Source organism: Lontra canadensis, unplaced genomic scaffold (assembly GCF_010015895.1).
Source record: "Lontra canadensis isolate GAN:19392208 unplaced genomic scaffold, GSC_riverotter_1.0 scaffold9, whole genome shotgun sequence".
NCBI lineage: Eukaryota > Metazoa > Chordata > Mammalia > Carnivora > Mustelidae > Lontra > Lontra canadensis.
In genome coordinates, this window is record NW_022631003.1 from 10062954 (window position 1) to 10351311 (window position 288358).

At 39.1% G+C, this 288358-nt stretch overlaps 4 protein-coding genes across 7 annotated transcripts; 1 reads left to right on the forward strand and 3 right to left on the reverse strand.

The window, feature by feature from the left end:
- Nucleotides 1-2004: 2004 nt before the first annotated feature.
- TMEM19 (transmembrane protein 19) lies at nt 2005-19044 on the reverse strand. 2 transcript variants are annotated; one of them, XM_032854789.1, is made up of 7 exons: nt 19007-19044; nt 18338-18460; nt 16151-16264; nt 5654-5791; nt 5014-5268; nt 3982-4191; nt 2005-2562 (listed from the first exon to the last, which is right to left on the reverse strand). In XM_032854789.1, exons 1-7 carry the CDS (start codon nt 19041-19043, stop codon nt 2399-2401), a joined length of 1041 nt encoding a protein of 346 aa, XP_032710680.1. In that variant the 5' UTR covers nt 19044; the 3' UTR covers nt 2005-2398. The 2 variants fall into 2 exon arrangements, with proteins under 2 accessions (XP_032710680.1, XP_032710681.1); XM_032854790.1 differs by lacking the exon at nt 19007-19044 and having other exon boundaries at nt 18338-18710.
- A 6029-nt stretch (nt 19045-25073) lies between these two features.
- On the reverse strand, nt 25074-35778 carry THAP2 (THAP domain containing 2). Its single transcript, XM_032854793.1, has 3 exons — nt 35157-35778; nt 27775-27970; nt 25074-25893 (listed from the first exon to the last, which is right to left on the reverse strand). The coding sequence occupies exons 1-3, from the start codon at nt 35225-35227 to the stop codon at nt 25504-25506; spliced, it is 657 nt and encodes a 218-aa protein (XP_032710684.1). The 5' UTR covers nt 35228-35778; the 3' UTR covers nt 25074-25503.
- Nucleotides 35779-35880: 102 nt separating this feature from the next.
- Nucleotides 35881-83773, forward strand: ZFC3H1 (zinc finger C3H1-type containing). 2 transcript variants are annotated; one of them, XM_032854791.1, is made up of 35 exons: nt 35881-36705; nt 41942-42358; nt 45691-45755; nt 48126-48324; nt 48572-48795; nt 50367-50490; nt 52427-52524; nt 54150-54359; nt 54543-54707; nt 55819-55956; nt 56557-56678; nt 57263-57412; nt 60508-60682; nt 60963-61094; nt 61469-62011; nt 62097-62206; nt 63887-64018; nt 64115-64236; nt 65273-65374; nt 65710-65829; nt 66648-66831; nt 68354-68540; nt 69904-70092; nt 70717-70954; nt 73220-73325; nt 73409-73607; nt 74155-74249; nt 77944-78054; nt 78330-78434; nt 78564-78729; nt 79789-79889; nt 81685-81786; nt 82424-82463; nt 82701-82763; nt 82893-83773. In XM_032854791.1, exons 1-35 carry the CDS (start codon nt 36111-36113, stop codon nt 83028-83030), a joined length of 5967 nt encoding a protein of 1988 aa, XP_032710682.1. In that variant the 5' UTR covers nt 35881-36110; the 3' UTR covers nt 83031-83773. The 2 variants fall into 2 exon arrangements, with proteins under 2 accessions (XP_032710682.1, XP_032710683.1); XM_032854792.1 differs by lacking the exon at nt 55819-55956.
- A 22650-nt stretch (nt 83774-106423) lies between these two features.
- Nucleotides 106424-229652, reverse strand: LGR5 (leucine rich repeat containing G protein-coupled receptor 5). Of its 2 annotated transcripts, XM_032854794.1 has the most exons (18): nt 229202-229651; nt 173691-173762; nt 157884-157955; nt 148129-148200; nt 132536-132751; nt 130460-130531; nt 127553-127621; nt 126146-126217; nt 122234-122305; nt 121808-121876; nt 121594-121665; nt 118148-118213; nt 117157-117228; nt 113283-113354; nt 112381-112506; nt 111133-111278; nt 109480-109563; nt 106424-107845 (listed from the first exon to the last, which is right to left on the reverse strand). In XM_032854794.1, exons 1-18 carry the CDS (start codon nt 229411-229413, stop codon nt 106758-106760), a joined length of 2724 nt encoding a protein of 907 aa, XP_032710685.1. In that variant the 5' UTR covers nt 229414-229651; the 3' UTR covers nt 106424-106757. The 2 variants fall into 2 exon arrangements, with proteins under 2 accessions (XP_032710685.1, XP_032710686.1); XM_032854795.1 differs by lacking the exon at nt 126146-126217 and having other exon boundaries at nt 229202-229652.
- Between the last annotated feature and the right edge of the window lie 58706 nt (nt 229653-288358).

Genomic DNA, 288358 nt, shown 5'->3' on the forward strand with positions numbered 1-288358 from the left:
TCGTGACCTGAGCCCAAGGCAGAGGCTTAACCCCCTGAGCCACCCAGGCACCCCTATGAAATGTTTTTAAAATAAACTGTTCACTCAGTAAAGAGGAATAATAGAATGAACTAGTTAAATATCCACTTACAAAGAATGTTACAATAAAATACAGCAAAGATTAAAAGCAAAAAGAGCAACAATTCCTTATCTATAATTCTCATATCCAAAAAAAGCTCTGCAAACAGAAAGTTTCTTCCTAAATTTGGTGACAAAACTGACCTGACCTGAGGCTCTTTATAGTCTTCAGTTATCACACTTAGTGGTGCTATTCATACATTCACCATAGAAATATTAGTGTATTTGAGAATGGCTGCTATCTTAGACTCTTCTGAGAATTTGAGGAAAATATATGTACTCTATTAGTGTTCTAAAATCTGAAAATTTTGATTTCAAAACACAATTAGCCCTAGGTTTTCAAATAAAGGCTTGTCAAGCAGTATTTCCCTAACCTGTTAATGATATGGTGATTTTATCAAACCCAAAGATGGTTGCAAAAATTATTTTTATTCCATGGTATGTCATGAGGATGAGTCACCAGGAAAAGAGAAAAGGCATATTGGAACAGCTATAGGAATAAACAGGCTGCATCAAAAACTAACACAGGAATGAGCTGGTAAGTAAAGTAGCTATAAGACACGGTATAATTATTAGAAGATATTACTGTATAAAGACAGCATACAGCACTGCTACTAATACTGCCTGCATAAAAATGCAAAGTCCCACTCTTTTGAAGCTTCTTTTATGCATAGTGCTTTTAGGCCATTCTGATTTAGTAGTTCTCAACCTGTTTAAAATTTGAATCTCCTGGAGAGCTTTTTAGAAATAAACTATGCGTGAGCCTCACCTTCAGATATTCTGATTTACTTGATCTAGGGAGGGGCCTTGGCAAGTGTTTTTAAAAATGCCCTACCCCGGCTGGCTTAGTCAGTAGAGCATGCAACTCTTGATCTTGACGTTTTAAGTTCAAGCCTCACGCTGAATGTATAGATTACTTAAAAAAAAAAAAAAAAATCTTAAAAAAACAAAAAACACCCTAGATGATTCTCATGTGCAACAGCAAGAACTCTTAAAAAGTGCTAATACCCAGGCTCTAACCCAGAACAGGTAAATTGGAATCCTTCGAAGTGAAGCCCAGGACAAGATACTCAGGTGATTCCAAAGTATACCCAAAGGTGAAAACCAACGATTGAGACCCTCTCTGTTGCCTGGATTAAGGATTAAGTGTGTCAACTGTTTTTTTCTTTCTTTCTTCCGGAATCAACTCAGTTCTCAATTATCACTGTAGTAGAGTCACCAGTAAAGAATTCTAAGCTTTATCCACTCAATAATGGTGGCTTATTCATGGAATCTCTCTTCAGTTTCAATTTCAATGCAAAAAAGTATGGGGGGGGTGTATGGAAATCACATGAGAAATATTTTTAAATACTTTCAGCAAAATAATCCACACCATTTCAAACTCCTTTAGCATACAGTAAATCATAGTGAAGGATAAAACAGAAAAGTAGAATTCATTTTAGTTGAGTCTATTATCATACAGGAGAGCATAACTTCAGCACAGAATAGGAAATCATAGCATCTTCCAATCAATTCTAGGTAGCAAATAAAAACATAATTACGATAGTTTTCCAGTGACTCTAACTGTTCAGGGTGCCAAAGTAAAACAGATTTCTATATAAATTTCAAAGACAACTAGAAAATCCATTAAAAAGTATTAAATTCAAGATAATGTCTGCTCAAAAATCAACTAAAATATAAGTAAGGTGCACATTTTATGGACAGAAGATAAATCTCTTTTGCTTTTACTTAAAAATAATTTTTTTCATGCATTCTAATGGTCATATGAAAAAGACATTTACTTTTTTTTCATTACTAGCCCTGAGGAAGGAAGAACACATGTGGAGAGCTCCCTAAGTAGCTTCCTAACCATACTCCACACTTTTCACAATTGGAAATGGCAAATAATGGAGGAAATGAGGAGTATATTTATTCAGGCTTCCACACACATCAATTTAAACCACCCAAAACTAAAATTTGGGCAACTGGCACAAGTGGCATTACACTTTTAGGCCAACATACAGCAATATTTAGGGACATCAGAGCTTCATTGCTCAAGAAGCTCTATTTAGCAGAAGAAAAATAAAAGTAAGTTCTATGTACACTTATCTTTCACTACAAAGAGGTTGGCTGTTTCAAGGGAATTAATGAGAGGAAAAATGTGGAATCTCATCACAACGAATATGGGAAGAGCCAGTATTTTCTCTTTGCCAATTACAATTATTCTTCTTAGGGATGACACTTGGAATTGCAAGTTTAGCTGAATTTACCACAGTTTCAACCTCTGTAAATGAAAAGAAGCTTACTCCCTGGGCCAAAACCCCCAAGCAGCAGTTGGGAGTAAGAGGGCAATGAGGACAGAAGAAAACAGATTCACTGCGTTGTTATCAAGAATTGGTTTCCCTGCTATGTACTTCACGTCATTCGCTGGGCTACTGACCACCATGCCAGTGCTTTCATCTAAACCTGGAGTGGAAAAGAAGCAAGTGAGGTGGAAAATCCAAATGACTTGATTTAAAACAAATTAGCTTTTCTCCTCCAAAGAATATAATCTTTGAAAAAGTCTCAACCACTTATAAATTGACTTCAGTGGATAATTATAAGGTGAGAGATATGGAACCCTTGATTAGCAAGGACTTTTTTTGAAATGTGAGTTTTAGTATACCTCAATACCGTTTTCTCAACACTGCTGGAATTCCTTCACTGGAAGAAGGAAGAACATTAAAAGCAGAGATAGCATGAAACTAGAAGACTAGGTCTCCAAGACCAACCTGCGAGATCTTTGAGAATAGGAATCATGTATTTAGCCTCTGCAATGGAAACCCAGGACCCAGTGTGGTGCCAGCACAAAGGAGGCATACAAAGAATTTACTGAAGGAATTAACCTTTCCTACAGCCCACATTAATTTTTTCAATCCACTCAACATGATCAGAAACTTCCCCAGTTAGGGCCCAGTGTAGAATAAAACCTAGGCTCCTAAATAAACAAACAAACAGAAAGACCCAAAAACATAGAGGGAAGGAGAGAGAGAAAGTGAGTGTGTGTGTGTGTGTGTGTAGAGTTAGTGACCTTGATCTTGAACTAAAATCAGACTGCTTCCTCCTTGGTATTTAGATAAGAGAAATGAATCTGAAAGAAAAAACATTCTGATAGGTGGGGAGCAAAGCAGAAGGGTAGGAACAGTATCTTGGTACATGAAGAGAACTGGAAGGACTGTACACAAGGAAACTCCCCAAACTCCCAGCCTCTTACCTGTATGAATCAAAGGAGAAAACATGGTTAGTCAGAATGTGGAGGAAATACACACCTAACAGAATATGTCAGTACAGTGAAATGACAATGCCTCAGAAGCAAAAGCATAAAGCAAAAAGCATAAAGTAAAAGCTCAGAAACAAAGCATAGAAAATTCTGGGGAAAACCAACTCTCCCATATACCTTGAATTGGGGCTAAAAATTCAGTGGGGACAGAAAGCATTATGTCACAGTAGAAAAACAGGTCATATGTGTACAGAGTAGTACAACAATTCTCTCTCAAAGGGATTTGGAAAACAAATGGAAGGTGGAGCATTAAAATGATCTGATCCCAAATGTTCTGCTTTCCTTGGGATTAGGTGAAGTCCCCAAAGCAAAAGTATCTGTTTCCTGCACTATTATCCACCCCAAACAGCTTCTACTCATTGCTCTGTGGAATTAGTTCTCTTTCAATTAATTTAACAAAAAAAATTTTTTTAAAAATCAGAATTGTAGAAAAGACTCTGTCTTGTCATTCCTGGCCTCTTGATTCCTGTATCTTTGGGACTGTTTCCATTGCCATGTTTTTCTCCCCCATATTTCTTTCCCATTTACTACACCAACAAGTTGCAATAATCAAGTGATATACTTACCAGTAAACTGCATTGTAGCTCCTAAATATGAGTCTACAATTGATCCTAGTAATCCAGCCAAACCTCCAAATGCAATAATTGGCCACTGGGGAGCAGAAATGTCTAAATCATTAACAAAAACCAACTGTGTGAGGAAGTACGTGATGCCCACAAAGGTGCCACCAAGTAGACTGGAAGCAAGGCCCACCATTGTGACCCCTCCATTGGTCCCTGAAGAAAAAAAAAACAAACCATAAAATAATCTGGTTAATAATCAACAAACACATAAAATCAAGGAAACAAACAAAATTGGTACCTATCTTATCAAGACCAATTGAAGAAAAGGTTCTCTTTCATACAATCCAAAGACCACAGTCTACTTAAAAAGAAGTCTTTTCTCCTCATTAACTCCTGACATTCTAAGCAATGCAAGGGAATGGTTCCATGAAGCCAAACTGCCTGATTTCAATCATAGTTTTGCCATTTCTAAGTTATGTGACTGTAGTGAAGTTACTTAACTTCTCTTAATATCCTTGTTAGTAAGATGGAAATAATAAAAGAACCAATTCACATGAATATTAAGGGTATTAAAGAGGATGATGATAATGATTAAGAGAAAAAAATGAAAAGGACATGAGGAAGAAAAAGAAGAGAAAGTAGGGGAGAAAAAAGACAAGGAGGAGAAAAAAGACAAGGGAGGGGAGGTGATGACGAAGATAACAATATAGTAGTAGTAGTAGTAGTTAACAGTAACAGGGAACTGAGATCTATGTTAAAGCACTAACCACATACCAGGTCCTCATGAAACACTCTAACATTCTCTTCTTTTTCCTCTCCTCCTGATACGTCTCTGTGTTTCTGTATTGTTTATCTAGGACTTGCTATCATTTCCTGCAAATATTATTTATCATCAATTTAATAGCCGACAGCAATTTTCCAGTTAAGGAGACTAAAATTCTTAACAGTCTCTTAAGTCAGAAACACAGTAAGTCAGATTTTTTTTGTTCATTTCATTTTTTAATGAAATGAACTTAAAGAAACTTAAATACTCACCAACTGGAACTTTTTCCCAGGTTGTTATTAGCCTTGGTGGGCTTTTACTCAGAACCGGACCAACTTCTGAAGCCCATGTGTCTCCAGCAGAGCAGGCCAGTGCAGCCAGGAGAGACAAACACATCCAGGAAGCAGTATACTGCTTCGAAAAATCTATTGGGATTTCCCCGGGGCCATTTTCTATCATGTAGAGCAGGGCCAGCTCAGTGGGCACAGCTCCATTACAGAACACCTGAACCCAATTCCTCTGCCCACCTACAAACAAACAAGTGGATAAAAAGGACAAGAAATGTTTTCTCTTCAGAAGGAAAATCATGCAGTTACAGGAACTTAAAGTTTAAAGAAAGAAAAATTACTACAATTTTAATAATGACTACAAATCAAATGGTACCTTTGCTTACATTCTATATTGTTTTAGAATGATAGATTTTAATGCTTCTAAAATTCTGCTGTTACTATTGTGCTGAAGTAAGGATAAACTAAATTAGGCCGCTACTTAAAATTAATTTCATGCAAAATTTATCTATTTCAACAGTCTAAACATGTTCTGAATATAAGCTTATAGTATCTTGGGATGAAATAAAGTGATAAATTATAAGTAAAATAAATTATAAGTGATGTCAAACATAATTCATTTTACCTTCTTTGTATTCTGAATCTAGACGCTTCTTTATTTCTCCCTTCCATTTAGTGAGTTTTGAAGAAGAAAGGAAAAACATCAGCAAAGAGGTAAAAAAGCTGAAATTTGCAATGGTTAGGATAAATCCAACCACAAGCCCTGAAAGAAACACATACATACACAGAATTATACTCATTCCATACATCTTTGCAGTGAAAAAAAGAATGGAACTTTTTTCAGTTATTTTTTACATTATGACCTGAAATATACATTTCCAAAACATTTTCATTTTTACCAATTCAGGTATTACCAAATAGTAAACTAAAAACTGGTTTGATTAGGGTGCCTGGGTGGCTCAGTGGGTTAAAGCCTCTGCTTTCAGCTCAGGTCATGGTCTCAGGGTCCTGGGATCGAGCCCCACATCGGGCTCTCTGCTCAGCAGGGAGCCTGCTTCCCTCTCTCTCTCTCTCTGCCTGCCTCTCTGCCTGCTTATGATCTGTCAAATAAATAAATAAATAAATCTTAAAAAAAAAATAAAAAAAATAAAAACTGGTTTGATTAAATTGAAAAATTGATAAATTTTTTTTACCATATTTTTACCTCCTTTCAAACACACTGTAAATATATGAATGCATGTTATCATTATAGACATACTTTTTATAATCAAATTGTAGAACACAATAAATAGTAGTGATTTATATATAATATTTGGATAGATAGCTAACTTTCCAAATTAACTGTGGATCTCCCAGGGAGGTTTAGATTGTACAGTCTTTCTAGCTTCTAATTTTTATATTTTCCCTTCATAGCCTGGATCTTTTTACAGGCTAGCTTTTCATGCTTTTCAAAAAAACTTTCACATGCCCTTTTGTTGAGCCCCATAAACTATGTGAGAAGATGGAGATAGTGTTTCTTAGTTATGTTTTAATATGTAAATCTACCAAAATAATCCTGGATTTTATGTGGAATAAAAAATGGAATACTTTCTGTAAATGTGATTTCAGATTTTTAGACTTTTTTTTTTTTATTTCTTTTATTTGGACAAAGAAGAAAGGGGACATCCCTCATTTTTTCATGAGTGAACAATTTCAAGGAAGGCTTATAATAGCTACAGTCTAATCAGAAGAACAAACAAGATTGTGCACATGCACGATTGCATGTGCAAGTGGGTGGGGTGGGGGTAGAGGCAGAGGGTAAAGGAGAGGAGCAGACTCCTAGCTGAGTGTGGAGCGTGACACAGGGCTTGATCTCACGACCCTGAGATCATGACCTGAACCAAAACTGAGTTGGATGCTCAACTACCTGAGCCAGCCGTGTGCTCCCCTATAGGTTATTATATAGAAAAGATGCATATCTGAATTAGCTTTTTTTTTTTCTTAAGATTTTATTTATTTATTTGACAGAATGAGACAAAGTGAGAGGGAACATGAGCAGGGGGAGTGGGAGAGGGAGAAGTAGGCTTCCTGCCAAGCAGGGAACCCAATGTGGGGCTCGATCCCAGGGTCCTGGGATCATGACCTGAGCTGAAGGCAGACGCTTCATGACTGAGCCACCTAGGCACCCTGGAATTAGCTTCCTAAATTACTCAGATGGGGCACCTAGGTGGCTTAATTGGTTAAGTGTCAGAGTCTTGATTTGGGTTCAGGTCATGATTTCAGGTGGTTAGATCGAGCCCTGGATGTCAGGCTCTGGGCATGGAGCCTGCTTGGGATTCTTCCCCTCTCCCTCTGCGCCTCCCAACCCCCCACTGGAATGACTCAGATAATCTTTAAAGGCCTTTGTTACAAATTTTGAAAATGTTCTTAGAGTAAAATTGGTGGTTAAGCATCAGAGTACTCTTGTTTCTATTACCACAATGGTTAGTTAATACTACAAAAATGAATGGAACAGAGGATTTGGGGAAGACAGAAGAGTAGGAAGCACCAGGAAATCTGTCTTCCCACCCAGACAACAATTGCACTGGAAGAATCTAACAAAACTGTTTTGGAACTCTGGAGTCTACTGAAGGCTTATAACTTTCAAAGGAAGGCTTGGAGGGGAAACTGCACTTAACTTTGGTCAATTTCACTTCTTAACAGTGTAGCCCCCTACCCATCTCTCACACCCAGTCCCATGGCAGGCAGGGCAGTAACTGCAGGTACAGTCTGCACACAGCTTGTGGGAGCCAGGTTGGGCAGGAAAGACTTATCGTCCACATACCAGGATTTGATATTTTTTAAAGATTTCATTTATTTATATGACAGAGAAACACAGCAAAAGAGGGAACACAAGCAGGGGGAGTGGGAGAGGGAGAAGCAGACTTCCCACCAAGCAGGGAGCCCAGCGCAGGGCTTGATCCCAGGACCCTGGGATCATTACCTGAGCCAAAGACAGATGCTTAACAACTAAGCCACCCAGGCACGTCTCAGGATTTGTATTCTGATCAATGATTGCTGCTTCTGATTATGGAGGTATAGACATAGAGGCTGGCAGCCGTTATTACACTTCACCCCCCAGCTGTTACAAGCCCTTTCTTGTCTGGCTGAAGAGACTTCCAAAGGATTTGAAGGACTGATGTTAACCCCCCTTCATTTTTCTGTTTTTCCTCCTTTGGAAAGCCAGACATTAAAGACTAGGACATTCAAAAGAAACTCCACTTATGGGGAAAATTAGAAGGTGATAGTGCATACCCAGGGAAAGGTATAGGCTCAGAAAAGACTGGGAAGATCTTAGGTTTACACATCAAGGTGATCCCTGGCACAAAGACAGCTGCAACAATCAAAAGCAAGACAAAACAAAATGAAAAAGAGCAAACCCTGGGGACAGAGGAAATTCTGATTTCCAGAGCTGCCACACTGTTAGATTTAAATGTCCAGTTTTCAACAAAAATATCATGAAGCATGTGAAGAAACAGACAAGTATGGCCCACTCAAAGGGAAAAAAAAAAATGAATGGAGACTGGAAGGCCAGATGGTGGACCTACTAAGCAAAGACTTCAACCGTTTTAAAGATGCTCAGAGAACTAAAAGCAGACATGAAGAAAGTCAAGAGAACAATATGGGACAATATAGAAATACTAATAAAAAGATAGAAATCTAAAGAGAAACTGAAAGGGAATAGTGGAGTTGAAAACAACTCAGTAGAGATCCAAAGGCACATTAGAGCAGGGAGAAGAAAGAATCAACAAACTTGAAGACAGGCAATGGAAATGATCCCATATGAAAAACAGAAAGAAAAAAGAATGAAGAAAGGAGAACAGAGCCTGTGGGACATATAGGACACCATCAAGGAGAACAACACACATGTGGGAAAGCCCAGAAGGAGAAAAGAGAAGGAAAAGGGGGCAGAGAAATTATTTGAAGAAATAATGGCTGAAACCTTACCAAGTTGTTTTTTTAATTCCAAAAAGTTTGATGAAATACATACATATAAACATACAAGAAAGAAGCCTAGCAAACTCCAAGTAGAATGAATTCAAAGAGAGCCACACTGAGACACGTTATAACCAAACTGTTCAAAGACAAAGAATCTTGAAAACAGAGAGATAAGCAACTTATCACATATGAGGGATCCTCAATAAGATTATCAACAGGTTTCTTATCAGAAACTCTGGAGGCCAGAAGGCCAGAGGCTAGAAGGTACTGGGCGGATATACTCAAAGTGTGAAAAGAAAAGGAAAACAATCTGTCAAACAAGAAGCTTATATCCAGCCAAATCATTTCTCAAAAATAAAGGAGAGGGGTGTCTGGGTGGTGCAGTCAGTTAAGCATCCAACTCTTGGTTTCAGCTCATGTCATGATCTCAGGGTCCTGGGATCAAGCCCCGCATCGGGCTCTACACTCTGCAAGGAGTTTGCCTGAGATTCACTCTCTCCAGGATACCTGGGTGTCTCAGTCAGTTAAATGCCTGCTTTCAGTTCAGGTCATTATCCCAGAGTCCTGGGTTCAAGCCTGCATCAAGCTCTCCTGCTCACCAGGGGAGTCTGCTTCTTCCTCTCCCTCTGTCTCCTCCCCAACCGACATACACTTGTAATCTCTCTCTCAAATAAATCTTTTAAAAAAAGAGAGATTCTCTCTCTCCATCTCCTGTTTGTGCTGTCTCTCTCTCTCAAAAAATAAATAAAATCTAAAAATAAATAAATAATAAATAAATAAAATCTTTTTAAAAAAAAAGTAACATATAATGTGTTATTAGTCCCAGGGGTACAGGTCTGTGAATCTCCAGGTTTACATACTTCACAGCACTCACCATAGCACATGCCCTCCCCAATGTCCATAACCCAACCACCCTCTCCCTCCCCCTCTCCCCCCGGCAACCCTCAGTTTGTTTTGTGAGATTAAGAGTCTCTTATGGTTTGTCTCCTTCCCATCTTGTTTCATTTATTCTTTTCCTATCCCCCAAACCCCCCATGTTGCTTCTTGACTTCCTCATATCAGGGAGATCATATGGTAGTTGTCTTTCTCTGATTGACTTATTTCGCTAAGCATAATACCCTCTAGTTCCATCCACGTTGTCGCAAATGGCAAGATTTCATTTCTTTTGATGGCTACATAGTATTCCATTGTATATACACACCACATCTTCTTTATCCATTCATTTGTTGATGGACATCTAGGTTCTTTCCATAGTTTGGCTATTGTGGACATTGCTGCTATAAACATTCAGGGGCACGTACCCCTTCGGATCACTACATTTGTTATCTTTAGGGTAAATACCCAGTAGTGCAATTGCTGGGTCATAGGGTAGCTCTATTTTCAAAAAATATATATATATTTTTTTAAGATTCTGTATTTATTTATTTGAGAGAAAGCACAAGCAGGGGGAGTGGCAGAGGAAAAGGGAGAACCAGGCTTCCCGCTAACTTTAGGATGTTATATGTAATTGTCATGGGAACCACAAAGAAAACAGTTGTAGGGGTGCCTGGGTGGCTCAGTGGGTTAAAGCCTCTGCCTTCGGCTCGGGTCATGATCCCAGGGTCCTAGGATCGAGCCCCATGTTGGGCCCTCTGCTCAGCGGGGAGCCTGCTTCCTCCTCTCTCTCTCTCTCTCTCTGCCTGCCTCTCTGCCTACTTGTGATCTCTGTCTGTCAAATAAATAAATAAAACCTTTAAAAAAAAAAAAAAGAAAACAGTTGTAAAATATACACAAAAGGAAATGAAAAAAGGAATTCAAACATTTAACTACAAAAAATTAAACACTAAACAAAACAGTAATATAAGAAATGAACAACAACAACAAAAAACTATGAGAGAAACAGATAAAGAGAAACAAATAGCAAAATGACAGAAATAAGTTTCTCCTTAGTAATTATTTTAATTCTAAGGAATAAGATGCCTGGCTGGCTCAGTTGGTAGAGCATGTAACTCTTGATCTTGGGGCTGTAAATTCAAGCCCCACGTTGGATGCAGCGATTACTTTAAAAAAAAGTCTTAAAAAAAAAAGTAAATGTAAGGGGATGAAATCCTTCAATCAAAAGACACAGAATGACAAAATGAAATAAAAACACATAGCCCAATGCTGTCTATAAAGAACTCACTTTAACTCTATAGAGACTTAAATGGGTTTAAAGTAAAAGGACTGAAAAAGATATTCCATGCAAACAGTAACCAAAAGAGAGAAGTGGCTACACTAATACCAGACAAAATAGGTAAGCTCACTTCTGAACCATATGACCTAAACCCGTATTTTTTCTTCTTTCTCACATTTTCTTTCTTTCTGGTGTAACAAGATGCTCTAACCTCTTCCCAAACCCAGTTTTCCCCAGTCCTGGAACCGGTCATCTCTCTAAGGAGTTTTGGTACATTTTAGTGGGGAACGATATTGAGGGTCAAGATCTAGGCTCACAGTGTGTTCTTTGCTACTGGGGTATATTTGCTTTTTGTGGACAGGGCAAGTGAATACACACACACACACACACACACACACATGAACACAAGGTATACACACATGCATATACATACGCATATATACATGTATATATACACACACACACGTATTTTAGAAATCATGAGATCACACCAATAACTCCAACTACAATCCATCTCTGCAGGTTTTCTCTTGCTTTTCCCCATTCCACATTTGAATGCCTCTTTCCATGGTAAGAACCTGGTTTCAAACAACAATGCTAATTTCACTCATTTTTCTCAATCCCCTATCACGTTAAAACTTTCAGAACCACACTAAAATAATTTAGGATTTGTTTGGCGTTCTCCCCTTCCCTTAATCTAAGACTGAAGGAATATAGTTAAATGCTATGTTCCTAAGTTTTCTTTTTTTCCCTCCAGTATGCTTATAGTATTGATTCAAAATACAATTGGGTTCATTTGTTTTAGTTTGCTTTCAATTTTAGATTCCCTCTTTTCCCATCCTTACTATTTTCTTTCTTAAATATGTAGAACACTAGCATGCTTTCAAAGGTCAAACTTACACAAAAACGTATACTAAGAAAAGGGTCACTTCCTCCCAGGTCCCTTTGCCCCTCTCTCCCTCCACATTTTGCTCTCCCTCCATTCTTTGTAGATAACAAACTTTATTGTTTCTTAGCATATCATTACTGTGTTTCTTTTTATAAAGCATATATAATGCATGTTTTCTTATCTTTCTTTCTTCTTTACATAACAGGTAGCATTCTCTAAGTGTTCTTTCCAACTGATAAGCACATTTTTTTTTTTAAAGTTCTTCGCCCAAAGTGGGGCTTGAACTCAACCCCAAGAGCGAAAGTCACATACTCTACCTACTAGGCCAGCCAGGCACCCCATAAGCACTTTTTTAAAAGCTTTTATTTATTTATTTGACACACAGAGAGAAAGAGAAAGAGAGCACAAGCAGGGGGAAGGGCAGAGGGAGAGGGAGAAGCAGGCTCCCCGGAGCAGGGAGCCCAACATGGGGCCCGATCCTAAGACCGGGGGATCATGCCCTGAGCTGAAAGCAGACACTTAACTAACTGAGCCACTCAGGTGCCCTTTTATAAGCACTTTTTAAATAATAATTTTATAGACCTCCTTTTGGGGAGAGAATGTGCTAACTCTGCTGTTGAGCACACGGATCAGTGGCACTCAAGAAATTTACATTCTTTGTTAATTAGTCTCTTATAAGTTTGGGTGCTTTAAACTTCCAGTTTGGGGTAGAGGGTCTGAAGAGAATCCACCTCTGGCCCTGCAGGGCTGGGGACTGGCTTCCTAAAATGTGACAACCACACTAAGGCACTGTTATCTTGTGCAGCCCTGTCCAGGCTGTCTGCTTGTATTTCTAAGTACAAATTCTTCCATCCCTGACTAACTTTATCATTAACAATTTCCATTCTCAGGCCTGGCTAGCTCAGTCGGTAGAGCACGCAACTCTTAATCTTCTGGTTGTGAGTTCAAGCCCTGTGTTGAACGTGAAGCCTGGTTAAAATGGAAACAAACAAACAAAACAAAAAAAAATAACTTCCATTCTCTGTAACTCTTAAGATAAATATATTGTTTTGTTATATAAAGATTTTTGTTAACATGTTAAACAAAACTATTAATGGAACAGACATTCAACAGGTGTTTAGTATTAAATAGTATTTTCTTAAATAATAGAACAGGGGACCAGCTTTCTATTTCTGTAGAAAGTCTTTCTGTTGGCGTCTCAGTCAGTTAAGCATCTGCTACAAATCATCTACATCCTTTTTACTTCAATCACCTTGAAATACCACATGAAATGATCAGTGTTCATGGTGATGACAGGTTCAGAATGAAGAAATAAACTTAAGGCAATGTACTTTTAAAGAATGATTTCTTTCATGTAGTCTAAAAATACCTTGGTATTTTCTGCAACTCCTAACTATGTCTGAACTCTGACTCATATACCAGTCCCATGAGACAATGAGCAACAGATACTGGTTTTATTAGTTCTGATCAGCTCTGGCTATCTGACAAAATGACGCTTTTATTTCAGAAAGACTGAACACCAGACACAATTTGGTGACTTAAAAAAAGCAAGGCCACTCTTGTGAAATCACATGAAGCACAAGCACTGGCCTTTTTAGACAATTCTCCATTTGCGTGCATTTCCACTACACTTACAGCATATAGCTCTGGGGATTAAATGCCTCAAACCCATCTCTTTTATCATCTGTGTCCCCTGACTAAAACAGTAAGCTCTCTGACAATGGGATTTTTATCCATTTTGTTTATTACTAAATCCTAGGTGCCGAGAAAAGTATGTGGCATATAGGAGACCCTAACAATACACTTGTTGAATGAATGACTGGGAAAAAAACCAGTAAGCCACCAAGCTGAATAGTCCTGGTAAGTGAAATTAAATTTAAACTTGTCAAGTCAAGAGATGCCTGTGTGGCTCAGTTGGTTAAGCATCTGCCTTCGGCTCAGGTCATGATCCCAGGGTTCTGGGATCGAGGCCCACATTGGGCTCCTTGCTCAGCAGGGAGCCTGCTGCTCCCTCAGCGTGCTGCTCCCTCTGCTTTTGCTCGATGACAAATAAGTAAATATATTCTTTAAAAAATAATAAAACTTGTCAAGCCAAAAATCCAATGACAGACTGTCCATACTGAGTTCAAAGGAACACAATGAACAAGTGGACTATATGATACCACCTCCTTCGAACAAATCATCTACTCAGTGCTTTACAGTTTATAGTCACATTCCCATATGTCCCCTCATGTGATCCTCCTTATTCTCGAAATAATCTCTCAATGAGATCAGAGGCAGCAGAGTGTGTTTACAGTGCTAAATTAGGACTAATGACCAGTAGCAGTATTTTGAAGGTTGGGTAGATGGCTTCAACATGAAGGCACGCTTCTAGGAGAGGCGCCTGGATGGCTCAGTTAGTTAAGTGACCGACTCTTGATTTCCACTCAGGTCAAGATCTCAGGAACCTGAGATGGATCCCTGTGTTGGGCTCCGTGCACTCAGCACAGAGTCTGCTTAAGATTCTCTTTCCCCCCTCCCTCTGTCCCTCTGTCCCCAAGTGCATGCTCTCTCTAAATAAATAAATAAAATCTAAAAAATAATTTAAAAAAAAAAAGACCTCCCAGTTCTAAATAATCATCATTCTGGGGGTACCTGGGTGGCTCAGTCATTTAGTGTCTGCCTTTGGCTCAGGTCATGATCCTGGGATCCTGGGATCAAGCCTCGAGTCAGGTTCCCTGCTTGGCGGGAGGCCTGCTTCTCCCACTCCAACTCCCCTTTCACTGTGTCTCTCTCTGTCAAATGGGTAAAATCTTTAAAAATAAATAAACAAATAAATAAATATCATTCTGTAGTGATCTCATCTTGCATGTAGTATTTGAGGGGGAATCCTCATGGCTTGGGGCTTATAACACTAGCATTATATGAAAGTCCTGATGTCACATCAGATCATGTCACCCCCTTGATTTGAGGCAGGGGAGATTCCACCTAGTTTGGAATAAAATCTTTACTATGGAGCACCTGAGTAGCTCAGTTGGTTGAGCATCAGTTTCAGCTCAGGTCATCACCTCAGAGTCCTGGGGTCAGCCCTGCATCAAGCTCTATACTCAGTGGGGAGTCTGCTTGGGACTCTCTCTCTCTCTCTGCCCCTCCCTCGTATGAGCTCTTACTCATACACACATGCTCTCTTTGCTAAAATGAATAAATCTTAAAAAAAAAAAATCTTTACTGTGTCCAAGACTCCTTATTACCTGGTCCTTGCCTATTTCTTTAATTTTCTATGTTCCCTTTTTTTTTTTTTAAGTATTTTCCAGTCAAATGAGTCTATTCTCATACCTAAATAAGCCAGAGTATATGTCAGGGTATTTACACATGTTATTCTGTCAGCTTGGAACATGCTTGTCTCAGACCTTCTCACTGCTAGCTTCTTCAAGTTTTGGTTCAAAACTACCTCCTTAGAGTAAAGGGTTATGCTTGACCCTATATACAAAAGAATGCCCACATTCCCTAACATACACATCTTATTATCTTAATTTTTCTCATAAAATTTATCATTATATAAAAAGTTTTATGTATTTTGTTACCTAACTGTTATAAAGAATAAAAGTTCCACCAGAACTTGAAATCTCAGCCTTTTTCACAGCCATATCCCCAGTTTCCAAAAGAGGGGCATATAGTAAGTACTCAATAAATATGTCCTAAAAGAACAAAAATCTGGCCTATCCCTAACTCAGTTATGAAAAATAAATCTAAGATACTTAGTTTGGACTGCTTTGTTTGAGGCTACTAATAGCAATTTCCTAGAATGATTCTTTCCAACAGCTCCTCTACTGTACACCTACCAGGAGTGCTCCAATGTTTCTGACAGCAGGTAATTTAATACAACTGAAAGAGCAAAATAATCAAGGAACTAAAAAATCTATCCTATTAATCCACTTGATATCAATTGAAAGTTAAATTTGTACATTGCACTGAGTATGTCAGTATCTGAAATTTTGACAGAATAGGAATGCTGAGTGACAACTTTATCATGGTCTAAAATGCATAATGGGATTTATAGTCTCATAAGTTCAGAATTTAGAAAACATGAGTTTAAATTATATAAGCAAGCACTTATTACATAAACAGTTAAAAGAAAAACATACCTCCTAAAGCCCCACTGTGGTCTAGACTTTTTTTTTTAAAGCCATTAGAGACGATCAAAACAGGAACAACAACAGAAAACAGCCAACGCCAAGGAGAAACAGGCTGTAAATTACCTAAAAAATTAAATTTACAGGTAAGTCTTGGCTATAAGCTTTGATAACTGCATTCTGGATTAAAATACTATCATAAGCAGAGAAACCGAGATGAAGTCACCAAAGTAAAATATGTTAAGATTTGTGTATTTCCAGAGAGACAGTCCTTTTGGGAAATGACCAAGTAAGTACTAAGTTTTGGTACTTCATACATATTTGGAGATTTGAAATATATATCTTGTTCCCCACTGTTTTGAAAAGGAGGCATGTATTAAATCTCAAGGATTGTACAGAGCATGGGGTGCCTGGGTGGCTCAGCTGTTAAGTGTCTACCTTTGGGGTTGTGATCCCAGGGTCCTGGGATTGAGCCCCACATCAGTCTCCCTGCTTCCACTTCCCCTGCTTGTGTTCCCCCTCTCACTAGGTCTTTGTCAAATAAATAAAATCTTTAAAAAAAAAAAAAAAGAACTGTACAGAACAAACTACTTTCTTAGCAGGATTCAATTATTCCTCTTTCTGCTTTTTAGAGAGATTTATTTTTTAAAGTAACATTCTTACAGGCTACACACCTCTATTCAGCTTTAGCAACTGATTTTTCCAAAGGTCGCATTCACTTCACAGATGTTTTTGTTTGTTTGTTTGGCTAGCATAATGTTTTCAAAGAGTTGGGAGTCAATATTTAAAGATTAGGAGATTTCATATAAAAACCCAGAACCTTGGCTTCTGTTTTAAAAACTGGATGCTCAGGCCCACACGGCAGAACTGACCACAGTGGAGAGAGACCACCCTCTTTAGACAGGTCAGAGTTTTCTCGTTTAAAATCCCCACAGTTCCTGACAGACTCCTACACACCAAGACTAAGTTAAGTACAGTGACGAAAAATGTGAACTATTACTATGGCCCACATTTCTATCAAAAATGGGAAAACGGAAGGCAAAGCAGGCCAAATGTTCAAAAACAAAAATTCTACTTCTGGGGGCGCCTGGGTGGCTCAGTGGATTAAGCCTCTGCCTTCGGCTCAGGTCATGATCTTGGGGTCCTGGAATCGAGCCCCGCATTGGGCTCTCTGCTCGGCGGAGAGCCTGCTTCCTCCTCTCTCTCTCTGCTTGCCTCTCTGCCTGCTTATGATCTCTCTCTGTCAAATAAATAAAATCTTAAAAAAAAAATTCTACTTCTGAAAATGAACACAATTCTTGTGTGTTTAAGATGCAAAAATCAGGTGCCTGGTTCCAGAGGGACACTTTGGTTTATAAATCCAGGTTTATTCCATTGAGTTCAAGTCAGACTTAATAATAGCACAAACAAAAAATAATAGCACAAACAAGAATTTCCTCTCATACCTCTTCTCTTCAAACCCTCATGCTCTACTGTGAATCATTATGAATGAATAAGTCTGAAAGCTTCTGAACCTGAACACCACTCATTCGATTATTCACATGTCTCTGAAAAAGGCTAAGGTCTGAAATGGCAATCCCTTTCTCACTCTCACTTTTTCCTTTCAGCTGAACAGAATTCCATTTTTATAGGAGTACCAAGGAAATTTCTGTAAAGGCATACTTAAACTCGAAGGAGTATTCAAAACTGTCTAGGCTTGAGTCCAGAATATCTTATAAAGTGGGGCTTCAGATTTTAAAAAGATGTCTGTTCTTTTGAAGTGACCAAAGACCAGACAAATCCTCCAAAACTCCAAATGTAAACATTGTACAACCTTTTATTTTTATTACTATTTTTACAGGATATTTAAAACTGATAAACTACTTACAGACATTCTTATTAAAAGCATCACTGCAACTGGTTTACAAAACTGTATTTCATTTCACTTATTTCTCATGTAGATGTAATAACTACACACAACGTAGAAATGTATTTTGAAATGTTTAACCAGTATTATCAGAGGCAGCGTTTATTAAAGTTTTTAAATCTTCAAAGCAGTGTTTATATTTTAATGTTGGTAAATTAAATTCAGGCTGTGGAAGTTAGGAAAACATAATTTATAACCACTCATAAGATACAAGTTTTGGATTTCATTAATGATGCAATGTTCAATTCCACCAATTAGATTAGAGGAAAACAACTCAGAACATTCATACTTACCATAATAGGTGCTTGCAGTCATAGACATAATCCAGAAAGCTAAAGAAATGCAAATGATCAGGCTCAATATAACTATATTGGTTATCATCTTTATATACTTTTTGCAAATATTGTCGTCAGGACCTGTCATGGAAAATAACAACATGAGCCCCTGAGGGACAGAATAGTGTTTCTAGGGAAAAATAAGTCGTTTAAGTTGCCAATAAAACACTCCCGGAGGCAAACATAAATGCCAACATCTTCCACCGACCGCAAAAATAACATAAATCCTAACTATTTCTGGAAACTGCGGCTGACGGATAGCTCAAACTCCTGTGGGCGATGTTAAGGCCTCACTGGAAAAGTAAAGCTCATTCCTTCCGAGCGCTGGGTCCTACACCCGCGGCCACTTCACACCTGAGCTCCGCAGCCAGGAAGGCGAAAGGAAAGCGGAATCAGCCAATCGCCGGAGCTGGGACAGCAGGCTCCGCCTCCACCGCACGCCCACGCGCTGACGCGGGGTCGAGGGTGTGGGGGCCGTCGGTCGCACAGAGAAAAGGCGCGCAGCCAGAACCAGGGTGGTTTCCGAGGATGAGCCCTGGGCGGTGGGGTGCGGTCCCGTCGCAACAGCCGCGGGAACCGCCCCAAAGTTCAGGTCCAGACCCCCAGGCCAAGGACCCTGAAGCTCACCCACACGCCGAATCGCGTCTCCGCTTCCTGCGCGCATGCGTTGCCGCCATCTTAGGGCGTGGCTTCACTCACGTGAGCGTTTAAAAGGCGGCTCCAAGGACTGCGGCTTAGCAGAAGCACCCAAGGGCTCCAGGGTTTGAAATTCTCCTTTAAATAGTGATATGGAGTCTTAGAATCTTGCATTTGAGAACATACTCAGACAGGGAAGATTGAAACTACCACTAGGGTAGGTTTAGAAAACAGGAGTGCAAGTGAATTTAAACCCAATAAGTCCATTTCAACTGTCATTGAATGCTTTTTCATCTATAAAAAGTTCATGCCATATAATAATATAGTTTTAAAAGATTTATTGATTTGTTTTAGAGAGCACAGTGGAGGGAGGGACAGAGAGAACCTCAAGCAGACTCCCTGATGAGCCTGGAGCTTGCTCTAAGGATCCTGAGATCATGACCTGAGCTGAAACCAAGAGTCAGAGGCTTAACCCACTGAGCCACCCAGGGGCACCTAATATTATGGATTTTTTTTTTTTTTTTTTAAGGGGAAAGAGGATATATTGTTTTGGAGGAGCGATTTCATGACTGAGAACATTATTTAAAATGACACTGCTTAGCATCTATAATGTGAGGGACACTGCTGGTTGCTGGAGATGTAAAGATAAAGTGGGGCATAGTTCTTGCTATAGAGCTCAAATTTATTGTCGTGACACCACTTACATTGTGGAACTCTGTTCCTACACCTCTCATTTTAAGTGTGTGCCTTCAGTCAATTCATTTAGAAAACAGAATGTCTTGTTAACATCAAGTTTGAACCTTGTGGCTTATGTCGCATTTGAAATTAACTTGTGTGCCTGGGTTAAAATTAAGTGATAATTATGACATATCTGAACTTTTTCAGTCGATTGCTGACAATGTAAGAGGAGGAGGCAAATGAGTTTCAGGTGTAGTACCCAAATGTTTTTTAATCCAGAGTACTTTTTCTTTGGAAAGTAGTTTTTGTTTGTTTGTTTTTTAACTACTGAGTACTTTTTAAAAACACACAATTCTAAATTTAAGTAACATGCCAAGACAACTTAACATCCTTTTCTTTGGTAAGAAATCTAATTAACTGTGAAGTGGGATTAAATAGTAGTGTCCATCTTATCTGACTAAAATTTATATATGGTCCTGCAGAAATTATGTGCTCACTTTATTTTTGTCTCATTCTGTTTGGTACAGATAAATAATTGAATTACCTCAGCAAGTTGACTGGCCAATGTCAGTCACACCAGATAATTGGGTAGGGTTAATGTCACTTCAGTATGCTAAGGGAAGTGTCATAGAAAGAGGGATTGTCAGGGCTAAGACATGAAAGATGACAAGTTAAGTGATCAAGCTGAGGGAAGGGCACTTGTAGTTGGTTAAGGAGAGCATGAAAATAGGAAGTGCAAGAGAATGGAGAAAAGTTAGAGATAAGGTTTGAAATATTGTATCTAAACAAGCTGAAAGTTCACCTAAGAGATAGGCACATACCTGCTTTCTTTTCTTTTCTTTTTTTTTTTTTAAGGATTTAAAAAAAAAAGGATTCATTTATGAGAATGAGCAAGCATGAGTTGGGAGTAGGGGCAGCAGAGAGAAGCAGACTCTCTACTGAGCAGGAAATCTAACTCAGGGCTCAATCTCAGGACCTTAAGATCATGACCAGACCTGAAGGCAGTTGCTTAACTAACAGAGCCATCCAGGCATCCTACATACCTTTCTTGATATTAAACTCAAAAGTTTTTCTTTTTCAACCTTTGGAGCACAAGTTTTAAAAGCCTAGGCAGCAATCTGAAGACTGATTTCTTATATTAGATTTGACTCATTGTAAAGGACATTAGGAGAGTGTAGGGAGCAGGAGTAAACAAATGGAATATTTCCTTCCAGTAGTCTTGAGGACAGAGACCTTGTTTGGTTCATCCTAGTTTGCTCAGTGTCTTTTAGTGAATATTAATATAGTATTTTTTGGATTAAAGTATCAAATTAAAAAATGAATTAAAAAAAAATCACATCTTATGGGGCACCTGGGTAGCTCAGTTGTTAAGGGTCTGCCTTTGGCTCGGGTCATGATCTGAGTCCTAGGATTGAGCCCTGCGTCGAGCTCCCTGCTCAGCCAGGAGCCTGCTTCTCCCTCTCCCTCTCCTGCTCCCCCTGCTTGTGCTCTGTCAAATAAAGTCTTAAAGAAAAATAAAACTAAAAAAATCACATCTTATTTCCTATTTTGTTATTAAAATCATGCTTTGGTAATTGTATTTACAAATAAATCTTTGTGTGAGCCTCTGAATTATTGTTGGGAGAGACAGAATTTTTATAGCCCTTTGTATATCTGGTTTAGATTGCATAACCAGTATGAAACAGTGCAGTGGCACAGGGGGGCTCAGTCAGTTAGTTGTCCAACTCTTGATTTCGGTTCAGGTCATGATCTCCAGGTCCTCTGCGCTCATCGTGTTGGGCTCTGTGCTTGGCCTTCTCTGCTCTCACACTCCCACCCTGGCTTGTGCTCTTGTGCTCTCTCTCCCAAATAAATAAATAAAATCTTAAAAAAGAACAGCAAAAGCAACAACAACAAAAAAAAAAACCCCGAAAAAACCACTGCAAATAAACTATAATGCATGCTTAGATATAACTTGAGCCATGAAAATAAAAATGATAATTCCTCTTCTAGTTTTTACATAATCCCTATTCTGTTTACAGTTTGCTTCAATTTAGGGTAAAGAATTTTTACAGAAATATTTTAGTGGTTCCATGTAAGGGAAAGACTTCCACAGAGCTGTTCATTTGTATTTTGTTAAAAAAAAAATAAGTCATGACAGTAATTTCATTGTAAAAATTTTTTTAATAACATTCTCAGAAAACAATAGTAATTGTTTAATACACATTATAAAATCATTAATTTTAGGAAGTTTTCAACTGTCTAAATACCTACAAAATCCCATATTCTGGCATAAAGATGAACTATTTTCTCAATTATACCAACATTAAAATTTACCCGTATTCTAACATTGAGAACTGAGATAATATACCAACATTATAAAATCTACCTAGAAAAGATCTACAGTGATTTCATAGATGATCTTAACTACATATATAATTTTTTAAATTTTAGTTTTTTGAGACACACGACTTGTCCTACTTTAGTAACATGATTCATATGTTGGATGGGAGTTATAATGTGGAGGGCAAAGCAGAGGATTTGAAGGCTCAAGACCATTGCTCAATCTAGGATTGCACTTCCTAGATTGCTGGCACTTCTATCCTTTGTGCCACTTGATACATTTTAAACATCTAAATAAATAAATAACATTAACAAGGATTTCTTCATTTGTAAATTGGAGATAATGCTACTTACCGCACAGAATATTTGTAAAGAATAAGACATCAAATGGATGCCGTAGTGATTTGTTGACCTTGAGACTCTGAACTAAATTATTTGTAAAGATCTTTTAGCAAAGTTTGTTATTTTATAAAAATATCAAATGTCAAATAAACTTGAGTACTTGGCTGATACAGTAGTTTATTTAGTTGTATTTTCCTGTTAAAATGATACCATTAACAACTAATTTGTTCAGTGTTCACTTTCAAGGAGAAAAATGTCTTACAACTCACTAAAAGAACACTGTATATAATTCAGGTCAATTCAGATATCCTTCTGTCTCCTTTGGTAAGTCATAAGAAGAAATCAGTTTTGTTTCAAGGGAAAAGTTTTTTGGAAAAAGGTCTGAAGTTTATATGCTTTTAAAATTCCAATTCAACAGCATTTACCAAAGCACTTCACGTAGATTTCTTTAATAGCATTTATCATATTGTATTACAAATATATATTTTTTTCTCTCAGAAGACTTTTGAGGAACTTAAGGGCAGATAATCATGTCATCTTTGAGTCAAGTCATTAGCCCTTGGCTGGTTCTTCATAGAGGTTAGCGCCTAGCAGGCATAGAATGAATAACATATAAAATAAACAGAGGATATGTGCTGGGTCCAGCAGAAGAAAAAGAGCTGCTTTATTTTTATGGTAGGTGGTCAAACTGATAAGTTTACCAACAACAGAAAACAGGATTTAAAAAGACTTAGGTTTTTCTCTATGAATGAGACTAGTTTTAAGGTAGACAGATGTATGTTTGTTAATGAAATAATTTGATTCAGGGAGAATTTGGAGCATGTTATCAGGGCAGTAACATGAAAATGACATGGAGAAAACACCAAAAAAATGTACTTTAACATTACTGAGTGGTAGTTTATTCAGTAGTCTCAAATAACAATGAAGTCTAGTTAACTTTGCTAAAAGCTTGTATTTTATGTCTTATTTTTGTGATTTTTAAAATGTTATATTAAGATATCAAGATACTATTGTAGATGTGAACAAGCTTGCATTAGTTAGTATTTTGTTTTATATAGGGTAGGGGTGATGAACCACATGAGAATTTATACTTGGAAAACACAGTTTAGGTTTAGATGATTATTTGCTCAGCTTATTTTGAGGTATAAAAGCTATGGTCAGTAAGTGAAGAGATATTTGAAACCATATTAGAAAAAAAAGACGGAATGACAATTTCAAGGAGCTATGTCCAATATTTGAGAAAAAATGACTAAGAAGGTTTATAATACTCACAAGAGGATTTTCATAAATATTTGTTTAAAGTGCCCCAGGATAACCACACAGACTTTTCTTACCTTTGCCTTTGTGAAATCTAGTTGCTTGGGAGGCATTTGTTATTAAAAGAAAGGGTGCTGGGGCACCTGGGTGGCTCAGTGGGTTGAGCCTCTGCCTTTGGCTTGGTCATGATCTCAGGGTCCTGGGATTGAGCCCCACATGGGGCTCTCTGCTCAGTGGGGAGCCTTCTTCCCACCCTCTCTCTGCCTACTTGTGATCTCTCTCTCTGTCAAATAAATAGGTGAAATCTTAAAAAAAAAAAAAAAAAAGAAAGAAAGAAAGAAAGAAAGGAAGGAAGGAAGGTTGGTTGGTTGCTAATATTGTAAAAAGACTACTGCTAGGATCCAAGCAAATGTCACCAAAAACAAAACAAAACAAACACAACCCAATCCCCCCCCCCCACCAAATTCTTTATAAAATAAAACAACCATTACCTTAAAGGAAAAAATTTCTATTTTGGTTCGGCATATACATGCTGCTTTCATATGGTAGTGTCAGAAGCTTGAACTAAGACTGAATAACTTGGTTACACATTAATAAGTTTAATGTGATTTGCCCAAAGCTATTTAAAGGAAAGGATTCTTACTAAAATTAAAAATTTATCTGGTGAAATAAGGTGAACTCTTTAATTAGTTCAAGTGGCAACTATCATAGTTCTCATATTCTATTTTGTAAAATAATTAGCATTTTCATAGTGTTATCAGACACATGTATTTTTATAGAAAATACATTTCCCTTCCCTTATGAGACACAGTTGCTCTATTTGACTTGTTAAAAAGGGAGATAAAAACAAGCTGATAGGTACAATAAATTGATTCCATTTTAAGTTATAAATTGTGAAGATAAAATATGGTAAGTGCTTTTCTGTGATAAAATCCTAATGTGGACTTTTGGGGTTAAAAAAAAGCTTATGAGTTTTGGTATGTATATTGATACATACAATATTAGTGGGGGTAGAGGAGGTATTCTTAACATGGAACTTTGCATCACATTGCCTAATTAGTGGACCAACTTTAGAATTGAAAATGTAGAATTTTTATTATGAGAAAAAAGTAATATAAATATATCTTTTTGTTTAACTAAGGTAAAAGCTAGATCACAATGTCTACATTATTTCACACAATACAACTGGCTATCAGTTTTTCTAGTCTCAGTTACTTGAGGCCTTACTTTGCTTGGATGACTCAAGAGCACTTCACATTCAAAATATTATTTTCAAAATACTTTATAATCTATTTTAAAAGCTAATATTTTCATGAAGGAGGCCATGACTTTTGTCACTTTTGTTAGTGAGCAGACACAGAAAGTTTAAATAACAGAATTTTTCTTGTACCTCAGACTTTTTCCTTATAAAATTTCCAAATCACAGTGCCAGTAATAGTTCAATTAATACAAAACCCAGCAGTTTTAAAGTCATATTTAATGTTGGCTAATTCTTACTTACCATCCTATTTAGAATGTAATATCCCAACATTGATACAGGAAAAAAAATTTTCTTTCTAATAGAAATTAAACATATTGTCATAGACAGTTCTTTAAAAGTAGTTTTAAAAGACAAAAACACAAAACACCTTGTAAACATACAATTTCCTAGCAAAATTTTTAAGTACATAATTCTCATGTAAGGCACTTCCATTCTTTTTCAAATATAAGTTTCATAGAAAGTTTCCTTTTTATAATCAAGTCTTCATAAATTATACAGTAATAATGGTACTTCAAGTAAAACTTTATTAAATACCCAATTTTGGCATAATTTCCTTAAATATTTTTACCTTTGAATAGAATGAAGGATGGGCATCAAGTTCTTTGTGAGCTACTCTTAAAGGAATGTTTTATAGAATTGGTAATGTTTTATCTTGCTGATCAGGTTCAAGAATCTTGAAATCTTCCAAAGGAAGACTGCTTAAGGCAGTTGGTAAAATGTGTTCTGATGTGCCCTTAGGTAATATGTTATTTGCTTCCAGATTCTTCACCAAGCACGTGGCTTTGATCCATCTTCGTGTTGCTCTGCGTTCTTTTTGTAAGCAAGTTTTCATTTTCTTTCTTAAACTTGCTATTTCTTTTTCCAGTTTAATTATCCTCTTTTTTGCCTCCATAGGATTCCTAAAAGCATAGCTGTGTTCAAGTAGTACTTGCTGACTACTAATGTTTGATTTTAAATTAGATGGTCCTGTTGGGGTACAACTGTTGTTTTTCTTCAAAAGATTCCTTGACTTGAGTTTCTAAGCCAAATAAAATTAGAGAGTCGAACATGAATTATGGAATATCACAAATAAGTAAATTTTGTCCAGTTTTTTATAAAAGTAATTAAACTGCTCTTTTAAAAACTGATTTTAAAAGTTCGATAGGAAACATCAGCTGCCCATCTCATGTAGTCATGGATTCAAGTTCCTCAACTTGTTGCATTAGCTCCTGCCACCTTATTTCATTTTGTCATTTCTCTTCAGAGGGATACAAACATTGTTTAAAAATAGACAACGGACTTCCAAGGTCTCTTTCAAGTTAAGTGTGATTTTAGGGAGATTTTAAAAATCATTTGCAATTTTCTCACTAAGGCCAATGTAATGTATTTACACATTTGGTTTATCTCTGATACTGATTTAATCTCTTTTTTAGGTAAACACTATTCTTTCAATTTGATATTTCAAACCTGGGGTTCTATTTAATAAAAAATTATCCCCAAGTTATCAAGCTCCTGAATAGATTTACTTATTAAATGTTCACAATTACATCTTCCATTCTAAGATTTAAAATCTGGCCAGGAACTTTATACCCAAATCTGAGGACCCTGAGGACTTTTTCCCCCCCTTTATCTCTTTTACTCAATTGTCCTCAAGTCCAATTAATTCTACCTCCTAAATATCTCTATCATGAATCCTTTCTTCTCCATCACTCTTTTTTTTTTTTTTTCTTTTTGGTTAAGGTGTGTTTCTTTTTCTTTTTTTTTAAACTAACATATAATATATTATTTGTTTCTGTGATTCATCAGTCTTATACAATTCACAGTGCTCACCATCACGTCCATTATGCTTAATGCTACTGCCCACATCAGGCCTGTATCATACCTGGCTTGAATATATTAAAAAATTCTTTAATGATGTCCACCTCATTCTGATCCTAATTCATATTCTGCCACCAAAATAATTTTTCTAACAGATCTGATGTTTCTGTAACTGGCTAACTTTCTCTTTGCTTTATTATCTAAAGACAAAAAAATCTTTACATAGCAAACTTACAATACAGGATCTCACCCCATTCTGCCATTCACTATCTTGATTCATACTCCCATAATATTAAATCACTTTCCATTCCCAGATTATGTCTTAACTTCCTAAATTTGTTTCTTTTATTGATTCAACAAATACTATTAAAAACATAGGAATTCATTTTTGGACAAATAAATTTTCCTCTCTGATCAGATTTTTATCTAGACTCCCAACTAGATAAAATATTGTTTTAATACATTCGTTATCTACCTTAATTCTCTCCTTCCTTTTACGTATTACTTGCTAACATTTGATTATTTTCCACCTCCTCTCAACCCATTGGCTTCTGTTCTCCTCATGTTGTTGTAATTGTCCTGTACAAGGTTAAGAACCCTCTCCTAGGTTCTAAACTCCAAGCTCAAACTCCAGCACAAACTCTAAGCTAAATGCCTTAGCTTGATGAAGTTTTCTGTGATGCCTTCCTCTGAACTTATATTCTTTGTTGTAACTCTGATATTCTCTGGATGTGCTGTTCTTAAAGCTCATCACACATATTTTGAATATTATCTTAAAATCAAGAGCAGAATGATGCTAGAGGTATCATTGCTCATGATTTCTCAGTTTTACCACTGGTTCAGTTACTGGTAATAACTGGAAGTAATGTAAAATTCCAATATAGTAAAATCAGTTTGGATTGCGTAAAGAATACCGGAGTCAGGAGACCTGAGCTCTAATTGTAGTCTGTACCTTTACTGCACAAGAGAAGTTTTGTGACTTTTTTGAGGCACAGTATTATATATGAATTTTGATATATTCTGAATTGTTCTAATTTGTAAACAAAAAAGAATGGGTACCAAAAATGGTAAAAATGGATAAAAGAAAAGTAATGTTACCTACCATAGACTTTAAATGGGTACAAAAATCAAAAATGGTTGGAACAGCATCCATTTTAAGTCGTCGAGTTTGTCCTGTTAAGTCAAAACAGGAGGCTTCAAAGTGCTTTGAACAAAGAAAAGTGTGTTTTCCTGGCACAAAATTTTTGCGCCTAAGCAGGCGAATCCATTCTTTTCTTCTTTTAGGATCCAAAGGAAACCTTTAAAAAAAAAAAAAAAAGAAAAGAAAAGTCAACTCATATTCCAAACAATTACACTTCTGGTTGCACCTTAATGGTTAAAAGAAATTTTAAAAGATGATGATTTAAAGTGTCTTCCATCTACATAAAAAATTATAATATCCAGACACTGGAACAAAAAGCAATTCATGCTATTTTTTTATAAGTTGCAAAAAAATTAATGAAAAACTGACTTGAGTGTTTTTATTTTTCAGGGTTTTAAAGAGATCTTGCTTCTCAACCTGGTTTTTTTTTTTTATTTTTAAAGATTTTTATTTGTTTATTTCACAGACAGATCACAAGTAGGCAAGTAGGCAGAGAGGCAGAGAGAGGAGGAGGCAGGCTCCCTGCTGAGCAGAGAGCCTGATGTGGGACTCCATCCCAGGACCCTGGGATCATGACCCGAGCCGAAGGCAGAGGTTTTAACCACTGAGCCACCCAGGCGCCCCCTCAACCTGGTTCTTAACATGGGCAGTAAAAATAAGACTACACTGATCTAGATCAAGGTTACGTAGAACCATTACAAGCAAAAGTAATTCCCAGTGCTATGATCTGCTGATGTATGTACATGGTCAAGAAAACTCAAATATCTGCAGATTAAATTTTATCAAGGAAAGCCTAGACACAGTCTTGTATTCCTTCCTCTGTGTTCCTTCACTGTGACACTTAACACATTCTTTTATAATTTTTCCATTTTAATAAATTTCCAGTGAAATAAAAGTACAGTAGAAGTTTCTTGAGGACAGGGATCATTATATCATCTGTTTATCTTTAACACTTCGCACAGTGCCTTTCAAACAGTAGGGGCTCAACAAATATTTGCTTAATTGATATAAAAGTATATAAATTAACAACTCACTGTATTAATTCCATGTAAACTGCATATATTTTTAAAAAATGAACTCAAGGGGTGCCTTGGTGGCTCAGTGGGTTAAGGCCTCTGCCTTCAGCTCAGGTCATGATCCCAGGGTCCTGGAATCGAGCCCCAGATCCGGCTCTCTGCTCAGCAGGGAGCCTGCTTCCTCCTCTCTCTGCCTGCCTCTCTGCCTACTTGTGATCTCTGTCAAATAAATAAGTAAAATCTTAAAAAAAAATGAACTCGTTATGGAGTACACTAGAAAGCATAATTATTTCAAAAAGTAAAATGCTGCTGACAAGGCAAGCAGGAATGTTATTTCTTTCATATTTATATTAAATACAAAATATACTGGTATGTACAAGTATATACCTGTTAAGGAAGAGAAAAATATAAGGGACTGCCCCAAAATTCTAGTGGTAAGTCTGCTGACTTGAAAACATAAGAAATCAACATTCATAGGTATTAGAGTTGAGCTCTTCTTAAGTTTGATTACTTCATCCTTCACATATTATGAACTAACTCGGATTTAAAAAGAACTATTCAAATCATGTTAAAAGATCATGTGGCTCTGAAACCCAAGTGAAGCTTTACTAGAAAAAAAAAAAAAACAGCTTTTGCTAGACTATGTATAGTAGGTTTGCTCAAATTACCAGTAGTGAGGGGCACAAATGAAAAACCAGATTAACTGGTAAGTAACCCCATTTCCTGTCCCTATTACCCTACCTAAACAAACCCTAATCTGAAAATAGTAATATCTGTATGTCACTCTACAGTTCATGTTTTCATGTAAGTTTTTTCTATTTCACTAGAAACTTCTGATGGAGGATTTATCTACTCTGCCTAGCCCTTACTTGTTAATAATAATGTATTCTCATTTCAAAGATCTCTGTTCCAATATTTAATGGTTTGGAAATGTTTCCTGTGGCCTCAGCTAAAAGTCAAGCTTTTTATAAGCACATTTCTTGTTTGGGCCTCAATAAAGATGCAGAACAAATAAGTATCATTGTCATTATCATTGTTATAAGAACCTTCGAATATATGAAAACTGTCAGATACTGTTTTTCAACTTTGTAATTTTTTTTTTTAAAGATTTTATTTATTTATTTGACAGACAGAGATCACAAGTAAGCATAGAGGTAGGCAGAGAGAGGGGGAAGCAGGCTCCCAATCGAGCAGGGAGCCCGATGTGGGGCTTGATCCCAGGACTCCAAGATCATGACCTGAGCCGAAGGCAGAGGCTTAACCCACTGAGCCACCCAGGCACCCCAACTTTTTAATTTTTTTAGCTCTTTGTAGAAAACTTGTTTTTTTTTCCCTTTGCAGAAACTTTTTTATTTTTTGGATTTGTTATTAATTTTTTATTTAATTAACAAAAATGTACTATTTGTTTCAGGGGTATAGGCCTCTGATTCTTCAGTCTTACACAATACCCAGCACTCACCACAACACACACCCTCCCCAATGTCTATTGAAAATTAATTTTTTTAAAGTAGGTTCCATGCCCAGTGTGGGGCTTGAACTCGACCCCAAAATCAAGAGTGGCATGTTCTTCCAATTGAGCCAGCCAGGTGTCCCTAGCTCTTTTTAAAACTAATTATGAAACCATTGCCTAATTGAACCTTAACTTGAGCCAATTTTCCTTGCTTATTTTAAGATTCAATTTAGGAATCCCATATTCCTAAGGAAATTCCATGGACTGGACTAGATGTTCCTATATCATATAGAATACCATTGTATTCTAATTGTTTACTTTTCTATTTCCACCCCTAGATCCTAAGTTTCTCCTGTGTAGGAGCTATGGTTTTCACTACTTTATCCTGTGAAGTAAGCACTCAATGAACTTTCTCAGTGAATCAACGAATGAACAAACTAATGAGACTAGTTTGGCATTACTAATGTTTACCTGTGTTGAAATAGAATAAAAATAATCATTTTAGATTTGATTTGAAGCAATGCTTTTATACAGCATTTACCTTAATTTTGTTTTTCATGAGTTTGGATTTTTCTCAGCATATTCAACAGGTAAGAGATGTAGCCCATAAGCTGAATTTAAGTAATAATAAATCCTCCTATAAATATTAAAAAATTAACATGGTGGTTAATTGATGGATTTGTCTACCAATAATAGAACCAAGCTTTCAGAAACATTAGATGTTTTGGAAAATCAGTGTTTTAAATAATGCTATTTTACCTGAGTCTTTATTAATAGCTGAATGCCTTTTATATTCCAAGACTGTCCTAGGTGCAGAAGACATAGTGGTGAACAAAACTTACCTACCTTTATGCTTTAGGGTATCTACTTTTTACATGAGGATATATTGTAATGGGAAGGATAGAGAATCAAATGGCTTGATGCAGTTAGAAAGGATGGCTGAGAACATTGTCTTTGGAGTCAAATCAAGGTGCCAGTCCTGGTTCCCTCAGTGTAATACCTGAGTGACATTAGGCAAACTGTTTAGCTTTTTTAGGGTTCAGTTTTATCAGTTATACAGTGGAGTAATAATTGTACCTAGTACGATTCCAGGGATTAAATGAGATAATGTAAGTAAATAATTCACTCAGTGCACAGTACACAGTAAATACTAAATAAAGGCTATTTATTAATATAAAAGTAATTACAGATGCTATGAGTGTTATCAAAGGGTTAAGTATAGGGTGGCAGGGAATCATAAAATAAGAAGAGCTAATCTAGTCAGGAGGTTTTAAGAGAGTAGACATTAGACAGAGAAGGTAGGATGGGGGTGGCGAAGAGTGTTAAGTATCACGGGGACAGTGAAGAGTGTTATGACATGAAATGATGCTGGAGGGGCTTCTAAGTTAAAGAGTAATTTTGAACTCATCCAAAATGGCATCAGAAGGCCATTAAAAGGCCTAATTTAGAGAGCTGATTAACATAAAATTTTTTAACAAGCTGTTAAGCACAGCCATTATTAAAAATAATATACATTTGAAATAAAATGAAGACCAAAGATAATAAATACTGAAACCCATCATTTCTTAATTACTTTACTATTATCTATAGTCTGAAAATTATTTGTCTGTTTTGTGTGTGGTACTGCACATTTCTTCCTGATTGTATGATTAGTGATGTCATACTGATAGCTTGAAACTAGCCATGGTAGAGTATTTATATTGTGGAAATTGGGCAAATGCTACAGATCAGTGCTTTCCCCTTTCCCTGGAGATCCTGCTGTTAAACCTGTAAGAACATACCATTGATTATAGAAGAGAGGCTAGGAGTGCATCAATAAAAGCAGTGAATCCGTTCAGAAGCTGTTGTAATAATCCAATCAAGAGGAAATATGGGAGAGGCACCTGGGTGGCTCAGTGGGTTAAGCCTCTGCCTTCTGCTCAGGTCAAGATCTCAGGGTCCTGGAATCCAGCCCACATCTGGGCTGTCTGCTCAGCAGGAGCCTACTTTCCCCTCTCCTTCTGTCTACCTCTCTGCCTACCTGTGATCTCTCTGTCAAATAAATAAATAAAATCTTTAAAAAAAAAAAGAAGAGGGAATAGGGGAGAAGTCAAGGGAGGATGACCTCCCACTTTTGGGGTGGATGATGTTTTCATTTACTGAAAAAGGGAATACAGGGGGCAGGGTGGTGGTAAGAGCAAATTCATTAATACAAAATTTTGATACGTTGAGCCTGAGCAACTGAAGAGAGACAAGGGAAATACTGAGACACTAACGAGTTAAACTGAGACCACAGGAACAGTTGAAATCATTTTGGCAAGAATAGTAGGACCTAAGTCAGAGGACTGAGAAGGGAAGAGGCTGGCAGAGAAAACTAAAGACAGGTCAAAGAAGATGAAAACCACAAAATTAGTGTCAAATAATTCAAAAGTAGAGAGTATTTCAAGGAGGAAATGAGGACATGCCATGAAAAGAAATACAAGAGTGATAACTCATAGCAACAAGAGTGATAACTCATAGCAACAGCAGTTTCAGAAGATTATTGGGGGATTTAGACTGGAGTAGGCTAAGAGATAAGAAAAATGGATAGTGAGTTTAGAGAACATAACTTGTACAAAGGGATAAAGAAGTCTATCAACATCCTAGGAAAGAAATTAGTCAAACATTGTATTTATGAAATAGGAATGTAATTTATTATAATGTTAAGATCTAAGTTTCCATGAAAAGGTTAATTTCATAGGAGGCAAATGGTCAAGTATGCATGTTACTGTATCACTGTGTATCTCTTAAACATTCAAGATTATTGGTGCCTTCGACTCCTCCCTCTCCCTCATCTTCCATATAAAATGACCATACAGTAGTTTCTACTCAAACATTTCTTAAATCTGTTCACGTCTTTCTATCTCTGTCAGTATCACTCTAGTCCAGGTTACTGGTAGATGCTCCCTTGTTTTACTCTAAGTTCCAGTTTTTTCCCTACTAACTCTCACCTCTTCCAATCTAGTGCTGGTTGTGCCAGCAATGAAGTACATAGTTTAGCTTAGTTGACACTGTAGGAGAATTTCTGTGTGAAAGAATTAGTAGGTAAATTGTGTAATAAGCTCATTTTGAACACTTTAAGTAACACCATAATTCTCAACACTGCTGCCAGAGGGCTTCTTAATATGAAAATCTAATCATGCCGTTCTTTTAAAAACCTTTGTGTCTTCTCAAATACTCACTGGATAAAAGAGAAAATCAGTAAAGTAGCATACAGGACTAAATCTATGTCATCCTTTAGTATCATCTGAAATTTCACATCCTTTTGAGAAATGTTCTTTTTTTTTTTTTTAAAGGTTTTTTTTTTTATTTTTTATTTATTTATTTGTCAGAGAGAGAGAGGAGCGAGAGTGAGCACAGGCAGACAGAGTGGCAGGCAGAGGCAGAGGGAGAAGCAGGCTCCCCGCTGAGTAAGGAGCCCAATGTGGGACTCAATCCCAGGACGCCGGGATCATGACCTGAGCTGAAGGCAGCCGCTCAACCAACTGAGCCACCCAGGCGTCCCGAGAAATGTTCTTTGACTTTACAAGGCTATAGGTTCGGTATCCGAGGTGTCTCTTCTGTGGCACTTAACCATAATTATCCTTCTTTCTCACTACCTACTAAATTCAAGAAGTGTAAGAATTTTCCGGGGGCTAGAGGATGGGAGGGTTCCTGTATGGCTCAGTCGGTTAGGCCCCCAACTCTTGATTTTGACTCAGGTCATGATCTCAGGGAAGTGAGTGGCCAGTGGCCACTAACAGCCAGTGGCCCTCCCCACTTGTTGGATAGGCTCAGTCGTCTTCTCCCTCTGCCCCTCCCCCGCTCCTGCGTGCTCGAGCTCTCTCAAATAAATCTTAAAAAAAAAAAAAAAGAAAAAAAAATTTTCTGGATCGCTGGCACAACTTCAGGCAAATAAGAACCCTGTACACATTTGATGGATGAATGAATGAAGCACTACATTTCCATGAAATACCTGAAAAACAAACATCACAAGGATTTTTTTTTTAAGTAGCGGTTTTTAATAAGGGATCATTTAGTCATAATTGGGCAAGGAAATAGTTAAGGATATAATTTTTTTTCCCACATTCTAAGATCGTACTAAGTTGCGAGATATATAAAATCAGAACTATTTGCACATAGCTTTTTTTTTTTTTCCAATGCTTCTTTTCTTCAGGCACAGGGCAGGCACTTGCACAGAAGGTAAACATTTACCGAGTACTTACTATATTTCATGCAGTGTTCACAATGTTTTCAAAAGTTCTGATTTGACAGAACTAAAGACTTTTGACTGCTCTTCCAACAAACGGAGGAAAAACAAAACCCAAGTTCTTTTCATTACTCTATTCTGGTAAGAACAGAAGGCTCATCTTTTGCACTTTGATTACCATCTCTTCATTCCATGGATATCAATGATGACTCAACTCCTCCGCAGTAACTGTATGTGACTATTAGAAATCTGAATGCTTCCCATGTCAATTTAGCTAGTGAGAATTTCCTAATATTGATGGGAGCACAGCAGGCTTTTAAGGTGACTGCTGACTTAGAACAGGAAGGTTTCGCTTCCTTTTAAGGCATCATACATGTCAAGACCCAGCCTAACACAAAAGAATAGAAAATTAAGATATTCTTTTACTTTTTCTCTAAGGAGTAACCACCATACAGAACTTGGATTTCTTTGACAAAGTGAATTAACTCTCCCCGAAGAAGAAAAAAATCGGACAGATTTGAGAAATACACACAAAGGGCAGAACTGATGCTTCCTTGCTATTAGCTAGTGAAGTCATTAGAATTAGTAGGATCCTCTTACTCCTTCCACACAAGCGACACCCAATCTAGGAACTCCCGTTTCCGTCACCCCCACTCCCTGCCCAGGTTACCTGTGGAAGCTGATGTTAATGTGCTTGTTGTAGGTAGTAGCACAGCCCGCCGCGGCGCAATTGGTCGGCATTTCCCTTTCCCCCTCATTCGGCGCTCCCTTAAGCCTGTTCTGAGGCGCTGGCTGCTACGCTTCCTTCGGGCAAACGCTAGGCAAGCGAGGCTGGGGACGGGCCCACCGAGAGGAGTCTTGAAAGTTGAGTGGGAAAAACGGGTTTGTGAATGGGGGCGATGGGGGGAGGGTGTCAGTCCTCCCTGTCTCTTTATTAATATGGCGGACTTCAGCCAGCAAAGCAGACAGTCCTGGAGCTCCTGTCGCCTACGTTTACCTTCACCAACATGGCGGACACAAGCCGCCCTCTCCCGGCTTCCAAAAAGGGAGTGGGACTACTGCGTCTCTTTGGCAGCGGTCCTCGGAGCAGTGAAAAAAGTGTCTCTTCCCCACCCCTCCGTCACTATGAAACTCTTGCAGCCAAGATTAAAAATGGGACCGCCCACCCCGCCACGCACCCAGATATCCCAATCTGGAGTCGGGGGTGGGTGTGAGATAGAAGTTGGAACGACAAACCCGAAGACAGAGGAAAAAAAGACTACAAGTCCCACTAAGCATCGCGTTGTCCTAATTATTATCGCGTGAACTGGACGCTTGTTTCCTGCGTGCCGCAGGAAGTGACGTCACGGGCAGAGGCACGTCCAGAGGCCCTTTCTCGCGAGGCGGAAGAGCCCCGATCGCGGAGGAGCAAGGGGGCGCTAGGGAAGGGAACTGGGTTGCGACGGTCCGGCGAGAAAGAGCTGGGGTGCGGGGAAGTTGGGGAGCAAAGCCCGCTAGGTGTCCGAGTAGGGTAAGGCCGCACCGACCGGGTCCGTTAGAAAAGAAGGGAACCGGGGAGGAAAGCAATTGTCGGGCGGATCCCCGGACGGAGGGCTAAGGTTGTGGGGAAGGCGCTGCTCCCGGGATGGCGACCGCAGATATTTCGGCCCCGGCCTCCAGTGGCCTCTCGCCCAAGGAAGAAGGGGAGCTAGAAGATGGGGAAATCAGCGACGACGATAACAACAGCCAGATACGGAGCCGGAGCAGCAGCAGCAGCAGTGGCGGCGGGCTGTTGCCATATCCGCGGCGAAGGCCTCCTCACCCGGCCCGGGGCGGTGGATCTGGCGGAGGCGGTGGCTCCTCCTCGTCGTCGTCCTCTTCTCAGCAGCAGTTGAGGAATTTCTCACGCTCGCGGCACGCGTCGGAGCGGGGCCACCTCAGGGGACACAGCAGCTACCGACCCAAAGAGCCGTTCCGTTCTCATCCGCCCTCCGTACGGATGCCTTCGAGCTCACTGTCCGAAAGCAGCCCCCGGCCGTCCTTTTGGGAACGGAGCCACATCGCCTTGGACCGTTTCCGCTTTCGAGGCAGGCCTTACCGGGGTGGAAGTCGCTGGAGTCGGGGGCGAGGAGGGGGTGAGCGAGGAGGCAAGCCGGGGGGCAGACCTCCTCTGGGAGGAGCAGGATCCGGATTCAGCAGCAGTCAGAGCTGGCGAGAGCCCTCTCCACCTCGGAAGAGTTGTATCCTTAACGTGGCGGTCCTCCCTGGGTGTGTCACTTACTAAAGTTCCCTTTAGCGTCATTATTAGGTCTATGAGATGAGTAACTTTTCTGAACCATCAGAACCGCTTATTTGTCACTATGTCAGTATACTTTAAGTTGTTCTTTGGTAGTCTCCGTGTGTCACACTATATAGACCTGTTTCTTAAGGTTGTTTTTTTGGATATATTGCTTTTTAACATTAAGGTATTATGGATTGGGGACAGGTTAGTGAGATCAGATTTGCAATTGTACATCGGAAACCCAGGTTTCAATAGTATTTACTTTCACCGGTACAAGAACTTTGTTTTTATAAAAGGTTGACTTAGATTGTTAGAAGGAGAAAAAGGAATCAAACGATTTGGGGAATACTGTTGCGTGTATTGAACTTTGACATTGAAAATTATGAAGTTCCATTCTACATAATGCTATAGTTTTTATTTGTGATTCTGCTTTTACCTTTCCTGATTAATTTTTACACATGCTGCCTTTTAAAGTGGGGGAGGGAGAAAGACCCGTATCTTTACCAACACTATTGAATTCATACAACCTTCTGCAAAACTTTACCTTCTTTATTTCTTATGTTCACTTTTGAACATTTTATAACTCAAATGTAGGTTAGAGAAAGATAAACACTATTTTACTTTTAATATATTGAAAGCCATGGAGTGTCTGGAAGGGAGGAGATTATGGGGACGTTGAAAGGAAAATAGCAAAAATATCTGATTTTTGTTGTCTCTAATCCCATTATCTGTAATTCTTAAGTTTACTTAAGATTTATACTGGGGAATCAGTCATCTGAAGGTTTGCTAGGTTGTGATGGGTTTTGTAGACCTAGGTTTTATTTCATGATAACTGCATAAAAATCATTATAAGTACAGTTATTATTGGTTGTAATTTCTATGGTATATTGATTTAAAATATTATATATGAAACTTACATGTAATGACATTTGTTTGGAAGACATTCAACAATGTTTTTATAGAATACTTAGGATCAAATGATCTTTTCCAGATGACGGAATAATAAATGGGCAAGAAATGTAAGTTTAGGTACAAAGTGGCAGTTTCTGGTGCTAGTGGCCCGAAAAAACTTAATTCTGCAACCAAAAGTTGGATTAGGAGCACCTAGTATTGTTTCAAAGAAAATCAAGTAGGGATTTAACTTTTAAAAAGATAAATGATGTTCTTTCAAAAAAAGAAGAACTCTGCCCAAGATATTTTTTTAATGAAGGATTTGTTAGTTGTTGATTCTGATTCTAAAAAGAGGCTGCTTCACATATATATTTTTTAAGAATATAAAAGAGGAAGCTTAGAATTTGTGTTGGAGAGACAGATGTGAATAAATACAGTTTAATGTAATAAATATATAGTTTAATGTAAAAACTTCAAAATGAGATATGTAAAAAAGTACTCTGGGAGCGCAGTTTTTTCTTCATTTAATCTGTATTAGAGAAGGTGGTGATGAGGGAATTTGCTTAGCTCCTGCCTTTGCCTTCTTTCTGTCCATTCATTCAATACCAGTTTGGTCTTTGCCATATGTATATTTATTAATTGTTAAGCTTATATGTTCCTTTTAATAAACAGGCATATGATGTGAAAAAAGTACAGGGATATATCCAGTCCAATTTCCGTAGTAACTTAGCAGAAATGAGCTCTCTTGCTCTTTCTTTTCCATAGATGCTGCACTTAAGAAGAGGATGCTTGTTTTGATCCTCTGCTCATTGTTTTCCTTATGAAGTATCATTAATCCATCCTAGAGGTGGTATTCTTTGTAAGAATTTGTGAAGGAAAACATAGTTTTCAGCTACTTTTATATAATGTGAGCAAACAAAATTTGTAATACAAAATTTTATTAATTTAAATTCCTTAATTCCAAGACTGTATTCATTCAGGCTTATTCGTATATCCACTGTGCACTTATAATAATGACAGTTTTATTTTATAAATAATTACTTTAAGAAAGAATAAGAGTTGTGGGGCACCTGGCTAGATGAGTCAGTAGAGGATGTGACTCTTGATCTTGGGGTGTGAGTTCAAGCCTCATACTGGGGGTGGAGTTTCCAAAAAAAAAAAAAAAAAAAAAAAAGGTAAGAATAAGGGATATACTGTGGCTCATTTCCATAATCTAGAAGTGAAGTAACATGGGTAGTAGTTTTTGTTTGTTTTTTTGTTTTTCACTTACTTTTCTGTAATGATTAAGGTAAGCTAGGTGCAGCTTTAAAGAAATGAAATGAACCCACTCAGGACACCTGGGTGGCTCAGTCAGTTAAGCTGCTGCCTTTGGCTCCGGTCATGATCCCAGGATCCTGGGATTCAGGCCCACATGGAGCCTTCTTGCTCAGTGGGGAGCCGGCTTCTCTCTCTGCCTCTGCCTGCCACTCTGCCTGCTTGTGCTCGCTCGCTCTCTGACAAATAAATAAAATCTTAAAAAAAAAAACCAAAAAAAAAAAAAAAAACCAGATTCTGATGTGGCACTTATTTTCATTATCATTCATTTAAAATTTTTCTTAGTGATAGACACTTTGTAAGTCCCTCTTAGCATATGTTTCCTTTGGTTGACTACTGTTTTAAACTTTCTAATATGAGAGGTAACATAATTAGGCCAGTGTCTCTCATCAGTAGAAAGTCATTTTCACTTGCAGTTGGAAAGCGTTTTTTTTTTTAAACCAGATTTCACTTAGAAATTGCATCTTAACTAGTTTAAAATTAAATCTTCTCTAAGTGTTGGTTTCATCCCAGTTGTGCTGTATTAGACAGAAGTAGGAGATCTTATTTAGCCTTGACAGAGATTAGTTACAGTTGTAACTCCGTTGCTTTTCCTCATTTTTCTGTCTTTTCTGTTAGTGTATTGAATCTTTTCTCTCTACAAATCTTCCCAAAGTCTTCAGTTTTATTTTTTTTAATCACTGTGGTTATGCCTTTGGATGGCTCCATTGAAAAGTGATATGTAGATGAGGATAATTACAGAATTTATGTACAAAGTATATCATGGTGGGGGGAGCAAGTAATGCTCTGGCTTCAGATAGGAGGTTCATTTGAGTTTTAGATTGGGGTCAATTTGAAGAACAGAAAAACCTAAATACAAAGCTGTGCATAAATTGTGATGAACAGGGGAAATGTGAGATTGGAAAGGAAGTACAGGTCAAATGAAGGCATTGTATGCCATTGTAAGTATTTCGGATTTTGTTCTTAATGAGATTTAAACAAGGGGACAGATCTGATCAGATTTGTCTTCTAGATACATTAGTTCAGCAGCAGAGTAGGAGATGGCTTGTGGAAGATAAGACCCAGAATGTCTATCATGAGGCCAAACTTCTCCTTGTATTACATAAAATACAGGAGTGCACTAGAATGCTCAAAAGGAAAAGTGAAAGAGGCTAAATAGTGAGAACACCATTATTATAGGAGTTGGAAAGGAGTCATGAAGACTTAAAGGAAGATAGAATGTAGGGAAAAAAGGAGAGTGGAGTTAGAAAAGCCAAGAGAGAAGTTGTTTGCAGTGTCCAAAGCTGTGGAGAAGTCAGGTAAAATAGTTTGAAAACATGGTGGATAAACAAACTCAGCTAGCAGAAGTCAGATTCTGTTTGGTTGAAGAGTTAAGACAGGTTATGAGAGATTAATATTGTTTAAAGAAACTTGGCTCTGAAGAGCTTAGGTCACAGAACCAGAGGTTAACTAAAACAGTTTTGTTGCAGAACTGTTAAGATTTTCAGTTGTAATGCTAGTTTAGTTTCTGAAATTAATGGTGGTGAAAAAAAATTTGGTGGTGATTCCCATTCTTGTATTAGTCATCAGGGAAATTTTAAAATATCTGAAGGTTGATTGGTACTGTAGGTTGTTAAACAGAGGAACCATCTTTAGGGAACTGTAATGTTATATCCTAGCCAGTTTTTTTTTTTTTTTTTTAAAGATTTTATTTATTTATTTGCCAGAGACAGAGGGAGAGAGAGTGAGCAAGCACAGGCAGACAGAGAGGCAGGCAGAGGCAGAGGGAGAAGCAGGCTCCCCGCCAAGCAAGGAGCCCGATGTGGGACTCGATCCCAGGACGCTGGGATCATGACCTGAGCCGAAGGCAGCCGCTTAACCAACTGAGCCACCCAGGCGTCCCATCCTAGCCAGTTTTAAATGATTGTCACATAAAGTACTTGTCTTTAAATCTTGTTAATTTCTAGGCTGGAGAAGTGAGGTGTAACAATTTTTGCCAGTGTGAATTATTTTGAGTAAAAATTATAGTTTGGAATTTTGTAGCCATTTATTTCTAAGGAAAAAGTTATGTTCTATGTATCACTGTGTTAGAGGAGGAAAACATTTTTTGGTAGCATTATTCCCTATCTTCAGAGACAAATTAATTTATAAGATATACATTGTGAATACTATGGAAGTTATTTTTTTTTTAAATAATGTAATTCCCGGGGTGCCTGGGTGGCTCAGTGGGTTAAGCCTCTGCCTTCGGCTCAGGTCGTGATTCCAGGGTCCTGGGATCGAGCCCCGCATCTGGCTTTCTGCTCAGCAGGGAGCCTGCTTCCTCCTCTCTCTCTCCCTGCCTCTCTGCCTACTTGTGATCTCTCTCTCTCTCTCTCTCTGTCAAATAAATAAATTAAATCTTTAAAAAAAAAAAAAAGTAATTCCCTCGTTGTTTGTTGTGCGTATGTTGCATATTAGTATACTTGAGCTTCAAGATTCTTATGTATTTGGTTTTTAAGAAAATGCTTCCTATTTATAAACTAGTTTTAACTATTAGTTGTCAGTGTTTTTTATCTTCTTTTTTTAAATTTGAGACAAGAGAAGAAACGAATTAAGAGGAAATGTTTCCTCATTATCTGGAATGTAAATTCCCCATATCTGACAAACCATTCTATTTCTCCTCTTCCTTTAGAAAGGAATCTTTAAGATATAGCTTATATAGGCTTTTCTGATAACTATAGAAGGAATGCTGCCCTAATCTAAGTAGGTGGAATACCTGTAGGTACTGTCCATAATAACTGATACCAGTGATTTTCTAAGTGGATTGTTCTGTATGGTTACTTGTTAAATTTGAAATACAGGCACATTAAGAAATTGGGCATACAGTAAATGTAATTTAGTAGTTAAAAATACTAACTCGTCTTTTTCGAAAAACACGCTAAAAAGGGAGATAAGTTATCTATAACTTAATGTGTTTTTATTAAATTTACTGGAAAAACTTCGGAAGCTTGTTTCCTTAATATGCTCTTCAGCCAAAAGTTTTGGAAGATCTCCATCAAGAAAACAAAATTATTCATCAAAAAGTGAAAACTGTGGAGAAGAAACTTTTGAAGACTTACTTTTGAAGTATAAGCAAATACAGTTGGAATTAGAATGCATCAATAAAGATGAAAAACTAGCTTTGAGTAGCAAAGAAGAGAATGTGCAGGAAGATGCTAAAACATTGAACTTTGAGGACCAAGCAAGCACTGATAATGTCAGTATTACAAAAGACCCAAGTAAAGAAGTAGCTCCTGAGGAGAAAACACAGGTCAAAACTTTTCAGGCATTTGAATTAAAACCACTCAGGCAAAAATTGACTTTACCAGGGGATAAGAACCGGTTGAAAAAAGTTAAAGATGGAACAAAACAGCTTTCCCTGAAATCTGACACTACTGAACCTAGTCAAGGTAATGGAATTAAAATTTTCAATTAGTGCTAAGATTCTTCTTTCTCTATGGGGTAACTAGTTATTTTGGTAGTGTGCTTCATTGAAATGATTTCAATACTTTATCTGTGAATTCTTTTTGCACTTTCTACATTGACAGTCATATTATTCAGTAATGATAGATTTAGTTTCAATCTGATCTTTTTGTCCTTCTAATACAATTTTTAACGTAAGTGTATCAGTGGACCTTTCGTTTCCTAACTTACAAAATGCTTTGGATTATTTGCATTTAACATGATGTTAGATTTTTTGGAGGTATCCTTTGTTGGGTAGAAAGTTTTTATCCCCCCTTTTCCTTGTTTGAGATTTTCAGGATGAATGGATGTTGAAGTTTTTCACATCTTTTTTCTTAATTGAGAAAAACATCTGATTTTTCCTCTTTTAATGTATAAGTGTAATAGATTATATTAGTTAATTTTGTAGTGTTAAGCTACTCTTGTATATTTAGGATAAATCCAGGTAGTTGTTATGTCATTTTTGTACATCATGGATTTGATTTGTTAAATTTTTTCTTTTTTTTATGAGGGTATAATTTATATGCAGTAAAATTTACCTTTTTTAGCGTGTAGTGCTTTAAGTCTTGACAAATGTAGGCAGTTGGGTAACCATTGCCAGGCACCTCAATTAAGATAATAGAACAGTTTTGTTAACTCTCACAGATTGTCCCATGCCCCTTTGTAATCAGTTCCTTCCTCCCTTACCCCACCATATAATTACTGATTGTTTTCTTTCTCTATAGTTTTGCCTTTTCCAAAATGTCGTATAAATGGAGTCATGCAGTATATTGCCTTTTGATTCTAGCTTCCTTCATTTAGTTAGCATAATGTATTTGAGATTCATCATGTAGTTGTATATATCACTAGTTCATTATTACTGAATGTGCCATTGTATAGTTATGGTACAGTTTGTGTACCCATTTCCATTTGAGGATATTTGAGTTCTTCCAGTTTGGGGCAATAAAAAGTCTTCACAAATAAAGGTTTGCTAATGTTTTATTTAGAATTTTCAGTAGACCTAGGATAGGGCCTGGGCATTTGCATTTTTTCTTTTCATTTTTTTTTTAAATTTTAAACAATTTTTATTTATTTGAGAGAGATCGCACATGCACTAGAAAGAGAGAGAGAGAGAGAGAGAGCACGCATGAGGGCAAGCTAGCACAAGTGGGGTCAGGGGCAGAGGGAGAAACAGACTTGCGGCTGAGTAGAGGGAAGGATGAGAGGCTAATCCCCGGACTCTGGGATCAGGACATGAGCCCAAGGCAGCCTTAACAGGCTGCTTAACCAACTGAACCATCCAGGCACCCCAGCATTTGCATTTTTATCAAGTTTCCTGGTAATGCTGGTCCAAGGGCCAAAGTTAGAAAATCAATACTCTAGGGGTACCTGGGTAACTCAGTTGTTAGGCATCTGCCTTGGCTCAGGTCATGATCCCAGAGTCCTTGGACTAAGGGCTGCATCGGGCTCCCTGCTTAGCAGGAAGCCTGCTTCTCCCTCTCCCCCTGCTTGTGTTCCCTCTCTCACTCTCTCTCTCTGTCAAATAAATAAATAAAATCTTAAAAAAAAAAAAAATCATCGCTCTAGCTATTTATTATCTGCCTAGAAAGCTCTTCCCTCGCATATCCATTTGGCTATTCCCTCATGGTCTTCAAAGACTTGAATTTGAAGGCTTCAAATTCAGGCCTCTCCTGATCACTCATTAATACTGCAATCTGTATCTGCCACCCCCCTACTTACCCTGCTATACTTTTTCCATAACTGTTTTTTACTAATCATATTTATTCTCCCCCCTTTCTGAAACGCAAGCCCATGAAGGCACAAATTACTAATCTGTTCATGGATAGATTTCCCAAAGCTTGAAATAAAGTGCTCAATTTCTAAATCAATGGAAGAATGAAATAAAAAAATGAAGGAAAATTAAAATTAATTTTGTAATTACATCAAAGTAACTCTGCCCTGACTAGTTTCAGTGAAGAGCAGAAAAGCAGATGGCATTGGATTGAGAGGTAAAGTAGAGAGTCAGCATGGACCAGCCTTTCAAGGAGTCTGGTTGAAAATACAGAGGTTAAGGGAGACTACAGACTGGGAGAAATCCAAGAAAGTGATTACATTTTGGGAAGGAAAATGCAAATATGTTCATACGAAGAACCTCTTAAGAGAAAGTGGTCCAAGAATCTGTATTTAACGAGCCTTCTTGTTGATTCTAATACCTGGTAAAGTTTGAGAATCAACAAACTAGAATAACTACTGTTAAGGCAGAAGGGTACCTGCCATATTTGAGGAATAACAGGCCTTGCCCCTAAAGAAAAGAGAGTGGGGGTGCTGAGTAGTGGAAGACAAGAAGTCAGAGATGATGGGTTGGGATAGATCATGTAGAGCCTCATAAGAACTTTGTTTTTTATTCCAAATGAAATGTGAACTACTGAAGGATCTTGAACAAAAGGACTGGTATAATTAATTTATATTCTCAAAGGACCATTCAGGCCACAATGTTGAGAATATTCTATAGGGAGTAGACATATCTACTATATTTAGTGATGTTCTTCTTGATAAATATGAAATTTGGGGGTTTTGATAATACCATACACATCTAGAATTTCTTATAACCTTCTGATTTTCTTTCTTTTTTTTTTTTTTTTGAAGTTTTCCTTTGTTTCCTCAACTGTCGAATGCCCTCTATTCCATTCTCCAAGGGTGTTCTTAATTATATGGTTTTAACTACCACCTATGTCCTGATGATTGTCTTTAGCTCAGTTTAGAATTCTGGATAATAATTTAAAAAATACAGCATGACTGCAAAAGACCAATTTTCATCTTGGAAATATCAGAATTGAAATAACTGTATTGTAGAGACCCATAACCGTGGTAGGACAGTGTCTAACTACATGTTTGGTGAATTAAACAATTACCTGCTTTTATAGACTTTGTGTAAAGTTAGATTTATAGTTTGAAATTTATGGTTTGTACTTGTTTTTAAGGTAGCTTTGTGCTCATAAGGTGCTGCCAACTTAATGTAAATTTTGTTATTGAAATAATTACTTTTAATTCATAGTCCTTTTATCAAAGTACGGTTTTAACTTATTTAATATTTTGAATCATTTTGCCTGATAACTTCAGAAATGAGGCTGATATGAAAAGTTTGGTCAGATTTTCATTCTAATAGAATTCTTCTTAGTCAGTGATTGTGAAAACGAGAGACTTCTTAAAATAATTACTACTAAATATCATACAGCATTTTATTTTAAATTGATGGTAGCTGTTTTTTGGAGTATTCAAAGTATGCTGTTTTATTTTAAAGGATTAGAAGATAAAGAACAAAATTTAACAAGAAGAATTAGTGCCTCAGACATTCTATCTGAAAAGGTAAGATTCTGCTTTCTGGAATTGGGTGTCTCTGTAAGACTGATTCTTATACTGCTTTACTCTTTTCTTTTGAAAGAAGGTTCTGTCTTGCTTTCTACTCATTTCCTTTATGTCATTTCTTTCATCATTACCTCCATTTGGACATAAATCTTAAAGATAAAATCTGGAGAGATGTCCTTCAGTATCTTTGTGCTGGGTTCAGTTAAATTGAATTTAATTGAAGTGTTTTTTATGTATATCCATAGATGATCTTTTTGTTGGTTAGTTTTTTGAAACTTTTATTTTTCACCCAGAGAGTTTGTTTTCCTGCTGTTGGGGGATTATCCTGTGTGGGAAATCTTTGGAGTTAGACCTTGACCTGCTATTCGGTTCTAGCTCCTCTTACTAGCTGAGTGTTCTTGTGTAAGCTCTTTGCCTTTGCTTGCCTTGATTTCTTTTTCTACAGAATGAGTGTGATATCATCTGTTCTCTGGATTGTGGCCAGGTTGAGCAGGATAAAGTACAGAGGCACCTGGCACTGTGTTTGACATGTAGTAGCTCTCAATAGCCCAAGCCTTTTCTTTGTTGAATTAGAGATCTGAAATACCTTCAGTTCCTTCTTTTAAGATTTCAATTAGTTTTTATGAGTAAATTAAAATGAAGCAAAGAGCCTAGAAGCTTTAGAAAAGAGATGATCCTGAATTTAAGATTGATAATACAACATATACCCATGTACACACAAACACACACACACACACACACACGCATATGTGTGTGCATGTATATATATTTTTTAATGTCCTTAAAATAACTTCATAAATTAGGGAGACATTATTTGGTTTATAAATGAGGTAAGATTTATATGGATAGATTAAGTGAGTTACCTGAAGTTATGTAGGACTTAAATGTTAAAGCCAGAAGTTAAATGGGGTTCAGTAATCTTGCTGATCAGGTAGCTGCTTTACATAGCATATAGTTGTATGACTGAATGAGTAACTTCTTTCTTTTATTCCAAAAGGAGTGGTTGCAAAAAGTGATGAAAGACTTTTAAGTCTCCATGGAACAGTGACAATAGCTTTATTTTAAATGCTTTCGATCAGCACTATCCAATAGAATTTTCTACAATAATGGGAAATGTTCTTTATTTGTACTTTCCAATATGGTAGCTATTAACCACATGTGGCTTTTAAGCACTTGAAATGTGATTAGCGTGGCTGAGGAACTAAATTTCTTACTCAGTTTTAGTTAATTTAAATTTAAATAGCCACATGGGGCTCATTGCCACCATACTGGATAGCACAGTTCTAGAACTACAGGACCAAGTAGTAGAATTTGGTATGTTTAAGTGACTTAGAGTTAAAAAAAGATAATTTTTTCAACTCCTTTGTTACATATATTTCCCAACAGTGGAAAGGGTACCTATAGCCTGGTTTGGATAAACTGAAGTACTGAAATATGTGGTGGCAATTCAGTTAGGCATTTATAATAGTTCATAGTAGAGTGAAACCAGTAGGAAGTACCCACTGTTTTCTTTGTGGTTAAAGTATCTTAAGAAGTTAAATAATTTAATTGGATATTAGACAAATGTGATTATAATTGATGTGTAAGCAAAGATTATTAGGTAAGTGAGCCTTGACCTTTTGAGTCTTAGTTTCTTAGTCTCTTTTGATTCCCTCCTTTTTTATACATATGCATAAAAGAAAAACAGTTTTGCATTTAATTTCAAAGGATGGGGAAGCCAGAGGACTCCCAAATACGTCTATCCCCATTATATCCATGTACTTCAATTAAGAATCTGTGCTTAGGGGCGCCTGGGTGGCTCAGTGTGTTAAGCGTGTGGTCGAGGTCTCAGGGTCCTAGGATCGAGTCCCACATCCCCCGCCTCAGGCTCTCTGCTCAGCAGGGAGCCTGCTTCCCCCTCTCCTTCTGCTTACCTCTCTGCCTACTTGTGAGGTGTCTCTCTCTCTCTCTGTCAAATAAATAAAATCTTAAAAAAAAAAAAGGATCTGTGCTTAGTTTACCTGACATTTTCAATTATATTTTGCATTTGCTGTCATCAGATTTTTACTTTTTTGCTTGGGAGGCTCAATTAAATGTTGATCTCTGACACTTAACTTCCCTTTTGCATCATACTATTCCATCGGTTGTATTCATCCCCTCTAACTCTTCAACTTACATATACACACACACCCTCCACAGGTTGATCTGTCTGTATCATAGGGATTGGAGGTGTAGGGCTGTGGTAAATAGTTCAGTTTCCTTATTTTACTTATATTGCCTTTAAGTATTTGCTTTACAACTAAATTCTGATCCTTGGAGAGGTTTGACTTGGTGAAATGTTTAAAGTCAAATAATAAAACTAAAAAGTTACGACTATTTCTTTTTTCAAAGAAACTTGGTGAAGATGAAGAGGAACTGTCAGAACTACAACTTCGTCTTTTGGCTCTTCAGTCAGCCAGTAAAAAATGGCAACAAAAAGAACAGCAGGTGATGAAGGAAAGCAAAGAAAAGTTGACTAAGACGAAAACTGTACAGCAAAAAGTTAAAACCAGTACGAAAACACATTCAGCCAAAAAAGTTAGCACAACAGGTGATCATTTCTGTTAAATTCTTTTGATTTCACATATCAATACAGTTTTAAGATTTTAATTCAGAAAGTTTGGAGTTTGGGAACCTGTAGGGCCCCGAATGGGAGACAGTCCTATATAAACAGGACTTGGAGGAGCATTTGTATATTTGATTTAATGACAATGAAAATAAATTATAAAGCTCTTATTTTCTTTTATCTAGAAAATTATAACTAATAGGTACCAATGTTTCTGTATTTTTATTTAAAGCTAAACAAGCATTAAGGAAGCAGCAAACAAAAGCATGGAAGAAACTACAACAACAAAAAGAACAGGAAAGACAGAAAGAAGAGGATCAGCGGAAACAAGCTGAAGAAGAAGAGAGAAGGAAAAGAGAAGAAGAAATCAGAAAAATTCGAGATCTCTCAAATCAGGAAGAGCAGTACAATCGATTCATGAAATTGGTTGGTGGGAAGAGGAGATCAAGAAGTAAGGTAAAGAGTGTAAAAATATAAAATCAAAACATTATTCAAATTTAAGTGTCCTTATCTTCATAAATACAATCAACTAAGAAAAAGTATAGAGTTTTTGTGTTTAATAGAACTTGTTATAACTTTTAGGGGGAGGAGGGAGGTTTGGTTATAATTAAGAATGAGTTTTCTATTGTTGTAGATATTAGAAATAGAAGAAATGAAAAATAAAAAGTATGGTTAGCAATGTCTCCTTATGGCTCTTTCATCTTTCTCTATTTAGATGAAAGTAGGATTACTGGGGCACCTGGGTGGCTCAGTCATTAAGCAGCTGCCTTTGGCACTGGTTGTGATCTCAGGGTTCTGGGATCGAGCCCTGCATCAGGATCCCTGCTTGGCATGGGAGCCTGCTTCTCCCTCTCCCACTCCCCCTCCTTGTGTTTCCTCTCTTGCTGTGTCTCTCTCTGTCAAATAAATAAATAAAATCTTAAAAAAAAAAAAAAAGTAGGATTACTAAATTGTAGTGAGGACTTATCTGGAAAATAGTCATACCCTAAGTATAGGGGCAGAATTTCATTAATTTTTTTTTTAGCATTTGTTTAGTATTGTAGAATTAAAAGTGTGTCACAACTAATTGGTATGGACTGTTTTAAAGAAAGTTAAATCATCATAGCATGAGTGCTTGTGCTTACTTTAGTTACTTATTTAGCATTTGCAAACTTTTACCAAGTAATGTCATTGATAATTGTCATTGTTTATTATGGATGGTGTCAGGCAGTAAACTGGAGATTTAATAATTAATCTTGTGATGTATTATCAGTGACAAATTTCAGGATTTTGAGATTTGAAATTATGCTTCTGAATGAACTGTTGAAGAAGAGAGGAATATTAAAGAATAAGAGTTCTTTAATTTTAAGGAGTCAAATTAGGTTTGCTTAAGCAAGGAATTTATAATACTTGGAACTTCTAAAGAGTACTTTGTTAGAATCTTTTTAAAGAGAAAAGTATGTATTTGTACATTACTCTTAGCAATCTGGATAGGCTTTGTTAGCTATAAACTGTCTCTGAGTGAAATGTAAGAAATACAAAAAGAAAACTACACACAGACATATCACCTAAGAGTTTCTAGTTTTCAGCTGTCATCAGTGTATTCATAACTAAGATGTTACTGTATTTTTTCAAAATACTTTATAGGGTTTTTAAAAAAGATTTCTATTCATTAGAGAGAGAAAGTAAGGGAAAGGGACAGAGAATCTGAAGCAGACTCTGCACTGAGTACAGAGCCCAATGCAGGGCTTGATCCCACAATCATGAGATCATGACCTGAAACCAAGAGTCACATGCTCAACCAATGGAGCCACCAAGGAGCCTCTAAAATATAGTCTTGATGGCATAAAACTTGAATTTATTCATCCAGTTTCTCATACAGAGAGGCTATAAGTGTTCAGGAACTTAGTGTCATCTTATTTTACAGAGGAATATGATTTTTGATGCTGTTCCCTAGAGGATAACTGTCAATTGTTTTATAGTTTCTAGCCTAAGAATAGACTAAGACAGAAAATGCTTTGAAACTGAAAACTATCTTGTGTTATTAGTCTTCAGATCCTGACCTAAGACGATCCTTAGATAAGCAACCTACTGATAGTGGAGGCGGCATTTATCAGTACGATAACTATGAAGAAGTTGCTATGGATACAGACAGTGAAACCAATTCTCCAGGTATGAGCCCAAACTGGAAACATTCACATATTCACAAATTTTCATAAATGGACAATGATCAAAAAGCTGCCCAAAATCTTGAAAGAAATGTGTAATGAAAGTGATGTTAGCTGGTGAATTGGGAAACCGTAGACATTTAGTGGAGATACTTTGAGAGCAAACCTCAAATATATGATATTAACCTTTCTTTCAGGTGTTTCTTTCTAGATAGCATTTAAAATAAAAAGGCAGTGTTTAAAGTCTGCTAGTAACTGTTTGATCTTAAAAATGAAGATTGTGGGAAAGATGAGAACACTGCTTTTAAATTAAAAAAAATATATTTTTCATCTCAAGTTATCTTCGTATCATAGACAATTTCTGCTTTAGTGGGAAAAAAAAAAATCTTTCGTGTTCTTGGGTTCCTTTCTCCTTTCAGTGATGTTACTTTGTAGGAATTTGGAGATGGTAAGTGGTACTACTAGTGGCATCTCAGTAGAGGCTGGCTAGAACTGCTCAGGGCAATGTTCAATTAGATTGCATATTCTAGGATGTGATTCTTCTTGAGGGCTGGAGACTTGCTTTAGTTGCTATTCAGGGGTGATTCTGTGGGAGACCTATTTTCTCACTAATTAAAAGATGTAAAACTGAAGCAGATAACTGAATGCAGTTGGCATTCTAGGAACTGGAACACTTACTTGAAAGATCATATCATCAGTGTTTTTCTCCCTGTGGTCATATTGTCAGAACAAAACAAAATGAGAATCTTACTTTAGTGTGTCTAGACAGAAACAGAAAAATCTATATGATTTGGGTTATGTTTACCAAAAGTGCTTATTTTTTGGTTACACTTTAGGCTTATGTTTGTTTCATATTATGTTTTGTTTCAGAGTATTATGTTTTGATTTCAGAATTTAACTCTCTTTGGTCAGTATTAAGTTTTCTTGCTTCCAGGTTCTTCAAGATACTTCATTGTATTCCCAAGTATTAACAATATTATTAATACTTTCTGTTTCTATAAAATAATTTTATATACTATGCTTTCAAAAACTTTTGTAAAAAATTAGTTGAGAATGTACTCTTTCTTTACTCACCTTTGTCAAATTATAGCTTTTTACTATATTCACTACCGGTATTTATTTTTAAGAAGTAAAATGTTCTAAAGGCCAATTGAATTTTCAAATAGTATCATATAGGCACAAGTTAACCATATAAATCATGTGGGTAATGGCCATATTGACTTGTGAGACAGCTGGGATAAAGAAGCATTAGTTTTTTTACCTGAGGTTTATAGTTACTGGGTAGCAAGAGTAGTCTTCAAATCTGCCATATTTCACTGGCTTAAGAAACCACTGAAGGTAAAATGCATAATTATTTTTATCTGCTACCAGGGAAGAGAAAAATGCTAACAGTTTCATTGAGATGCATTGATTCTAACTATTTCAGAATTATTAAATGTGACAGAGTGTGCATTTAATTGATAAATACAGCAGGAAGTAGTTTTTTTCATTCCTGCTACTTGCTTTCTATACAACTTAAGTAGTTCATTTTTTCATTCCACATAAAGGGAGGAATGGAATTACCACATTATTGGTTTGTTTTTTGTTTGTCCTTTGGTTAGGACACTTCAGCAAATTCAGGAATTTTTTGTTTTATTATTCCTTTAAAAATAGTTTGCAAAAAAGAAAAAGTGTTTTTCTTGCGTTTCTTGTTCTCTTTCCTGTAGATGAGTGAAAGTGGAACAAAATGTTTTAAGGCACTAATTGTCAACTTAAGTTGGAAGGCTGGCTTTCTGATGACAAAGGACACTATTGAATGGGTAGGGAGGTCTCATGGAGGTTAAAGATACTAATTTGCACTCTGCTTAGATAGATGTATTTGTATTTCTTCAGGCATATCATAATCTTAATTTATTCCTTTCAAAGTATATTTGTTTGTAAACTCTTAAAATTTTTTACAGCCCCTTCACCGGTGCAGCCACCATTCTTCTCTGAATGTTCACTGGGGTATTTTTCTCCAGCACCGTCTATTTCTTTGCCTCCACCACCTCAGGTTTCTGTAAGTATGAATTGATGTGATTTTTAAGAAAATAATTCTGTTGTTTTGTGTCTTTCCTAATTTGTTTTGAAAAACTGGTATGTAACTAAAAGTAGTTAATGTTTAAAGAGAGCTTAAACTAGAATTGTTTACCAAAATTAATAGCTCTGAAACCTATAGAATAAATAGTTAATTATATATTGGCAGGCTGTCCGTTTGGAGATTTTTTTCATAGCTAATTTTTAATCTTATGTGTATTTTCTTTCAGTACTTAGCATGTTTCCATTTTACTTCTCAGCTGGTAGCTACTCCAAAAATTTATTCTAAAGCAGAGTAAGATTATCTGCTGTTTTGCATTATCTTCTTTGGCAGTTGGGCTTAAGTGCATTAGGATACTTTCAGAAATGAATTCTTTTCCTTTTTCCTCTTTTGATGAGTACAGTTATTTTTAATTTGAAATTGCAGCTAAAGAATGTTACGTTGTATGTAGAAGTTAGTTTCTTTTTTCCCAGCTTCTTTTTAAAAGAACTGCCAGGACCTCATTTTAAAAAAAAAAGAAAGAAAGAAAGAAAGAAAGAAAAAAGTAAGTGGGAGAATCATAAAATAAAAGTTCTGAGGTCGGGGCACCTGTGTGGCTCAGTGGGTTAAGCCTCTGCCTTCAGCTCAGGTCATGATCTCTGGATCCTGGGATCGAGCCCCACATCGGGCTCTTTGCTCGGCGGAGAGCCTGCTTCCCTCTCTTTCTCTGCCTGCCTCTCTGCCTACTTGTGATCTTTCTCTGTCAAATAAATAAATAAAATCTTAAAAAAAAAAAAAAGTTCTGAGGTTATTTCTAGTTAGAAAGAACCTACAAACCAAGTCGGATCTCTCAGTAGGTTAATGGGTTCTTTGTCATTTCACAGTTCCTAGGTGGACATCTGGTGTCCTCCTTGGAAGCTTAAGGTGAGGGGAATATGAGAGCACAGAGTAAAAAAAAAAAACTTTTTTTTCCCCTTCTTCCTTGAAATGTTTCCTTTTGGGAAATGGAGAATGGATGAACTAAATGCCGAGAGAAATTCTGGCAGTTCTTTGAAACAAAAATCTATCTAAACTCCGATATTTGTATAAATTTAGTTTTCTGCATAAGTACTTTCTAAGAAGCCATCGCTCAGACATCTAAGAGATTCTTCTGGATAGTTCTTGAGATACTCTGGACTATTTCCAGAATTCCTTTGGTGCCTAATTTTTTTTTTTTTTTTTTTTACTTAAATATCTATCATATGTTTTGGTTTTCAGTATCCTCACTTGTTTTCAGGTAATCATCTAGAGAAGAGACCCTGTAAACTTTGATTTCTGTCTTTTGGAAAGCTGAGTGAATATAAGAAGGGGAATGGAGAAGTTTGTATAATTACCCTGAAGTTCATAAATTAGATGTTTCAAAAAATGTTGTTTTCTTACTTGCAAAAATTACACTTTTTATGGTTGAATATTGAATTTGGTTTAGTTTTAAGATCTACTAAGTGACACTTAGTTCACTTATGCTTACAATTAAAGTAATAACCTAAAGTTTATCTTTTTTAAATTTAATGTTGCTCCAGAGATAAATATTTGAAATTTGTAAAATTTGTGCTGTAATTACTATTTTTTTCTCTTTTAAAAATAACTAGTCTATGCCACCTTTGAGCCAGCCTTATGTGGAAGGCTTGTGTGTTTCTCTTGAACCTCTACCTCCTCTACCACCTTTACCACCTCTCCCACCGGAAGATCCAGAACAGCCTCCAAAACCACCTTTTGCAGATGAGGAAGAGGAGGAAGAAATGCTGCTTAGAGAAGAGCTCCTTAAATCTCTTGCAAATAAAAGAGCTTTTAAGCCAGAGGTAATTTAGGTGCCTGAACCTCTAGGTGGTGCTCTTGACCCTAATTTTAGCTTTGCTTTTCTCTGGGATTCGTTGGGCCTTTCAGAGTAATGACAAGTCTGAAGCTAATTTACTCAGGACTTTTCAAGATGACAGAAATTTCTTTATTTAGAAATGTTTCATATATCTTTTTTCCTTATTTAGGAAACATCCAGTAACAGTGACCCACCTTCACCTCCAGTTCTGAACAATTCACAGCCTGTGCCAAGAAGCAATTTATCGATAGTCAGTATTAATACAGTATCTCAGCCTAGGATACAGAATCCAAAGTTTCACAGAGGACCTCGTCTTCCACGAACTGTGATCTCGGTAAAAACAAGCAACATAATTAATTCTGTTAAACAGTTTGTGAGAAATTTTTATGAAATTTTATAGAAATTTTACCTTCCCTAACTCCTAGTTCATTTAAATATGTTACATATATTCATATATAAGTAAAAACAATTTTTATTTATTAATAGTGAAATGGGAACAGTTTCTTTGCTTGAAAACTAGTAGAGTTAGTTGATAATGTTTTTGGAGAAGCATTATTTTTTTTTGCCATTTTATTTCTATATAAATTAATCCATTCAGATTTTCTTTGTTCTAGAGTTACTTTTAGCAAGTTGTATGTATGTTTTTTATTTCTCCCACCTTTGTTTATGTTTGCTAGTATTTTTTTCAATTATTGATTATACCGTAATGGCAGGATTTATTTATAGTGTTTACTGATATCCATTAAAGAAATTGAAATGACAGTTTCTTTTTACCTTGTTTTTCCAATGGCTTTGAAATAAAATAACTGGAGCCAAAGCCAAGTTGAAATCTTGCCTCAGTTAGGTAAACCAATTTTGGCCACTTACCCTCTCTATATAACCACAAAAGCCAAAAAGTTTTGTCAGTAACTATATAGAATTGCTAAGTTTTTGTTTGGTTGATAAGATAGCTAATTTAGGTGGCATTCTAGTTCTTTATAGAAAGTTGGAGAAAATAGGGCGCCTGGATGGCTAGTCGGTTAGGCATCCGACTCTTAGTTTCAGCTCAGGTTGTAATCTCAAGGTTGTGGGATAGAGCTCCTGCTTAAGATTCTTTCTCTGTCTCCCTCTGCCCTTCCCCCCACCCAAAGTAATTAAAGAAAAAAAAGAAAGTTGGAGAAAATAAAACTTAATGGAAAGATGATCATAGTAGTTTCTAGAACTACAGAAAATGTAGAGTATTTTATGTGGTGGGCAAATAACCAGTATTGGTTAAGTGGGACAAAGTTAGATATTCAGCATAATCATAAGAAACCATAGACTGTCTACTTGGAGTCCATTATTTTTAGGAATTGAAATTCAAGAGATTAAATGACTTGTCCAAGGCAACACATCTAATTGGGGGTAGAACCAAGAAAAAATAGTTACTTTTGTCATCAGAAGAAACAAATACATTGTTTTTGCAGCTTCCAAAGCATAAGTCAGTAGTTGTAACACTGAATGATTCAGATGACAGTGAGTCTGATGGAGAAGCTTCCAAGTCAACAAATAGTGTTTTTGGTGGATTGGAGTCCATGATTAAAGAAGCGAGACGAACTGCTGAGGTCAGTGCAATAATGAAAGATAAAAAGATGATTTATTGATAGTCATTAAAGGTTTTTTTTCCTCCCCCAAAAATTAGACCTTAGAGGTCTAGATTTTTAATATATTGAATTGTGGAAATATTTTAAGTATTTGTGTTATTTAGGACTTTACGGAATGAAGAATGTATAAATTTAATTAGATTTAACTATCAAAAATCCATTTTTTTCCCAACTGACTAGTCCCTTTTTCAAACTAGTAAAAATTGAGTGGATAATTGTCCTCTGTACTAAGGAAATGTATTGCTTTGAAAATTGTATCACATTACCAGAAAACAGTTTTTATTAAACATAAAATCCAAATATAACTTTTACCCCTATTTTTACTATACGTATGTAGGTTACATATGATTTAGTTCTATTATTTTAAAACTGTAGACTTAGTGGATCATATAGTTAAGTTTGGCTAACAGGCTGCATTGTTTTAAGAAAACAAATAGAAAATAATTATGAAGTTATTCAGTTATTTCTATCTACATAAATGTGCACCGGGTTGTGATGTGAAATATAAATTTCAGTGGTTTTATTGGAAGCTGTTGATCTGGTTGACTAACTATTTTCTAGCAAGCTTCAAAACCGAAAGTACCTCCAAAATCTGAAAAAGAAAATGATCCCATGCGAACACCTGAAGCTTTGCCTGAAGAAAAGAAGATTGAATATAGATTGTTAAAGGAAGAGATTGCCAAGTGAGTAGCATTTTTTGTAATTAGCTTTAAAGGTATGTGCTATTTCAGTACTTAACTTAGTCTTTATACAGTTTATTGACATTGGGAGATGAGTGGTGCTGATTTTATCCAAGATCCAGACTTAATGTTTTTATAACTCACAGAAGGGGGAGCCAGACAATCATTTACAGACTTGAATACAGTGGTGCACTGAGATATAAACAGCTTAGAGAAAGATGACAACTGTTATAAAAGAGAACTACACTAAGTCATCTTTACACTTTAAATATATCATTTTATCAGTTATACCTCAGTAGAGCTGAAAAAATACTTAGTAGAATCAGCAATATTCTTTTTTTAAATTAAAGTGTAGTTGACACATAATGTTGCACTAGTTTTAGGTGTACAACATAGTGATTTGACAACTCTATACTTAGGCTACGCAGACTATCAACTTTGAATGCCAGCTTGGTCATGCATATTGGTCATCATTATTAGTCAATATGATTAATATTTTTATTTTATGAAATAGAATTAAGCTTTAAAGATAAATAATTTTAGTTTATTTCTTGGTATAATTCATCTACCTTTATTGGTTATTTTAGTAGAGAGAAACAGCGTTTGATTAAATCAGATCAGCTGAAGACAAGTTCATCATCCCCAGGAAACTCTGACGTGGAAATTGATGGGATTGGCAGAATAGCAATGGTTACTAAGCAGGTTACAGATGCAGAAGCAAAACTTAAAAAACATAGGTGAGCCTCTTTATCTGATTAAATATTGGTATATATTTAAATGTTCCTGTATTATATTGATGCATTTTTGTGGCTGTATGTCATAAAAAGTATACTATATGATTATAGATTCTTTCATACTTGGTAAAACTATAGAAGACTATCACTTTATTGAATTGTACGTTTACATAAAGTAATAGTATTAATGTTTAAATGAAAATTTCAAGACTTCAAAGGAGATTTGTTTCCCTTCAGATATACACATGGCTTACTCATTGCTAAAAACATGGATGAAACTCTTTGTTTTGGAATTTTCTTTAAAACTTTGACATCTTTGAAATACCTTCATTGGAACCGTATTGTTGTTGTTAAAGGTGGGCTGCTTTGTTGGAAAGAGTTGTTACCCAGTCTGTTCAATAATACACATAGTCAAATATGGTGTTGTTATGAATGTGTGAATATTAAGTTACAGTCCTAAACTTAACATGTTTTGTGAAATCACTGTGTTTTGAGTGGTGATTCACAATTTTGAAGACATACAACCTTGGGAGACCTGGGTGGCTCAGTGGGTTAAAAGCCTCTGCCTTCAGCTCAGGTTATGATCCCAGCGATCTGGGATCGAGCCCCACGTCTCGCTCTCTGCTTGACCTCCTTCCCCTCCTCTTTCTCTGCCTTCCTCTTTGCCTACTTGTGATCTCTGTCAAATAAATAAAATCTTTAAAAAAAATAGAACGTCACAAGATGAACATAATGAATCCTAGAATTCATTCACATATTTGGGGAATTTATTTATTCTGTTGAGGTATAATTGACATATATTATTATATTAGTTTCAGGTGTACAACATAATGATATGGTATTTATGTACTGTATGAAATGATCACACAGTATAGTAACATCTGTCCCCATATATAGTTAAAGATTTTTTTCTTGTGATGAGGACCATTAGCATATATTTGATAGAAATGATTATATTTGATTGTGGCTATACATCTTTTTCACTCCACACACCTTGAAATCATTAGTTGGTGAAGAACAAAGTGTTAACATGAATACTTGTGAGTTTTGTTCCGCTAGTCCCCCTGTAGGTTTACATATGTAAGGCAGGGAGTTTCTGTTCAAGTAAGACGTTCCTTATTCTCTTGTTATTAACTAACTGACTTATTCTTAAACTTCAAAGTTAGATTGTAAAAGTTGATCGCCGTGATGAATTAGCAATGTATAAATAATTTAATGATTTTTAAAATAAGCTTCAAAAGTTCATCTACCCACAGTTAATGGAAAAAGGTAGAAATTTATAACCATCTTGGTACTCTTTATTTTTTTAAATCATGAAAAACAATGTAATTTGAAATGTTTTGATAAGGCACCGTAGATAGCTCAAGGACTTAGTGACTGTAAATTTTTTATAAGTAAACAGAAATATGATGTTTTTCATTTCATTACAAGACATTGGAGATTAAGTATTCTGAACAAAATAAAATACATTTAAAAATAGTCTTTATAAATGTCTTCAGCATTTTATTATATCTAAAGTATGCCATTATTTTATGCACTAAGAAAACCTGCTGCTAGCCAAACTATGATACACAGTGATGCTTAGACATTACTGATACTGAAGATCTGAAAAATGTGCTTCATAAATGAAATGCTGTGGTGACTGTAAATCTCCAGCGTTATCAATATGAAATGATATTATGTGTGTTTTAAAGGAGATTAAAATAAATTCACTTAAGTTCCATTTATTTAGTAGCTTCAATGAAAACTGAAATAAGGTAGGGGCGCCTGGGTGGCTCAGTGGGTTGAGCCTCTGCCTTTGGCTCAGGTCATGATCCCCAGGATCCTGGGATCAAGCCTCACATCAGGCTCTCTGCTTGGCAGGGAGCCTGCTTCCCTCTCTCTCTCTCTCTCTCTCTGTCTGCCACTCTGCCTACTTGTGATCTCTCTCTCTCTCGCTTTGTCAAATAAATAAAATCTTTAAAAAAAAAAAAGTGAAAGGTTTTTAAAAATTCTTTGTCTTTCTGTTCCCCATTCTATCACATATTCTCTGTCTTTATGATTCCTTCTAGATATCAGCTGTTGTGATTGTTGAAATATATCTTCAGGGAAAGATCCTTCATTTTTTTTTTTTTAAGATTTATTTATTTATTTATTTGACCGAGAGAGGTCACAAGTAGACAGAGAGGAAGGCCGAGAGAGAGAGAGAGAGAGAAAAGCAGGCTCCCCGCTGAGCAGAGAGCCCGATGCGGGACTCAATCCCAGGACCCTGAGATCATGACCTGAGCCGAAGGCAGCAGCTTAACCCACTGAGCCACCCAGGCGCCCCTCCTTCATTTTTTTAACTATAATATTTAGTAGTTGAGAAAATGAAAATCTGTATCTATAAATTTATTTTTTGTCCTGTTTTTATTCTCATTTCTAAACTTTACATCTGTATATTGTTTAAAAATTCAGACTTCCTTTTCCCCTTGCTTGCCTTGCTTTAGATAAAATGAGTTAGAGATTTGAAGTGTGCTTGATTATGTTAATCAGATGTTTATTTGTGTGTATATTAGGAGCATTATAAATGATGTTAAACATCGCAGTTTTCTGTCCTAAGTCCTCATCTTTTAGGAGTCCTGTATGGTCAGATTCAGTCAAATCTAGTTAGTGGTTTTTCAGCTGTAATTCACATTAGTCAGACTTAAAAGATTTTTTTTTTTAAGAAAAAGATCAGACTCATAGTTGCTTTCATGAAATGGAATAATGTTTATTTAAATATCTGTGTGATTAGTGCATATGAAAATAGCCATCCTTTTAATATCAGTATATGTGTTTTTAAGATTATCTGAGAGAATGTATGTACACATGCAGTGGGTAGGGGTAGAGGGAGAGGAAGAGAGTCTAAGCAGACTTCTTGCTGAGCACAGAGTCCATTGTGGGGCTCCTATCTCACCACCCAGAGATCATGACCTGAGGAGAAACCAAGAGTTGGATGCCTAACCTACTGTTCCACCCAGGCGCCCTGTCAGTATATTTTGTAAAACAAGCTACTGCTTTGTAAATTTTTTATTCTGATGGTGTTAGCCTACTAGTTTAGAAAGACATTAATAAGAATTTTGTTATTTCTCAATTAGGATTCTCTTGATGAAAGATGAATCTGTTTTAAAGAATCTCGTACAGCAAGAAGCTAAGAAGAAAGAATCTGTTCGAAATGCTGAAACAAAGATTACAAAACTTACAGAACAGCTTCAGGCAACAGAGAAAATTCTCAGTGTCAACAGAATGTTTTTAAAGAAGCTTCAGGAACAAGTAATGTTCTTTTTTTACATTAAGATATTGTTTTGTTTTATTTTACATTAAGATATTGTAGTCTCATGTTTACATTTTTATGGTACAGATTTTTTTTTAAAACAAAACCATAAACCAAAGACCTCAAAATGTATAACCTTTGTACTGTTTTCCATTGTGACATAATATTGGCATATTTTTATTTTCAGGTGCATACCCTAAAGCTGCTCTGTGTTTAAGAAGGTATTTCCTCTCTCCTAAGGTTTACACTTACATTTCCAGAAATATCCTGTATTTTCAGATTCACAAAGTTCAGCAACGTGTTACCATTAAGAAAGCTTTGACTCTAAAGTATGGGGAAGAGCTTGCGCGGGCAAAGGCAGTGGCTAGTAAAGAAATAGGAAAGCGTAAACTGGAACAGGATCGCCTTGGAGTAAGTTTTTTGTAGAAATATTTTATTTTTGCTAAGGAAAAAGTTTTCATGATACTTCCGAGGGTAAGAGATGTATAAAATAACTCGGGTTTTTTCCTGCATTTTCAGACAGACTAAAGCTTTGTTTTTAAATGATGTCCACATTTTTGGAAGCTTTATTTTATAGTTCTTGTTTTGGCTTTGTCTTTTGTTTTTCATAGATTATAGATTAACTGGCATAACTATTGGGGAGTTTTGTCAAACTATTATATTCTTGTCAGTGATTTAGTTTTTTAATATTGGCACTGTATTGTAGGGATAACACATATATCTTAACCAAAAAATTTTTATGAAATCATAGTGATATAAAATATATATATCATTTTTTCCTCCAGCCAAACAAAATGATGAGACTGGACAATTCTCCAATATCAAGTCCCAGAAAACATTCAGCAGAACTGATTGCTATGGAAAAAAGACGATTACAAAAGCTAGAATATGAATATGCCCTGAAAATTCAGAAACTAAAAGAAGCCCGGGCCCTTAAAGCAAGGGAACAACTAAATATTGCTCCAGTTGTGGAAGAGGAACCTGAATTTTCTTTACCTCAACCGTCACTTCACGATTTGACTCAAGATAAATTAAGTCTGGACACTGAGGAAAATGATGTTGATGATGAGATTTTGTCGGGTTCAAACAGGGAACGAAGAAGATCATTTTTAGAATCGAATTCTTTTACTAAACCTAACCTTAAGCACACTGATACACCTAACAAAGAATGTATCAACAAACCTACTAAGAATACAGTAGAAAAACCAGAACTTTTTCTAGGGTTAAAAATCGGTGAATTACAGAAATTATATTCAAAAGCTGATAGCTTAAAACAGTTGATTTTAAAGACCACCACAGGCATTACGGAAAAGACTTTGCATGGTCAGGTAACTGAACATTTCATATGCTTTATAAAGTCTAGGATTCACCCTAGATGTCTTTGCTTTGTGCAGTTACTGTTTTCTTTTGCAGGAGATTTCTGTGGATGTGGATTTTGTGACCGCACAGAGTAAAACAGCAGAAGTGAAGCCGTGTCCTTTTAGACCCTACCATAGTCCTCTTCTAGTTTTTAAGTCCTACAGGTATGAAAGATTCGACAAGCTTGAATTTCAGGACTGCTCCTTGATCTTAATGACAGTATAACCTTGGCTAGTTCATGATAATGAAAGAAATAATAGGCATCATGGTGACTAAAAAATGAATTGTCCTTTTAGGGAAAATGAAATTGTCTTATTGTCAGATTTGAACCTTATCAGGAAGTAAGGTTTAGCTCCTACTAGGTTTATTCTTACCAAGTTCTAATTTCTGGTTATTGGGGGGAATTATGAAGAGCTCTGAATTATCTCTGGTAGGGATTTTAGGAAAAATAATTAGAGTCAAATAAGAATTTTTTTTTTTAATTTTTATTTATTTATTTGACAGAGAGAGATCACAAGTAGGCAGAGAGGCAGGCAGAGAGAGAGGTAGGGCGGGGGGGAAGCAGGCTCCCTTCTGAGCAGAGAGCCTGATGTGGGACTCGATCCCAGGACCCTGAGATCATGACCTGAGCCGAAGGCAGGGGCTTAACCCACTGAGCCACCCAGGCGCCCCTCAAATAAGAATTTTTAAGTTTTAGGGGCGCCTGGGTGGCTCAGTGGGTTAAGCCGCTGCCTTCGGCTCGGGTCATGATTCCAGGGTCCTGGGATCGAGCCCTGCGTCGGGCTCCCTGCTTAGCGGGGAGCCTGCTTCTCTCTCTCCCTCTGCCTGCTGCTCTGCTTACTTGTGCTTTCTATCTCTCTGTCAAATAAATAAAATCTTAAAAAAAACAAAAAGAATTTTTAAGTTTTAAAAATAATTTTACCATTATTCTAAGTAATGCTTTGGCCAGCTTCCATAAAATTGATTTTATGGTTGATATGGTTGAATTGATTGATAAAGATGGTAACTTTATTGAGGTTGTCTTTTTAAAAAGACTTCTGGAAGTTGTGAGACTGTAAGTGGTAGGATTTAATCATAAAATTGTAAAACACATAACAGGTACGATAGGCTTTTCCCCTAGTTTTTTTGTGGCTGGTAACGTGCAAGAAGTACCAGTGTTGGGGCACCTGGGTGGCTCAGTTTTTTGAGCGTATGCTTTTAGCTCAGGTTGTGATTCTCGGGGTCCTGGGATCCAGCCCCACATTGGGCTCCCTGCTCAGCGGGGAGCCGCTTCTCCCTCTCCCTCTGCCTACAGCCGCTCCCCTGCTTGTATGCTCACTCTTTTTCTCTCTCTCTCTGTCAAATAAATAAAATCTTAAAAAAAAAAAAAAAAAAAACCATCCCCCAAAAAACCAGTGTTCTATATCATTTTATTATGTGATACAAAACACTATTTTTAAGAATTTTATTAGGGAGTGAGAGAGAGAGAGTATGAGAGAGGACAAGCACGGGGAGGGGCAAAGAGAGAGTGTGAGAATCTCAAGCAGAGGGAGCCTGCAGCAGGGCTCAGTCCCACAACCCTGAGATCATCACCTGAGCTGAAACCAAGAGTCACTTAACCAACTGAGCTTTTGAAATACAGGGTTTTTTGTTGTTGTTTTCTGTTTTGGATCTTTTGTGTTCTAGATATAAAAAAGTTGTCCCTGTCATTGATATTCTGGTTTTTTAAGAGTTCATTTTGATATTGTTAGATTAATAGTAAACCAAAAGCATAGAAATTTTAATTAAGAAAAATGAAAAATTTCCCAATTTTCTAGGGAATGTTTGTCGAGCATAATGTCCCTGTCTACCTTTCTTCTCCTTAGATTTAGTCCATACTATCGAACCAAGGAAAAACTTCCCTTAAGCTCAGTATCACACAGTAATATGATTGAACCGGATCAGTGTTTCTGCCGTTTTGATTTAACAGGAACATGTAATGATGATGATTGTCAGTGGTGAGTAGGTTTTATTTGTGAATATTTTATAATTTAAAAGACAGTTTTGGTTTCGTATTACATGATTATCTTTTGTGTGTTGTCGTTTTGTTTTAGGCAGCATACACAAGACTATACACTTAGCCGAAAACAGCTATTCCAGGACATCTTGTCATATAATCTGTCTCTGATTGGTTGTTCAGAGACGAGCACTGATGACGAAATTGCTGCTGCAGCAGGTATTGAAAGACTCTTACTGTTCTCCAAGAGAAAATTTGAATGTAGGCAATTAAATTTGTTTAGTTGTTGACATCTTTAAGGAGTTGTAATAATAATTCAATACATTCACCTATGGCATTTTATCCAGATTTGCTCTAATACAGTAGTCACTAGTTCAAATACAAATTAATTAAAATTTCTTCCTTAGTTGCTGTAGCCACATTTTAGGTGCTTGATAGCTGCTTTTGAGCTCAATAGCTCATTAGTGGTTAAGTGCTTACAATAGGATAGTGCAGATAGAAGGTATTCCATTGTTGTGTGAAGTTCTTTGGACAGAACTCATCTAAATAGTTCAGTTTATTTAGAGGAATATAGTAACATACTTGTTAACGATTATTATTATTATTTAATATTTTAATTATTCATTTTATTTTTATTATTAAGTAACAATTTTATTAATGATTTTTAAGTAGAGCCCTATTTTTATTCATTATTGTTTTAATAAATAGAGAAGGATTGGAAATTGTGGTTTCAAATTCTACAAAGAAATAAAAAAGACTTTATACACCTTGATATTATAAAAAGCATAGATTTCTGTGGCATTGTAAGTAAATACTGATAAGGTTTTCTTTGGATTTGTTACCAAATATTCAACCTTAAACTGCAAGTATTTTAGAAGTAAAGGAATTGGTGTTTATTAAATTTAGTGTTAACCACAACCCAGAGTGATCATAAAGTCACTGAATCTATGTAGTCCTTCTCAATTTGGGACTTTAATTTTCACTTGTTTGGTTTGTTTCAGTAAATACTTTTTTTTTTTTTTTTTTTTTTTTTTTTTGAGCCCAACTTGGGTGCATGATGTGGTAAGATTTGCCATAGTACTTAAGGTAATGGAAGCCTTGCCTTTTAGGAGGCATATATGTTTTTGACTGGTAACATATACTTTCTTTTAATTTTTAAATTACTCTTCTCTTTAGATTTTTAAATTGGCTTTGTCTCTGTAATCCATGTTTTTTATGCTTTTTATAAATGAAGATAATATTCTTCTAATTTCAGAAAAATATGTTGAGAAACTTTTTGGAGTAAATAAAGATCGAATGTCAATGGACCAGATGGCTGTTCTCCTTGTTAGCAATATCAACGAGAGTAAAGGCCATAGTGAGTCTCTCTCTTTCTCTCTCTCTCTCTCTCTCTCTCTCTCTCACGCGCGCACACACACACACACACACGCAGACACATAAGGACCTTGTAATTTCTTTATGATAGCAAATTTTCTGATGTTATGTTTCCAAAATAAATATATATGTGTATATATGTATGTAACATGCTCACAGAGTAGAATAACCATCTCTTTCTGTAGGGCAGAAAATACATATGTATGTCATTTCTGACTAACAGAATAATTTTAGCTCGTTTTGAGTATTGTTTGGGTACCCTTTTAAGCTATAAAAAACTAGTTACATCAGGTAATAATCTTCTCCTATCTACTTTAGCACCTCCATTTACAACCTACAAAGATAAAAGAAAGTGGAAGCCAAAGTTTTGGAGGAAACCTGTTTCAGAGAATAGCTTCAGTAGTGATGAGGAACAGTCTACAGGACCAATTAAGTATGGTAAGAAGTAATTTAAGACCTTGAATCATTACACTGTGGTGTTCTCTCTTTGTCTAACACAGTACTAATTTTTTGGTGTATCTGCTAGCTTGGGCTTTTTGTTTTGTTTTTTGTTGTGTTGTTTTTTTTTTTTTTTTTTTTTTCTTAGAACAGTGATGCCATTTGGCATTTAATGCTGTTCCTCATTGTGCAGGATTGCCCATTGCCTGGCCTGTGTCCTTGAGGGCAGGTGTAGTATTTTATTTTGTTTTTGAGTCTGTGCTTTCTAACATGGAGTAGGCTCACAGAATGAATAAATAATGAACAAAGTGAATATGAATGAGTTCTGTATTGTCAAGCACATATTATTGTAAATTTGTGTTACTTACTAAAGTTTGCAAAATTTGTTCACTATTTGTGGATTTGATATCTAATAGATACACGATCCCATGAGCTTATTTACAGTAATATAGTACTTTTCTCTAAGTATAGTGGAATAAATTATCTTCATAAATGATAATTTTGTTTGTTTTACTGTTTAGTGAATGGGAATTATTAGGTGAAGCCGCTTACCTTGAAGTAGGGAGACCATATTTCTGGTTTGCCCAGCAGAATCCTGGTTTATATTTTTTATCCTGGTGTAGTTTTTAATAACACCCCTTTCACTTTTAGAAGTGTCCAGTTTGTAAATTATATTACAGTCTACTGTAAAACTATGAGCTGATGTGTTTATTTTGAATCTTTAGATTTTTAGATTATCTTAAAGACAAAGCCAATTGTTTTTTTTCTTGGTCTGTGGGTAAAAGAAAGTATAAAGCTTATGATACTTTTCCTTCCAGCCTTCCAGCCAGAGAACCGAATAAATGTTCCAGCTTTAGATACGGTTGTCACTCCAGACGATGTTAGATACTTTACAAATGAGACTGATGACATTGCTAATTTAGAAGCAAGCGTGCTTGAAAATCCTTCTCATGTACAACTTTGGCTCAAGCTTGCGTACAAGTACTTGAATCAAAATGAGGGGTAAGTCCACTTCTAAACTTTGTGTCATCTGTTGCACATTTATATTTTTATGTTTGAAGTTTGTTTCATCACGTTTCCATCATGGTATCAATGAAGTCTTTGTTTTTGACAAAGCCAGTAGCACTTTATTGTTTAAAAGCTAGTAGAAAACTCTAAATCTTGACTTGTTTGCATGGCTCAGTGTGAGAATAATACATTATCCCCAGTTTTTAACTCTAGTAGGCTCTTATTTCAAAGTAGGATTAGTTAAAACAGTAAATTCTGGTAGTATAAAGATTGATTATTGGTTTTTCTTTTTAAAAGGCAGGTTTTGATAGTAGCATTTTTTTTTTTAAGATTGATTTATTTATTCTTGGAGAGAGAGAGGACACATGTGTGCAAGCACACCTGGGGAAGGAGCAAAGGGAGAGGGAGAGAGAGTCCTAAGCAGACTCCGAGCTGAGCACAGAGCCCCACACAAGGCTTGATCTCATGACACCAAGATCATGACCTGAGCTGAAACCAAGAGTCATCTACTCAACCAGCTGTGCCACCCAAGTGCCCCAGTAGTGATAGTCTCTTAAAATTATGATAAAATCACAATAGAACAACTTAAATAATATGTTAGTTTTTTTATTTAGAGATTTAAAGCTTGTATGGGAACATTAAATTCTGATTGACTTTTCTTCTGTGGGTGGTATTATATTATGTGCCTTCAAATAAGGTAAATAGTAATTTTTCTCACTAACCTATTGCATTTCCTGACTCCTACTTTTTGATAGTATTAGCAGGAATAATCTTTTATTACTAGGAATAACCTTTTATTACTATGACTTAAAATTATAATTTAATCTTTGAAAAAAGGCCTCCTGAATGTCTGTCTTAAAACTTGGTATAAAAGCTTCTTCAGTAAGGCAGCATACAGAATGCTAATATATCACACATACCTGAGTATGGTGCTCGTTTAACTTGCCTTGTGTGTCATTTATTTCCATGTGGGATAAGTTACACTGTTTTCTTTTCTGACTCACTTACTGAGTGAAGGCCAAAAGAACTGTATTATTTTATGAATAGGATCATGAGAGACAATTATCTTCTTCAAGAGATAGCAAGCTTTTGACCGTTGAAAAAACTGTTACATTGAAAGCTTTGATATTTTGTGCTGGCAGTAGCTGGCCTTGGGGGGGAATTGTTTAACTTTTCCCATTCCCAGACAAGTGTAACTCATAAAAGGTATTGCTGAATATGGACATAAAGTGCATTTGAAGTTGATAATCTAGCGTTTTATAACATTGTGTTTTTATCTGGTAAATGCTCACTGAATATCAACTTAAAAAGGAATTGTTAGGTCTGTGGGAAATTAGGACCCTTTATGGACTGATGTGATTTAAAATCCTAATCTATTTTTGTCATAGGCGATTCTAGCTCCTCATTAGGTTCCAGTAGAAATAGAACTTTAAAATGGACTCATTAGATCAGCCTGATTTAAGAGTATTTTAAAACATTAAAAAAAATGTTCTTGTTTCTTCTTTTAAACATATAGGCTTTGTTCAGAGTCCTTGGATTCTGCTTTAAATGTTCTGGCTCGAGCTTTGGAAAACAACAAAGACAATCCAGAGATTTGGTGCCATTACCTCAGATTATTTTCAAAAAGAGGAACCAAGGAAGAGGTGCAGGAAATGTGTGAAACAGCTGTTGAATATGCTCCCGATTATCAAAGTTTTTGGACTGTGAGTAGAAAAGAGAACATAGTTGTGTGTGTGTCTATGTGTGCGTTTATAATTCTTTGGATCATCTTAAATATTGATATGTAGCTTAAGTCATATGCTTAATCTGTACATAGATACAATAATTTTTCATTGTCCCATAACCTCAAAACCACTCCTGGGTCAGGATTAAAATCAGAATAAACAAGACAAAAATATTTAGTGAAGAAGTAATTTTTCTTGTTAACTTTTATAAACATTTTAAAACATTCTATACTTACCTACTCAGAGGCAGTTTTAAAGTTTGGGCGAAAGTTAAGTGAATTGTTTCTTGTAAAGCACATGAAAAGAATTTTTTTTTAAAGTTTCTTATGTTTATATAACATTTTCATGAATGTTGAGAAACATTTTGTTTTTATTACCTGTTCTCATTACTTATGAAAATAATCTATAATTCATACTAATACTGAACTTGCCAAGATACAAAGATTTGGTGAAAAAAATAGTTTCTTCTTTATTTTCTGAGATAATGGGGTGTTTCCGACCCATGCTTAAACATAAAATTATAATTAATCCACTTGTAAAACAAGTATTCATTAATATCTGAATTTTTGCCAGCCAAACTCAGCAACCATAAGATTTAGCTAATCTGTTACTGTCAGATCCATCATTTACTTGCTAACTGAAATTCAGAACAGATAGATTTGGATAACATGGTATTCCTTACTGAATGAACTTGCCACTCTCTTACTCTCCTTAACTCAGGTATGGAAGTGAAAGGTGCTTGATTTTTGACCTGGAGCCTTGTGCCATAGTTAATGCCAATGATCCTCATAAGATTTTATAGGGTATAATGTTTTTCCTCAAAGCTGTTTGGTCTATAAAGGCCCTTTTGTTTTGCCACATATATCTAATTTGTATAAGTTCGTACACCTAAGCAGTATAAATTGTATGTGATCATAAACCTGAACTTTAGAAAATCTATCGTGGTCTTACTGCCATTTATTTGATGATTCAAAGAAAGGAGAGATGAAATTGCTTCAGGGTTATTCTAAGAATACATCTGTATTATTTTAGTTTCATTGGAGTCTATTTTCCAACTTGTAGAAAGGGAAATACGGGTTATAGTATGGAAGGTGTGTGTTGTTGTTTTAACTGAGCTCTGTGCCCAACGTGGGGTTTGAACTCATGACCCCAGGATAAGAGTCTCATGCTCTACGGACTGAGGCACCAGACAGATGCCCCAGGAAGATGGGTTTATACATATTTATAATTATCCTTTTTGCAGAAATTGAAGATTTAATAAAACATTTAATGAAATGTGGAAAATCTGTAGCTTTACAGTTTATTTTTATGAAATGTAATTATATGAAACCTCTTTGGGCAGTTTCTCCACCTAGAAAGCACCTTTGAAGAAAAGGATTACGTGTGTGAAAGAATGGTGGAGTTTCTGATGGGAGCAGCCAAGCGGGAAGCATCAGATATTCTGTCCTTTCAGCTCTTAGAGGCCCTCTTGTTTAGAGTTCAGCTCCACATATTTACTGGAAGATGCCAGAGTGCACTTGCAGTTTTACAGGTAAACATTTGTTACAGCATTTAGTTACACTTTGAGAGTTTTTTAGAGGTCTAAAACACTATAGGTTAGCATTGTTTAATAAGAACCCAGACTTTAGATTTGAATCCTTGTTTTGCTACTTACTAGTAAGTTGGGTCAGTTTATGACTGTTTTTCATTTGCTTCGTGGAGATAATGTGTTTTTAAGAGTGTTCATGAGGTTTAAATTAAAATAACGTATGTTAAGTACCCACCAGAATAAACTTCAATATTCAGACATATGGGAAAATAATTAATCCATACTGAGAATCTCCTCTGAGGGTATCGGGGCCTTTTTTTGTTTGTTTCACTCTTTTCTTTTTATCTTACTGGATTTTGAATGTCAGGACACTTAAAACATACAAATAAGTTGAATTTTTTTCACAAATTTTATTATAAATCTTAGCACAGTAAAAATCTGGTATTGACATGTCGAGTTTTTTTTTTATTAAAAAAATTGCTGACTGTCACTATTTTGACTTAGGTATTTAAGAACCACTCCGAAGAAATAGGAAGTTTGTATTCTTCTTTGCCTTCACATTTAAATCTTATGAGAAAAAGTAGTCATTATTTTTAAAAAGACAGATTATTTTTTCATTTTGCCTAGAATGCTTTGAAATCAGCTAATAGTGGGATAGTAGCTGAATACCTTAAAACAAGTGATCGATGTTTGGCATGGCTGGCCTACGTACATCTTATTGAATTCAACGTTCTCCCTTCAAAATTTTATGATCCATCTAATGCCAATCCTTCAAGAATTGTTAACACAGAATCATTTGTAATGCCATGGCAAGCAGTTCAAGATGTAAAGACTAATCCTGACATGTTGTTAGCAGTTTTTGAAGGTAAGTGTAAATGTTTATAAGTTATTTAGAACATCAGCTTATCCCTTGCTATGAGTCTTCATAATTAAACAGATCTGTATGTATATATTGCAAGTTGTAGTTTGACACATTATTATGTAAGTGCTTGGAAGATTAAGGATCAAAAAAAAAAGATGATTAGGAATTGAGTCATATAAGTTATTAGACATTTGGTATATATGAAAGCCAGGAACTGTGCTGCATTACATAATTTTTCTGATTATGGTAAAAGATACTAGCAAAATATGTAGGTAATAGAGATTATATATACGTTTAATGAGTTGATTGAATTAGAGAACCAGGTAGTTTTTTTAAAGCAGTCTATCAAGCTGAACATTAAAAGATTATATCTTATGTTTTCTAGTAAGTAGAAAACAGTAAGGTGTAAAGCCTGTTTTCTCCTAGTAGGAAGTATATAGCCTAGTCAGAAGATAAAATCTATACATTTGATATAATTATTAAATTATGAGACCATGTAACTGTATTGGTATATAGTCTAAATTCTGTGCTTACAGAAGAAACAAAGATCTGTGATTTATAGAATTATATTGTACAGGTCATAAACTCAAAGGAAAGAGGTTATTGTAGGTTGGCATGATGAAGGAATTCTTCATAGAAGAATTAGGACTTGGAGCTGGACTTTGAAGCTTGACTCTGATGTGACATATTTGGCTTCCTTAAAGATGGAATCCTTGTCTTACTTACGTCTGTATGTCCCAAGGACCTATAATGTCTGGCAGCATACTAAGTGCTTAGAAAATATGTATTTGAATAAACCAGTGAAGAAAGGAAGGAAAAGAAGGATATTCCTGATAGAGGAGCTAAGTAAACAAAAAGCAACATAGAAATTGGTGCAGTGGACTTGAAGGGAGATTAGGAGAAGGGAGAGTCCTTAACAAAGTTAGAGTTTATGCTGGAGAATAGTAGGAATTAAGCTTGTTAAGTAGAATGATACCAGATTTTCAAGAACTTCGTAAGTGTGGTAGACTTGTTGATGGTGGTTCTTGAAGAAAGGGAGAATGTGCTGAAGAGGAATATCGCAAAGGTATGAAAACAGCCAGAAGCTGATGGCCAAAAGTGAAGCACAAAAAAAGTAACCAGGAAAGAGGGACTATTTATTGGAGCTATTTGGAGTTTATCATATAGAGATGTGGGGACTGATTAAATGTCAGGGAAGAAGAGAAGAAATACTCAAAGATCATTTCAGGGTTTTGAGACTTGGAAAAAGAAAGTGTATGGATAGAACACAAGTAAATTTGGGAAGATTGATTTTGGTAGTGGGAGTAGTATTTGTGGTTATTGGTCATCCAAGTGGAAATGCTTGTTTGCAGAGGAGATAAGTGGACCTTGGACCTTAAGTGGATGATTATGGATAGAGAAATGATTAGAAAATTACTAACATAGGAGTTATTGTATTAAAAAATGCTTTACAGTTTTTAATATGCTTTTGCAAGAAATTATTCCATAGTTGAAGCAGTGAGATATTTTCTCTGAGGAAACAGACATTTAAGAATATAGCAGTAAGAAGTTGAAAGAGAGGAGTCAATGAATGAGACCAAGAGGACATGTAAATGAAGAAGAACATTATCAAATGCTAATCAAATAAATGGAGAGCTGGGCCTTTAGGTTTATTTAGATGATTTTTATCAGTGAATGTCAGAAGTGCAGTTTCAGAATGACATTCACTTTTAAACTCTGTAAATCTGGGCAATCTTGATACCACTGAGCAAGGAGAACATGGTGACAGTTGTTTGGTGAAACAGTGGCCCACTTTCTGAGATGCAGAGTAGGGATTTTACAAGGGGAAAAGAGTGTTTTGAAGGAGTAATGAAAGATCTAGTTTAGGGGGAGACATTTAAATGGCTGTAGAATAGAAAGGGCCTCTTGAATTGGGTCAAAAAAAGATGAAGAGAATTCATTTTCTTTTTTGAGATCATTTTTAAGGCATTTAGGTAAATGCAGAGATACTTTTTAAGTGAAAATGTTGATCCATGCGAGAGCTTAAATAGCATGGTTTTATTACTGGGAATGTGAAGGTAAGAGATTGAGTGAGTTTTAGATAGTTTGGAGATACCTGAAAATACCTCCTTCGGGTAATAAGCCAGGAGTTCAGTGAAGACAGTAAGATGATGGTCAGGCAAAAGAAAAGGGTAGGCCACCATATTTCATTGGTCTCTTAGACTGAAATAACATAGTCACATAATTCGTTTTATGTTTGATTTCTGTTATTGTGATGTTTTTCGATAGATGCCGTGAAAGCTTGCACAGATGAGAGCCTTACTGTTGAGGAGAGAGTAGAGGTCTGCGTTCCACTTTACACAAACATGATTGCTCTGCACCAGCTTCTAGAGAGGTAAAACTTAATCGGCAAGCAGTTAACCTTGTGTTAAAAATGATTTTTTCTCATGTGTTTAGACATGTTTTTTTCTTACTAAGGTACGAGGCTGCAGTGGAGCTTTGTAAATGTTTATTGGAAACCTGTCCCATGAACTGCCAATTGTTGGAAGCCCTTGTTGCTTTATATTTGCAAACAAATCAGCATGACAAAGCCAGGGCAGTGTGGCTTACTGCATTTGAAAGAAATCCTCAGAATGCAGAGGTTTTTTATCATATGTGCAAATTCTTCATCTTACAGGTAAAAAAGCCTCATAATTCTTAAATATTTTTTCGTGTTTCACATTTTCTTATTCATTCTTCACGATGTTTCAGGCATCAGCCTCTCTAGGAAGCTTTTCCTAGTCTTTTTCCCTTTGGAGACTGTGTTAGGTATTCCTTCTCTCTTTGCTAGAAATACTCTGTGCATAGTTCTACCATTGTACTTATTCTGTGGCTTCATAGTTTTATTTGTAGCTGCTTTATATACTGTAATAAGGACTTTGTGAGGGCTAGAACCATGTCTTAATCAGATTTAGAGCCCCCAACACACCTAGCACCAGTGCTAAACATGTAATAGAAGCTTATTAGACAGTTGTTAAATGTGGCTTATTGGGTGTTAAGCTGTTTAATGGTTGATTGGATTTAATTGGAGATCAGAATATAGAAGTTATCTCTACCCCCCTCTATTTGAGAAACTTAATTTAATCAGTAGGGGGCAGGTAAGGGCTTTTTCCTCCCTTGAAAGATTTAATTAAAACATTGTAAGTCACATTAATGTGTATCCTTCCTTTCTCTTTTTGAAATAGAATCAAGGAGATAATCTTCTTCCATTTTTGCGGAAATTTATTGCATCCTTCTTTAAACCTGGGTTTGAGAAGTATAGTAACTTGGATCTGTTTCGGTAAGTTTGTTGAACTCTTGATTTTTTTTTTTTAAAGATTTTATTTATTTATTTGACAGAGAGAGACACAGCGAGAAAGGGAACACAAGCAGGGGGAGTGGGGTGGGAGAGGGAGAAGCAGGCTTCCTGCCAAGCAGGGAGCCTGATGTGGGGCTCCATCCTAAGACCCTGGGATCATGACCTGAGCTGAAGGCAGACGCCCAACGATTGAGCCACCCAGGCGCCCCTGAGCTCTTGATTTTATAGAAGAAAGGGACAATATAGTTTAGTGGAAAGATTATAGATTTTTTGTGTGTGGGATGATTACATTTTAGACTAATGTAAAAAAAAAATACTTGAACACTCTTACAGAACTGTTATGAGGGCAGTAGAACTGAATAAAAACAGAGAAAAATGTAATATGCTTTGCGTTCTTTGGATTAAAGGCACTGACAAAGGAAGGCTTATATTAACATCATGGTGACTCATTCTGCTTTTAATTCATTGTTATTGTTAATTTTAGCACTTAATACTATAGCAATGAATTATCTGAGCAATCTCAAGTGAGTTTTGAAAAAAATGAATTTTAATTTGATTATTGACCTCAAATGGATGTAAATAATACACCTTTTACCTTTTTTAAGTCTAAAGAGAACCACTCTAGCCTCTGAAATACAGAGTGAGAAGTTTTCAAGCAGTCTTTTCTCAGGCATCATTTTCTCAGTAACTTATGTAAAGCTCTGTGTTTACTGCCTTTGTTTGCTTGTGATTTCTTACTCTAACAAGAGAACAACAATAAGAGGCCACAGGAAGTCACAAAGAATTATTTGGGGAAGGGGGGAGGGTTCTCTTTCCTTCTTCCCGTCTCTCTGTAGGCATCAGCAAAGTTTTTCACTTAAGGGCCAGATAGTAAATCTTTCAGGCTTGCAAGCCATATGGTCTATCACTAACCAACCATCACCTATGCTGTTTTAGGAAGAAAGTAGCCAGAGACAACATATAAATGAATGAGCATGGCTATATTCTAATAAAACCTTATTTATTCAAAACAAAACAAAACAAAAAACCCCACAAACCTTATTTATAAAAATAGACATAGTCTGCTGACTCCAAGTAAAACAGCATCAAAAGGAAAATACTTTATCATTACATACTTTACTTTTTTATGTTAGGAAGAACTAGTAGAAAGAAGGCCCTGGGGCACCTGGGTGACTCAGTCTATGTTAAGTGTCTGCCTTTGGCTCAAGTCATGACCCTGGAGGGGATCGAGCCCGTCTCAGGTTCCCTGTGGTTCCCTGGTTCCCTGCTCAGTGGGCATTCTGCCTCTCCCTCTGCTCCTCCCCCTGCTGATGCTCTCTCTTGGTCGTTGATTCTCTCTCAAATAAGTAAATAAAATCTTTTTTTAAAAATTGAAGAAAAAAAAAAAAGAATGGCCTAGGCTGAATATCTCCCAAAAATTTTTACTGTAGAAAATAGTACAGATAACATTTTGGTTTTATATATGCAAGTCTAATATTTAGAAATATTTTTCTTAATTTAGGTGCTCCATCTGCCTACCCACAGTGTAGCAGTGTTACATAAAAGCAGAAGTAATTCACATTTTGTTAATTTGGTAATCCATCTACCCTAGAATATTTTATGAACATTCCAGTTTTAGTTTAGATTCGGCAAAAGTTGGGGTCACTGTTCTTTCCTAGACTTGAGTCTTTATGTCTGTCCATAATGATAACCAGTTTATTGACATAGTGATTTTAGTACTGTTTCCAAAATTCTTTCTGCTCTCTATCATCTTGGTTAATATCTTAAAGTTAATTACAAAAGAACAATTTAAAATACAAATTAATGGAGAAGAATTAAACTATTCTATAAGAAACTTAGAGATTGTTCAGCTTCCCCATGCTGACTTTGTCTCTGTTTAAATTAGAGTGCTTTAATGTCCCAAACCTAGGCACAGGACAGATCCAAAGCTGATCTTTTTACAGACTTGCTGGTTCTGATTGTCCCTTGGGCATGGAGGTAATTGGTTTAGCTTAAAAGATGCTGCCAGTTTCTACTGTGGTAACTAATCAAAGATCTTCAGATCTTCTTGATGTCAGCTTAATGAAGCAGACTAAATAATTGTCAGTCAAAATTTGGAAATGGGGTGCTCCCATATAATCTTCTCATTGTTTACTAAGTCACTGCTTTATTCAAGTTTTCATGGGAATAGTCATAATTCACAGTGTACTAAGAGTTGACAAAAAGAGAGTATCTTGTGCTTAGTTTATTTAGACAATACTGAAGGCCTTATTCATACAGAGTGTGCTTTTTCTGTTAATTTAGGAAATATATTTTGAGTCAATTATTAGAAGAATGGCGATAGGTGAGAGAGTTTTTAGCATTGTCATATTTCTTGATACATAATTTTTAAAAATTTATAAATATAGCCAAAGTTTATTAATGGTGCTGGTCAGTGCTCTTACTAGGGTCAAAAAAAATTTTTTTTTCAACTTCATAAGTAGAAACTGTAAAGCAAAATGCTTAGAACCTTGTATGTATTGTAGTATTTACCTAGAGTTGGATTCTGTCATTTCCCGTGTAACATTTACTGCAAAGACAGAGAGGAGGCGTATGGGTGTGTCAGTGGTTAGAGCGTCAGACTCTGGGTTGTGAGATGGAGTCCTGCGTCAAGCTCTACCTGTAGGGTAGAGTCTGCTTCTCTCCTCCCTCTACTGTTCCTGCTTGCCCCCTTGCATTCTCTCTCTGTCAAATAAATAAATATATCTTAAAAAAAAAAAAAAAACTAGATAAGGTAATTTTCATGCATTTCAAGTCAATTCGAATTTTAGTAGATAGCTACAAAAGTTAACTTTGGGATTTTATTCATTTTACTGAAGTTAGCCTAGGGATGGAGTCCTTTATAGATTAGATTTGAAGTCATCTCTTACATCATTTCGCAGGTGACAAATCTAGTATCTTTAGAAGTTAAGTGATTTACTCATGGTTCCAGATGTTAGTAAATGTTGTACACACAAAATCAGATATATTAGGGAGAAATCTTAATTAGTGAGAGTCAAATAGATTTCTTTACTGATTGACTTCATAGAGCCTTTAATATACTATTAAATATCCTACTGTGGCTTTTTAAAAGAGGGCTGTAATTTTCAGTATTTCTCAATCTTATTTGATCATGGACCTCTTCTGACAAGTGCCTGTGGACCAGTATGTTACAGAATATACTTTGATATCATATCTAAAATGAAAACTATAATGGTATGTATGTGTATGTATGTATATGAGAAAGAGATTGTTTTCAGATGTCAAGTTTTGTCAAGCTCTTAAAGAACAATTTTTTTTTTTTTGCAAGAAAGTATAGATGTTGTGGGAAAGTTTTAGAGACATGGTAATCCCATTTGGTGTTCTCTGTTTTTAATTAGATTTAATTAGATGATTACAGGGTTTGTTTAATTTGGGGGATAGAATAAATTCATTTTTGAAAAGGAGTTACTCATGTAGGTATAAAAGAATAGTGATGCTAGAGATGTGACCAAAGCAGTATGGTATACATGTGAACACAAAGTCTCAAGACTCAAAATATTTAAAAAACATTTAAGTTGAAGCAGAGACGTTTTTGTTTTGTTTTGTTTTGTTTTTGTTTTTCTTAAGTATTAGTAATCCATGTGTGCATAGACATAATTCCAAACAGAGGGGGTTTCTTGTTTTGTTTTGTTTTCAGGTATCTTTTAAATATACCAGGACCACTTGACATTCCAGCCCGTTTATGTAAAGGGAATTTTGATGATGAGATGTTCAACTACCAAGTTCCTTATTTGTGGCTGATTTACTGGTGAGACATTATCTACTGTGGAGAGAAATACTGCATATTAGACTTGTATTTATTATTTATTACTGAGTTACACTATATTAAAACTAATTTGATGTTAAAAGTCATTGAAGCAAAATTGAAGGGATGCTAAGGTTTATACATTATTAAAGAAGAAACCTCAAAAGAAGGATTCCATTGTAATGATATCTGTAATGTTTAAAATAATACTTTGTCATTCCTTTACCTAACTGAATTGAGCTGTAGACGTACAATGTTTTCCTTCATTTTTTAAACAGCCTTTGTCATCCTCTTCAATCAAGTATTAAAGAGACAGTGGAGGCATATGAGGCAGCATTAGGGGTGGCCATGAGATCTGATATAGTGCAGAAGATTTGGATGGAGTAAGTTTAGTTCCTCTTAATAAGAATGGGATTTGGGAATAAAGGGATATGGTGGGGAAAGGGGTGATCAACTTTCGGAGAAAAACACTGCCTTAATTATTCTAAATTACAATATTTTTCTTTTGGCAGTTATCTTGTCTTTGCCAATAATAGAGCTGCTGGATCCAGAAACAAAGTCCAAGAATTCAAATTTTTTACTGATTTAGTGAATAGATGTTTGGTTACAGTCCCTGCCCGATACCCCATTCCTTTTAGCAGTGCTGATTACTGGTCCAACTATGAATTTCATAATAGGGTAAGAACTTAAACTTTTTTTCTTTTGATATTTGCAAAAGAAAGGGACTTAAAAAATGACAGCAAAACTTTGTTTTATATCAAGAGAGCTTTTCTTAGGACCACTTTTGTAGCATCTAATGGTATTCTTGACTATGTTTCCTACTTACCACTTAAATCTAGGAACAGAGCCCTTTAAGTTAAGATAAAATGTGCATATTGATTATTATATTTAAGAACATTTAACGTTAAAGTAAAATTGAAGAGATGTTAAGGTTTAAGACATATTAAAGAAGAAAGATCGAAAGAAGTAATTACAGTATCAGTAATGTTTTTCTTGATTAGTTGGAAATTTTACTCAATGAAAAATTCCATAATGTACAGTGTAGCTACTTCTTTTGGTTACTGTTTTGTCAAGTGAATATTAGCTATACACTGAAATTACACAGTTTAGGTTTTTAATAGTAGAATATGACTAATGTATTTATAAGGTTATTTTCTTACAGGAAGGGAAGCACAGGTTTGGTTTTGTTTATTTTCAGAGACACTTTTCATTCAGTGCGGTGTAGGCTAAGAGCTCCTATTAAAGCTCCATGTAGACTAAAACATAAATGTATTTTATTTTCTTTTTTGGTGGGATGGTTTTGTTGCTATTTGGGATAACCAATTATGCTTTGTACTTCTATGCCATTCTTTATCCCAGGATCTCAAACCACATTATGGACATTAAGTCATTTACACACGGGCATTCCATGAGCAAGATGTGGCAGGTATTATTAGTCCTATGACTTGCCCAGCTATACAGCAAGTAAAGGTAGACTCAGGAATGTAAACCCGGACTCCTGGCTTCTTGCCAGTGTTCTCAGTCCATGGCTGTCGTCACTAGATCATATTACCTAATTCATATTTGGAAAGTCACTAATATAAATTAATGGTAGGAACTGTAACTCACAGCATCATACATTGTTATAATTTATACATTCATGTCTTAAAGACCATTTTGGTTTTCTCATTAAAACACATAGGTAATTGGATTTCACATCTTGTTGCATTCATTTCCCCCCACCCCCAACCTTTACAGGTTATTTTCTTTTACTTGAGCTGTGTTCCAAAGACTCAGCATTCCAAAACCTTGGAACGGTTTTGCTCAATTATGCCAACTAATTCTGGACTTGCACTGAGGTAAGAAAAAATAAAATTATTTTTGGTCTCAGCCTAATAGTATATAGCTCCTCATATAAAATTATTCTTTAAACTTGGTAAGAGTTGTCTGTTCTTTAGCCTTTTCTCATTGATACATACTACTTCAGTTTCAGAGTTGTTGAGCAATATACAGCTGTTCACGTAAGAGTATAAATATCTGGTCACTTTAGAAAACTGCAGGTTATAAGGGGCATGTAATTTAAGTAAAGTTCATCTGCATTCACTAAGCACACACCATCTGTCCTTAGCACATGCATTATAAGCAGTGATCATGTTTTATATAGCAAAGGAGTGTTACTTAAAAGGTTTATGAACTGTTCATGGAGATAGCAGCTAACTATATATATTTTGGTTACTGTGACTTGTTTTCATGTAGATCAGTCACGCTCAAGTATTATTATGCATCTCAGTCTCCTGGGATGCCCATTTAAAATATAGATACCTGGGGGCACCTGGCTGGCTCAGTTGGTAGAGTGTGTGACTCTTGATCCTCAGAGATCAAGAGTTCAAGCCCTATGTTGGGCATTGAGCCTACTTTAAAAGTCAGTTAATTAATTAAATAAAATACAGATTCCTGAGCTTGAACCCTCAAATATATTTGAGAAACACTTATCTAGGGATTTCATACATTGAATTAGAGGGAGATTTCTGAGCATTTCTTTGCTCTGACAGAGCACCCTCAAGAATTGAGCATTTTAATTCAAAACAGTACCCTCCATGCTAATGCTTTGGCTTCTAATTGTGTAGTCATCCCACTGCATCAGTTGTGTCTTATGTTTCTAAGTTTGTTTTGTGGATCATAAGGTACCTAAAATACCTATCAAGTATTTCCTTGTGTTTTATTTACATTCTGCTTAGCATGTATGTGGGAAAATGGTATGAGATTGAAAAAATTGAAAGGCTTAAGGCTATGGCAAAAATAGTGTTTCATAATAAAAATTCTTAGTAAGCATTCCAGTCTGCAGAAACTAATGTGGAAATTTCTATTACAGAGCATCACCTTTGGGGCCCCTGGGTGGCTTAGTCAGTTAAACATCTACCTTTGGCTCAGGTCATGATCTCAGGGTTCTGGGATTGAGCCCTGTGAGCAGGGAGTCTACTTCTTCCTCTCTCTCTGCCCCTCCCCCGGCTCATGCTCTAGCATGCTCTCTCCCTGTCAAGTAAATAAATAAAATCTTTAAAAATAAATAAATAAAGCATCACTTTTGGTAAAACATGAAAAACTGAAAATGTCGTATTTTGACTATTATGACTAGGATAGGCATTTAGGAATACAAGTTGTTTAATTGTTGGTTTTGATGGTATAGCTCTCTTTCTGTGTTCTGGTAGTTATTTCCTTGTGGTCACTCTTCTCTTCCCCCGCCCCTCCCCAGAATAGAGAATTTAATAACTAGTCAGTATACTTACATTTTAACCCAAGAAACATTTCATATTTACTCTGTTGAGTAAAGAAAAATACAAGGAAATTGTATTAACATATCATTATTTTCAAAAATTTGTGGGGCGGGAAGCACATGGAGTGAGTGCTTTAATGGGAATATATGGACCTATTTTAGTTTGTTAAATGTGGCGTGGGCCTGGGCGTCTTGATAGTTTGCCTATTCCTGTCCCAGGGCAGTTTCTGTAAGAGGCACTCTACAGTCCCTTTCTGAATGACCTTGAGGGAATTAAACTGTTCAAAACTTAAACCTCAGCAGACATTCTGCTCATAGAGCACATTTGTGGTTCCCTACACTTGCAATGCTTTGTTCATTTTCCTGAATGTACTTTGCAGGCTACTTCAACATGAATGGGAAGAGAGCAATGTTCAGATTCTGAAACTTCAAGCCAAGATGTTTACATATAATATTCCAACATGCCTGGCCACCTGGAAAATGTAATGCAGCAATCATGTACATGTTTTTATAGCTTTTGCTTTTATTTGTAAGGTTTGCTCCAGACAGGTAAATCTGAAATGACATCTATTTTTTTTTTTTTTCCTGGACGGATCTCTACTCTAATTTAGATTTATTTTTGGCACTTGCTGAGCTTTTCTCCTGAGAGTAAGGGCATGCTCATTAGCAGTTGCTTCTAAAAGCAGAGTGGATAGAGTTTTAATTTTTTTGAAGCACAACATTTAGATAACAGTATCGTTATCAAACAAATCATTATGCACATTTTAAGACCATCTTTTTTCTTAAATGTGGGGGTTTTCCCCCTCTTATAGTCTGAGGTCTTCTTTCTTTTAAAGGTATTATTAGTGTCAGGTGTTTTTACTAGTAATTATGAGTATTTTTCATGAACGTTATCTATGTTCAAAACACTGGTCTGCTTAATTCTTGTAAAGTTGATAAAAATTGTTGAATTTTTCTTTTCACTATAGGTTACCCTCCTTGGAAGTTTAGCCTGTTACTTTCAGGAAGTTTTGTACTCAGATTCCCACAGTCCGTATTCTGCCAGTGGTAGTATCTCATTTCATTCAAAGATATATAAATTTTTCTTTTCCCTTTTCTATATTCCTTTTTTCTTCTTAGAGCCATTGCTGCTGAGATTGTTCTAAAGGGACAAAGAGAGGTAAGCTATGATTGATTTATCAGATGGGTCATTTTATTTTTATGCTGTTCGGCCCCTTTTGTTGACTTCTCAGTTTGAAAGGATTAAAACAAAAGCATTTACATGCTAAGAACTCTGAATGTTTGGAAACTTGAAAACCTGTTTTGTATATTATGAGGTCCCAGTTAAATAATTAGGATTATAAAGGTGTTTTTCATCATGTTTCCTGATGGAATTGTGTGTATATCTATCTTATAGGTCCACCGTTTATATCAGAGAGCCTTACAGAAGTTACCTCTTTGTGCATCACTGTGGAAAGATGTAATGCTTTTTATCTTTTATTTCATCTTGAAGTTTTCCTATAAATTTTCTGCATGTGCCATATCCATTGATGTGGTGATGCTCAAAATCTAGCTAAGTCTTACTTCTGTGCTTCCCTGTCTTTTACAGCAACTCTTGTTTGAAGCATCAGAAGGAGGTAAAACTGATAACCTGAGAAAACTAGTTTCCAAGTGCCAAGAGATTGGAGTCAGCCTAAATGAGCTCTTAAATTTAAACAGTTACAAAACAGAAAGCAAGAATCACTGAACACTGGGTGCAGTCAGTTCTAAGTCCTTATAATAATTGCCAAAATTATTTGAATGATCCTTCAAGATTAGGCTGATCCCTGGCTAAGGTCTGCGTAAGGCAGACAAGCATTACTGATCATATCAAGTCCCCTACAATATACTATCCTCAAAACCGGAAGCAATGAACATGACCCTCTTCGGTTGGATAAATGAACTTCCTGTTTGGCCTACTTCTGGGCCCTGCCAGATTCTCATAACATCATGTACGTAAGTATAGTTCCTCAAAGTGACTGACATTTATTTTAATTTTGCTTTGTTTTTGTTTTTATTTTTTACTTTTCCCCTTTCTTTACGTTGTGCTATTCCTGATTCACTTGACACTCTCTGATGCCTGAGAGATTCTTGTTTGGGATTTAATTTCCAGGGCTGTGTTTACAGTAAAATGCAGGCAGTCCCTTTTAGTTCTTCTTTAAACCTTTTGAGATTCTTCATTTCAGGATTTAAAACTTAAGCAGTCCATCTTAAGGAAAGTGTAACTGCCATGGCCACAAGTCTGCTAGTTGCACTTGAATGCTCTAACAGGGTTGTTAATTGCCCTTTCTACGTTCTGGACTCCTTGCCGAGACTGTTTAACTTGAAGATTAAAGAAACTATTGCAAATGCCAGTGCATCAGAACCTAAGAGTGGTCAAATATTATGTGCAATTTTTTTGTAAAGAAATTTTAATTTATAATAAAGTTTAACAGTTTAAAGAACAGTTAATATTTGAACTGCTTTGTATTGAAATACTACTTTGTAGTATTAAAATTGTTTATAAACAAAATATTTTTAATATAAGTTAACTTTCTAAAAAATGTTGCTGTCTTTATTCACTTTTCACACTGTGGTGGGAAAGGGTTGAAGTAGGAGATCCGGATTTTCACTGTAACTATATCCTAACCTGCTTTCCTATAAAAACAGTCTTGTGACTTTTTCATTCATGACAGGATAGGTTCTGTTCTGTTTTGAGGACAGTGAACACATAGATTGGCGTTACTGTTTCCTCATTCTCAAGACCCAATGTTGAGAAAGTATTTCCCAATTGTAGTTTGAATGATTTGCTTAGTGACGGGCTTTCTTATACTCACTATCAGTGTGACCAAATACAAAGGAGACCTTGCACTTTTTTTTTTTCCCTCGTCTCCTGTCCATGGTTTACACTTGGTAGAAAATTGGTTAATCACACACACACACACACACACACACACACACACATAAACTTTCACAAATCTGTTGTTACAGCCACAATTCAGTCTGTTTGAGGCAGAGCAGCAACCCCCTTGAAATAGCAGGCAAATTTGTACATCTTGTACATTTGTATAATGCTTAGTCAAAATAAAACCATGTTTTGAGGCCCCACTGTGTGCCTACCAGATGGTGCATATTTGGCGAGTTAGTGCTGTTGGGTGTGGTCAAGAACAAAACCCACTTGTCTAGTGTTTTTCATTAAATCAAAAAGAGGCTGATTGATTTTTCTCTAAAACCAAAGAGAGTTGGGTAGAAGATTATATTCTTCCATTTTATGCATTTAACTATTTAACCTTGAAAGCTTTTCCTGCTCTATTATTTGAAAACCATTGTTAGGTGATTAGAAAAATTTTTCCAGTCTGTTCCCTCATAGTGTAACAGTTTCGATGTTAGTAGCTGAAGTATCTCAGTAGGTTTTTGGTTTTGGGGGTTTTTTTATTGAGACAGTGCTGAGTTTTGAACTTTTGTATATTCTTAAACTACCATTTGTTGCATTAACAACTCATCAGCAGTAACTTTTACATCTTTTTTAAAAGAATACTTTGCGGGTACCTGGGTGACTCAGTTGGTTAAGCATCTTCCTTCAGCTCAGGTCATGATCTCTGGGTTCTGGGATTGAGCCCCGTGTTGTGCTCCCTGCTCAGTGGGGAGTCTGCTTCTCCCTCTCCCTCTCTTCTTCCCCCCTGCTCATGCTCATTCTCTCTCTCTCTCTCTGTCTAAAAAAGAAAAAGAAAAGTCTACTTCGGGGGCACCTGGGTAGCTCAGTCAGTTGAGTGACCAACTCTTGATTTTGGCTCAGGTCATGATCTCAGGATCATTGTATCAAGCCCTGTGTCAGACTCTGCCGTGGGCCAATAGCCTGCTTATTATTCTCTTTATCCCTCTCCTTTTGCCCCCCTCTCTCTAACTCTCTCTCCCTGGGGGGCGGGAGTGGTGGTGAAGAATGCTTTGGTGCATCACATCTAAGGTCCCCGCCATGCAGGCTATACACTATAACAACTCCAGGGGTCACCATCACATACTGTGCTTAGTCATGCAGGCAGACGACCTAGCATATGTAGTTGTTATACTGGTATTATACTGATGTTATACTGATATTTAAAATCAAGAAGCTTGGGGTGCCTGGCTGGCTCAGTCAGTACAGCATGCTTGCTCTCAGGGTTGTGAGTTCAATCCCCACATTGGGGGTGGAGTTTACTAAAAAAAAAAAAAAGTATTTTACATAAATAAATCAAGAAGCTATTTTATAGAAATTCTATTCCTTTTAAGATACCCTCTTATGTCACCCTACCTGTTATCTTACAAATCCACTTTCACCTCAAAAAAAAAAAAAAAAAGTAAGCACTGCTTATAGGTGAGGTATATGTATATGTTTTGGTCATCCTTCCATATTCATTTTTATCTATTTTTTAATTAAGTGCTTTCAACATTAATTAGAATATTAAAACTTGGGGTTAAAGTTGATGAAGGTACTGTGGTAGGATAAATATGATATTTAACATGCTGTATGACTTAAAGTCTTTGGGCAGAGAAGTGGCATACAGTGAGGAAAAATTAGTCATTGAGAACTGCAGTTCTTTGCATTTCCTTACTCCCACCGGGGGGGTGGGAGCAAAATACAAAAGAGGCATTTTAGACTTTGGGGTTTTATCTCTGGTAAAGAAAGTGGTGTGGCATATTGCGGTGTATTTTTATGTGTTTTCCTTCATTTTAGAGAACAGCCTAATATTTCTATTTGCCTTTTAACGGAAAGTGGACCTTGTAACATTGTTGTCACTGGATTATCTAAGGCGGTTTGCTTTCAATTAAAGGGCATATAAACCTACATCATAAAGAAAGCAAGAATCTCCAGGTGCAACATCTAAGAGCTAAAGGCACTAGCAGACAAGCAAAAGGTGATTAAGACTGACAACAAATGTAGAGACTTTATTGAAGATTGTAGTTCAAATATTTATTTTTCAAGGTTGTTGAAAAAGTAGGAACATGTGGTTGTACTACAAAGCAGGGCCACTCTTGCTTAAAGCTGTCATGTGTTCACAGATAAATCATGATTTCCTTAGTCCGCTTCCATTTCTGTGTGTTCACATCAGCGTGAGGGAAGAATGGGGAAATGCAATTTTAGTAACCTTTTAGATTTGGGTATTATGCCTGCAAATGTATCCTGGCCCCTCAGTACAAATTAACAGTCATTATACAGAGCATTTTGGAATAAAAACTGTTAAGAAGGCAGACTTCCAAGGAGCACTTTTGACATCGTTTCTTTTTTGTCCAACGTCACAGTTTCACAGTTGGGTCTTTCACCTTTGTATTCCCAAGTGGTGGTGCCTAATGTAGGTGGTAGACCTGAGCTGGAAAACAGTTTTTCTTTTATTTATTTTTTTAGGGCTGTATTCCATTTACCACCAAGAAGTCTTCCTCACTTTCTGCAGGTATTCTTCAGTTGTGCATTTATTATTTTGGGGGCCAGTGGACAGCCATGTAAGGACATTGCTGCCCTGCCTTCATTCCCATGGCCTGCCACCACTCACTCAGCCTCCTCAGCAACAGTTATGCTGTACTTTTTGAGTCCGACTTGACTGAGGTGTCTGCAGTCAGTGTGAAAAGAGTTTCTTTTTTATTTCTCTGGCATCTTTGAGGTAGATGATAGCCGTGTCTGTCTTTCGTGATAGTAAAATGGTTGTAGAATTTGTCTCCACTCTTCATTTCATTCAATCCTCACATGAGGGACCATACAAGTTTTCAGAGACCTCACAGAACAGAATCACATTTTTTTCATTTCAGAATCAATTTGAAGGGCACCTGGGTGGCTCGGTTGCCTGCCTTCTGCTTAAGTCATGGTCCCTGGGTCCTGGGATTGAGCCCTGTGTTGGGCTCTGTGTTCAGCAAGGAGCCTGCTTCTCCCTCCCTCTCTGTCCCTCCCTGCCTCTGCCTCGTGCCCTCTCTCAAATAAATAAAATCTTAAAAAAAAAAAAAAAAAAAAAAGGTGCCTGGATGGCGCAGTCCGTTTAAACGTCTGCCTTCAGCTCAGGTCATGATCTCAGTGTCCTGGGATTGAGCATCGCATCAGGCTCCCTGCTCAGTGGGGAGTTTGCTTCTCCCTCACTCTTCCTCTGTGCTCTCCCTGCCCCCCAAAAAAATCTTAAAAAAAAAAAATCAATTTGAACTTTGTGTTAGATATACAAAGATGAAAAAAGAGGCCACTAAATCTAACAAGAGTATGTGCTAAGAAAGCATCTTTTTAAAAAAAGATTTGACTTATTTGTGTAAGAGCATGGTGGAGGGGGTGGGGCAGAGGGGGAGGGAGAAGCAGGTTCCCCACTGAACAGGGAGCCAGATGTAGACCTTAATCCCAGGAACCTGAGATCATGACCTGAGCCAAAGGCAGATGCTTAATCAACTGAGCCACCCAGGTGACCCCCTAGGGAAGCATTTCAAAGGGGCGCCAAGTTTGGGCTGGGAAAGGTTGGGAAAGTCTTCCTGGAAGTAAATTACCGGTGAAGTCATAAAATAGGAAAAGTTAAGGCCAATATTTTTTGAAAATTACATGATACTTACACCTGAATATTATAGAAGGATTTGCACATGTTTAGAAACCTGTGCATTATTTTTTAAGATTTTATTTATTTATTTATTTGACACGAGTATAAGCAGGGGGAGCAGCAGAGGGAGAGGGAGAAGCAGACTCCCCTCTGAGCAAGGAGCCCAATGCTGGGCTCTAGTCCAGGACGAGCTGAAGGCAGATGCTTAACCGCTGAACCACCCAGGTGCCCCAAAACCTGTACCATTTTTTTTAAACTTCCTAAAAAGCTGCTTCAACTTTGTACTAATTTATTCACAACAGACTATTTGTTAGACATGACAACAGGTAGGACATGTAAAACTCCATACTAACCACATCTGTCCATCTTGGGGCATGTTGTGCTTCCAAATCCACGTGAACATGCTGAGTAGAAGTCAGGCTTATCAGGGCCCAATTTAAACAGCCTTGATGTGGGGAGTCTGATTGGAATTACAACTGCTGCTACTGGCTTTCTTTACTCTTTTTTTCGTTAACTCCTTCAGTAATGCATGAATGAAATGTTACTCTGAACAAAGACTAGTATCTGCGAATACTGCAGAGCCCTGTCCAATCCCAGTCAAGGCTACAAAGCTCTGTTCCATGACTGTCTTTAAGACTCACCGCTGTTTTTCTATCTATAAAAGAACTACCTGGAGATAACCCAGCTTTTAATGCTTTAAACTGATTTTTCCAAATGACACATTTTAGCCCAACACAAGAACTGTTTCAGTCAGTGTGGAACTCAGTAATGCCAGGAATGAAATAGTTCAGCTGGGGAGCAAAAAATTCTACATGAGCTTAGAAGAAATACGTGCTCCCTGATTTCTTCAAGAAAGCAGAAGATCTGTACTACTGGAAGCAAATTTAATTGGTCTTAAGTGTTGTGACTTCGGTACGAGTGCTGGTGGGCCGGAATTTTTTTTCCTCCAGTTTAAAGGTACAACTTACTGCATAGAAGACAGTGGAGAGAGGGGCGCCTGGGTGGCTCTGGGTTAAAGCCTCTGCCTTCGGCTCAGGTCATGATCCCAGGGTCCTGGGATAGAGCCCTGCATTGGGCTCTCTGCTCTGCAGGGAGCCTGCTTCCTCCTCTCTCTCTGCCTGCCTCTCAGCCTACTTGTGATCTCTGACTGTCAAATAAATAAATAGAATCCTAAAAAAAAAAAAAAAAAAAAAGTGGAGAGAATATTAAGAATATGTGTCAGTTGTTTCACAAACACCATAGAATAACAAATACTTTACTTTTATGGAAGAGGTTAATAAATTTGAGGGGCCACCCAAAATATAGATGAATGCGACTCTTCAAAGGGCCATCTTCTATGAATTAAGTAAAGGCCTAACTCCCAATAAGAAAACTGTTTGCACAGCTCTTCTAAAAGAAAATGCTGCATTTGCCCTTGGTAATTTAAAAACTTCAGGATTATCAACTGCAGCCAAAATCAGAAGTGGGTTCACAATATTGTTTGGTCAGTCAAGCAAATTAAATCTTGCAAATGTTCTTACCTAGTGATGTAAGCATTATGAAAGAGAATGGTAGCCAGTAGCCTAAGGGAGCTGAACCAATTAGGAAGAGTGAGAGAGGACTGGGAGCTGTTTGCATTAATGGAGGTAATCAGGACATCTGTTGCCAAGGTCAAAACAAACACTAAACTTAGCACATCATACACTCAAAATTATGACTGCCTGTGGATAGATTTGGCATTTCATACTGGTCAAAATGGAGCTACAAAGAAATAGTTTCAGGAGTATGAACCAATGTGAGTAATGAAAAAAAAAGCACATATCTAAAAGATCTGGATGTGATTTCTCTCTACTATTAACTAGCTGTGTAATCATGACAGGTCATTTCATTTCTTCTTGTCTGTCTCCACATATACAAAATATGGAAGTATGTGCATTTACTTCAGGGGTGTTGAGAGATTACATAGTAGAAATTATCTTTTAAAAGCAAGTAATATTTTGAGTTTGGGATCATTATCCAAAATTTTGAGGGCACAGATGCTGCAAAATAAGTTTTGCTTTTTTTTGGACATAATTTCATTACTGTCCATTGGAGCATGTGACCATACAAATACTCAAGCATGAGTTGTCTCCAAGCAACACAATAGAAAGCACTACCATTTAAATTCAGTGGTGTTACTGCCCAAAATAACAGGTAAAAAAATTATCCATTAGCAAATGGTCTTTACTTCAGGTTAAGTCAGAAGAGATCAATATGAAGATCCTGTCCTTTTCGGTTTTGAGGTTTCTCAGCATGCTAGTGGGCTTTTTTGGTGGTGTAATGGGGGATAAAGACTACTTAATTCAAGACCCTGTTTTCACTTCTTGATCGGTGTAGAAAGAGCATTCACTGCTAATTAAGTATAGTTAGCTAATAATCCTAGCCACCTTCCACTTTTTATTGGAGTTGCCTATGAAGGGCATGGAACTAGTGACCAGTTTCAGCTTACTTATTCTTGCAGGCCAGGAGTAATAAAATGACCTAATCAGGCGAGAGTCTGCATGATCCCCAAGCTGGAAGACAACCCTCCAGGAACATACTTTAAAGAGAAGGGAATTGTCTTTTTTCTTTGACCATAATTTTACCCTCTACTGTAATGAACCCAATCCTGGTGGAAGCTCTGGTCCCAGTAGTGGAAAGAGGAAAAAAAAATCAGAGAATGTGTAACAGAGGGTAATTGGTAGCATTCACTTTAGGCCATTGATTAATGTGCTACCAAATAAAAGCAATGTGATGTAGTGGGGGAATAAAAAGTATGAATCAAAGTAGCCAAGAACAAAATCTAGGACTTTCAATATGTTGCAAATGAGCCTTCTGCGTCAGGACTGACAAAAATGAAAATAACGGAGACTTAAGTAGAAATTTCTTCGGTAAAAATCCAAGGAGATAGGCTGACTGGCGTGGCACTCCATGGTGATAGAATCTTAGACACCTTCCTTCTTGCTGCTCTGTCCTGTGTGACCTGCATTCTCAAGAGGGCTGCCACATGTAATTCTGCTGGTCATTTCCTGCACACGGCCAAAAGGCTGAAATAATAGGGGTTGGAATTAAGCCCATGGTCAGCTTACCAAGCATCCTAGGGCACTGGCAGAGTCAGCCTGGAGAAAGGAGGACCTTTTTCTAATTCACACAAAGGGATCAGCTGGACCCGATGTTCTGTGGGAAGTTGGGCCTTTCTCTAAACTGGGTAGCAGCACTCCAGGTGGTGGTCTTAATTCAAGATGGCTTTTCCAGTCCCAGCCCTTTTGTTCACATTACATTTAGCAGGAAAGAAGAACGAGGAGAACAAACTTCCTCTCTTCAGGCTACTTCCCAGAAGTTGAACATAACCACATCTGCTTCTGTCTCATTGTTTAGAACATAGACGCTTGGCCACTTCAAGGGAGGCTGAGATATTCAAGCATAAATAACAGAATACATATTTGGGGACAGCTAAACATCTCTGCCACACCACCATGAAAGAGTAAACAGACTATAGGATGAGGTTAGTGACTTTCTAATGGCAAAAACTATCTAGTGGCAAACCACTAAAATCCCTTCCAGTTCTACAGTCCTATAAATCTTCAGTTTGGTATAGAAAAGCAGAAAGTATGTTTCCCAGACTTAGCTGGTCAATGTAGGTTCAGGGCTGGGCATTCAATAAGAGCTAATGCTTAACTGAGGCCTTACTTTGTTAAAAGTTTGAGGTTTACGAACTTTTAAAAATTCTCACAACCCTATGAAATACTGTTATAATCCCCATTTTACAGATGATAAATAAAGACAAGAGAGGTTAAATAAGTCACCAACACAGTAAATAAATGACGAACCCAGGAAGTTAGCTCCTGAGTGCGTGCCCTTAACTTGCAACTGAAAGCGATAATGTGAATTTAGTTGGTCCCCTGAGAAGCAGTCTTGGTTGGAGCCTTTGAGGGAATTATTGAGAAGAGATATTTCTTCTTGCTGCTAAGCTAGTAGAAAGTAAGCCTGGAGCTGTGATAGCTACCTCAGCACAGCACTGTGAGGGCCCACGGGGAGTGAGGCCCCAGAGGAAGTCCGAGCTGAGTGTGGAAAGAGCTATTCGACGTGGCAACAGGATTCACTGTGCCTGAAACCGGATACCCCTGGATTTTTCAGGTATTTAAAAGTTTTCATTCTCATTCCCTCCCCCACTCCCCACACCTTTTAAAAATGAACTTCTGAAATTCAGTAGAGGTTCCAGTCCTCTGACAACACAGCAGGTTAACCGAATTCAGCTAAGCGCCTGTGAACCTGTTCCTGGAAAACATAAGTAGCATCACTGATTAAAAACACTGAGGACAGGGCGCCTGGGTGGCTCAGTGGGTTAAAGCCTCTGCCTTCGGCTCAGGTCATGATCCCAGGGTCCTGGGATCGAGCCCCACATCGGGCTCTCTGCTCGGCGGGGAGCCTGCTCCCTCTCTCTCTGCCTGCCTCTCTGCCTACTTGTGATCTCTGTCTATCAAATAAATAAATAAAATCTTTAAAAAAAACAAACACTGAGGACAGAAAATAGAGTAGGTTCACAGCCACATGAATGAAGCAACTTAAGCAGTAACTTTTTGTTGAAGTTGAGGGCTCTGGAAGAATGGAGAGCCGGAGAGTTGCATATTTGGAGATGAAGGGACTGAGGGTGAGAAGACAGACTCTTCAGAGAGAAAATTATGTCTTAGTGCTTAAGATCTCAGTGCTCCGAATTCAACACCCAGCTACATGACCTTGGGAAAGTTCACTTAACTCCTCTAGGCCAGCATTTCTTCATTTGTGAGATGAGATTGATGTTAGTAGTGATCTTACTTGGCTCATAAAGATAATAAGATCATACAGGTTAAGAGCTTAGAACAGTGCCTAGAACACAAAATAATAGCATTAACTAGCCAGAGCAGATGTGATTTTAGAGGCAGTTTGAAGAGGAAGCCTCAGCAATGTGGGGTAGGGCAGCAGTTCAGCATAACAAGAAGAAGGCTTATGTGTATGTGTGTGTTGGGGGGGTTGTGTCTAATTACTTGATAAAACTTCCTAAGAGGAAGATGCGAAGAACAAATTGGGACAAAGAAAGTGGAATAATGAAGTAAATTACTATTATCTATATTATTGTTGTTAGGTTAGTTTGGACCTATATTTATTTGGCAAAATAAAGTTCTAATGAAGGATTGGAAACAAATTGGTGCTGACAGATGGGGGTGGCACTTGCAAAGAGATGAAAAGGAAGAACGGCTTTTTCAGTTGGAGATTCCCCAGCATGGAGAAGGCACTAAAGAGATTGCAGTGATCCTCAGTGTGGTTCTAGATCTAGACCATCAGGAACATCTGGGAACTTGTTAGAAATGCAGGATCTCTGGCCCCACCCCAGACCTACTGAATTAGAATCCGTATTTTAATAAGAAACCCGGGTGATTTTATGTATATGAAAATTTGCGAAGCCCTGCTCTAGGGTAGAGAGAAATACATGGATTTTTATCTTTTAAAATACAAAAGAATAAGAAATGTAGTCTGAAATCATTGGAGTATCTATTTAAATATCTGGAATATGGTGGCTGCAAGTTGCATAGTTTTCTTCAGGCTCTGTCATTATGAGGTGTGTACCTACCAGGTTTCAGAAAACAGTACTGACCATGGATGTACATCGTCATCAGTGCTCTTTTCTAGAACTTGCTAAGGAATAATTCTGGCTCCGCTCTCTGGAGTACTTAAATCTTTAAGTACTCTAGAAATTTAAGTGAAAGAGAATTCTTTGTTTATTCACAGGAACATTGTATTAGTGATGTATTGCTATGCAACAAGTTACCCCCAAAGCAAGCAGTTTATAACAACGGACTTTTGTATCATGGTGTCTCTGGGTCAGGAATCCATCAGGACCTAGCTGGGTGGTTAGGTGGTTTGGCTCAGGGTCTCGTAAGAAGTTGAACTGAGCTGTTGGCTGGGGCTGCAGTCAGTCATCTGAGGCCTAACTAGGGCTAAAGGATCTACTTCCAAGCTTGCTCACGTAGTTGTTTGCAGGCCTAGGTTTCTTACCACTTGAATGTCTCCATACACTGCCTGAGTGGCTTCATGCATGGCAGCTGGCTTCCCCAGAATGAATGAGCCAGGGAAGAGAGTGACCCACAGAGACAGAGACAGACAGGATCAAAACATGGAAGTTGAAGTCTTTTATAACCTAACACTGGAGATGACGTGCCATCACTTCCGCCATATGCTATTGGTACTAAAGAGATTGCAATCTCTTTAGTACCACAGACCAACCTTGGTGCAGTACGGGAGGAGATTATCAAAGGGTGTAAATATCAGCAGGTGAAGATCATTGAGGGGCCATCTTGGAGCCTGGCAACTACAGTGGTGAAGGAAGTTCTTCCATATGAGTAGTGAAACCCATCAGTAGCTCTGGGTACAGCTTACACAGCTAGGACCCTCTGCAGTCTCCGTGGATAGGAGGGAGCACAAACAATAAATTACCTGCAGATCTCACACCTGTGTTTGAACTACTTCAAGGGCTACTGATTCAAGCACAAATGGATTTTAGTTCTAATTGGACGGGGAAAAGAGGGGTCTCTAGAAGCAGAGAACACCTATTCAGTTGAGACATCCTTTACATTCCAAAAAATTTGGATCCAGAGTGGTCCCAGCAGTTCTTTAACTCATAATTGTATCAAAAAGTGGGGAGGAATGTTTTACCTGAAAATAGCCAAACTGATTCCTCCAAATAGGCCATAGTCATCATGCATAATGACCTTCCCACATCAAAGGTTGGCCTTTTTGAACTAGAGCCAAAGAAGCAGTGAATGATGAGTATAACCAAATGGAGAAACTTCTGCAACTCCTCTTACCAGCAGGCCAGCAGATGAGAAAAAAAAATTGTCACTTTGGTATCATTTCCCTTTAAAATGAGACTACATCCTTTTGCTTCAGGCAATGCCACCTCCTTCTTAAGCAGCTCTGTGTCTCTTTCTGCAATCTCCTACATTGGACCAAGCATATGATCAACCCAACTTACTTTATATCCCATTGTCCATAAACTATAAAAATTAAAAAAAGCTTTATAGAGGAGCTATTGTCCATCTCCACTAAATTTTGATCAGGATACATGCCTCTAGACACACATGACAAATATTTAAATATTTAAACTTTATTTTTCATTACAAAGGTGTTCAGAAGAAAAACTGGATATTCCAGAGATTGTAGCAGGCAAAATCCGCTGCACAATCTTTTTCTAATTATTATAACAAAGCAACACATCAGGAATTTTCATTTTTCCATTGGACACCTGGGTGGCTTGGTTGTTAAGCGGCTGCCTTCAGCTCGGGTCATGATCCTAGGATCCTGGGATCAGGCCCCACCTCGGACTCCTTGCTTGGCGGGGAGCCTGCTTCTCCGTCTCTCTCTGCCTGCTGCTCTGCCTGCTTATGTGCTTTCTCTCTGTCAAATTAAAAAAAAAAAAAAAGAATTCTCATTATTCTAATTTTTCCATTGGAAAATAAAGTTACGTTAATCAGAAACAATGACAGTTTGGTCTACTTTAGATCAAAGGCCCCTCCATAACCCAGAGGGCCAGTTCTACTCTTGTTAAGACAAAAGCCTTGGGTAAAAAATATGAGAGTATTTTTTTCTTCTTTTTTGTGGATCATTTCCTTATTGTGGCTTCCAATAAACCTTTCAGTGGTTAGCAAGTTTTGACCAAAATGTCAAGCAAGGTCTTTTTCTACTGTGGAATGGAGATTTAAACTTTGAGGACTTAATCAGATAGGTATCAGATCAACATGAGCTGCAAATCCCTCCAGTGAAAACAACTTTTCCAATAACGAATATAGCTTTGTGCCCCATTTTACTCTCGATTTTTACAGTTAATTAGAAAATGCACTTTGTTGACAGATGCACTATACTGTATTTTATTAACCCCATTTTTTAGTGAGTAGTCTTGAAAGGAAAGTGAAGAAACTTGCCCACTCTTAAGCATTAGGGCTGGGACTTGCACCCAGGCCCCCTTGGCTTCAGGATTTGCATGCTCACTTTGTTACACTCCTCCATGTGGCCACTCAATGCATGTTCACTAAATAATTGACTTAAGTTAATGTGCGCTACACAAATTCTTTGTAGACAAATGCTAAACAAAGGATGAAGATGTTTATAGAGTTTTATAAATATTTCTCTTAGTCAATGCGTTAGCCAACATTTTCAGTCACTTTTCTTTAATTTGAAATAAATTTTCTCCTGTCTGCCTCTATTACCCCCCCCTTTCTCTACACTCAGGATAGCTACTTTCCTTTTCCTTTTGTTTCCCATTCTCCCTTGCCCTAGCAGTGATAGTTCGAGTCCCCCTAAAGACTTAGCTCCCGTGGGCAGGAGCGGGTGGTGGTTCTCAAACGTGAGCTTGTGAGCCTGCATCAGAATCACCTGGAAGGCCAGTTAAAACACAGATGGATGGACTCCAGGCCCAGAGTTTCTCATTCACTTGGTCTGGGGTGAGGCCTGAGAATATTAATTTCAAAGTTCCTAGAGACCAAACTTTGAAAATCACTAGTGTAGCTATTCAAAGAAATACCTCTGAGACTCATCTTTACTATATATTAGGCAAGTGATCAAACCTTTGTTTGATCAGAACTTTGTGGGGCTCCTGACTGGCTCAGCTGGTAGAAGCATGGGAGTGTTTCTCAGGGCTGTAGGTTCAAGCCCTACGTTGAGTGTAGATTACTTATAAAATAAAATTTAAAAAACCCAACGACGTTGTACTACAACTTCCTCATCTATAAAATGGGGATGACAACAAGACCCATCTCATAGGCTTATCTCCTAATTAAATGAGGTATTGTACTTAAAAGTACCAGATGCTGCCTGGCATAGTCGGGTCTCCAAAAATAGTTAACTATTGTTACAAGCTGGCTTTTCCAGATGTACTCACCCTTAAAACACATTTAATACTAAAAAAATAGTTGTTATCAATTTAAAAAAAGGTATTTCTTGATATTCTCAGTAGGGAAGTTTTTCCTTCTGTCATGATCCTGGCCTCTCAGCCTACTTCTCTCAGGAGAGTAGGAGAGATAAATCTTACTGGAAAGTCCAGGAGAGGCATTTGGCCAGCTTGTGTAATCTCTTTCCTCTCTTTTTAAAAAATTTGGAACTAGTCTGTCCAGAGGAACCATCAGTTCTGCTGCTCCCTGAAGTAATAGAAAACCTGTTCTCCATGTGGCGAGGCTGTGGTCATCCAGTGCTGCCCGTATCTGGTAAAAGAATTCGCTAATTCTAGAAAGCTCGCTTGCTGAGATTCTTAAGACACATTCTGCAATATTAAGTTTATTTTTAAAAAATGTGACAGATTGATCCATATCTCCTTTATTTTTTCTTATTTCTCACTTCCTTAGAACTCAAGCTGAGAGAAAGGGTGCCACTCCTTGGAACTCTTCAAATGCAGTATGAGGGCTGGGCCTTTAGCTACGTAGTGTTTTGGCCATGGCCCATTACCAAGGTTCATCGAGTCTGTGTCTACAGACGAGTAAATGTTTTTATGCAGGCTGCACTGATGTTAAGCAAGATGGGGCGTTCGAAGGCTGAGGAAAGCCTGGACTTTTGGAATCATGGCATCACAGAGCCTTCTGGTTTTTGGTTCTCTTCCTGTTGGTCCTGGGACTATTTCCAGAAGCTGTGCTTGCCGTAGGGGAACAGCTTTGCAAAGGTGGAATAAAACTGCCCAGATACACATAGTGATACCCTCTCCTGAGGGGACAGCCACACACGGTGTTGTTGGTCACAGACCTTCTGGTGAAGCCAAAAGGACTGAGTTAAAAGAAATGGTGAAGGCTGGGGTTGGGGCTGGTGGAGGATCATATCCTAAGCCCCTTCCTGCCCTTTCCTTCCACATGCAGATAGTGAGTGGCACGAACAGAACATACTCCTGGCAGCCTTCCATCCTCTCACTGCCTTGTCCTGGAGGAAGGGTAAATGAATTAGCTATTAGAACTTATGAGAACTCAGTCTTTTCTTCCCTCAGCTAGTGCCCTCAAGAAGGTTCTGCTCTTCCGTGCTTTTATTTCACACCCTCACGTGGGGAGATCGGTGTCGGGCCAATGTGGCCTGTGACTCCGTGGACATGTCTGAACTAGGCAGGTATTAGGAAGTATTAGGGAGCCTTAGGTATTAGGAAGCCTCCTTGTCTGCAGATGAAAGCCCTGCTGTCTTTCCTCAGCTTTATCAGCAATAAAGGTGATGTTTGACCTTCAGCTGCCTTACTCCTTGTCCTGGTTTTCAACAGGTTCCAAACAAAGGCCAGGAAAAAGTTTTCTATTTATTGAAACTTCCCAAACACCAAACAATAGTTAAGCATTTATTGAGCCCTTATGAAGTACCAAACACTTTGTGCAATAGCAATTCCTCAGAGTAAGCTGTGAGGTAGATGCTATTATTATCCCCATTTCAGAGATGAAGAAATGGCTGCTTAGAAGAATTAAGGAATATGCTCGTGATTAATTAAAGAATATGCCCATCCAGGATGAAGTAATATGCCACTTTGGCTGGTAAAATGGCAACACTGGCACTCAGGGGTGGGACTGTCTGGCCAGGGGCCCTTTGTCCAGATTTCCTATTTGAGAACAGAAAGGCAGTTTAAAAAATACTGTTTAGAGTGTTAGGCAAAAAACAAACCAAAAATCCCCCTCTATGTATTATATATGTGTTTTCTGTAAATGCAGGCTTCATTTTGGAAGTTATATAAACATAACCAATAAACCAGTGAGTAACCAAATGAAGCAGAAAATATGGATCTGTGGAAGGGTTGGTGGTTCACTGCTGTATTTCCCCCTGTGTCAGTGGAACCTGGGGGAGGTGGGGGAAGATCTTAGCTAGGAACTTAGGAAAGACAATTCAGCTGTATTTAAAAGCATTTTGGATAGCGAAGGTAGGCATTTTAGTTGGGGAGGGCTTGTTTGTGAGAGATGGGAAACTAGCTCAAGTGAAAAAGGAGGTTAATTGAGAGGATACTACAATTTCGTGGACATCTAAGAGCAGGACAACAGGCACAATCAGGCCACACAGGGAATGGAACTCTCCAGAAAGTCAATCTTTTTTTTTTTTTTAATTAATTCTTGGTCTCAAGGTATAAAATCTGAGGTTTTTTTTAAAATCATTTTTTAAAAGATTATTTATTTATTTGACAATAAGACAGGGAGAGAGGCAACACAAGCAGGGGGAGCGGGAGAGGGTGAAGCAGGCTTCCTGAGGAGCAGGGAGCCCCATATGGAGCTTGATCCCAGGACACTGGGATCATGACCTGAGCCAAAGGCAGAGGCTTTAACCCACTGAGCCACCCAGGTGCCCCCGAAGGCAGATGCTTAATGACTGAGCCACTTCTTTTCCTTTCTGCTTACTATACCAGTCTTTTGTTTTTCTCTGCAAAGTGCCTTTTTCTGCTTTCCAAAACTTAACCTTACACATGGTTTTGACTTCTTGGGGTGTCCAATGCTAGCCAAAATTCTGTTTGAGCTTTCAGTTCAAGCACCCATCCCATCATCATCTGACTTAGACTGTCTTAATGTCCTAATTCTAAATTCTTTGAAAAGAGCATCTGATTGATCTGTTTTGAGTCAAGGAGAATGTGATAGATGTGGTGGCTGGGAAGCAACTGCAAACATGGTGCATGGGCTGGACAAGTATCTCCAATTTCTCTCCCTTTGTAAGGAAAATAAAAATTTGTCACATCTATAGAACAGGCCAAACAAGAGCCCCCAGACTCTCCTAAAAGACCCATTTGCCCATGGCTGCCCGAGAGGGAGGTGACTCTGGCTTGTTCCTTAAGTGCTGATGGTCAGGGTTTTGAACATGTGACCCTGACTTTTCCTTATCACTACCATGATTAATTGGATCAGAAAGGGTTACATGACCCAGAGGCAGCATTTCCTTCATCTGGGTAGTGATCTCTGAGATTGCCTAGCCCTCAAAACTCTGCTCCACAGGGATGACAGTGATCAATCTTTACCTTGTCGAGTAGGAATGGAAGATACAGAATGAGCCAAGGCAAGGAGAGCAAGTGAGAGTCCTGAAGTGAGATCTAGGGGATGGTGGGGTCCTCTTGGGAGATTCTAGGCTGAAGTCACAAATGATCCCAAGTTATAAATAACCAAATTAAAGAGAATTTACAGACTAGAGATGGTCAGTTGGTAGCAATAGAAGTAGTTGAAGCACAAAGACTGGGTCACTTTGAAGGTGAGAGATCCATAAATTTAAAGAGCAACAAGAATTTCCATTCCTAGAACTGAGTTGAAGGTTTCTAGTTCTCCAACACCACACTAAGGTTCTAAAGCCCATTTTTATTGTCCCTGTGCTCCTATGAGATTCTGTTTTTTAAAAAAATATAATTATTTATTTGAGAGAGAGAGAAAGAGGGAAATAGTGTGGGTGCATGGAAGGATCAGGGACTGAGGGGGAGGGGAAGAAAAAATCTCAAGCAGACTCTCTGCTGAGTGTGGAGCCCAATTCGAGCCTCACAATCCTGAGATCATGACCCAAGCTGAAATCAAGAGTTGAACACTCAGCTGACTGAGTCACCCAGGTGCCCCAAGACTCCTGCTTTCCTTATGGTCACAGGTGTCCTCCCAACTACTCTCTATTCTCCCTCATTACTTATGATCGAAAGAGCCTAATTTACCACTATCGCTGACTCTGTCACCCCAGTATTTTCATATGTACAGCTTAGGGTGAAAATACAGGGAAGGAAGAAGACAGACAAAAAGGGAAATATAAGGACTTGAACTAACTACAGAGAGAATTTGATATGTGATGCTTCAACTTGGTGACCCATGATCTTCGGGCTGGTACATTCTGCGACTTTGTGCTGTGGCTCTCTGGCTTATTTGGCCTTTACCGGCCCCTCTCACAGGTTTCAAACCTACTTTAACCTTAGGGAGTTGATACTGTTTCATCAGTAGTTTGAGGAAGAATGAGAGACAGTGAAGGGCTGGAGAAATTAAGAGACTTGCCCAGGATTCCATAGCAGGTTTCTAAGAAGGGGCTTTAAATCCCAAGTCTTTACTCTTCATCGCCACTAAATGAATGATCTAAATGTCCGTCACTCATGATGTAGAGCTATGTACTCTAGGTTTCAGGATGTTGATTTAGGATCTCACTGCCTTCCCCCAACAAATTCCTGTCTCCAAAATTTCCTCTACAGTCCTGAAACCAATTCCCATATGTGGGTTTCCTTCCAACAACCACAATTCAACCCTCCCCCACCCGCTGCCCCCTTGGTTCTGATGCCAGTTGCAAATCCCAGGTTGTTACCTTCTGACAAACGTCCTACAAATGGGATGTTTCAAAGACACCCTCCTAGAGTTCAATTAATTTGCTAGAGCAGTTCATGGGACATAGAGGAACATTTTACCTAGGTTACCAGTTTATTATAAAAGGATATAACTCGGTAGCAGCCAGATGGAAGAGATGCATACAGCAAAATACGGGGAAAGGCACTTCTTCCATGCCTTCTCCATGGGAGCCACTCTCCCCAAATCTCCATGTGTTCACCAACCTGGAAGCTCTCTGAAGCCCATCCTTTTGGATTTTCATGGAGGCTTCATTACATTGACATGATTGATTAAATCATTGGCCATTGGTGGTTGAACTCAATCTCTAGTCCCCTCCCCTCCCAGGAGATCAAGGGCAGGGTCAGGGCTTGGGGTGGGGGATAGAAGGGGGCGGAAGGGTGGGGGGAGTACACAGAAAGTTCCAACCCTCTAATCATAGGGTTGGCTCCCCTGGCAATCAGCTTCCATCCTTAGGTGACCTAGGGATCTCCCCAAAGTCATTCATTAACATAAAAACTCACACCTACATGGTTTTCATCACTTAGGAAATTCCAAGGGTTTCAAGAACTCTGTCGGGAATGGGGAACAAGACCAAATACATATTTCTTATTATAAATCATAATACCACACTTTCCAAGAATTCATCTAAAACACTGAGAGTTGATTAGTTAACCATTATTTAATCTAGCTTCTCATTTAATGTAATAGACTTTCTTTGGTACCCAAGACATCTGATGAAGTGAATCTTCCTTAGGTTAAGCTCAATTCTGTCTCCCTGAATAATCTGCCAATTGGTTTTTCTTCTCTAAAAAAGTAATTTGGCTCATCCTGTGACTGCCTTTCAATTGCTATTAAATAAAACCCAAGTTTTAATCATAGCTCCTCATTTTTGATCTTAGGGATTTACTTCTCACTCTGCCTCTCAGTTTATCTACAAAATAGCAAGTCCTGCTTTGCTTATGTCATAGGGCTGTTAGGAAAGGGGGAAAAGACAGCAATCATTTATTAAACATCTGCTCCATTCCAGGTGCTGCGATGAGAGATTTAATACACTGAGCTATTAATACTTCCAGTCATATGAGGCTGATGGTATTTACTCATTTGAGTGGGGACAAAGTAGAGGCTAAGAAAGATTAAATATTTTGCCCAATTATAATACAGGTAGTAATAGAAGTAGGATTTGAATGCAGGTTTGACTAGTGGCAAATCCCTGGGCTTAACCATTCTATTTGGACTGCTATGAACTGGTACTTAAGAAAGCACTTAATAAATTTCAATTATTCAAATTTTTCAAGTGTTCTTCTTGAGTTTTCTTTTCTCTGGGGGAAACATTCTCAGGCTTTTCTTTTTAAAGATTTTATTTTTAAGTTCTCTCTACACAGTACAATGTGGGGCTCAAACTTACAAGCCCAACCAAGGTCAAAAGTTGCATGCTCTACCTACTGAACTGGCTGGGCACCCCTATTCTTAATTTGATGAGCTATCATTTCCCTATCCCATATCATTAGATTTCCTGTCCTCATGGATTAAGATGGTTTTTTGTTTTGTTTTCTTTCTTTCTTTTTTGTGAAAACGAGAGTTAGTACTGACTGCAGGTTTTTAACATTCTATTTAAAATGTAGTAACCAGAAAGGGAAGTCCTGTCTAAATGTGGCTAGAGTTGGAAAACCCAGGTTGCACAGTGCTTCTCCAGCGTATCCCATTCATTTTCTTCTAGTTTCTTCATCCAGACAAGCTAAAGCTTTGTTATCAGCCTCCCCAACAAGCTTCGAGGATCAGACATGCTGGAACTTGGGTTTGAGATGAATGAGTCAGTGTCGAATCCGAGTCCAGCATCTTTAGAAATGTTCCTAAGAGGGTCACTAAAGTGGGGTATGGTTACAGAGCCTGTGACGACTTCACTTGCAAGGAAATGCCACCCAAAGCTAACTATATTTTCGGGCCTCTGAGGCCTAAGAAAGAAAATTGTCAGTGTTTAGTGGCTTGGAGGGGAATGGTCTCTTTCATCTACATAGTTCAGCTGTAAAATACAATTTCCAAATGCTGAAGAGCGTGATTGAGCTAGTGGGATCACAGGGAGCCCCGTCTATTTCTCGGGGACTTATTCTTTTGTTGGCGAATGGGCCCCTGAGCTACATGTAGTGACAAGATAAAGAAAAAAAGCAAAACACTGTTATTTTTTCAGATATTGAAGCTTTTCAGGTTCTAAATAAGCAGGCTGTTGCTAATTTTATTACTTTTTACTACCTTGTTTTTCCACTTTTGGCCAAAACAAAATGATGTTTTCTGTTTTGTATGAGAATGATTCTTGCTAGTAACCATTCTAAGAAAAAATTATGTGCAATAACAGCCACCTAATATATTTTTATATTAAAATGCCATCTAACAGGATTTGTTGTGGGCGACATGGGAAGAGGAAAACTAAAAATGATGAGTTTTTCTGATGGAACTAGTTGAATGCTAAAGCAAGGGTAGCTCCTTTTTGAATAGTATTTTAGTTTAAAAGGCGCCTTTCCAGAGAGAACCTTTCTCAAGCTCTGCATCGCAAATAACATGCCAGTCACTCCTGCCACGCTCTTCAAGCTTCCTTTCCTCCATTCATGTTTCTGTCATGTATTTCCTTGTTTAGATTTGCTTATTGTCTCTCTCTCCTTCATTAGAGTGCAAATTCCAGACCATGTTTTTCATAGAAACCCCCAAACATAGAACACTGCCTGTATACGAGGCACATAGTATTTGTTGAATGAAAGAATCCATTTTGAAAACGTTTACAGTTTACAGTCTTTTTTGGTTTTTGTTTTCGTTGTTGTTCTGTCTGTCGAGCTTATTATAGCCTTTCTTCTTCTCGCTGTAGGTTTGTTTATTTGTGGATGTACTTCCAGCCATTCTAACTTACTGTAATACAGTGCAGAGCATTGATCAGACACTTAACAAAGCAGTGTTTGCTGTGAGGTGTATTATAATTAGGTTTTGCTAATAAAGCAATAGAAGTTTGTGGATTTTTAAAGAAATGCACTAGAGTGGATTTTTTCCCCCTTTAAAAAAGTTACATGACTGACTTGTGCTTTCCTGAGTGGGACAGAAAGAGATGGGCTGTCAGGACTTGTTCCTAACTTCAGGTACCCAAAAACAAGTATGTTGAGAAGGAGGACTGAGATCCATTGTTCTAGAAGCAACTTTTGTATCCACTCTCTGGGGTCAGAGGAACGAGATCGTGTTAGAGCCCCTGTTTCAGCTGAAGACAAACCAAGTGCGGGCGGCACAGTAGACATCCTGGGATGCCTGTTAACTTGGTTAGGTTGAAGCATGTGGTTCTAGCTGATGAGTGGGGGATGATCTCAGTGCCAGCTACCCTGGGGTGCTCAGTAAGTATGGGTCCTCTTAGCAATAATGCTGGGCCTCCAACCAGACTTGACAGTTTCATTTTGTGACCTGTATGGGGACAGCAGGAATCACTGCTGAAGCTGCAAGGGTTTGGCACAAGATGTTAGGAAAGTCATTTCTTTTCTTATGTTTTGGGGGATGGGAACTGAAGGGGAACAGTGCATTTCTTTGTGCCCTGAGAATTGCATGTCCTTAGAAAACATTTTGGCCTTGACAGGGTCATGTAATAGGGTTTTTTTAAAGGAAGAATTTATAGAAAACTCATGTTCATGTTGAATAATTTTAAGATTGATTTGTTATTTATATATTTCTTTCTAGTTGTGGAGTTTTTTTTCTTTTTATGTTGCAAAAGAAATAGGTTCTGGCTATGAAATCCAAACCCTCACTGGGGACAATAAACTTTACCAAGTCATTTGCCTTGACAAAATAGCTTATTAGTCCTACTTAACATAATCCAGGAGTTGGTAAAGATATTTTGGTTTGTTCTTGTGAAGTGTTTACTTCTTATGGTAAGTCCAAAGTACCTAAAATATTGAGGTGAAAATACTTCAATAGCAAATGTACTTATACATTAGAAATAAAAAACACTTAGGAGACCATATATTTGCCTGTGGGCTCAAAAAGAGCTGAAGATACTTTGTTTTATAGTCACACATTTTATTACAAATTTCTTTTATTTTGTACCCAATAGAAAAGCAAGTTTGGAATCTATTTACAAGTACTATACATTTACACATATTATATACAGTTAATGAATTTAAAGAAAATGGGCAGAGAAACACAATATATATGGAAGAATATGCCACTGTACATGGTTTATTATCATGGTCCTTAGTGTTACTGAATCTTTATCGTAGTAATAAATACAGTTCTATATTTACACATCTTATAAAACATCTCATAAATGTATTTTTTTTAATTCCAAGTTAAAACATCTGATCAAAATAAACATGCTTATATAAAAATAAATCTACCTAACAGTCTTTTGATTTGGATGTACTGCAGCTAATGTAGTATAATAGAAGTTACAAATTAATCCTTTGACCTTTAGTATTTAATAATTTTGCTTCTTAAAATACTTAACACATGTATTACATATGGAATAAGCACAGAAGTCATGTTCCTGACATCATGTGGGCTGGTCCAGAGACAACACAGCTAAAACCAAGCTAAATAAACAGGATATGTTACCAAATCCCTGTTGAGTCCAAAGTGGTTTCAGACACCGTTGCTAGAACTACTATACACATGTGTGAAGTGATGATGCCTGTGCATTTAATTTATGTCGGTCTGCATTTGGTCATTTCCTAAAAATGCACATTAGTTTGAATCAACTGAAAAGACCTCCTGCAAGAAGTGTGCACTCACCTGAAAACAACAACAACAACAATAAAACAAACAAACAAAAAAACCCCAAAACCTCTCAGGTTGCTCACCATCTTTTCCAGGTATATCCATTGCCAGCAACGGACTTTTCTTCTGAGTGCTGGACAGCAAGGAGTTAACAATGAGTTAGACAAAGCAAACTTCACTTCTACATGATCGCCTTCATGTCAATTTAAGAATTTAAGTTTATTTTCCTTTCAAAATACTTGTAGGCAGTTTTACTTCACTGAGGTGGAACTATCTCATGCTGATACATAAAAATCTGGCACGTCTAGAAAGGATGTGAATCTAACTAGGAATGCCCTACATTATCCATTCAGGAGGGGACTGGTGACTGGAAGGATCCTTTGTGAGGAAAAGTGAAGGACGGCTAAAACATCCACATGGTCATTAAAATGAAATCCTACTGGTCACAGCCTCGCCTTCATCATGTAGGCCATTTAAAACCCTATTTTCCAAACATCTCTCACCATCTTTTGAGGGGTTTTTCAGGTTTAAAACCTCTTTCGTAAGCGAGTGGTTCTGCCTCTCTCCCCAAATAATTAGATTGGTGAGTTGAAAAAGAATCTGGTAGAAATCATGGGGAATCTCTTTTGAACATTTCAGATCTGTTTTTTAAAAATCTGGGCATACCTAAATAGTGTGACTGATCTATCTCTTATATCTGAATGAGTTATACAAGCAGCAGTTAGACTTACTTTTCACTCTCCAGTATCAACAGGTTTTCAGCTTTTTCCACACTGAGAGATACCAAAAACAAAGTTTCCACCAGCTATTCTTAGTTACTGCTCTGATGTACCCACTCTCATGTTTTTGGGTTTTCAATGTTTAAAAACTTTTTCTCCCACAGGTGAATTAGAGACATGGGACAAATGCCACAGATGAAAGGTGACAGCTTTCGGTCACTGGGTAAGCTGGTGGTGACACGGAATTGGAAGGCAGGTCGTAGGCAATGCTGGCGCTGGTGAAGGTTACCAAGGCTTGGGTTGAGTCACAGGACTGCTTCTCGACATCATCAGAGTTAATAGACATCAGGCTTGGGTTTCTCGATCTGGTCCAGAAGTGGGGTTGTTTTCCCAGGCTCCCCAGATCCTCCTTAAAATGGGGATTGAAGAGGATGTAGAGAAGGGGATTGAGGCAGGCAGGAAGCGGGACAATCACCAGGAGGATAAACTTAATCACTTCAGGACTGATAAAGGTGAGGTTTAGTAAGGAGGAGAAGGACAGGAAGGCCACGGGACAGTAAAGGATACAGTTGGTGAAGAGCAAGAGAGCAATGTGCTTCACCATAGAACAGTCCCACATGTTCTCTAGGTCTCCCTTTTCCAGATTGCAGTAGAGCTTGGTGTAGGCAATGGTCATCACCAGGAAGCAAAGAGAGTTGAGCAAGACAAGCGCAACCATGTAGCCCGTGGTGCTGGGATCGCCAAAGGGCAGGGGGAGGCAGAGTGGGGAGGCGCTGAACTCACTGGCCCCTAGCAGCGGAACTGTGGCGATGGTCAGGGCCAGCACCGCGCAGAGCAGAATGACTGCTTTCAGACAGGAGAAAGGAGTTTTCCTTTCAAATTTTGCAGAGCACCTAACAGAGAAGCCACGCTCCAGGGCCGCCAGAGTGAGCAGGAAAACAGATGATTCCGAAGCAAAAATGGACAAAAACCCGACGACTTGACAACCGACCCCCTGTTCCCACCAGGCCCCATGCTGGGCAAAGCTGCCAAAAGTGAACGCATCCACACCCGCCAGCACAGCGCTGGAGACCCCCATGAGCATGTTCACAGCTGCTATTAACCCAATTAAAAGTTTTATGGAGGAAATGTACAGAGGGGCTCTGAACACGGTCGAGGTCACCAAGGCATTGCAAGTAAGCGCCAAAATGGCAATGGTCCACACTCCAATTCTGATCAGCCAACTACCAAACAGGTACTCGCAGAGTTTGAAGGGGCCTAGAAGTCCAAGGAAGAAAAAAACTGGGTATCAAACTAGGGTTCACAACTTCTGCCACATTACCTTTTTGTTTCTCTTCTTAGGATGCCGAGAGAGAGGCCAGTAACAGCCAGAGTAGCACACAGTTCCCCTGTGGCGTGTTCTACTTTAACTACTGTGAAAACATGAACAGCAGGTGCTCATGTTTTGAACCTAAACACACAGAAATGGAGATGGGGAGTTTCAATCACTTGATTATGTTCCCCCAAATACAGTGGAGTTGAGGCCAGGTGAAAAGCCAGATCTCCTGGGCTTTTCATTACGTAGTTTTTCAGAATGCTTCAAAAATGTTCTGGAAGCAGAAAAAGAAAATCCCAGGAAAATACTCCATAATATTAGAAGGGGAAGTATGGGTATGATGAGAGTGCATTTCATGGAAATTTCATCTTAGGTTTGATGTTTGAGAGTAACAGAATCCTATTGTTGAAAATAAAGTATCAACCCTTCCCAGCTGCCTTCCACCCCGCACCCACCCCCCATGCCCCGAGCTGGCCCATCCTGTTCCTGGGAATGGGACAATTACATGAAGTCAATCTACACCTTTTTACTTGTCTGTATAAACTATTATTTGCTTTAATCAAATAGCTATTTAGGAAAGAGGAAATTTTATTTTATTTTAAGATTTTATTTATTTATTTGACAGACAGAGATCACAAGTAGGCAGAGAGGCTGGCAGAGAGGGAGAGAAGAGGAAGCCGGCTCGCTGCTGAGCAGAGAGCCCGATGTGGGGCTCGATCCCAAGACCCTGAGATCATGACCTGAGCTGAAGGCAGAGGCCTTAACCTGCTGAGCCACCCAGGTGCCCCGGAAATTTTAAAAAATAAATGATTACATGAAGCAAGACTGCTATGTACTAATTAAGGCTAGACTGCTGCTATCATTTAAAAATTGCCTATATAGGGGCTCCTGAGTGGCTCAGTGGGTAAAAGCCTCTGCCTTCGGCTCAGGTCATGATCCCGGGGTCCTGGGATCGAGCCCCGCATCGGGCTTTCTGCTCAGCAGGGAGCCTGCTTCCCTCTCTCTCTCTGCCTGCCTCTCTGCCTACTTGTGATCTCTGTCTAATAAATAAATAAAATCTTAAAAAAAAATTGCCTATATAGGGCATCTGGGTGGCCCCTTTGGTTAATTGGACTCTTGGTTTTGGCTCAAGTCATGATCTCAATCAAGGTCATGGGATAGAGCCCTGACTCATCAACATCGCTCAGCAGGGAGTCTGCTTGAGAATCTTTCCCTCCCCATCTGTTCCTCGAGAACTCCCCATCCCCCCACCCACAGCCTGTGCACGCTCCCCCACTCAGGTAAATAAAAAATTAAAATTAAATACATAAACACATAAATAAATATTTTAAAAAACTGCATGTGCTTGATTGGTTCTTCAGTTTTCATTAATCTTAATCAAGTCTTTCACAGAAACCCTGTCTATGAGGGGGGACCAAGTCTAGGGAATGGACATTTCTATTTTAAAGGTCCCCACAGGGAGGGATATAAGAGCCTCAAAGGCAGCACAGATTTTGCTTTGAAGGGTGGCCAGTATGTCACTGATGGCCTCAGAGTCAGCGTGTGCATGGACAGCCCAGTTGTGGACCCTTCTCACCTGGGGAAGGTGAGCACTGCGCCGAATGAAGGACTTTCAGGTCTTCCTCAAAGTCCAGCAGGAAATCTTCAAGATCCCGCTCATCTGCAGGAATGAGAGGCCCTGGAATGAGGTTCTGTCTCTCCTTCCTGGGGACTACATCCCAGGACCACATCCTCAAGACATGAAAGGTCACAAAGGGAACGGAAGCCCAGACGTGCCACTTTTTCCTGAGCTCCGGCTTTCTGGCAATCTATTATAAAGTTGCTTTTGGATGTTCTACTTGAGCCACTATATGACATAGTATTCCAGATGAAGTGGGGGTGAGGGAGGGTAACCCCAGGCTCTGGGCCATAACACTTTAGCTCTCTCATTTTGTCCTTGTTCCCTGCAGCTCAGGATGGTCCCAAATTGCACTGACCTAAGTTGGAGAGAGGCTGTGGGCCTCTCTTTATCCAATTTTCCAGTGCTTAGATAGCTAGAGTGCCAAGGTTCTGGGCTGTGTTCTCTGAGCACGAGAAGAAGAATCAGAGTAAGTTTCTATCTTTCCTGAAGATTCTGCTTAACAAAGCACAAATCAAGTTACTGCTTAGTGCTCAGTTTAGCACCTATTTATGAAACAGGAGTTTAGTGACCTAACATACAGAATCACTGCTCGTAAACATGAACTCCCCGAAGAGCTTTGTCTTTCTTGTCCATTATGTTCCTCCTGGTCCACAGTAGGCACTAATTTTTTTTTTCCTGAGTGAATGAATATAGTAGAAATTAACACAGATGAAGCAGTGAGAGCAAAAACTAAGGGAAAAACAGGAGCCAGATACATGCTGTGGCCTCAAACAAAAAAGCCAAAGCTAAAATATCAGCTCTTTAAACTGATGTGTGTACATACAGAGATGGTAAGTTAACAGTCAGACAGACGGAATCACACTTGCCTGGGAATCAACAAATCATTAGGGCCCAAAGGAAAAGAAGCCAGTCTGCTTAGACTTTGTGCAAACTTGCAGGGTTGGCAGGGAAAGGCAAGTGGGGGCTGCCATGGCGTCTCCTTTTTACCACAGGTGTGGTTTCAGGGGCATTGCTGTCGGTTTAAGTAAGGTCTTACTTCAAGGAAAGCCAAGTGCTTTACAGACATGATCTCATTTCACCTTCCTGACAGATACCTCTATGGGGGGGTGGTGGGAGGAGAGAATGTTTTAGAATTAGTTGGATGAGAATTGGGATTCTTCAGCCCTTCTGCTGACATATGGAGGCATCTAAATACCCGTACTGGCTACTCCTCTCAGGTCCTAAGAATAAAAGAGGATTTTGTCTTCTGGAGAAAACCACTCAGAAACATGTTTTTTAAAAAAAAGGTATCCATAAGGATGAGGCCCTTTTAAAAGCTTACGGAAATATTAACATCAATATTAAGAATTACCCCCGAGGACAGTCTATGCCATGGGGGATTGAATCGTAAATAAAAGTATGAAGAAATCACTTACGGAAAAGATGAACTTTTAGAACGAATCCCAAGGGATATTTCTCTTTCTTTGGGAGTCTTTAAGTAGTGAGATTGATGGCCAACTTGCTGGGGCTGGTTACATAGGGACTTGTCTGGAGTTCAGATGACTTGTTTGATGACTTTTCAAGACCCTTCTAGATACAATTTCATCACTGTGACATAGCAAGTCTTACCTTGAACTTGAAACATTCCAGCATCTTTCTTATGAAGGTCATCTGTACTGCTGTTGTCCTCTTTATTCCATTGATTAGATATTTTATAGACATTCTCACACACTCCAAATGCACAACACTGGTAAGCATAAGGCATTTCTATAACCCTTTAAATGAATGAAATCAAACAAAAAACACATACTTAAAGACACAGGTTGTTGAAGGTAGTGTTCATGTTCTTCACTCAATAATTCTGTCTTTGGATCTTAGCCTTAATTAAGAAACTAAAGTATTAACTGTGTACAAAGATGTTCATTACTGTACTATTTATAATAACAATGGAGTTGCCATGAAATGCTGATAATTGCTGAGGTTGAGTGATGCATATATTATATTATTTTCTCTACTTTGGTGCTTGAAAATTTCCATAATAGAGAAGTTAAAAAAATGACTGCTAGGAAAATTGTAGCACCATTAAAAAGTGCTTATGGTATGACATAATGTAAAGTAATGAAAACATGATGTAAGTTCATATATGTACTGTAGTTCTAATGATTAAAAATACATTGGAAACAAAGTCTGAAAGGAAATAAAATAAAAAGTTGTTTAGGGGGTATTTTTAGATTTTTACTCTCTTTTACTTTCCAAACTCTCTTTTGGGGTTATGGTTTTAAAAGTATATGGAATGTCCTGTGGTTTAAAAAATACGTATACGTATGTATATACCCATACACGTACGTACATGTATACATATACACACACATATATATATGTATATATATATACGCACACACACACACATATATATATATATATATAGTCTTTCAAGGGATTTTTTAACAGTAATAAGCATAACAGATTTTAAAGAGCATTACATCCTCAAAGAAATATGAATTTAGTACATTTTATTAGAACATATAACAAGCTAATAAAATTAAAAACGTAAGCAGTTTTTCACTACAATAATGTTGTCATGTTATTTAATTATGTGTCCTAGTTTATATCTCATGGATCGATGGTTTTCAAACTCTTCCTGTGAACACTAGGATTCTGGGAGGCATCTTTGAGGAAGAAAGGAAATGTGATCAGGAAGACGAAGTCTCCCCCTTCAGGGTTTGTCCTAACAATGCCCTAGGGGTGGGGGACTTGAGGGCATGAAATACAATTCAAAAGAGTCCCATGACCTCATAAATTTTGAAAACTACTATAACACGTCTATTATTTCGCATGACCACAAATGTATCTTATTAGTTTTAATGACAAACTCACTTGAGTTCTGGAAAGTTTTCAGATGATATCAAGCTCTGTAAGGCATGATTTCCTGTTAATTTTAAGTGAGTTAAACCATGTAACCCCGTTACAGGAAAAGACGACAGGCGGTTGGAGGATAGGTCCCTGTAAAACATCAAACAACAATTGGCTTTTGGTCTGTGTTTGCAGAAAGCATCGATGTTTAAAAAAAAAAGGCAACCTTTTAGGTTTAGCTTCTGATCACTTTATGACTTAAAATCAGAATTGCAGGGGGGACTTGTTTCAATCACATCCAAATTGTAATTTCCACATTCAGCTTCATTTTGTCGGGTGGGGACATCAAAAATCAGTGGAAGGAGGTGCTAAAGCTAATTTGAAAAGTGATATTGAATGGATTAAGTTGGGCAGGAGGGGCAAGACGCTGTCGGGTTTATTCTCTTTCCTCCCCTTAACTCTGTCTGACCAGCAACTTCTCCTTTCGACAAGGGAGAAGGGAGAGGAAGGTGTAAGAAGCAGAGGGGAGGTAGCATGGGGGTGGGGGACAGGACAGCAAAGTTTTCTCTCAGGATGGCAAATATGAAATGAAAACACTTTGGAACTGAAATGACATCTTATTCTATCCCACCTGATTGCTCAGCTAAAATGGAAAATTTCACCTCAATAACCAGAACCAGCTGTCACCCAGATCTTCAATTACACATGTCAGGCCACCCCCAACCCGCCCCCCCAACCCCCCGTGGCCATGGAAGGGTGGGGTGGGGGGTGCTCCTCTCTGGTCTGACTCAGCTCCAATGTCCAGAGCACTAATGGCCAGGCAATCCGTGCACGTGGCCTCTTCGGCAAAACCAACATTTTTTATGAATTTAGGTGGCCCCCCAATTATTTAAAACATGCCATAAACAAGTCACGAAAATACTCACAGCTTTCTTAGAGATGGCAAAGTGGAAAACGCATTGGGATGAATGATGGCGATTTTGTTCCAGGCTAAATTCCTATTTAAAAAAAATAATGAGGCAAGTGAGAAGATTATATATTAAAAAAAAAAAAAGATTGTGTGAAGTTTTACCACATATATTCGTTCTTCTGCCAAAACTTAACTTCCCTTCAGGACATAGCAATAAGCTTATCAAATCAGCGTTCAGAGAAAGGTATTAGTAGTATCAAGTGACTGAAGAGGGAACTTTAAATCAAACTTGTTTTAAAACAATCAAGGAAAAATCACGCAAGTGGATATTTTAGATTTTACTCTCTGCTAAAATGTTGACTAAAACATGGCCGCGAAATTTTATGGGGGCACTTCTGAGATGAGCAGAGGTGGAGGAGGAGTTAAGACACAGGACTTCTGAGGGTCCTCCTCTGATGAATTGGAAGTGGATAAAATGTCCTGCACATGTAATGAAACTCAAAAACGCTTTCTGTACATTGTAGGGTAGGTCAGGCCGCAAGAGAAACACTGAGAAGTATTAAAAAAAAAATCCCCAGTAAAGGAGATGCACATTTAAATTCTTAACTGCAAAATAAATAAAAAAGGGGCTAATGTGTCGAAAATAAAATCCTTTAATAACAAAGAAAACCTACAATCTATGGAGAAATAAAATTCACTCAACACACACACACACACACACACACATACACACACGCTGAAATGTAGATGATTCAGCAGGAATAAGGACTTCCACATTTCACAAAAGGAACAATGAACTTAAAATTTGTCCTTTCAGAATGCCTGACTAATAAATGTAATGGAAGTGTAGACAACTGAGGAAACTGAAAGGGATTCGGGTCATCTTTTCTCTAGCTCAGAGGAGTGATTTATTTAGGATACAGGGCCTCCTGAGTTATCTTGGATAAATGGTCTTTACAGAATATTTATATTCTCATTTGAAAGGCTCCCTATGCTGGATGAAACTGGAAGGCTTTTTATTTTGATCCCTCACGGATCCCAGAACAGAAAACAGTTTTGGCTAACAAGGGGAGGAAATGGCAGGGAAGGAGTGGGGAAGCTCCAGATGGGGATTCGGTAAATTGAGTGAGGAGGCTGTCTCCTCCTGAGCTGCTCCTAATGTCTCTGTCCTTCGAGGGGAGCAGGTCCTACCACCTGTCCAAGTCCCTGGTGGCTTCAGCTGGAACAAGAGTGCCCCCCAGTGTGCCTCACGGAACAGAATATCAGGAATGCAGGCTGAGTCCGGTCATGGGTCCCTATAGCACTTTGGCGGGTTTTCGAGTAAATATGGGAGAATTCGTATGTTCAAAGGACTGTAATTCCTCTCCTGTTTGTACACCTGTGTGCTGGAGTCCTCCCAGCAGCCCCCGAGGAGCCATTTCTGCTCTCCAGCCCTGTTCCGTGCCTGGGGCTGACCCTGCAGGTGGCTCCCTACTGGTCGCAGCTAGATTCCCAGTGGAAGCCCAGGAGAGAGAACTTGGGCACTGGTCCTCCTTCTCTGCTTGGGAATCTTGTGTCTGGTGGCAGCTGCACACTTTCTCAACCGCAGCCTCCATTCTCTGTGTCTCTGTAGCCTCAGCCTTGGCCACATGGTTGGTTTTCTGCCTACCCATGCCTCGCTTGCTCTCATAACCGTCAGCACAACTCTAAGAGGTGGGTGTTGTCATTAGCCCCATTTTACTGGTGAGGAGTGACGCACAGAGCAGTAAGGGACTTGCTCCAAGTCACAGAATCATCTCAGGAGCTGGGATTCCAACTCGAGCTGACTGACATCAGAGTCCCTATCCTAGCTTTTGTTCAGAACATGTTCGAAATTCTTAAGTAAATAACAAGAGAGCCACTGCACTAGACCCTCAGGGGGTGGGGTGGATGATAAAAAAGTTCTTGTCATCTTTGGGTAGGGCACAGTCTATGCATGACAGTGCCGAGGTTTGAGTCCCGTGGCAGGGAGTGTGCAAAATGCATCAGAGTGGCATGGGCTCATGGCAGATCTTGTTCTTATAAGGGCTCAGGCAGGGGGAAGTTGAGAGTGGGGAGGAACCCAATGGGCAGCAAGAACACGGGAGCTAGCTACCGCATGTCAGAGGCCTAGGAATGCGTGGCTGAGAGTCAGGAGGTTATACTATGAGGTTGGAGTTAGATTTTGAAGCTCGGTGCTGGGAAGTCTAGTCTCAATCTTGAAGACAATAGGAGACTAACAAGATTCTTGACGCAGGGAAGCACCATGATTAGATTTCTGTTTGAGAAAGATTCTCTTCAGAGAATGGGATGAGTGAGTGGAAACGGATGGTGGAAAGGCTGGTTAGGACGATGATGGTGGCGATCCACAGGAGTCATTCCATGGGCCTGTGGCAGAAGAGTGGATGAACTGGAGGTGGCAGAGTTTGGTGGATGACAGATGTGAAGTCTAAGGGGCAGGAGGAATTCAGGGAGACTCAGACATGGAGCCTTCTGGGTCTGTGTCTCATTCTTCTGGTGTCGTTAGAGGTCAGTCTTTCATTTTGTGTGTATATGAAAAAAATATACAGATATTTTTGGTGAGAACATTTAAGTTCTACTCTGTTAGCAAATTTCAATGACATAATAGAGTGTTATCAACTATATCAGCCTTTTACAGGGAAACTGACTTTTGGAAATAGCCAGAACTCCAACTGGGTGAAAAAGTCAGGTAATGAAGTTAGGTAATGCATTTTTGTTTTACATTTACTAAAAAAAAGTAGAAGAACTTCACAAGCTGATACCAAAAATAAGGAAAGGGCAATATATTTAAATTCAGAACAAGATAGTTTTCAATTTTTAGGAGGAGATGATTCTTAAGTGTCAATTTAAAATGTTTTGAAGAGTGGTATTATTTTACTATGATATAGTCTCTTAAGTATTAAGAAAAACTTTAGGGAGTGCCTGCATGGCTCAGTGAGTTAAGCACCAATGCTTGATTCTGGCTCAGGTCATGATCTCAGGGTCGTGACACTGAGCCCTGCCTTGGGCTCTACACTCAGTGCAGAGTCTGCTTGAGATTCTTTCTCCCTCCCCTTCTGCCCCTCCCACCCCTCTGTCTCTCAAATAAATAAATAAATCTTTAAAAAAGAAAAGAAAAGAAAAGAAAAACTTTAGGAAAAAAGGAGTATTTAACAACATATACCAGAGTTTAAGCATTACATACTGTCATTATTCATCAAAATTACATTGAAATTTGGTTTCAAGATGAAAAAGATCTGTCACAGAAAACAATCTGTTACCAAGTTTTTTTTTTTTTTAAATTTATGGCTGGTACATGGTGTTTTCACTCATAAAATGGAACTAGATACCATATTTACAATTCTTAGTCATCTGATCGACAGAAGCCTTTTTCAGGGCATCTGTGCTCAAACTTTAGTGTACATGTTAAAATGGCAATCATTAGGATCCAACTCAGAGATTCTAACTCATGAAGCCCGTGAGGACCCGAAGCCAGCATTCTTTACAGTGGCCCCCAGAGGATTCGTAAGCACTCTGAGACACAGACTGAGAACTGTTGACCCAGAAAAAATGAACAGGCAGGAAGAATTGTGCAGTCGTCCCATTTCTGTGTGGAAAATGATCCCTACCCATTCCAGGCTGCTGACAGAAACATGTTTCATAGGCAAGTCAACAGCTTGGCCTCCTTCTTCTTTATCCAAGTTCCGTGTCAGAGAGCAGATGGCAAATTTACTACTTTTGAATATATTCCTGAAAATCACCATGATCGAGAGATTTGCCTTTTCACAGCAAAAACAGGCACACAGGTCCAACAGTACCCGTATACAGCGGAAAGAAAATACCAGGGAAGAGAGTGCTCTGTGCGGGGGAAGGTGCTGGGAGGCAGTACTCACAGAGTTCGGAGGCTAAGCAACTGCTGGAAAGTGTCAACTTTAATTTCATAGATTTCATTATGTCGCAGGTCTCTGAAACGACAGAGTTCCAAAGATTGGTTTCAAAGATTAGTCTTCAGAGATCTTGTACAGAGGGATTACCTGCCCTCAATCAAAGGAACACAGGAAGTGTGACTACCAAGTGACTGATGAAAAATTTTTTTTTTGCTTAAAGAAGAACATTCCAATTTATATACTGGAGTGTTGCCTCTCTTTTGAAGCAACAAGTTCCTCTGGGTGGGTGTAAGACTGTATTCCTAATGCTGGCCTTGTTCAGTCACCTGGCTCTGCCTTCCAGGCCCTTCTAGAATTCTTTGAGGGTGTTCAAGAGTGTCAAATCCTTACCTTTTAAAAACAGATTTGCCTTTCTTTTTCTCTCTTAATTGCCCAAAGGCATTCAAAGAAAAACAAAGTGGGAAAAGATAGATGGTTAATATCATTTTGATCAAAACCAAAGTATGACTTTAAAGCAATAAGACTCATGTTTTGTGGAGGCAATTTTAAGAAAGGAATGTTCAAATGTTTCCTGCCTAAGTGTCATCAATGGCATCTTGAATATGAAGAACCTGGCACCTCCTCTAAGGATGGCTGCTGTGAAACAAACACCCGACAAAGCCCCTCCCATATTTACAAGTAACACCCCTCATTGGATATGTAAGTTTAGAAAAATCCCAAAGTTCCAATAACACTGAAGTTCTATTACAACACCAAGTTTGGGGTGGAAAAAGCACAATAAATGCTTTAGTGACAGTACAGTGCATGGTAAAATAATATTATCTATGTTTCCCAGCTCAATAGCCATCCTACACAGTCACACTTTGTGTGTATGAGAAGGGAAAGCACCAAATGTCTCCCCAGTGAACCACGGGGGCGAGCAAACCAGTGACCCCTGGAAATGTGAGTTTTGGCTCTTGTTTTTTGTTAAGTGACTTAGAGACTCTGATAGACATACATTTTCTGAAGCTTTTGGCAGACTGAAAAACTGGGTAAATCTTCTAGTAGGTTGTAAGATAGATCTCTGGAAAACAGAAGGTACAAAAGGGAAAAATCTGTTACATATTAATCCTAAGGAAACATGCTTTGCTCTCCTTTCCCCTCCAAGATGATATATTTCCCAAAGGCAGACTCTGAATGTTTCCCCAGCCCTGACATGGAGCAGGTAGTCACAGGCATTATTGGATTAAGCATAGATCCAAACATTTACTGAAATGTAGCTGTTGTACTTCTTTAATTGATTTAAATAATTTACTTAGTGAATTTATTTATATTTTGTTAGTGATGATCTACAATGTCCTAGCTATTATCTTACTGAAATGAGTACAAATTAAATTAAATAATTGTGCCTCTCTAAGAGCTGCTATATCTCTATAGCTAAGAGAATCATTGTTGGTTCTTTTCTAATCAACTAAAAAAAAAAAAACCCAACAACAATTCAAAACATAGCACTAATTTTGAAATCAATCACGGCAAGAGGGAAAAAAAAAATCTAAGAAAGTCTTCAGCCAAAACTCAACAAATTACAGAATAACAAAAACATCTGGACATATTTATAGTATAATATAACTAATCTAAAACAAGCCATGGTAATTTGCAGAAAGCTTAAAAAAAGAAAGCTAGTAGATAAAGTAACATAGATACTTAAAAAAAAATCTTGTCTCATGTTTAAAAAGTTATCAGCTAATCAACTAACAACACACTTTCATGCCTGATTCTAATTCTTAAAACCAGATCACTACTATGCAACTGGAAAATCCATACTGCTTTCTAAGAGGCTTTTAAATTATTTTGTTCTTGTCATTGAGCACTCCACTCTACATTTTTTGAATGAATGGAATTTATATAGAAAGACAGTTCATTTACTACACAAACATAATGCAGATGAAGCTGTTTGCAAACACAAATTTGTAGTTTATACCAGAGGTTTGAAAGACTCAAACCAAACCAAACCAAACAAAAAACGAAAAAAACCCAAACCTGGGCACAAATATACCTGGTCAACAAAATGGCGTAAATTTTTTAAAAGAGTGTATGTGAGAAAATGGACATACATATCGTCACAGCTGATAATAATTTGGTTCACTTGTTCTCACAGACTGCAAGGGGACAAATCCTTCTGTGTACCTCTTAGTAGAAGATACAGAACACCTTCGACACAAAGACACAGGGGCACTTGTGCCTACTTTCTACCTAGTGATTTTCACTGCTAACATTCATCAAGCACTTCTTAAATATAGACACCATGTTTATAGCTTTCCCTAAATTATTTCACTGAGTGCTTGTGGTCACCTTATGAGGAAGACACTGATTATCATCATACGATGTGAAATAATTCCCTTTAGATCACCAGCTACTTAGTGGGGAGAGTCACACACAGTCCAGTAATTCCCATGAAAGTGAAGAACCTGGGGCACAATTTCAACAGTGTAGTTTCCCCATGTAACAGGCACTCCGTGGATGATTCAGTCAAAGGGGGGGCGGGGAGCTCACAGATCTGTGCATCCAGAACATAAAGTAGATTGTAGTAGAGCTTGGCACTCCGAGTTCTACTCTCAACTTCAACTGATTCTTCATCTTGGTTGATACACTGGCCAAACATTATGCCTTTTTTCAGTTCTCTCCTTAAAGGAGAAGATCCTTGTTCTGCTGAACTGGCATGGTGTCATGAAGAACAAATCAAAGTTAGAGGTTGAAGGGCTTTGAAACTGACAAGCTCCTGTGGTTAATGTATCTGTGTTCTTTCAGACCTTTCAAGTTTCAAATGGAGAAAAGAAGAGCTTGAAGAAAGAGTAATGGTCCAAGGGAAGTGAGAAAGAAGTTGATAAGAGCTAACACTCCCTGAGAGTTTACAATGTTCCAGGTGTGTGTATAAGCATTTGACATGTAGTAACTCACTTAATCCTCATGATGATCCTCTGAAGGAAGTGGCTGTATCTCTATTTTATAGATTGGGAGATGGAGCCCCAGAGGGGATAAATAACTTGCTCAAGGTATCTTGCTGGTATATAGGGAGACTGGGTTTGAACCAGAAACACAGACCCCCAGAGCCTTTGCTCTTAACCAATTTGCCAGTCAGCCTCCATTTATGCAGTTCTAACTCTGGCTGGTTTACCATTTTCCATGTCACATATTGGAGACAGATGCAGTTTAAATACTGGCTTCTTATGTACTGGTCACAGCATGTGAAATCCTAGTCATGTCATCAAGCCAGTTCCTCGAAGAATGAAGATAATTACACCTGGGCGTGGTAGGTGGAATTCTAAGATGGCGCCCAAGATTTCCACCACCTGGTATACATGCACTTTCTCCCGGTTATCCAATCAAACTGCCTGTATTTGAATTTGGACTCTGCTAATTTCCTTGCAGTGTGACTTCGACAAATGTACTTCACTTCCCTAATTCTCAGTTTTCTCATCTGTATCCACACCTCAGAGGGCAATGTGGAGTGAAGAAGAGACTTACTCCATATTCCCCACCCCTCTGTGCACGAATGACTGACTCCAAGGCTGTCATGGGGTGTTCATACAACCCCATATACTGAACAACTGAAGTCTGAAGTGGCCAGGGTGCTGGAGATGGGAGGAAGCAGAATTATTGTGGCAGACATTCCCATCCTTCCACTTAACATTCGTAGTGCTGCTTGTAGTTCTGCTATGAGGTGAAGCCTGTGGCGAAATTACAGGCATTCAACTGACACAGATATCTCCCATGAGAGAATAGAGCCATGGCCAGAGACTAAGGGTTCATTCATTAAGTTTCCACAATGCATGAGAGGATGATAATAGGGTTGGGAGTTGAGCGAGAAGGCTGCAAATGGAAGGTCAAAACAAGGCTCTGCTCTTCAAATCCCTATAAACTACTTTTCAGAAAGGGAAAGGCAGAGGAAAAATTAAAAAGCTCCAAGTCACTAGAATTCACATATGCAAGTGTTTTAACCACTAGTTGGAAACATTACAACATGGCACCCACCAACTATACCCGAAGAAGGGTCACCTTTGTCAAGATTTGTATGTGTCTGATAACTTAATTTTTTATTTTGGCATCCATATTGGGTTTTTGATTCATTACATAATTTTTTTCTGCTCTGCAAAGCTTTAAGGGGGGAAACGAAGTTATCTAGGCTTGTTCATATCCCTTTTCTGACAGGAAACGTGTGCCAGTTGAAACTCTAACGGGAGACTGATTAAACCTTGGGAACAAAGGGTGCGCCGCCACCATTACCAGGGTCACATCAGAGAGCCACTTCCCCGGCCCACGGGGGCGAGGGAGCACCGACCTTTTGTAGCCCTACAAGGAAAAAACTTTCTCCCCTTTTCAAGGATTATTGAAAGAACGCCTGCCATTTCGCTCCTAAATGGAAGTTGCCTGTTTACACAACGTCACTGCCTTCCTGATACGCACAGCACTTGCAGATTAGGTAACTGATCACAGGCTGTTTGAGGAAGAGATGAGATCTGGGCTCCAGTTAAAGTCCTGTTGAAATACAAACCAGACATAATTCCTTTATTCAGGCATCATACAGTGACATATTTTTATTCACTAGCTTTAAAGATTGGTCAGGCTTCAAGGGCAGTGCGTGTTCTGGGCAAAGTCAAGAGCCTATTCAAGTACTTACAGACTCTCCAGGCTCGCAGTTCCAGTTAAATCAGGAAATACAGTTATTTGTGAGGCACCATTCAGAGTCCTAGAAGGAGGGGTACATGAGTACTATTGGAAGAAGGTTCCAGAAAGGGGTCATTTTAGTGCCATTTTCAAAGCACTTTAAATTTTTTTTTTTTATTTATTTGTTAGACAGAGAGAGAGGTCACAAGTAGGCAGAGAGGCAGAGAGAGAGAGAGAGAGAGGGGAAGCAGGCTCCCCGCTGAGCAGAGAGCTTGATGTGGGGCTCGATCCCAGGATCCTGAGATCATGACCCGAGCCGAAGGCAGAGGCGTAACCCACTGAGCCACCCAGGTGCCCCAAAGCACTTTAACTTAAAATATTCATTTGGTTTTTACAGTACCCCTCCAAGGGGAAAGGGATCTGTAAGAGAAAAACCTACAGCGTCCTTAGTTCAGGTAAATGTTGAAAAGCAGATCTTCCAACAAGCTGGATGGGGTTGTCATAGAAATGTCTGAAAAAAATCCAAACACCAATGTCTTAGTATAAAAGCTCAAGGACAAATGAATACCTGTTCAAAATTCCAACAAATATATTAAATGTATGTAATCCTGATTGTACTGTATTGTGTAACATTCCTGGTCACTTGGTAAAACACAAAAGAAATGTTTTGACTCCTGAGGAGACTTTTTTAAAAAAAGATTTTATTTATTTTTTTGTCAGAGAGAGAGAGGGGGGCGGGGTGGAGAGACGGCAGGCAAAGGGAGAAGCAGGCTCCTCGCTGAGCAAGAAGTCCAACATGGAACTTCATCCCAGGACCGTGGGATCCTGACCTGAGCCAAAGGCAGACGCCTAACCAACTGAGCCACCCAGGTGCCCCAGGAGGAGACTTCCAGTAAGAAATCCATACTATAGGGACGCCAGGGTGGCTCAGTTGGTTAAGCAGCTGCCTTCGGCTCAGGTCATGATCCCAGCACCCTGGGATCGAGTCCCACATCCGGCTCCTTGCTCGGCAGGGAACCTGCTTCTCCCTCTGCCTCTGCCTGCCTCTCAGCCTACTTGTGGTCTCTCTCTCTCTCTGACAAATAAAAATTAAAAAAAAAAAAAAATCCATACTATATAAAAATGAAAATTTTTTTGACAGCAAGGCAGATATAAGTGACAGATACTAAGGATAAAAGCAAGTGAACAGATTGTAGGTATACCTAAAAAGCTTCCTCTGCCTCCAACATCTGTGGCATATCCATCAAGTGGCAAAAAGGTAATTCAAGGTCCTGGCAATTGCATCATTAAATAAATAAAGAAAGATGAAGTTCTACAGACACACATGAAGGTTAGATCCTTGTGTCAAATCTTATCATAACATTCATGAAGGACTCTTCCAATTATTTGAGAGGAAATTTGCTATTCTGCTCTTTTGGTAACATAGATTTCTAAAAGACTTAAATACTGCTTTAAATGATGAGACATTATAAGAACTTAAATACTTTGTTTTACAGATGTTTTCAATGGAATGGTATTTGAACTGTCTGGTCAATGAAGCCCTACAAATAGTTCTTAGTGGAGAAGACATCCCAGTTCCCTAAAATTCAACAAATATTTATTGGTGTCATTGCACTCAAAGTATGAGACTAGGTACTGTGGGAATTCATAGACAGTCATTAAGGAAGCCATCATTAAGATCTCTTACATGCCTGACATTATGCTAGATTCTGGGAGTTTGAAGAAGATGGATACAATGTCCCCGCCCTAAAGAAGCTTGGAATCAGTTGGGATAGAACAAGTAAGTAACAGCCTAACACTTTCTAGTTGATAAAGCTCTTTCACGTATGCAGCTCAATGGATCCACTTAACAAGTTGAAAAGCTCCACAGCTTTTAAATTTTAAATTATCCACAGCACAGATACTTAGATACATTTATCTCATTTTTGGGGGAGGAAAGTAAGGCTCTGATATTTTGGTAAATTCAGTACCTCCCAGAGCTTTTCTTTTCTAATTTGTTTAACTGGGATAATAAATCTGAGTTGTAGGTTTCATGTACAAATTAAAAGAGCTCATGCTTGTGTAACATCTGGCTGGGACCTGGATTAGATCCGTCACCCATAAAAACCTAGGTCCCCTTCTATCCTCCTGACCTCTTCCCTTGGATTAGAACACTGATAAGAGAAAGAGCTAGAGCTAGAACATAGGTCTTATGATTAAAAAATTGAGTTTTCCCATAATATCACACTGTCCCTTATCTATGTCATATGCCTGTATATATATATAATTGTGTTCACATACATACACTGGGCAGATAGGAATACCCATGCTTGTGTATGTAAGTTTCACAAATAAGAGAGTTATAGGGCTCTCAGGAAGTTTTCTTGTGAGATAAGAAAAACTTCATGTAATGTCATTGGAAACGGGTCCTGGGAGACAGAATTTCAATAAGCATCGTGAGAGATGGACTTGTAGGAGCAAAGGCAAAACAAAGTTTTGTTCTATGAATACAGCTTAGTCAATCTGGGTTATGGCATCGGGTGACCAAGGAGAGCTGTGGAGAACTGGCCAGGAGATGAGGCGAGAGGCAACCCTGCATCTCCGTATGTTTCACAGCAAGATGTTGACGAGTTGGATGTTCTGCCTCCATCCTCCCGTGACGGAGGTGGGGGATGAGCCTTCCATCTGCAGGAATGCTGAGGCAGTGGCTAGCAGAGGCGGGTGGCAGTGGGCTTGAGAAGAAGCAGTTATGAGGAGGACAGGGACCACAGAGGGAGAAATGGAGGCTGGGTGGCCAGTGGGACAGGGGAAGCATTCACAGAAGCTGGGAACTGGGGATCTGCCAGGGGGTGGCAGTGACTGACGAGAGAGAAACAGGCAGAAGCAAGAAGAGGAGAGTTTCAGGGAGAAAATAGCAAATAGCAGTAAAATACTGGATAGAAACCCTAATAAATTTTGGGGGCTGTTAGTCCTTTCTCAAGTGGTATTAGCATATCAAAAGCATGATTAAAAAAAAAAAAAGAAAACAAAACCAACCCCAGTCTTGTGGCTCTAAGGAAAAAGAAGCAAAGGCAAAGCAATTTGCCAACTTTTAGTATGTAAATACTCTCTAATGAGGCCTAATGTTTATTGGCAATAAACTTTAAAACCCTTAGTCTGCCAACATACTGTCAATCTATTTCAGAAACAATGAATGGTATTTTTTTTTTTTTTTTTTCAGTTGTCAGGGCTGTTTGGGATTCTAGCTCATTTGTGATACTACTACGCGGTTCCAGAAGGCCTCTTAATCAAGTTGGCACAGGATAAATATCTGCCAAGAAATGCCCCCAGGGTCAAGTTCAACAGTTGTCCTTACTCTCCTGCAGATTCGAACTCCGTCCTGCAAGACCTCAGGCCAGTACTGTTCTCCCAGTCTGCCAGGTCTTTTATCGAAGAACCATACTAACACCTGTTTTCATCTTCCGGTGCATCTACATGGGATTGATTTTCTGTTTATGCTAAATGTGAAACATATAACTAATTAATTATATGCCTTAGTTGTAACTCTATTGTGCACTTTTAGGGTATATAAACCCTCACATACATCTTTTTAGAATATAAGCATGTTTCTAGAATTACAACTGAGCTTGTAATTATGTAAATGTGACTCAATGCTTGGCCTTGATAACAAACAGATACAGAAACCTCACATAAAGCGGTAAAGACCCCAAACTCCCACCATCAATGGAGTCGATTGCTGTAAAGGACTCCTATTTGGTTATAATAATTTATAGGGGCACCTGGGTGACACAGTCAGTTCAGCGTCTGACTCTTAGAATCAGCTCAGGTCCTGATCGCAGGGTCTTGAGATGAAGCTCTGCATCAGGCTCTGCACTCAGCGCGGAGTCTGCCTGAGTTCCCCTTTCTCTCTCTCTTCCTTTGCCCATCCACCCCTGTGTGTGCACTCTCTCTCTCCCACTGACATAAATAAATCTTAAAAAAAAAAAATTTATACTTCTAGTATACCTGGGTTCAAGTTCTGAGTGACTATGACTTTGACAATGATTCTCTAAAAAATCAGTTTTACTCCTTAGAAAATAGAGATAGGCAAAAGTATGTCACAAGAGTACTGTGAAGTGAGACAAGGTCTCTGAAGATATGAAGCATGAGGCAATGCACACTTGTAGGTTCTAGAAAAAAAGAATCTTTTATGTCATTTCAGCATTCAGCTGAAAGCTGGCAAAACATCTCCGTATATGGTTCTCTGTAAAGAATCTTAAATTGACAAAGACAAAACTTGGGAATCTATAGGACATTCATTTTATTATATTTAAAAGTGCAATACATATTATATCTCAGGATGGAAAAATCAAAAAGAACTATGGCCACTTACATTGTAATAAGGGAAGGATTGCCTACAAATGCTTTCTCAGGTATTGACTTGATATTGTTGCTGTGAAATCCTCTAGAAAGAGAGGGAAACATTTTTAAAGGAAAATAACCTGTAGGGCAAATTATATAATAGTACTCCCCTCCTGTGGCAGTGATCAACATCTTTGATAGCTAGAGGGTAAGATTAAATTCCTCTATGCGTTTTGAAGCTTACGTGCTCTTTAGGAGAAAAATCACAAGCTGGCCTCTTGAAAGAGGAGTAAAAAAATTAAAAAGTAACAGTCGTGCTTTATGGAAGCTTACAATCTGATGTTATAAAAAGAAAATCCATCTGTTAATATCCAATAGAACACCACTGTATAACAACTTGACACAGAGGAAACCATCTTTGGAGAGAGGATTATGGTCACTCCTCCTGACCCCATTTGAAGTGAGGAGAAGAGAAAATTGACTTAAGCTGCTGTAAAGGAGAGATTTACGTAATCTCCTTAGGAGGACAAGATTGCCTGAGCTGAAGGAAGGTACTCAGTGAGTCTATAATAAAAAACTGATTCCCCTCTGCCGGTGCTAACGTTGTCTGAGTGGCGGAATGGGTCCCATGGGGGTCGGCGGCTGGATGAGGTTACTTAGGTCTGCCTGACCATAGACCGTGAGGATTTCCCAGCTAAGCCACAAGTGGGGGCTCCTGAGGGAGACCCCTCCTCAGGTCTTTTGCTTCCAAACAAGCCCTGTTGTCTACCTCCTTTAGCTGTGTGTCTCATTTCTCCTGGCTCTATGTTTATTTCCCTTTCCAATTCTTGGAACATTTCTTACATACGTTATTCATATTTTTAGGTACAAAGAAAAGCTAATTGAATTATAGTATGTAAAAGAGAATGGATGCAACCTACGAGCTGAAAGTCAGCTTTACTTTAAATTGTGGGTTTTAAAAAATTAAATATGATGCACAAGGTATTTAAAGAATATGAAATGATGTGCATGAAAACATCTAGCACGGTACTAGGCACATGCATTTTATTTCTCTAGTCCTAGACTTACACGATGTAGGAAAGTTTGTTCTTCAAAATGCTCAGCAAATAAAGGAATTCTGTGATAATTCTCTATAAATGTATGAAGTGTGTCGATGTTGGGGGGAATATAGCTTAGGAAAGGAGTATGATTTAGAGAACTATGTAAATCTTTTTCAAATATACATATTTTAGAGAAATCCATTCTAAATTAAAAAAAGATTATCTAATGTCTGTTGGTGACGGAATAAATGAAAATATATTTCAAGTGTACTTAGCCATTATTTATACAAACTTTTAAATTTTTCCAGTCGGTCATACTATGTACAATAGTCAAACATATTTTAAAGTGACTTCACGAAGAAGAAAGTTCTTCTATTAAATTTGTCCTGAATACTTACAGTTCTTTAAGGTTGGAGAGGGTCCTGATGGCAGTGGGGAATTCATCAAGATTATTATAATTTAAATCTCTGAAAAGAAGTAAATAGTATTTTCAGTTTTTCATTTAAAAATTCCTATATATTACATTTACAGAGAAAGTTAACATCCTATTCCAATGGGTCAGGATCACTGATCAAAATTCTTCTTCCTTCTTTTCATGGAGAGAGATTTCTAGGTTTGCTGACCACCATTATTCCACCAGTATCTGCGTTAACGTGGTCATTAGACTGCTCATGGGAAATATAAGAGTCAAGTCTCAATGGCACTGAGGTATTTAAAAACAGGGAGGGGGACACAGAGCCGTGTTAATGTCCAAGTAGGAGAGACACTTGGCTAGGTTGTTGGTGGCTTGACCATGTAACTCTTCACCTGAACCTGGCTCACCATGGGGTCAGCTGGCGTGTGGGCGTTCCTCCTGGCTCCTGAATCACATCCCCTCTCTTGTCCTCACTTTCACACTCTGATGCCTCCCCCTGCTCTTCAGAGTCTCGCCTGAGAGGGCGTCTTGGAGAGTTGCTTTATCCCTGACTCCTGTAGTGTGCCTGCAATTCTCCCAGCCTGAGCTCCAGGATGATGGCCTGCTTCTGGAGAGGTGTGTGTGGTACAGGGTTCCCTCAAGAAGGGCCTCGGGTCTAGAGTTTCTACAGGGTCACAAATAATGATTCAGACCAAGAATATGCTTTCCTCGGTCTGTGAGGCAAAGCTCTACATTATCCTTCATGCCCAGAGATGGCATGGCCGAACAATTTCAACTCATTAATTTCTCTATCTGTTATGACACAAATGGCTTTTCAATTCCATTACTCAGACTAACTCCACCTTAGAGCTACAACTTTGCATGAAAAAGTAATTGCCTCCTAGTCTCAGGGAATGGCAGATTTCACAGATGACGCAGAAAAACCTTTTGGTCAGGCAATCCGATGTGGTTAGATCTTGCTCTATGGAGAAGAATTGCTTTTTAATTTTAAGAGAGATAATTTGACCGAGTTAAACATGAATCAAGATTTCTACTTGTCTGGCACAGACCATCCTTAAGCTATACTGCAGGCAGGAAACTCATGTCTTTTGTGGACATAAATTTTCTTCCTGTTTGTAAATCTCTCCAGATGCTCTGTTTTGATTAAACGGAGGATTGGGTCCTTATAAATTACTTGGGTTTCTAGTGAGGGAAAGGAAGAGGTTGGGAGTAACCAATTTACTGATCCTCTGTAGCCCTGGGCAAAGTGAGGGAAGGGTGGCGGACAACGAGACTCACATGAATTTGCCCTGAAACGTTTGACTCTACAGTATTTACATGAAATCCTGGGTTCTCGGGGGAAAAAAAGAAAGAAAGAAAGACTGTTTGGGGAAATACCCTTCAAAGCCAATACTGTTTTTTGTTCCTCTTGTGTTGGAAAGGACTGGAAGGTGCTTTCCATTACTGAGATCTCAAGCCCAGCCCTGTGTAGATAAGGGAGAAGTTCTAATTCTTCCAAGCACCTCACAAGAATGTTTTGCCTATGCCATTAAGTTGACTTCAAAGTTCCGCCTGGAGAAATTCATCTTTGGCATCTCCTCGTAAGTATGATGCCTCCCTTCTATGAGGAAACACAGAGTGACTTAAGTAAGCCGGGAAGGAGAGCTGGGAGCGCTCACTGACCTGAGCCACCAGCCACAGACAGCAGGTCAGGAAATCCTCACACGCAGACCTGATTAGAAGCTAAACAGCACAAATGCTAAGCTCCAGATGCGCAGGTGTAATGGAGCTCCAAAGCCATAGGAGAGGTGGTCTTTGGTCTCTCCTTCTGCAGAGCCACCCCTGCAGATTCAGAGGCCCTGTGTGGCTTATTGTACTTGAGTATTAAAAATATGGGGGCGAGGGGGGCCCAGCAGGAACCAGCACCTCTCCTCCAGAACACTCAGGACCCCCACTGCCTGTCACCTCACCCTCAGTCTACCCCTCTCACTCATCGAGGGCAGTGAAGAGCGGCTCCTCCCCTGAAAGGGCTGGCGCCTGGTCAGGGGGCGGGTGGGGAGGGGGGATGGTGGTGGTGGTGGTGCCGAGAACGTGAGAGCTCTTCTCTTCTTGGCTCTGGGAAAGGCTCTAGGCAGTCAGCTGGCTGGACTCGATTTTTATTATAGGTACCAGTTCAGACCTGAGCTTTTGACCTATTTTTTTTTGGAAGTCGCATGCGCTGGTAAACACGGATTTCAGAGTCAAACTAGAGAAGAAGCAAATCCCAGGTATGCTACTCATGTTGGTAAAATAACTTCAACCTGACTAGGGCTTACAGCGGGATGGTGATGGTTGCTCTCATAGGATGGGTGTAGGAGTAACTGAAACCATGTACGCCGAATGGACCAGTATTTAGATAAACATGTACCCAGTAAATGGTTAACTATTACTACTTTTTAGTTTTTCGAATCACTTTGTTGTTTGCTAATGGAATGCCTGTTCATCTCAGATTGGAGAGTGTAGCATTTGCCTGGTCCGTATCCTCTCAATGGGCAGGGGGAGGGGGGCGGGGGGGCAGCAGACTAGACTCATGAATAGTGAGCCTGAGTGACAGATTAGAATTGATCCCTGACACAGGGTACACATTCCTAAGCAAACAGTCGCTGCTCAGTAGAGAACATCTCATTTAGCTTATAATGATTCTAATTTACCACTCTTGTTAGATTAAAATAAAATCTCAGTTTTATTAGCTGTGTGTGTGTGTGTGTGTGTGTGTGTGTGTGTGTTTAAGATAAAGCCACTGTAAATATCTGTTTAAAGCTCAGGCAATTAACCAAACCAAATAGCAAGTTTGACTTTAAGGGTATTTTGATTCCTTCAGAATACTCATGAAAACACTGAAAAAAGGGAAACAAATAAAAGGTCAACTCACAAAGTCTCTAGGCTGTGGAGCCCATCAAAGCATTTCTTTCCCAGGGAGTGAATTCTATTGTTATGGAGATGCCTGCAGGAGAACATTACAGACACAGTCATGAAGGCACGCTGCTCCTGGAAACTTAGGCACAGCATTCTAATTGCTTACATCCAAAGAAACTTAGAGAAAAGAATGCACTAATTGTATATAAGAAATGTTTAACTTTTTTTTTCCCCCCCAAGGCTAACTGATCCATCTACTCTTACCATAGATGGTCCTAGACTATAGAATTGAATAGGCAGAGACGGTTTTACTTTTAGGGTTTGAGATATCCGGGAGTGTATCATAATATAGGCAATGTGACTGATAAAAGTAAATTCAGGTTCTTAACCTGGCTTTTGGATGTAGGGGGCTAAGCAGAGATTCTGGCCATCAGTGACCAATGAAGGATGGAGGGAAGGTCCTAGTGAACTACACATATTTTCTATTAAAGCTGCTGGCTTACAATGGCTCCGTTCCCAGGGCGGGACCACGGGTTAACAGGCAACCACAATTTAGCCACAGAGAACAGTGATCCGATTTTTCTGGCTGCCCCAGGAGATTCGTTATCTTGACGTAGTATTAACGTGTATAATTATCATCTGTGGCTGAATGGCAGGTCAGTTAAGTCCAGACCCATGGGAACAGCTGTACACATAACTGAAAACTGGACCAAGTCCCAAGGGATTTTTGGAAAATGGGCGTAAGGAGAAGAGGGTGAAGAAGAACAGGTGGCTCTCCGTCAATCCATTCCCTCAGGTGGAAGAAAAATTAATGCACACACCAGCTTCCGGTGGGTCAGTGGCATCCTCTTTGTATCTGTGAGTCAGTATAGGAATTTGTCAATATCACCCAAAACTTCTTATTCTTTAGACTAAGTTTTGTGTGTTTTTTCAAAGATTTTAATTAATTAATTAATTAATTAATTTTATTTGAGAGAGCGTGAGAGTGAGGGGAGGAGGAGGAGAGGGGCAAGGAGAAGGGTGGGGGGAGAATCTCAAGCAGACTCTGTACAGAGCACTGAGTGCGGACCCGGGCCTGGGGCTTGATCCCACAACCCTGAGATCACGACCTGAGCCGAAACCAAGAGTTGGCCACCCAACTGATGGAGCCACCCCGGCACTGCAACAAACGTGTTTATTCTAATAAATCTATGTCGGTTTCATGGGAGATCTTGGTGACATTTATTGATGATCTTGTACATGCAGCCCATGGGGGGAAGGAGATTGAGGAGAACCTAAAAAGATGGATAAGATGTTGGCCAGCCCTCAAGGAAGATAAACTGTAACACGAGAGAGAGAGAGAGACAGGAAATCAAGAAAACTGTAATAGCTGAAGGCAGTGGTGGGCCTGTGGGCGGGCCTGGAGCAAAGAGAGCAATCGAGCAGAAGAAGCCTTCCTCAGAGCTCCTCTGCAAACCGACCTTCCAGCCTTTCAAGCAGGGGCTCTCTTCCTTTATCTGCCTTGGTTGGCCGTTATATTATACACGTGGAGCACATAGCTACAGCCTTAAAGGAGACTGATTACGTTTCAAACTATTACTTGAGAATCATTTTGGTTTACTTCAAATAATGAAATCTTGACCCATTGGGAAAAAAGCCACACGAATGCACAGGTCCCGATCAATGGTTTGTCCTTACTTCTCCTCCCTCGGTAGGGGATCAAAAAAATTTATTAAATAGTAAGAAGGTCATATTTCAATTTGACCTGAATTATAAATTATTACCAGAAATAAGGAATTTTTATTCGCTGGACTAACTTTGTTCAAATTTATTTATTTGAGTCACTGGACTAACTTTGTCCAGTCTGGCGATTGCCTAAAAAATACATGTGGGCTTCCCTGAAACAGAGGTCATAGTTTATCTTGGAGTGCCTCTCAGTGCTTGGCACTTAGCAGGTGCTTGCTGAACTTGGCTGAATTCTACATTCGTGAGTCATTTGGGGGAGAAGTCCAGGGGGTTTTCCTCTCTGAAAATGTCCCCATTCAAGGCTTGAAGAGCCAGCACTTGTAGCAAGTGTAAAAAGAGAGACAGAAAGAAAATCAATAAAACTTACAGAACTACCAAGCTGGAGAGGTTTCCAAAGGCATAGTCTGGTATGTGGTGTATTTTGTTCAGGGCCAAGGTCATGGCCTGCAGCGCCGATAAACTTCTGAAGGCCTGGACAGGGATTTCTGTCAAGGCATTGTCATCCAGCCACAAGTGCCTCAGGGAGTGCAGGCCACTGAAACAGCTGGGGGGAACGTAGCTGATGTGGTTGGCATCCAGACGCCTGGGGAAGCAAACAAGCAAGGATGGTAAAGGGGGCAAAGCCCCAGCAGAAGATCAGCCTTGCAGGAAAACTCTCAGTGTACTGATGAGCAGGAGGGAAATAGGGCACAGGGCTCTCAGGATGCCCAGGCATCTGGAACATTCTGCTCTCCTGGGAGGTTTTCCTCCCTTGTCAGTTGAACCATGGCTTCTTAGGTCCAGTTGGCCATTAAAATTCCACGGAGCCATGATTCCCTTCCAGGCTTGTGGGTAACATGCCTCCATGCACAGAAGTGGCCTCCCCGGAGGTCTGAAGCCTCAGCGTGATGATGTTCAGTTTTCCTCTCTGACACCCTTTCTCTTCCCCCTCACCCCAAGCCAAATACATGCTTTTGCTTTCTTTTCCTTTTTTTTTTTTTAAGATTTTATTTATTTATTTATTTATTTGAGAGAGGGATGGAGAGAGAGAGCACAAGCAGGGGGAGGGGCAGAGGGAAAGACAAGCAATCATCCCCCGCAAAGCCCCCATCGCCCACCGAGGTCTGAATCAGTCACGGGGCTCGATCCCAGGACCCTGAGATCATGACCTGAGCCGAAGGCAGATGCTTAACCGACTGAGCCACCCAGGTGCCCCCCACCGCCCCATGCTTTCTCTGGACTGTTCTGAACCTACAAAACGTACTATTCTAATAACTGGCTCCCTGAGCTCTGGGAAAAGATCTTCTTGGTGTTTGAAAGGAACTGAGTCATTTTTAAAGGCTGTTAGAGATCCGCCTCAGGGAGAGGAGAGGCAGCCCCTCCCCTTTTCTCAGTCCAGTGCGGTTAGAAAGCCTAAAAACTGCCAGCTTTCTGGCTCATCCAACCATTTGCATCAGGCAGATAATTCGTTTTTCCTGACATTTTAAACGAATAATAGAATCAGCACGGTTCCCAGCGTTTGCTCCATATATATATATATATGTACGTGTGTGTGTGTGTGTGTGTGTGTGTGTATGTCATATATATATATTTTTTTCTTTTTAAAGTGCGGAAATACATCTAAATGTAGGTGTGGGTAATGAGCTGTTGCGATTTCAGAGCCAGCAGAGGGAGTGCAGTGCATTACGTCGCCCCTGTCCAACAGAAGCAGCAGCTGCAGTGAGGATGCTTGAACTTTTCTTAGTGGAAACTGCAATTTTCTGTAAGGTGCGTAAATGACAGAACCACCGGCACCCAGCTCTACTTCCAAGGGCCCTCGCTCACTTTTCCAATCAGTTCTCAAGGCTCGGGCATTTGTTTGCGTTTTCAAAGCTAGGGTTAAAAAAAGAAAGAAGAGTTGCATTTTAAGCGTCCACGTATTAGGAAGGATTAGAAAATCACGAGTGGATTTTGAAAAATGTTTTAGGAAGCACTGAAGACGAAACAGATCCAGGAAGTACACCCGGGTCATGCAATAATCCCTTTCCAAGCAAATTTAAAAAATTGAGAAATAGACTTCTCTGTGGCAGGGAGCTGATCTCCTTGGAAAGCAGCTTCCTCACTTTTGGTCACAATACATCACTTCCCTTGTTCCTTGGCTCCTGTTTCTATTGACTGAATGGGGACAAGACCAGGTTTTGATAATAACTGAGATAAGGTCACCTGGAATGAATTTTAAGAGTTTGGTATCAGAGCCCACTCACAACTAAATTTCTAGGTCAGGGGCACCTGGGTGGCTCAGTTGGTTAAGTGTCTGCCTTCTGCTCAGGTCATGATCTCCGGGTCCTGGGATCTAGTCCACACCGGCTCCTTGCTCAGCGGGGAGCTTGCCTCGCCCTCTCTTTCTGCCCCTCCCCCTGCTTGTGTGCTCTCTCTCTCTCTCTCTGACAAATAAATAAAATATTAAAAAAACAAAAACAGTTTTCTGGTTAAGATAAATAAAATAAAAAAAAAATTCCAGTAGGGCGATGATGATGTAGGCAGCAGAAACACAGATTCCAAATGTCTAAAGGTTTCATCAATAAACAGAACCGGAAATGTTTAGGAAAACTCAGGACTGACTCTTCCCCCTTGTTCTGGTGACAACGTGCTTGGCCCAGGTTCCAATAAGGTATAACTTCATCAGGAGTGAGGAGGTGATGGTTTTCCTCTGACTGGAAGTGAGTATGTATGTAAACTCTCCTTAATGACCGCACTGATTAAAGAATGAAGACTTTATTTAAATAATATGAACTTCCCCGTTTTTGGTGACATATTGTCTGATTATTGCCAGTTGCTTATGTAATAACAAGTGGCTTCTAAGAGTCCTGAAGGTGATTCATCTTAAGCTGGGTACACGTGTTGGGGTAGATTTACCGTAAAGGCTCTCTCAGCCCTGAGTGGGAGGCTTGTCTTCTTCTATACTTAAGTTCCTGCTGATGTCACAGCTGGGTCTTGAAGTTACCTTGGTCTCAGTTTTCAACGTTAATAAACCCATTTCTCAGGATAAATGAATTTATGAAAAAAGTAATTTATGATTTATGATTTTGGAATAACTTTTTTTCCCCCAGGAAAGAATGTAATCCACACTGTCTGAAATGAAATGAGTAAGGGCAATTCAGCTCAGTTCTATCACTTCCTGTCCTGATACACCCAGACCCCACACTCGGGTATCCTGAGTACAGCACTAAAATGTGTCTTTGCCTCAATAGTTCCTTCATCTAAGAAGCTCCCAATAAACTGTACTTCTTCTTAAATGCAGTAATCTTCAGTCCATGTCCACCTGCCTCAGTGGTCCAAACCTAATTCAGAGAGCAGTATATTGTTCACATGTAGAGGCATTATCTGATTTATTCCTAACGGAAGATTGGAAGGCAACACCGGAGTATGGAGTTAATTACCCAGCCAATTATACAGGTGGTTCCCACAGAACAAGGTTAAGACTGTGGACAAAGCAGCTGGCAGGGGACAAGTTGTGCCTATTCAGTGGGTAAACAAAGAGCTCATATTATGTCAATCTGGTCCTTTGGGGCAGCTGGGCATTTTCTATTCATATGCTTGGAAAACGCAATGTTTAAGTAGGGGTGTGTAAGAAAAACATCACTATAGAGTACACCAAAAACACAGAAAAGTGCGGGTCTAGAATATTATCAGGAACAACAAAAATAACTCGGTTATAGGGCTCCACTTTTTAAGGGTTTCTTTGTTATCATTTCTTTTCCATGCCAAGTCACAAAGGGTGTAAGGGTGTGTGTGTGTGTGTGTGTGTGTGTGTGTGTGTGTGTTTCTCTGTGTGTGTGTGTGTGTAGGCAGTTTAGAATCTGAATCGGTGCAGACATCTGGGATGAGAAACCTCAGGTCCAAAACTCAGTATACAGTAGCTGTGTGACTATGGCCAAGTCAACAGACGTCAGACTTCCCACGAGTAAAATGGGAGTAACACCTCTCTATTTTGTAAGCTTGCTTTACAACTAAAGGAATGAATACAACCAATTATAAATCACCTTCATGATTTTACATTATTATTACTTGAGGCTGGTTAACAATTTGTATTCTTGTTTTTTGACCATGGAAACCATTCAGGGGAAAAAAAAAAAAAAAAAGAGGTAACCTCAAACTTCCTGAGTCAAAACTTGGTTAAAAGGAGTACCCTGTTGTCGGTCAATTTCGGTTCTGAAAAATGCTACTTCTTTCATCCCTCACAACCGAAATAACTAAGAGGTGTCTGCAATTAGACTGACTAGAAGTCACCCTTTCAGCCTCTAGCATCACAACTACATGCGTGTGCGGGTATGCACGTCTGTAATCCAAAGGCAAAGGAGAAGCAGTGACATGGGATAGACAGCACATTCTCAGAGACAATTCTTACCGGTAATCTTGGCATTTAAGTATCTAACCTTAATGTCATAGAGGTAGCACAAAGCCTACGCACTGTTAGCAGCAGCAAAATAAAGCACTACCAATGAGAGAGGCCCCCTCTTCTTTTAGACAAATAAAACCTCTTAATTATGATCTTGAGAAGAGTTCTGAAAAGTAATTACTATATGGGATGTGGCACCCATCTTATATTCCTTCTGTTACTTGTAATTTATAGCAAACTGATAGATACAGACTTTACCCTACTTTCTATGTCTTACAACCACTTACGTCATGAGCATAGGGTAACTGGAAAGTGCACTGAATTAGAAAAATCAAGACACATTCTGAGATTTGGAGGCACACGGATTAATTTCTCTGAGGGTCTGTTTTCATATCTGTAAAGCAGAATCGTAACAGGTCACAGAATTACTATGGGAATTAAACAAGAAAACATATATGCAAGTGTTTTGTAAACAGTAAAGCACTCTACAAGTGACAGGTGTTAATACTTGAGAAAAACCCTCACATTTAGGAAGTGATATCATTCCCCCTCCCCAACAAAAGTTTCTTTCATTTTTCCTGAAGTTTATTAACACTTGGCAATTTAAAATCTCTCTAATGGAGATTGACATTTTTTGAGGGGGACTTATGGGCTGACAGGACTGCTGATTTTCTACGCACTGAAATCCTTCGTTTGGAAGTTCAGTAGCTACCCTACATGTTTTGATTAGAGTCCTGGGAAGCCTCCCATCACAGAGAAAAGAAACAGCCACATACTTTGGGGGTTAGGCCAACAAAGGTCCAAAAAGGCCCAAAAGGGTAACATGGTTGAGGAAAACTGTGACATCACTTGGTGCAAGAAGAGAATTCTCATCAAGTAGGAGTCCGGGCAGTGTTACCTAGAGGACTACCAATGATGAGAAATGGTGCTGTTATGACTTTGGGGCATATGTTGGCATAATTCCCTCTCTGGAGGGAGGGCTTGAGGTTGGAGAACTCCATAATTACCAAAGGGATTCTATGGCACAAACTGCTTGGCCAATGGGACTGTCCCTCATGGACCTGGGGATGTTTCTCCTCACCACTGGGAACTTGTCAGGGCCATCCAGGTCACCCTGACAGGCTTTAGTACTTTTGAGTATCCAAGGTAAGCATCTAGAGTCTGGATAATTGCGCTCAGATCTCTGGGTTATCTACCTATGAGTAATGTCCCATTCTCCTCCAAATCATCTTCAAAATCTGCATCCAATTGTTTCTCTGGGGTGGGGGGTTGTACAAACCCCTGACTGGGTACCCTGATAACAGCTGTGCTCTAGAAAGATCTCTCTGAGCAACACGCAGGAGGATTGGTGGGAAAGTAAGTGACTGGGGCAGTTGCAGTCATCAGGGTGAGAAAAGACGAGAGCCTGAAAGAAGCGTGGAGATGGACAGGAAGGCTCGACACAAGGTTTACTAAATAAGTGGGTCCAACAGACTGCGGTGACTTGTCAGCTGTGGCCACAGGGGGAGGCAAGGAACCTATGGTGGTGACTCCATGTTCCATCCTGGGCAGATGGGGACCGGGCAAGAGCTGGGTTGAATGTTACCCGATATTCTGTAAACTAAAAACAAAATAAAACTGCATGTTTACTGTGACCACAGTTCTACAATATCAGTGAGTCCCATGTGACAAAGACTGAGAAGGTAACAGGCAAAAAAAAAAACAAAAAAACAAAAAACCCAATCTTTTATGTCAGGCAATGGTGAAACAAAATACACAAAAAGCAAACTTAGAAAGCTCACTTTCTTATCTCTAAGGATTTTTCCATAAAGTCTTCATGTATAAAAGCTGAATTTTATAAGTTTCCTTTTTTAAAAGGAATATTTTGCCAATCTCTTCCATACTCTTGAAAGAATTTTTGATTTAAAAGTGGCATGATTGCAGGGATTAGAGAAGCTATGAGATCATTCTTGCTATTGTTTTTCCAGAAAAAGGCCCTTTACATATATCTCATATATGATACCTTGCCAATGTAGCACACAGACTTATATCTTTGTTTGAGAATGTCCTTGATAAGCCATTAACTACAAGGAAGAAAGCGTTAGTCAAAAGATAAGCCATAGATCTTGGCCAATTCCATATCTCAGATGACTATACTGATGTCAATTATTAACACAGATGACTTGAGGGGAAAAAAAAAGTCAAAGGTGTGAAGAATGTTGCAGCTGCAGGTATGATACAGTTTATGGGGATTCTTTCAATAAACAGGATTACGAAGCATAGCATTTTCATCACTGTCATTTCTATTTTATATTTGGATGAGCATTTTTTCTTTGTAAGTTTTAAAGAAATGGCCAACTCACTTATACATACATTTGTACATATTGTAAGACCATTTTGAACAAATCATGAATAATCAGAAGAGCATAATTATTTAGTTCATTTATAAAATTTTAAAAAATGAAAGCATTTTCAATTATTATTCTGCTTTGGCTATGAAATGAAACCCACATACTTCCAAACTTCTATGTAATACAATTTGACGATGCATCTGAAGCATTTGTTATGGTGAAATTTTACTGCATGGAAATTTCATTGCAGGGGAACCAGAGGATCACTGGAAATCAAATTCATCAGATCATTATAATAATACTATTGGGATAGACTTTATCTATATGAACTCTCATAGATTGGATTCATGTTGATTTATATGAATTCTTCATAATCATGAGTCATTTTTATTGTTACTACTGTTATTTAATATTTATGGAGTGACCACAGTGTGGGATTATACCTTTTAATCAGACTTCCCATCCATATCTTTGGAAGACATGAAGCGTAAGAGTTCATAGAAGCAGCGTGATTGTTTATATGAGAATTTCTGCTTCTACCTTTCTGTTCTCCATCTTATTCATTGGTAAACTTAATTTAAACCAGGAAGAAAAATTATTGCTTTAAACTTACCTCTGAAAAGGTAAAAAAGTTCTCTCATCTCTGCAGTGTAGGGAGACATGAAGTCTATAGGCTCACCAAAGAATAGTAATCTAGAACCTAGTCAGTTGGCTTGACCAATGGCTACATGAACCAAACCTCTGTCTCTCCAGCATCTTTGGAGAGTGCGAGACTTCAATGAGAAATATATTTTAAAATCAGTTTATACGATGTTGCTCAGTTTCTCAGAGGTCATTGCTGCTGTGAATTTTGTAACAGGGAGATGAGTCATGAGTAATACAAGCATTGACTTCTTCAGTTCCATTTTTCTCCACAGAAAACAAAGACTTTTTTTTTTTTTTTTTTTTTTTTGGTCAAGGGCACCATTTGTCTCCCAGGTACCATCAGGGTTTGAAATCTGGGGGTCATTTTTTGAATCTTCCATAGGCTTCAGGCCAATCATTCATCAAGTCCTCTCGATTTATCTTTATCTCCCACACTCTCCACTTCCACTGTCTAGTTAAGTCTCTTATCTCATAACACCTGCATTACTGCAACAGTCTCTGAGCTGGTCCTTTTGCCTTTGATCTCTTATCTCTTCAATTAATCCTGTAGACTGCTGCCAGATTAATCTCCCTCAGACTGTGCTCTATGTCATTCCCCTGTTAGGAATCCATGGTTCTGCTACATTACCGTCCCTTCAAACCCAAACCTCCCATCTGATATTCAAAGCTCACCATCCACCTTATCTAGCCACAGTTTTCTCTTATTTCTCTGTCCCGGTCAAGTTGTCCCTTTTTAGCTCCCTCCCACGGTACTCCTGGGCCATCTCCTACTTCCTGCCAGTCTGAATCTCATCAACCCTATAACACTTACCATTATGGTTCTTCCCTGAAACCTACTCCTTTTTTTTTTTTTTAATTATTATTGCAGTAGAGTTGATATTATATTAGTTTCAGGTGTATGACATAGCGATTCAACAGTTCTACACATTACTCAATGCTTACCACTGTAAGTTGTAGTCACCACACCACGTTATTACAATATTTCTGACTACATTCCCTATATTGTACTTGTTACTTCTGTCACTTATTTATTTAAAAAATTTTTTTAAAAGATTTTATTTATTTATTTGACAGACACATCACAGGTAGGCAGAGAGGCAGGCAGAGAGAGAGATGGGGAAGCAGGCTCCCCGCTGAGCAGAGCCTGATGTGGGCTCGATCCCAAGACCCTGGGATCATGACCTGAGCCAAAGGCAGAGGCTTAACCCACTGAGCCACCCAGGCGTCCCATGTCACTTATTTATTTTATAGCTGGAAATTTGTCCCTTTTAATCCCTTTCACCTATTTTACACATCCTTGCCCCACCAGCCCCTCCCCTACCCCCGGCCCTCTGGCAACCACCAGTTTGCCCTGAACCCTTGAATTCTTACAGCAGAGTCCTCAGCTAAGACAATGGAAAGCTAAATCTTGCAGACACCAAAATCCCTGAAGGAACCACTGGGTCCACCTCTCAGCTCAGGAAGGGCAGGGAGAAAAAGCCAGGCACAGAGATAAAGAGTTTGGAGCCAGGGAGATCAGTGAATGTGGGCGACAAACCAGAGGAGATGAGTTGATCCTGAGCAGATGTTTGGAACAACACTTAGGGTCTGAGGCTTTAGTTCAATAAATTCAATAAATGTTTCTTGAATGTGTTTTCTGCAGGTCCTGCTCCTGGTGCTGGAGAGCTAACAGCAAACCAGGCAGACATGGAACATGTTTGTTGATCCAACAATTATGGAGCATGTTTTCTCAAGTGTAGTCAGACAATCAAATCATTGCCATGAGGTGTTAGGTGAAGAGAAATGTATGGTAGGAGGACCTGACCTAAATTTCACTTTTCTTTGAGATCCAGATCTGGATTTCAAGTTGTTCATGTGACATTTCTACTTAGTCATTCCTTCACAAATATACACGTTCAAGACCAAACTCATTATTTCCCACACTATTTTCCTCAAATGCAGCCCTCTACCTGTGTTTCTTTTCTTTGGGATAGGCTTCATTAAGCACACGGTTATATAAACCAGAATTTGATCATCCCTGACACCTCTTCCTTCTTCATTCTCCATCGCCAATTCATTACCAGATACTGGTAATTTCATCTAAAGATTTCTCAAATCCATTTCCTTTTCACCATCTCCCACTGCCCCAATCCTGACAAAGTTCTCCTTTCTCTCTTAGGCTGTTCCAATAACAGATTAGATCATGCCCTTTCCTCCAGTGGATTCCCATTGCTTTCACAATGAAGACCAAAATCCTTGACACGTCCCAAATGGCTTTCAAGGTGTCTGACCCCCCCTACCCACTGCCTCACTAAACTGTTCTTATATTTCTTCCACCTCACTCTTCCTGCTTCAGCCACATGGACCTTGTATCTGTTCCCTGATGTACTAGCCCCTTGCCTCCCTCCCCTGTCCACAACAAGGTAGCGCATGCATAGTTCCCTCTGTCTGAAATGTTCTTCCCTCTTATCTTTGTCTAATCAACTTTCACCTTTGCAATAGAGACAAGATACCCTTTTCTTACTTACAGTTTCCTTATCAAGAAAACGGAGACAAATTCTACCTCACGGGTGATGAGGGAACAGACAACCGAATGCATAGGGAAACACTACGAAAGGCTGACTGGCCCATCTTTAATAATAGTGTTCTCTTTCCTGCTTCAACTTATTTACTTCTGTCCTGCATCATTACTAGTTTCTTTCTTTTTGCAAAGCTTCACAACATAGGTCTAGAGGGAAGATGTGATTCTGTCAGGCTCCTTGCCTTCATATCAGTGTTATCTGTTGTGTGCCCATTCTCCACAGTGGCTTTGGAGGGGGGGCAAGATAGCGTCACTACGCTAAAATGGGCAGATTTTGGAGTTGAAGAGACCAGAGTTCTTTTTTTTTTTTTAATTTTAAAAAGATTTATTTATTTGACAGAGATCACAAGTAGACAGAGAGACAGGCAGAGAGAAAGGAGGAAGCAGGCTCCCCGCTGAGCAGAGAGCCTGATGCAGGGCTTGATCCCAGGATCCCAGGATCATGACCTGAGCCAAAGGCAGAGGCTTGACCCACTGAGCCACCCAGGTGCCCCGAGACCAGAATTCTTATCCCAGACTCATCTCTAGCCTGACTCCATTACAAGCCATATGACCTTGAGGAAGTCATTGAACCTCTTTGAACTTTTGCCTCCTCCTCACTAGGGAGGGGATCACTTCAGCTCCTTTCTCGGGAGACTGCTTCGAGGATGAGGATGAGGGGAACATTGCAGGTAAAAGTGCTTCATAAATGGGGGGGGGCTGTTGCTTTTATAACCACAGAGGTTTAAATTCCCTGAGTGTTTCTGATTTTGTCCTGGTACATGACATGATTTACTGCTTCTTCATGTGCCTTTTTACAACTCCTCACAAACTTCACCTACTCTGGAGAGGGGGACACATTTCACCCCCTTCACAAGGCACCTTCCCGTTGGTGCTAATCCTTTAGCTTCTCCAAAGAGTTTAATCTGCTTCCCAAAGGGAACCTTCGTTTCTCATCACAAGACTGAGAAAAGTGGTACTTGACTTCTCGTTGATAACATCTGTATTCTCGCTTATTTACTGATCTGCTAGGACTGTCCTATACGGGACTTGATCAGGGCTCTGGAGGGTAACCTGATGTAAGAAAGCCTCATGCATGGGGTCTTGCATTAAGTATTCACATTTTTTTCATATATGATTCTGAGGACTGTGTTCCGACTGGCTATAAACATTTCATGGCAAGGGCTTTATCTTTAAAAATAGTTTTCGTCTCCTGTTTAAATGGGGGGAGAGAGACAATGAAATTTTCATAACAATTCATTGGGTGCAGGTTTGCACATGGTTCTATGAAGTGAACGCCTAAGACTGCTACAGCAAAACACTTGGCCTCTAGAACATCTAAGTCACCCCCATCCCAAGACTGACCCTATACGCTGGCATTTCGTGCAAAACTAAATCAAATTTTTATTTATTGGACATGCATTTTTATCGTGTATGCTTGTCATTTCTCTTTCTGGAGACTATTTTAGTGGAAGGAATAATGTCACTAAAACCACTTTTTAAAACCCCTTTGATCTTTTAAACTTAGCCTCTTGGTTACCTTACTCTGCTTTTTTTGTCTGCAGACACCACCTTGTCTTTTGTTACTTCCTTCCCATTCTTTATCCAGAGTCTGAAACCCAATAGGCTCCTGTGTTTTGGGAGAAAAATGTGGCTAGTTCTAGGCTTGCCTGACTTTCGGCTCAGTGCGGTGAGCGCCCCCACTTCCCCCTCTTCCTCTGTCTCCTCGTCTCCTCCTCTGGTCTACTCTGTTTTAGACTGTTATAAGCAAAACCCCACTGTTATAAGCAAAAGAGTGGGGGAAGTTATTAACATTTCAAAGGGTTCAGGGATGGAGTGGGAAGCCCTGAAGGTACGATCACCACCACGAGATGCTGGAGCAGATCCTGTTCCAGGCAGGAGTTTTTCTTCTTTGGTTTTAAAATAACGTCTTACACTCTGAAGATGAACATCAGCTGATTGGAGAATAGAGACAATACTAAAGATATGTCTAAATCTCTTATTTCCTATGTACCAACCCAATTAGTTTCTCTAGTGCAAACCTGGAATGAAAACTAACATGTATTAAATGCAATACAGGACAAACATGAATATGACATTCTCTTTGATCATCTTGGACTTGATGACAGGGAGATGAATGAACGTCATTACGGACTGTCCACAAATGAAGCAGTGATTTTTTCCCCCCCAAGACCGATTTCTTAACTACAAATACAAAGGTGTGAGGGCATGGGAGGGTTAAGGTTTGAGTTTCCATCAAATCACTGTAATCTGAACCTGGTCCTCAAATGACTATTATGCCCAAAGTTTCTTGGTGAAATACAACTCATTGTGAATTCTGATTACATTTCCTATTCCCTTTCAAAAAAACAGAAAGGAAATTAAGTTATATTTGATTACATTACAAAAAAGCCAACTGGTGTCTGGGCAGTCGTTACCATGTCCGAGGGAAATGGCCATATTGTACAGGGGCAAGCTCTAGGCTACTGAGTTCTGGCACGTGGGCTTGACCTCTTGTTCTTTATTCAAGCAATTTGCAAGCATCAGGGCAGAGTTACAAGAACACAAACGTACCTATGTGTTTTCATTACGAACAAAGCCAAATAATTTTGTTTAGGTAAAAGAAATGAAAACTACATCTCCTGAAACATGAGTCCAATTTGTTTCTTGCTCAGCAATGTTACCAATTTTAGCCTGTCAGGTTTCTTAAACTATCTTCAATGCAGCTGACTCGATACGGTGAAGCAAAGCATACCAACGATCTACTTGAGTCATTATCAGCCGGTTTTGGTTTGTAGACCACTTGTTAGTGTCATAGAACAACAAAAATGTTCATTTCTCAAAAAGCAGTGGCCACACCAGTCCCCGGAGGATTCTGTTAAAATGAAGTTTTTGAATAAGTAAGACTGAGATGGGGGCCACCGCTCTGTGGATCTTGGAGGTGCCCGTGCTATGATCAACGCATTCGAATGGGGGGTGTAATACACAGTATGTGGCCTCCTATCTTTATTGGCCGCAGTCTGTCGGTAGAATTAATAGGCAGATGTGAGCTATTTCAATTAAACACAAACAATGCAACCCCTGACTTTTACTGCATGGTCTAAGGACATGATGTGTTCATCCTGGAATGCATAAGGTTATGATTTCAGGTTTGAAAATGATTCAGGAAGAGTATCTGCCCAACACCTCAAGGAACGTGGGGACACCCGTCTTCCCATTCCTCCTTTAAAAAGCCCTTCACATTATATAATTGCACCAGTTAGAAAAACACTCGGAGAGTGCAGCCTCAGGAGTCACCAACTGCCCCCCACCCCCCTGTGATTCTTCTTTGCAGTTGGGGTTGAGGAGCTCCCCTTGGAAATGACCAGGCGGCGCTCACACAGGGCTGATACGCTCACAGCCCAGCGGCCCGTAGAGCATGAAGGTATAACACAAGGAAAATGAGCAAGTGAAGAGAACCAGAGTAACTTCCAGAGAAAGAAAGAAGAGGAACCGTGACCAGAAGGGCCAAGGGACAGGCTAAGGGCTGGACTGCAGCACAACAAGAGCCGGGGGTCTGAGTGGAGGCCTCCCGGTTGCCGGCAGAAGGCAGGAGACAGCTGTCACTCTCTTTGTTGCTGACATCAATATGGAAGCAGCTCGAAGGGCAATGAATGGAGAGCGGATGAGGAATGTTATGTGTGTAATAACCACTCCTCTCAAAACTGGCGCTTTCATTTTCAGATCTGCTTCAAGGAAACAGGAGAGGGACTATTCCACACTCTGGATCTGGGACAACAGTAAAACTTTAAAAGGGCTCGCTGTGCCCACCCCCCACCCCCCACCCCCCTGCAAACCTGGTCAGGTACAATACAGTGTCTGTGTGGTTGGTGGCTCTATGATACTTTTTGCCAAATCTTAATTCTTGTATCAAAGCACCACAATGAATGTGAGTAGACGTGGCGTGGTAGCCCACACCTCACATGGGTCTGTGCGCTCCGGGCAAAGGGACCGCGGGACAGACATCACACAGCCGCCCGATAAAAATCAGCAAGCAATGCGGGCCAGTCTATCTAGATGCGATAACCATCATAATAGAAAGTTAACCCTTGGCTTTTTCACAGGGAACACATACTTATAAGGTTTCAAACACAATTGTTTTTTTGTGACTCAGAAACCATCATGCAAGAGACACCTGGTGAACAGTAAATATGGAAACGGTAAGAAACCAAATCCGGACACCTTTATCAGGGAGGCACCACCCAGTTTGAGTGAACAAAAGATTCCTGGTTTTCTCTTTCTCAAAGAGTTCACTTCTGTGTGTGTTCTGTTTGTGATCTTCTTTCAGCTGATAGTGGCTTTTGGTTACAAACTCTTATCCTTGTATCTTCTGCCTCACAGCTGTTTAAAGTTCCCATTGGCCGCTGCCATTATCTCGTTTTTCAATGCAGCCCCTAGACCCTGTGCCCTTACACAGACGGCCCCACTTGAGAGCATGTGGCCGCTCTGACTGCTCCTTTCCTTCAGGAAAATGCTGGTGCAACAAAGGAGGAGTGATACTCGGAAGGTTTTAGGGAGCCCTTGAAAATGCAACAGACCGGTCCCAGGCCACAAAGGGGCCCTTGTGGGCTTGTTTATCTATAGGCCCGTGAAAACCTAGGAAGTCACTTTGTTTGACTGGACTAAAAAGCTTAAAATGGTCTCAAGCACAGATTTGCTTTCATTAAAAAAAAAGAAAGATCAAAGGAGGAAAGTATCATCTTCAGTCTCACATTCCTCCTTCTCTTGAATCATCTCAGTAAAAGGCATTAAGCAAACCATATGTAATTATTAATGATGGATTCTTTCTTCTTCTTCTTCTTCTTCTTTTTTTTTTTTTTTAAAGAGGGAGAGGGGGAAGGGCAGAGGGAGAAAGAGAGAGAATCCTAAGCAGACTCCCTTCTGAGGGTGGAGCCCGACATGGGGCTCGATCTCACAACCTTGAGATCATGACCCGAGCTGAAATCGAGTCCAATGCTCAACTGACTGAGTCACCCAGGCGCCCCAATTATTGGAATCTTTTTAATCATTTTCAGCTAGAGTCTGCAATATTTATTTGGCTTTTTTATGCATTTATCTCCCTCAGCAGTCTAGACCAGAAAGCAGTATTTTGCTTGACATGTGTAAGTAAGATAAAAGCAGAGATTACACACGCATGTATTGGAAATCATGCAACAGATTGTAAACACGGATACATTCTGACGAGAGGAAGATTTACTAGCCAACTGCTTGTGGCATAACCTTGACAAATAATCACTGTAAACAATTGCTTATACCCCAAGCTCTAAAACATCCAGATGGTAAGAAAGTTCTTTTTGTGAGAAATAACTGATTTTTATTTATTCAGAGAGTCTAAATCAATGGAGAGTGGAAACTCCTGACAGAAAACTTGTGTATTCAGAATAAGGAACAATAACACCGCCGCTGTGTTATGTCTGTGGGTGTGTCTGTGTGTGAATCCGAGGTATGTGTGAGTCTATCTGGGGATTGCTGGTATGTTTGTATGTCTGTGTGGGGATGGGGAAGTTACGCAGGAAGGCTTTAAGACGTACCGTTAGATCTCGGTTTATGGATATGAGGACTCCTGATGTCCATATGGAACTTTAAAAATTAAATCTTTATTCGACCCAGAAAATATTTTACCATAAGGCAGCTCAGATCATCTAAAAACAGAACAAACTGAAGATGCCAAGATGTCTAGATTGTGATACCCCTTTTTCTAGATAAAAAGAGAAAACATTCTCTCTGATTTGAACTCTGGTATGAAAATATTACAGGGGAAGGCAGGGTGAGATCCTGGACGTTGTCCTGTGATACCAGTATATCTAAGAGCTTGTCACTGCAGGTGCCGTGCCTGAGTGTCTGACCTGAGTCAGTGTCCAAACTCCAACACTCATCCCTCCCACATGTATTGTTCTATGAGGCTCGAAGCATTGCTACTCTAATGAAAAGTCTCCTTCACAACTTATTTAGGTATGGTCCCCAAACGAGGCACTGATTAAAGTGGCCACTTTGACATTTCAGTGCCCCTTCCCACACTGATCCTGAGAACATTCGTGAGCGATACTTACAGGGACTGAAGGCTTCGCAAATTCTGCAGAGCTTCCGTCGGTACCTGTCTCAGGTGATTATTCTGCAGCATACTGCCCATGAAAACAAATGAAGAAAAACGTTAAAGAAGGCTCACGATAACGAATAATAATTGGCCATAGCCATGCCAGGCACTGTTCTAGGCATTAGAGAAACAGCAGAGCACAAGACCAAGTCTTGGCCCTTGGGGAGCTTAACGTTCTTGTGTGGAGTGAATGATAAGTAAAAATTGATGGATGAGTCTATAACATCAGACAAGTGATAGGTACCATGAAAAAAGAATAAAACATGGATTTGGGATGGATGGCTACCAGGGGTGAGAGTTTTATTTTAAAGGTGGTCAGGGAAGATCTTTCTTAGGAGGTGATACTTAAGTGGAAACTAGAATGGAGTCATGGAGCAAATCCTGTGGACATCTGGGAAGAATTTCTGAGAAGAGGGATGAGTAAGTGCAAAGGCCCAGAGGCCAGAGCTTGTTTGACTCGTTCAAGGAGCAGCCAAGGATCATGGGAGAGGAGTGAGTGAGAGCAAGAGGTTGAGAGAAACTGAGGCCATCTCATGGAGGACTTGCAGGCCACAATGAGGCTTTTTTTTAAGTGTGGTGAGAAACTCCTATTGGAGGGTTTATGTAGGGAAATGATATGCTCTAATTTATGTTTTTATCCTTTTTAAAAATTTGAGTGTAGTTGATATACAATGTAACATTAGTTTCAGGGTACAACTTACTGATGTACAAGTTTCTACATTATGCTATGTGCATCACAAGTGTAGCAACCAACTGTTTCCATACATCACGATTACAGTATCATTGACTATTCTTTATGCTCTGCTTTTTATTCCTGTGACTTATTCACCCTGTAACTGGAAGCTGCTATCTCCTACCTCCTTTCACTGATTTTGCTAACCATCTCCACCCACCACCTCCCTCCGGCAACCATCAGTTTTTCTTCTGTATTGATAGGTCTGATTCTGCTTTTTGTTTGTTCATTTTTTCAGATGCCACTTATGAGTGAATCATGTGGCATTTGTCTTTCTCAGTCTGATTTATTTCACTTAGCATAATACTCTCTAAGTCCATCCATGTGGTCTCAAATGGCATGATGTCATCTTTTTCATGGCTGCATAATATTCATACACATATGCATGCACACAGACAATTCCTTATCCATTCATCTATGAATGGGCACTTGGATTGCTTTCATATCTTGCTATTGTAAATAATGCTGCAATAAAGACAGGGATGCATATATCTTTTCAAATTAGTGTTTTTGTTTTCTTTGGGTAAATACCCAATAGAGGGATTATTGGAACATACAGTATTTCTGTTTTTAATTTTTTGAGGAACCTCCATACTGTTTTTCCTAGAGGCTATTCTGATCGACATTCCCACCAACAGTGTACAAGGGATCTCCTTTCCCCACACCTTCACCAACACTTGTTTTATGTATGGTTTAAAGGATCCCTCTGATGACTATATAAATTAGACAAAATGGAAATATGGCTACAGTAGGAAGCTATTAAAGATCTTCTCTCTTCTTGTGTGTGTGGTCATATTTTAATAGCAATTAAATTCTTTTTGTGAAGTATTGCACTTTTGCTCGCCTGGATTCAACAGTTCTCAGAACATGAGGACTACAGAACAGTAACACCTGGTAACAATGAAATAAAAATATATCCCTGTTAGTAGGGAAATAGCAAGGGAAAAAAAATTCCCATTAGATTCCTTGTACTTTGCTAGCTTATTCATAAATGTTTATAACACCATAATTTCGCAGCCATTCCGCCTGTATTTCCTGGTCTATGTAAGCCAGAGGCAGAAGACTATTTCAGGAAGGCAGATATTCTACAGAAATATTTCTGCTGAGGAGGTCGCCTGCTTTACATTTGGATCTCTGAAAAAAATGTGCCTGTTTCTCTCCTGTCCACTGCAGGAGTTTCTTCTCATGCGATGACTCACTGGGAAACCAACCACACGTGTATGTCTGACTCTGAACTTGGTGTCCGCTCCACTGCACCGCAAGCGGCCTCTCGAGGCATATTGGCTGGATGTCCCGATTCTCGGTTGGAGAATGCACGGAATGATTACGGTATGGGTAAGAGTATGGGTTCTCGAATCGGTCTGCCTTTTCCCTGCCACCAGCAGTGTGGCCTCGGGGAAATCATCCAATTTCTCCACATCTCAGTGACCAATAATAATACCCACCCGAGGGCTTACTGAGATGATCTGATGAGTGAATGTATACGGAACACTCCGTGCTGTACGGTAAGCATTCCACCAAAGTCAGCCCCTTTTTGTATGAATTGGTAGACTCCTTGTCAAAACTAACAATGTGATGAGATCATATTGGATGTGACATTTTAATTAACCACAAAATAAAATGAGCAAAAAAAAAAAAATCTGTGCCAGTGGTTCTCAGACTTCGGGGTTGATCAGAATCCACTGGGAGACTTATTAAAACCCAGAGTGCTGGGCCCACCCTCAAAGTTTCTGGTTCAGTACGTCTGGGTAGGAGCCAGAGAATGTGCATTTCTAACCAACTTCCAGGTGATTCTGGTGCTGAAGGGCAAGGTGCCACACACTGAGAATTACCCTAAGCTAGACCAAGTGATTTCTGGTAGAATATTTTCATCTGAACTTGGGGCTACATTGAGCATGGAGATAAGGCCCAAGTTTTATGTCTTTTAATTTAAAACCATTTAATCTCTTTGACCTTTGGTCACTTATCTGTATAATGGGAATATAATAAGATCATCTGACTGATAAGGTGTTTGAGGATTAAAATATGAAATGTGAGTTCGTATACAAATGAGACACAAAAAATACTTAAAGGTCATAAGATTTACACTTTTCTTATCATGTCTGAGATTCTGTTTAAGAAAGAAGAGAATTGGGGCGCTTGCGTGGCTCAGTGGGTTAAGCCTCTGCCTTCGGCTCAGGTCATGATCCCAGGGTTCTGGGATCGAGTCCCGCATCGGGCTTTCTGCTTGGCAGGGAGCCTGCTTCCTCCTCTCTCTCTCTCTCTCTGCCTACTTATGATCTCTCTCTGTCAAATAAATAAATAAAATCTTAAAAAAAAAAGAAGTAAAACATGAGCTTTAAAAAAAAAAAAAGAACAGAATTATGTCACTTGTAGTCCAGTAGTTTGCCGAAAGAATTTCATTATTGAACTTGAATTCAACTAACATTTCATAAATCAAGAGTGTCAAATGTATTGCTTCTTTATGAACAAAGTCAAGTTTTAGGAAGAACTCACACTTCACATACCTGTCAAGGAACTGGGAAAATTGTAGCTTGAATTCCATATTTCATAATTTACCTGAATATTAAAATTTCACATTTCTAGATTATTTTACACTTTTCCAAGTAGTTTTAATATATGTAACATATATTATATATAGTTTTAATATATTATATAAGTTTAATATATTAAAACTCCACAGAAATGTTTTCTAAGTCATTCACTAATTGAGTGACACATTTAAATGATGGTAAGACACAGATAATGGACTTAACTGATGTCTAAACTTTGTAGGTAATACATTATTGTACAAAGTGTTTATTGAATAGTCTTTCTATGCTTTGCTAACCAAACAGCAAAACTATTAAAATGTGGACTTCCTAAAAAATTGGAAAATTGGAGTAGAGGATAAGAGATATTCAGGTGGTTTTCCTTCATTAAGTAGTTGCAAACTGTCTCCAAAGTTTTATACATCTTTATACAAGTTTTAAAACATCTCCGAAGTTTTATACATTCAGAAAACAGAACTTAAGTGAGCTTTGCTGCTGATAATTTTTAAACTACTCCTGAACTACCTCTTGGCAATTTAATTTTCGGATTACTTCTACCAGTAAAATACCAAAAATATAATTAAAAAAAAATCACTTAAGTCCTGATTCTCTTCCTAAAATAACTTCTGTTTAATTACTTTTAAATGACAAAACAAGAGCAAGTTATCTCCATTATATCCTTATAAGTCTCCAGTGAGTTAATTAGAAAATTCTGTTTTTGTTTAAGATATCCTAGTGGGAGACAAAACAATTAAAGGGTTTATAGCACTATGGAGTGCAATTAAAACAGAAAGCATTCACAACACGGCTGCTGATTTCTTTTGCAAATATTCCTTTATTCAGTGCATTGAATCTAAGCAGAAAGCTTATATTTTCATGGATATGGGTTTAGGCAATTTTAGCTTCATATTTATCATTCGCATACAGGCGAGAAAAGAAAACACTTTCTTTAGAGACAAAGAATGGTTGCGTATTTTCTTAATTTCTTTCCCTGATCTTAAAATATTAAAAATTTAAAAAATTAAAAATATTTAAAAATTTAAAATTTATTTTAAAATGTATTTAAAAGTCTAAATATATTTAAAGTATTAAAAATTTAAACTATTCACTATTTCCTACAGCATCCCGAGCTTCTTAATAATACAATGTTTGGTTATCTTTTTTGCCAACAGGACTAATTGAGAACAGGTATAGCGCAGCACTGGGAGATGAAATTATATGTTACAAGGGGACTTCAACACAGTTGATGGCTTGATCCTTTGGTATTCCTTCTGCCTAATTGTTCTGTGTTTAAAGATCAAGTAGCCGCTGAGACTCTGTTGTAAGTCTACATGGGAATGAGAGAATTTGGGCTCCTTGTACTTCTCCCCAGTTAGTTTTACCCATCACCTCCACATGGCTTTGGTTCTGGTGCTGGGAGGTAGGATGAGAAGCTGTTCCTTGACTGAATGGCTTACACGAGAAAATGAACCTTGGTTGAAGAAAGCCTGGTTCAGAATTCCACTGGACTAGGTATTTTGCAATGCAGAACCAATAACTTACTATTATTTTTTTCATGAGGCCAGTATACAGGGGTAATCTTAAATATTAGTGATCTTCCAGAGTTCACAGTAGCAAGATTTCAGATATAATGGAGTCCTAGCCAATGAGAGCTGTTGCTGTCTTAATTTTCTCAGCGGACTGGATTACTCTTCTGTCTGTCTGTCTGGCTGTCTCTCTCTCTCTCTCTCTCTCTCTTTTTTTTGTCAAATGCCCTCCTTACCCTCTCTATGCTGGTCATGGACCCAGATGGATATAACTTTTATATTACCTTTCTTACCATGCTATACTGTAATCAGTTATTTCTTTCTTCCAATGGCTTTTGGACTTTACAAAACATTTGGAAGAGTTGCCATGAACACAGAAACAGGGTTGTCTTGTTTTGCATTTTACCTCTAGCACTGTGGTCTCAACACTACTGGACCCAATTCTCCCTTTAATCCCAATATTTTATAATGCCCTATCTCTTTTATTTAGATAACATTCATAAAAATATAGCCTATTTACACACATCATTTTGAAGGAAAAAAATCAAAATAAGATACTGCCCTAACTATATTATGGAGGACAAATAAAAGAAATGTATAATAAACTGATACACGTGTCATTACACACATAATGTTCAGATAGGAGACATCTTTATGAACGAGTCAGACATTGCCTCTCCTTTTAATGAATAAGGTTGGGCGTGAGAGAAACCCCATGATCAGAAGCTATTTTGGACAAGAACAGGGAAATGAGATTAGAGGGCTAGATGCATATTAAAAGAAGAACCAGAGTTAAGATAGATAACAGACTGTACTTATATGGGACAGAAGGAAACAACCTTTATTAAAATAAAGATAACATGCTAAGACAAATTTTAGACGTCATAAGACAGAAAATCAGGAAGTGTTATACTCTCGCAGATGAGCATGGATATTTTCACAAATGACTTCCTTATAGAGAAGAGTAGTGTCGAAATAATTCTCCCCTAGGACAAGATAGGGTTGAAGTATCACAGTGAACACTCATCCTGTCTTAAAGCTCCATCATACACTGAGGCAAGCATTCATTCTCCAGGACTTCAAGAGGTCCGAGAGAGCATATAGACAACAGCGAATTGTAGCCAAATTGTAAAAAGAAATAGCACAATATTGCCTTCATAGCAGTCGGGTGGTAGACACTGCTGGATAATGGAAGAGCAAGATTAAAAAGCATCGGGTCACCCCCAAATAAATAAATCATTACATAATCATCATAGGATAGATTTTTATGACCACTCTCCAAAAATTTTTAAAGGCCAAAATATAAAGTATTTATTAAGCAACACTTGTTAATGAAATTCAAGAGAGCCTCATCCTGACGTTTCATGTTTCTCTGCTAATTTCATGGCAATTATTTTTAAGAAGTCTTATGCTTCCACAATTATATATCTTTAATTTTTTAAAAGATTTTATTTATTTATTTGACAGAGAGAGAGACACTGAGAGCAGGAATACAAGCAGGGGGAGTGGAAGAGGGAGAAGCAAGCTTCTTGCTGAGCAGGAAGCCCAACCCAGGGCTTGATTGCGGGATCCCAGGATCTTGACCCAAGCCAAAGGCAGACGCTTAACAACTGAGCCACCGAGGTGCCCCAAATCTTTAATTCTTTTGTGTGTGTGTGTGTGTGTGTGTGGCTTTGGAAGTAATTCTACTGCACTAACACAATTTTCAACAAAATATGTTGTTAGACACAATGAGATACCACTTCACACCAGTCAGAATGCCTAAAATTAACAAGTCAGGGAATGACAGATGCTGGCGAGGATGCAGAGAAAGGGGAACCCTCCTACACTGTCGGTGGGAATGCAAGCTGGTGCAGACACTCTGGAAAACAGTATGGAGTTTCCTCAAAAAGTTGAAAATAGAGCTACCCTATGACCCAGTAATTGCACTACTGGGTATTTACCCTAAAGATACAAATGTAGTGATCCAAAGGGGCACGTGCACCCAAATGTTTATAGCAGCAATGTCCACAATAGCCAAACTATGGAAAGAACCTAGATGTCCATCAAGAGATGAATGGATAGAGAAGATGTGGTATATATACACAATGGAATACTATGCAGCCATCAAAAGAAATGAAATCTTGCCATTTGTGATGTGGATGGAACTAGAGGGTATTATGCTTAGCGAAATAAGTCAATCAGAGAAAGACAACTATCATATGATCTCCCTGATATGAGGAAGTTGAGAGGATTTGGGGGGTAGGAAAGGAATAAATGAAACAAGATGGGATTGGGAGGGAGACAAGCCATAAGAGACTCTTAATCTCACAAAACAAACTGAGGGTTGCCAGGGGTAGGGGGGTAGGGAGAGGGTGGTTGGGTTACGGACATTGGGGAAGGTATGTGATATGATGAGTGCTGTGAAGTGTAAACCTGGCGATTCACAGACCTGCACCCCTGGGGCTAATAATACATTATATGTTAATAAAAACATTTAAAAATTAAAAAAAATGTAGTTAGAAATCATATAATACTGAAATAGACAGGATACATAAACTGAATTGTTCAATGATTTTAACAGAATATATTTATTCCATTTAACTTTTCCTGTACAAATCATAAGGCTTATGCAGAACTTCTTGTAAAACCTTTTAGTATTCTTATGCATGAAAATATTATTGATTTACAGTTGGCCTGGAGGGACAGAGAGAAGTCAGGTCAGATGTGGGAGAATCTTTTATACTAGGCTGAGTAGCACATCACAGGACGATTTACTTCATGCCGGTCATCTGGAAAACCAAAGATGTCCCCCCAAATTTCCAAAACACTGTGTGGCAGGTGGAATGACTGTGGTTGAGAACCATTATTCTCCTACCAAAATACTTTCAGAATATTTGACGATTGAATTTGCTTGTTGAATATTAGTGTTTAAGTCAGCAAAGTAAATGCAAGCATGAATTCAATTCCTGGTAGGGGTCTTGCTCCTCTAGATCCCTCTTCACATGCACAGCGATCTAGCTAAACTGCCAAGTCCGAAACTGCCATTGCCATGCTTACAACTTCCCCCTGGTTCCTGAGCGTGCCCAGAACATGATCATGCCCACGCATTTCTGACATGACGTAAAGGATCTCTGGGACCAGGCCCCTTTCTATGTCTTACAGGAAGCCAACTCTAAACCATCAGACCAGGCTAAATGTTCCCCACCCTTGGGAGTTTCACAGTGTCCTGCAAATATCTTTATCATACTTTTTAGATGCATCAGAGATCTGTTTGTCTTTGTCCTACTATCCTGATCCCACAACCTAGCACTACAAATAAACTCTTCAAGGGCATGGGTCATACTTAGTGATCCTTGTATTTTTAGCAATAATCTGTTCAATGCCACACACACACACACACACATACACACACACACACACACTTTTTTTCTCTCTCTCTGTAGCTCAGTACACCCAAAATACATGTTTAAGTGAATTAAAATAATTGATTCTAGTATAATTTATTTAACAAGTATCCAAAATGCTTTGTGGCACATATCTCAACATTGAAAAAACATTACCTTACTTGTCTTATCTAAACTTGATTTATTTATGATGCATTTTAAATGGTTCCAAGTATTTTGCTGAGTTCATGGAGATACAGGTGCATGAAAGAGTTTGTGCTACAACTCACAATTTTACCACAAAATGAATTCACATTAGTATTCAGTAATAGGACTACTTAAAAATATTTCTGCCTAGGAGCGCCTGGGTGGCTCAGTGGGTTAAGCCTCTCTCTTCGGCTCAGGTCATGATCTCAGGGTCCTGGAATTGAGCCCCGCATCAGGCTCTCTGCTCAGCAGGGAGCCTGTTTCCCCCTCTCTGCCTGCCTCTCTGTCTACTTGTGATCTCCCTTTCTCTCTGTCAAATAATTAAATAAAATCTTAAAAAAATATATTTCTGCCTAATAGCCAAAACAAGTTAAGGGTAAGGGGGACCAAACTCAACCACCCAAGAAGACCAAACGATGGTTTGGCTGTTAAGTTCGATTTTTAGCAAAAGGTTCAATTTAAATAGAACTGCTTTTCTAAGAGCCTATGTATCCCTTAGGTCAATAAGATGCAATTTCCATTATGGAGAAATATATCAAATGCCTTCTTAGAGTTTATAACTTTTATCTCAAAGAAAGGGAGTAAAATCAGGATATTCTCTCAGATAAAATTTTCCTGGTATGACTTTCAACTTATGTTACCTATTTTCTCTAACTAGTGACTTTTTTTTTTCCTGCACAGAGTAAAGTGAAAGAAAATTGAGCAGTGAGAATTAGAAGAAGGAGGTATTCAGTAATAATGAGTTTTCTGATGAACCAGCTGGGAAGTTGGATATTAAATAATAAGAAAACCACTCTTACAAGTCCCGATGAATGAACAATTCTCAATTAAATAACTACTCACTGAATCTGTTACGCACTTGGCTTTTCTTTATTCACAAGTGGAACATAAACTTGGTAGTGTTTTAGCTAATCCTTATTCAGTGCATTAAACGGAAATAAGCTTGACAAATGGTTTGAGGCTGCGGTCTCATTATGTCAGCATCATAGTGATTTATTCACTTGGTGATCAAAATGATTCAAGGAGGTGTCCCCAACTTCATTACATAAAAGGAAAGGGAAATACTGTCTTAGAAGTCTGAGTTGATAAGTTGCTTCTTTAGAGGCAATTTTAGATTTTAAATTAGGACAGGAGAGAGGGACTTTTTTCACACATGGACCCGGCCAGGTATAATGCAGTCCTGCAGCACCAATGAAGGTGGACTTGAATTTAAATGAATTAGCCTATGGTTCTGAATAGCTTATTAGAGGGATTCAGTCTTTAGGAGTTAATTAGCATCCACCTGACACTAAAATCTGAAATATAACAAATAAAAAAGAAATATAATAAATAAGACCCTGTTTACTTACAGAACTTTAAGACTGTAAAGGCCAGCGAATGCTCCATTGGGGATGTATGTCAAAGCGTTTCCGGCAAGACGTCTGCGGGTTTCAAGGGAGAGGAGAGACAGTGAGCAAAGTTCTCTTCATGTGGAATTCATTTAGTTGTTAAGAAATGCAATAGAATTTTGTTCAAACCACAAATGCCAAAAACAACTGTGTAAGGAGTCTTGTCTTGTTATATTTTGTGAAAAGCTTCTGTAAATTTCTAATCAAAAGGCTGGCGAAAGAAGTGCTTACCAAGAAATATAATAAATTACCTATTTTATCACAAATCATTTAATAGCTTCAACTATGTAGCTCTCTTTTCTAAAAATTTTTTGACAAATGTTAACATTGTATGATAATCTTCAGAAATTGTAATGTCAAACTGTGATTGTTATATGATTTTTGTAATTTTTCTTTAGAAGCCTAAATAAATCAGATAATCAAACATAAGAGTATTTCTGTTGCTATTATCCCACAAAATACCCAACTTTGTTGCTAAATCTGGCAAATAAGAATGAGACTATCACAGTCCGTTTTTTCCTAAACTCTATCGGAAAAGGGTAAAGTACTTTTAATCAATGGTTTTATTGAGCAAAGCCTTAAAAAACTGAAAACAGAGAGTAGTTAGGGTCAAAGACATTAATACGGTTTATTTAGTGGAAAGTTTTGACATCATTAACTGGTAATATTTAAAGAGTGTATAATATTTTTCTAACTGGGAAACAATCAAGGTGAGAATGTACGTAAAAAGATCGACAAGGTGTGGCATCTGGTTCAGTACTTTTTTGGCAGTCACATCAAAGCCATAACCTCAGGTGTTAGATGGAAAATCCAAAATGGAAAATGGAAAATCCAAGAACAGCGCAGAGACTCAGAAGAGCACAGGACCTTTTAAGGAGCTAATCACATTGTAGAAGGGTGGGTAAAACCGGCAATCAAGACACTCCCGTGTTTTCTTGATGGAGATGGAGGTGGGAGTAAAAGGGTGGAAAGGCCCACTTGGCCAGGGTTTATTCCCGAGGGGCTGAACAGCTTTGAATTTATATTTTGATATTATCTCCAAATGAGAGGTAATTCGGTTCCACTGAGTCCCACTGACAGGACTGAACTAAGCCATTCAGCATATGACTTCAAATCTGTGTCCCAGGGCTAGTCCGCCCCCACCAACAATCAGCTGTGAGTATCAAAATAAATATTATCTCATAAGCAGAACCTCTGAATAGCATTTTTGGTATGTGTATTAGAAAGCATGATTTTCTCAATCCAAATTAAATTGACAAAATGAAAATGTATCACATTTTTTGTAATCTCAGTTTCACTATTGTTATTTTTTTTTAATTAAAAAATATGTAACAAGAAACTGCCAAGAAGGTCTGCCTGTTCTGGGTCTGCAGCACCAACTTGCTCTGAGCCGTGAAGTAAGTTTATACTTCTGAGCTTTGTTTTCTCACTAATTACACGGAACAGTAAGATAAAGGAGCTACTCAGGTGCCTTCTAGCTCCTAAACTCTAGGACTTCTCGGTCTCATCTTGTGTTTGTGTTTGTGCCTATTTTCCTTCTCTTAACAAATGAGATTCAGATAGCTCTTATGTTGTACTCCTCCTGCTTTCCTCATGGTGCCTAAAGATGTCTTTCTCAAACTCTAAATAAATTTAGAGGTTTGGAACAGAATTAAGAAAAAGAGAGCAGAAAAACAACAGACTGCATTTTCTACTCTAGTAGCAAAATACCACTTTATGAAAAGCTTTTTTTTTTATGAAAAAATTTAAAAAAAATTTTCATTTTAGGAAAGCCTTGTTTTGAAACACGTTTGTGAAACTGGACTGAGGGGAAGAAATGGATGTCTTCCTGCATATGGTCAGACAAGTTTGAAGGCCACTAGCCTAGAGCACAAGACGACATCCAACAGATGTATGCCAATAACATATAATTCGGCTAATATTAAACCAGGGTGGTTTCAGAGGTGTTTTGTTTGTTTCCTATTAAGTTGTCTCACTAGAAAACCTTCTTTAGACTCTCACAACTGCCCTTCCATCGAGTCTTCCACACTGACTCTCTCCCTACATCCACTCACTCTGTGTCGCTGATCGTCTTTGTGAAGCCAACTCGGATTATATCACGACCCTCTTCAAAATCCTTCACCAGTTTGCATCCAAATGAAAAGAAATGCGAAGTGCTCAGCTCCCTCTCCACAATTTCCTGATCCCTCTTTATGCTGTAGCTCCACGAAACTATAGGGCTTGCTTTTCTGAGATGTGCCGTCCACAATCTCCCTTCCGGCCCTTTGCTCTATCTAAAATCTTCTCTCTCCTCTCCTTTCCTGTCTCTCAAAGCAATTTCATTTCTCATCTCATCCATCAAAATAGATGGATGGGCAATCTGTCTATTTTGAACCACTCTGGTAGTACTTTGTGTCTCTCTGTGGGTTTGCTGACTACCTGTCCTGCCGCACACATTCCCCCCCAAAATGGGAATTCTTTCAGTTTCTATTATAGGGTTTTGCATAGTGTCTGAAACAGAATATGCTGTCCCAGTAGTGTCCAGCTAATTATCTGAGTAGAGACCACTAACTGTCCCCAGCACCCATTGCCCCCTCCTTCTAGAATACTTCCCCTATCCAGAGTTTTAGCAGAGTATATGGTCCCCCAGCTAGAGACTACACTTCCCGGTCTTCTTTGCATCTGAACATGGTAATGCAACCAACTCTGGCTGTGAGCAAAGTGAAAGTGTGAAAACTCCTGTGTCATCTCCTTAGAAGGACCACTCACCCCCAGTTTTGTCTATTACAGGAAATTCCTGTAGAAGTGGTACTGGAGAGACAGAACTAATGATGCTGGTGTGGAGAACACATCAAAGAAGGCAGAACAAGAGCAGCGAAAGAGCCAGAAGGAGCCCTAGCGCTTGGATGACTTTAAGGAGCAGAGCTGTCCCCGCACGCTGGCGTCCACTTTCGGTGAATTATAGAATCACTATGATCCCTTGTTGCCATCTGCAAATAACTCTGTGACTGAAGGATTATTACCTGGCGAGACCAGTAAACCTTCACTGTTGGAGACTTTTCTAGATGTCAGGCTCAAGAAGCCACGCTTGCAAAACTGTTCCAAACAGCAGCATCCACTCTCCTCTCTTTATCTCCCTTTTGTCCTCATATCATGAGGTTGCACTTGGCACCCCTGAATGCTCACAATCTTTGCCTGTTGCTGTTTCGAACAGTCACGCTAAAGTCGGAAGACTTTTACTTTACCATTCCTCCAAGCAATCTTTGCAGCTCCGACAAGGATTTACAGAGGGCCTGCTCAGTGTGGACACCACCGTCTGTGCAGAGATGCAGCAGTGAGCCCCTGACTGCAAGGAGCTCCCTTTCTAATGTGGAGGGACGATCATTAACAGAAACACAAAGGAAGACCACCACACAAAACAGACTGAAAAATAATCAAGGCGAGGGGATGAGAGCAACGTGGAGGGCAGTGGGCTATTCTTCAAGATCAGATGGGCAGAGAAGCCTGTCTGCTGAGAGGGCGTTTCAGCAGAGGCCTGAGACATGCGGGTATGCATGTGAAGGGAGGAGCCCTGTGGTGGGAGTGGGCCTGGTGGGGTCCAGAAGCTGCAAGGAGGCCAGCAGGGCTGGAATGGAATGACGGAGGGAGCAGCGGCGGGGTGGGGGGCGCGGGGGGGGCAGTGTGGAGAGGCGTCCAGGGCCACTTCACGCAGGGCTCTAGAGGCCACAGAAAGGGCTCTGGCCGGGAGAGGGGATGCGATCAGACCTGTGTTTTAAAGTGGTCCTTCTGGGGATGCCTGGGTGGCTCAGTCGGTTAAGCATCTGCCTTTGGTTCAGGTCATGATCCCAGGGTCCTGGGATTGAGTCATGCACTGGGGTCCTTGCTTAGCAGGGAGTCTGCTTCTCCCTCTCCCTCTGCCCCTTCCCCCTTCTTGTGCTCGCACGTTCTCTTGCTCTCTCTCTCTCTTTGACAAATAAAGAAATAAAATCTTTAAAAAAAAATGAAGTGGTCTTTCTGATGGGAGATTTGAAAGGGCAGCACCAGGGGTGACTGGAGCAGCTCAAGTAGGAGATGCTGTGGGGGTGCCCCGGGGCACAGGTGGCCAGATGTGGTGGGCTCTGGTGCAGAAGAAAGAAAAATACAACCTGGCAACCTACTGGGGCTGGGCGCCGTGGAGGCAGTTTAAGAGAGCAACATCTTACATTTATGGTTATGGAGTGTATAACTTGCAGTCATTCGCCTAGTTCCCCAAAGTACTACGTGTAACACTGAAGTAAGGAACAGTGTGTGACTAAGAGCTGCTTATCGAATTAGTGCAGACTCAGGCTTGGTTGATGATTACATATGACTTAACTATCAGACTGGGCTGACTAAGAAGGGTAAATTTCACCGAAAGTCCCTAACTATCCCTGTTCACGGTCCTAACTTCACGCTACATTTAAGAGTCCTAGGGCAGAGCTTTCAGACGAATGACTTTAACTCTTACTGCTGCTCATGTGTCCAGTGTCCTCACATAGCTTCGATGGTCCCTGACATGTTTGTTGACTTTGGAAATGAAAAGGAGGGAGCAAAAACTTTGAATGTATTTTATTAGTTGAAATTATTCTTAGGGCAGATACTTTCCTATTACATTTCCTGAAGTATAGCTTATTTCTCATGCACTGTTTTTCTTTTCTGGGCAAGGACTTTCAGAGCCCTTGAGTCTGTATTTAGAACAAACCTGTGGAACCACGAACCTTTGTTATTAGGGGAGTTTGTCTTAAAGGAATTTCTGATGTGCTCTTAGCTATTTACTGGGCTGGTGGAGGATCTATCTCATTGAAAAAACAACAGTTTAAGGAAATCACTGGATCCTTCTCATTTTTTTACCATGTGGGATGGTTTTAGGAATTCTAAAATTAAATACATATAAACTATGGGGGGGTGAAAGGCTTTCAAATGAATACATGAATACTTAGAACTGCACACAAATCTTTCCTGTAATGATCTGAACTAACAAATTTTTGGCAACTATGTTCCAAACCCCAGAGACCTACATACCATTTGTCTGAGAGGTGGATTTTTTTCCTGTTTCTAAAATTATTTCATGGGAATATCTCTTCCATCATCCTTTTTTTCTATAATAAGATACAACTTAATAAGGAAAACTCTGACATTTTTATATAAAAATGTTTTTATTCTTAAAGATACTACTACATATATAAGACTCATATCGTCCCACTATTGTTAGTGTTACTGATCAACTGTCATAAAAAGAAAAAAAAATCAAGTTATAGTTGACACATGCCTCTTCAACTAAATCAAATAAGTAGATATTTTGGTGTTTAACAACCAATTAAAATATCTTTGAGAGTCTATGTTTCTTTGAATCTCTGTAGTAGTTTGAATCTCTAAAATAAAGAAATCCAAAGGATTTCTTTTTTTTGGTAGCCTTATTTTGTAAAAAATAGAGGGACCAGAGCAAAGCAATCAGATGTGATCTCTGATTATTTCTTCTCTTTGGATGTTGGCTTGGACAAGGAGAGGCATCTGGGTAAATGGGGTATGTACCAGGAGAGGAAGGGGTGCTCGACCCTGCTGTCCCGCTGAGAGCCGCAGGGAAATTACCATGTGGGGAACCATGGTCCAATGTGGGTTTCCCTGGCTGAGTTCCAAAGGCAGAGGAGCATTTGCGGAGCTAAGTGAGAGGGACTGGCAAGTTCTACCAGGCCTCCTGGGTCAGTTCTTCTGAGAAACTTTTGCCTTGTAATTCTTAGGGTGGGTTGTTTGTTTTACCCCTTCCCTTTTTGATTTTCTTCCTTCTCACCATTAGCGTGCAATAAAGCTTATAAAAGTCCCTAAACTTCCCTGGGCCTCATTTCATTTATTCTTTTAAAATGGTAAGGTACTTTCACACAAGTTTTTTCTGCCCTCAAACTGTTTTTCTGTTACACAGACATTTCCTACTTAACTTCTCTTTCCTCCCTCCTCTTCCCTCTACCCTGCTGTTTTCTTCTTGTTTATTATAAGATTTCTTTATTACATACCACTAACATTTTATTTTATTTTATTATGATTTTTTACATAACACTTTTAAAAAGATTTACTTATTTTAATTTGGGGGATGGAAGGGCAGAAGGAGAGGGAGAGAGAGAATCTCAAGTAGACTCCCTGCTGAGCACGGAGCCCAGCATGAGGCTGGATCTCACCACTCCTAGATCATGAACTGGGCCAGAATCAAGAGTCAGATGCTTAACTGACTGAGCCACCCAGATGCTCTATGTAACGTCTCTTAAAAAGATTTATTTATTTATTTGAAAGAGAGAGAGAGAGAGAGAGAGAGGGATGGGGGGGTGAGTTGGGGGAGGGGCAAAGGGAGAGAATCTTTAAGCAGACTCCCCATTGAGCACAGAGCTGAATGTGGGGCTCAATCCCATGACCCAGAGATCATGATCTGAGCTGAAACTGAGTCAAACCCTTAACAGAATGAGAAACGCAGGCGTGCAACCAACCTCTACCCACCATGTGACATTTTAAAAAGCATTTTCCCATACTTTGTATCAGGAGATAGATCAGAGATTATTCAGTCCATATTTTGTAGGTAAAGACACCAAAGCTCAGAAAGGTTTTATGTAAATGAAAAACATTGTCCCTTTCCCAGTTTTATTTAAACATAATCTAGTCTTCTGTCAGGGGGCATAGAAGTTATGTAACAGCAGGGCTGCTTAAATAATCAGAGCAGAATGAACTTGAATAACATAACCCTTAAAAGAAGTTAAAAGAAGACATTTCTGGGGGCGCTTGGGGGGCGTCAGACTTGAGTTTCAGCTCAGGTCATGATCTCAGGATTGTGAGATGGAGCTCTGAGTTGGGCTCCATATGGAGAGTCTGCCTGAGATTTCCTCTCTCCCTCTCCCACTGCTACCCCCTCTCTCTCTAAAAATAAATAAATAAATAAACAAATAAACAAATAAATAAATAAATAAAATTTAAATCCAGCCATTTCTTTGAGTACCTCCCCTACCCCCCAAAATTTCATTTATTTGAGAGAGAGCAAGGGGGGAGGGGCAGAGGGAGAAGGGGCAGAGGGAGAAGCAGGCTCACCGCTGAGCAGGGAGACTGACCCAGGGCCCGATCCCAAGAACCTGAGCTACCCAGGCATCCCCTTCTTTGGGTGCTTTCAATAGGCCAAGCACAGTGCTCTGAAGCATACAAGCAGTATCTACCTTTTATTAGACAATTTGTAAGCGCCAGGTACAATGTTAAGTACTTTACATACATTGTGCTATTTATTATAAAATCACTTTAAACAACATGATTGATTATTCCCCTCATACAGAGGGGAAACTGAGCCTAAGAGAGGTTACTTGCTCACACGTACGTAGAAAAGTTTACACAAGAGAATTTGATTCAACATAGTGTTTTGGCTCAAAAATTTGAGTTTTTAACCATTACTTTGGATAAAAGTAGATTTATCTGGAGCTTAGATGGTCAGGAAAAATCAGTCTAAAACAGGAAGAACATAAGGACACAAATGGCTGTACCACTGGGGTTAAGGCCACAACAGAATTGTCCTCACTGCTTCTAACTCAGATTCTTCCACTGTCCTCCAGACCCCGTGCAATGGTATTGCTCTCACCACTATAACTAGTGATCTTTCTTTCCTGCGAGCCCCCATCTTAATTCTCATCCTCTAAACAGAGATGTGACTCAAGTTTCTGTCCTCACACCTTTTCTTTTTTCCTCTAGTGGGTCTCCAACTTTGTCATCTCCCGAGAAGCCACAAAATTTCCGATTCCCAGGCCCCAACCCAGATTTAGTGAATCAGAATTTCTATGGGGGAAGGATTCAGGAATCTATATTTTAAAATAATAGCCCAGGTGATTTTAATAAGGGTAGAGAGCCACACTGGGAAACACAGAGCCTGTACCTTTTTTCAAGGTCTTTATCTGTTCCAGCACCTTCAAAAATCACCTCTTTTTGTTTTGTTTTGTTTTTTAGAAGGAGAGAGAGAATCTCAGGCAGGCTCCACACCCAGTGCAGGGCTTGATCTCACAACCCTAATGTCATGACCTGAGCCGAAATCAATAGTCAGATGCTTAACCAACTAAGACACCCAGATGCCCCCAAAATCACCTCTTTGTAGACAACTCTGTAGTCATCATTTCTAGAACAGACTTATTGTACCCCAGGCCCCCATTCCAACTGTTAGTGACATCTCTATTTGGATGTCCTATTGACACCTCACACCTGTATATCCAGAACCAGACATCCTCTGCCTCCAAAATATCAGTTGTTCCCCTTGAATTCCCTGTTTCACCGACTGTGCCTCATGGGTCTCCTGGCATCTAATCTCATGACTCACAGTCATCTCTCACCTTCAAACTTCCCTTTTGGTCCCCATATTCAATTAGCTTATGAGTCCTTATCTGTCTTCCTGGATAGGACGCTTCTGTATATCCCAGTGGGTCTCAGCCCACCTGTAGGGCTTCACAAAATACTGTCTGGGTCCCCACTGAGACCCATTAAATCAGAATCTCTGGGAATAAGCCCCAGTAATTAATAGTTTTAAAAATGCTCCAGGTGATACCAGTGCGTATGCAAGGATGCGATAAGCTCCGCCAGAAGCCTGTATGGTCTCCATCCCTAGAAAGGATGATTCATTTGTTACTTGTTGGGAGAATTAGGAGAAGAGATTAGTTAAAGGGTTTTAACAGTTACCCAGAAAAGACAGTAAGAACCTGACCTACGTGGTGATGAACTAGGGTCAACATTTGGGAAAGACAGTGTGGAATCATGAGCTCTGGATCTGGGAAACTGGTGGATACCAGGGGGTGAGAGAGGAAGAACTACAGAACAAAGGAAGTGAGTGACGGACACAGTGATCGCAGGTTTGGATATGAATGCTGAGGGCAAGTAGGAGAGGTGAGAGAAAAAGCGTGGTGAGGGGATGGACGAGGCAATCTGGTTCTGTACTTGTTAAGTTTTAAAGTATTGGTGGGGTAGGTTGAAATGCCACTTGGCAGATGATTCTCCAAGAGTGGTCCCTAGACTCTCAGTATCAGCGTCTCTGAGCATGTGATACAAATGCGAATTCTTGACTTCTCCCTCACTCCGCCCCACTTCTAACCTGCTGAAGCAGCTTTTAGCAGCTGCAGTAGGGCTCAGCAGTGGTGGTTTAGCAAGCACTCCAGATGATCCCGATCTCACCAGAAGTCCAGAACCACTCGCCTAGAGTAGCGGTCCTCAAATGTATCATGCATCAAAATCACCCGAAGAGCTCAGTAAATTTCTGACTCACTAGGTTAGAATGGGGCACAGAAGTAGCATTTCTAACAAGTACACAGGTGGTGCCAATACTGCGGGTCCAGGGACCACACTTTGAGAACCACTGGTCTAGCAGTAAGAGACAAAAGAACTCTGAACTAGAAATATTGATTTGGTGGTCATCTCTCTTAACAAAAATAGTTCAACTTTTGGGTTTCTTTCCCAGATGACTGCAGGTGTTTTCTAATGGGTCTGTAGCCTCCTATCAGGCTCCTCTGCTTCTGTAAGTCCCCGATCTCTTTGGCATACTAAAATCTTTTAAAGTCATAAGTCCCATTATTTCACCAGTGTACACAACCCTCCAATGATTTTCCATTGCTCTTATTTGAACTCTCTATGTAGCCTGACTGGTTAGGGTCCTTGCCTTCCTCTCCAACCCACCCCTTGTCGGTCCCTCTCCCTCTCACTCAATTTCAGCCACAATGATCTTCTTCCATGTCTACAAACGTGTCACATTCTTTCCTACCTCAGGACCTCCACTCACACTATTCTTTTGCCAGAAACATTCTACCGCAGCTTTTAGGACCACCAACTTCCCTTCATTCTCCTGATCTCAGTTTAGATGTCAACTTCTTAGAGAGACTTTCCCTCCTTGTCCTCTCTTGTTATTTATTCTCCACCTGTGTTTGTGTCCGTCATCACTCTCGTTACAATCATCAAATATCACGGCACTAGTTTCTTCACTATGTCTGTCCGATTAGAGCAGGGACCTGTTGAATGAGCTAGTGAACCACAGTAGGTCCCATGTTCCCAGTGGCTCAGTAAATATGTATTCAATGAATGAACTGAAAGTATCTAAGAAAAGAGACAATAAAATGACGTGCAATAATCTGGGGAATGTCTACATTTTACAGGAGTTGTGAGTGGAGGAGAAAGGATGCCAAGGAGAAAAAGAAGAGGAGCCAGAAAGATAGGGCACGTTCAGAACACTGCCCAAAACGTCATAATGAAAGTTACATACACGTGTGCGCGCCCATGCAAGGACAGATATCTAAATGTCTATCTCCACCTATACAGACAGATATTCGGGAGAGAACTAAAATAACTGTCACGAAATAACACTGGAGAAAAAGAGTTTCCAAGAGACAGTGTTTTTCATCATTTGTCAGATCAACGAAGACGAGAGACCAAACACTGTGACAAAGCCAAAGGGCAGGAAGAGCGTTCATGGGCATGAAGGTGTTTTCACTTTGCTAACACATCCAATATGTGACTTACAGTTTACCAAAGTTCTTTCATCATCATTTCATTTGATCCTCGGGAAAAAAATCTCAAAGGACAGGCAGGACAGCTCTCACCATTTTCAGCAACATGATGAGGAAGTAGAAGTAACAAGCATAGATTCTGCTCTCAGGAAGTTTGGTGGTATTTCGCATTACAAATTTCATCTGCAATAATCGGTATTACTATTTATATAGAGATTCCTCAAGGCCAACCATAATATGAGCAAATAGTTTCAGGGAACAATAGTAACTTAAAAACAGACCTCCCTAGAGCTTCTCATGTTTCCTTGACGGCTAAATCGAATATTTGATTCCAATAGCGTCAGAATCTGGAAAGATTTTAAAATACTACTCGGAAACCAAGGCCTCCAACTCACACTGTTTAAAATGGTAACAGTTCATTTCCCCCTCTGGTTTAATCAGACTACGAATCTAAGTTTAATGGGGCCTGTAGATGTCAGCATTAGGCACGCTCTGCCATTAGCTCCTAACATCTGAACCCACTCCGAGGGACCAAATGTAGGCTCTTCTGTTTGTCTAAATAGCGAACATTAACGTGAGTCCCTGGTAGAACTGAATCAACAGAACTGAGAGAGACACTGTTGGAGAGAAATGCAATTAGCGCTCAGGATGCTCAAATTCGGTAAAGAACTCTTCTGCGTTGATCGTATACATCCATTAAAGCTCACAGTTCGAAACAGCTTTTTTTTCCTAAGTCCTGGATCCCTGGGTTACCGCAAAATCAGGCTCAGGAAATAGGAAGGAAGAGGTCAGAATCTTCTCGAAGGTGTTCTCAGTTTATTAATGGAACTCGGTACGTGGATTAGAATTTAGCAAAGTTCTCTCATCATCCTTTCATTCGATTCTCAGAAACATCTCCAAAGGCAGCCAGGGCAGCTCTCACCATTATCCCCTGAGGCCCAGGGAGGTCAAGTGGATTATCAGCTAGTAAATGGCAGGGACGGGACGAGAGTCCTGGGCTTGGCGTCCAGACACTGCAATTTTCTCTCTGTAGAGCGCAGCCTTACCACACTCAATTATGGTTTTTTTTTTTTTTTTTTTTTTTTTTTTTTTTTTTTTTTTTTCCCAAGAGGAAAAGGCTTTCCTTCCCCTTGCAGCAATAGGACATTTGGCCTATGCTCATCTGGTCACCATGTAGATTAAAAAAAGTAAGTAACAGAGGATAAACATGACTTGAATGTGCCAACATACATGGGCCAGGTAGTAAGCATTCTGGCACCTCAGGAGGGAGAGGAGACCATTCAAGGTGATGCCCCTTATTCCTTCTAAATATTGGCCTCAGGCAAACACTTTCTCCAGGGCTATAATATACATATATTTCTAAACACTGACTCAGTGAGTACCTGTAGGGCTTTATGGATTCTTAGAGGATTTTAAAACCTGACACCTTTGTCTAGCTCCAGGGATGGATGAGGGATGAATCATGGCTGTCTACAGTTTGTAACATAGTTAAATGATTAAATCAGGGAAATGATTAAGTGGGGGTGATTTGTGCGAATGGGAAGAGTAGTAACTTGCCTTTGTTAATAATGATTTTTAAAAAATTGAGTTTTGTGGTAGGAGTTTTATTAATATCATTAATAGTATCAGTAGCAATTTCCTATTTTATGGCTATTAAATAAAGCATAGAGATGAGCTGAATAAACTGAATGAAAGAATACTTCTAGAATCGTGCTCTATAGTCATAACAAAAGATACACACACACACACACACAATGACAGATCTCTAAATGTCTGTATCTAGAACATATGGGAAGGGGAAAAAAGAGAGAGAGGGGAAAACAAACCAGGAAACAGACTTTTAGCCAAAGAGAACAAACTGAGGGTTGCTGGAAGGGAGGTGGGCAGGGGGATGGTTTCATGGGCATTAAGGAGGGCAATTGCGATGAGCACTGAGTATTGTATGTAAGTGATGAATCAATAAATTCTACTCCTGAAATCAATTTTACACTATAGATTAACTAGAATTTTTAAAAAATTTTGGGGAAAATAATGTCCGTCTCTAGCTGTATGGCTGTCATTTGCTAGTTCTGATAGTATACTATGGAAAACAAATGGCTTAAGTGTATGCATGCAGTTGTAAAATATTCACTAAAGTTTTGTATCTGTTGAGCAATGCTAAATTGGCGATATGTTACATCTGAAAATTCTGATGATACTTCTCCATTGTCAACAATAGGTGATGGTAGTAAATTAATAACCTGAATATCTAATCTCATCCACTGGGTAGACAGCTCTCTCTTACTCTCTCTTTTTCATCCCTCCACACATGCACAGACAGACAAAGATATATGACAGAACTATCATTACAAAACTTGGTTTAAACAACACTTTCTTTTCTTTCTTTCTTTCTTTTTTTTTTTTTTTTAAGATTTTTAATTTATTTATTTGACAGAGAGAGAGATCACAAGTAGGCAGAGAGGCAGGCAGAGAGAGAGGGGGAAGCAGGCTCCCTGCTGAGTAGAGAGCCCAATGTGGGGCTTGATCCCAGGACCCCGAGATCACGACCTGAGCCAAAGGCAGAGGCTTAACCCACTGAGCCACCCAGGCACCCCTAAACAACACTTTCAAGGATTCAACTGTGCAAACCACTGTTCCAGGTACTATTAGGGAAAATAAAAGCACAGAAGAACTATGCACAATTCCTAATGCTCCCTCTACTTTCTGAGTGTGGCTTGGAAGGTGAGGTTGAATCTTAGCCTTGCCTCTTGTCACTGCATGATCTTGAACCAGTTCCTTAATTTTCTCTGTACTTCATCTTTTTTTTTTTTTTAAATCTATGAAATGGGAATAATAAAGATATTTACCTTTATGGGGCTGTTAGGAGGATTCGTGGGAAAAAGCATATAAAACATTTTGAACACTGCATGGCACACACTAAACTATGATTGTTGTCATTATAATATAATATTATTTTGAAGACCTTATACTCTAGAAGAGAATACAGAGTTACACGTAGCTAAATCTAGTAGAAACTATCCACAGCATAACAGAGGCATAATTGCAATGCTCTACAAAACAGTTGCTTTTTTGTTATGGTTTGTTTTGTTTTAAACACAACACCCCCAAATTAGCCTTGGGAACAAAAGAATAAACCAAGCAGAGTTGATCATTTTTCCAGATTCTATAAATACTATAGAATGAATTTTTTCTTTTGCTGCAAAATGAATAATGATGTCTTCAAAACATCAGTCAGATGCAACACAGAATTATATATGAGAAAGTGGTCTAGCTTTTGAATTATGCTTAGCCAGTTCAGCAGAGGGAATTCCAGAAGAGAATGAAAAACTAGAATGAATAGCCCATTAAGGGTCTCCTCTATTTCTGAAATTCTATGATTTCATGGTCAAGACACTTAATGGAGTTTCCAGATATAAATATAAGACAATACAGAAAAATATCTTTTTCAAATGGTAGTTCCCTCCCTCTTTTTTTTTCCTTGACTTTTTTCAATGGTCTTTTGAAAAACTGGCCTTGGAACAGAATTAACATTTACCTCCTGAAGAAAGAGGAATTATTTAGAATGAGTTGGGGTCACTGAGGGAGGAATTCTATTAAGCAAAGTCCTTGGGGAAGGACTTTATTGATTCAGTTTGGGGTCTAAAGTGGAGGTGCATGTTGACACAGAACGGAAGCCTTGTACCATTGCGTAGTGTAAGGAAATGACAGAAGAAAGCATAGCAAATACACACTTTCAAAATGCGGGGTTAGGGGTGTACATAGGACCAAGCATCGTGTATTAATTATGGGGAGAAAGGGAAGATGAGAAGGATGGAAATCAGGAAAAAACCCTAACTGAAAGTTGCTAAAGGTAGTCAATAGAAATTTTGGCGAATGTCTACCATGTCTGTTGCTTTTTCCTAAGGCAGTTAACTTGGATGAGAAGCTCCTTTTACATGTTTTGCTTTCTCAGTATTCATTTGTTCATCAAAAATGTATTGATTATTATCACATACAAGCCACGACTAAGACAGACAAGGACTCAGCCCTGATCAAGGTTACTTTTTAGCCACGGAAATGGCTAGAGAGAAAAGGGGAAAAGAGGAGCGTGGACAACCCAGAGTGAAAAACTCTGATTGATCAAAACTTGCTGCAGAGTCTTGTCATCTGAGCTTCCCCAACATATTCCTGGATAACAACCTGGGCATATGGTCAACTGATTTCAGTGGTTAGACAATAGCATTTGTTAAAAATATAAGGCTATCAAAAATACAGATAAAACCCTAAGGGGAGAAATTTGAGAATGTCATCCTCTTGCAAAGGGAAAAGACTGATGCAGTGTAATCTGGGTATGATGGAACATTCTTCCCACTTCCCGGGGTGGATCACTCAGTGCATCAACCATTTAAATTACTCCCCAGATTGGACCCTGACTTTCGGATTTATAAAGGAAGTATTTTCAAAAGAGGTCATTGCCTACACAATTCCTTTAATCAACAGTCAGAAGATGTACTCAAGGGATGGTGCCAAACTTTCTTCATGAGGACTGCGATGGCACATGGCTCCCTTCGTCTCCATCATTCCAAAGGGTAAGAGGATCAAATGAATTTTTAAATACAAATTTTTGGATTATACAGTTCTTTTTCATCTTCTGGAAAGTGATTACGGGACTTAATCAAGACTCCTCTGTGTATCATTAGCTAATTTTAGCTTCCTCCTTTTTTATTTTTTTTACAGGGAGTTTGGATAGCCCAGTTTGAAGTCCTCTGTGGATTTCATGTTTTTCTGTTCAAGCCTTGAGGGAAGCTAAATTAAGAAGTAGGAAAATAGTAATTAAAAGTGATTAGGACAAGAAGTTTTGGTGCTACGGAATGTGGACTTCATTCTCCCCGTCACAACCCGAACCAAGCGGCAGTTTTGGTTTTGATTATAGCTTTACTTGCTATTTTAATAAACGTGAACCGGTATTCAAACTTTTAATATCCTGCCGCTTAACTATTTCCAAAGAGACATCCAGGCCTCTTAAACTGCCTTTGTTTTAAAATTTTAATTTGTTTGGCTCAAGTCTCACCTTAGAAAGTTGTAGCCTCATGGTCAACTCCTTTATAAGTTGATTTCCAGAATCTTAGGCAATTTCTTTTTTTCTCCCCTCCCAACTAAGTGTTTCCTCATGTGCCAAAATTGTTGGTGCTGACAGCTTTTTTGCCTTGTTTTATCTGGTTCCCACAGTGAGTGTGAGGGGCAAACCCAGGAATGTGCTCAGTGTTGACTGGACGCATCACTACTACGCAATACTTACAACTCCTCTAGGAAGCGGAGGCTGTACAGGGGATTCGGGGGCAGCTGACTGATGTTGTTCATACTGAGGTCTCTGGAGAGGAAAACAGACAGCACGTGAGAAGCGGAGTCCGCCACCACCAGGGAATCCAGCTGTTCCCTCCACACATTTTCAAGCAATACGTTCTTTCACTTGACCAATGAACCGCTGTTTTGAATCTTAAAGATATTCCTTACCGCTCCTACCCCAGCCCCAGCCCATCTCGGGCTCTCTGTCAAATGAGAGCCCCTAGGAGGGGCTCCTATGAATTCAGAATGATTTAGACCATTCATGGGTACGATGGCAGTACTTCACGTTTAAAATTATGGAAGTAGGACGGCAAAGGAAACAGACATAACTCAACCCTAGACATAACCCAACTTCAGGTCTTGCTTTGAATTTTGTGACAAAGAGAAATGCCTTCCCCTTGCAACTCTCTGCAAGTCCCACTTATAAGTACCTTGTAAAAACAAATGTTTGGATTCAAAGAAACTTAAAAAAACAAAACAAAACAAGACAAAAAGACCATTCCCTCCTTCTAACATGTTCCCTTTGCAGGTTCTCAGATTGCATTAAATAAGTGAAATGAACCATAAAACAAGGGTGTAATGTGATCCCGCTTCGGAGCACACTTCCTGCTGGGCCCGCACAGTAGTTCCTGGCACAGGAAACAACAAGCCACTTCGGGCAGAACTCAATCAATTTTTGTTTTAAGGGAAACTCCGTGTAATGCGATTTTATTCTGTTTTTACTTTTCTATTTCATGACGGTCTCCCACATAACCCTACAGCGTCACTGATAGATGCCATCTGTATCTCAGAGGACAAAAGACCGGCGGCAGAACAGACTGTCACCAAGACCAGCTAAGACTTTATGTGATAGTCGGCTGAAGATTGACTTAAAACATGACTGCTTGCTCAAACCTGAAGGTTCAGATTCTATTCAAAATTCATTATAATCTCAGATCGGGTGTACATATTTAAAATTTATCTCAAGATAAGACAGTGAGCTTTCTTTTTATTTATTATTTTTAGAACTGACCTAATTGGCATATGACATTGTAGTAATTTTAGGTGTACAACATAATGATGTGATATATATATATATATGTATATATATATATATATATTGCAAAATGATTACCATGATAAGGTTAGCTAACATTCATCGCACTTACATTTTTTTTCTTGTGAAGAGAACTCTTAAGATTTACTCTCCTAGCAACTTTTGGATAAACAATACAGAATTATTAACTATATTCGCCCTGCTTACATTACTTCCCCAGGACTTTTTTTATTGTATAACTGGAAGTTTGTATCTTTTGACCACCTTCATCTATTTCAACCATGAGCTTTTTAAAAAATCCGGATTATTCCTGTTATTTAAGTGGTCACACCCATAGCATCTAACCTGCTGTTGTCAGTATAGGTTGCTTTGTTTCTTTATCAAATATTAACTGTTAATCACTGATGGTTAAGAATGCAGGGATTGATCATTTACTCTTTAAAAAGTGACTGAAAAGTCACTAGCATGAACAGGAAGATTAAAATATTCAGTTAAATATTTCAGAGTATGGTAAAAAGACAATTATACATTTTAATATCTGCCACTGAACACTTATATAGCTGAGTAACGTGCTATATTCTTAAGCTAAAACTAAACGATGTCAAAAATATGCACTAAAATATTTGGTTTTCCATATATTGAATATCTGGATGGTTTTCTTGCGCTGTCCAGGTAACAGTGGCAAATAACTGATCAGCAATTTAAATCTGTTGTGCAGTTACTTCTCTGAAGTAGCAAAGTTGTTTAGTTTAGTTCACTGAACAGACATGTATAAAATTAATCAATGAAGTTTCTGGATTCCTCACAGGGACTATATAATCCAGGCAAAGACTTGATATTTCTTAGGTACTCACTTATTTTCTCATTGATATCCCACTTATTTTTTAAAAGAATCAAGATGGTTTGCTTTCGGAGCATGTTTATTAGCAACCAAGATCCAACCAGTTTCAACATGAGACAGCTGGTATGGAGAGCACTAAGTTTCCTTTCCTGTTATATTTTTCTGGGTGATGTGCAAAACAGTATGGGACATACATCACTCTTGTCTATATGCGGAAAGCTCTAAACAGAATGAGGACATTTACATTTAAGGAGATTCATAAACATTCCACATGACTTTAATATTCACTATCCTATCTCAGTTTCCTGGAAGTGAAGCTTATATAAGCCTCTACTCTCAGGGTCCCCCCAGAACACTTGGGATGGAGGAATGGCGGAGAGAGCAAGGCACTGTCAGCGTATAGAGTCTTGGGTTTGAATCCTGACCTCATTCATCAGCTGCATGATCTCGGGAGAAATCATCTCCATGTGGCAGGTTTCCCTGTAGTTAAACTAGGGTGTCTCTACCTTAATAGTTTATGCTATTAAACTCTTGCTAGCTGTTTCCAATCGAGAGAGAGTGACTTATTTCTTAAAAAGAGGAATCTCCCTTTCCCAAAAGGAGTTAATAACTTCTCTGTTTTACCTGATATTGGGGTTCCTCTTAGAAAATGAGCAAATCCTGCTAATCCATTACTTTACCGCCTGTTTTCTAGTAAGTTTGTTTTCTTTTTTAAAGATTTTATTTATTTATTTATTTATTTATTTATTTATTTATTTGAGAGAGAGAGAGAGAAAGTGTGAGAGGGAGAGGGAGAGAGAATCTGAGGCAGACTCCATGCTGAGTGCAGAGTCCAATGTGGGGCTCAATCCCATGACCAGGAGAGCATGACCTGAGCTGAAACCAAGAGCTGGATGCTTAACCAACTGAGCTACCCAGGTGCCTCTTATGTTTTCTTTTAAAGAACTTCTAAGCAATGCATATAAGCCTATAGCAGAAAACAACTTTTCATATCAACTATCTAAGGTAAAATGAAATAGACCTCTAAAATATAAATTCCAAGCAGATAAGGTAAAAAGGAATTTGTCTGTATTTACTTTTTTCATTCTGTGTTCACCTTTGCATTGATGTTCAAATGGAATGGTGGTCCTCTAGTTTCCCAAACTAAACTATCCATGGTGAAAGACTGATTTTTTAAAATTTTGAATTTGCTGTGGGTTTATAATTTAAAAAAGTAAAATAAAATAAAATAAATTACTAGAAAAGGGAAATAAAAACACTAGAATGCATAAAACAGGAGCTCAATATTTTGTTATGTGATTCAGTAGCAATTTTTCAATTACTATAAAAGTTTCTAAACTTTACTCTCAAAATTTTTTTTTTTTTAAAGATTTTATTTATTTATCTGACAGAGAGAGACACAACAAGAGAGGGAACACAAGCAGGGGAAGTGGGAGAGGGAGAACAGGCCTCCCGCTGAGCTGGGAGCCCAATGTGGTGCTCGATCCCAGGACGTTGGGGTCAAGACTCGAGCGGAAGGCAGATGCTTGAAGACTGAGTCACCAAGGCGCTGCTTTTACTCTCAAATTCTTATCTGTTGTGGATCATAAAAAACAACCATGTCCTGGGAAAGACACTTCCCTGGACCGCTCTTTGATTAGCAATGCTCTTCTTGCCTTTATGTCAATTTTGAGTTAAAAATGATAGAATAAGAACATTAAAACTCTGTACAAAAATATTCTCTTTCTTACTTAAATTATTTGTAAACTTTTCTTTTTAGTATTTGGTCCTTCTGACCCCTGGAATGCATATAACTTTAGCACCAAATCGGGAGATTGTAAGATAATTTCCAAACCTGTACATTATTGATTTTTTAAACTAGGATTTTAAAAGGTGGCCTCATGTTGCACCACATTTTTGTCTATGATTCAGTTTCCTAACATTTGTGAAACAATGTAATGGATTTCTTTAATTTTTTCATCTTTTGCCAAAATGTTGGAATTAATTTTGAAGAAGTGGTCACTATGGACAAAGATTTCATAAGACATGGAAGATTCATTGTGACAAGACGGTCAAATATGTTTGACCATTCTTCCCTGTCTCTGACCCTACTCTTGCTGATGCTGTGTTAATGGCCATGTCTGGAAATCTAGAATAGGGGTTGGAGAGTTCAGTGGGAGCAGTCGACTCTATATTGGAATCATCTCAGGACCTTTACGGAATATTGATGTCTGGGTCCCATCCCCAGAGTGCCTGAGTTGATGGGTCTAGTATGGACACTGGGATGTTTAAAACCTGCCCTAGTGATTGGAATGTTCAAGCAAGGCTTAGAACCACGGCACAGGAGGAACCCTAAATTTCCAGATGAGAGCTTTGAGCTCTACAACTCACTCAGAGTTTAGGAGGCCTGATTGTTTCCTAGAAATAGAGTTCTGTCCAAGCAGACAGTCTCTCTCTCTTGCAAATGTCTTTGTTGTTTGCAACTCTATTGTTTTTCTTCATTTGACAAATCTGAGTTGAGCATTAATTGTGGGTAGGTTCAGGGACACAATGGAGAATCAATCCAAGTCAGCTTCAACTTTTCCCTTTCCTCCTGTCCCTACATCCATAAAGATACCCAGTATTAATTCTATAGAACTTTCTTCTGGATCTGGTCTCCCTTCCTTCTTCTTGGCTTCTACCTTTGGTCAAGTCCCTGTTACATGAATAACCTTTTTGCTCTTCGTGCTTACTGTGTCTCCTCATACTGTGTCTAGGTCACCTTCTGTACCATGGCCAGATGGGTCACCCCAAAAAGCCCATCTATCTGATTGTCACTCCACTCAGACCCACTGTTAGCCAATAAGAAAGGCAAACCCTCAGGTGCATCCACAGGAAAAGGGGCCTCCTCTGGAGTTGGGCATGACGAATTATAGAAAAGATCTTTGCACTGAATCAGCAGAACAAAGTGACTAGTTTGCAAGCAGAGCTTGGCCTGGAGTTCAGCCCCTTCAGAGGAGTCCCTGTGCAGGGCAAACCTCCCAGCTCTAGCCATATGGACCTCCTCCATCTGAGAACTTTGGCTGGCTCCAAGCCTCTTAGAGGAACAAATACCTAAACTATTTAGGCTTTTCATGATTTGGCCTAATGTGTGTTTCCACCTTGATTTTATGTCACTTTCCTCTATGCAATGTGTGGTCCACATATATACTTGAAATTCTTGCTGTTCCCCTTTGCATCTGTTTTTACACATGTGATTCTCTTTCCCTAGAATGCATTAGCTTCTCTATTTCCAAATTCCTACTCGTGTGCTCCCCCACCCGCCCCTCACCCCCATTTAAGATCTAGCTTTATAGACCCTTGTGTTCCTGACACAGTCTTTTGTCTTTCCAGCTTAGTCTTCTATTTCAATCTCTGGTCCTTTGATACTTCCAGTATTAGAGCTTTGTCTTAGCCTAAGAACCTAGCTTACATCATGCATTGGTCACCTGGATCACTACCTCACCAACACCCTCAACCTCACGGTCCCTTGTCTTTTGTTTCATTCTCTTGGCAAAATCCCAGCTCTGGAAAAACACCATAATTCATTTTCTCTGTTCCTATCCCAGGGTACTGAGTGCTACTAGAAAAGAGAAACTCACAAATGTGCAGACTGGGGACTATAAATTCATGGTCTTTGTGGGTTCTCAACACTGCTGCACAATTTTGTTATTTGTGATTGCTCAATGTACTCCCTCATGAACTGTGGCCAATCTTGACCACTTGCTTCAAACCTCTTAATCAACGACTCCCATCATGGTACACCTTCCTTCTCACTTCATGAAAACAACTGAGATTCTTTAGACCACCACACATGAATAAACCAAATTCTGGTTCTTTTTTGTCCCCTGCTTAATATACCCATACTTTTCTACTTGCTTAGCCTTGCTGATGGGTCCCATCCCCTCTAGGATGCCATAGCTTGTTACTCATGAATAATACTCCCCCCCTTCTTTTTTTTTTAAAGATTTTATTTATTTTTTTGATGGAGAGAGACACAGGGAGAGAGGGAACACAGCAGTGGGAGTGGGAGAGGGAGAAGCAGGCTCCCTGCTAAGCAGGGAGCCTGATGTGGGGCTCTGTCCCAGGACCCTGGGATCATGACCTGAGCCAAAGACAGACGCTTAAAGACTGAGCCACCCAGGTGCCCCTGAATAATTCCTTCTACTTCCTCTATTTTTTTTTTTTAGCCTATTTTCCCCTTCAATGTATAAACAGAGTCAAGTCTTTTCCTCTACTAAAACAGACAGGAAGCAGGATCTTTCAATCCCATGTCTTCCTTTACTTGCTGCTCAGTCTTTCTCAATCCCTTTGGGGTTATTTATAGTCTACAGTTGTAGTCCCCACTTCCCATTCCCTTTCTAACCCACAATACACAGACTTCCATCCCTACACTCCAATGAAATTGCTCTTGCCAAAGAAACAGGGACTTCCATATTGTCAAATTTAATGAACACAGGACTTAGTGAGCCTCTCTCCTGCATTAGATTTACTCTTCCTGGAAACTGTACTCCATTGGTTTCCAAGTCATCATTCTCTCAGGATTCTTTCCATAGTTTCCGAACTTTCTACTTTATAGGCTCCTTTGTGGGATTTTAGTCTATTTATCCCTTAAATGTCAGTGTTCTGGAGTTCTGCCCTTGGCCTAGTGCTCTTCAATCTCTGCCCTTTCTTCTTGGAGACTGTTACTTACTTCCCTTGGTTTAAGTATCTCTTAGATGCCCATAACTCCCTGATCCTAGCCTTAATCCCTCTCTCCTAAATCTTAATCCCTCTCTCCTAAATTTCAGAACCATAGTTTTAATTCCTGTCTCCTAAACTTCAGACCCATATATCTAATTTCCTATTCTTAATCCCTCTCCCCTAAATTTCAGAACCATGTATCTAACTTCCTTCTGCATACATCCAGTTAGCAATCTTGCAGGAATGCGCCACGCGTGACCATGCACCATGTTCAAAATGGAAATAATTACTTCCTATTCCGTATCTGTTTCTTTTTCTGTAGTGCCAGTTTCTAGTTAGTGCCATTGCCATCTTCCTTCCAGGAAAGCCCAAATCTTAGATACCATTCAAGTCTTCTTTCTTGCATCTTCTCTGCCTATCTCTTTTTCTCTCTCTTTACTCTTCCTTGCTGCAGGTGTTCACCATCTCTGCCCCAGTCATCTGAAATTGCCTCCCCACTACATGGTTGCCTGCTATCAGTCTTATTCTTTTAGGCCTACCCTCTAATGGTTAGAGAGATCCATTTAAAAAAATGCAGAATTAGACAAAACACCACCCTACCTAAAACCTCTTCTTTTTTTAAGACGTTATTGTTTATTTATTTACTTGACAGAGAGAGTGCACAAGTAGGGGGAGCAGCAGGTGGAGGGGTGAGCGAGAAGCCTGATGTGGGACTCGATCCCAGGGATGACCCAAGCTGAAGGCAGATGCCTAATGACTGAGCCACCCACGCACCCCTAAAACCTTTCAATGAGTATCATTTTCCAAATGAAATCCATGTTTGTTACTATGGCACTGCAAGATCCATTGTGCAGCACACAGAAGCTTTACTACTCTGCCATATTGATTTTCATTCATTGTTCAAGACTCAGGTAGGGTGTCATTTCCTCCAGGAAGCCTTTGTCCAGCTATAAGGTTAGGGTAAGTGATTTGTTCTCTGTCTTCCCATATCACCCCACACATTTAATGGCATCATACTGAAGTGATATGTTTATGTGTCTATCTTCTACAGTAGGCTCTGACTCCTCATGGTCTTTTTTTGTTGTTGTTTGTTTGTTTGTTTTACAGTATACTTCTAGTGTCTAGAGAAGTCTTGCCTTATAGAAGATACTCAATGAATGCTGACTTGAACTCTCTTCTACTGCAGCCTTCCTATAAGCAAGCAGATGAACTCACTCAATCCATTTTTTTTTTTTTTAAATCACGATTCTCATCAAATAGCTACATTGCTTCTAAGTGTGATGCATAAAACTCTTCTACTATGAAACACTATTGGGAACAAAACCCACTTTGTGTATACCACCTCTCACAACAATTTTTGCTCAGAATTAGTGTTATGGTTTCTCTCTTCAGTCAGCCTTATTTGCATTCTGTCCTAGAGATTCTTCAAAGATTCTTGTCCATTGAAAGTTCCCCATCTACCCCCATAGTCAAGCATCTCTACTTGAGCTGCTGCTAGTGTTTCTACTTCCCCTCCTCCTCCTTTTTCTTTCTCCCCTTCTTTCCCTCTTTGTTCCTTCTACTTTTCCTTTTCTCCTCTTTCTCTTGCTGAAACATCCTTCCTATCATTTTTATGGATTTGTTGCGGGAGGAATGCTTGCATTAGGTACTTACTCCACCATCTTAAAATCCAGGTATGGTTAATATTTGAGACCCGGTACAGGAATCAGTGAACAAAGAGGCCATTCCTTATACTGTGACTATTAAGCAAATTAAGAATACAACCCCCCAAAATGGTTCTTTAATCTCGGCCACAGTTGAAGACAAATATTTTCTTCTTTAGCAGCGTAGTGCAATTCCCATTTCTTCTAAGTACAATCATTTAAAATTTGTCTTGGGAGATCCAGTAGCATTTAGCTTTCTGCCAGATACTTTTGTTAACAATGGATCCAGGCTGGAGCCATTCCAGCACTTTTTAATTGATCACTTTTCAAATACACTTCTAGAGATAAGCCGTCCTGTGAACTTCAAAAGGAAAGGTGCAGGCTGGAGTAGCATTTTATGATAGTATGAATAATATTATTTCCACATACTTTTCTTATATTATTAACTCCAAAACAATGTATCTTTGAAGAACATTTTTAATTGAAGTGTTATATGGGAAAATGAACAAATCTTAAGTGTCCAGCCCAGTGAATTTTCTGTGTGAACATACCTTCACAAATCAGCACAAATCCAGAAATGGAACATAATCATTGCCTCAGAAGCTCCCTTATGTTCCCTTCCACCCACTTCTCCCCAGAGGGAACCAGTCTGCTGACTTCTAACACCTTATATTAGTTTTGCTTGGTTTCGATCTTTCTATAAATGGAATCATATAGTGCATAGTTCCTTTTTTTAAAACACATTTTATTTTTTAGAGTAGTTTTAGGTTCACAGCAAAATTAAGAGGAAGCCATAGAGATTGCCCATATACCTCTTGCCCACCTACATGCCCAGCCTCCCCCGTTATCCACATTCCCCACCAGAGTGGTATATTTATTATAACCGATGAACCTACTGATGCTTCATGATCACCCAAACTTGGTAGTTTACATGAGATACACATGCTGTTGTACAGTCTATGGGTTTGGACAAATGTATCCACCATTATAGCATCAGACAGAGCATTGTTACTACCTACAAATCCTCTGTTTTCCGTCTGTTCATCCTTCCACTCCCCATCCCCAATCCTGGCAATCCTGAATCTTCTATTGTCTCCACAGTGTTGCCTTTTCCAGAATGTTTTATAGTTGAAATCATACATGATGTAGCCTTTTCAGACTGGCTTCTTTCACTTAGTAATACGGAGCAGAGTTTTTTGTGTTTTCCAAGCTTCTTTCGATCACTGTGTTTATAGTTATCCATGTGTTGCATGTAGCAATAGTTTACTCCTTCTCAATCCAATATACTCTCTCATTTTATTATTATACCACAACTCAGCTGTTGATGGACATTTGGGTCAGTTTGTGTCTATGATGAGTAGTGTCGCTATAAACATTCTATTTTTTAAAGGATTTTATTTATTTATTTGTCAGAGAGACAGAGAGCACAAGCAGGGGGAGCGGCAGGCAGAGGCAGAAGCAGACTTCTCAGTAAGCAGGGATCTGGATGCTGGACTCAATTGTAGGACCCCCGGTTTGTGACCTAAGCCGAAGGCAGACGCTTAACCGACTGAGCCACCCAGGCATCCCTGTTATAAACATTCTTAAATATGTCTTTTGTTGAGCATATATGAAGTATGTGCATATCTGTTGGGTATATATGTGAATATATACCCATGTATATACATATATATACATATATCTTGTTGGGTATGTATGAGAAATGGTTGCAATTTCTGTTGGGTATATATCTAGGAGTGGAATTGCAGGTCTTGGGGTATGCATATATTCAGCTTTAATAGATCCTGACAAGCAGTTTTCTAAAGTGATTATGTTGGGTCATAAGTCCACCAGCAATGGATGAGCATTCCAGTTGTTTCATACCTCTTTTTCTCCATTTATTATCATCAAAATTGGCATTACTGCTCTTTAAAATTTTAGTCATTTTCACTAAATGTACAATGGCATTTCATTGTGGTTTTAATTTGCATTTCCCGCATGTCTGGGAGAACTGAATACCTTTTCATGTGACTTTCAGCCATCAGGATACTCTTTTGTGCAAAGCGTCAGAAGAATGTTTTATTTTATTTGATGACTTTCAAGTTAAAAATAAAACTTACAGGTTGTAAGTGAAATGATTTGTTTATATGTAAAGAAAGACTAACAATTTTTTCATTTCTTTTCTAATACTATTATTTTTCCTGAGGTTTCAATGGTATTCTTTGAAATAGCTGGCAGTGTAATAATTAGGAGACAGTATTCTAGAGCTATCCTGACTTAGTCTGAGTCCTGGCTTTGGTATTTCTAAGCTGAACAAACTTGAGCAAGTTATTTAACATCTTTGTGCTTCAGTTACCTAATCTGCGAAACAGCAATAATGATACTATCTGCCTTACAGAATTCTTATGAGAAATAATTGAGCTAACAGATGGAAGGTACTTGAGTAGTATCTGGGATGTTATAAGCACTGCATAGTTTGCTATGATTATTATTATAACATAGAAACTCTTAGTGTTTTTACACATGAAAACTTTTACCTGTAGAGATTTAATAGGAGTGGAGAAATGTTTGCTTATTGATATTGGGTTACCTTGGAAAATCTTTAAAAAATTATAGTATAATTTTAAAAATCTTTAGAGATAGCTGGCTTATGTACTTATGTATGGGTCCCTTTGCTTTATTAAATTTTTAATGGAAACTTTGAAAAGACAGAGCCTCAAAGCAAACTCATTTGAAAATTTTACATTGTCACCCTGATCCAACAGACATAGTTAATGTGACTGGGTAGTCATGAACCTTATTTATATTCTGTGAAAAACAAGAGAAGAGACAGATGTAGAGGCCACTTTTAGGCAGGCAGGCTTGAGCGATGGAATGTAGAAGGGACCCACAGCACCCCCCTGACTGAATAACACAGGCCCATCAGGGGACCCTCCTCAAAATATCCAGAGGCCCCCCGTGACCAATGGGCCGCTTACAACCAGGCATGGTTACCAGAAAAGGGAGAATTCCATACCTCACCATACCTCCTCACCTTCCCTCTTTAAAAACAGCCTCCTCCCATGGCCTCCTGGCAGACAGCCTCTCTCCTCTGCTATCCTGCCATCTGCTCCCTTGCGGTATAGTCAATACACTTCTATCTCCCTTGTCCTGTCTCAGGTGAATCCTTTCACCCAATAGTCACTAGCACCGCATTTGGGGCCCCCATCTGATCGGACAGACACCCCATTTAGACACCACAATAGATGTAGTTGTCTGTGAGTGGACCACTTATCCAAAAACTCGTGTCCTCGGAACACACCCCAAGTAGATAAACAAGCAGACAAAATGAAACAAAAATAAATGGACAAAGAAAGAAATGACAACAAACCAAATCTTTCTACAGCTGTCAAAAGTAGAAGCCCACAAAGTTAGTCATGAACGTTTGTGCACGTCTCTCAGAGGAAGAGTTCTCAATCAGAAGCGAAGTATTCTTTATTTGGGCATTCGTGATGGGGTTTTTGTTTTGCTTTGTTTTGAAATCTACTGCAGCAAATTACCCGTGGGAAGCAAACGTGACAAGGTTGGCAATGAGGTGGGAAAGCAGATTTAAGAACTGGAATGTTGGGACACCTGGGGGTCTCAGATGGCTAAGCGTCTGCTCAGGTCATGATCTCAGAGTCCTGGGATGGAGCCCCTGTTGAGTGCCCGGCTCAGCAGGAAGTCTGCTTCTCCTTCTCCCTTTGCCTCTCCCCACTGCTGGTGCATTCTCTCTCTCTCTCTCTAATGGTTGTCTGTGCCCAATCACAATAACTAGCTTTTTTCTCTCTTTCCCTCTCTTTCTTTCACATACACACATGCATACACACAGACACAATCTAATGAATCTTCGGATAATAACCCATTTTACAGATGAAGAAACAGAGGCACACAGAGATTTAGCTTTTCTAGGATGACTCTAGCAGTAAAGTGGCAGAGCGAAGCATGGTCTGAAGCTGGTCCATCTCACTCTATAGCTTGTGGGATCAACCCTTTGCAGCTGCACTGTAGACTGGAATCCATGATCTAATTCCCTTAGATTCCTTAATCTAGTTAACTTCAGGTCCTAATATTTGATTGACGTTTTTGACTTTTAAGTACCACATATGTAAGAAGAGACCTCAGGGAAAGTCTCTTCTCTACTGTTCACACCTTTGTGTGGTATTTCTGGCTGCTTTTACCTCTTCGCCAGCCCCTGGGAGTGACTATTTGAAACATCTCTCCAGCCCATCGACTCTGCTTTCATTTAGCCTTTGGATATCATCTCTTGGGTCCTTCTTGGCTCCAGGGTGTGTAGCCCCTGGCCCATTTCTCTCCCAGCCCCAGATCTCAGAATTCCAGTTGGAACCCTGGGTCTTCCACACATCCGGGGTGAGCAGTCAAGCAATGCAATAAGATCTTAACGGTCCTCTCTGCCTTCGTTCTTTCCCCCTTCCCAGTCCATCTGGAGTCATCTTGATTTTTTTTTCCCTGAAGGATAAAGGAGATAATATCTTATATTGTGCTTCCTTTTTTCTTTTAACAATAACTCTATTTGTTTGTCTAAACAGTTTACAAAGCTTGTTTATGCCACAAATTGGTCTCTGTGTGAGACAGTTGAATATGAATATGAGTAGAGTCCTACTGAAGACTGTGCTATCATTCACAATAGTAATGTTCATGTGAGTAATAGATTCTGTTTTTCCTTATGCTTAGAAAAAAAAATCAAACAACCCACTTTGGAATTAGAACAGGGTTTTTCAATCTTGACATTCAATACTGACATTTAGGGCCTGACGATTCTTTTTGCTGTGGGGGGCTCTCCTGTGCATTGTAAGGTGCTGGGCAGCATTCCTGGCTCTACCCACCAGATGCCAGGAGCACCTCAACTCCGCCAGCTGTAACCACCAAGAACTTGCAGAGACCGCTGGGTGAATTCTATTCCGCACCCTCTCCCCCCATTTGTATGGAACTTTTAGTGCTCCGTAACTCAGAATGTGACTGATTTGGAGACAGGGTCTTTCAAGAGGCAATTAAGTTAAAATGAGGTCATTACGGTGGATCCTGTTCTGCTATGACTGGTGTCCTGATGAGAACACACAAGGGACAGAGGGAAAACCAGGTGAAGACACAGGGAAAAGACGATGAACCACAAGTCAAGGAGAAAGGCCTCAGAAGAAAACAACGCTACTGACACCTTGATCTCGTATTTCCCAGCCTCCAGAAGTGTGAGAACATAAATTTCTGCTCTTGAAGCCACCCGGTCAGTGGTGCTTTGTTATGGCGACCTTGAAAAACGAACGTATAAACGTTGCCAAATAAATGATCCCCAGGGTCAGAATGCCCCTGGCTGAGAATCACTGAACTGGCACACATGAATCACACACAAACTATTCATTTTGCCTTTTGCGATGACAGAAGTCATGTAATGACTTTTTTCTTCGAAAGAGGAAATTTAGAAAAACCTTCCCTCCCTACTCCTCTTTCACATCATAAACGTCTTTTAGCAGATAACTTCATTACTTAATTATTGGACAACAAAAATACGAAAAAGTCAAGTGAAAAGCTGTAAGATACAAGTGTGTATATATATACACAATATATATACATTATATACATACACTGTACATATATAAAATTTTGGGCCTATGGTTGTGCCTGATGGTTCCATAATCACTACATTGAAAAGACTCTCAAGGCAATGTTTCAAAGAAAATATTTCAAAAGCTTTGGTTAAAGGAACTAGATCTATTTTATTTCACCCAGGCAGAAATTCCCATTGTTATTTATTTATTTATTTATTTATTCATTCATTTATGTATTTATTCTGTTCAGTAAGCAAGTTGCCGAAATATCTTGCAATGAACATGGTATGACTAAGGGATCCTTCTTTTCCAACAGAATGAAATCTTTCTTTTCCACCCATATTCCATCTACTGTCCTGGAGCACATGCAAACAATCTGGGTTGATGATCTGAGCCATCATCCTACCTTAGCCCATGGGATCAAAAAGCCTTTGCTGGTCATCCACCATTTGCAAAATGGAGCCTAAGTACTATTATCTAGATGCGGTATATGGAAAGGAAAATGGGTTACAGATTTGGGAAAGAGGTCGGGGTCTCAAATGATGGTTCTGTCACCCTGCTATCAGATTGTGTGTGTGTGTGTGTGTGTGTGTGTGTGTGTGTGTTTTCTTTTGTGGCCTTTATTTCTTAATGTTGTATTTTAACACCTCTTTCATGCTGCTGTGGTGAGGATTAAATGAGGTAAGCTTGCTGGGCCTCCCTGGGCTCAGTGTCTAGCACTGGAAAGGGCTTCCCGGCTATGGGTTGAAGTCTCCATGGTCCAGTCCTAATGCTCTGGGTTACGTTTCCCTCTCTAAACCTTTCCAAATACAGATCTTCCTTCCCTTATGTTGGTGTTACATCCTGATAAACCCATCGTAAGTTGAAAATACTGTATACTGTAAGTCAAAAATGCATTTAATACACCTAGCCTACTGAACATCACAGCTTGGCCTAGCCTACCTTAAATGTGCTCAGAATACTTACATAGCCTACGGTTGGGCAAAATCATCTCACACAAACCCTATTTTACAACCAAGTGTTGACCATCTCATATGATTTATTGAATACTGCACTGAAAGTGGGAAACAGAATGGTTGTTGAGTGTATGGGCTGCCTACCCTTGTGATTGTGGGGCTGAATGGCGGGTTGCCACTGCCCAGTATCACAAGAGAGGATTGTACCCCATGTTGCCAGCACAGAAAGGAGCAAAATTCAAAATTCCAAGGGTGGTTTCCACTAAACATGTGTTGCTTTTGCCCCGTCGTAAAGTTGAAAAATCACTACGTCCAACCATTAAGTTGGGGACCAACGGTCAACTCTATTCCAGTCATAACAGACTATTTTCCTGGTGTGTCCTGAGGTTTTGCTTTTTAGACTGACACAGGCAGTATTATTTCCAGTGAATTTTCTGTTTAGGGGAAGGGCTTTGGGAGAATCTTATCCTGTGGTTTCCTACGCCCGGGCTTTGCTAGGGCTGTGAAGACTAGAGAGTCTTCATGGCAAGGGCCTGGCCCAAGGCTGGTCCAGGGGAAGCAGCCATCACCTCCTCGTCACCTAGGCCTAGGTCCTACTCAGTGCTCATTCCTAACCGCTCTTCCCTTTCTTGCTTCTATTCCTGGCCCCCTCCACAGATGCTCCACATGGAGGCCAAACTTAGTTTTTCAAAACAGAATTAGATAATTCCCCGGCACTGCCTGAAATCTTCCAATGGATTCCTGCTCGCTTTTAGATTAAACCCAAATGCCTTGGCATGGCTGAGAGGCCCCGAGCGCCTCACCCCCCATTCTCATCCTGACTCACTGTCCTCTGGCTCCCTGCACTCAGGATGCAGCTGCCACTGTGAGGTTCCCCCATATCCCAAGGACTTTCTTCTGTGGGCCTGTCCTGTCCATCACCTGGCACCACGATGCTCATTGGCACGTCACCCACCCTTCCAAAGGCTGGCTCCTCTTCATTCTTAAATTATCACTTTTTCAGATGTTCCTCTTGGTCTTCCGATCCAGAATAAGTCCTTTCCCATCTTTCCCTGCTCTTCCTCCAGCCCACCCTGTCCTCTCCCCCCTCTCCCTACCTCCCACCACCATTCTTTCCATTTAGAATAGTTTGTGGTCACATCTTTATTTACTTTCCTGTCTTCCTTTCTTGAATGCAATGAAGGCAGGGTGTGTTCAATCACCAGCTTTTAGCACAGCATCTGGGGCATGGTTGACAATCAATAAATAGTCTTGTTGAGTGACTGACCAGCTGAATGAATGTTTCATTCTCTGGCATTATTCCCCTCCTTTCTTATTTCTGGGAGGATTATTTTCACTAAGTATGTTTTTGTGGGTCTCTGAGGAGAGTACAGCAAGCAGATTAAAGGATACTGGGTCTACTTCGCGTTTCCTATAAACAGTTGGTCACAATGTTTTAAAAATAACTTTTAAAAATAACATTACTATAAATGCTGATCTATTTTATCGAAAAGATATTAATGAACAACAGCTAGGAAAAAATAAAAGGAACTCAGTAAGTCTCGCTAATTTTTGAGTTAGTTACTAGCTGAGTGTGGGAGATGTAGAAACATGATTGCATTTTAAATAGAGCACAGATTGTATTTTTATTTTGCTATTGAGCGGTATGTGAACCTGCATAGACCCACTTCACCCTAAATTGGATTTTTCCTCCCACTAAATGGAAAAATCTTTCTCGTTCTTACCTCAGTGATGTGGGGAATGTGAATGAAATATTTATAAAGCATATTCTGAGATCCTTTGAAGTGCCTACTTAATACTTAATGAACTCCTGTTATTTTTGCAATGCTTTTAAGCATTTTAAACTCAAAACAAAGTAGTCAAAACAGAAATGTAATTCTCCAAAAGAACAAGTGCTACAAGATAGACTGAATTGAATTCAACTGCCCAAGAGCTTGATTTAAGCATTCCTTTTCTTTAAACTAAAATAACCCTCTGAACCCCACATCAGACTGCCGCTTGCATTCAAAAGATGAAAGACAAAACGTATCTTCATGTGGCGGCACTTTGCAATTATTCGATGGGAGCCATCTTCTAGCTTACTGTTTGTCTTCCTTTCTCTCTGGGGCAGCTAGGCCAACTCTAAAGAGACACTATTCCGTATCAGATAAACTGTTTTCCCACTCAACCAAGATTCCAGGAGTGGAGGCAGAGTCAACGATTAGAGAAGAGAGACTTTAAAACCGCAGACACTTGATGGTGACCAGATCAAATGCTAAATCAATTTGAGAAAACTGAAAGACTTCATTTTTGCTACCAATCACGTGGTTTAGCTATTTACCTTCCCCAGGACCTGTCATAAAGGCAACTGCCTGACTTTCTTAAACATTTGCTGTGGAACATTCATTTGTATGCTCAGAGTGCCTCGAGAGCCAATAAGTCACTGATGAACTTTTAAAACAACCAAAGGCATAATTATTTGTTGTTATGGGTTAATGAGTTGCAAAGCTTAAGGAAATGTAAAAATAAGTATAACATTTTAGACCAAGTGTGACTGCCTATATCATTAGAGATGCAAAATGTCAGTATAAGGTACATCAAAGATATAATTATTAAGTGAGAAAAGAAGGAAGAGAAAAAAGTGGGAAAACTTCAAAAAGAGAAAACCCATGCTTGTATTTTTACAATGAATCTTGTCAAAGGCACTGAATCCTACGTGGGAATTCAACAAACGCCTACTGATGATTAAGCTAAACAAGCAAAAAGGCAAGGAGTTCTACCAGCCGTAAGGAAGTGAGTTCACAAATCTTACTACAAATACAACAGTAAGAAAGCAAGCTCTAACACTCACGGATACTTGCCATCACCTGTTCCATTGCCCAGTCCAGCTGCCCTGGAGTTGGGACATGCACAACTGTGTGGTTTTATTTTATTTTTTTAAAGATTTTATTTATTTATTTGAGAGAGAGGGGGAGAGAGAGAGAGCATAAGCAGGGGAAGGGGCAGAGAAGGGGGAAGAAGCAGGCTCTGTACTGAGCAGGGAGCCAGATGCAGGGCTCGATCCCAGGACCCTGGGATCATGACCTGAGCCGAAGGCAGCCACTTCACCAACTGAGCCACCCGGGCACTGCAACTGTGTGGTTTTATGTGACAGTCCTTCCTACTATGGCACGCGTAGTTCAGTGTCAAGAGAGGAGGTCATCATTAAAAAGAAAAATTCCTTGGGTAGCTACTAGAATAAAGTCTTGGTGATAAGATAAGAATTTCCTTCATTGATACCATGCTGTGTATTTTAAATTGTGTTTTCATGAACAGGAGGCTTTTTACTTTTTTATTTTACTTCTTTAAATTAAAATTAAATTTCAGTTTTATTTTAGGTTGAAGTGATTATATATTTGCACCTAGATACATAGGCATTATATTATATCATCCATGTTATGTATATAGTTTAAACAACTATAAGCCTTAGAATGAAAAAACAAATACAAAAACAAAGTCACCAGACCCCTCCCATCCCTGATTCCCACTTTCCAGAGGCAGCCATTCGTACATCTTAGCCCAGAGTCTCTCAGGGCTCACTCTCTCCAGACTGGAACTTTCCAGTCTTTGACCAGGCTTATTGTTTGTGCTGAAGTTTGGGTCGTGAGGAAATAGCTGTCTGGCTGTGTGAGCTAAGGGAGACATTTAGCTTCTTATAATTAAGACTTTCAATGAATCTCCCTATTTTTAACAGTAGTAGAACCCTCAAAAGTACTCTTTTTTTAGGAATTGGGCTGGTTCTTGACTAACACTATGCAGTTTCTCTGCTAAGTCATTTCACAAATTTTTAACACATCTCCTCTATTATAATTTTCTCTCCTAGTCTTTTTGTCTTTGTGGGTTTATCTTTTCTAAATTACTTTGCTGCCACTCAAGATTAACATATGTTTAATCTTCTATGTGTTTCTGACATTTTTCTTAAGGTGAAACCACATGCCCATTATTCAAATATCTACTTGTTTTAGGTATAACGTCTGATTACTCCAACCCATGCCAGTCTGATTAAAAACAGCCACAATATATCATTTATAGGGTATTGCTCCCAGTCACACTTAGGAACTTTAGTCTCCAACAGATTTCCTTCCCCAGTCATTCTGGAAGTTCCAGCCTTAGCTGGGATGACTCATCTGCAATGCAAGAACTAGTGTTTGCGACCACATTATGGTAACTGCTGTTGACCACTTCTTCTGCCCTAAGTTGCCTCCATTGTATCAAAATGCTATCAGTGACCAGTTAACTGTGCCCTAGGTACTTATCCCAGGCATGTTCCACCTGAAAAGTACCCAGGGCCACGTTGGTACTGCCATTGCCATTGCCCAGCTCCTGACCCAAACATCTGCAGCTAGGCACCATTTCTTTTTGATATTTCCTAGGAGGTTCCTCCATGCAAATAAACTCATCCTCCATCATGCTTGAATCCCAAAGTAAGTGCAAGTTAAGCAATTTACCCAGACTGATTCCACTTATAAGTCTGTATACCTCTAAGAACATGTCCTTGATTCTTGCAGGTCCAGAAAGATGTCAATACATTTTCCATTAGTTAGGAAGGGCTTCTTGAAGGAGCTGAGTTTTCAGCAGTGGTTTTCTTGTCAGAAGAATAGTAAGGTAAAGTGGGTATTTAAAGGGAGTAGGTGCTGGGGTCCCCGGATGGCTCAGTCGGTTTAGCGTCTGACTCTTGATTTCAGCTCAGGTCATGATCTCAAGGTCGTGGGATCGAGCCCTGCAAGAGGCTCTGTGCTCAGTGCAGAGTCTGCTTGAGATTCTCTCTCTCCTCTGCTCCTCCTCCTGCTCTCTCTCTCTCTCCCTCAAATAAATAAATAAACAAATAAGTAAACAAAATCTTACAAACAACAAATGGAGTGGCTCGAGTTCCAGTTGGTAGGTTTGGGTAACTTTGCTGTCCACGTACTCATCTGGCTGGCAGACAAGTGTCCTAATCTCCCCTCATTGATATGTGACTCCCATTTGACCTACTCAAAGAGAACGATCCTCCTAAACAAAGGAAAGCTATGTTTTAATCATTGATATATTGGTGATTTTTCTATCCTGTTAGCACCTCCAAGCTAAATCTCAAGATCCCAAGGTGGGAGTAAAATGACCAAAGAGGAAATGATGTGTACAGAATAAAAGTCTTCATTTTCTAATAAGTAAGATAAAAAATGGTAAAAGTTTCTTAGTCCTATAAACTCCAATACAAAACCAATCTCCCCATGAAATCCCTCCAAGATTTTAGCTGGTTAGGAATTAATCTCTTCGGCCACCAAACCCTCAGAGAACTTTTTATTTCTTAAACTTATGTAAAACAGTTAATCACAATGTTCCTAATATCACAGTTCTAAGAAGCACCAACATTTAAATCGAGGCTTTGAGAGACATACGGGCTCAATTGAAGGGAGGGGTGAGAGACGGCCGGCATTTCCGGTAGGAGAAGAGCATGCGCAGAAGCATAGGGGCATGAAAAAGTAGGCTGTTCTCCAGAAGCTGCAAATGGGTCGTCAGGGTTGAATGGAAGTGCTTATGTTGCAATATGACCCAACACAAGGCCCCAAGAGCATCAAGGGCCAGAGCCAAACCAAGCAGGCCTCATATGCCATGCACAGAAGCTCAGACCATCCTGGAGGCTCTGAGAACCACTGCAGGACTGAGTTGGAGCAGAGAAATCATCTTTGGATTTAGTAAATCTCTTCAGTGGTAGTTCTTTTTCTTTTATTTAAAGACGTAAAAAGGGAGTGATGTTTTATTTTGGGGGGGATCATGGAGTATATTTTACTTTCTATTCTCTGTTGAGAGCAAGAATTGAATGTTTTGTCACTTTTGTTCATATTCCTTATTAATTTTGAATTAGATGCACTAAGGGGTTTAAATTAGAACAGTTCTTCACACGTTCTTTCCTTTGTGGTCAGGCCATCTTTCTAGCTGCATTTTTAGGAGAATTTACATGTCTGCTAGCCTCAAACTGACTGTAAGAATCTTCCAAACCCTACTTGCAATTCCAATTAGTCATAGATCAAAACATTAATGTGGACAGATTAAAGCAGAAGTCCTCATGCTTTATTTCCTAATATCATCTGTCTTTGCTTTGAAAAGCACACCAATGGAATCTTCTGCATCTGTACACCCCAAAGGCAATTTAATCTCCCTTGGCCAACATTACAGCTTTAAAGTAACTCTATGCTATGATACGTTTTTCCTCCTTTCCCAAGTTGAAGCATTATATAATTCCCTTTTTTATCAGCCTCTTTCTTGTAAATGGTCAGTGGCCACATTGTTTATAGCTTTTAACACCATCTAAAAGAAACCTTACAAGCTTAAAGTTAAGTAAATTGATTTTCCACATATTGTCATGTGAAACGGAAGATAGGCGAGGACATAATCTAGAGTGTATTAACCTGTGTTACTTTAAAATATTTTTACTAATCTAGGATTTTCAAAGATTTTGGAAGTAAAGAACATTTATGTATAAACTTTAAATGTGAAAACAATTTCTCCTACTTTACTGGATCTATCTTAGAATAGATAGTCCATACATGTGGGTTTCCTACTTAAATTGAACCTTAACCTTCAAAATGTCCATTTTTTTAGTGTTAAAATTACATATAGAAGGCTTTAAAATTTTGATTCTATACTTTAATGCCATCTTAAACAAACTAAAACTTTATTTTTTTTTAAGATTTTATTTATTTGCTAGAGAGAGACACAGCGAAAGAGGGAACAGCAGAAGCGGAAGTGGGAGAGGGAGAAGCAGGTTGCCGCTGAGCAGGGAGCCTGATGTGGGGCTCCATTCCAGGACCCTGGGATGACAACCTGAGCCGAAGGCAGACGCTTAATGACTGAGCCACCCAGGTGCCCCAGATTAAAACTTTTCCTAATTATTCATGGTTCCCATCATAAAAACACCAGTCAGTACCCACACAGAAACTTATTTTGAAACTATTCAAAAGTTTCCTCAACTGTAAACCAAATGATGGTAAATAGGGTTGTTTTATTTGGAGCGCCTAGTTTAGGAATTCTTCCTCCTTTGTTATTGATTGGGTTATCCGTTGATAAATCTCACAGTTATCAGTGAAAAGTGAAAGACTTCTTAGTGTTCAGCTTTTTATGTAGTTGCTATTTATACTCAACATACATTCAGAAACAAAATAATCAACCTTATAAAGATTATACATAAAAAACACCGAATGGAGTGTGAAAGAGAGTCAAAGCCTCCTTTTCAAAGAGACTTAAGTGTATGGGATTTGTACAGTAATAGTTGATGCTCAGAGTCCTATTACATTTCCTGGCTCTGTGTAAAGAGGGGAAAGTTGCTGGAAAACTGACCTCTGGGAAAGCGAGGTATTGCTCATCTGCCCTGTATGACCCCAACTCTAATGGCTCCTGATGAACACAAAGTGTATAGAAGAGATATATATACAGAAGATATAGATAACTGTTTCATAATTGAATGCCATATTCTGAAATCATACTTCAATTTCATTGAAAAATTCTATTCTCAAAATTAAGGATTACTTAGGCTAGCACCCCAATTTACCTCTCTTTTTAAAGCAAATCTTAAAAGTTTTTTAAAATGAATTAAGCAGACAGGACACTGGAAATTAATGAAAACCTTATTCATCTTTCAGTCTCCTTCTGAACAACTCACCTTGTCATATTAATTCATTTAAAGTCCATTTGTCCATCATTCGGCAAATTATTTATTTAATTTTAAAAAACTGAATTATAATTGATGTACAGTATTATATTGGCTTCAGGTGTACAACACAGTGATTCGACAATTACATATATTATGAAATGAATTATGAAATGCATTTCAAGTCCATTCATTCATCATTCAACTAATAATGAACATTCCTGAAAGTGTTGAGTAGATGTTAATTTATAAATACCCAATGCAATTTCTCCCCAAGTGATAATTCACTCACTCGCTCATTTACTGACTCCACCAACATTTATTGAGAGCCTTCTGTATGCCAAATCCACAGGAAACGCTGAGAATGCAAAATCCAACAAGACACGGACACTGTTAAAAATCTGTCAGACTAGATTGTCATCTCTTTGACAGCAGAGATTTAGTGAGAATTCAATACTAAAATACGGCTCCGCTCACGTATGAATTATTTATACTTTATAATCTAGTATATGGGCTGAAGCTCTGACCTATGGATTCATTGAATACTCTCGGAGAGAGAGAATTTAATCTGAAGCCCCATAAGCTGTGTTCCCAGATGTTCCAAGTGAATTCCGCTCTCCACTTGGGATTAGTTTTGCACTGTCCTTTTTGATCAGACAACGCGCTTCCTACAACCCACTTGTGCTGCCGTATGCACATGCCATGTGTAACACATTCTTTGCTACTGACTGCAATGATTGAAGTCAGATGTTATAAGCACAATTCTTCACGGTGTCATAATGTTGGTGTTGAAAGAAGAGGATCACACTTTTCTTCTCCAGAACCCCCAGGCCTATCTTTTCCGAGGTTTTATTTGTTTAACAGCATTCTTGAGACAGAAGACTCTGCCTATTTCCCATTTTGAAAGAAGATTTCTTACCATACAATCTCAGACAGGACAGGAGGGCCTGTGGTGGCAGTTTCATGTGGGACGTGTGTTTAGATAAGGAAAGCATGGTAAACCCCATCACCTCCATTGGGACAGTTCTCTTGATGGGCAATTGGCCTATTCGTTGGGTATGTGTATATGAGCACGTCAGCATGTGGGACAGCCTCGGATACCAGAAACGGTACCGACCAAGGGGTTGGAGGCCTTCCATTCTCCACCGACAAGGCGCAGGGAGCTGAGCAAGTTACCCTCTCCGTGCACACCTTCACTTGCCTGTAAGTCGGGGTAACAATAGTTCTGCAGATTAAACCAGAACATAATGGGCGTATATGTGTGCATTTTATTATGAGTTGTTCATGGTGTATACAGGATAGCTATTAACCATGAATATTATATATGCTGTAAACATGCCACCATTCATGAAAGAACCAAGACAGTTCATATTATAAGTATGTTAAAATAGGTCACCTTCCCCCCGTGATTCAGAATATACTACATCATCTTTTTGCAATCATGATAGATGATATTTTTTGAGTGCTATTATTTTTGGAAAGATTTTATTTATAGAGAGAGAGCATGAGAGGGGAAAGGTCCGAGGGAGAAGCAGACTCTTTGCTGAGCAGGGAGCCCTATGTGGGCCTTGATCCCGGAACTCCAGCATCATGACCTGAGCCAAAGGCAGTTGCTGAACCAACTGAGCCAGCCAGACACCCCTTGAGTGTTATTATTTTGCAGGCGCTATGCGAGGCATTTTCAGTGTTCATAATGATCTTCTGTGATGGGTACTGTGATTACTTCTGTTTTATGGATGAGAAACTGAGTCACAGAGAAGCTAACTACCTTGCCCATGATCACTACCTGGTAAACTGTGGAGGATCTGACGATCTGACATGGAGCCTTCACTCTAACAGCTTTGCTGAGCTATAATTCACACACCATACAAGTCACCCATGAAAAGTGCACAATTCAGTTATTTTTTTAGTATATCCACAGAGTTGTGCAACTATGACCAAAATCTAATTTTAGAACATTTTTCTCAGCCCCAAAAGAAATCCTGTGCCCATGAGCAGTCACTAAACAATACTGTCCTCCTCTCTTAACCCTGAGCAACTACCAATCTACCTTCTCTCATTTGCTATTCTGGACACTTCCTACACAAAGTTTATTTGTGCTGTAACACATATCAGCACTGTTTCTTTTCACTGCCAAGTAATATTCCATTGTGTGGGATATACCACACTGCATTTCTCCATCTTTTAGTTGACGGACATTTGGGTTGTTCCCATATTTTGGTAGAGCCCTCATTCTCACCAGTTAAGGTAGGCTGCATTATTTATAAATCATCTACTCTACTATTATTAAGGTTTATTTATTAGCTATCCTGCTCATATGCCTTCCAGATAAAAATAAGGTATTAATTGATCAAACACTTATTGACCAAACATTATATTCCAGACAGGTATGTCAGAGACCTAAAGGAAATTCCTGGTCTCATGGGGTTTACTGAATAGGAGAGAGAAACAATTTAAGAATTACAAAACTGAGGATGCCTTGGTGGTTCAGTTAAGCCTCTGCCTTTGGCTCAGGTCATGATCTCAGGGTCCTGGCATCGAGCCCTGCATCGGGCTCCCTGCTCTGTGGAGAGCCTGCTTTTCCTTCTCCCTCTGCCTGCCGCTCTGCCTGCTAGTGCTCTCAATCTGTCAAATAAATACATAAAATCTTTAAAAAAAATTATAAAAGTGATACATGCTCTAATAAAGATGTAACCAAGATATTATGGGAGCTCAATGGAGGGGACCCTAGTTCAGCCAAGGGGAGCATTTAAAATAATGAAACAGAAAGACTTTCTTGTGGGGTGCCCTAGTGCTCCAACTGGAGTGGGGGGATGAGTAGGGATTATCTAAGTAGAGAAGAATGAGGAAGACAATCTAGAAACAGAGACAGCCCATGCTCTACAAGGGAGCCCAGTGGGTACTATGCATGGTACATGGTACATGCATAGTTTGGCCATGGAGGATTTGTCATGATTTGTTACAAGATGTTTACGAGGCAGTGGAGGGAGTTGAGCCTGTCTGGAGACAGGAGTGAGTGAAAGATTATAGAGGGATTTATAGGCCATGGAAGGAGTTTGGGCTGTGTTTCATAGCTCTGTGTTTCCTAAACTACTCAGTCATTATTCTGCCATATAAGGACAGTAGCTGAACTCTTATTTTATATATCTGCATACATATATATCTATATATACACATATGTATATATGTATATACATATATAATTTATGTGTATTACATATGTGCATGTGTATACATATATACACATGTGTATATGCATATGTACATATCTACATATACATATATACATGTGCATATAGGTAGATACATATGCATTGATGTATCTACAGATATGTAGAGGTATATTAATTGACTTAAACTGCCTAGGTAAGTTTAATAAGAATGGAAGGTTTCTATCACTACCTGTAAGTAGAAAACCAGTATCACTTCTCATAAGTAGAAGGAAACCATTAAAAGTATATACACTGAAAACCAAATGATGTTATTAAATTCTAGTTAGACTCCTACCTATATTTGCCAAGTCAGACTGACCCTGAAAACTGTCTTCCCTTTGATAAGAGTGGAATGTAGTGGGCTTAAAAGAGATGTTGAAGACAAACCAGCCCTAGATGAGACTTTTGCATTGATGAAGCCAGGAGGGTGAAAGAGAATCGAAAAGGGAGTAACTTTCCCACCACGTGATGCATTGTTCTAGATTCCTGACCAAGAGCCAACACTCAGATACTCTTGGGTATGGGCACCCAAGGAGTCACTGAAGAGTTTTGGGGAGAAACATGTATGATATTAGGATGACATTCCTAGAAAGACTGTCCAGGTGTGGCCTGGAGAAGGAATTGGAGCCAGTCATCCCAGAGAGGGTCATTCCAATAATCCAGGTGAGAAAAGAGTTACAGAAAAACGTGGGGTGTCTTTACTGTACGTGTGTGTGTGTGTGATGCTACCCTGGTTATGGGTGAGCCTTCATTGGGAGCTAGCTTTTAAAAGAGCAGGAAACTGACTACTAGGCTTTCTAGCTGCTGTGGGGAGGGACTGGAGGCTCCTGTGTACAAATCCTTCCTTCATGGTACTGGGCCTTTAATCGTTACCAAGGCAGTTAAGAGGGAATATTTCTTCCTTGGTTTGGGGGAGGGGTGTGGCCAACTGATGTGAGCCCAGAAACCTGCCCTAAGCCCTCATGTGTTTATCCTTTCTGCTTCCACTTCACTGGATTTTCTCAGTTTCTCTGCTTTGACCTCATCCCCAATTCCTGCCCCTTTCGGCTTCTTTGTGTCAGTGTCGCTTTCTGTCAGATCACTGTCAGCGACCCAGGGAAATGGGCAAACAAGGCCAGAGCACGCTGCTCCCGAACACGCCGGCGCCTGGGGCACCGAGAGGGCAGCTGGAGCCTGACGGGCCGCACCCAGCACAAAGTGATTCATCCAGTTCTCTGAGGATCAGTCAAGAAGATGGGAGGTGTCATCTTTTTTTTTTGTGAAATCCCTTTGAGAGTTCACTGAAGTGAGCAGAAGAAGGTGATGACAAAGTATGAAGTGGGGCCAGTTCTAATCCACATTGTGACTGGGTATTTTATAATTGCATAATACTTGAAAACTGCATTCAGATTTTTATCCTATGAAGAAACATTTTGAATATAATCTCTTTGGGAATGTTCCTCTTTGGGCTGAATAAATTTTCCTTGCGCCAAAAACCAATGGCAAGATGCACACAAGACTTACTGGCAAGGAAAACAATGCCGATATTTATTAACATCTGATTTATAATGTATAAGTGGCCATGACATTCCAGAAGTCTAAAGTAATATACATATTGACAAAAGAAAAAAAAAACCTAAAAAAAAAAATCCAAACACCTTTAAAAAGCTTAATTGTATACTTGAAAAATGTTATTCTAAACTTTCAATTCTGGGGGGCTTTTTATAGCTTCTATTTTGGTAGAAAGGTATTTGAGAGAGACACTCCGTATGCACACTTGTCTGGCAAGGATTTATCTAATTCTCCCTGATAGAAATATGTGTGAGCCTTCTGAATATGGAAATATGTTAGACGAAGGCTCATCATCTTCTTTTTCTGAGCCACATATTTTAGGAATTCAGCAAAGATGTGGGAGAAAAAAAAAAAAAAGGCAGGAAAGAGAAAACTCAACAACATATCCACACACCTAAAAACCAGAGACTACCACAGAGATCCTTCAAAGTCGTCTTCTATAGTGGGAGGATTTCCTTTAAATCCTTTTCAAAAGCATATGGCTGGCTTTGAAAGCTTAAATGGCATTTGTCAACCATCAGTAAATCTTTAAAATTGTTTCTGCAAATAGGCCAACTCAGTTTCGGCTTTTCCCATTAATCTTTAGGTAGGACCACTGAAGACTTTTTGAGAGCCTAGAGAATGCCTTGATTAAAAGGCTCATTCAAGAGGGAAGGCTTTAGCATTCACCTTGGGTACATAGTCATTTCTCCAGGGTATTCATGGGCTGTTATTTCAACTCTGCAATTGTGCCCCAAACAAGACATTTTTTCCCCTGCAAAGCTTTGAGTAGAGACATTCTTTAGTGAATTACTGAAATCTCGCCCTTTCTATTTGTCACAGCTTGTTATTTATTTATTTTTTTTTTTTATCAAGTGTAATCAGTTCAAATAAGACCCTTAGTTTGGCAACTTTACAACTGTTACTCTTTAAAAGAGGCAACATTTTATTTTATTTCTCCAACTGCGCCAGTAGTCCTGCTCAAACTACACCTACCTGTCTTGGGTGATGTCTTGCTTACCAGTTCATTATTTGTAGCGATGGAATACAGAAACAAAGCAGATGAAGTCTGACACATGCACAATATTCAATTATAATTTTTAACTTTCACAATGTCTGGTGAAAATTAACCCTCTTATCACACAATAATATAACATAATGTTCCCTGCTCTCTTTAAAAGTAAAAATATTTTAAAAAGCATTTGTTATCAATTTTATAGAAATATCGTGGGAATTAGTAAGAATTCGGATAAGATCTTAGGCCCTTTTTGGATGTAGTGATGCTATACAAGTTTCAACAATACAATACTTAGGATTTTCATGAGGTAAAGGCAAGCCTATCTAGAGATTTCACCTGAGGTTCATCCCTAGAACTTCCAGCATTTTCATGGAAATGATATGAACACAACCAGTAGTTTCTAGTGTTCAGGATTACGGCAACTAAAATTACTGTCCATGTTGTTTTCATGCCAGCTGCCAATTTGGTCTCAATTATCCCAGTCTTTCAGGTCCAATGGAAAGTATCAATTTTGATCTCTACCATCATTCCAAGATAGTTTTTGAAGGTACTCGTGATCACTGAAGTTACATGCAGATAACACCGTCCTTAGGAAACGACACTATTAATTAACCAACCAACAAACAAACCCACTTTGAATACGCCAAGAAAGACCATGATAATCAGAGACACAGTTGGAAGGACAGCCAGCCAGTCCTACTGCAGATGTTAACAATGACAACAATGGAGCCGCCATAGTATCTTCCGTCCCGAGTCCCCTGGCATTTATCATGCCCCCAACTCTTCAGGCCCAATTCACCCCAAGGGTACTTCCACGCCAGCGAAAGCTTGAACAATTCTCTAGTAATTGTACGATTACCTTTACCACCTTTTTAAAGTAACTTTTCATTAATGAAAACTTCAACCTTCTAGAAGCAAGTTAAAATAGTCATCACAGTGAACATTAAGGCAAAGTTCCTATTTGGACATTCTTTGTGTAGTCCTGGGGAAAGAGTAGGACTCAGGCAGACCTCTTTTCAAATCCTCTCTCTCCACTCTCTCTTTCCAAGGTTTGTGACCTTGGAAAATTCTTCAACTACTTTGATTTCTTTATTTATAGAATAGAAATAACAAATCTCACTGGCTTGGCATCAGTGGTGAATAAGATAACATATGGGGAGTCTGGCACATCATAAACCGTGGCTATTTTGGTTGAAAAAAAAAAACTGGTCTACGTTATTTTCTTTTTTGCCTTCCTCATTCTCCAAATATTCAGACCCTGCCTCACACAACTATTTTTGGTAACTCTCATTATCACTCGGGATCCACTGCAATGTTAAAATCAGTCCCATTCTCCTTATTTCCAGTCAAGACATGTTGCCAATTTCATTTAATAATAGCTCCTGAAAGAACCATGGTGATGTCCCTACTTCCTCAGTTGCCTTAAATTTGGAAAATGTGAAAATGACAACCAGACCTTAGATACCCCCCAAAACTCCTTTTAATTTGCCAGATTTCCTTAGATACTATTCATAAAAGGCCAGAACAGACAGAGGCAATCATTAATCACGTGTAGATTCTATTTTGATTTTTTTGGTAGGTAACTTAAATGCAAAATAGTATCATCATTACTGTACTACTTTCTTTTTATCCCCCCCAATAAATGGATGACTTTTATTTAGCCTACTACATTTACATTGCATTTTTTCATCATCTTCCCAGTTTAAAGGTATGGATGCAAGATGATTTTTCTCTGTATGATGCCCTCAGTTCCACATCACTTAATATTTTGCTAAGCAAGAAGTCCTGAATTACTGCAAGCTCAGTAAGAGCACCTCAGATTTTTTGAACTCTATCTAATAAAAGGGAATCTTTGCTGAAGGAATGTTAAGCCCTTCCAGGACTGATATTACAGAAGTAACATAATTTCATAATCCTCCTTGCTCCTTTAATTCTCCTCTTGATTCATAAAGAAAGATTATACCAGGATATTTTGTCATCATTAAAAAAATACAAATAAAAAACTGTTCTATTCAATGGCTAATCCTCATAGCAGTCTGTCTGTAATTCATGACTTTCTACTTCTACAAAAAGGCACAGGAATCACTCAAGTACACCAACCATCTAGTCAGTGGCAGCCTGCCAGTCTTCCCAGGTGCAGTGTTGGATAAAAAATTATCTCATTCTATTGAGTTCTACCAGTGTGCTAGACATTGTGCAATGGAACGGCGCACAGAACAGGTGCAACAATTACTGCCTTTCAGGAGTTCATGGTTGAAGACCAACAAAACATCTCTGCTGCTGCTGTTTCAATGACTTATTTTTACTTAGATTTTTTTCTGAGTGGTTAGGAAGTGGCATTTGATAACCTCTGCACTGTGTGAACGACCAGAGACTGCCTGTTTTCTCATTTCCAGCTAATCAGTTTACATCACCTAAAAAGGGAGTTTTGAGGTGAGTTTCTACTAGAGGACTTTTGCCAGGTGTTGAAAGGCAGGAGGCTTACCCGATGGAACAGGAAAATAGAAGTACAAGAAGGGAGGAAGTGTATGCAGTTGCTTGGGAGATGAGTTGTGCTAGTGTGGTAGCATTCTGAGGCTCTTCTGTAACTCCCTGAGGAGTCCTAAGAGACAGAGTTTTGTGTGAAAGACAGTGGAGGAAAGCCAAAGAGCATAAACATTCTTTGGGACAACAGAAAGGCACAAACATATATATATATATACACATATGATTAAAATGGGAAAGAAACAGGCTAGAACCTATGGGACAGAAGGCTAGAGCCCGTGGAACAGAAGAGAGAAAAAAGGGAGGAGGAGGAGAATTAAAGTCTGAAATAATTTTCAGGATCCTCTGGGGAGGGCTGGCCATTCCCAGAGTAGCACTGCTTCAGTGTGGTAAGTCAAGTCCAGTTACTCTCCTAAGAAACATGGCAGCCTTGCCTGTTCCCTCCCTCTTCCGGACCAAATCTTTCTTGGCCAGTTGTAGGGAACGTTATGGTATGCAGTCCAGATGCCCCACCTTCGGGACTGAATCACTTCATCTCCTCAGAGAGGGGTCCAGCTGAGTCACTCTGCTGAGCAATTGAAGGGTGCCTCCTTGCTCAAGGTCACACTCAGGAAGGAGGATGGGAGAAAAAGACCTACATCCAATAACCCGTCAGTGTGAAGTATGAAGGAATGCTTCCGGAGGGCCACCAATGTTAGAGCTCCCTGGAGGACTGCCTGAGGACTCTGCTGCAACCTCATCTCAGCTCTACTTCTCCCTCTGGGCAATCCTGCCCCCTTCACTCCCCTCTTCCCTTACAGCTGTCATCTTGAGGGCATGTCCCAGGAAACTTTCTGTACTCAACTCCCAACTCTGAGCCTGCTTCCCAGGAAAACTTTTCTTTTCTAACCTCCAATTCTTTTTCTTTTTTGAACATAGAAATCTCACACCAATTTTTAATGTTTAAAGAATTTCAAATGAAGCATCACTACTAGAATAGATCAAGCAATGATGATACTGAATATACCTTATTCAAACGACATACATGTCCTCACACAGCCTAGCTTGCTGAAACTCACTTTAATATGAACTTAGGACTATTTCCCTTGTATCTATTTGGGGGCTCTAATTGGAGCTTCTGTGGTATAATCCTGATTTTTCTTAACTGGTTGTTCATTTTTCTGTCTCTTTCTTTCCTCCTCCAGGATTAGTCTGGAGTCCTACCTCTCCTCTATTTGTTAACCCCTCTCGACAGTCATTATCTTCCTAAAAACATTTGTTAAGTATACTGGATGGTACATATCTCTGAGTATGTCTGGTACCACTAGCTAGACTGTAAACTCTGGTGAGTTGAGGCTGCCATAGTCTCCTTTATATTTCACATGTAGTTCCAAGTGTATTCTGTGTACTGCTCCTGGTTCTGGGATAAATATGTGGGAGTACTGTCCTCCCCGCCAACTTCCTTTTTCTCATCTTCCTTTCCTGTTCTCACTCAACAAATATTTTCTTGGTACTTACTATGTGGCAGGCACTGTGCTAGGTTCAGGCGATTCTACAGTAAACAACACACACATAGTTCCTGTCTTTCTAAAGGCTCATACCGAGATACTTGTCATGGAAACACACATCAAACTAACTGTAAGGCAAATAATTATTTAATATCACTGTAAGTGTTGTGAAGAGAAATAAGATATTTTGATACAAAAATGATTTAAGCAATCTTCGTCAAACTAACATGTAAGTCCACTATATAATGATATATTATGGCAGAGGCTTCTGTTCACTTGGACCAAAGGTGGACACATCAAAGGGCTATGAAGTAACCTCTGAGGATGGGGTGTCTGGGTGGCTCAGTTGATTAAGCATCTACCTTTGGTTCAGGTCAAATTCTGGGGTCCTGGGATTAAGCCTGCATCAGGATCCCTGCTCATCAGGGAGTCTGCTTCTCCCTCTCTCTCCCTGCTCCTTCCCCCTTCATGTTCTTGTATGCTCTCTTTCTCTATCAAATAAATAAATAAAATCTTAAAACAAACAAACCTCTTAGATAGTGCTTTGTTTTTACCTACACCAAAAAAAGACACCCAAACACATCTGGCTTAAAAGCCAGACAAGGTCAAGGACTTCTATGTGGCCACTTGAAATATTAGAGGTTATATACACATACACAGACACAGATATGCACACATGGAAATATATTACATATACAAAATATAATTTGTATATGCTAAAACTTATTCTAATAACCTTCAGGGACATAAATAAGAAATGTAAGAGATATAATCTTTACCAGTAGAGTGATCAATTAACTTATGTTAATAATTCCTTCAGTACTAGGTAAATTGGTCTTGAAGCTACTTGGCCAATTTGAGAGTTGAAGAGAGGGACTTCAATAATCATCTTTGTCATCATCATAGTTAATATTAATTGATTACTTGCTACGTGTTAGGTGCTGTCTTGAATACTGGGTAGATTCAATCTGATTTTTATCTTCCTGTACAGTAAGTACTACCACTGTCCCATTTTACAAATGGGGAAACCAAGGTTTAGCGAGAGGAAGTAATTTCCTCCAAGTCACAAACTAGTAAGTGTCCAAGATTCTAATGCAAATGTTTCTGGTGCTAAAGTCCGGGTAAAGCTCTTAACTGAGGCTAAGAGACGGAGCCATTGGAATCAGTGCCAGGCTGCTGCCCAGAGCGGTGCACTGCACAATTCCGAGAGTCATGTGATCCGGTGAGCTTGATCCCCATGGCACTCTTCAAAAACAGATGCCTGGGTTCATGTCCAGGCATGGACATGATCCACCAAACCAGAATCAGGAATGTGGACTTTCAAAGAAAAAAAAAAAAACCCTCCATAAATGATTCTGACTTTGCCCCCAGTCTGAGCTCTTGAACTTCTAGTTGAATGTATAAATACATTCAAGTGTTTATGGATTTTACCTAAAATCTATTGTTAAGTGCCTACATGTGCTACAACCATAATATTGTAACCAAATTTTTAATAAAATATAATCTCAGTTGAAGTCCTTTTAAGCACATTTTTTTCTTATTTGCTTATTTTATACTAGTTTGTAAATGCATTATTCTAGTCATGACACAATTAAATACTAAAAATTCAGGCTCCTTACAGCTCATGGCTCTCCCTGTATGACTTCAGCTACATGGGCTTATGTTCACTCTGAAGAGTGGTTCACAGATGAAAGAACAAAGGCTGTTTGGGACATTTCGGTGAAGTTTTCTGAAGCTTTGGGTAAGAGGTGTTGGATTCGAGGCACTGGGCAATGTTAAGGCATGGTAGATCTTCACGTAAGGGGTGGGCACAACCAAAGCTGACCTGAGAAGACAGAATTGACCAGCGTGCAAAGGTAAAGCCAGTGGGGCAGGAGGAAGAGTGAGGAGAAAATTGCTGTGGTCCGAATGGGACTTCCCTAACATGAATCTACCACTAGGAGGATGATTGACAGCCCCCAGGCAGGCCAACGACTCTTGGCCATTGAAGAGGAGATGACGCTTGAGAAGAGCCTTTACGTGGAGATGGGGAAGCAGCCAGTGCAGCCACACAGATGGGTAAGAGCAGAAGTATAGAGGCAGGAAAGCAGGAGCATGTTAGGGAAATGGGGTCCCTTCCTATTTACCAGAAGAACAGAAAATTTGAAGGGCAAGTATGGAAACATGAGGCCAAAATGTAAAATCACTGAATTGTCCAGCCAAGCGGAGCGTTAGTTCGAAGTGAATCTAATACTTCAATTTGCTAATGGAGACACTAGTGATAAAGAGATATTAAATGGCAAGTAGAAGCCAAGTGGAACCGCCTCCAGGATTCCTGTCATTGGAGCACAGCTGCACGTGGTTGGAGCTGGCTGTGGAGACCCTGTGTGTGGGGCAGTGGATCTGGAACTTTCCAGGGCCCGGTGCTGCTGAAGCTTTCTGAACCGGGAAGTGACCTGATCATTATGAAATTTAGGAAGGTCAATTAGGCAGCAGTGCACGTGTGAGAGGAGAGCAAGGAAAGGAGAGTCATTAGGAAGCTGAGTACGTGTGGGCCAGACACAAATAATCCGCTTTATTAGCCCCATTTCACAGATAAGGAAACTGAGCTTTGGACTGTGGCCAAACTCAGGCGGGGCGGGCTCCAAAACACATGCATGTGAAGGCGGCAAGTGTGTAGGGCAGGAGGAGGGGCTCCTGGGCAGAGGCTAATGCGGCAGAGTGCTCTGGGAAGACTGTGGACTGAGAGAAGATCCTTTGGATTTGGCAGTAGGAGATCAGTGGTGGTGTGTTGAAGAGAGAGCGATTTCCACTGAATGATGGAATTGGCAGGCTGATCGCAGGAGGAATGAAAGAACGAGTGGGTGGAAAGGCAGCCGGGAATGTAGCCTCCTCTTTCCAGAATTCTGGCAGTTGAGAGGAAGGAGAAAGAGGGGCAACAGTTTGGGGAAATAGCAGAACAGAGGGAGGAATGCCTCATTCCACTCCCGGAAAACATTTGTGTAACGTGCATGTGTTCCAGATACTATGCTAGGTAGTGGGGCCCACAATGATAAAGAGATGTAGGAGGGAGACACAGAGGATGTCCTGGGAAGCAACCATCTCTAAATGGAAATCCCTTTTGCAGGTGACTGAATTTAATACATAAAATGATATCAATCTCTTAGATCTCAAACTTCCAGAAGACAATGAAAGGATATGTCCTCCCTTAGCACCCTGCATCGCGCACTCAATAAATTTCGCCAAAGGAATAAACCACGGGTACCCGAGGAGAGAATAGGAAAACCCAAAATGAAGGGCAGCTCTGGTGAGAAGGCAGGACAGGTGGCCTTTGAGACATGCGTCCTTGCCCCCATTCTGATGCTTTCTGGGTTCTCTCTCTTCTAAGCTCTCTCATCTGCAGTGACTACTGCCTCAGTTCGGCAAATCTGAGAATTTCCTTCCTCATGCTTTCCTGCTCTGCTGCCTCCGCTGATGCTGATAGCTTTCTTCTTCTTTTTTTTTCTTTAAAGATTTTATGTATTTATTTGACAGAGAGAGATCACAAGCAGGCAGAGAGGCAGGCAGAGAGAGGGGGGAAGCAGGCTCCCCGCTGAGCAGAGAGCCCGATGCGGGACTCTATCCTTTGACCCTGAGATCATGACCTGAACCAAAGGCAGAGGCTTTAACCCACTGAGCCACCCAGGCGCCCCAGCTGATGGGCTTCTGTAGGACACGCCCATCCCTGTGGTGGAATCCCCGCCCCCTCCACCCCCATCCTTTAAAAGTAGAGCAAACCCAACCCTCTCCGGCAAGTATTTTCAACCCCAGGCGGAGTGAATGGTTTCCTTCTCAGGCTCCACAGGACTTCATACTGACCCTCTAGTAATAATCCCAGCTCACCTTGCCTTGTATTTACTACCTGTCAGGCACTGCCGTAAGTGCTTTGCAAATAAGAACCCTCATGAACAACCCTATGAGAAACATTTTGTTTTACAGATGGGGAAACTGAAGCCAGAGAGGAGTTAAGTAATTTGCTCAAGGTGGTAAGAGCAGTGCCAGGATTCCAACAGAGAGTGACTGACTCCAGAACGAGGCTCTTCACTATTGTACTGCTTTGGTTTCCTTGTCTGTCTCCCTCAACTAGATAGTGTACTCCAGGGAGCAGAGGTTCTTGTGTGATTCATCTTTGTTTCTTGGGCTTAGTCTAGATAATAAGTGCTACGTGTTAGGTGAATGATTTAAAGAATTAATAAATGTGGGCACTTAGGTCTGACCGGCTCCCCCTTGTGAACAGAAATTGGAAGAGTTTACTGTGAATCAGAGGAGGACAGAGGGAAAAGCTTGCCTTCTGCTTCTTGGCTCCTCATCTAAAGCAGGGAAAACACACACGTCCATACAACGCGATTACCACTTCTTTTCAGGTTGTGATTAGGGGTGCAAATAAATAAGTTCGTAATTATGCTTCAGAGAAAATGAATTCAGTATGCCCGGTAAAACTATAAGCTAGTAAAGTAAAAGGCACACTTGGGAGACTTGAACACAGCTGCAGAGCCCCTTGCCACACAGATCTTTGTACCATATTCCTATGGGAAGTCTCCTAGCAATGCTAGGTCTGATCTCCGATGAGGATCCTGCCCCCTAAGGGTAACCGTGTTCAGACTTCTTGCATTAGGAGGTACTTAGAGGTCCCTGGCATCATGCTGGATGTTAGAGTCACAGAATATACAGAGGAGAATCCAGCCAGTGTCTAGAACATTCTTTCCCTCTCCTTCTGGCCAACGCCAACTTGTCCTCCAAGATTCCACATTAAATAAATGTCAATGGAAGTCTTCCCTGACCACCAAGACTAGGCAGGTTCTCTTTTAGTGCATTTCCATTCTCCATCAGAGTCTTTGCATAATTCTAAGAACATAAATTTAAGCAATTACTTAATGTCTCTCTCCCCTGTAAAGGCTATACCGCTATACTCTTAGCATCCAGAACAGAGTCGGTAATAGATAAGCATTAATTTTGTGAATGAATTAATGCATATGCAGGAACATGATGTTAACACTACTGAGGATTTGCTCTCTCAGCGAAGGATTGAATTCTTGATTCCTAAATATTGCCCTCTTTTCTAGACCTTATGACAGTTAGCAACAAAATGAAACTAGACTTATTTGCATTTTTGAACCCTTAATGGCCAAGAACTTTAAAACAATGTTAAGGAGTTAAAATGTTTGTTGATGGCAGCTTTCCGAAAAAAGGAGAAAAACATGAGAAAAGGCAAGTCAAATGATTTTGAATAATTTTAAAGGCAGGGTAGAAGACTAGTTTTATTTTCCGGCTTCCTTTGGAATTATTCTGTAACAACAGTTCCTATATAACCCTGAAGTTTGGTGAGCTCCAACCTCACAGAGAGATCCTTTGAAAAGATCCACTTATTTTATAAGCCACATTAAGTCTGACAAGTGTACACTTTTGTATCTAGGAACCCCAGCAAAGGAGATTAGTAGCCGAAAAAGCAATTAAGTTTACAGTAGGGTAACAGATACCATATCTAATACAACAGCTTGGAAAAGGAAGTAAAGCAAAGGTCATATCAACAAGAAAAAAAAGTAACATTAAATAGCAGGGTTTTGTTTTGTTTTGTTTTTGAAGAAACAAAATCCCATATTCCAAAATCTTTCCATCTCATCCAGTAACTACATGTGTTTGGGTGTTTGAAAAAATAAGAGAAGAGGTCGCGGCATTACCGAAGCTGGTAACTGGCCCAAACCCCAGGGAACCAGGCTGTGAAATTCAAGCATCTGGAGCATTGGGTTCCTGATTAACTTTTTCAGTTTGATCTCAGATCCCACTCTAGTAGGTGCCTTATTGTAGAATCCCAAGCGGGCTGTGTCTGTGTGTCTTACCGGAGCGGCGGCTTAGGGTTTGAACAAACACATCCAACTATCCCAACTTAAATACAACAACCCGAACGCAGAGCTATTGGAAAAACCAACCATGTTTTAGGACTGCGTAATAATCGGGCCCTTTCACATCAAGGTAAAGGTGTCCCCACCAAAGAATGGGGCTCTGTGACACAGACACCAATTATAAATCACCCCTTGGTGATTCTGTTTAGTTACATAGCATTGTAGACCCCGGGGCTTACAATGGTTGTGCAGCCCATGAAACTATCTTTAGCTGGAGTTCCTCTTCTGTGTCAGTATGCTATTTTGAACTAACAATGCTCTCAGATGAGCCGAAAAGATGTATTTAGCTCCCACCATTACAATTTCTGATCCTCTTTACTTTAGCTCTTTTGAAATAACATGAAAGCTTTGGCTTGCTAATTACTTTTATCCAGCCCATAGAAAAATTAGTTTATCTTCCTGATCAAAGCAAATTAGGCAGATCATGGCTGATTAGAATGCAACAGTAAAATCGCCATACTTTCCCTTCCATCCCCTTTCTCTCAGAAATAGGGCCTGTGTCAAATATGTAGGTATTTCCCACGGCCGGGCCGGACTCTGTTTCCAACAGGGACTGCAGCTTGGACAATGGTTCTTACACAGACACTAAAGTTCTTTAGTTCAGTCATTGTGTTCGAGAAGAACTAGTAACCCTTTAGCTAGCATTTGATGAAACATCTAGATTTACATATTTCCTTAATTGCATTTTTGAACGTGAGCAAGATTTATCAGACCAGAGTTAAATGCCTCTTTTATTCCCGTACCCAAGGCAAAATTCAACTCGATGCTCTAAAAAAATTAAATAAATAAATAAATAAATAAAAGTGAGGTGGGGGTATGTGTGGAATCTTACTTAATTCCGATCTGAATAAATTTGAAGGCTTCAATAAAGTGGGACGAGGGAGTCACATTACCAAACACAGGAAAGATATACCTTTACCTTTCAAAGAGGAAACGTCCATTTCCAAAGATCTGGCTTACTCAGTTCTTTCAAAAAGGCTATTTTGATTTTCATAATGAATGTTATTCCTGGTTGCCAGATTCCCCAGATCAGTTGCTAAAAACCTCCAAAACAGTTGTCCTTAATAATTTCTCGCTAAAATTTCCATCGAATGTAAAAACTGGAAGGTTAGATTTACTCTTCCTTATTTATTTACTATAAATTAACAGTAAATCTTGTATTTAGCTCCATTTAAACCTCCCTCTGCAGCTGCCCATTTGAAAAATAAAATGGTTGCCTTCTTTCACTTCAGTGGGCACAATACAAAACATCCATTGAGCTTTCCCTTTATTGCAGCTGCCAATGCCCAGCCGACTTTTAACAAACCAACCAAGCGGAATCACAATGCAGCTGCAACATTTTATGGTATTTCTGTTGGTTCTCTTTTGAGACTGAAGGTGTTAATTAGGAATCAAAGAACACAACCCTGCCAGCTTTCTTTCACAAACCATACCCTGGTCACTGCAGTTTTCAGAAGAAAATAAATCTAATAAAGGGATAAAAATGTTGTTTGTCACACCAGTAAAGTGTACTTAAGACCCTTTGATCAAAAGCTTTTTATGTCGTCCTGTCAGATGGGCTGGAAATATTGTATTTTTCCCCTTTCTCTCCCTTCTTCATGCAGACTTCTCTGAATTTTGAATTTAAAGACTGCCTGGTAGAAAAAAAAAATATAAGCATAGTCATATGCCAGGTTATTACTTATAGGCGGAAGCTGGTCTCATACAGCGGAGTCATTTTGTTTCTTAGAAAACTGTTCACATTCAACGGTATGTCATGTTACACGTTCACACAAAACTGGGCCTTCTATTAGCATATTTACCGTATTCTAACCACAGGTTCTCGCACATGCCCTTTAGATAAACATCTGTCAATACTCTATTTGGGGTAGATTATTTATTGCATAAATCTTTTCCAGTCTTATAAGATGATCCTTTTTTACATACACAGAATTGAATATCTTCATAAGCGTAAAACCCAGATATATACACGCACACATGCAAACATCCATATAATGTTGACTTTTCAGATAGTGTGTCATTTTTATACAGTTTTTTAGGCATCTCGAGTACCACGCATTCAGATATAACAGCGTGAAGTCATTACCTTTAATCTTCAGTCAAAGTTAAAAGCTTATGGTAAGTTTATGAAGTTAACACTGCTGGGAATTAGTCAAGCCTGCTAGCTTTCTCAGCAAGAGGTTTTGCTGCTAGATGCACACATCATGCCAAAATCCATTAATCCTGCTTGAGAGAGGCAGAAAGAAGGTCTCCTTGTTGATTTAATGTTAATGAAATGAATGGGCTCCTGAGGCTACCTACAGAGACCCTCTAAACTGCAAAACAAATAAAGTCATTTTAAGTAATGCTCACTGCAGGAGAGTCAACAATGCTCCCAGATTTGCTGTACAAAAATGGATGGTGGGTGTGGATGTGTGGACACCTCCCCTTTTTACAATCTTGCTACACCTGTCCTGGTGTACGATACACACAAATGTCAAACTGACAGATTCACAGAGACCTGGAGAGACCTCAGAGCATATGCTCACCTCTCAGACTTTACAGATATGAAAACTGAGGCCGGGAGGGTATGCACATCCTGCCAGAGATCCCATGGCGGATGGGGGTGGGAGAGAGCTAGATCTAGTTCAGTGGTCCTCAAAACGTGACTGCACACTGAATTTACCCTGGGGAGTAAAAAAAGTCATTCTGATGCCTCGCTTCTTCCCTCAGAGATTCTGACCGAGCTGGTCTGGTGTGGGATCTAGGCCTCAAGATGGTTAATGTTAGGTTCCAGATGGAGCTCATGGGCAGACAATGTGGGAACCATGGACTAGACCTCTAATCTAGCACACTGCTCCTCCGCACCTGCAGCTGGTTCTGTCTCGCTGCATCACAATGTTAACTATTTCCCAGCTCCTAGGACTATGCTGGGCTCCTTAGCATCCTAGGGAGAGTAGATACATGTGTTGGGAGATTTTCAGGTTTGCCAAATGAGTTCCATTTCTTCCATGTGTAAATGCAGAGATGTGCCCCCACCGTGGGTGTGTAGTATGTGCGAGTGTGTGTGTAGACCCCCTCAAGGATGGACATTGACCTGATGGGTGAGCCCACCCCATAGTGGAGACAGTCACCAGCATCTGTGCCCTCTTGGCCCCTTGAGCTCATGCCTCTCTTTTTCTCTCTGTCCTGCAGTTGATCTCACCTTTGCTTTTTTATTCTTTCTCATCTGCCCCTGTTTTCTTTGGGCTGCCGCTTTTCTCTTACCCTCTCACCACCTGGAGAACTGTGCTTTGCCTAAGGAAGATCCTTCTGACTCTTCACTTGAAATTGTGTGACTTTTGCTGCCTTCTCATCCAGCCTGGGTTGGTGATTGTTCCAAACTGCCTAACAGAGCGAGGCTGATAGATCCCACTTGTCCATTCTAAGCTGCTGGGGAACACTGATAGACGTCTGCCTGAATGTTCCTTCAGTTTTGGCTTTAGGGTTGTAAAAATAAATCCGCTTCTCACTTTGGTGATTCAGTGGGCACTTGAGAATTCCAGAATCATCCTTTCACACACAGTAAGAAATGAAAGTGTTCCGACAGGGGAGAGTTCCCTTGTCCTTTTCAGACCTGCTCTCTTGATTTCATTGGTCATGGGTGAAGCAGCTTGCCTCTTCTGCAGGAAGGTGTGGAGAATATGGGGAGATGGTGACACAGGGCTCATCCAGCAGAATTAAAAGGCTGTCTGGTCCAATAACCGCCCACCCATCTCTCCTCTCCACTGGGGATCAGTGGGCCTAATTCCAAGGCCCCCAGCTCAAAGACAAGCCTGAGTGGCGCTTTGACCCTCTATTTAACTTTGAATCCCTCCCCCCTCAAAGACTCAAGTCATTGGTATCTATTATTGTCCAGGAAATCATTTCAGTCTCATTGTCATCACTGACTGCAAAGATCCTTCCTGCGATTGCTCTGAACGGCTTCTTTTTAAAGACAGCTGCCGTAATTCCTCACGAAAATTCAACTCTTCTGAAGGTATTTTCAGATAGACATAAACCTATTCCTTACATGTTTTTCTCCCCCTAGAGTTACTTTTTTTTTTCAGCTGTTAATACGTTGAAAAAAATCAAACACATTTTTGTTGTGTTGAAAACATAGTTTTCCGGGGTGCATCTCTGGCTCTGAGAAAAGGCTGTTTTCCCTATGTCCTCTCTGCCCCCAACGCAATCCGTCCTCTCTTGCCTGCTGCTACTTACAGCAAGTCAGCCGCTGAGATTGGGCTTCTGAGAGCCCAACGAGACACCTAACTGATTTTTTCCTACATACTCCGGAGAAGTCATGGGGACGGGTGAGATGAAAATGAGAGGAGAAAAACAATTTCAGCCCCGGACCACAAGTTGTGGCCCATCCATTGACTCCTGTCTGAAGAGTGGGCTTTTACCATCAGGCCACGGGCTCACTATCCGTGACAAAGTGTCTACTCGGTCATCAGTCACCCTGGAGGTCTGTGCAGTGTCTACACAACATTATGCACTCATGTGAAAATATGAGATGTCATTCAATACACAGAAATTCCTATCTATTTGATACCAAGGATCAAAGATGAAAGAATCTTTTAAACTTGAACAAGTGCTGGGTGATACACCACTCATGGGAAGCTGCCCCTTTTTGCTTCCCCTAGTCTTTTACCTAGTAGGTAAAAATTCTTGTTTAATGAACATTATAAAGTTTTAGGGCAATGGATTTAACTATTTTAGGGAACGGCAATAAGAGGCAACTCTGTATTTGAAAAGCATGGGTTTAAGGGCTCCTGGGTGGATCAGTCCATCAGGCATCGGACTCTTGATTTCGGCTCAGGTCACGATCTCAGGGTTCTGAGATCGAGCCCCGTGTCAGGCTCTGTGCTCAGTGCAGAGTCTGCTTGAGATTCTCCCTTCCCCTCTGCCCCTCCCTGTGCTCATGCTCTCTCTAAACAAACAAATAAATAAATCTTTTCTTAAAAAAGAAAAGCATGGGTTCAGTGTTTTAACAGCTGTAACCTCATCAGCAACAAAGACCATAGCACCCAACATTTAATGCTCACTCCACACATAAGGCACTATGCAAAGTGCTTTACATGAATGATGTTACCAATCTTCACAACAATCCCATGAGGGAGGTTATCATAATTATTGACATTTTACACATGAGGAAACTGAGACTCAGAGTAACTTGCCAAGGTTACTCGAGATAGGTCTGAGATCTTTGCCAAGCTGTTCTCATTTCCAAAGTAGGGATAATTATAATTTTTACTGCCTGTTATGAGGGGCAAATGAGAAATTGGGGACAAAAAGCACTTTCTGAGTGGTTTTCTCTTTCAAGGGAGTTTACAAACACTGCAGTCTGCCAAGTGTAGAGGCAAGGACCTCTCTGCTTTCAGAATATAAGATTATACCAGCGATTGTATCAGTTTGTCTCCCTTTTTGTTACATGTTTGAGGGTCAGAGAAATGGGGCCTTGTATCGTAGATGTACAAAAGAGCGTTTCCCACGGAGTTTAGGGGAATAGGAGAGTGCCCCCTAGAGAGAGACAATGGTACTGACTCTCCCTGGAGCATACCCTGGGAAAGGTCTGCGCATGGACAAGAGGGTATTTTAAAATATAGGTTTTAGTGTTGTTTAGGTATGGGATGGCCTATGGATCAGGAGACAACTGTTAGTGAAAAGATATTTGTTACTCACAGTTCCCAAGAGTCGGGGGCATATCAGGCCATGCAAGGTCACACAAGGTCCCATGGGTGAGCACCAGAGTCAGGAAGAAGGAGGAGAAGGAGGAAAGAAAGCTTGGGCATGAGCGTTCATGGTGGTTTCCATGTGCAGGAATAGGTAGGGAAAGCAGACTAGGAACTGGCTAGTCAGAATAATTTCAGCAGGCTTGGGGGCACAGGGGCTGTCCAAGAGTGGTCTGGTACCTGGAGCTGGCGTCATTAGGAGAGGCAATATTACGAGAGTGCCTTGTAAGAGCCTAATCATGAAGATGGCAGGATTGTGGGCTTTGGATTGGTTGGTTTGCATATGAAAGTCACACTTGCAGAGGAGTACTCTCTATCTCTAGGAATTTTAGATAGCCCTGAGAGAGGCAGTGTCTCCTGGGTCCGCAAGTCCCCAAGGGAGCAAAATGCAGAAAATGAAAAACATGATTAATACACAGGGATTCTGAAAGAAAAAAACACAGGGATTCTGTGTTCTGATCTAAATCCCAGGGACACTCTTCTTTGGTCCAAGAAAACCCATAACTCAAGGAGTATACATAGTCTAGTAATGAAAACAGACAAGCAGACAAATATGGTGGTCAAGTATGGGGAGTTCTAGGACAGAGGTGGACTCAGCTTGATGTGGAGGCATCAAAGACTGGATTCTAGAGGTGTGGGTCACAGGAGGCTTTCCAGAAGAGGTGGATGCTTGAACTGAGTATGGAAAGATTCCTCCTACAAGTCCAAAAAATGAAAAAGAAGAGAGGCATTCCATGCACACACCAACATATGTGAACACCTGGAGGAAGGAAACATGGAAATTGCAGGTGGAGTTCAATATGCTGGAGTCAAGAGAGAGTCAAGGGAGTCAGAGAGTCAAGAGAGGAGGGGCTGGGTGGTAGAGCTGGCAGCAGGGGAGTAATAAAGCAAGAGAAGCTTACTTTGTGGGTCAAACTGCGAATTTAAACTTTATCATGAAAGCCACAGGAAACCACTGAAGGACAGAACAAGAGAGACATGACTCGAAGTGCATCTTAGACAAACAAGCATGGGGGTAGGGAATGTGTGTGCTGAGGGTCTATGTAAACCAAGACAGGAGGCTTTCACAGCGATCCAGGCAAAAAGCAAGGGGAACATGAACTAAGGCAATTTCAGTGCTAGGTGAGAAAGGGAGCACATTCAAGAGACATGAAGACAATCTCAACTTGGTCAAGTTAAGGCCACAAATGCAATTCAAATTATAATGAGGGCCCCTGGATGGCTCAGTGGGTTGAGGCCTCTGCCTTCAGCTCGGGTCATGATCCCAGGGTCCTGGGATTGAGCCCCACATCGGGCTATCTGCTTGGCGGGGAGCCTGCTTCCTCCTCTCTCTCTGCCTACTTGTGATCTTTGTCTGTCAAATAAATAAATAAAAATCTTAAAAAAATATAATGAACACATGTTTAACTACTGTGAACAGACATTTGGGAAATTACTTATTTATTTCTCAAACTAAATCTGATTGTTTCCTTCTCTTTTGAAGATTTTTAGGTGATACAGAGACACTTTCTCTGTATCTACCATGGGCTAAAAAAAAAAAAAAAAAGATGATACGGTTAAAATCCAGGCACATATATTTATGTATATAGCACACATAAAAAACAGGTGTTTGGCAACACCTAGAAAAGTAATTGGGAACTTTAGAATTCACTTGAGTGTCTGGCATTGGAGCAAAAAAGTGACAAGAAGGAATACTCAACTGGGGTTCTCAGGAGAGCGGGGTTCGAATTCTATCTTTGCCAGCCATGTGCTTTCGTGAATGTCATTTACCTCTTAGGAACATGAATTTCATCATCTGTGAAATGAAGGTGTTGGATTAGGTGACCTCCAAGGTCCTTCACATTCTAAATCCCACGGGTGGACATAGCGTTTGACTCATCAGAGACCTCTGCAACCCACCTAAGTGATTCTCATTCTGTTTATTTGGGCAATTAGGCTAATGGTCTAGCAATCATGATTAAATTTCAGTTTTGTACTCTGTAATGTGACCTTAGGTATACAGCTTAGTCCTGCTGGTAATCTGTGTATAAAAGATTATCCTTAGTTCTTTATAGTAGAATGTACTCTCCATGCAAATAGCTACTAGCACAAGCTTTGAATTGGTATGATCTTTAACATCAATCTATCAAAATTAGCCTTTCCTTTCCCAATATGCAATTAACTCTGCTTTGAGGCCTTTCTACAGCTAAGGCAAAGGGGGCCTCAAATTACTACCTTCTAGTCATTCAGGACCAGACTGTATCTACCTAACACTTCTTAGGATTGTAAGACCCTGGGGAAGCAGACTCTAGGCTGGGTGACCAGCAGCTGTAAGGCGGAAGGTGCATTCTTGCTGTCAGTGAATCATATTGCTAGAACTTCTGAGATCTTCAAATGAGATAGGCTTACACCCTGGGAGAATCTGGTTTAACTAGGATTTCCTTTTGCTACCCGAGCTTGAAGACTCAGTGAAAAAAGATCTTGAACTTCCTCTGTTGCCCAGAGCCCCCAGAGAACAACAGCTGCTGAGGGAAGGGGCTGCTGTGATGCGGGCCTCCCACCAGAGGGACAGTGATGTGGCTTCCCCAGGTTAAAATGAAAGACCCCAATTTCAGTGCACTTAGAGCTGATACTTTAATCCCAAAGACTCTTCTCTCTAAACTTCCCTCCATCTCTAGTTTGAAGCCCTGGGGGAAAGTATCTGAGATAAGGAAAAGGCAGGTTTCCTGTCCTCTGATACTATCTAGAAGCCAGGGATAGAGAAGGATTGAGAGAGACGCGGGGGGCCTAGTAGAGGTCTCACTGTCTGAGTTCTGCCTGTACAGCCTCTTGGGTAGCAGATTTCCTTACTTCATCTTTCCAACTCTGTTGACACTTTTTTTTTTTTTTTTCCCTAGGCTTTACTTTATTGGGTAGTTGATACTCCAATGGTCATAGAGTAGTTCTATGGGCAAATGCAGGCATGTCTGCTAAGGGTCCCTTCAGGACAGGAAGTTTGAAGGGAAAATAAGGAAGAAGATGTCTTATTTCTGTCTTCCCTAGAAGATGCCAAACTCATTCTGTAGATGCATTCAACAAAACTGTGGAATAAGTGTTTATTACCAAAGTCTCAATATATATATACACAAAAATAGATGATTTAGAAATGTGACTTCTTCCATGGAAAATTTTATTTGGTTTTTATAACCAAATAATCCTCACTGTATATGTATACAAAAAGTGAAAGGTTATTTCGTGCTGATAGATTGAAAGACCAGTTGATTATGTAACAGAGTTCCTTCAAGTAAGTGCCTCCCAAGAAAATTTATAACCTGAAAACTTAAGTGCCATGTGGTGTTTTGTGTGTTGAACCAATAAACTCATTAAAATAACATTGGGTAAACCCAAACACAACACAATGAAATTTCTAACACAGCCCACATTAACCAACCAACTTTAAAATAATATCTTTGTGATGTACTAAGGTTAAAAATTCAGCAAATTCTTTATATTTTTTCCACTTGAGATCATGTGTGGTTTTCTACTTTCCTGAGAAGTACACTTTTGCGGCTTTTTTGATCAAAGGCAGGTTATTTTTGCAAATAGACATCTTTTGTAGATGTCCCTGTTCTACTTAATTAAGGTCTCAAGAAAAAAGCAGCACAGAAATATTTAGCAGTTTTTCAGTGAAACATAAAAATTCTTAGGTCCTCTTCTGAGTGTAGACTTTGGAAAGGAAGGCACAAATGTAAGGTTAGTCATCTCTGTGTGTGTGTGTGTGTGTGTGTGTGTGAGGGAGACAAGGAGGAGGAAGGAGGAAATAAAGGAATTTGGCTGCAAAATTGAGTAACAGTTTGAAACACTTGGCTTCCAGTTGTGAAAGATGAGCAACACTGGGGAAAAGGCCGGGCTGACAAGGGACCACTTGAAGAAAGCTTAATCTCAGCTGGCAGGCTGACGGGGAAGGTCAGCTCAGTGCACGCGTTCTCAGCTGGAGGTGGGCTCCCTTTGCCAGGACGATTGTCTTCTGCATTTCAGCTTCTGAACTAAACCAAAGGTGCCTTCCCGCAGCCAGCTCCTCAGCCTCTCGCCTTGAAAGCGCTGGCTCTCCGCTGCCACGCCATGTCAAGGTTACGTGTCATTTCCACGGAGCGAGTGGCAGAAAGGAAACCGTTTCTTACTGGTATGTCGGTGCCGTGGGTGTTCGTGTGTGCAGGGCAGAGACTGCTTTCCTCCCTCCTGCCAGCCACAGTCCTTGTTCGAAGAGGAAACCAAACTCCTTCTGAAGGCAAGGAGGATAAAACGAATACAGAAAAAAATGCGTATACCTCACAAAGGGGACACTTGAAAGTGACTGCTGCGTAATTTTAAATTATTAATGTTAAAACAAAACTGGAGTTGAGAGTGGTGTTCTAGGGGATTTTAGAGATTTTATCCACGTGTATCTTACATTTTCTAAACATTGATTCTTACTGGATGAGATGCTCTTTATACTGAATATAATTTATAATTAATTGGCTAGCTATTGGTTTTTCATATCATTGACTTCGTAATGCCGTAAATGATTAACACACATTAGATTTCCGGCAGCAAATGAAATAAGACTGATGAAACAAGATGGATGGTTCAGGAAGAGTTTTTCTGTCTGAAGGGGGAAACTTTTCTGTGATGCATCCGGATTTCTAATTTAAACAGAAGTCGGTATCACTGCCCTAACTGTTAAACTGTGCACGGTTTACAGATAGCAAAGTAGACAAAACTTTGAAATAATTTCCATTCTGAATCAAATGGTAGTATGGCCTTTATGACTTCAGTTCATCTTATCAGCTTTAAAGGTGAATACAAACTCAAATAAAATCTGCCCATTAAGAAAGTGCATGTCTCTTTGACTCAAGAAATAGTTCCAAAGAATTCAGCTGCTTTATTTGACACATGGATCTGGTCATAGAAAAAAAAAAAGAGTTTTATTCTTGACTTGGAAGTTATTAGTCAACTGATCACTTTTTAGGATACTTAGGCAGCTACCACAATTTATCTCTGACTTGGGGGCAAGAAAAATTATTCCTGTGGAAGTAAGAAAATGGATATATGAAAAAATATCTACTAAACTTCAAATATCAGCCCTCGGCTATATAATGTTACTCTCACCTTACTGAAAATTTAAAACTGCATTTCCCAGTTAGCTGAAGAAATACTTCTGGTATTAGAGCTTCGTAAATTGTGTTGCTGGAAAAAAAAATGTGCTGAGATATTTCAGCACCAATTACAATCATGGGGAGGCATAGCTCTAAATTAGAAGGCTGGTTTTCTTGTGTTTCTGGTAAATTGGCTCTGAAGATAATTTCAGAGAGGTCCTCAAACACATCAAGGAATAGAAATATCCTTGAATAAGCAGACAGGCCTGCGAGTTAGGGATGATGATAGTATCTGTGTCACAGAGTGTTTGCGGGACCTATGAAGGAGTAAAGTACTTAGCATAATGCCTAGTACTCAGGAGGAACAATATAAATGTCAGCTGTTATTCTAATAAAGTAATTTAGATATGTAAATTCTGGTGCATTTGTTAAAATAAACCACTCCTTGCATCCTTTAAGCTGTATACAATTTAATTGTATTTCAAGTGGGGCTGGGCCATACAGAGCTGCGGGGAGCCTTGTGTGGTTCTGTTAAGAGCAGACGGGCCTCTTTTAGCTGCTGGGATTTCAACTCTCTTCACTCCCACACGTTCACTGTTTACCGAACACCGCTTAAGTGTCAGGCACTGGCGTAGGCACTTGGGTTACAAAGTGGACAATTTCCTACCCTGGAGGAGCTCACAGTCTAGTGAGGAGGAGAAACCCTGAAGGGAAGAGAGCTCATCATCACATCCTGGAATGTTATTCCACTTGACCTTAAAAGAAGACGCTTTCACAGACATGGTGCATGCCTCTGCGTCCTCTCAGTGTGAACTGCTGTTTTTCCATTCCCAGTCTTCAACACTGAGAACAGGGGTCATAAATAGATGAAGGTATGAGGAAAGAGTCCGGCTTGTAAAGCAGTTTTAAAATAGCTCTTTTCCTACTGCGGACACCCTGCTGACAGTCTTTTACTATTACCCCTAGACAATGCAATTTCATCGCTTGAAATCAAATGACTAATGTTCTTCTACCTACCGGTTTCAAAGAAGGCATTTTCATTGGGCTTGATCAATGTAATAAAAAAAAAAAAATTCACTGGGAGAGGTAGGAAAAAATGCCAGGGATTTCAAGAATGGGCCTGCCTCCCACCTCTGGATAACAAAATTAACTTTGAATTATGAAAAATTTTATGAAAAAATCCACCGTACAGCCGATGAAACATCTCCTTTTCCCATAGAAAAGGTTGTTCCCCGGGCGCCTGGGTGGCTCAGTGGGTTAAGCCTCTGCCTTCGGCTCAGGTCATGATCTCAGGGTCCTGGGATCGAGTCCCGCATCGGGCTCTCTGCTCAGCAGGGAGCCTGCTTCCCTCTCTCTCTCTGCCTGCCTCTCTGTCTACTTGTGATCTCTCTCTGTCAAATAAATAAATAAAATCTTTAAAAAAAAAAAAAAAGAAAAGGTTGTTCCCTGGGTGAGACGGAGTGTTGTAGTTGGTGTCTATGATGAGTGAATAAACATGTGGATTGAAGCTGACAGGCACGGGAATAAAAAAGTTGCAGGAGGTTAGAACACGTGGATACATGTAACAAATGAAATTCTGCTGGGAGACATCAAAAACAGCGACGGGACTAGATGATCAGCTTGTTTTCTTTGGTATGTAATGTATCAGTTGTGGCTCTGATGCAAGTCGGATTCATCTTTATGCTATAAAGTGAGACATTGTAAAGGAAAACACGGCAACAGGAGTGAAGAGGTTGAATCTCATAGGAAAGAATTTGCCTTCTCGCGAAGAATTTAATTTGCCAGAAATACCCACTTGTGGAGTGTTTACGAGGAGATATGCCACTTAGCGTCATTCTAAATTTATATAAGTAACTGAACAAAACCAAAAAATTACTCCACAGAACTGCTCAATGCAGAGCTCGCTACTGGTTTCCATTTCTATCTTATGGCATGTGATTTGGATTAGTTGGAAACATACTTCAGTTTATAGCTAAAATGACTTAAATGTATGAATTTTACAGAAAAAATACAAAAAGTGTTCTACTAAGGTCAGTAGTTATTAGTATCAGTTATAAAACTACAAATAGTCTGCAATGTTTATTACATGACAGCTTTTTGGAGTTAAGTGCTTACATGGATACTATCTCCATGCCTTTGACAGATGCCTTGGAAATTAAAAAAATCAAATAGTTCAGTTAAAAAACTTAACTTCGAGAAATCCTAGACCAGCTTAGTGTTTTTGAACTTCAAACACATCCAAGTGGGAATGGTTCCATTATCAAAACACATTTCATTTAACTACAAAGGTTCTTCTTTTTAATTCCAATCTTCTAATTCGTTTGTGATTGCTATCAGAACTCCTTTACTTTGAAGAAAATGCGTAAGGACAAAAAAGATTGAAGATCTGATTGAAGATCATATTTCTTTTATGTAAAACTTCATTCTCATCACACAAACTGTCATACACATATTGATCATATTCAGGAAAATATTTATTTTAAATCTACATCGCAAAATTGAATCAGAACCACTGTTTAAAAAAAAAAATCACTCGGAATAATTTAGTCAATGAGTTTCAGTAATTGCCCCCATTAACAAAAACACTACTAAAACAACGCTGGGAATCCTGGAGAAAAAGAAAGAGCTTCATTAAAATGAAGGAAAGTCATTGACATCTTTCTATTTTCAACGAATTTTGAAAGCAGTCTGTAGAGCAAACTGCATAAATTCTGCAATCGACCTAAATTTTAAGACTGTTATAACAGCTAAAGCCTTTTGTAACCATTTCTAAACTACAAACATTTTCTTTGATTTAAAATACTTTTCTTTGCTTGCAGGGAAGCAGAAATATATTAAACCATTTCAAAGAAGATTCTAAAAATATTCTTTAATTTTGAAACTGCATCTTAAATGCTTAAAACATATGCATGACAACAGGGCCATACTTAATTGGTTATAATTGGGGGTTTTGATCAGTTTTTATTAATACCAGTTTTGCTAACTATGTGTAAAATTAAATTTTGTTATAAAGTTGCATATGGAAAAGTAAGCAAGCTACACAAAAATTTTTTAAAAAATTCATTTTCCCCGTTCCTTTGGTTCATGTGACATGAATTTGCTTGTGGATAAAATATTCGTGTGTTTAAGCAACAGCAGGGAAAAACTCAGCATTCATTTAAAAATAAAGTGGCTGTTCTAGATCAATAAAGAAAAGTATATTTTCTATACTGAAACTATATTAGGATGTTCATAAGGATTTAGTTTTCTGTCTGGATGCCACACTAACTGGGGGAAAGACACAACTAAGTAGCATAGGGGAAATTATTTTTGAGACCCAATTAGCAAAAAATGTCCATGTTTCATGCATTAAAATAATTTATCTATAATAAGATCATCTACTTATTTCTGACAGATCATTACTGGTAGACTGAAATGTATTAAACACTGTAACCAGTTATTGCCTGCTTTTAGGTCTCAACCTTAGTGTTTCCCTTATTTTAATGCAGAGGGAGCTTTATTAGCCTATTTATTATTTTGAGAAATCAGAGCCCAAAACGACTGGGAGAGAGAGAGAGAGAGAGAAAGAAAGAGAAGATTAAGATTGAGATTTTCCAGTGTTTCCACCATGTTTAGTGGTCCAAATACAGATCTACTGGGGAATGCAGTTCAGTAAGAAAAGAGAATCAGTATTAATGTTTAGACTGGCTTAAGACTGAGCTTTTCTGGGGGAACAAAGATTACAAAACTGCACATAAATAGCTGTTGCCTTCTATGAAGAGGCTCAGGAAACGTTCTTTACCTACGAGTCTGGCTAGCCAGCTATCAGATGATGGCAAATCCGTTTGCCAAATGTGTCCAGCTGCAACTTGCCATCATCAATCTGTTTGAAGAAAATTAAACGCTTATTCTTCTGTGGGGAGGGAAGGAAGATTAAGAGATAATATTTTGACTCAAATAAATGGTGATAACCTACTACAAACAATTAAAGATAGCAGTCTGGCTTTTTACCCACGACAACCCTGGGCATGGTTTGATGTTCTCGCCAAAGCTTAATTATGGTGGGGCCCCAGCGGTACCCGGCTATAACTTCATGGTCTCTTTCAAGAGCAAAGGGAAGTTATTTCTTAAACTAAGGAAACCAATACATGCTTATTTCTTTGATTATGAGTAAATAAAAATTTCTCTTTCAGGTTAGGAGCGTACAAGTGAAGGCAGAAATGGTCAGATAATTCTAGGTGTAACCAAAAGAGGGCACCATCTGCCCTTAATGTCGACACAGAGTTCCTGTGGTTGTGAAAACAAAACACAAAACTCTCCAAGCCCCTCACCCACCGCCCCATCCCCCTCCAAGAAAGGGCATCCGGTGGTTCTTGACATTTTGTATTCTATAAGGAGACTAAATTCTGAAACCACACCTTATGAGGAACATGGGTTTGGTTATTTACTTCAGGACTGATTTCTACATTTAGCACTGATGGTGCCTGACATGTTAGCAGCAAGAAACAAGTTTTTAACATTCACTGGGACACTTTTCAGACACTTTGAGATTAATATTTTATAGCGCACTGAGAAAATTTCCCATTAGGCCGGAGTACAGGCTGTCATCAAACTGCACGGAGAAAGAGATGACAATTAACTTCCCAACGCTATCTTAACTCCAAGGAGTTATCTATAATGATAGATAGATAAGGAACGGTGGCAGGAAGATCTCCTCACCCACGGAGGACACAGTTAGATGCATTTGAGGTATGTCGGAATGAAACAGCATTTGATGCCAACTTTTAGTAACAGAAGCCTAACAAATGTTCATTCTTTCAAGTGGGAGGAAAAAAAGCATCCTGACACCACTCATAAATTTATTTTCTGTATTCTTATGACAAGTGTATGATTGCAATCCATCCGTGTTTGGGGGGACTGCACACCTCCCTTGTAACTAATCAATTTCTTCAGGGCAATGGGGAAGAATAGTTCCAGGCTCTTGAGCGTAGTTGCCAAACTGCTCTCAAAAATTCACTATACAGAAGACCCTATGATTCTTGAAACAGTGAGTTTAGCGTTTAAACCGGAGGCTGGGGATGAGCCTTTCACTTTGTAGTACAACAGACTGCTGTTGAGGAGGAAGAAATGCGAATTCTTAGAGAATGGTCATTTCCACCACTGTAAACATACCACCTGCATTGAATGCAATTGGAGGAAAACCTGGTGGGGAAATACATAATTTTATAATTTTTTCAAGTAAAGAAAAAAGCACGCAAAACAGTTTTATGGTAGATGAGAAGGAGACTGCCGTCTGCTAACACTAAAATCTAGCAGGATCGTGCCCTCTTTTCAATGCAAATATTAAAGCAAATAAATTTTTTCTTTCTCATTCTGTCTCCAGAAAAAGAATCACTATCTAGTGGAAGGCCTTATGCAAGCCTCTTCATGTTTCTTTTCTCCAGAAAACAACTAAACAGAGGAAAGAACCAGTTCACACAAACATCCCAACTCCCTCCTGCCAAGGTACATCAGAGAAGCCGAAACTGGCATGGCGTGGGCTTGGGGTGGGCTCACTGCGGTGACTCGAATTCAAACTTTAACGGGTCACCTTGTGACCACCTCGTGACCCCTTTTTCAGAGTGGCTCTGACTCTAGTCTCCCTCTGCCCGAAGGAACCGAGCCGCAGACACTCCATGGGTTTGGGGGAAGTAGTCGCCTTGGTTCCCGAGAATTGGGTTCCTCCTGGGTCACCTCATCCACCCAAACACCTGTTATCCTTCGGGTCTCGGTTTTCCAGAGACAAAATTATGAAATGAACCCCTGCCTGGTCTTCGCGGTTGGGGCTTTGGGGTCTTTGGAGGCTGTGGTGGGGGTGAAAGAGGGGGAGGATCCCCGAGGGATGACAGAGCTTCGGGTCTCCTCTGGGTTGTCGGCGCCGCTGTTTACCCGCCCGCCGCCTTCAGCCCACTTCCCTTTTCCTCCCCGGGAGGAGGAGATGGTTAAAGATTACACCGTGGCCGCGGGCACTTCAAAGGGCGGTTCGGGCAGCCAAAGGTAAAGATAACGTTCTGGCAGCTCTAATCAGGGTTTGTGGTTGCCACATTTTAATCACTTCATTAAAAGAAAAAAAAAAAGGGAAGAAAGAAAAGAAAAGAAAAGAAAAGAAAAGAAAAGAAAAGAAAAGAAAAGAAAAGAAAAGAAAAAGGTTACATCACACGTCCGTGCAAGGGATGCAAAGTAAGTTCCTTCGTGGCTGAGCAAGTTGGAGTTCTCCTTTGGGGAAACTTTTTACAGCCCGTGTCTTCGTGGAACGCGTCTGGATGCGGAGTGGAGGTTGCAGCAGGGATCAACTGGGCCGCCCGCCCTTACCTAGGCTCAGGGGCGCATATGCCTGCACTGCAAGCAGATGCCTACACCGGGAGCCCTGCGACCTGCCTAGAGCTGCATCGGGAAGCTGCGACGCACGAGCGCCTTCTGGGGCTTGCACTTGAAGCCGTTTCTCTGCGGGCCCCCAAAGTGCGCCCGTGCTCCCCCCGAGACACGTGCATTTCCCCGGGGGCCCAAACACGTCTGTCCAAGATGCCCTCCGCAAACTCGCCCGGTCCCTTCCAGACCCCCAGGCTGCTCTCCCCCTATTTGTCCCCTTCCCGGAGCGGGGCGCACTTACAGGTAGGAGGTGAAGACGCTGAGGTTGGAAGGCAGCTCCGAGAGCCCCAGATCTGAGCAGTCTACCCTGAGCAGCATCCTGCCGTCGGGCTCGCACTGACAGTGCGCGGGGCACCCCCGCAGCAGCGCGCCGGGCCTGGGCGAACCGCCCACGGCCGCCAGCTGCAGTAGGACCGGCAAGGACAGGAGCACGCCGACCGGGGAGGTGTCCATGGTGCCTGGGCGGGGGGCCGGGAGCGAGCCGCGGTCGGAGGGCAGCGTCCGGGTTGCCGCGGGCCTCTGCCGCTTAGCGCGCGCCTGCAGCGCTGGGCACTGGGCTCCTGCCCCACGGCGGGGGCGCCGAGGAGAAGCGCCGCGGGTCCCGGCCGTGCCCGCTGCCGCCACGCGGGCCTCCGGAGCCGCCCTGGCTGCAGCCGCCGCAGGGGCAGAGAGCGTTGCTGCTGCAGGCCGCCTGCTCGGTGTGGAGCAGCATCTCCGCTCGCACGCTTGTTTTTTAAAGCGCTCCAGCCCGAATTGCGCGCCCAGTGACGTCAGCGCAGCCCGGCTTCCCAGGCACCCCCCGCCCGGTCGCGCTTTCCCTCCTCCCGCACCCTCCCTCCTTTCCCGAGCGCCGGCTGGGAGGCGGCTGGCGGCAAGAGGTGCAGGCAAGTTCTCGGCGCTCGGGCTCGGTGGCCGCCGGGCCGATTCCGGCGCTCAGCACCGTGTGAGGGCTGCCCCCCCCTTCCCCTTTGCATTGTGGCGACCCAGATCCGAGAGCCGAAAGGGACCGGTCTGAGGGACACACACAGCTGCGCAGGGACCGAAGGATGCAGCACGCTTCCTCCAAGCCCACTTCAAATAACGGATGGAATACATGGAGTGATTTGGAGGAAAAAAAAAAAAGACTAAAATTCAGTCCAGAAAAATAGTTAAAGTTATCAGGGTAAGGAAACAGGTATTCCCGGGCGAACGATGGGTGGCCTTTTTGATCCTTACCTCACAGCACACTGTCTAGCTCGCTTTTGCCCTAAAATCAAAGTGCCTGGTTAATGGCTAAGTAAATACGGCTCATGAGCAAGTACTGCAATTCTGCCTTCCTAACTCTTGGGGTGAAAAGACGAAATGGCTATTTTTTTTTTTTTTGAAGTGTTTCAGGATCCCCTGGAAAGTCACCTTTAGAAGAACAATGCCAGACGGACAGACAGATGGCCATTTGCTTTTGTTCAGGGTGGGGCCTTTTCTTGCCAAGTGCCCCCAGTGTTCTGTAAGTGCAGCCTCCCCCCTCTCCAACCCCGCTCCCCTCCCCCAGTGCCCAGGCGGCAGGCGCCGGGTTCTGGGAAAACTTGCCGAGTACCAGGGCAGAATGTGTCTTCTCACGAGCTTCGGCAAGTGCCCTACGGTGAAACTAGGGAAGAAAGAAGGACTTGGGGCTTTCTTGGAGAGAAGGCCTCAGTGGGAACAAATCAAAGTCTCCAGGCCCCGAGAGAGGGTCTTAAGGAGGTGACGGCCCAAGCCTGTCACATCAACTCACAAAAATGCACAATTTTCTCTCTGGAGCACAATGCCTCCTTGTTATGAAGGTGGAGAACACTTTTGGCTCTCGAGGCCCCTCTTAGTCTTCTTCCACTTTGCCGTTCCCACCGAATTCCCTGTACAAACTTCAGAATTTTACAGTTGGGAAGTTTTCTCTTTCTTTTTTGTTAGGTATATTTGCCCTCCTTCATTGAAGGAGTAATCCCCGCACCTGGCTGATCACCTGTGGAGCTTTTATGGTTAATATAGGTACCTGGACCTAAATCAGTATTCTGATCATGTCCTTTTCTTGGGTGAATCCCATCATTTGCAAGTTTGTGATTCTCTGGATTAGATGGAGGGGTGGAGTGGCTGAGAATTAGAAACTCCATCCTCCTCATTTTGCAAATAAAGGAGCTGTGGCCCAGAGATATCGGAAAATTTGACAGTGGCTGCGGAAAACTGTGAGTTAAGCCTGGTTTCTGGACATGAGGGCAGTCCCCGGTTCTGGACTGTTCTCCACTTATCCCTATGCACACCACATCCCGTACCATCACTTTGTTCATTTCTACATTACTGTTTCTCCCAGCCATTGCTTCCACATGTATAGAATGCCAACAAATTGACTATTTTCCTTCCCACCTTTTTTCTTTCCCCAGATGACTTACTTTGTAAGTGCAACTCAAGATTTATTCTTTTTACGAAACCTCCCGTGACCGCAGTCTGCCTTCATCATCAAGCGACCAATATTTGTAGAACGAGGATCACGATGTAGCAGTGACCCGAGGGGCAAGTTAGCTCTCTGCGTGGAGCTTGCAGTCTAAAGGAGACTCCCCCAGAAGATGAATCTCACCGAACGGTATGTTGTAAATACCACAAAATTTAGTTGTGAAGTTTTACTTGAAAGCGTATTTGTTTTGTTTTGCCAACCTTATTGGGACAACTTTGGAGGCAGGGACTAGGCCATTTGTCTTACTGAAGCTCCTGGTAGTGACCCCAAACCTAACAAATATTTACTGACTGATCGATTTATCAACACAGGCATCCAAATATGGTTGTGTCCACCGTCTGCCTAGAAACTTTTGGCAATACTTTCTTGACTTCAGGGTTGTTGAAAAGAGCATAACACTCTAGTTGTGGAATGAATCGGGCAGAACCAGATTTGAATGTAGGTTCTGCTGGTTTCAGGTTATTTGATCAGAGGCACAGAATGAGCCCACCTGTCTCAGTTACCCTCACTGTAAAAGGGGTGGGGGGTAATTATTCACCTAAATTGTTCTAAATGTGAAAATGTCTCGAACTTGGCCTAGAGCAGAGTAGATTTTCATCCTATGTTAGTGCCTTTCCTCTTCTTTTCAGGAATTAAAGCTTGTTAATAAATTCATGGAGAGTAGAGGGATTTCTGATTCAATAAAATGGGGGTAGACAGCTGTCCTCAATGAAGCCAGGTATACTGAGCATCTGTTATCTATCTATCTATCTATCTATCTATCATCTATCTATCTACCTGTCTATTTTCCTGCCAATGTTTCTCCTCTCTCCTCTTGGTAGGAACACTCCACACTTCTTGGGAACCTTTAAGTGATTCTGATGGGGCTGTCTATTGTATGGCTCTACCTCTCTGCCCCTGCGCAGGTATATGACCCAAGCAAAACAATCTGAATCTGGGAGATCATCATAGACTCTAGAGTGAGAAGATCTTCTCTGGCTTTTTGAATTGTAAGGACAAGGAAAATTAGAGTCAGGCACACTGTTATTCTGCTGTAGAGAAAACTCCCTGGACTTTATCAGCATTAGTAAAGGGAAAAGCAAAATCCTAGGGTCATCTTTTAAACACCTGGATCTAAGAGTTTTTCTACTCATCACCTCCAAATTGGTGAACTAATGAATTTTGTTTTGTTTGAGGTGGTGAGTGGGAATTTGTTTGTGATTACTTACAAGCAAGAATGCTCAGTTAAAAACCTGAAGGCACAGGAAGTGTGGATATTTAAGAGTGACCTGATGAATCCCCAAGGTCTCGTAGACCTTACAAGATAGAAAAATCATATAAATTGAAAATAGGAATGATTTGGCTAATTTTAATTTTATTGCCTGAATGCATGTATGTTTGTTACTTTAACTGAGCTAGTAAAGATGAGAATACAGCACATCAGATTCCTTGCACACTAAAAAAAAAAAAAAAAAAAAAAAAATTTCCAGTAAGGACACTGAAGAGTAGTCTGTCTGTTTTGTGGAAATACCATTTAATTTGTAAGATCAGGTTCTCAAATTGCATTATAATGACCATCAGCATTGACTCAGCCTTTATACATTCATATCCTCACCAGGTCCTCTTAACAACTTTATGAGATAGATATTATTCTTACACCAGTTTTAAGGATAGGAAATGCAAGTGGTTTTCCTAATGGAGACCAACAAGTCGGTGATAGAGCTAAAATTCTAACTTGAGTCATTTGACTTTCTTTTCCAAATCCCTTGAGAATTCTAAACACTACCACTCCCCACCCTCAAAGACATACACACACACACACACACACACACACACACACTCTTAAGCTGGATAAGATCTTGGGGTTACTGTCATTTCATTGAGAAAGAAATTCACATATTTTCAAAATTTTTTATTTTTTAAAGATTTTATTTTTAAGTAATCTCTATATTGAGTGTGGGTCTTGAACTTACAACCCCGAGATCAAGAGTTGGCATGCTCTGCTGACTTAGCCAGCCAGGGACCCCATCACATATTTTTTTAAAGGAAAAGTATAGTCTTTTGGATTGCAATGGAGCCAGTTGGAACAGAGAATGGTGGCTTGTTATATGAAGAGTAGGCAAGTATATATTCAAGCTTTTTCCTCTTAAATATATACATTTCTGTTTTCTCTTGATAACTCACAGGAACACATACTAGTGAGATGTCAAAGCAAACAACAGTACCTTTACTTGTAATAGATAGTCTAAAGCAGATTCATTCAGTATTTTGTCGGGGTGATATGTTCTTAATTATGACTTTGGAAGGTATGTCAGTGTTAACGAGCTGGTATGTAATGGAAGCTCTCATGCCAGAATTTAAGTCACTTATTGCTTCTCAGAGTCTTTGATTCCAAGTTCCTAAAATCGATTCTGGTAAAGCACAGTCTGGTACGTGTCTGCTTTCTGGGTTTGCTAAATGGATGATTTCCTAATTCTTTAATCTTTGATAAAAGTCCACAACTAAAAACATTCATGTACACCACAAGAATTACTAATAAGCTTAGCTGAAGCATGCCAGGATAATTTTAGTTAACAGGTAAGTCAATATTTCTTTTACAAGTGTAGTGAAATAGTGTTTATACAACTGGTGGGCTATTATGGACTTATTTAACTTGTTTGAAAGAGTATAGAGTGCATTATTTGCCCTGCTCATTTTACATTCATGATATAATCAGGCTTATGCTGAATTTCTTAACTTCCTTTCAGCAACAAAATCTAATTAATTGAGAAGGGAGGAGGATTTAAGAATAAAGATCTATTTTCTTTCCGAATTATTTATTTGCAAGAAAGCATTAGTTCAGCTAGTTCAGTACTTTGAAATAGCCTGTTACATAAAATCAATTGGATCTGTCTTTGATATTATCCAACATAAAGGAGACCTTTAAATATATCCACATGTTCACAACATGCTAAAAGAAAGGACAGTGCTATATGATATTATCAATTCTTTAGTTCATTTTGATCCTCTTGTCTTATTTCATGTATGATAATGAACATGGTTCTACTGGTATGTGGCAGGCTTCCTGAGAACATATGTCCAACCACACTCACATGTGAACCAGGGGATGATTTTCTTTTCAAACTAAGAGTAAAACAAATGAGAAAAATATAATAAAATCCTGCAAATTAAATGATCTTACTGCTTATTCACACATTTATTTAATTCTGCCAAATACTACCTTAGTATCCAGACAAACTCTTCCATATGCCCAATATGATGGATCCTTTACCGGTCTTTTTAGAAGTATACACTTCAGATTTTTTACCATCTACCGTGTCCACATGCTTGTATTTAAAAGGCAGGGCTCAGACAGAACATAGACCTTACTACAAAATGATGAGGTGCTAACAGGTTCCTATTCCCAAAACCGCTTCCCCCAAGACCTGTTGCTAGAGTATACACAGATCTACAGCCCCTGATCTGCAATTCTGACATCCTAAGAGCTCTGCAAAGGGAAAGGTTCTCTGAAACAAATTTGGTGGCACGATTTGAACGGAATAGATGCAAGTCTGTCTTTCTTACATTTCCTGTTACTCTTCACTCAATTTGCCACAGAAATATTGGAGTCCTTGATTGCAGGGCACTAGCCCAGTTTCCACTGGGAGTTTTATGTAGTATATGGGGTTTAGTTTTTAAATCTTCCAAAATCCTGCATTTGGCAACATCTGTGACCCTGACGTTTTTGGCAAAGGGATTATACACCTGTATATATTTATATTTGGAATATTTATTTTATAAACAATTTTCAGAGGAAAAAGAAAGACAGAAAAGAATGACAGGGAAAAAAAAAAAAAGAAAGACAATATGACAACCTGTACCATTAAGAGTGAGACTCAGAGGAGAAAGGAAGTGGCTCAGGTGAGTGAGTGGCCCTCACTGAACAAGTTGCCCCTTGCAGAGCACAGGGCAGAACCTCGTGTCTCTGCTCTGGGCACATATTTGGGAAATGGCTAGGAGAAAACATTCTATACATTAGCAGTTAGCTCTCTCAAACACTGGAGAATAAGTATATTTCAGAATGGAATTGGTAAGTATATTTCAGAAAAGCAAACACTGAGATGTTAGGCAGAAATAGTAAAAAGAGGGTGCCTGGGTATCTCAATCATTGAGCGTCTGCCTTTGGCTCAGGTCATGATCCCAGGGTCCTGGGTTCGAGGCCCACGTTGGGCTCCCTGCTTGGTGGGAAGCCTGCTTCTCCCTCTCCCACTCCCCCTGCTTGTGTCCCCTCTCTCTCTGTCAAATAAATAAATAAAATCATAAACAAAAAAATGAAATAGTAAAAAGAGAAGAAATTGTAGAACTTACCTAGAAGAACAAATTTATGGATTTGCAGGATTTATAAAGTAAAATAAATAGAGAGCATGCTGTTTCCCCCAAATGCTTTATTTTGATAAGTCTGGTGTATTTTAATTGAGTATGCATAGTAGCATTTCACTGCAATTACAATCTCATAAAGCAGAGCAAAATATATTGCACAAACATTGTGGTTCAACTAAATGAGTCATAATAAAACATTGTCCAGATTGCTGCAATTAAAATTTACAGAAACCTTTTGTTGAGTGTTGTTAGGTTTGTGGATTAATAAAATGAGCCTGTTTGTTTTAATTTTTCTTTAACTAGGACTAACATTTTGATTTTAAGTTTCATAGATTTTTCTTCTTTTGCATAGATTTTAGGCCAGTACTTGGCAGAAAGAAATCTTACCGCACTTTCAAGAAATATCTATTTTCTAGAGGATGATCCCCTTCATTTCCTTATTAACCTTCACTCTCCTTTGTTTACAGTCTCTGATTTTCCCACTCCTATTTTCTCCCTAACTTCCAGCCAGGATTGCTGGGAGTGGGTGGAATAGCATGGGGGTTCTTGGTTGGGTCACCTACGAGAAGGGCAGTATGGGTTTTGGATTCTCAGAGACAGTGTTCAAATCTCTACTTTGTCATTTACAACCTGTGGGACTTGGAGAAGTTCATCTCTGAGGCCCAGTTTCTTCTTCTGCAAGGTGAGGACAAAAAAAATATCTACGAAGTTTGTGGAATTGTTAGTAGAATGGGGGCTAATTCAGTACAGGGCTTTGTATGCAGTAAGCACTTAATATATGGTAACAGTAAAGGACTTTCCATGATTGGAAAGTGAGAGTTTCTGAGTTCTTAAGAATTTCCTCCTTAAGAAAGTCTGTTGAACCCTATAGAGATGGTAGGATAGAAAGTGGCAAAAAGGTCTTTCACCTTTTTTTTTTTTTTTTTTGCTAATGACATGAGTATTTTGAACATTTACTGTGGTTTCACATGAGAGTAGAACATATCATGGAATTTTAAGTTCACCTTGGTTGGGAATATTTGCTAGTGAAACAGTCTGAGTTACATTTAGCGTACCTCAGTTTTCAGTTTTAGTAAAGCTTCCGTTCCTAGTTTTAATTAGATTGTATTTAATCAAAAGCAACGCTTGCATATGGGATAGATGCCCAGCATTGGGAATGGAGGATAAATATATATGGTGCCTGCTTTCAAGTAATTTACCATTAAGTTGAGAAGACAGACATGGAAAACAGGATGCACAATGTGAAATCCAGGGATGAAAAAAATGCAGCTGGGGTAAAAAGGAGGGGCAACTAAGTCTGCCTTGGAGGAAAGCTTCATAGACAAAGGCACCAGGACTTCGTTAAGTGAAGAGCAGAAGGATATCCTGGGGAGTTGGATGGGGACAATATGTAATCTTTAGATGATGATTAGAGTGGCTCTGGTTTAGGGTGAACACATGTGAGGCTTGGGAGACTAGCATAAGGCAAGGCTGGAGAGATCCACCAAGGCAGGGGGATTATGAGAGAGGGGGTGCTAAATGCCATCTTAGTAAGCTCAGGCTTGATCCTGGCACCACTAGGGGCCCAAGCACCTTGCTGCATGGAAATGACACTGTCATATTTCATCTTCGAGAAGAGAGAATGATAGTATCTACACAGGGCACTGTTGGAGAAGTCAAAGATGAGTTGGGATATATGTGGGGCAGAATTGGCAGAACTTGGTGATTGTGGTAACTCCAGAGAACAGAACAGTGGTAACATCTCTGTTGTCACTAGCCTGGGATATTGGGTAGATGGTGATTATTTACTGCAAAATATCATTACCGTTCTTGAGTCTTCATTTGTGCCAGGTGCTGTGCTAAGTGACTTAAACACATTCTTTTTCTCATTTATTTCTCTCAACCTGTAGGGTAAATATTATTACCCACTTAAACAAATAAGGAAAAGGAGGCTCAGAGAAGTGAAATAACTTTCCAGAGTCACTGGGCCGGTAAGTGACAGAGTTGACATTGAATTTGTGGCCTGTTGGGACTCTGAAGCCATGCTTCCGAGCCCTGGAAAGGGAGCGGGCTTTGAAAAGAATATCTCAAATTTAACTTTGAGTATAAAGTTAAATTAAAATTAAGTTAAAATAATTAAATTAAATTAAATTAATTAAAATTAAATATTTGGGTATAAAGTTAAACTCAGACTTTGAGTTTGCAGTTGAGAAAAGTTGCCCAAATCATGAAAGGTGCTGACCATAACATGTTGCTTTAAGGTTCAAATCTTTCTTGATGTGGACTCTGATTTGAGCCAGACATAAATTCTTGATCATAGGCTTGATGCAGTGACCTCTCCATATTGCTTTTCCCCATGGTAGAGCAGATACAGGGCTCTAAGTACCAAAAACTCAGGAGCCCCATCGGTGTCCTGACCAATTATGGTGGCAAATATTTTTGGTAATTTTTTTCCTGAAGTTCTTTATTTTACTTGAGCTTTTCCGGTCACACTGTGACTGAAATTTGATGCATTTTGAAGGTACAGTTATACCCTCCTCCCGACTTTTTTTTTTTTGATGGTACTGAGCTTCATAAATTACCCTAGGAATCTGTTTTAATATTTATTCTTATAAAACGTCTTACTTCTTAATCCTTTTTATATTATTGGGCCAAAAGATAGTTTTCAAAGGCATTCTATAAATGTTTGTTTGATGAGTCAGTTACAAGAGGAATCAAAGATGTGTGGTGAAGAAGTTATTCCTAGGAGGCTTACTCAGGCAGCCAGGTGGGGGGCTCACTAAAGGAAGAAGGTGGTGGAAAGACCACTGGCTCACTGAGCACCCACATGGGCCAGTATACCAACTAGAATGCAACAAATAGAAAAGTTTCCAAACTGTCTGTTTGGGAGAAAAGTGGTACTATTTGAAAATGGGCAGATTTGGAGAAGTAGAGGCCAGATTTTGATGTGTTGAGCTTGAGTGGGCCAAGACTCAGTTGGGTATTCAGGCTGGTGCTTTAGAGAGAAGGGAGGAGTAGATGTCTTATGTTTGGGAATTCAGTTCATGAGGTGGTCATGGTTGATACTGATATTGAAAGATGAAAGATGATGGATATAAGGGTGGAAACGGATGAAATGATGGAGGAAGAGACCGTAGGTAAATATCTAACATTCTTTGAGTACTAACTACTCGTCAGGAACTCTTCTAAGCATTTTAGAGATATTATCTCATTTAATTCTCACAACAACCCAATGAGAGAGGTACTGTTAACATCCCTGCTTTATAGAAACCCCCATTTCATAGATGAAGAAGCCGAGGCCCAAGATCACACAGCTGGAAAGTGTTAGATCTGGGATTGGACTGGAAGCAGGCTACAGTGCTACTTTCTGCTGCTTCCCAGATGGAAGGGAAAGAGAAAACAAATCTGAGGACTAGCAACCCTTGGAGGAGAAGTCCTGAAGAGGAGTTGGCAGAAACCAAAAAGGAGCGGTTAAAAGAGGGCATGGGAAGGAAGTCCAGAGAGCTTGTGGCCAGGATGGTGGGGAGGCACCATGTCACATACTATGGGCATTTTGTGTCTGTTGAAAGGTACAGCATAGTTGGCGTGAAGTGGGTGTCAGTGGACCGCTCGGGGTTCATCTCCGTGGTTTGAAACAAGGTTTTCTTCAGTTACTTAACCAGGAAGGATATTCAGAAGAAATATGTCTATTGAGCAGCTAGTACCTGGTTGATTGATAATAGTCTGTAGCTACATTTAAATACTCCTAGTTTTTCAACACCAAGACTAGTTACTAATCAATGGAAATTTGATATAAGTATACCCTCTAATAATTTTGAATACCTGAAGGAATAATTTATTTGAGGGAGAGAAAAGTCTGAGTCATGTGTTTTGTTGAAAAGAAATGCATTTAATAATTTAGGGCACGAACAGTAAAGAAAACTAAAACAGGGATAGGGTTTAACAAAATTATGTCAAATTAAGCACATGCCTGAAGGAAAGTTACACATGACTTCCAATTATTATTTCAGTGTTTTAATGAATAAATTTGTAATTCCAAAACCACCTCCCTCAAGACTATCCTCTTAATGCAATTCAGTAAGAATTTATTAACCACTATTATGGACTCAAGTATGCTAGGCATGGAGTGCATAAAGGGGGTGATTAGTTATTTGTTGAATAAATATTTATTGAGAACTTACTCTGGGCTTGGCACTGTGTTTGGCACTGAACATACAATGCAGAATAGACCAGAAATCTGGCGTCTTGAAGCTAGTGGTCTAGTGGAAGTCACAGACAATGATTAAAAACAGACACACACAGATATTTATTTACAAACTGACCTGAGTGCCATGAATGGTCTTTTTGGGAAGCAAGATTTACCAGTGAAAGAATAAAATAAAATCACATGCAAAAATGAGCTACACTCCTCAGAATGGTTTTCATGTCATTAATTTGCTTAGCCGTCCTTCTTCTCATGGATAGATGAAGTGAACACCAAACATGAATACAATTATGCTTCTCAATTAGTGGGGATAGAATTTTACTTTTCATCTGCCTTTTTTATATAGGCATTTTTTTCTCTTTCTCTCTCTCTTTTAAAAGATTTTATTTATTTATTTGACAGAGACAGAGAGATCACAAGTAGGTAGAGAAGCAGGCAGAGAGAGAGGGAAGCAGGCTCCCTGCTGAGCAGAGAGCCAGATGCAGGGCTCAATCCCAGGACCCCAGGATCATGACCTGAACTGAAGGCAGAGGCTTTAATCCACTGAACCACCAAGGCACCCCTTTCTTTCCCTCTATTTTTACATTGCTTATGATGCCGTATGATTGTGGTGGTGGCTTACTGATTGCTAGTTCATTCTAGTGGCAAATGGACAAAGAAAAGGGAGCAAGGAATCATATTGATACGTGGGGTTTATACACCTTAATTCTGAGGCTGCTTGAGAGTTGTAAAAGGTATGCTTTCTTCAGTATGGAGATAGGTAGCTATATTGAGTAACTGAACTTCCTTAGATACATATTAAGTTGAAATCTTTCAAGAACAAGAACAGTGTTTGCTACAGTGTTAAAAAATCTTGAGTGACCGAACACTCTAGCCCCCTTTCACCTTGGACAGTCAATTATGAATTGACACAAATGTTGACTTCTAATGTTGTTTTGTACTGTGGATTTGTCTATATATAAAATATCAGAAAAGGTTATATTTTCCCGTGAAATTCAAAACATTTGACAACATGCTTTTATTCCGTTTCCAAATGCTTTTCAACCTTCACACTGAGAGCCTGTGCTCACAGCCCAAAACAGAATATGTGTCAAAAAGCTGGCAAGTCTTCTTTCAGAGGAATAGGTGTATTAGTTACAAAGGAAAAAAAAAATGTGAATATCACAGACCTTGGAAATGGAGAGAAATCCAAAAGAAGAGACTACTTTGGAAAGAAAAAAAAAACGCATTTACTTTATTATGAAGTGTAAATGGGAAATAGATTAATATAATTTCTAAAATTATTTTGTCTTTCCTCCAATTTCCTGTTGAAATAGGTAAAATTTTTCACTAAAATACGTTTAAAATGTAAAACTTTTGTTTATTTTACATAATGTGAATAAGACAACAGAAATAATTTAAAAGGTGTATGGCAGAAGAGTGTTAAAAAGAGCATGTCCTTAACTGGTCAATTTAGAATGGTGCAAGAAAACATTTATTCTAATAATATTTAGTTAATATTTCTTACTAGTAGAACATAGACACTTATGCCAATTTATTGGCCAGAGCTCTAGGATAGCTTTTTTTTAAAAATCAGAATTTTTTGAGGTACTACAGGATAATAAAAACAAAAACCAAACATGAAAATCCCCCAAAATGTCATTAATAAAGAACTTGTGAGGGAATTTTACATATCCTGTGACTTCTTTCCTTCTTGGCTATTCTGTCAAGGTTCTAGGAAGAAGAACAAGATTGTTTTCATTCTGTTGAAAACTCCACTGAAAAAAGGGAAGCTGCTCCCTGATTTCTAACTTAGGTTCTTCTACATATAATCATTCCAAAAAGGGGTTGCTTGGCGAAGATTCATTGTTACCTCCAAAGAGGAGCAAGAATGGTAATGCTTGGAGGAAAAAGAGCGGGAGTGTATTGCTAAGGCTTAAATTCTAGTTTGATGTATAAACTAAACTTAGTGAGGTACTATAAAAGGAATGTGTTTGCCTAGTGGGTTACATATATTTATGTATGTATATGTATACACACACACACAAATACAGATGCAGACACACACACACACACACACACACCCCATACAGACTATTGGATGCTAAGGGACCAACTGTTAATGCGTGCTATAATAGATTTTGTTTCATAAGCAAGTTTTTAAAATTTAAAATTGATCTACATAAGTGCCAAAAGCCTTAAGGCTTTAATTATATTTAGGAGGTTAATTACCATCTTTCCTGGGCCTAGGAAAACTACCCCTTCATCATTTTCACTTATTCAACCAATAGTTACTGAGTGCCTGCTAAGGCAAGATGTTGTTCTTGGTTCTGGAGACACAACAAGCAAACACAACAGACAAAAATTCTTGCCCTTTACATTCCAGAGTGTTTACTAGAAAGACAGACAATTAACAAATAAGATAACTAAAACATATAAGCTAGCAGGAGGTAATTAGCTAAAAAGAAGCAGGGACAGTGAGCTAGGAAGCCTGTGAGCGAGGAGGGTGAATGCAGCTTTCAGGCACAATGACCAGGGCAGGTCTCCCTGAGAGGTGACATCTGAGTGACTAGCCGAAGGAGGTATAAGAGTGGGATTTGCAGATATCCACATGGAGGAATCTTTCCAGGCAGAAGAAGCAACAAAGGCCAAGGCCCCTGAGTGGGCAGGAGCACACCTGTGATGTTTAGGGGCAGCAAGGAGGCCAGGGCAGCAAAGTACACTGAGAGGGGACGGGTCATTGCAAGGACTCTGGATTTTACTCGGAGTGAGGTGGAAGCCACGGGAGGGTTTGAGCAGAGGAGCACCTTGGTGTCATTTACATTTAGAAGAATGATTCTGTCGGTTAGGTGGGGAATAGATGATTTATGAAGAGGGCTAAGTGAAAAGGCAAGGCTGTTGTAATCCAAGTGATGGCTTGGGCCAGCGTGGTCGCTGGGAGGTGATGACAAGTGACTGGATTACGGGCTGGATTCTGGGTATGTTCTGAGAACAGAGCTGACAGAATTTACTGATGGATTGGATGTGGGGTTTGTGAGGAGGAGGGAGAAATCCAGGAAGAATGTAAGGTTTTTGACCTGAGCAACTGGATGGATTGAGGTTGCCATTGATTGAGATGGGGAGGCTGTGGGAAGAAAAGGTTTGAGGGGACGGAGGAAATTGGAGTTGAATGTGTTAATTTTGAGAGCATATTATATGTCTAAATGGAAATACTGAATATGTAATTGAATATATTATGTCGGGCATTCAGAGACTCTGGGCTGGAAACTTAAAATTGATAGTAGTCAGAATATAGGAGGTATTACAAGCCACAAGGCTTTTTGAGATCTGGCTTGCAGATAGAAAAGAGAAGAGATCCATGGCCTGAGTTTGAAATACTCTCAAATCTACCCTATAACAGGTTGACTGTCAAAGATGGGGCATAGAAACATTATCAGTACCAGGAAAAAGTCTAGGAAAAAGTGGTCAGTGAGGAGGAGGAAACTCAGGATAAAGATGTACACTGGGAGCCAAGGGAAGAAGACATTTCAGAGGGGGATGCATGATTAACAGTAAAATATGCTCCTGATAGACTTAAGAAAAAGAGGGAGAAGTGTCCATTGGGTTCAGCATGGGGCAGGTCATTAATAATTCTAATGAGCAATTTTGATGGAGTGACGGGAACAGAGTCTACTTGGAATGATTCATTTAACCTTTTTGAAATAACAATAGAAGTCATTTAATCTGCTGGAAAATATCTGAGATAAATAGCACACTCAAAAATTATTCTCTTTGCAACAGACCAAAAACATACCTAGACAAAAAACAAGTGGCTTTTATTTAGTACCTATCTACCCCAGGCACTGTGCAGAAGTGCTTGAGAGACCTGAATTTATCTCACTTTCACAATAAGTTATGAATTTGGTGCCATTATCTCCATTTTATGTGAGGAAATTGAAGTTTGCAAAGGTTAAGGGGCTTTTTCTAAAGTCATATAATGAGTAAATGATGGAGCTGGAGTGTTGAAAGTATGTTCATATTTCTCTTAAGGCGAACAATTATTTGTTTCTCAGATATAACTTGCTTTTAGAAATTAATGGCCTCAAAAAAAAAGAAAGAAAGAAATTAATGGCCTCATTCTTTAGGAACTAAGTGTCATTCCTTCATTTTGGTCATTCTGTGTAATTCACATGCCTTTATTTTCCAAATATGCAGCACTTCTACAATACTGAAAATTTATAGCCAACTGTTTTAATAGTTGTTTTTTTATTTTCTTTGATGCAGAAAATTACTCCAAAATGTTCCAGCTTATTGAATTAGATTTACATAGTCAATCATGTTAAGATGTCATTAAAGAGAATGCAGTTTTCTAGAATGATTTTTATAGAAGTGTGCTGTATATAGAAGTTTATTTGGAGGAACTTGATTAAATTTTTGAAAGTACATTCTTAAAATAATGATTCTTAAAATAATGAGTCCTCGAGCTTTTATTGTGCCTATTTCATGTTCACAAGTGCTCTGCGAGGTGGGTGTTGTCGTCATATCTATTTGGCAGATGGGGAACCAGAGGTTTGGAGAAGTTGAGTAAATTGCCCGGTCTCAGGGCTGGTAAGTGGTGGAGTAAGGACTGACCCCACGTCCTCTGAAATTACATTCCATGCTCTTTCCACTACAACATGCATACAAATTTAGTTAATTCCAAAGAACGGCTTGAAATATTATCTTTCCTCATCTGTGTAAAATTGATTACCCTCATTTGATGCACCATTGTAACACTAACAGCTGGTGCAACCAGGGCCCGAAATTTTAGGAGGCACGTATACATTTTTTAATTAGACAGATTTTGTTCGGGAAATATGGCAGTGGGTTGATTTCTTTTTTTCTTTATTAGGATTGGTTCTACCCAGCCCTACAAAGGAAACACACAGTATTACTGTTTGGTTGGCTATCCTTATCATAGTTGCTGATCTTTTTTGAGGATGTAGCTGGATTGGGTTTGGTAGAGAACTGCCTTGAACACAGAAATATGCCACGGATTCTGGAGCCTGTTATGAAATGGGCCAGAGAGTACATATGGTTTTTCTAGAATGAGTCTTAAACAACTTCCCATCACCCCTGCCGCCTCAGCCTCACACTGCATTCACCACAAAGGTGTTGGTTTCTTTCAATGAGCACGCTCTTCCCACTTCTACTTTTGAGTTTCCTTAGTCAAGCTTCCATTTTAGGACCAGAATGGTCTATTAAAAATGCAACTCCGATAACCCACTCGTGTGCTTACAATTCTTCAGTAACTCTCCATTATATTTAATACAAAATACAGATCCCTTTCTGTAGGCTACAGGGCCCGACATGAGTGTAGGCCCTTGTCCTACTCTCCAGCCTCAGACAGCACTGTCTCCCTCAGCGCATTGTGCTCCAGGCCTTCTTAAAGCTCCTTCAAGTTTTTTTTTCTAAACTCAAGACTCACAGAATACTATTTCATCTGCCTAGAACATTCTCTCTTTTATTGTCAGTGTAGATGCTACTGTTTTCGAGATCCTCCTCGACCACCCAATCTGAATTAGACCCCCGTTATCATTTCTCTAATTACCTTGTGCTTTCCTCTGAAGTACTTATAACAATTTAGGATTACATTTTATCTGTATGTTTGTTTACTATCACACCCTCCCCCCCATGAATGCAAGCAGCATGAGCCCAGTTTCTATACTTGCTTTTTATCCATACTGTCTGGCTTATCGTAGCTATGCAATATAATTTCTTGAATAAATGAATGCCCGTTCGCAAACTTCTCAGCCTGGAGTGCAACAAAAATGGTTAAATTTATTTTTCATTAATAGCCTGAGCACCATGATGATATTACAACTGGAGCAAAGACAGGAGGTACACGTGTATAGTCAGTAATAATAAAGACGTTTTATGGATAGTTATGTTAACCCTATTTTCCTGTTGGATTTCATTGACCATCTTAAAAGCAAGTGATAGGGAAAGAGTGCAGAAGGATAGGGTTAGACATCCTAATCTATTCTGCTATATCTAGACATTCTCTGTTATGGAGAACATTGTGCAATCAAGAAGCTGGGATATGTATCATTGTGGGTTCCTTTTAAATAAATGAATATTCATATCAATTTTATGTCACTTTGACGGGGGTAAGTAAAGATAAAAGTCAATTATCCTTTATTTTCTCTAAATTTATAAATATTCTTTTTCTGTCCTCCCAGGAAGTGTGACTGAGAGCAGAGACTTGGTAAAGCTATTGTTTTAGCTCCCTCTGCTGGTGGTGAGTGATGCTTTTAGGGGAAGGCATGTAGAGAGTTCAAGTATTGCTAAAAGGTTTGGAACTCCTTTACCATTGCTGCTGCGCTCCCTGTGGTAAAGGGAGGAAGCACGTGTGCTCTTTTTTAAAACAATTTTTAACAGCCATGTTGAGATATAGTTTGCATGGCACAAAACTCACCTGTTTAAAGTGTGTCATTTGATAGTTTTTTAGCATGTTTGTTTAATTGCACAACCATCATCATAATCTACTTTTAAAATATTCACCTCCTCCCAAATAAACCTTCCATCCATGACACAACACTCCTCGTTTTTCACTCCATTCCCTCCTGCCCCTAGCATCCTAGCAACCACTAATGTTTCTCTATAAATTTACCTATTTTGGACATTTTGTATAGATGGGATCATGTTATTATGCAGTCTTTTGCAATTCCTTATTTCAGTTAGCGTGCTGTTTTGAGGTTCATCGTATTATAGCATGCCTGGGTCACTACTAAATTGCTTTTTATTGCTAAACAGTATTCCATTTTGTAGACATACCACATTTCATTGATCTTTTGGTTGATTGGTGGGCATTTGGGTTGTTGTCTGCACTTTTTTTTTTTTGCAATTATAAACGATGGTACTATGAACATTCATGTACAAGTAGTTTTCATATGGACACATGTTTTCAATCCTATTGTGCATATACTTAAGAGTAGAATTGCTGGACCGTATCTATATTTAACATTTGAGGAACTGCCAAATTACTTTCCAAAGTGGGTGCTCTGTTTTACATTCTCACACACATGCTCTTTCGGATAGATTTGAAAAGTACTTTATTATTATTATTATTATTATTTTGAAAAGTAGTACTTTAGCGAAAGAAAACTTAAATTTAATAAAACGGCTTACCCTCATTCTTCTGTTTTACTCAAGTCCTTTAACTTTACCTTCATTTCCTTTTTCACTTTTGCTCACTTTATATCTCTGTCTCCATTACTACTGTGAAATCCCTTTAGTTTTCCCTCCTGTAAAGATGGGTGATGAAATGATGCCTAAGCTTCCACTCAGCTCAAAAATATTAAGTGAAAATGGAAAACCAAAATATTGTCTTGATTGCTAGCTTCCTCAGTGACATTGCTGCAAAACTCCTTCTGGGAAATGGCTTCAAGTATTGACTCTAGAATCAGACTATCTGAATTTAGATCCTTGGTCCACCACTTTCTCACTGGGCAAAGACTTAATTTTCTTTTCCTTTTTTTTTTTTTTTAAAGATTTTATATATTTAAGAGAGAGAGAGAGAACATGCAGAAGTGGCGGGAGGGGCAGAGGGAGAAGGACAAGCAGATGCCCTGCTGAGAAGGGAACCCCACGTGGGGCCCAATCCCAGGACCCCGAGATCAAGACCCGAGCTGAGATCAGATACTTCAACAAGTGAACCATCCAGGCACTCTAAAGACTTAATTTTCTAAGTCGTATGTGTAAAATGAAAATAATATTTAGTGATAATCTAATGGGACTGTCATGGAGACTAAATGAGACAACGTGCTTCGCACGTGTGCCTGCAGCTCTCAGTAAATGCTGGCTGTTCTTCTGACTCTACCTTACTTCCTCTGAGCTCTTTGGATCTGGAAGTGGAACTACGAGTAGGTCAATGGATGTAGAGATTGCTCCTGGAAAAGGACAGGTGCTCCATTCAATAAGGGTTCTTTGAGAAAGCAGGAGGAGGAAAAGAATAAACCATCAGGATGGGTGCTGTTGTTTGAACGTGTACATACGTGGGATCTTGAGTCTGTATCTGCACCTTTGGAAGCAAAATGCTTAACCTTGGTGAAAATTTTGTGGAATCAAAGGGCTGAAAAGTAGAATGAAACAGAAATTTCAAACTTCTTATTAATTTAGCTCCTTTAAAACTTTTTTGGGTCCATTTTTTCTATTTAAGATCTTACTAAAGCAATGAGCCCGGTCTACAAAAGATGCTTATGTATGTATATACCCAAAATTTGCATAAACTTTCAGGGTATTCATGAACTGAGGCACCAAAGACTGCAGAAGTCCACTGTAAATAAGTGCTGCATTAAGCATGAAAGATTATTTATGTAGCTCCCCGTTAGGCATTGTGAAATTCTTTATTTTTACCTTAAAAAATTCCACTTTCATTTTCCTTAGAGAACTTGGAAGGTGAATGTAAAATTATCTGTGCTCGAACCATTAAAATGTTCAATTCATTTTTCCCTATAGTTTTCTTTTTTTTTTATTTTAAAAATTTTTTTTTTTAATTTATTTGACAGACAGATCACAAGTAGGCAGAGAGGCAGGCAGAGAGAGACAGCAGGAGGAGGCAGGCTCCCTGCTGAGCAGAGAGCCCGATGCGGGACTCAATCCCAAGACCCTGAGATCGTGACCTGAACCGAAGGCAGAGGCTTTAACCACTGAGCCACCCAGGTGCCCCAGTTTTTCCCTATAGTTTTAAAAAAAGATTATACTCATCGAATTTAGGGAAAGATAATATGAGCTTAAACTTAAGAGACCAAAAAAAAAAAAGCAAAAAAAAACCCCAAAAAACCAAAACCAAACTCAGAGAACAATGTCATAGCTCCCAAGTATGTAAAGATTCTTTATCATAACTGTGAGGAGACAAGGCCCCTGTTTGTGAACGCCTGGAACTTTTTGTACACAGAAGTAGGAGAGGGGAATGGAGAACGTGATGGCCTTTTCTCCAGACTGGAATGGACAAGGGAGGCAGCCCTGGGGGAGGACTGTAGTCCCTTCTGATATTTCCAGGAGTCTTGAGATCTGTGAATAGTCCAAAATCTTCTAGATTTGGAGCTCTATCAGCTTCTCCAAGACTATGAAGACAGAGGAGGTAGAAAGTGTCTCGTGCTTTGAGGTTCATGCCCTCCTGGCTGAGGAGTTAGTTCCCACTTGATCTCTAGAACTTGCAAGATAGCATTGGGATCAGATGTGAAATGAGGGCAGTTGTTTCATTTTTATGGGTGCGCTCATAATTGAGGATGCTGCCTCAAGATTTCCCCTGAGTTCTGCCCTCTTCATCAGCTACATTCTCTTATCTGCTCAATTCCTCTCTGCTTGCTTCCCACCCCCTCAAATACCCAGCCCCATAGTTATAAGGTGAGATATACTCTTCCTATGCCCACGAGATCTGGTTGGATTCATGATCTGGTGTTGTACTACAGAGATGAGGTCAAATTTTAGCCCTTCATTCTTACCCATACATCTACAATGAAACTCTGAATTCTAAATCAAGAAGCTCAATCTCCAATATGGGAGCCAATCGAAAAAACTGTACTGACATATATAAATTGGATTATTTTTATGGCTTCAAATATGTTAGATTTACTCTTAGGAACTTGAAGGTTATAAACTGCAACTCCAATTTGCTACTGTGAATAAGATGATAATCAAAGATTTTATTGTGTATTTTTTTTTTTTTCATGAGGGCTCTTTGGACCTGTAATGCAAGAGGCATTTCAAATTTAGGATTGCCCTTAAAAAGAAAACGCCACGTATGTTAAATTGTGCACTTAGTTTTTAATGTGGAAGAACACATTCCAGAGTCAATGAATTAACAAAATTCTTCAGCGCTCTAAAGTGTATTTGCAATTAAGACACCGCCTTTGCTGTAGGCTGGCTGATTCTTTCTCCTGGAAAGCTTTGTTTCCCTGTGAAACCAAAAATCCTGCCATTGATCTGTGCTCACAAAACCCTGTGGATTTAAACAGGACTCCCAGAGGTGGAACAACAGCAAAACCAAGAGATTCAATTTACTGAGCTTGGGTTACAGGAAACATATTTAATAGCAGACAGTTCCTGTTTTCATTGTTTTCCATCTAAGTTCCTACAAAATCAGATTGTCTTTAAATAGATACTGCTGCCATTGGGACAAGGTTCAGTTTCACATCCCTAAAGAAATAAAGAGTTTTGGAAAAACCCACTGTACCTCGGCCTCATGTATAATGAGCCTAAGTCAAGCCTAAAGGATCAAGATGGATATCATGCTAAAACAGTGATAGAATAACATCACCAAAGATGTGAGACCTACACTTTTCTAGACTTTTTAATATAGTCCTCAGTAAGCAAGGAGCGGTTTGCTGGTGGATGGACGTGAACAGGATTTTCAATTGAGAGTAATCTGTTTTGTGTGTTTTAGAAGCGAAACAGAGGTTGGTCTTAACGATTTCTGGGGAAAGAAAAGAGAGGAAATAGATTATTGAGAAAACTATCAGCTATAATCGTTCCCACCATTTGGAGAGATCCTGGGTTTGGCAGGATTCTTGGAATTTTGCCTTGACAGAGATGAACTCTGACCAAACAGCATTAATGCTAGTGCTAATGATGGTGATGATGATGATGATGGCTAGTGCTTTTTTTTTTTTTTTAGATTTTATTTATTTGAGAGAGAGAGAGCATGAGAGGGGTGAGGGGCAGAGGGAGAAGCCGACTCCCTGCTGAGCAGAGGGCCCAGTGTGGGACTTGATCCTGCGACTCCAGGATCATGACCTGAGCCAAAGGCAGTTGCTTAACCAACTGAGCCACCCAGGTGCCCATGGCTAGTATTTGTTGAGCACAGTGTATGTCACAGGTCCTTTGCTAAGCACATATATATATATGATATACACACATATGTACATATGATCTTATTTAATATAATAACAGTTCATAATGTTTAGACACCTTAACCCTGGATAGCTACATAGTATGATGGTTAAGGGAAGGTATAGGGTTTTTCTTGTTCTTCTAGCACTAATTTAGTGACCTTTAAGTAAGTTACTCTCTGAGTCTTAGTTTCTTAATCTGTGAGATAGCACAATAAAGCTTACCTCCTTGGTTTTTGTGAAGATTAAATAATACAGGTCAACAGCAGAGACAACCCTGCAGTTCGAATCCAGTGAGATCCTTGGGATGTAGGTGGAGAGCACTGGGAATAGCTTGCAGGAGGATTTTCTGCTCTCCCAGGTCTTTGGGGATGCAGGACTCCCTCCAGGAGTTGCCCTCTCAGTGGAAGCTTGGGTTATGGATGGGAACAAGTCAGGAGAAACGCAGGGGAGGGTGTTCTAGATTGGAGGATTTGCATATTCTTGGAGAGTTACTTGTCCAGCTGCAAGGGTGTGGAGTGAGCAGGTTGGGAAAAGTAAGCAATTCCTTTTTCTACAGGAGTTTGGAGGACATTCTAGGGACTTTGAACTTTCTCCTGAGGTCAGAGGGGAGCTGGTGAAGAGTTTTAAGTGGGATGTGCTTTCAGTGATATTCACTTTCTTTGAGATGAAAGATACTGTGTGAACAGAGACCCTTTCTTGACCCCATAGTAGAGCAAACCTATGACTTTGGCCTTTTTGGTTTTAGGACTGTTTTCAGGTGACAAGAAGTATCATCAAGCAGGTATATGACTCCTGCTGCTCAGATTTCTGTTTTACCTCTTACGGCTCTGAATAATTTCCTTCTCAAAGTTGGGTAGTTCAGAGGGCAGGAAAGGGGAATTTCTACTTACAGATAAGGTTGTGGCCCATGGTGTGGACCACACAAATACATTTTTTCTTGAGTTGTCTTATTGCCTATACTTAATATTTTAAATACAGCTAAAATGTAGTCTTCAGGTTGAGTTTCAGCTGCTTTTTTTTTTGATTGCAACCATTTACTGAGAGTTGGTTAGGCAGAGGAAACCATTTTTTAATGTTCGTCTAAGTAAAACAATAGTAAGGAACGTTTGTAGACACTTTGTCTCTTCTTACTCCCAACCTGGCTGCTTATTTGAGTGAAATACACAGTGAAATCCAATTGCCTATATGATTTTTGGGGTGGAGGGGATGGAAGGGTTATCTGTGTCTCTGCTTACTCTGAATAGAAAATTGATTCTATTTTATTATCACAATCTTACATTCCCCCAAAAGTCTAAATAATCATCTTTAAAACAAAATTAGATGGCAATGCTTTCTAGGGCGTATTTTATTAAATGATTAGCAATTACTATTTTATAAAATGTGTATTAAAATGTCAATACTTTCATAGTTATAAGGTTAAAAGTTAGGTAGGACAAAAAAGTTTAAAAAGTCACATTGGATTGTTTGGCTCCCTGGGGAAGCAAGTATTAACATATTGAAATCAAGTAAATAGTTATTGAGAACTCCATATGTTCTAGACTTGTGGTAAAATTAGAAAGTTTTAATATACCCACAAATAATAACCTATGCCTACTACCCAAAGGGTAAATAATTATAATTTCATTTCAAGAGAAATTAAATGATACAACTTTTATTGGAAAATTTTAGAATTTCCTAAGAAAGAAAAATATGTATAATGGATATCAAATATATTTGCTTTGAGTTGCTGGTGAAGTGACTTAGCACTCTTGGAGCATTTTATGTTTTACTAACATTGTTGTTAAATCCCATCTGGTGTTTGTAAAGTCTTTTACTATCCCCTGCTGGGATAGGCAGACATTGGTTTGCATGACTGTGTGTTCCCAAAATATTTTAAAAAGTATCTGGTGGATTTTTACCAACTGTAGCAGGATAATAGAAGACCACATTTCCATTATGATGCCTTTAGGAATGGAGACAGATGTCATCAGGTTACAAAAGATCCATCAGTTTTACACTGTGTGACATTTGGGGAAGAATGTACATGATTAGTGGTTTTCAAAATTGTTTGGAATTCAACATTCTGTGCAGATATTACTTGAAAAATATTTATAGGTTCTGAGTCTGTGAGATACAATTTATTCCTCCAGAGAATTCATTTGAGAATGTGTGGAATATTGCCTTGAACCTTAGTCATTCCGACATATTCCCTGGAAGTATAATTATTATCAATAAACAGGTTGTTCTGCCTCCTTGAGTGATTTTTATTGTATGATGATCACCCTATATTTTGGAAATCAACAGGATCTTTGTAGGGAGAGAAAATAATTCAGCGAGAATTTATTGAATCATGTCTATGTTCTAGGTAGTCTTATAGGGATTGGGAAAAATAAACAATCAGACATGATTCATATTCTCAGATAACTTATATAGTTCAGGCAAGGAGACAGATAAAAAAACAAGGTAAGCTGTTTCAAAAATGGACTATAATAAAGATGTTTTACTGACACTGAGAAGGAATATGCAACTTGATTGGGGGATGAAAAAAAAGCACCATGGTGAAAATAAAATGGGCCTTGAAGGATAAGCATAGTTTTAATTTTAAGAGGTGGTAAACATCATATATGTAAAATAAGTAGTAAAATTTAAAATGTATCATATTCCAAGGTAAATGCAGGTAGGAGTCAGAATGTAGGAAAAGAATTAAGCATCAGCCTTCAGTTCAGGTCATGATCCCCGGGTCCTGGGATCAAGCCCTGCATCGGGCTCCCTGCTCAGTGGGAAACCTGCTTCTACCTCTACCACTCCCCCTGATTGTGTCCTCTCATTCTCTTTCTCTGTCAAATAAATAAAATCTTAAAAAAAAAAAAAGAATTTGTGGACAGACACCTGACTTTTAGTCTTGGCTCTGGAACTAACAGTGTAAGCTTAAGCACTGCTTAACTAACATTTTTTTGAGTCCTTCTACCATCTTGGGCACTGTTTTCGGTGCTGGAGTTACAACGCTAACTGTGACAGTCAGGGCATCTAACAGCATGCATTTTAGTGGGAAGAGATGGGAAGAAATAAGTGCAAAAAACAATAAAAAATGACAATGGCAAGGCGTAATTAGTGCTGTGATAAAATAAAATTGGGTAGCGTGATAGGAAGATGAGAATACATACAATACATACAATAAAAAACTTTCAGATACTAGAGGACACTTTGCAGAATACATCCTCAGCACAAAGCAACAGCCTTCCCTATGCTTACGTCTTCCGGCAATACTGTTTGGTCTTCCGGAAGTACTGTTTCACGGTCTCAAAAGGGTTTGTCTAGCTTTTGCTAAAGCTCTGTGTCCTATCACAGACTCCTATTATCTATGTTGGGGTTTTGCCTTTGTCTTAGGGTGACTCAATGTTGGTGTTGTCTTCTAAAACTCAGTACGGGCTTCCTCAACCCTTTAGGACCTTCCCCCCTTTCACCCAAGACACCTGTCTTGTGGGGAATGTTCCAGATATTATACTTTTTACTTAGGCTAAATATACCTCAACTCTCCATTGGCCCATCAGTGTCAGGTAACTGCCTATGCTCCAAATTTAGATAATTGTATTCTTATTTGCATTTATTCCTCAAATCCTGCTCTTGAGTAATCATAATCATGTAACTATTAAAAAAATTTTAGGATTAGCTAGTATTTTTTTTCCGTATTTTTTTTAAATGGTCTCCAACACATACAAGTGCTTAAAATGCCATTTAATCATGAAGCGGATTAACATTCATACTTGAAATTCAACACATTATAAATAAGAAATACACATTATAAATAAGAAATAAAAAATACAAAAATATAGGTTCACAAATATACTTGCCTTTGTTCATAGGGTAGAGAAAGGCAGAGTGACCATAGAACTCTTGGTGGGTCATTTCAGCCAGGGGAGAAGGAGACGTGAGGTGCCCTGAGGGCAGATGCAGAGCCGTCATAGGGTTCTCAGGGGGGCACCTGGCTCGGCCTCAAGGGAAGAAATTCACAGGTATTTATGTCAATACTAACCTAAATTTTAAAAATAAATTACTTTCCTTTTGTTAAAAATTTTAACATAGTTTTGTACTTAGATGGAGTGAAGATATGGTGTCTATGAAATTAGTAACTGGGTCATTTTGTGAAGATAAAAGTATAGATTTAAAAATATTTATAATTGATGAGATCTTATTACAGTATATCTTATATATCTCTTCTTTTAAACTTAGGTCTTAAATAGGACATTATTATTCCTTAATTCTTAATTCTATTTGTTTTTTAAGGAGGCCTGAAACTTCTATAACACCTATTTATCACCTCTTATCAGTGACTTGGCAAATTGACTTGTCTCTTCCTTCCACCATTTTCATTTACAGTATACCCAAGGATCTTGAGAATCTTCTTGTTGTAGATTCCTCACTTATGTAGTTGTTTGGTAGGAGAGTTAATTTTGCTGTTGGTGTAAGCATCACATCCAGGCACAACAGAGAGCCATGTATTGCTTTCCCCTTGTGAGGGGCAGATACCATGAAGGAATAGGAAATGATTCTTCAAAAATTTTCTATATCTATTAGGTATAGATGATATATAATGAAGTGTACCATACCTTTTAGAGTCAAATAATTAGATTTTATTTATTATTTTTTTTAAAGATTTTATTTTTAAGTAATCTCTACACCTAATGTGGGGCTCAAACTCACAACTCCAAGATCAAGAGTCACATGTTCTATTGACTGAGCCAACCAGGAGCTTTAATAATTTTAGAAGAAGGTATATGAGGCATCAAGTGTAGTGATTTTCTGCTTTGTTTTCCAGAGGTGTACTGCTTGTATTCATTCAAAGGAAGAAATTAATTGATTATTTATGTAATAAACTGTAATTTCCTTAGACAATACAGTGGACTTCACTATAAAGTGACTTAATGAAAATGCCCTAAGTGGAGTGCCAAGACCATTCAATGAGTAAGGGGCAGTTTTTTTTTTTTTTTCAACAAATGGTGCTGGGAAAACTGGATATCCACATGCAAAAGAATGAAGTTTGGACCCTCCTGGTTACACCATATATAAAAATTAACTTGAAATGGATCAAAGACCTAAGCATAGAGCTAAACCTATAAAACTCATAGGAGAAAATATAGGGCAAAACCTTTATGACATTGGATTGGCAGAGATTTCTTGAATATGACACTAAAGTCTCAGGAGACAAAAAAAAAGTTAGATTTCATCAAAATTAAAAACTTTTGCACATCAAAGAATATTATCAAGAGAGTAAAAAGGCAATCCATGGAATGGGAGGAAATTTTTGCAAGTCACTTATCTGACAAGGGATGATATCTAGAATATGTGAAGAACTCCTACTACTCAGCAACCACGAAACAACCTAATTGAAAGTGGTCCAAGGACTTAAATAGTCATTTCTCCAAAGAAAGTATATAAATGACCAATAAGCACATGAAAAGATGTTCAACATAACTAATCATTTGGGAAATGCAAATCAAAACCGTAATGAGATATATCTTCACACACATTAGAATGGTTACTATTAAAAAATCCAAAGAAACAGAAATAATAAGTATTGGCAATGAAAATTGGAACCCTTATACAGTGTGGGTGGGGATGTAAAATAGTACAGTTACTGTGGAAAGCAGTATGGTACTTCCTCAAATAATCGAACATAGAATTATCATGTGATTCAGCAATTTTACTTCCGTGTATATACCCCAAAGAAATGAAAAACAGGAACTGGTACAGATATTTTTACACCCATGTTAATAGCAACATTATCACAATAGCCAAAAGGTAGAAGCAAACCAATGTTCATCAATAGCAGAATGAAGAAGCAAGCTGTGATGTATACATGCAATGGAGTATTATTCAGCCACAAAAAGGAAGGAAATTCTGACAGATGCTTCAACATGAACAGACCTTGAAGAAATTATGCTTAGTGAAATAAGCTAGTCTCAAAGGACAAACACTGTTTGATTCCACTTATATGAGGTACCTAGAACAGTCAAATTCATAGAGATAGAAAACAAAATGTTGGTCACTAGGGACTGGGAGAAGTGGGGTATGGGAGTTATTGTTTAATGGGTGCCCAGTTTCAGTTCAGGAAGATGAATAAATTCTGGATATGGATAGTGGTGACAGTTATACAATAATATGAATGTACTAATTCCATAGAACTATACACTTAAAAATAGTTAAGATGATAAATTTCTGTCATGTGTATTTTATCACAAAGAATAATAAATGCTGTAAGTATGTATTTAATGTCTGTTCCATGTATATTCCTGAGCTAGGGGAAGAGACATTTCCATAAGCAATGTAAGACCTGGCTTTTGCTCACAAGGAGCTTAGAAATTTCTCCGGAAGTTCTGCCGTAGTTAATAAAGATAATGCCTTGATTCATTTATGTCACAGTCATGTATTGAGTGCTTGCTAGGTACCAGGTGGTGTTTGGTTCTGAGGGAGCTTTAGTTCTTGTGGGAGAGGAGAGAGAGGGAACAAAATAAGTAAAATAGAGTATGCAGGTGGGAGGGGGGAATAGTACTATGAAAAAAAAAAATAAAGCTGAAAAGGAGAGTAGATTGTAACAGTGGTTGGGGTAGTGAATGTCTACTTCTAAATAAAATGGCAAGGATAAGCCCACCTAGAAGTGACATTTGAGCTAAGACCTGAAGGAGTTGAGAAGAAAAGACATGAGAATATCTGGCGGGGGGGGGGGTTGAAGTATTCCAAACAGATGGGCTCTGATGAGTCTAGAAGTGAGAAGGACTCTACAGTGCACATGATGGGGGGCAGTGAGGAAGGGGAAAAGTCAGGAGGGTATGGCATGCAGGGTGAGGAGTAGCTTGTTTAATATAGAAGATGGGTCTAAGAACTCCGGGTTTTTGCTCTGTGTGAGACAGAAAGCAGCTACTGGACTGGAGGGTCTTCAGAGAGAAGTGATATGATCTGACTTAGGTTTTAATAGGCTCACTCCATCAGATTAAAAATAAACTGTAGGTGGGTACATTAGTTTCCTATTTGTGCTATAATGAATTTCTACAAATTTACTAGTTTAAACCAATACAAATTTATTATCTTACGGTTCTGGAGGTCAGAAATCTCAGTGGGTTAAATTCAGGGGGTGAGCAGGATTGCATTCCTTTTGGAAACTCTAGGGGATAATCTATTTCCTTGCTGTTTTCAGCTTTCAGAGGCCACCTGTATTGCTTTGTTCCTTTCTCCATCTTCAAATTCTTCTCTTTCTTACTCTTTCTCATCTCTTTCCTCCACTTTTAAGGACCCTCATTGTTACATTGGGCCCTCATGGACAATCCAGGATAATTTTTCTGTCTGAAGGTCTTTAACTTAATCATACCTGCAAGGTCACTTTTGTCATTTAAGATAACATATTCACAGATTTTGGGTTAAGACATGGACATTTTTGGAGGGACTTTATTTTGCCTATCACAGTCCACCTCTGGCCCCAAAGATTCAGATCTGTCCTACATAAATAATGCATTCTTCCAGTCCCCACACCCCCAAGTCTTGACTAATTACAGCAGCAACTCTCAAAGTCCAGACAATCTCTTCTAAATCTCACTAGCTCAAAAGTCACAGATCTCATCACCTAACCAGATAGAGTAGAGGCTCTAGGTGTTATCCATTCTAAGGCACAATTCCTGTCCATCTGTGAACCTATGAAACTCAAGAAATAAGTTAGCTGCTCCAAAAATACAGTGGTGGAATGCATATAGGATAAAAGTTGTAAACATTCTCATTCAAAAATAGAGAAAATGTAAGGAAAAAGAAGTCATCAGTCCCAAGTAGTTTTGAATCAAGGTGGGCAAACAAGAATATGTTTCCAGGATTTTGGGTTTATGGCTCCGCCTTTGAAGCTGTCCTTACTTTTCCATGAAAGGTAGTATGGACTTCTACCTGAGAAGTTTTATCAGTCTGTTTTCTGCTTGTAGAATTTTGGAAGTCTGGAAGCCTTTTTCATGTGTCCTCTGTCTTTTTCAGTCCAAACTGGTTCCACTTTTATAAAATTTTTGAGTCTTGTGCATCTCTTGTGTATGTTTTGGTATTTATTACACTGGACAAGAGGCTCTTCCATAGGTCTTTCCTAGATAATCCCATCGCAATATTTTGTTGAGGTGGTCCAGGGGGAATCTTTGAGTTACCTGTTTAATCTTTTCCAAATCCTTTTTGTGATCAAATACTCTAGTCTTTTTGACCCTTCCAAGGCACTAGTAATATATATTACCAATATATGAGTAATTATTTGAGGTATGATCTGTATACATAAACTTCATAAATTTTAAGTAAACAGTTTGATGGATTTTAACATGTTTATGTATCCTTGTAATCACGATCTAGATCAAACTATAGAACATTTCACTTCTCCTAACATTTGTGTGTGTGTGTGTGTGTGTGTGTGTGTGACTTTTTAGTCAATATCCTCAGCAACTTCCCAGAGGTAATGACTATTCTAATCTCTACACTGTAGATTAGGCCAGTAAGTTTGTGGAGCTATCATTTTCTGATGGTTAGGATGCAGGATATGAGGGAAAGAAAATAAAAGATGACCCCAAGGTTTTTGGCCAGAACTACTAGATGTTGCTATTACCGGAGGTGGGGAAGGCTGTGAGGGAAATAGGTTATAAGGCAGGGAGGTTAGAATATCGGACACTCAATTTTGGACAAACCAGTCCAAGATATACACTAGATGTCCAAGTGGTGGTACTGAGTAAGCAGTTGTTTATGTGCTTTTGAAGTTTAGAACTAATGACATAAATTTGGGCATTGTCAGCGTTTTGATGGTCTTTTAAGCCCTGAAAGTTGGAGTGATCCATGGTAGAGAAGATGGAGTGCTGCAATAATCCAAGTGAGTGTTAAGAGATCAGGAAGTTGAGAGGAACCAGCAGAGCAGATCAAATAGGAACAATCTGAGAAGGGGAAAACCGGCGGCATTGCTACCCCGAAAGCCATCTCAAAGTCCTTTTTGCTAAATATTCAACATAAAAATCATTTTTATGGTTCTTAAAAAGTGTATGAACCACTGCATTAGTAATACTTTCCAGAAATACAAATAATGAACTGGCGGCTATTACAAAAGTGGACAAAAATGGTTTCAGCTGTACTTTTGAAATGACTAAGCATCAATTAACTGATACTCTTTTATGGTGATTGCTTATTTTGAACTTCACTTTGATATTTGGGCTTTGTTATTCCTTAAAACTGAGCTTCTCTCATAAGAAAATTTGCCTTGGTAGGGGGCACCTGGGTGGCTCAGTCAGTTAAGCCTCTGATTCTTGATTTTGTCTCAGGGCATGATCTCAGGGTTGTGAGATCGAGTCCTCAGTCAGGCTCTGTGCTGGAGTATGGAGTCTGCTTGAGATTCCCTCTCTCTCTCTCTCTCCCTCTGCCCTTCCATCTGCTTGTGCTTCTCTCTCTCTCTAAAGAAGTAAATTCTTAAAAAAGAAGAAAAAGGAAAAGAAAATTGACCTTGGTAAACTTCATAGGAAACAGATTACAGAAAAAGAGACCAAGAAAAATATCTCAAATCCATATAATGTTAAGTAGAGGTTGTTAAAAAGCCTTGTAATTCCACGCAAATTCCAACTTTTAGAGAGAATAGGGAGTTTCTTTTTAAATATCACCCTAAAAATTAGGCTTTACTGGAATAACCTCAAAAGATGCACTTGGATAAGCCAGGTCCAGGCTAATTTCCACCCAGATATCCACTAGCATTCAGTCAAGTGATACCCCAGTCATTCAGAGTTTCTTCCAAGCAGAGATTGTTAACTCTATCCATATCATTGCTGACTTTGGTTCTCTAATGAGAATGAATGACTCCTGAATGAACTAGGCAGCTACCATGAAATTCTTTCTGAAGGGACTGTAAGCAAATTGCAACCATAGACCCTTATGTTACTTAGATAACATTTATGGAGCTTCTGATGCTAAAGATGAGAATACCATGTAAGCTAGTCTGATAGTATAAAACTGCAAATGGGAAATTACACACCATGCATAGTCTTCATCTTAAACATTTTTCAGATATCCCAGAGCTGCTTAACACAGTAGTGCTATGTGACCTTCATGCCTTCAGGGAGGAAATTTTTTTTTTTTTTAATTTGACAGATATCACAAGTAGGCAGAGAGGCAGGCAGAGAGAGAGGAAGGGAAGCAGGCCCCCTGCTGAGCAGAGAGTCCGAAGTGGAGCTCGATCCCAGGACCCTGGGATCATGACCTGAGCCGAAGGCAGAGACTTTAACCCACTGAGCCACCCAGGTGCCCCCAGGGAGGAAATTATATAAACAATTACTCTCAGCAGATTGACTAATGACTTGTTAATGATGGCAATGTAACCTGTTCTAATGGTTGATTTGTCAGCAGCATTTCAAATGGCTGATCATGTGCTGTGGTGGTCTTAATTACAGTTCTTGATTGAGTTGGTTCGCAAATGCTTGCTATTTTATTTTATTTATTAGTATTTTTAAATATTTTATTTTATTTTTTGAGAGAGAGAGAGAGAGAGAGAGAGAAACAGAGAGCATGTGCAGGAGCAGTGGGATGGAGAGAGGGAGAAAGAGAGCATCTTAAGCAGACTCTGCTGAGCATAGAACCATAGCGGAGCTCCATCTCACGACCCTGAGATCATGACCTGAGCTGAAATCATGAGTTGGGTGCTTAACCAGCTGAGCCACCCAGGCTTTCCCATTATTACTTTTTTTAATGCTTGGTATTTTAACTTGGTTTTTGGAGGTAGGTGAAAGAAGGCATTAAATTCTCTGAAAGAGTTTTCTCTTCTGTTTTTAAATATAATTGAAAACTATCTTTTATTTATTGAGGGAGTGAAGTGTGGCCAAATTTACAAAGATCTGAGCAGTAAATTAATCAGCATCATATTTAGGTACGATTAACCAGTAGGTGCCTTTTGTTTTGTACCTTTTTTTCCTTAGTTTTCAGTGGTGTGTGTGTGTGTGTGTGTGCGCGCGTGCGTGTGCGTATGTGGTATGTATGAGTGTTTCCTAAAAAGTGGCTCTGAAAATGTAGAAAGTTGCTTTCTTTTATGGAAATATTGAATAAGGAACTAACAAGGATATGTTTTTCCACTCAAAGATGCAGGGACTCAAAATGCATTAAAAAAAACCCAACTTAGGGGCGCCTGGGTGGCTCAGTGGGTTAAAGCCTCTGCCTTTGGCTCAGGTCATGATCCCAGGGTCCTGGGATGGAGCCCCGCATCGGGCTCTCTGCTCAGTGGGGAGCCTGCTTCCTCCTCTCTCTCTCTCTCTCTCTCTGTCTGCCTCTCTGCCTGCTTGGGATCTCTCTCTCTGTGTCAAATAAATAAATAAAATCTTAAAAAAAAACCCCCAACTTATAGTGAATGCTGATTAGATGATCTGGTATTATATTGGTATTATATTTGGTATTGTAGTTCTTGTACTGTTATAATGTTAAAGTGCCTGACTCAAAGTAAATGTCAATAAATGTTTTTTGAATTTAATTGGGGAATGAAGTTGGGTTGGCCAAGAAATCTCATCATTGATCAGTTTCTTTGCTAGTTTGCTTATTAATACAACTATTCATTTATTTTATAGTTAATATCTGCCATCTATAATAGATTATGCTGGGTCTCATAAATAAATATGAGGAATATGATGTGGGTTTTGATTTCAAAGGATTTACAATTTCAAGTGGGAGATGATATATATGCGAGGAGCTAGAAAAGAATGTAAAAAAATTATTACAATGGGAAAAGATACACTGAGTTCTAAGTTTATAAGTTCCAAACTCTGGAATTTTGGAACCCCAAATTGTGGTAAGTTCAGGGCCACCTGTGAATACTGTGAATATTGTTTATCTTTATTTACCCGTTATAAACACTTTAAAATTCCTAATAGGAATTTTTATTTAATGGGACAACATAGTTTTAAATTTAACTTTCATAATACAAAGGCTAGAATGTCTAATAAAATTGACATGAAACTCACAAGAGGTTGGCCTATGCTGCCTATTGTCTCCTAGTAACAGGGTCTCTGAATGAGCTCTGCCTACTTTCTCTTATGGTAAATTATTCCTTAAAACTTTTTAGTATTAGAGATTTTAAACACAGCAATATTTTTTTCCAATTGCAGAATTTCTTGTAAATTTTGTGCTGAAAATGCACACTTTTTTTTAAACTTTATTTTTTCAGTGTTCCAAGATTCTTTGTTTATGCACCACCCCCAGTGCACCATGCAATATGTGCCCTCCTTAATACCCACTACCAGGCCCTCCCAACCCCCTGGCTCACCCAACATCCTATCCCCCTCCCCTCCAAAACCCTCAGTTTGTTTCTCTGTGGAATCTGAGAAATGCATACTTTTCAAAGTTGAGATGTACAAATAAATTGGTGGTTGTTACTATGATCCTCACTGCCTTTGCAGGGTATTGCCAAGGCTTTGATATAACAGCAACTAAAAAAGCAATAATACCTTCATATTTTATTGTAAAACATTTAATTCTATTAACATAAGAATTTTATAATAAATATGACGTATGTGTACTTCTATTAATGTCCAGCCTTTGCTATATTGTACTTTAAAACATCATTTGGTTGGGGTGCCTGGGTGGCTCAGTGGGTTAAGCCACTGCCTTCGGCTCAGGTCATGATCTTAGGGTCCTGGGATTGAGCCCCGCATCGGGCTCTCTGCTCAGTGGGGAGCCTGCTTTCCCCTCTCTCTGCCTGCCTCTTTGCCTACTTGTGATCTCTCTCTCTGTCAAATAAATAAATAAAATCTTTAAAAAAATCATTTGGTTAATTTAATTCTATCAGTAGGAAGGCACTACTGACATTCTTTTCCTTCTTCAGGATTTTTTTTTTAACATTTTTTTACTTAAAAGAATCTTATGCACTGAAACTGTGATCCATTGTTTACCTCCTTATTTAGTCCATTATGTTTATTAGAACTTGGTGTAACAAATACCTGGGTTTGAATCTTAGGTTTGATGTTTACAATAAACAAAGAAGATATTTAAAATACTTGATAATCTGGAACTCATGGTTCAGCTAGTCTTACAGTTGTTGGATCATGGAGAGGTCCATGGGTCCAAAGGGAGAAGATGGACAACAGTGAGGAAGGTGGTTAGTGGAACGTGGGGTACTTTCATAGTGAATCTGTGGAAATATTCAACATTTTAATACCTGACAAGAATCTACTACTGTGTGCTCACTGAATATGAACTCTGTCTATAAATTTAATTTCACTTTCTTCATCTGTAAAATAAGTAAAAAATACATACTCATAGAGGCCATGCTGCCTCATAGAGTTTTTGCGAGATTCAAATAGAGTGTTTGTAAAATAATAACAATAGCTTATGTCAAGCACCATTGGAAGTGCTGTCTTCTCTATAGCATACAGTTCTCACAAGGAGCTTACAAGGTGATTATTATTATTCCCATTAGGACAACTCTTGAGCCAACATGTTTATAATCCACATTTTATACAAGGAGAAAATGAATTCAGAGATTGGATAATGTGCCTGAAATCACATAGCTAGCTAGTTAGTTCCTGGGTAGAGATAGGACTCAAACACTGATCCTCATTAAAGAGATGAAAGTAAAATTTAATATATGATAGTAAAAATCAGTTCATTGATCACACACTACATATACAGTGGTATGGAATTTGTCTGTCAGGATTCCAACCATAAATCACTTTAGTTCCTTTCAGATGGCTGATTAATACTTACACTCTATCACCCTGGTCAAAATTTGATGAAGGGAAATGAGAGAACGTAGGAGGTAAAAGCACAATTAAAACTATGTGAAGTTGGGAAAATGTGCTCAAATTTGAGTTTAGTTTGGAGCTCAGTGTTATATTGGCAAGAAATTCTGTCTCTCAAAATGAGGTTTTCAATTTCTTTATTAATAAACACACCATGAGACATTGAGTTGCCTAAATGGGAGATATGGTAAAAATGTTCAAGCATCATACTTAATGGAGAAACCTTAGAAGCCTTCCCTTTAAGGTCCATAACAAACAGGGGTATCTGCAATGACCCTTTCTGTTCAACAAAGAACTGGATGTCCTGGCCAATGAAATATGAGAAATAAAAGAAATAAGGGATGAGACCATAAGGGAAGAGACAAAACTATCAGTATGTGTAGATGATTTAATTATTTACACACAAACACCGAGAGAATCAACAGACAAGCTTTTAAGGCTGAGAAGAGAAAAGACCAATGTGGTTACTTGAGCACAGATCAGTAAGTAACAATCAACGAATTCTTCTACACCAATATACGTTAGAAAATGTAACAGAACATAATATGGTATTTACAGTAGCCAGAAGGAAATCTATAAGTATCTAGGAATTGACTTAAAAATGCAAAAGTTATTATGGAGAACATTTTAAGACATTATTGGAAGACATAAAAGTAGAACTGAGTAGGAAGAAATATAATACTTGTGGAGGAAAGATTTAACATTGTAAAGTTGTCAATTCTTTCCCAATTAAAACATAAGTTTAATGAAGCTAAAATAAGGAGCCAAAAGGAAGTGAAATGGGCATGTACAAATCCACACATAGCTAAAACGATTCTTAAAAATAAAAGTGATGTGAGGAAATATCTTTTCAAATACTAAAATATGTTAGCAAGCTGTAGTAATACTATGATGTCAATACTAAAGATTCCAAGTAGATATAAAATAGCATAGACTCTAAAATAAATCCTTGTGTATATGGGAATTTGGTGAATTGTTGGTAGGTAATTGAGGAAATGATTTATTTGATAAACAGTATTGTGAAAATTGACAAAATATTTGAAGAAAAAACAGCCCCAAAACTTATACCACAGAATAATACAAAAATAATCTCCCCTTGGAATAGAGACCTGAAAGTAAAAAGACAAAGCTATAAAGCTTTTATAAAAAATATTGGAGAATATCTTTGTAACAATAGAATGGGAGAGTATTTCTTAAAATAGGTGAACAGAACATAAAGAAAAAAATTGCCGTCATTGATGACATCAAAATGAAAGATTCCTGATCTGTGGACGATGCAGTAGAATAGGAGAAGATATTTGGGATGTGAACAACCAAGAAAGGGTTAAACTGTAAGAAAATCCTCCAAACCAACCGTAAAAAGTCGGGTCATCCAATGGAAGAATGAGCAAAGACTCTATAGACAAATCACAGAGGGGCAACTAAAATAACTAAAAAGCATATGAAAGGAAGCTCAACTTGGAAAATTGAAAATTGAAACTTTACACATGAGAACAGTAACAATTAGAAAGTTAGATAATAGGTGATACTGCCAAAGTGTCTAAGATGCTTCAAGCTCTTCTATGTGGCTTCTCTCCAGCGGAACGCTAGTCTTTCCAACATGCCTCACAGAGCTTGGAGAGAAGGGAGCAGAAGCTGTAGGGTTAGCTAAGGGCTACGTCCTAACTAGCGGAGTGTTGTGTTTGCAGCATTCCACGGGTCCACGCCATCACAGGTCTAACCCAGACACGAGTGGGTGGAGAGGTAGATTGTACTTCTTCATCACAGAGCAGCAAGTCTGCATTACCGAAGAGTTTGGGAGAAGGGAGAGAACGTTGTGTATTTGAAAACCTGTTGCTCATTCATCTTTTTTTATTATGCTTTTTCCATTAAAAAAAATACTTTGGTGCAAGTCTCATTTGGCTGGAGTACTTCTTAGAGAAATTATTTCACAGGAATCTTTGCCCTTAGATGTAAGTGATCATTTGAATACATACAGAAATCCTGGACTACAATCTTTGTCTTTAAAAGCATCTGGAGCACTTAGTGTTGTAGAGATGTCTGTTTCCAAATGTTTTTCTCTTTGTGCATTTTCTCTTGTTTGCCTCCTCCCTTCTCCTATTCTGGTTTGGATATATGTAGTTTTACTTTCCTAAAGCCTTCAGATTCAGGGATTTCATCAGTGAATGTCTAGGTTTGTTTCTTTCCACAGAAGTTTGACCTGGTGCTCATTAATATGTTTGGGCTAATGAAACAAGCTTTCTCAGTAAAAGGAAAACTTATTTTATAATTTTTAATGAATTCTGCTTTAGCTTTACACGTTCCATTTCTCTATAGAGTCCCTATTATAAGCAAATTGTATCTCTTGGATTTGTTCTCCATATCTCTTATGTTTTGCATTTTTAAAAAAGATTTTATTTATCTATTCATGAGAGAGAGATAGAGAAAGAGAGAGAGAGAGAGGTAGAGGGAGAAGCAGTCTCCCCATTGAGCAGGGAGCCCAATGCGGAACTTGATCCCAGGACCCCAGGACGATGACCTGAGCAAAGGCAAATGCTTAACCATCTGAGCCACCCAGGTGCCCTATTTTTTGCATTTTTGAAACAAATTCACTGATTCAGTTTTTTCTATAGTAATCTCTTAAAAAATGCGGTGCTTCTATGATAATAATGATTTTGAATAAATCAATATTTGCACCCCTTAGATTATTCCTCTTTCATAGACATAATAGATTTTCAATTCTTGCTTAGAATACAGATAAAAGATTTTGGTAATGCTTTCTTCCATTTCTTTCAGTAAGTCTGCTTAAAGGGAAATTTTTATCTAGCGTTTCAGATTTGTAGCCCTCATTTTTTTTAAAAACAGCTAAACAATGCCGTAAGTTGAGCAGTCTTTCTCTTTTTTTGCAAATTCTCACACTGGGGATGCCTGCGTTGATGCTTCTCCAGCATTTGGAGTTACACATTTTGTAGATTCTGTAGATTATCATTCAAATCTTTCAGATCCTAAAAACACAATAATAAAACGTTTGTTTGTTTTTCTGGGCCAAGGGAGGTAGGTGTGGCTCCTTCTCTCTTTCAGGTCTCAGTTTAAGTGCTGTCTCTTCAGCGAGGCTTTTGGTTGACCCTGAAATCTAAAGCGACTGACCCTGATTTTCTTCTTTCAAGGGTTGGCAACAAAACTACGGCCCCCAGGCTAACTCTGGCCTGCTGCCTGCTTTCATGAGGGAAATTTTACTGAAACACAGCCGCACCCATTCACTTATGTATTGCCTATATCTGTTTTTGTAAGGCAGGATCGGAGTGGAGGAGGCCGTATGGCCTGCCAAACCATTCACTGTGTGGCCCTTAACAGAAAGGCTTGCTGACTCCTGCTCTGTTCATTGTCCTGTTTGTTTCCTTTGTGCCATGTATCATGTTTATAATTGTCTTATTATTTCTTTGGCTGTTTATTTTCACAGCCCCATAAGGATGAGAGCTCTATGAGGTCCTCAGTCTGCCTTGCGCATCCCTGTACCTCCGGTAATCGGTACAGTGTTTGGAATGGAACAGACCCATAATGTCTGCTGAATATATAAATGAATTAGATAGATATCAAAGTGTTAGATTATTCTACTTATTTCACTGGGAATTTGGGAGCGTATGGGGGAGAATTAAGTGTATTTTGGCTCAGTCAACATACTGCATTGGAAGTAGGTGACAAAAATAAATATTCTAAATAGGGTCTGAAGCTCAGATTTAGAAGAGAAGGTTGGGTTAGAGTAGCCTGAGAGATAGGAAGAAACCAGTAGAGAGTGTGCCCAAAGGTCAAAGGCAGAAGGATTTCAAGGGCAGGGAGTAATCAATTTCATCAAGTGCATTGGAGAGAGATCAAATAATCAAGTCTGGAAAATTGTCCCAGGTTTTAGCAACAGAGACCTTTTGACGTTGGCAAAGGCTCTTTCTGTGGAGCATTTGGGGCTGTATTAGTTTGCTAGGCTAGCTATTCTTGATGGGGTATTCTTGATAGTTTGTTAGGGTAGCTATGCCTTCTTGATGGGGAGCCTGCATCTCCCTCTGCCTGCTGCTCCCCCTGCTTGTACTTGCTTGCTCTTTCTCTCTCTCTCTGACAAATAAATGAATAAAATCTTTAAAAAATAAAATAAAAGAAGTTATTGTGAGGCATGAGAGAGAGCTGACAAGCAAGGGGACATTGAAGTTAGAGACCATGTAATTAGGAGGGTCAAGTGAATTTCTCTTGTAGTATTCACTGGGAGAAAGAAGGCTCATAACAGGTATCCACGATTAGACTTTTGCTTTATGGGAACAAAGAAAGGACAAAGGGGTTTTGCAGAAACACTTTACCCACCTTCTATTCGACACTCCCCACATAGTAGACAGGCTGCATGAACGTGCAAAATGAACAATACAGACTTCACTCCAGCTGTAAAAGGAGCCAGTTTGGAAGGTTTGGCCGTTGAGGAAAGCTCCTGAACCTAATGGTGCAGTATGTGGGGAAGTGGGTAGATGCCATTTCTGAACATGTTGAGAAGTGAAGAAATGTCCTAATGTTTCACGGTGCGTATCGTGATCACCATCTTGAGGACAAAGGGAAATAAATGTACCTGGGTAGCTGACTCACTGCTGCTCCAATTTCTACTAACTCTTCTCAGAGTGACGAGGGCTGTTGTACAATAGCATGGCACAGGGAGAGAGTGCACCAAGCCCTGCTTTTTAACTTAAAGAAGGCTTTGCCAGACCAGTATTTTGTCTTGGATCTATCACCGTGGGGAAAAAGTTTATCATTCAGAAAGAAAAGGCAGCATCTCAACAAATAGTGATAGGGTTGGAATGAAATTTGTTACTGGTTTTAGAACTTGGCAGTTTTCAAGATACATTCTGAATATATATGTTACCTCATTTAATCTATAAACAACACTGTAAGGTGGTTTTTACTGTGATGACTTAACTTACAAATGAGGACATTGAGGTTCAGAGAGGTTGATGATTTTTCCAGGACAGGAAACCAGCAAACGTTAGAATAGAGTTTTGACTCCAGGGCCCCAAAGGGTGCATTTCACCCTGTTCATCCTCAATCTGATGATTACTCCCAATAAATAATTAGTCTGGACAGCTCCACTGTGAAATAGGCAAGGTTTTCATTTTCCGTAAAGATTCTCCAGGAGTCTGAGACTTTTTCAAATTATTATTTAAAACTTCAATTTGTGGTTTGTGGTTGTTAATTCAAGGCAACATATTCACTAAAATGGAACCTCTCTTCTCTTGAATTTGCTCTATTTTCTAAAGACTATAAATCTCAAACTCTTGAAGATTGTACTTGGAGGCACTGTTAAATGAATAAAATAGATTACGTTCATGTTGGCCTCTAGAGGTCACAAATGCAACAGAATCTTGTTCCCTTCTCTTTTCTCCAAGAGTGTTTTTGACAGCCCACAAACCGCTATGGTCTTGATGCATGTGTGTGGTCACCATAATTCTTACGAGTCTAATGATTGCATTACAAGAATAAGTTTGCTTACAAATATGTCCAAAACTTTACTTTTTATACCAGCATTTTCTGAGTATTCATAGCTTTGGAGAACAGGAAAAAACAACAGAAAGACCTCTGCAAGCTATTTTTTTTTTTTTTTTAAATGCAGAAAGTGAGGTCATATTATTCTGAGAAGAACCATTGGAATTACTTGCTATCACTTTTGGAATTTGAGTAAATCAATATCCCAGTGACAAATGAAACACTTATTTTAGAGATATAGGCAATGAAAATATTTGAAAAATAATTCATTTCTGTACAAAAATAAATGAGAAAGTATTGTTAGTTTGCCATTTACATGGAATAGTTAAAATTTAAAATTTATATTGGCTTAAATATTATAACAATATTTTAAGAAACAATAAAATTGGTGGTCAGTAATGCTTTGAATTTTTTAGTATTTGAATTTTATGGTTTTCCTAATAAAAATCTCTGCCTCTTACTGGTCATTTATAACCTGCAGGGCATCGTGCTAAATGTTCTTTAAACATATGATCCCATTTATTTTCACAACAACCCTATGCAGAGCTTTTGTTAAAAATTGATTACTTTTATTTGCTTGTTTTTTCTTAGAAAATGTCTCAAACTCTTTCCCACTATATATTAATTTGGAAAAAATTAAGCACAGCTACTTAAAATTTCAAGTAACCACACAAAACAAAAATACTTGTCAATCAAGTACACGTGTTCACATTGAGAGACAATTAAAAAAAACAAAGGATTCCAGGCTGTCAATATTATATACAGCTATTATTGCTATATCACTACCTAATTTTTGTTGGTGTTTCTTAAAGATGACTTCATAAAGCCATTTCTCAATATATGGCATGCTATGAATTGTACTAATGAACAGTATTTAGCTGTAGCACCAATCAGGAAACAATATTGAAAATTACTCATGGTGTCATTTTTACAGAGGAAAAGGTAAGACTCGATGGGATGGACAGATAGCATCAGGAGAACCTTCCTCTCCCTTCTGAGCTTGGTTCTACAGCATGGAAAGAGCATGCCTTGGCTTTGGAGTTAAACAGAGCTGGGTTTAAGTTCCGACTCCATTATTTGGGGCAAGTTATGCTCTCTGAGCCAGATTAATGAAATTACAAGCATGGTGACCGCGTGGCCATTCTTCGTCCTCTTCACATTACTCTGACAGGCCGGCATTAACCCGTTAGTGCCACAGGAAAGAAGGAAGGGAACAGTGATGAGATGGAGTCTTCCCAACTCTGCATTCTCTTAAGCTCTTCCTCTCGGGCGGGTGGGTTCTTTTAATGCTCAGCAGTCCCTACTGTTTAATAAGAAGACTGGAAGAGGAAGAGGAGCACGGGGACTGCGGGCTGGCACTGGATCAGCTGGCAAGAGCAGTTTGGAATAACATATGTTGGAAATCAAGGGTTTTCTACATTATGCCCTAGGGGTCTCAGGGCAATTCTTCAAACACAAAGGACAGCAAAAGAGAATACGGTTTGTAAGGCAGACAGGCAATACAGGATACGGATTGTGAGGACAGGTTCCACTTGCCCCCTCTGGAACCCTTTGCACCTTACTTAATCTTTCTGTGCCTCAGTTTCTTCATCTTCAATGTGATGATTATTGTAGTCCTTACCTCATGGGCTGTTGTGAAGTTTCCATAAGTTAATATGTGTAAAATATTAGAACGGAGCCTAAAATGTTATAAGCGCTGCAAGGTGTTTACTGCTATTATTAATGATTACAAAATAAAACAACGCCAAGGTGACTGTCCAAGTTAAGAAAGTGTAAATTAGACTCGTTAAAAAACATTATTAATATAGGTTGTTTCCCTCTTCACCTTAAATTTTGATCCTGGTGTGTGGGTGTGAAAAACGGGAAACAATGCATAGTTGAAACCAGAGTGTAAATTCCAGGAGATGAAATAGAGCAGAACCACCATATTTATGGTTTTCACACCAATCCTAAAATGAATCCAGGTTTGCTTTATATTGGCACCTGTTTTGTTTGGTTTGGTTTTAAAGCGTAGGTGGTCCCTAAAAACCAGTATGCCCTTTGCTAAGTGTTTCAAAATGTCTGATGAAGATTCAACATTTGAACATAAGACCAGGCCACGTGATTTTGTTATAAAAAGAGGCTTGATTTGTACAATCTCTGAAAAAGAGCACTAAATCTTGCCAAATCTAATATCATAAAGACACAATGATATGATGTGCCTTTGTTTGTCTTTTCTTTTTTCTCACTGCACACTAATTTAAGAAAAAAAGCTTGAAAAGTAGAGTAAGAGCTGAATTTAGACTGCCTTTAACTGCATGTGGGTAGATAACTTTCCCTTACATCTAGATGAATTTTCTTCTTCTTTTCTTCTCTTTTCTTCTCTTCTCGTCTCTCTTCTTTATTGAAAGAGAGTGAGAGAGAATGCGCATGTACAAGCAGGGGAAGGCATAGAGGAAGAGGGGTATCCAAGCAGGCTTCATGCTCAGCACAGAGTCCAATGCCAAGCTCAATCTCATGACCCTGAGGTCATGACTTGAGCTGAGATCATGATCTGAGCCGAAATCAAGAGTTGGACGTTTAACTGAGTGAGCCACCCAGGCACCCCTAGGTGAGTTTTCATATGGATATCTACAGTTATCTCAATTTAATACAATAATGAAACATTCTCTCTTAAAACTCTCATTTGTGGGGCTCCTGTAGTTCCACTAAGAGCACCATCATTCACCTACTTTTCCATCTTGGATACCGTTGAGTCATTGTTTTGATCATAGACTCTGGTTAAATCTACATCTGGAAAAACTGTGAAGTCTCTTTCATTCCTACAGCTACTCTTTGCCACTCTTTGCCCTGCAGTTTATGCTTGGCCATGTTGGATACTCTAGGCACTTTTATGGTTCTGCATCTCAAATCTAAAATTCTGCAATAAGATTGTTTTAATGTATTCTTTTAGTTTCTTCTAGAATCTCAGTTTAATTACAGAAATCAGCATTTCTTTCTAGCAACCCAAGAGACTGTCCTTTCATTTCCTGAGTAGTGTGTGTCCTGGAACATGGGAGATGCTCCATGAATTTGTTGATTGAATGAATGAGCCCCCAAAAGGGTGCTAATTTACTCATATGCCAAAATGGCTTCACACAAGGTGGTTTTCTTTCTTTTTCTTTTAATCAATTTTTATACAAGGTGGTTTCAATTATGAAGTAGTTCTGAGAAACAAAATGTAAACATAATTTAATTGAATTAATGGCTAGGGGGGATTCTAGTTTCAAAAGCATTCATATCTTAGGAAATCTAAGATTTGAAGAGAAGTGTTAGTGAAGTCTAAGTTTTTCTAACATTTAGACAGTAATCATTTAGATCTCTAATCAGGTTTTTTTTTTTTTTTAAATGCAACAGGAATAAGAGCCCATTCCCCTCCAGTACGCCACCCAACCAAATCTAAGGCAGGAATGGCCAGCAGTCTACCAGAGATCTTTGCTCCACCCTCCACATGTTGAGCTGTCTCTAGGAGCTAGATGTGCAGACAGCCCTTCCAGGTGTTGGCGGTGTGATGTCATTAGTTCTCACCAGTGGATGACAGGGGATGTGAGTAACTTTACCTCTGGACTAAGAAGGTTAAAAAGTGGTATGCCTTCTCTATTCTATCTTTCTCCATCTAGCAGCTGACATCAGAGGACTATAAGACTTCTAGCAAGTGACAGAGAAACAAGGTGGAAAGAGCCTTTGTTAAATTAATATTTGTTCAGTAGAGGCTAGGGTGTTTAACAGTGAGCCCAGATTCAACAGAAGACCACAAAGGAATTGAAATAGAGAAGTTTATGACTCAGAGGTCCTGGAGGTACACAGCATGCATGTCTCAAGGGCCTTGAAGGGAGGTAAAGGCAGGTGCTGGCAAATGAAGCAACACTTGAAACACTTGTCTTTACTAGGGTCTATGGATGGAAGGCCTTCGGGTTCTCAGGCTAAGTAAGGCCGGATTGGTCATTTCAAATGAAAAGGATGGGGGAGAGTGCTTATCCTACAGTGGTTGGGGGAATCACATCAGGAACTCACATTTACTTGTGACACTGGGCTGCTATCTAGGGCAGGCACTCGAAGGAGAGGCTAACATCAGCTCAAGTTCTCTGCAGGCTGCTTAGCCACACAAAATGGATGCTGAGGCAGCTATGTTATGGAGCAGTTGAGCCAAACTTTCAGTAATCATCAATGGAGGAAAACCACCTTCACACCAGGAATATGTGCAATGGACTCTTACTTGAACATGAAATAGACTTTTATTATGTTAGACTACCAGAATTGTGGCGTGTATTTGTTATAGCTGCTAGTATTTCTCTGATACATTATCCTATTCCTGTGTGTACATATATTGACACTAAAGTAATATTGCATGTCCCACAGGTTGGCAATTTGTCTCATAAATTTTTATACCCACCGTAATAATTAATACAGGGCTGAACATGCTCTTTTCAATTCATAACATGGATTTTTATGTTTATAAAAACATGGATATCAGATGATTGAAACCATCTTCTATGAAGTATCTCTTGCTGTCTTCTTAATACATTCAACAGTAGTTTGGATGGTAAATCATCTGACTTGATTGCTAGTTGTTATTGCTGTTGTTGTTTTTTAATAAATTTTATTGAAGAGTTTCCAGACCAACTTTGACTTTACAAGTTTCCTGACAGTCTTACCTCATAATCCCCAAAGCAGAAATAACACGCCTTTCTTTTAAGTTTATAAAAACATTTTCTATGGTAACTACAAAGTGGTATTGCTCTAAGTTGCTTTATATCTGTTTCTCTCTACTCCACCTTAAACTCTTTGAAATAGACACTATAGCAAATGCATCTTTTTATCTCAATAGCCCAGTAATTCAACATTGATAAGGCTTCACTTCTGCTCTCAAGGTGCTATCTTTCATCTACTAGTAAGTGAGGAATAGATTTTCAATTCTTAGCTGTGTGTGTTACTTTCTCTCCCTAAACTAAGACTACTGAAACAGACTCTTATTTGTTGTCAAGAGGAAAAATGTCTGAAATATAATGATAAAAAAGTTAAAATGTATCCAAGTCTTGCCCATATGCAAATCTGGGGAAAAAATCACGTTTTAAAATAGAATGGCTACTAACTATTTCTAAAGATAGATTAATAAATGAGAAAAGGTGAGCAGGACACTCATGTATTTGAAATACCTGGTATTATACCAATGTTAATTAACTAAAAGAGAAAATTTTTAGAGAGGCAGAATGATAAAATAGAGCATAGCTGGATTGTGTGTCTTTATTCTAAAATGGACTGCCTATATATTATTGGGTAAGTTAGTGGGCACTTAAGTTTTCTGATCATGAAACTTTCTTATTTGTGAAATGAGATTGTTGATCACATATGATGTTCAATTTAAAATGTTTTGTCAGTAATTATTTTACTCAAATATATTATTTTTTAAAAGATTTGTGGTATTTTAAGTATTTACAATCACAATCTTGGGGCTCACTTTCTTGTCTTGTTTTTAAATTATCTTTTAAATAATGTGAACTATTTTACTTATTTTTACTTAAAATTACTTATTTTTATTTGATTTAGATATACATAAAAGTATGTAGAAGAAAGACTAAATTACTGTAGTCCTTCACCAAAAGAAAGAAACCACTGTTCATATTTTGTCATAGATTCCTTCAGTATTTTAATTATATATTCAATTGTACTGCCTATAAATATATTCTCTTTTTCTTTCCTTCCTTATTTCTTTTTGATTTTAATATTATTTTTAGAGCATTTCCCCTTGTCATTGATTTGATATTCCTTTGTATGGAAGATCCAGAGTTTGTTTAAGTCTTTCTCTGCGATTAGTTTAGTTATTTAATTATTTTCACATTTTTAGTTAGAAAAAACCTACTCTAAATAGGTATCATTCCCCTCAGGTTCTGTTTATAATAGCTGATCATGAAATATTATAAAGTGCACTTCAAGTAGAAAAGACTAAAATTCCATATTCCTAAGTTAGTTTTCTAAATATGACAAGTCAGGTTGACATTTATCACCATTGATAACTTACATTTTACTCTTAATTAAAAAAGCCTTAATTACTAGTAAAGCAAAATAAACTGGAAAAGTCAAATAACATGAGAGCACCTTTTATGAGTCTAGAAACCTTTTAAATAAGTGGTTAGAAGAATTTATGTTTTATTCTTTTAAGAAATTATTAATTGAGGGGCACCTGGGTAGCTCAGTGGGCTAACATCTGCCTTTCAGCACAGGTCATGATTTTGGGTTCCTGGGACTGAGCCCCATGTCCATGGGCTTTCTTGCTCAGGAGGGAGTCTGCTTCTCCCTCTCCACCTGCTTGTGCTCTCTCACTCTCTCTCAAATAAATAAAATCTTTTTTAAAAAAGAAATTATTAGTTGAAGTGGCACCAAGTTACATAAAGTAACAAATGGATTTCTAAACTTTTCTTTCAAAGGCATATCCTCGTACTTAGTCACTATTATTCTTTTATTTCTCACTAAATAATGATGGATAATGATGGATGGAAGAACCATTTGTAAAAAGTTCCTTTGCATTCACAATATTTCCTACAAATGAATATTTCATTATTTGGATTAAAAAAAATACACATTTCCAAATTTTGTTCTGAAAAAAATTCATCCCGAGTGAAACGTTATTACTACACATTATTTAAAGAGTTTGAGCACGCTGTGGAGCCAGGGCATGGTGTGCTGGAAGGGCATGGTTCCAGAACTCAGAAAATCCTTTTATCTTGGTGTTGTAACTGCTTAGCTGTTAGATTGTGAGTCAGTAAACCCCTTTGAGCTTTAGGTTTCATATTGGTACATGAAAAGATTTGAGAGCATAACCACTCAATTCACTTTCAGCTCTTAAACTTTATGGATCTCTGCTTCTCTTTTCCTAAGATGAGGAAACAGAAACAGGCTGTATCAGAGGAGAATAGATTATGATTCATGATATGATACACCAATTACAGAAATGGCTTTAATTCTCTGGTATGCATACCCATTACAATATGACCTTGAATTTCTCCTCACCAAAAGGTAGAGTCTATTTCCCTACTCTTTAAACCTGTGTTGGTCTTATAACTTGCTTTGGCTGGTAGAATTTCCAGAAGTGAAGCCGTACCCAGTTCTGAGCCAGGCCTCACTAGGCCTTGTGAGATTTCACTCTCCCTCACTAAACCTCCCACTGCCTTGAGCGTGAGTCTGTTGGACGGGTCAGCCCAGTTGTCACAGCCTTGGACCTGACTACAAAAGCAGGAGTGAGTCTAGCTCTGACCAAAAGAACCACCCAATCACCAGCAGAATCCTGAACTAAGTATCATTTAAAGCCATTGAGTGATGTAGATGTTTGTTACGCAACATCATTGTGGCAAATAGATAACTGGTACATCATCCTCTAGATCTTTTCCCATATCTTGCGTTTGGCCTTACTCTTGAGATTTTCAAGTGCAGGGATCATTTTTTCCTACTGCTCCAGTATCTCGCCCAAAAGCATTTTGTCCTGGAGGCATTTTGCATGATTTTTATGATTGAAGTCTTCATTTCTCCCCTCTCTGTCACACCAGAACTGCTCCTTGTGTATTTCTTATCTTGGTAGACATAGTATCAAAACTCTCTTAGGTTTCTTCCAACCAGAAACAATATTGGAGACATACCTAATACTTCTTTTTCTTCTCCAGTGCCTCCTTTCACCCCTTGCATTGCTGTTGTCTTAGCTTTAGCCTTAGTCTCTTGCTTCAGAATAGTTGCATCAACTTTCTAACTGACTGCTCTTTGCATATGAACTCTCCATAGCTAAGGCTGGGAGCCTGGAAACACAAGGGCACATGCTACACTTTCCATAGAGAAATGTATCATTGTTGGAAACCCTCTCAGAAGTACACAAAATCAGCTATATACATTAAAGAATCCAGGTCAACTGTTTTGTAGAATCTCCTACAATTAAAAAAAAAAACTTTAAAATTTCTGTAGTATAGAAAAGAAAAACCAACCATGACTATATCTAAATAAATTGGCTTTGCTAAAATATTATTTCTTCAGGGGAACTTAAATACTTGATGGGAAATTTAATGAACAAATTCATTAATCATTGCACTGAAAGTACTGACTAAAATGCTATTTTTTTAAAATAAAAGTTTTCATTTATCTTTGCACTGCCTGGCACATACAGACACACTCAGCAAATATTTGTTGTTGTTGTTTTGCTTCATTTTAATCATTAGTGCTTATCTGTTTGAATTGCATGAGGATGGTGGATTTCACATGGTTGCATTGAATGCTATACTTAGGTTCCATAAATATTTTCACATACCAATGAGTGTAATCAAGGCAGGAGATATTTAAACTGACACATGGTTTTTCTTCAATCAGAACTAGAAACAGTCACTTTATTTTGTGGCTTTTTGAAAAGTACACTTCTGTGTGTGAACATCAGCCTCTGTTTTCAAAGACTGGAACAGCTACAAAATGAAAACAGGGTCTGTGGTTGTTAAGACAGATGCTGGGTTTACAGTAAAAGTAAATAGGATTTTGTGGCTGGCACCTGATTTTTGGTGAAGATCAAAAGGATAGAAAGAAAATCTATTCACTGCTGAGAAAAGGAATCTGGGGTCTTTTGAATCATCATTAAAGCATTGACCAGATGCAGCACTTTTGCTGGGAAAGAGTCTTCTAGTGCGGGGGTTCCCAAATCTGAAATGCCATTTGGGCCACCTGGAGAATGTCTCAGTAAATCAACAGATTCCTCAGCTTGACCTTGTAGTGTGGCCCAGTCATCTGCATCCTCCAAAAGCTGACCAGGTGATTTCAATAGTCAGACTTGAGTGTGGGATAGGAAGCTATATACTGTTTTTTTGAAGGGCAGTGATATTTTTCCCAGTGCTAATTTTCCAAAGTCTCAAGATAAATTTTTTTTTTTTTGAGGAAAAGAAAGACATTATAGTATTACTTTTCTCAAAAGATGTGTAAGAAAAAGGAACTTTTTTTCTCCCCTGGAACTTACTTTTTTCTTGGGGGGGGTGGAGTTGTTAAGAAATTATTTAGACCTCTGTTGTAGAATCTACAAGTGTCAGAGTCATAGAAACAGGGAGTGGAATGGTGGCTACTGAGAGCTGGGAGTGAGGGAAATAGGGAGAAGTTAGTCAAGAGTACAAAATTCCAGTGATAAGATGAGAAAGTTCTGGAGATCTAATGTATAGCATGGTGGCTATAGTTATTAACGTATACTTAATTTTGCTGAGAGAGTAGATTCTAAATGTCCTTACCACACACACAAAAAGGGTAACTATATGAGGTGAAGGGTGTGTTAATAAGCTTGATAATGTATACCTCTATCAAATTATTATGTTGTACACCTTAAATATATACAATTTTTATTTGTCAATCATACCTCCTGTAAAGGTAGAAAAAAAACATTTTAAAAAACTAAGATTAAAAAAATAAAAGAAATTAGGTAGGTCATGTCTGCTTATGACAAGTTTTGGTTATAAACCTTTAAAACCGAATTTCTCTATTTAACCAGAAGAGAAAATCATTTATTTTGCATGATTACAATCCTTACTTCCTTTATTTTGTCATCTGGGCATCTTAGGGGATATTGTGGAAATGCCTTTAAAAAACATTATGCTTATCATTTCATAAGGCTTATTTGCAGTGTCATGTTGTTTATTTTGTACTGGAAGTTAAAAGCTCCCTCTAAGCCAGTAAGTTATCAGCTGTGACAGTTGACTGCAAAAAAGAGAATTCCTGAAAAAGGAAGGAAGATATGAAACCTTCCTGGGAAATGTTGGTCTGAAAACAATTTCTAAAAACTCAAGAATTTCCGTAGGGATGATGGGTTGACGATGGGTTGAATTTTGTCAAAAGATTGGCTGCCTTCATTAAAAAAAAAAAAAAAAAAATCAACTGCTGAAGTTTTAGCTAAAGCCACAGAGAACTGTCAGGAATCAACTAGATGGCAGCTCACCTGTCCTGATAAAGCTGTAATACTAAAACACATGTGAGTGGGAGCACACAAAAAAGCAACAGTTCTCCAATATGCCTCTTTATTCCTGGAGCACTTTTTAAAGGAGCCAATATATACAGGGCCACAGCCTTGGTTTAATGCATCTTTCAGTGATGTTTTGGACCAAGAATAAATTCCTAAAAGTCGAGAATAAAAGCTAGAGATGGATGTTGGGTATGAAATCAAGTTGAGTTTTAGTTATTCAGCAAATGCTTCTCTACTGGCAAGTTACTATGGTCCACACCAACAGGTGTGAAACAATGTATTTGCTATTATGACTGATGCAGTATCCTTTCTTGGTCCTTTGAAATTTATTTTTATTCATTTAGTTGACAGATTTGAGTACCCAGTATATGCTAGGTGGTAGGGATACAGGAAGAGATAGTTTTTTGCTCTCAGCAGCCTTTTGGTTTAGATAAACCAGTGGCTAAGTCTGGCCCGTCTTCTGTTTTGTGAATAAAGTTTTATTGGGAGACAGCCACAATTCATTTGTTTACATACGGGTCAGGGCTGCTTTCACAGTTACAGCGACAGAGTGAGCAGTAGTTACAGACCGGGTGGGTGGCTTTTGCTTAAACTGCTTTCTGACCCTTCACAGAAAAAGATTGCTCACCCTGGCCTGGGTTCTTTCTGAAGCAGGAAATCTAGGATAGAGAAGGTAAAGACATACTAAAAAACAAAACAAAACACAATGCCATACATACAGTAGATACCGAAAAATCTTTTAACAGGATAGAAAATATCTTTTGTTGGCTAGCTTGAACTCAAACTGTTATAACACTACATTAACGAACCCAAGACCACGCATGCACTCGATCCTCACATGACAGATCATCCTCTCTCTAGTTATTACAATCTAGTCTGTGAACACAGACTTAAATTATCAATGACCACGGACTATGGTGCAAAATCATGGTGTTGGTTAGAAGGGTGACAGGTTGAAAAACATGTGATTTAATCAATGCAAATTTTTTAACATGGCAATATAACTTAAAATGTAGCCCTTTTGATGCTGGGCTCATAGTGCCTTTGTGGGTTAAGCTGAGAAAGAAGTTTTGGGGAGGAGTAATGGCATGGCAATGAGGTACCCACCCCGCTAGTCTTTCTGCTCAGTGGGAGTGGCTGATGTCACAGCAGGATCATTATGGAAGATGTTTTCGTTGAAAAAAGCCAAGAGTCTCATCTTATCAGACAAAATTAATGGACAGGGACATGTTGCCACTGCTGTGTCACTAACCTGCTAGTTTAAGTATTTCCACTATTGCCCCTGAGTGAGAAAATGAACAACTCTTAATTTCATTGAGTCATCAAAGAATGCAAGCTCTCATTTTTTAAAAAATTAAATTAGTTTTATTTGTTTGTAATTTGATTTATGATGTCAAACTTGTTGAAACATGAAGTTGTCTGGTTTTCAATAAATAGGGATGACCAATTCAAGCAAATGACTTCACTTGATCCAGGAAAAATCAAGTCAAAATCTCAGTAAAAGGTCTAGAGAAGAGAAACACCATCTTAGTAGAGTAAATTCACTTAAAATGATGAAGCTTTGTGAATTAGGCAAACTATCTGGTTTCAGGACTTTGGCCTTCCATCTGGGTATTATGAGCTCACTGCTATTTCACTGTAAGTTAGCTTCCTGCCTTTGCTTTGTCTTGAAAAAAAAAATTGTTTTAACATAATCAAACATCCCAATTGACGAAATATATAGCTCTCTTCATTTTCTTCTACTTAAAAAAGGAACTATGATTTTAGGAAATTCAATTTTTTTCTTAGAATAAAATCTCAATAATAAAATGGTAAACTAATGGTTAAATTAGTAGGTAGTTGAGAAGTGCAAATATATGCTCATGTATAAAAATACTAAGAGGGTTTTCCCCCCTCTTTTTCTTATAAGCTTATTCTTATTGGTAGTTCTTTTGAGTTTTTTTTTTTTTTTAAGATTTTATTTATTTATTTGACAGACAGAGATCACAAGTAGGCAGAGAGGCAGGCAGAGAAAGAGAGGGGGAAGCAGGCTCTATGCTCAGCAGAGAGCCCAATACGGGGCTTAATCCCAGGACCCTGGGATCATGACCTGAGCCGAAGGCAGAGGCTTTAACCCACTGAGCCACCCAGGCGCCCCTTCTTTTGAGTTCTTAAGTCCTTCAGATCTCTGTCTAATATGGTTGGGTTGGCAGCTAGAGTTGCTCCAACTTTCCATCTCTCCTGGGAAAAGGGGAAGGACATTTGCTCTGTTACTGTTTTCCTTCTTTTATAAAGTCTGTGTTATTATAATACCTAACTAGGTTTCTCATGAGGATGAACAACACAGTGCATGTAAAACACTTACCAAATTCCCTGGCATATAGTAAGTGTTAAATAAATATTAATTATTAGTATTCAAAGTCCAAAATTAAGCATGCCAAACATTTCCTTACCCAAGCAGTGATTGTGAATTGGAGGGCATGTGCCCTTTGCCAGAAATCAGAGTTTGTGAGTTTAAATCTCAATATAGGATTCTAAATGTTTAATTCAGGGGAATCTAGCCTATTTTTCTTTCCCTTTTTTCCCCTTCTGGTATAAATTTTATTTTATTTTAATTAAAATTCAATTAATTTACTTATAGTGTATTATTAGTTTCAGAGGTAAAGTTTAGTGATTCACCAGTTTTATACAATGCCCAGTGCTCATTACATCATGTACCCTCCTTAATGCCCATCACCCAGTTACCCCATCCTCCCACCCACGACCCCTCCACCAATCCTCCCTTTGTTTCCTATAGTTAAGAGTCTCTTATGGTTTGCCTCCCTCTCTGATTTCATCTTATTTTATTTTTCCCTCTCTTCCCCTATGATCCTTTGTTTTGTTTCTTAAATTCCACACATGAGTGAAATCATATAATTGGCTTTCTCTGATTGACTTATTTCACTTTGCATAATACCCTTTACTTTCATCCACCTCATTGCAAATGGTAAGATTTCATTTTTTGAGGGTTGAGTAATATTCCATTGTGTGTGTATTGTGTGTGTGTGTGTGTGTGTGTGTGTGTGTGTACACACCACATCTTCTTTATCCATTCATCTGTCGATGGACATCTGGGCTCCTTCCATAGTTTGGTTATTGTGGACATTGCTGCTATAAGCACAGAAGGGTGCAGGTGTCCCTTGGGATCACTATTTGTATCCTTTGGGTAAATATCTAGTAGTGCAATTCCTTTCAGTTTTAGTTTTTTGAGAAGCCTCCATACTGTTTTCCAGAGTCAGCCTATTTTTCTGAGCTGGAATAATTTCTTCTGACGTCTCAGATCCCTTGGGTGTGGGTGGGATATGCTTTGTCTTGTCAGGGCTGAGCAGAGAGGAAATAGAGAGGCCTTATCTTCTTAGGAAAAGAGATAGTGGTTTAGAAGTTCTAACTATTCAAGAAAATTTTTGCATTATGTCTAGAACACAAGTAACACACGTAATGATAAAGACCAGGTGAGGCTAGGGATGGCTATTGCAATGAGTATGTATATTGTGAATCAGAATGGGTATATTATAAAGGAGATATGACACAGTTTGGGAAGGTAGCTGTTCACCTACTGTAACTTGATTTGTTGACAGTGGAGTGGTTGGATGAGTGGTAACCACCAGGGAGCTCTTTAGAAAAGAGGCTGTATGGTTGAGGATATCTGGGAGGCTGCGTCACTATGTGCTTTAGGTAGGTTATCTCAGTGAGCATCACACAACTGTACCGGGGGGTTAGTTCACAGATGATTAAGTAGAGGCCGCGAGAAGTTAAGCAGTTCTCTTGAGACCTCATTACAAGTAAATGGCAGGACTGGGATGAAAATTCAGTTCTCAGACTCTACAGTTCATGTCCCTGTTATTTTATTTTTTAATTCTAAAATATCGCCTACCTTTAAAATAGGATGTGCAGACAAAAAGAAACAAACACACAGAGAGAAAATTCATAGGCTAAATACCTGGTATTTGGAGATTGAGAAGGAGCCTCAAAGAAAAACCCTAAAGCTGAGGGCACAAGAATCTTAAAGGGGAGACGGAGCCGTATTAACCAAAATTGGGATTTGTGAATGGGAAGCAGCCAGAGCCACTGTGCTTTTCATCCTTCTTCCTACTGCATCGGACATGCCTCTCACTTATGGTGATGTGATGGGAGATACTGTGATGTCCTGGAAAAAGCCCAGACTTCAGTGCTGGATAAACTCTGGCTGAAATCTCGGCTATGCAGTTGCTGGCTCTGTGAAGCTAGGCAAATCGCTTAACCTCTCTTAATCTGTTGAATGGGGATAATCTCACGTGTAATTGAAAAGAAAACCTGCAAACATTCCGAGTATAATTATAACAGTAACGATTTATAATCTCCCAGACCCCCTGCTTTATCACAATGAAACTAATCCCTCCTCATCCCTGATTGTTCTTAGGTCCTAGGGAAATAGACTATGAAGTGGAAATTTGCATGTAGGAGATTTATTTGGAAGTGACCTCAGGAACATCACCTGTAAGAAAGGAAAGAGGGAAACCAGAGGGGGTAGTGAGACAAGTTGATCTGTGATACATTCTTGCAACATTTACATTGATCCCCTTCCTTACTCAAAAGCTGAGATGACACTTCAGAAGTGCCCTGAATTGAGCCTTTGTACCTTTGTCCTCCAGTCACTGAATGCACCTGCCTCCAAGGACAGGGCATGACTTTGGGCAGACATCTATCTTTAGCTAGAGGCCATTCTTTGAAAGGGACTCAGCTGCGAGTTGTCAGCTGGCAGCATCCTTGCAGCCAGGAGAAGTGCCTCTGCCAGCCTTCTTCATTGCTTCCTTCTCCTACCTCAGCCCTTCAGTGTAAGGGAGGAGCATTCAGAATGACTGCGTAATCTTTTGTGTGCCTAGCACCATGGTACGCATGTCACATATATCATCCTGTTTAACCCCCAGACAGTTCTCAGAAGTGGGAGGAAACGAAAGTTTATAGAGTAACTTGGCCAGAGCCAGGTTTTCAATGCAAAGCAGTTCATGGTCAAAGGCCATGTTTCTCTTGTAACATGGCTACTTCTTCTTTGCCCATCACCCCACAATTTACCCAAGGTTTCCAATATTACTACTTCTGGTAATCCTTCAGCAGATATCTCAAAAATATGTCTTACCACATAGCTTTTTGGAAATGTGTATATTTTATTTAAAAATACCTGCATCTTCCTTTTTAATATACTGTATTTCATTTGCAGGGAGTTTTACAGTTTAAAAGCTGATGATCATCAAGGGTCTATAAATATCAAGGTGAAGACAAAATAATTTTGTTATGTTCATCAGGAGCTCGCTAATTTAATTTTGAATCTTTTCATCAAAAATCCTTGGAATATGATAAAAATATATTTTTAGATTGGGATTAGTTTCTTAGACCTGGCATGAGTCACTAAATTCTGTCCTCCCTCATTTTCGGTAAGGACTTGGGAAAGCAGTAACGTAACCAAAGAAATTTATTAGGCTATAGTCAAGTGGAGAGTTTATTATTTTTAATTTTTAATTTTTTGAAGTTTATTATTTTTTAAAATGAGGATATTAAGGTGATGTCAACTTAGTCACAGATAAAAGGTGATTTTTTTCTTCTTGATATCATCTCCCTATGAATTCTTACAGTAGTTTCTAGCCTAAAACAGATCATAGGTGGGTTTTTTCCCTTTAAAAAGAAGTGCCAAGGGGTGCCTGGGTGGCTCAGTGGGTTAAAGCCTCTGCCTTAGGCTCAGGTCACGATCCCAGAGTCCTGGGATCGAGCCCCGCATCAGGCTCTCTGCTCAGAGGGAGCCTGCTTCCTCCTCTCTCTCTGCCTGCTTCTCTGCCTACTTGTGATCTCTGTCAAATAAATAAATAGAATCTTAAAAAAAAAAAAAAAAAAGTGCCAAAAGGGGACCATGTTTCTTGGTCCAATTTATGCCCTCCAGCACTACTGACAGTTCAATGAATTTTAAACCAATTTCTGGTTCTTTCCTTACTTTCACTGAAATATTTAAGGTACCTCTGAAAAGCTCTTGTGTGTTAGCCCTATATTTATCTCTAAAATATATTGCTGTGAATCCAATTTTCATTCCAGTGCCTCCCCTCAACCCCACCATGAAAAGTAATGTAATTCTCTAGTATTCTTGGCTACTAAATCTCCAAGTCCCAGAAGTTCTACACCTGTCTACCACCTCGACAAATCCTGCGCATTACAGAGACACCTCCATAGACTGTTGAGAAGATCTCACTGCTTCTTTGCCTTCATGGAAGGAGCTGTTTTCTTGTTTTGTACATTTCCTTACAAAGAATGGATTTAAGAAACAAAAACCACCTTTCCAAAGTCAAGGTCATGGTGCTCAATGGACAAATGTGACAAAATCCTTAGGCAAAGTCCACAGACATACGCCGCTTTCCTAACATCTAGGACAATGGCAGCACTAAGGATTGGTTTCCGATCGGTATGTGATTTTCTTTGTCAGGTGGTTCACTCATTCCTCACACTTGGAGCTAGTCTCCTGGTCAGTCCTTCCTAAAGTTTCTTCTCTGCTAGAGTCCCTTAAAAATTTAGTTCATACAGACTGGCCTCCCAGCAGTGTAGCAATATAACTTCTGCAAGGCTTTCTTTGTTTTTCTGATGCCATGGCTTTCTCTGTTCTTTTATGTAATTTAAAACCAATAGTATTGTTTCAGTACCTTACTGGTTAAGCATTTTCCATCAGTTCCTCAAAAAAAGAGAGTTTTTGAGTTTTGACCACCCTGATTAGTCAAAACGTTGAAGCACAAAATGATTTAAAGTTTGTATGCTTTAACGATCAAGTAATTAAAAAATACCCTTTGTTCTTAGTTTTATGTGTAGGAAAATGTTGAGGTTAATTCGCTGACCATGTGGGATAATTTGACTCTCAATCAGTAAATTTAAAAGATCTTTCATAACATAAAAAAGATCCAGCCCTGCCAAGGACAGATGACTGGCACTGAAATTCCTTTGTTAGCTTAAGTCATTGACATGTAAAACAAAAGAAAATTCTTTGGCAGAAAACACAGGAACGTCCAGATGGTTTCTATCTATTTTCTCATTGATTGTATAATTAAAATCCCCTTTAATCATCAGAAAAATTGAGATAGAATGTTTGTAATAGAACAGTACTGTGTTTTGAAGAAATCCTTCTTCTGTGGTAGGTTCGCTAGTGATGAAGTACTGGCAGCAACTATTTTGTGAATTTGCCCTATGGAGAAAAAATATCCAGATAGTTCATGAGGGGATAGGATTGCCTATTTGTAGCATTGCTGGTTGTGCCAAATAAGGTCTAACACTGATCCGCCAACATGAATATGAAGTAATGGCGATCACCTGCCTTTTAAGTGATCTTTCCCTTTACCTGCAGTAGAATTCACCACTTTGATGAATTAAGAGGTGGACTAGTTCACTGTGAGGTTGGTTACTAAGGAAAGCACCAATAAACTAGTTAGCAAACTACTTATAATGCATGTCATCAGCAGTTACGGGATGTAATTTATTTACCCCAGGAGACCCTGACCTAATCTTGCTAAACTATATTCTGTGAAATCAGGTACCTATTGACCCACCTAAATAATACTGGTCAGCAGAACTACATTCCCACGTGTTCCTTCCTTCTACATTCCATCTACTGATCACTTGATTGTATATTATTACTCTCTACCTATAGAATGTACGTGGATATGCATGGTTTACACTTGATCTCGGCCAAAAGGCCAAGAAGTGCTTATACCTGTGGTTTTAGTTGATGGATGACTTCATCTGTTTAGGTTGAGTGACTATTTAGAACTTTATGGTGACCTTACACAACATTCTATCTACATGCTTATATCCATGTCTGTAGCACCTACATCTAAATCTATTTTCTTGGCTCATAAATGGTGTCAGTAATGGTTTTAAAATGGAAAACAAACAAAAATGAAAAATTCTAGTGATTGGCCAGCAATTACTGTGGTTGTTTTTTTGTTTTGTTTTGTTTTGTTTTACTTGAGGGTTATTTTCAAGGACTTGACTTTGGTCTAAGTAATGAGACAATATTGTCATGTTTTTCAGGGTGCTGATGAGACAAAATACAGGAACATAGGATCTCTTTTCCAGCAGTTCTGGGAAAAGGCTACAGAGTAAAGTAATGGTGGACCCAGTACTACAGAGAAAGCAGTACTATTGTTCTAGCTGCTGAGTTCAAAGAGAAAGGGTCTGGAAGAATACAGTGAGGGTTTAGTTTTCTGTGTTTCCTTGTAAGCCTGGGTAATGACTCATAACCAAGAAGCCTAAAGGCACAGGAGGGTAGAGCAGGAAGCAAAGGTCCAAATAACTGTGATGCTTACTAGGTACTTACTATAAACCAGGGATTTATAAGTGCTAAGG

What these genes read in the sequence shown, in the direction of transcription:
- ZFC3H1 (XM_032854791.1), top strand. Translation starts at nt 36,111, where the DNA reads ATGGCGACCGCAGATATTTCGGCCCCGGCCTCCAGTGGCCTCTCGCCC. An exon ending in CTCTCCACCTCGGAAGAGTT is followed by an intron (nt 36,706 to 41,941) that starts GTATCCTTAACG and finishes TATGCTCTTCAG; the next exon opens with CCAAAAGTTTTGGAAGATCT. An exon ending in GCAAATTCTTCATCTTACAG is followed by an intron (nt 73,608 to 74,154) that starts GTAAAAAAGCCT and finishes TTTTTGAAATAG; the next exon opens with AATCAAGGAGATAATCTTCT.
- LGR5 (XM_032854794.1), bottom strand. Translation starts at nt 229,413, where the DNA reads ATGGACACCTCCCCGGTCGGCGTGCTCCTGTCCTTGCCGGTCCTACTG. An exon ending in TTACCTGAACTAAGGACGCT is followed by an intron (nt 121,877 to 122,233) that starts GTAGGTTTTTCT and finishes CCCTCCTTCTAG; the next exon opens with GACTCTGAATGGTGCCTCAC. An exon ending in GAAAACTTTCCAGAACTCAA is followed by an intron (nt 111,279 to 112,380) that starts GTGAGTTTGTCA and finishes ATTCATTTAAAG; the next exon opens with GGTTATAGAAATGCCTTATG.
- THAP2 (XM_032854793.1), bottom strand. Translation starts at nt 35,227, where the DNA reads ATGCCGACCAATTGCGCCGCGGCGGGCTGTGCTACTACCTACAACAAG. An exon ending in ATTAACATCAGCTTCCACAG is followed by an intron (nt 27,971 to 35,156) that starts GTAACCTGGGCA and finishes TTTTTTTTAAAG; the next exon opens with GTTTCCTTTGGATCCTAAAA. An exon ending in GTACCCATTTAAAGTCTATG is followed by an intron (nt 25,894 to 27,774) that starts GTAGGTAACATT and finishes TATTTGGCTTAG; the next exon opens with AAACTCAAGTCAAGGAATCT.
- TMEM19 (XM_032854789.1), bottom strand. Translation starts at nt 19,043, where the DNA reads ATGCGCGCAGGAAGCGGAGACGCGATTCGGCGTGTGG. An exon ending in CTGGGAAAAAGTTCCAGTTG is followed by an intron (nt 4,192 to 5,013) that starts GTGAGTATTTAA and finishes TTTTTTCTTCAG; the next exon opens with GGACCAATGGAGGGGTCACA. An exon ending in AGCTACAATGCAGTTTACTG is followed by an intron (nt 2,563 to 3,981) that starts GTAAGTATATCA and finishes TTTCCACTCCAG; the next exon opens with GTTTAGATGAAAGCACTGGC.